The 288358-nt window shown below is 42.6% G+C and overlaps 3 protein-coding genes and 1 long non-coding RNA gene across 7 annotated transcripts; 3 read left to right on the top strand and 1 right to left on the bottom strand.

The window, feature by feature from the left end:
* The first annotated feature begins 45200 nt into the window (after window positions 1-45200).
* On the top strand, window positions 45201-88510 carry CPEB4 (cytoplasmic polyadenylation element binding protein 4). Of its 2 annotated transcripts, XM_040573168.1 has the most exons (9): window positions 45201-48284; window positions 58247-58328; window positions 73787-73810; window positions 75817-75990; window positions 78301-78390; window positions 79040-79158; window positions 80059-80173; window positions 80389-80570; window positions 84016-88510. In XM_040573168.1, exons 1-9 carry the CDS (start codon window positions 47163-47165, stop codon window positions 84241-84243), a joined length of 2136 nt encoding a protein of 711 aa, XP_040429102.1. In that variant the 5' UTR covers window positions 45201-47162; the 3' UTR covers window positions 84244-88510. The 2 variants fall into 2 exon arrangements, with proteins under 2 accessions (XP_040429102.1, XP_040429103.1); XM_040573169.1 differs by lacking the exon at window positions 73787-73810 and having other exon boundaries at window positions 45203-48284.
* Window positions 88511-96409: 7899 nt separating this feature from the next.
* Window positions 96410-105920, top strand: C14H5orf47 (chromosome 14 C5orf47 homolog). 2 transcript variants are annotated; one of them, XM_040573542.1, is made up of 5 exons: window positions 96410-97039; window positions 98652-98740; window positions 100204-100306; window positions 102952-103001; window positions 103153-103294. In XM_040573542.1, exons 1-5 carry the CDS (start codon window positions 96484-96486, stop codon window positions 103261-103263), a joined length of 909 nt encoding a protein of 302 aa, XP_040429476.1. In that variant the 5' UTR covers window positions 96410-96483; the 3' UTR covers window positions 103264-103294. The 2 variants fall into 2 exon arrangements, with proteins under 2 accessions (XP_040429476.1, XP_040429477.1); XM_040573543.1 differs by lacking the exon at window positions 103153-103294 and adding an exon at window positions 103995-105920 and having other exon boundaries at window positions 96442-97039.
* A 114-nt stretch (window positions 105921-106034) lies between these two features.
* NSG2 (neuronal vesicle trafficking associated 2) lies at window positions 106035-150438 on the top strand. Of its 2 annotated transcripts, none has more exons than XM_040573545.1 (5): window positions 106035-106039; window positions 114226-114376; window positions 127544-127663; window positions 147365-147475; window positions 149049-150438. In XM_040573545.1, exons 2-5 carry the CDS (start codon window positions 114248-114250, stop codon window positions 149238-149240), a joined length of 552 nt encoding a protein of 183 aa, XP_040429479.1. In that variant the 5' UTR covers window positions 106035-106039; window positions 114226-114247; the 3' UTR covers window positions 149241-150438. The 2 variants fall into 2 exon arrangements, with proteins under 2 accessions (XP_040429479.1, XP_040429478.1); XM_040573544.1 differs by lacking the exon at window positions 106035-106039 and adding an exon at window positions 113326-113531.
* LOC121077903 lies at window positions 130537-283693 on the bottom strand. The gene is made up of 4 exons (XR_005824353.1): window positions 283621-283693; window positions 202087-202158; window positions 141332-141374; window positions 130537-130582 (listed from the first exon to the last, which is right to left on the bottom strand). It is a non-coding gene; the product is annotated as an uncharacterized LOC121077903 (long non-coding RNA).
* Window positions 283694-288358: the final 4665 nt, after the last annotated feature.

The raw sequence follows: 288358 nt of genomic DNA, 5'->3' as shown, positions 1-288358 counted from the left end.
AAATCGAAGATTCATTGCTCCCCCTGCTCATTAGCTGTGTGTAGCTGTGACTAAGTGCTGGGGCTGGCCCAAGCAGCTCTGGACTGTTCTTGTTGCCTTCCTTGACTCAGGAGCATCGGCAGGCGGCTGTGATTCATGCGTACAGCCCGACTTGCGGGGTGCCAGATTTCCACTATTTTTTTCCAGGAGGGGGAAGATCATGCAGCCCTGTACGTCTTCCGTCTTCATTAATTTTTGCTTGGCCAAAGGCAAAATTATTCGAGTGGATCTCTTATTTATTAAAGGGATGGAATTTGCTCACTAGACGAGGCTCTGAATGCAGCAGGCAGCAGTGTAAGGCATGGACGATACAAGCCCAGTGGACATTTTTATTTTAACAATGAAAATATGCAATCTGTCTCAGCAAAATACAGCTGCTGAGCAAATTAACTCGTGTTGAATGCTTATTGGGGGTCCACAGCTCATTCTTTTGTTCTTGCTGCTCAGCAAGCATGTTTTTCTGACTACGAAATAATAGATTGTGGCTCTGTAGAGCCTCTCATCAGATGATCCCAAAGTACTTGGCAAACACTGGTGATTTGCTTGGGAGAGGCTAATCCTTATCATATAGCCAGGGGATGGTGCCTACCTTGAGAGCAGGGTGAAAAGTCCATGGCAGCTAAGAGGACTGCAAAATGGTACGTACGCAGAGCTAAATGAACACCTGGTGCTGTTCTCCAACAGGGTACTTGGTGTCAAAGCTGCCGTATTTTTTCTTTCATTTACAGTGGCATCAAGAGGATACAATAATGAAGTTTTAATTCTTTTTCCAAGTCAAGGTGCTCACGCCCACCCAAATATCTGGCGAGCTTCGTGGTGGGGTGTCTAAGCCCTGGCTGCCCTCCAAGCCTTTGTTCCCATGTCGCTGCTGCTCCCATGGAAAGCAGCCCCCCACCTACCAGCTGGGAATTTCCCTGACACATGGGCATTCCCGGAGTAACAGGAGGTTGGCAAGTGGTGTTGTGTTGCAAAGCTCTCCTCGTCTAAGCGATGAAGTATGTTAGGAGTGCTGGAATATTCAGTATCAAAAGGGTTTGGGCCGTAACCTCTCCGTGTTCCGTCTCGTCTGGGCTGCAGCCTGTAGGCACTGTATGGAGTTAGGAAAGCCCTGGAGCTGTGGTAATTTTAGGTAGGGACTTCAGTGGTGGCCATGCAAGTCCCAAATTCAGGCAGAGATGGTTTTCTCTTGGTCTTTGTCGCTCCTACTTCATTGTCCTGGCTTGAAGGCCGCAGAAGGCCCAGCTGACATTTCCCTGTGTCTGCCTTTGGCTTGCAGTTTTTAGACTCCTGCTGCTGCTCTGCTGTTCTTGTCAAGAAGCATTCCAACCCAAAGTTACAGAATTTCAGCATGAAATCAAGTATTTGCTCGCATTTAGGTGTTTTCACATAGGCCTGGACAGAGTTCTGTCTTTGGAGCTGGAGTTGCAAAGCTGATGCTCCATTTCCAGCTCTCTGAGATTCACAGAGGGGAAAAATGCAACCTTCTGTATTCAAAAATCACCCACACAGCTCCCGAACTGGTGTAGTACTCTTCTGATGCCATCCCAGGCAGCAGAATCCTTAAATAGTCATGCAAATACCACTGAACAACCCCTTCGGAAATACACTCTTGTACAAATACCTGTGAATTTTGCTAACATTGGATCTAAGCATGTGTTTTCTTTCAGACCCAGCCATGAATTCATTTGTAATGTGATTTTTTTATGAAGATGTGAGAAATCTGCACAATCTTTGACCCAGCTCCAAACAAAACTTGTGGGCGCTGGGGTTTCATAAATAGTTTCACGTGGTGCTAATACAACCCAGTGGAGCAGTGGGAGGAGAATGGGGTAGGACTGAGAGCAAGCCACCAGCTCCTGGGAGGAAAAGACAACTTCAGCTCTACTCAGAGATTTACATAATGTCAGGAAAAGCGATTTAAATGCAAATAGCCTGGTAAGATTGTTAGAAATTTTGCAGTGGCTCTGGCAGCCAGGTGTGGCATGAAAAGAAAAGGAGCTAAACAAATATTTCCTTCCTTCTGTGAGTTCATTTATTCATAACCCAGGTTCATTTCTTTGGCAGGTGTATTTTTCCCTTCATCTTAAAAAAAAAAAAAAAAAAAAAAAAAAAAAAAGGCTGGCTGCCCCCTCCTTCCAAAACCACGCTCCCTTTGCATTACAGCAAACCCACCTGCACCTACCTGCACACAGTGCATCGCCTCTCCAGGTGCTGTGTAGTACACAAATTTATTGCATTTGCCTATAAAGCGATGCAGACACCAGGATTTTAAATCAGTTTCTTTCTGAGTTCTCTCCTTGGATCATTTGAAACACACAAATTCGGGTATTTGGGGAAATTACAAATATGTTTTGAAGACTTCACAAACTGTATTAAACTTGAGGCAGAAGTTTTGCCCTCCTGAACTGGCCTTTCAGAAGGCCAACCTGAGCTGCAGAGCGGGCTGTTGGGGCAATGTTCTGGCCAGGATGTGCTCAGAGCAGGTGCAGCGAAAGCCTCAGAGACAACAACCTGCTGCATGAGCACTGAAGGCAAGGGAGGCTCTTTGTTTTGCCTGTAGTAATTACCAGAGTGCCTTGTGGGGCTCTCCCAGTATATGTGAAGAAAAAGAAACCAACTGAGCAGCAAGAAATGTTGTTTTGACTATCATGTTTTTGGGCATGTGTTTGGGCTGGTGTCTTTGCATTTCCAGCATTTAGCTAATATCCTCAGGTGGAAAGCAGGGCTGATTTGGTGTGACTGAGGCACTGCTGCTCTTGTAGCCACAGCTTTCTGCTGGCTGCTGGTTCGTTGTGCTAAGACTGGCAAGGTCATTTACAACTCCTAAGGGCAAACCTTGGCTGCACGGAAAGCCAGAGATCTTTCTGCTATTGCTTAGTGTCAGCTCAAGTCTTGGTGCCTCAGTTTCACCCTGTGTAAAATGAGGATGCTAATGTTCCCTAGAAGTCTGTGAGGTTCTATTTGTTTGTTGTTGGAATAACTGTGATATGGGGATAGATTGCTAAAAAAAAAAAAAAAGAAAGACAAGATTATACAATTTGCATTAATCAGTTACCACTCACTGACACAACTGTGCTGGGTGTTCTGCTGCCTTCGCGTTGCTGTCACTGTAGAGGACACTTCCAATGGACCCTGGAGTGAATCCTACCCCAGCAAAAGTTCTGTCTGCTAGACAGCTGTCTTCACGACATTGCAAATGTATTGGTTCTCTTCAGAGATGTTTCCTTTAGGACTTTGCTGGGTCTCTTTTACATCTAAAAGTTTTTCTTCCCAAATTAAACAATGAGCAATTTCTAAATAAAAAGAACAAACTGGAGAAAGGATGTATTTTCCTTTGGTTATCTCCCAATAGGCAAGTTTCAAGTACCATACCAGTCAGACAAAGAGGAAATACACATCTTCAGAGCTAGAACCACGTAGCGTCTGTTCAAACTTCTGCCAGCAGAAACAAACTGTGTTTCTTTCACAGGCAGGCTATCTGATTTATCCAGGACAGCCCCTACCGAGAGCACAAGCAGCCCCCACTTGCAGCACATATTTTTGGGGGAAATAGGAGGGACTCCAACGGCAGTCGGGCTGCTCGTCGGCCATGTGTCACCGCTGCAAAGGCTGGTGGCAATGGAGTGGGCATCTTGGGAGCATCTCCCTGTGCCAGTGGGGTTTCATGCTGATGGGCAGCAGACTTCTCCTCATGCAATTTTGCAAACATTTGCTTATGCATTTGCTTGCATTCCAACCGTCTGGGTAGACTGAATTTAGACTTGAATGCAGGCTTGGACTTGTGCTGGAAACGTTTGCTCCGTATCATAGACCTACCCAGTGAGCCCGAGCTGGTTTGGCTGTAGCCAAAAGTGGTCGCTGAGCAGTGGCAGTCTGAGGTCTCAGTCTGGCTTTTGAGGAAGCCTCCAGGTGAGGAATTCGTTCAGCTTGGGCAAGAAGCACGCTGGTGCCCTGGCTGTGCCTTCTCTGTGCAGGGTCCCTGAGGGCCATTTTGGTCATTACTGGTCCTGGCTGGATTTGTAAGAGCTCTGTGCTGCTTCCTCCGTGTGATAGCCCTGTTCTGGAATAGCAAAAACAAACCATCTATCTATCTACCTATCTATCTATCTATCTATCTATCTATTTATTATTTTGGTTTTGTGATTAGACTTTTCAGAACATTTTCCCCCATGTGACCTTTCTCCTTTCTCCAGTTTCCTTCTTGAACTTTCAGACCACTGGCTCCAGCTGAAGCCACCTGGCTCAGGAAAGCCTGTGGAGGTGCCTGGAGATAAGGAGCTAAGCCTCCACCTCGCTCTTAATTGCATCTTGGCATTCCTGCAGCCTGGGCAGTCCTCAGAGCCTCCCAGTCCTTTCCCATCCCTCCTCATACATCTCATCCAGAGCTTTCAGTTCCTGCACCCAGAGGACTGGAAAAATATCCATGAGCTATGCAATATAATATGTGAGCCCCAATCTAATCTAGCAATTATCTCCACTTGTGAGGCCAGATGAGATTACTCACCAACAGAAAGGTCGTAACAGCAGAGATCAGCCATCACGTGGTGTTTGCACACACTGATTGGTGTTTTATTGCTGGGTGCTAAGACACGGGAGTAAGAGTTATCACGACGCTGATGTGATTATAGGTATCTCTGCCTATTGTAATTGGATTTCTGCTGGGAACAGAAGAATGGTTGTGGAGGAATCCACACTTGACGCTGCACTTTTGCATGCTCTGTACAGTCAAAAAGCTTGCTTTGATCTCTAGCAAAACTGTGCTACCAAAAGGAGTAGGTTGGTCTTTTGTAGATCTCAGGTTAAAAGAGTCAGTCAGTAATCTCAGATCATAAAACCTTGCAGAAAGGTTTGAGTGTGGGATTTGAGTGTGCTCAGTGGGATTTTGGACTACTTTGTGTTGTGGCTAGATCTTCTTCCTCTGTGAGGGAGGAGGAAGGGAGACTTATTTTTCTTGGTAATAATCTTTATAGATTTTATATATCCTGTGTTAAAAAGAAAAAAAGAAAAAAGACACAAGTGAAAAATTAGTCAGGAGCAAACCATTGAATAGATAAATTACCATCCTAGGGGAAAGGGCTTCCTGCTGTGCTGAGTGGATTTGTATCGGTGCGGTGCTGCTGGCTGAGAGTGAGCAGAACCACAGGATCCTCACAAAGCACCAGCTCACTGTGCTAAAAGGTGTTCTGCTACTCCTAACCCAGATCTTGCTGTCAAATATGCTCTGAAGCTTTGTTTGGTTTCATTTTCTTGTCTCTAGTTCATTGCCGCTTGCTTCAGACAGGTTAATCAATACTCCGAGGCCTATTTTTAGATTCAGTGACAAGCTGACTACACCCTCTAGGCAGAGGAAAGTTTCCAGCCCTCGGGCAGCCTGGAGAGCTGCTCCGGAGGAGAGGGAAGGTGACACCTCTCAGCAGCACAACATTTCTAACCTTGGTTTGCTGCTGCGAGAGGCTCGGGTTTACCAATGTCTCACTGCTGGTGGATAAACACGACTGAAGCTGCCATTATGTTGGAGGAAGCAGTTTTAGACCCCCGTGGCATCAGACAAGAGGATGCAGGTCCAAGGAGTTGTGCCTTCAAAGCCATGGGACCGATGCGCGGCCGTGCTGCTGGTGCCATGCCTCCAGAGCAGCCGCAAGGTTGGCAGCTCTGCACTCGCTTTGGGATTTAACTTCTACCTGCTTGCTTAGCTGGGATTTGAACAGATCACTGCATCCTTGCGCTAATTGCAGTTTAATAATTAGTACCTATCAAAACGTTGCCTTTCAACTGCCATTCATTTTGCTCCTTGCTTGCCAAATAACTTCACCTTTCCCTTGCCGCAGCCACTGTGTTAAGGGTGACGGGGTTAGTGCTTCTTAATTTCACATCCAGTTTCCTCTCTCTGTCCTGCATTTTAACCCCTCAGCGGTTTCAGTTTTACTCCCCAAGGTAAAAAGTACAAATTTTTCTCGACATGGTTGTGAAGAGCAGAAAGGCTGCTGCAGATAGACCGAGCCTGCTGCCTTTCTGCTCGGCTGTGCTGTTGGTCATCCAGCAGCACAAAAGGAAAAGAGATGGCAGGAGGCAGGTCAGTGCTGTTTTAGGTAGTGGAGATTTGTTCAGGTTTAATGAATTTTTGTAGAAATAACGGCGAGCCAAATGCACAAGAGGGTTAAAGGAGCCTGTTCTCTCTTCCGGGGATTTCAGCTGCACTGAGGTGGAAGAAAGTTGCTAAGGAATTGTAAAGTCAGAGGAAAATTGTTTCCTGACCTTGAGCCCAATGATCAAATTGGTTGCTGAAAACAAGAACTATCTGGCACTGAATCTGGTGACTTGGTGACTGGGAGGCCTGTACAACTGACCGTTCCTTTCTATTTGCATGGCAGTAGCACTGTTCGTACACTGCTGCCTCTGCAGCAAAACGCAGTTGTTCCTGACCGACAGTGAGAGTGTATCAAGGACTTGGAGAGAAAACTGATTTTTCTGTGCTGTAAATCATGGATCAGAAGGAAGCTGAAACTTGACCTGAATGGTTTTCCCAGATTTCTGTGCTACACCTCATTAGAGTTAATTATAAGCTTATGCCAATAATTAATCAAGCATAAAGATGCTACAGACCAAGATCTATGTTATGTGAGCTCTTTGAACACCTCCACCACTTTTTGCTAGGGGATATTTGTTTGTTCCTCTTTATTTTACTTTGCTTTAATCAGCACAAGAGGCCTGTCATTGTCGCTAATGCTGTAAAGCCCCTTCCTACCTCCAGCAGTGGATCAATAAGTGTTCATCTCTCCCTGCTTCCTGCCCACTCACTCATTTGTCCTCCACAACTGGAGACATGAGGACTCCTCCCCAGGGCAGCCTGGAGTCGTGTCTCTGCCTAGGCAGTGATAAACATCCAGAAGAGCTGCAAATAGGTCCTGCGCTGTCACTTTCTGTACAGCTCTAAGGTTAAAAAAAGATTAAAAAGATGTTCCAGCAGTCATTAAAAAAAAAAAGAAAAAAGAAGTGTGTCTCATGGTGCTGTAGCCGTAATGTGGATATGTAGGACATAAAGCCAAGAACCGAGCGGTGTCTGAGGCTCATCTCCTGTCCCCTCCAGGCTGCAGGGGCAGTGGGGCTGGACAGGCTGCGCCCCCCACGCTCTGCCCTGATGGCAGAAGGCTTTGTCCTTCACGTCTGTCTCTCGCCAGCACCTGAAGCCACACAGCTCCCCCACCGAGCTGCAGCTCACAGCAGATCTTACGGGCACAGAGAGGCTGGGAATGAAGGGTGCATTTACCAGGCTTTCTTGCAGGTGCAGAGCAGCACTTGACACGGGTGTGGAACAGGCCAGTGATGGACCTGGGCTTTGAGACACGTCCTTCCTCTCTGAGCCAAGGAAAGGTACTGGGAGGTCCATCACTGGGGGGCTGCTCTGAGTTTTCTGCTCTTCTTCTGCAGTCAGTTAAGCTGCAATCCAGGTTAAAAATGTAATGCTTATCCAAAAGGTTCATAACCCAGAATTACATATGCTGATCTGATTTCTGTGCTCTTTTCAACCACCATTATAAACACAGAAAACTATTGAAAACGAAAAAGGACTATGCAGATGTGTTCGGATCTCAGTGTGAGGCAGGACATAAATCAACTCACCTCCTGCTTTTGTCTGCAGGGGATCACTCAGCCCCTGCCCAGTCAGAGCTGTGGTCCAAAGCAAAGAGCTGCACGGGGAAATGGCAGGTGTACTCCGAACTCAGTACAAATTACACAAATGTAGATAATCTAAACAGTAAATATTAAGGAGGCAGCTTAAGAAGCTCTCTGGCTCCCTGGAGAGGGGCAGGATCAGTGAGAGCTGGTCCAGGACACGGGATGCTCTCCCTGGGGTCTGTACCCTTGCAGCTCAGAGGCTGGGTGGTGCGGTGCTGCTGTGTACCCACGGGCACCCGGCTCTGCTCGCTTTTCCTTTCCTGCAGTGGGGCTTCCCTGGATCTCAGCTATTAGGGAGAATGGAGGGACAGGGAGGAGATGAGTCCCCAGCAACTCTACAGAAGGGAACAGATGTGGGGGCAACATACATGTGCTTTTATAATCCCCGTCTTTTCTGCAATGTTTGTTCTCACATTTGAATCAACAAACAGGCTGTGACCTTGCCTGTTGATGCTTTAAATGCCCTGTTACACAGCAAGCATGGGAATGAGTTAGTCACATGGAAAGTACTTAGTCTCACATGGGCTGTTCATGTGCAGAGGGGAAAAAAAAGCCAGTCTCACAAATACAATAATCTCTGCAGGAATCTCTCTCTCTCTCCCCTTCTATAATGATGAAATACAGGCTGGATTTTTTTTTTTCTTTCTTTAAGGCAGAATCGTATCACGGTTTCAAGTCATTTAAAAAACACAGAAAGATCAATACTTTATTCTTCCTAACAAGTACCGTATTAACTTGGTCACACCATCCTGCCCTTTAAGATGTCACATTTTTAGTGCACAGTGCTTACATACCTCAGCTCAGGGCTGTGGAGGAGTTTAGAAAGGAAAAACCCAAAGCCTCTGTAGGGCAGAAAACAGCCCAATCCATCTCCCCTCCCTGCTCCTTGTTCCCAGGCGAGAGGTGAGCTGCCAATGCATCTGGAATTCATGGAAATGTGAGAAAGAGGTGGGTTTGCTGGCTGCAACGCCTCGCTCCCAGAAACACGCACTCAGCACAGACTCAAGCCAAAGCCACTGCAATGTGCTCTGCAATGTGCTCTGGTACGCTCTCAGACCCTTTCCTCACTCTGCTTTACCAAATAGCCTCAGATTTCCCAATTCCCCCAGAGACAACACACTCCTACTTTAACCTTATATCCAAGGCATGAAGCGGAGGGCTGGGGTGTACCCTGCACGTGCACTTTTGCTGCATAAATCCATCCAGAAAGCCAAGCCTGGTCTCAAGGATTTCATTCCTGTGCGGTGGCTCTGCCAGGTACCAAAGCACTGGAGGCACCCAGAAAATTCCTCCCGTACTTAGGGGAACCCACAGCAGGTGCACGGACAATGTAACCTTTCCCCAGCTGGAAAACCTTCACGAACAACTGCAGGGGTATTTATCTGGGTAGCGAGAGGATCTGGTTGTGCCTTTTGTTCCAGCTCCCGGAATAGCCTCGCGCAGCAGGACTTGGCAGCTGAGGTGCAAGTGCAGCACAGCCCTGCGGGTTGCGGGGCTTCATGGTGGGACCCAAGCCAGCTCCGTGGTCCCAGCCCTGGGGCATCGATGCTGGTTTGTCCCTTCATTTAGTTGTTGTGCCTGGCTGAGCATAACCACGAGGTTTGGAGCGGGGTACGTCCCTGCACCCTGGCCAGTGCTGTATATTGGGGTACCTCACAATTACCAGGTGAGTCCTGTGCTGTTCCTTCAGCACTTTGTCTGCTGGCGGTGGATTTGTTCGCTGATCTGCCCCAGCCAGGTCACAGCCCATACCTCTGGCAGCTTCGGGCCCCGGTGATGTTATCTCTCTCACAGCCAAGCACCAACATCAATCGTCCCTGAGGGATTTCGTGGTAACCTTTCGCTTGGCTGCTGTCTCCATGCCTCATTGCTGCTGCCTGCGGGGCTCCGATTTATGACTTGTGCGTGCACGTGTCTCCCTCTGCTCCCCACCTTTCCCACCCCTGGACCTTTGGGAACACACCAGCACCTGCAGGGGGCTGGGGTGACAAGGGGAGCAGTACACCCGCAGCCTTCATCTCCATGGGACTGGAGATTTTGGTGAATTTCCCCATGGGCGTCCTTGCGGTGCCTTTATGTTTTAATCACTGAAAGAGTGACTTTCTTGGAAATTTGTAGTTTGAAAACGTCTTTATCTGTAATGCTTGGTGTTGCTTGTTCTTTCTGGACCAAAAGAGCCACAAACCCACATCAGCCGTACAGCAGCTAGCACGATTCAGGGCTGCAGCGCATCAGAGAGCTGGCAGTCGCTCCTGCTTTCCCGTCCTGCCTAATGCCAGCTGGCCTGCAATGCTGATTTTTCTTCGTGTGTTAGAATATGATTTTAGGTGGGTGCAGGGCCTGCTCCTGCTCCTTGGCACGGATCCTGATGGCAGGATTGCAGGTGTGGGGGATGCATGCAGGCTTTGGCTCTGTACAGGCCGGGCTCCCATGGAAGATGGGAGAACTGTTATCTGTTAGGGAAACCCAGACAGAGGCGTGTGCTCTTGCTGGAGCAGCTGGGCCAAAATTTTGCCTTGGCTCCACAAGCATTTGTTCAGAGGTCGTCTCTTTCCGCTCCAGCGCTTGGACCGCTAGTGCCACATAGCAGAATTGAGTCCCGATTGGTTTTGACAGTTCTTGAGGAGTGGCTCTGACTCTAATTTCACTTAGCAAAGGCTTCTCCCCCACACAGCCTCCTTCGAAGAGATAGATGTGTTTGAGAAATGAAAAGGGGAATCTAAGCTATTATTAGCTATGATACTCAAAGGTGACATGCAACTCCCCTTCCTCAGGATGTGTTTACAGAACATAATAGAGCAAATGCTGCAAATACACCTGGGAGCCCCGTGAAGAAAGCGTGACAATAGTTGCTCGTGGCATCTATCTATTCTCCGCACATTTGCCATTCAAGCAGAGAGAATCCAGAGGGTACCTTCTAGCATCTTTTTAAAAAATCTGTCATTTTAATACAATTGCTGTAAAATTAGACTGTTTTGTGTACTGAACTTGCAGGATACCACAAAATGAGTTCCTGAATGAGCTCATGTGAATGGGATGTCTTTCACACACGATGCTCTGCACACTCCGAGAGGGTAATGTAAATGTTAACATAAAAAGGTGTTCTAGCAAATCGGAAGAAGCAAAAAAGCTCTCTTGTTCTGGGAACACGCAATGCTAATGCACACTGCAGCGAAAGGAAATTCTTGACTTTTCACAGAAGATGCGATAGTTTTCTGATTACAGGTTGGAACTGAACCCAGCTCTGACCCTCTGCTAGCTGTGTGTGATCTGTGGACACCATTGTGTCAGTCCTGGTTATTTATCGGTCAGGGCATGGTGGGTCGCTTTCTGTGTAATTACCGCTGAGCACAACATGAAGCTGTATGTGTCTTTCCCTGCTCGCAGCCCGCAGAGGTGGTACAGCTCTATTCACGCGAACAATGCTGCAATGGCTCGTTCTCTGTTAGCCAGTCCTGACATTTAACGTCGCCTTGGTGATTTTCTGGGTTCTGCAAAGTTAGCCTGAGCTTAGAAAACATTGTCTTGGAAGTGGAAAAAAATACCTTTGTGAAAAAAATACCTGGTAAAATCAGCCTTTATTCCTTCTTGTTGCTCTCTCCTGATCCAAATTTGCTTTCCAGATTCAGCTGTTAGGCAGAAGAGTTTGCTGAACAGCAGCAAATACGTTTCGGTCTATGAATTGTTTGCAAATCCAGTGCTTTGACAATCTGTGGTGGGTGATGGGCTGCCAGAATCTCAATACTGCTCCCAGAAAAAGTGGCTACGGGCTTTAAACTAAAGAATGCTATCAAACTTTAGCAAGTGATGGATGCAGAAAGACATGTCTGTCTCAAATACAGGAAAGACATTGACTTTTGGTAGTTATTTTAGTTATACCTTGATTTATACTAGGTTCCAACAAGCTCTGAGGCTGAGCTTTGTGAACCTCAGCACTACTTCTCATACAAAGGAGCCAGAAATAATGCCTGTGCTTGAGAAGTGGTGTGGAGGAGATGATGGGACTAGGGAGAGCATCTTCTCCTTTCCTCCTCAGCAATTCCAAGGTGTCATGCCTGACTCTCAGGACACTTTCCATGTGGACCCTCCACGCTGTGCTGAGCGCCACTGGCAGCTCTGAAACGGCCACGGCCAGCCCCTGCCCTGGGCTGCGGCCTCAGGTGTTGGAGGAGCTGGGCATTGCAGTCATGCCTCAGCTCTGAGGAGCAAAATCTGGGGACACAAGAAAAAATACTTCATATTTCTTTGTCTTTTAATTAATATATGTTAATTAGGGAGTTTTGGATAATGAAATCACCATGTTCTTTCCAAAAACCAGTTCCCTGTGGCTGGCCGCCTCACCAGGCCGAACTCCCCAGCTTGGAGCCTGCTTCATTTCCCAGGGAACCTTTTGTGCACGTCCTAATCACATGCATAAGCGGAAGAATAAAAATTGCTGTTAGGCTCTTTCAGGGGCTGTTAACATCTAGACCAAGCTCTCCAGCACGCTGCCAAATAAACAACAGGGCCCTTGGTAGCAGCGATGTGATTCTGTGGCTGGTCCGTGGGGATTTCACCTCAACAGGACCATTCAAATGCTATCTCCCAGCCATGTTTACATTAATGACTGTCTCTGAAGTCCCCTCGTCTCTCCTCAGAGAATCTTATTCACTCGTTAGGCTTTTCACTTGGAACCATTCAACCTTGCTGCTTTGATTTTGTAACAGGACAAACTCCAAGTCCTAGCAGGATAAACAAGATTGTATGGCTAATGATTTGTGAGCTTGGCCTGAATGCAATTTACTGCAGAATTTCCAGCCTGGGAGACTTTGTAACCTGCTAATCAAGCACTTTTGGCAGGGGCTGTACAGATGGAAAAGATTTCATAGCCTCTGATGGTGGGGTCATGTCACTCTCCCAAATTGCAGAAATGCTTCTTTAATGCACAGTTTAAATATCTAGCGGCAACTGTTGGAGTAAGATAGGGTTTCACCCCAGTGTGATTTCACGTGTGGGGTCTAAGGGATGCTCCTTTCTGTACTTTACAAGTTGACCGTTTGCAGCCAGAGTCCAAAGACGCCTTACAGGGGAAATGGGGCCCGTCCTTATCAAACAGCAATAACAAGCACCATTACACAGCAGTACTGGGTAATCGATGTCAGGAACTGTGACTCAGCTTCGGCTCAGGTTGGTTCCCCGGGCAGGGATCACAGGGCAACGGTGCAGTGTGTCACGTGGAGATAACCCGCTGTGGCAATCCCACGGATTAGGCGTTTCCTCAAGAGCCCGGGGTTGTGACTGTGGCTCTATCGCTTCGTGTTTGACCTTGGGCATGTCGCTGTGCTTGGAAAGAGGAAATAATATTTCTTTGTGAAAAGAAGAGCCCCGAGAGTCTCCGAGTTGTTGTTTCAAACTGTGATGGGTTCCTTGCCATCCTCAGGGGCTGGGCACCCTGGTGCTGTGGCGATCCCTCTCCCGATCTTCTCATCCTGTGAAGGTCCCACAGGTGCCAGGAGAAGCAGGCACACACACAGTCAAATGCTGAAAATCCGAAGCCTGTCTTTTCCGCTCCTTCAGACTGCTGGAGATCTCAGGGCTGACCTGGGATCAGGGCTTTATTTGCTGAGATTGAGAAGCCGGCTCCATTTTATGGATTGCAGAGAGCCTCTCCTCTCATTCATGGGTGCACGCTGCTCCCAGGTTTCAGATGGGCTGATGAGGAAATGTCTGGTTATCCATTTCTTTGTCAGAGTCAGGAGCCCCTTCCAAACACAGCATTAGCTGACACAGGCAGACTGCTAGCTAGACAAACACTGCTCTGTGTGTCACGTTCCAGTAAATACCTGCATTTGATTCCAAAGGGCTCCATTGATTAAAACCGGCTCTCCCCACAGACCCGGGGAACAATCGTCACAATAGGACACTGAGCCATTAAACATCGCCACACAAAAATGCTGCCGGATCCTTTCATGTTGGCGCTGTTCTTAGTATTGTTGAGATCTGGAAAATTACCCGTCAATCACTCCTTAAGCTGCTCGTGGAAGTTTTGCTGAACTCAGGGTCTGACTTTGCTGCCGAATTCATGAATATGTGCTCCTGAAAAAGAAATAAAGCCGCAGGAAGCCCGTTGTACTTACACTAGGCTGTCCCAGTAGCTGTTACTGCTCGCCCACTTCAAATATACTGATGGTGGCAAATGAGATGAGACAAAAATCTCAGATTCTTTATGGCAATATTTCCTGCAGATGCCATTTTTTCAGGCTCTCCTCAGCACTTTGGGTGGATTTGCATGGTGCCCCCATTATTTAACTTGTTAACCTTTTCTTGCTAGGCCATATAGCAAATGTCTTTATAAAGCAGAAGAATAGGGTGCAGTTTCCATCAGAACAAGTGTTCGTCTAGCCTGGTATCTTCAACAGTAGTTCAGAGTGGGTGTAATGTATAGAGGAAAGTACATGAAGAAGCTGAACCGACAGCGATACCTACTTGGTATATTCTTTTAGCCTCAAGCACTTTGTGGCTGAAGCATAAATCCGCTGCATTTAAGATGGTTTTGGTCTATGAAATTGAAAACCAGAAGAAAAAGGCATCTGTCCTTGCGGTAATTGGGTTATTAAAGCTTTTATTTAGCCTGTGGCATGCATAGCACATATGGAACCTAGCAGAAAAGTAGTCAGAGGACATACCTGGCAAACAAAATGCCTTTGGGATAAGGTGGGTTAGCTTAGCCGTCAGACCTAAGGTACTGGGCGTCTGACATTTTAGTCTTCCATACTACAATGGGTGGCTTGTAAGACGGTTATTAGGAACCACTGGTAATGCTGAAGGAGCCTCCCACTGCAGAGCGATGCAGCGGGATTGTGGTCCTACTGCTGCACCGAGCCCAGGGCACTGCAGCCCTGCTCAGGAGAGGATAAGGCAGAAGCGTTCACAGGTCACAAAACTGGCTTGAAGGAACTCAAAAGCATCAAAGGGAATAGGGAGAGGTGGCAGAAGAGCTGTCATGGCTTTCCCACCTCCAGCACTCACGAGGAGCTGCGCAGTGCTGCAGAGCAGCTGTATGGTTAACCTTGAGATGGAAAAAGCCCCACAGCTGTTGGAATTGAGATCAAAAGGACCTATTCGCTTCAGAGACTTGAGATGTGATTTTCTGAGTTCTGAGTTAAATCCCAAAGCAGAAGCTGCTTATTTCCTTGTTTAGATGTGGCCAAAAAGTTACAAGAACAGCCCCTCCTGTGGGAGTTTGGCTGTGGGACTAGGGAAAGTGGTGACTCTTGTGAGATTTCCATCATTTTGTGGAAGCATTTTGCAGATCAACTGTTACGATAATGACAGCGTAGAATCTGAACCTGACTGTCAGTCTGGATTTGGTTTCAGATCTTTCAGTCATTCTAAAATTAACTTCCCTTTCCAGCTCGCACATACGTACAGGGAAGAAAGCAGAGGAATAAAAGCCATCATAAAACGTTAGCTAACGAAGGGAACCAAGCACCTGTGATCTCACACTTATTTCTATTTTCAAAGACGAATGCAAAGTCCATTGGGTGGAATTTAAACCCCTATCGCTGAGCTAACTGTAGGAACACGGCGTTACTATGGAAAATTCCTGATTAAAGTCTGTAAAGAATTTCCTATGCAGAGGCTGTTTATTAATAGGTACCTCAGCCTCGCATCTGACATTGACAATTCTGCCCTTTAAACGCATCGTTTTGCAAGCAGCGTGATAAAATGCCGCACCACTTTTTTTTTTTGTACAGAGAGAGATTGTCCCAGCCCTCCCCCTCGGGCTCCGCCGGCTGTAACCGCTACAGTTTGCTTTGCTAAGCACAGGAACAAAAACTGCAACCATGAAATTATTTTAACAAGACCATAAAAAGAAAAAAAAAAGAAAAAAAGAGAGACAACAACAACAATTTGCCCGAGTGATGCTTGGAAAAAAAATAAACTCCTCTCTCTAAACTAATTAAACTGTACTATGTGTCCTTGTGCAGTTCCTGGCGCTTTTCTGGTTCACTCAGTTTCAATAGATGCATGAGGACTGGAGCCAGCGCTCCTGAGTGACTAGCTCGGAACAAAAGCAGGTCTCCTGAGTATTCTTGAGCAGCCAGCAAATTGAGGGAAAGTTATTTTGGGTTAATCAATGTACTTCAGTTGCAATCACAGCTAGCTTCTAACAGAGGGGCCTGCAAACAAGGAATTACTGTTCTGAGCTCAGCTATGGATGGGACTGGAAAGTGTTACTGGCTAGACTGTGCTCTTCTCAATGCCTTTTTTTTTTTTCTTCCTTCTTTTTTCTTTTGCGTCCTGAATTTGGCTTGGCAGTTTTACGTGTCCTCTCCATTTGCATTTTCCCCGTTTATTTATTTATTAATTATTGACACCGGGAGCATGGGAAATTATTGGCAGTCGCTTAAAAGAACCCGCAGGGGAGAATTCTTACCATGTTCTAGCCAGGGCTACCGTATGGAGCTAGAGAAATTGTGGTCGGTGCTCAGTTTTCCGGCAGTAAATCCCTGATTTATGCAGGTTTATGCTGATGAGGGCTGCCAGTCAAAGTCGCTGAGGTGTGGTGAAGAAGGGGGCTGGGTGCCTTGAGTGTCCTGGAGGACAGGCAGGATGTGGGGGAAGCTTTTGGCATCAGGCTCTCAGCTGAATTTAATAGCCCATACTCGTGTGTGTAGATGCAAAATGACTTCTTTTGGAAATCGCCTCTCCTCTTGAGGATCCTAAATGGTGGAAAATGGGATGCTCTGCCCCACAGCCTTTTGCAAACCTGGCCGCTGGGTAGGAGGTGTAAAGCCTGGGTGAGGGTCCCAGTGAAAGGGATGCCGGAGGGTGCTGCCTTCTGCACCAGTTTTGGGGCATCAATGTCAATGCAGTACCTAGAGCAACCTCAATGAGGTTTTCTGGCCCTGGGAGCTTTCATAGGTATTTACAGCCCTGAAAGCCATCATCTGTTAAATGGAATCCTGAATTATTGCTTCTGCTGCAGTGTTTTATTCATCTAGCCACTCCCTACCGTTCATGTGTGTGCTATTACACTACAAAAATGCCAGGCGTCCAGGCACTCAGGCTGCGCTGGAAGAACCAGTTCGATAGATCCGTATCTATTGGTTCAGGTGGAGCCAGTGCTCAGTGCAGCCCCCAAATCCAGCTCCTCTGTTGCTTTGGACTGCAGGCTCTGCTCCCCCAGCAAGGATCCTGCCCCCAGTACCAATGTTTGATTCACCCGTTCCGAACTTGGTCTGTTAAAAGGTTGAGATGCCCACACCCGCCTGAATTCATGGAGGAGTTCAGGGTTTCCGAAGCACAGGTAAAAGGTCTGTGTTACATCATCTCTTGCAATTAAAGTGTTGCTTGGACAGACACAAATCCAGGCAGCTTCCCAGACAAGCTCAGATGTTTTATATCCCATGTCCTCCAGGAAAGATATCACAGAATCATAGAATGGTTTGGATTGGAAGGGACCTTGAAGATCATCTAATTCCCACCCCTCTGCCATGGGCAGGGACACCTTCCACTAGACCAGGTTGCTCAAGTATGTATTTATATTTACTAGTATAGATAGCCTTAAAGTTTTCACTTCTTGAGGTTGCTCTTCAGGTCAACAGAATGCTGTTACTGGGGAGTTTTCTTGAATATAAACATGTTTTCTATCAGGTTTGCACAAGCCCAAACCCCGTGTTATTGTGCAACGCGGCGTCCAGTCACCTGGCTGTGCCTCCTTCCCAACCCGAGCCTCCCCAAACAGCTCAGAGGCTGTCCAGCAGTGGTTCAGCTCCCTCTGCATGGAAGAGGGGGTCCTAACCCATGGCTTCACATCCAGACACCAAAGAACCCTGGATCTAAATCCCAGTTTTGCAGCTTTATGGACCAGCACGTCATAAATACAGTGTGCAGGGTCCCGCTGACCATTGGCCTGGCCAGGATGGGGTCCCTCAGTAGGTGCATGGTCATACCAAGGACCTTCCTTCTGACTGCAGTCATGTCTGGGTGATCTCCTGCACCATAACCACAGCACCGTGAGGCTGGCAGCGCTCAACACAAGGAGAGTTAAACCCCCAAAATTGTGTGCTGAGACTCTCATCCTCATATAGGTAACAGCACACAAACACATCGGCATCTATAAACGCTGCTTTTGTTGTCTCTCGTACTCCAAGGATGGATAGGAACTTCTGTGGGTGAGACCTTCTGTTTCAGAGACTTACAATCCATCTGCTTGGGAATTATATGTGAACATTTTCTAGTTCAGCTCCTTCTGTTAATTTCTGCTTTGAGGGGCTGTTTAAAAATGGCTTTATCTGGATTTGCTTGTGCCATGCTTGCAGGATTCTTGGGTGGAAGCCACGTCTTGGAATCCCATAACTTTCTCAGGCATGTTTTTCAGTGCTTACGGTACTCTGTCTGAGCTGTCCTTATTTTTTGGCGTTGAGATAATTATTTTTGTTATTTTTCCATCCTCTCTTTTTCCTCCAGTATCTTTTCTTAAAGCAGTTTTCCTCGAGCTTCTTTGATTAACTATATGTTCAAATACCCTGCTTTCTGGAGTTGCATTTGAACCATGATTGTAGACCCGAGTGCTAATATCAGGCTGAGGCAAAGCATCGCTCTCTGTCTTTGGTACTCGCGTTTTGTGAGGCTGCTTTCTTGAGGCCACATCTCAATCTGAAACAGAGATCTGGTGTGAAAACTTGCCTACTTAATTGCAGGTGTCTTTGAAGGCCTGTTTAAAAACATTTGAAAACTGAGTGTCACAAGAGTTGCTCTGACTCGGCACACCAAGTAACTTAGAAAAGTCTCAGTGATTGAGGGAAACTCGGTTTCTTTGCACCAGGATCAAGCTTGTGATTGCCTCTAGGCAATTTTATAGGACCAAATCTGTTCGGCCTAAAGCTCACCCCCTCAGTTTTGGGGTTTTATGCTACTCACACTGAAATACTCTCTCTGACAAGGCGGTGTCAAGCCTCAGGCACTGACAGCTCTCCGCAGGGTGCGAACCACACCAGGCCGTGCCTTCAAAGCAGCAGGAAATTCCCACAGCCCGAAACGCGGCACGCACAGGCGTGAAAGCAGACAAACGTCACGGCTGCCTGGAACAGGGGCATGAGAGAGGCGGAGAGCACAGAGCGACCGCATAGGCACTGATCCTGCCCCCTACACGAGCTCATGTCGAGCTGGCAGGAGCAGAGGAGCACGAGCACCGGCTGGGGTTTGCCGCAGGACTGGAGCAGAAGGCACCCCACCTCGCTGAGCCCCAGCTTTTCTAATTGCAATGTGCTCTCATGAAGCTTAAATAGCCAACACCAACAAAGCTCTCCTAGAGCCTCAATGCTTCCCGAACGTGAAGTGTCCTTAGTAGGGTGCCAAAGCTTCCAGTGGTTTGTACGGGGTCCGGGAGGCTGTAAGGGAGTGCGCGGAGGTGCGCGTCCTGCGACTGACCTCGCCGTGCTGGCTTTTGGCAATTTAGGCCAGGTCTCTCTTTCTTCTTTATGTTGTCTTGACACAGCTGTTTGCGAGTCTTACTACAATGGGCATTTATTTTATTCCAATAAGCTCTAATTAAATTAAGCTGCTTCTACGACCAACAGGTCAAATTTCTCAACTAAAATTGACATTCACATTCTTATTGTGCCTTCCTTATTGGATTAAGTCTTGATCAAGGAAAATCATTTAGTGGGGCAGCATTCAAGGAGGGACAAAACACAATCTGCCTGTTCTCTGCTTCTGTGGTTTGAGAGGCACCGCAAACTGCAGGGGGACACAGAGCCATTTTCTGTAGTTTGCCAGCTTGCCGGCCACTGGTCAACAACATTTTTTCTGGGCTGAAAGTTGTTTGTCCATTCAGGTATATTTATTTATCGGCTTCTATGTTCTGTATCGTAGATGTTTAGGAGTTTAGCTCCTCTGTTCTTCCCAGGAATGTCCTATTTTGTTGGCAGTTTTGACAGAGGCCAAGGGGAGACCATGGCTTAACAATAAATTTTGTTCACAAAATATAAGGGACTCACAAGATCAGAGCTGAAATACACATTATGTATGTTGCACGATGTTTATTTATGTGTATAATATATATATACATTCTGAACATTAAAGAATCAAGATTTGTTTCTGCAGCCCCCCAGCTTCTCCCTACAAAAAAGAAAGTCTTCTGGTTTAAAAAAGTGCCATGAGATCTTGCTCCTTTTTTTTTTTTTTTTTTTTTTTTTTAAACTGGGATGTTTGGGCTGAGTTTAAAAAAGAAATTATTTAACTTCTGATTTATGAGGCTTAAGGGTCATGTTTTTAAGCTTTTCTCTGCAGTCATGAGACCTAGGAAAAAATGAAAGCCAAGACTTTCGGTTAATTAGAAGAGTCCAGGAGTTTAGACTTCATGAAAAGTACCAAATTCCACGAGGCTTGCAGGAAAACTGCTGGTGTTGTCAGCCCCCGCTGTCCCCCAGGGAGGGTTCTTAGGAAACATTGCTTGTGCTGCTGCTTCTAATAAGTGAGGATCTTTTGGGGGGACAAAGAGAGCTGGCTTTGCACCTCCCAGGGCAGCGGTACCCCCCAGCCTTTCCGTCTACCCCATAAATGAGGTTGCGTTGCTCGCTGCAGCCTTCCAGCCCTATTTGAGGGACAGGTTCCCAGCTAGGTTATGGGCTGGCACTGGTCCAGAGATACAACTTTGTGATACCGAGGAAGGAATGTAAAGCTCTCGGCTTCCTGACAAGGTGTTTATCTGCGGGTTTCCCACAAGCCCTCTCCATCCCCTGGCTTTGAGGCAGGAGGCAGCTCTGGCGGCCCAGCTGTTTCCTGGGTGGCACTGCGGATCCTGCTCCTGCCTGCTCACCAGGACCTTGCAGACCTTTATCAGGGTTCAGTATCAGTTCTCCCGCATGGCAGCGGGAAGCGGCTGAGCAGAGGAACACCTGCACACCCGAAGGCGCCATCACCCTCGCTGCAGCATCGAGGGCTGGAGCAGGAGGCGGTGGCAGGGATGCTGATGTGACAAACGTGTCGGCACGGGCAGCTCGTCATTTCTATGGTAACGCTTCTTCTCCTCCTGTTTATGTTCCCCAGCATGTGCATGCCCAAATCTGCGTTGTTCATCCCCGTCCACTTGGACAATTACACCATCCTCAGCCCTTCACGAGTTAGTCCAAAAAAAACTAAAAATGTCCATTTTCTTGCCATGTTTTAAAGTTCTGTAACAAAGGGGAAACCTGAGCGCTTGGGCCATGGGATTTCTTTGAATTATTAATCGTGGGAACAAAGGAGCAGGAGGGTTCCTCGCCAGGAACAGGGCAAGCAGAGCACGGCTTCTCCTCGGGACTGTGCAGGAGGAAAAGGTGATGGCTCTGCTACTAAGGGACTGGTTTAGCCAGCTTTTGACTGTTTTGGATACACTCACGGATGCTGCAATGACTCAGACAAAATTGCTGCTTTGTCTGAGAGACACGTTTACTTCTCAGGGTAATGAGTTGATCTCCGCTCCGATTAGATTTCACTGCAGTCCTCGTAACCAGTGGGTGTTGGCAGGGATGGGAGTGGTGGAAGGTTTAACTCAAAGGAGAGAACAGAGAGGAACCTGCTCTGCAAAGGGATATTAAAAAAAAAAAAAAAAAAAAAAAAAAAAAAAAAAAGCATTAATTGCAGCGTAAGCTGATCAAGCATAATAGCAGCCTCTTCCCACCTTCGCTTAGTCAGTTTCTGCAGCTTGAAGCAGGCAGATCTCTGGCAGCTCAGGAGCTCAGCAGGAAGCAAAGGTGATTTACAGCCCTACCAACACCTCCCCTGCCCTCCTGCTCCTGCCATGCTGGCGGACAGCCGGGTGCTGCAGCGGGGCTCTGCCCTCCAGCCTGCCCACTGAGTGCACCCCAAGACCTCGGGGAGTTTGGGATGGGGTCGAGGTGAAGCACATGAGCAGCTCCAGTTGGCTCTGCCAGAGGGGCAGCAGGTCCAGGCTGGACGAGGAGCCCACTGCAGAAAGCCCTGGGGAATATCAGCACCGTTCCGCGTCCATTCTAAGCACGGTGATAAATTACAGCACTTGGGAGAACTTCGTCTCAGGCAAGCATGACATAAGAGTACAGCTGGGTGAATAATACCAGTGACATTTTCTACAGCAATTAATTAAACTGAAATTCCAGTTTGATCCAGTCCTCTTCAAAGGCCTTCTCCAGGCATTCGCACACAGCTGAGCAGTGCTCGCGCTGGTGCGGGTGGAAGCGCTGAGCTCACGCCTGCAAGAGCTTGCAGGAGGGCAAACTTTGTACGGGCTGCCCGGGAGCCTCTGCAGTGGGAAAACTCCCAGCGGTTTTATTTCTCACGTTACAGCACGGGAACGAATTCCAGCCGGATACCTGGATATCAAACAGTGATTAGAGGGTGAAAAATAAATAGCTTGTTAGATGATTTTGAATAATGGAGGAGAATGCTGCCCACTCACGGGCTGCTTCAAGCCGAGGGAGCAAGGAGCATTGCTTGCCAAGGGCTCTCGCAGCCTGTGTGCGACATCCAGCACTTCTCTGGGTGCTGGTAGATGTTTTTGTCAGCTCAGGTAGAAACCATGGTGGCTGCTCAGACCTTGTGTCAGGGCTCAGATTTTTGGTCACTGCCAACTCCCACATGGCACCTGAACAAAATCCCTTGAGCTACAGGTATTGCAGGTCCCTCTCCTCTCCCCTGAACCCTTCACGCCATGGCTGGGTGGTTCCTCCAGCACCCTCCTGGGGGACCCGGAGGTCCTTCACTCGGTGCCTCGCCACGGTGGAAGCCAAAAAGGACACAATCGCTTGCTCTGGTGCCTCCTTGGGGTCCCCTTTGGAGCCAGGGTCATTTCTAGAAGCAGCACAGGTACATGCTGCTCCTGCCATCGGCCCCACAATTAACTGATAAATAACTGCCCATAAATGCCTGGCTCTGCTTTGCGAAGGAGCCTGACACCTCCAGTAATTCCCCAATCCAGCACACATTTCTTCCTAAGGTCCTCTTTCCACCCCTCCCAGAAAACATCTGGTGACAGCACGTGGTCTCCTCTGAGCCTTCACCAGACATTTGGTCAGGGAGGTCAGCGTCCCCTTGCTGCGCTCACCACAAACGGCCAGGTCAGCTCTCCACTCGTGTGTCAGTTTAATACTTTCCACATCAACCTCCACAGCCCTGGAGAGGTCAGGGCTCAGCGTGAGTCACACGGTGCTGGCTGGTGCCATCGCTTCAGGTTGGAAACGGTGTTTAGTTCCTTGGGCTGAGACACGAGTATTTCGGTCGCAGACCATGCAAGATGCAGGGATCTGTTTCCCAGCTCACTGCTTGGGCTTGAGCACACCTCACCATGCCTTCACCCCAGGCTCTCCCTTCTCCAGGGTATCCCAGAGCCTTGGCACGCTACCCCAGTCCTACCTGTCACATCTGTGAGGCCGTAGAGAGCTTAGATCTTTTGTTTTGCCTTCCTCTTCCACTTCTTAAACCATCTCCACCCCCATCCTTTTTCGTAGAGCCTCTCTAGTGCCGCTGGGTACCTTCGAGGCTGCCTTCTCCCCTTCCACATTCTTCCTCGAAGTCCTCCTCAGGCCAGAAGCGCACCAAAAGCCTCAGCAGCAGTTTGGCAGCTGCTGTGCTGCCCAGATACCCAGGCTGAGATGCTTTGCCTCCAGCCCAGCTGGTCCTGCTGGCAAGAAGATGTGGCAAAAATAAATAAATAAATAAATAAAAATCTGAAAACCCATTTTGGTGTCAGTTTGAAAAAACACCACAAAAGCATTCAGACCATTTCACTTGACATTTCAAACACGGCATGTTCCTTTTTTCCTGTTTTAGATTCAGGCTGACTCCTCATTTCAAAATGTTCTGGAGTTTGGTTATTGCAGAGTCCAGTGGGAAACATTTGTGTCCAGCGCCAAGCTGCCTCTTTTTAACTTTGAAAATCTCTGACAAACAAAATGACTCATTCATGTTTACAGAATTGTCAGCAAACGAAAAACTCATTTGCTCCTGTGCTCCCTTGCCTGGCCTGTCCGTGCTCACTCGCTCCTTTCGCTGGCAGCTCGCAGTGCTCTCGGAGCAGACGCCCCACTGAGTGCCACGGAGCCTCTCTCATTACTGCAGCCCTTTGGGCACTGCTGCCTTACGACAACAATATTAAAGGGCTTGACTTCCCTCTGAAGTCTTTGGACACCCGGCGTAGGGTTTCTCTCTCTTTCAGGTCTCCAAAATCCTCTTTTCCGGGGCTTTACCCACCTGTGCTATGCGGCGGGGCAGCGGACAGCTTGTTAGCAGCCACCAGCAGAGAAGGATGCTGACCGTGGAAAAGGCTGAGCGCCAACCTGTCAGATGGAAATGGTTTCCAATAATTCTCCAGAGGGCATTTTCTGGGAGCATGCAGTCATTTACCCAGTGGTACAGTCATTTCAGCCCGGATCTGGAACAGTACATTACCCTACCAAATCTTGCTACTGGCTCCTCTGCGCCAAGGGGAATTTCTTCTTTAGCACTTACTAAAGAGTGAATCTAGCAAGCTGTGGCTCTGAAGCTGAGTGAAAAAGAAAACAAGAAGTCTTCCTAGAGCCAGGGTAGCAGAAATGATCCCCTCCTACCACAAAGCACTGTTCCCCCAGCTCGGTTTTGCTGTGACTGTGCAGGCCTGGTACGACAGGAGCGCAGCGCCGTGCCATCAGCTGAGGGCACATTGCTCGTGGTAGGGGAAGCATTTTCCCTCTCCCTCTCCAAATGTTCTCCGCCAGCTGCAACCAGCCCCTCACGAGTGATTTTTATGTGAAAACACAGGGGATGTGTTTATTCGCCTGCAGAGTAACAAATCTGCGACTTAATCAGGCTTCGGTTTCTTTCATTGCCCAAGGAAAGCTGCAAGCCATAAATAGCTTTTCTGGCCTTGCTCCTTACATTCTGGAGGGGATTTTTGCAAATCACTGCTTTGGTGGGCAGGTCGGTTCGAGCTGCAGTATTGCCAGCTATTGCTGCTATGGTGAAGGATCAATAGCCTTTTCCACTGTGAACGTGCCTTCCCTTTTCCTTCCCTGCTCCCCCATCCTTTTGGCTTTGGGGGCTTTGGCTGCAAGGCAGGCACTTCCTTCTGCCTGGGGAAGTTTAGCTTGGGATTTCCAGCGCAGTCTAAGGTGTACAGGTGCACAAATTAATTGATCTAAATCCTAAAACAGCTTTGAAAAATCTCTGAAAAAGCTCCTTTTATTAGTGAGTGACCTAAAAGCAAAATAATTTGGGGATGACTTCAGATGCCTCATTTAATATCTAGAATATTTTAGTTCCTTTTTTTTTTTTTTTTTAAATGTATTTTGGTGGACTGGATGGATGCCTTAGTAACAACTGGGTTAACCGCTCGCTCTGCCAAGATGGTGACAACAGGATTCAGACTTTGGTTGGCGTTCAGAGCACAGCCTGAGGATTTGGTGGCGCTGAAGCTGAAACGGCCACCTGGGGCTGAAAAGCAGAGCTGGGGGAAGCAGGAGGTGTATCACCTGCTTCTCCTTCGCATTGCCGTGCCTGCAGATGGGCAGGAGTCGTGTCAGAGGCTGGCACTGCCCTGCTGTTGCTGCACACAGCCTGGGGCAGGTCAGAGCTCCACCAGGGCGCATCAGGACTCCCGTGGGCCAGGTCGGATGCAGAGGTGCAAAGCCGCAGGAGATGTTCGAGGCGAGGGCTGAGGCGCAAAAGCTTATTACGTGGGTACGGCCAGATAGAGGCAAGGGCGAGCTTTACTGCTCCTGACAAGGGCGTTTTGACAGCTGTGGGAGTTGGGAACTGGCAGAGCAGGTAGAACCGTGCCAGAGCTTGGGGCCGCAGTGCTGGTACTGCGCAGGGCTGAGCCAGCGCCTGCTGCCGGGAGCTCTGCCCAAAGCCACGTCCTGCCCAAACCTCTTGGCCTCTCCCCGTACCTTCCACCTTCTCGTCCATAAGCACTGCATGCGCAGGGCACGGGTGCAAGGGCATAGTCGGTGGGAGGCTCCGGAACAGGAGCAGTCTGGATAGTTTTGAACAGGTAATACTGGTGGTGTTGTGGCACAAAGCGGTTTGCTACAGGCAAGTCACAAGGCGATGTGTGTTCGGATTAGTTTTCTCAGCGTGGAAAGAGAGGAAAGGCTAAAATTGAACGAAAAGCAGAAGAAATGACAAGCATGGATGTAATGTTGAGTCAAAGACTGAGTCAAGGAGGAAGGTATGGCTAGGACTGGTAGAGAAGGGGCCTCAGTATCTTCTGAAAAAAAAATATATATATATACATATAAGAAGAGAAAGTTCAGGGGAAAAGATGGAGAACATACATGGCTGTGTGGCATCAGAGGACAGCTGTCCTCTGCTTTGACTGTGTGCTCCCCAAAAAAGAGCCCTGCTCTGTCTGGTGCAGCTGTTGCTGGGGGTACAAGCCACAACTATCAGTCCCACAGAGTCCAGGCTTTTGGAGTAGCTCAGAAAAGTTATTGAGGAGCCAATGTTCCCCAAGGGACTATCACAACACTCTCACACTCACCAAATTCTTGTGCACATAACACCAGATGAGGAGTGCACATAGTGATACATTTTTCGGAAGGCAACTGAGAAAAGGTGAGTTGTTTCAGTGGGGATCTGCAGTCTTTCACCCGGTTCTACAGCAACAACAGGAACTGAATCAGTCCCATCCTGCTTTGAAAGATGGGCTTTGGGAACGGGAACAGGGACAATACCAGACTAGAAATCATTACAGTTCCAGGTTGCATGCGTATGGTTTTAAGAAGGCATTCAGGTCAGCCTCCGCCCCGCAGGGAACCAAGCACACGCCGTACTGGGAAGGGAAAAGTCTGAGCCAACTATGTAATCATTCTCCACCTTAGCATTGCCCCAACATGACTAATGAGCTAGGGACAGTCTGGAGGGAATGAGGAACATGGAAGCAGCAGGAAAAAAAAAAAAAAAAAGGTGTTTGCAACACCTCTTGTTCTGAACAAGTGCACTGAAATAATGCAGCAGTCCTTCCTGCAAAGCAGGAATAGCTCTGGGTTAAGCACTAGCTCCTTTTTTTAACTTCTCCCCCAAAATGAATAGTTTTCTTCCAGTCTTCCAGCTGAGGTGGGGAGTAGAGGAGCTGTAATTTTATGTTTCATTTTTGATCTGATCTTCCTGTCTCGTGACTTCATTTCAGTTTCTGTGGCAGACCCCAGAAGTCAGAATGAACTCAGTTTCATACGCACAGCTGCTGGTTACATGCATCATGTGCTTAATACATACACATGGCCCAGATGCTTATTGCCTTGAAGACCAGATCTGAAGGAGGTAGATTTGTGTGAGCAGTCTGCAAGCCGGGGACGTGCTCTGTCTGCCAGGCATCAGTGCTCCTTCAGCGCTCCGCATCTTTCTTCTCAAGTGGTGGATCCCACAGGTCAGGGGTGAAGATCCTCCTCGCCAGTTTTTTATAAAGTGCCTATTGACAGAGCCAGGAGGGAGGGAGAGCTTGGCTGTATTGTCAGTGACCAGAGCAAAAAAGCCCTTGCTTTCAGGAACACTAAATTAACTGCAAAATAAATAAATAAAATGAAGAGCTCTCTCTTGTTATTGTGCTGCAGGCGTCATTTATTAGATGCTGCTCTACTGCGGAGTCCTTATCTCTCCCTCCAGATAAAGTAAATCAGAACTCCCGTAGCTGACACCCTGGGTGTGTTCTCATCTGTCAGAGATTTAGCTGCCCTTTTCTTGTATGTTTTCCCAGAGAGAGATTTTTTATTTTTACTTTAACCTCAGCATACTCATCATTCATGGCTTACACACTCAGGAAATAAAGGGCCAAGGAGGGATGCTCCAAGGTCTTTTGTTGCCGTTGATGAACGTTTCTTTCCATCCTCAGCGAGAGGATCTCTGTCAAAGGCAGATGCTTTTGCCATGCTAAATATGCGGTGCCTTGTGCAGCGCAGCCAGGGCTCCCAGGCTGCCTGCCTTCTCCCTTCTCTTCCCCATCTACCTGCAGCAGCCAGGCTTCACCCCCTGCTCTCTGTCTTAAATTTTATTCCTTTAACAGGCTTAATGATTTTTGTGCTTCTGAAACATGAATCAACTATACAAATTTCTCTTGGAGGTACTCAGGAAAAGCTGTCGTTTTTTAACTTGCGTGACTTCTCTCGTTGGGAGAATCGTGGTTACCTCGGCTAGAGACAAGGAGCAGACCCCATGTAGAGGGGTGATCCACCTCAGCCAGCAGTAGGTTTGGTGATTCATCGCCTGGTTTAAATACACTTTCCATTTTCCCTGCTGACTTACTGTGGAGATTGGGGCAAAAAAATCTACTTCAAATTAGTTAGTAACACTTAGACTAGAGTCGGACACTAGAAAATAGGTTTTCCTCTCTGCCCAGTGAATCCCTCCCTGACAGTAAGTGACTTTGTGCAAAAAAGGCCCTTATAGAGAGCATAGACTTCATGGAGTAACTCTGCTTTTTGGTAATATTACTTAAATACTTTGATGACCTTTCCCATCCTCCTTCCCTTGTGACTCTCTTATCTGTGCACCTCTTGGCCTTATTAAAATCGATGTCTTTCTCCAAAGCTGCTCCAGTGGTTGTCCCTCCCTTACCCAACATGCTTATGTCTTTCACAGCCTCTCTGTGAAAAGTGGCAAGGAAATAGTTGAGTTTGTGAAAAAAAAAAAAGAAAAAGAAAAAAAAAGTGCCTTGTTGTACGTAGAGTTATCTTTGCGAGTAGAAAAAAACATATTTTGTTTGCCATGATGACATGGTTTTAGTCTGATTCCTTCTTTCAGCAAAGATCTTGTAAACCAAATTGTTGTATCTATTTTTACCCATTTTTAAATCTGTGAAATGGAGATGTCTTCAGGTTTTTATGCTTAATCAGAAGACTAGAAAGATCTCAAACGAGTATACACAAAGATCTCAAGCAAATTAAATTAATGTAATGTGTCGAGAAACAATCGAGTTCTGGTATAGACATTTAAAAGTGTAAATTAATGATATGTGTTTGGGTTGGTGATCAAGAAATATGAAAAATTAAATGGTGCCTAGCTCTACAACAAGTGTTATGACAGCTGAATGACATACATGAATGCAAAAAGAAGGTTTGTTTGTATACACCGTGTATACATATATGTATATGCACGTATCACTTTAAATATGAGTAGCAGTGTGTATTTCATGTGTGTGCTCTAGACTGAGATATTCTGCTCCAATTTTAGTGCAACTGAACAGTGTCAAAAAGGCTGGTTTTCATTCCTGAATCTTTCAGAGACAGATTCAAACTGCTGTTTTGTGCCCAGAAAATATTAGTCTCAGAAAATGGAGAGTCACAAAATCCAACTCCCTTTTATGGTGATTCTGATGCAGCTGTATTTAGCTTTCAGAGTTCCTTAACAATCCAAACAAAGCACCCATCACTTCAGGAGAACTTCAGAAAACAGCTCTGAAGCCTCCTAGCAACAACTGCTCAATTATCTCTGCAGGTTGGTGTTCTCGTTTCAAGCACGGGTAAAGCAATCTGTCACTAGCCTGATCGCTCGGTGCTGCAGCTCCTGGGGCAGGAGCTGACTGCTGCAACACATTTGGAAACAGAGAGCAGCCTGGCTTGAAGGTCTACAGAACCTTGGATGTATTTCAGCCCACAGCCTACGGTAGTAGATGACTCTGAGGCAAGCCACACGCACCTCAGGAACACAGCCAGAATTAAGTCAAGGCTGCACAAGAAGTAAGCCGGTGGGTTTTTAACTGACCTGATAGGTCAAACGTACCACTTTTACTATCCTGGAGAACCATCTATTAGGATGCCCAACCATAACAGTGGAAAGATAGCTTATTATTTCAGGTGATAGTAGAGGACACCCAAATTGCTCTGCTGCAAATTTATTGGGTGAATGTATCCCAGTCAACTGGGTTGAGGTGCTAGAAGATGTTTAGGTGCTTGATCACTGTTGATATCAAGACAAATTAGATTCCCAGTTCTTGTTTAGATGCCCAACTTAGTCTGTCCCCACTCCTACTTGTCAAATGTGTTCTACTCTATTGCTCATAAGATGCCAGGGATAAAAAGACTGTGAGGTACCTGTTTCAGTTGTGCATATCTATTTAGAGGAGGTGTCTGCTTTCTCTGATAGGTATAAAGTGATATAGGAGGAGATCACAAAAACACAGGTTAGATTGGACTAGCTTATAGCAGATTGGGAAGTAGCTACTCCTTACTGGTATTGTCTTGTTCCGTATAATTTGCTTTATTTTTTCTTTTAAAATTATGCTTCTAGTGCTGTGCTTAAAAGATTATTTCCAGAATGTAGATTAATTACATGCAGTGCGATGGGCCTGGGGCACCAACCTCAGGGATGGTGCAAGTGCACTGCCAGAGGGGACCTGCCTTCACTGTACAAAATTGTGCTGATGCTGAAGCTCAGCAAAGTGTACGTAAACCTGTCAGCATGGTCTGGCCTGGATAATTAAGTACTAGTCGGTGAGTGCTGCTGTTACCTAGTTTAACATCAACAGCTACTAATTGTTCATTTCCACAGATTGTTGCATTAACTGTATTATGCAGCTGAATACATGGATAAAAGAGGAGGAATGTTTCAGATGCAAAAAGTCAGCATAGTCAGCTGGCTTTAACATAACCTGGAAACACAATACGGCTCAAAACTGGGACTGTGTGGCCCAGAGGATAAAGATAGACTCTTTTATCTCTGTTAGATATAGGCTAGAGCAGCAAAGTTCACCTACAGTTTTCATCACTGAACTAGTTCAGTATTATCCAGCAGGAATCTGACCCCAGCAGATATCCAGTCTGTTTGGGGGATTTTGGAGATCTGCCTTTCTTGCACACTTCCACACACATTAGATCAAGGTCCACCAGCGTGAAGTGCAAAACTGGGTGTGGAGCCACCACCATCCATAGAACTGGAGGACACAAATGGGAAAACCACAAAGAGCATCTTCTGCCATTTTAGTAAGTGGACTTTACATTGCAGCAATGGAAGACTCAGTTCCGTTGCTGAAAATTTTCAGTTACTTATTGTATTTATTTTTATTGCTAGTGGCTTTTAGGGCCCCCATATTTTGTGGGGTACTGTACAAATGCAGAAGAAGAAATGGTCTAAAGAAAGAAACAGGAGAGAAGGGTCAGAATGAGCTGAAAGCTCCTCCAAGGCAGAGAGAGGCCAGCAAGGAGAGGAGAACAGGTACTACTGCAAGGGAACTGTGGTGGAGGATGCTTGAGATCCCAAGCTGTAGGACTCCACATATCAGAGATTTCACATTTCTGATACTTTCTGTGCTTCTCTCCCTTTATGGGGCACACCTGCCATTTGTTTTTTGGAATTTCAGCTGTGAGCTTCAAATTGTCTTCATCCTGCCTTTATTTTATGTACATCTAGGAGATTCTGCGCTTCTCTGAGGGCTGATGTGCCCTGGTTTAAACTGGAGCTGCCCTGAGGATGGTTTTATATTTAGTTGCTTCTTATGTGCTGCTGTCACTTGAAGCAGCCCAGAATGGCTGATACAGTATTTGCTGTGGAAATCCCTCTCTTGCCTTTCCCTGTTGCAGTGTAAGGATAAGGCTGACCTTGAGAAGGGGCCAGTGCCTTACCCAAAATCTGCCTGGGTAGCAAGGCCTTGCGGAACACCATTTCTAGCCCCTTTATGCCATCAGAGTAACACACAAGGTCTGGAGCAAGGGATAAAATTCTGTCCCACAAAATCTCTTGTCAGGAGAGCAAGGCTATCCATTGGTGTCACTTAGAATATATAGGTATGAAAGGTCTGATTACATGCAACCTCTGTTTTTCTCCCCTCACATGTATTTGCTTGCATTTATTGTGAGTGGGGTATATTGATTTGGAGGACTTAAGAGAAAGAGTTCTTCTGCAGGAGTGATACAAATGCAAAATCACCTGGCTTCTGCCATCCCTGTGGCTCGGCATTTTAACAGTGAGCTTTCAGGAATTCCCTTCTCAGCTTTTTATACTTTTTTTAGTATCCAAGTGCTCTGAGACGACCACTGCTCCACACGCCAAGTCCTCGAGATGGTGATGGGGGGAAGCTCTACCCCCCAGCCTTCCTCTTTTTAACAGGAAGGTCAGTGGTGAAGGTTCAAGGGACAGCAAAGGACACGCACCCTCCCCAGCCCTCACATCCTGCTGGGCTCTGGGCCCCAGCAAACGGGCTGGACCCTTATAAAACCGTCCCTATTTCAAGCCTGTGATGCTTTTAAATCTGACAGCATGTGGGTGGGCAGCGGTGTGTCAGATGGAGCACAGTCTCACTCCCAGCTTTGTGAGCCTGCAGAATAAAGCAACGGCACAACGTTGCCTCGGCGGCGAGCAGCCTTTCCTGGAACATTTGAGCAAGGCAGCAAGGTGTTAACACAGACTGGTCTCTCTAGACTGGGTTCCTGGAAAAGCCGCTCAATTATTGATAAGGGTCGTACTGACATCACCCAAAGACAATGGGGCTCTTGCTTCCCTTCAATAATTTCTTACTCAGCAGATCTTTTGCTTACAGCTCAGCGGAATCAGCACTGCAGGCACATCAGCCGAAATACAATATGCATGCTGGAAAGGCAGACAGGCGACTGCCCAGCTCTTTTATTTGCAAACTGGAAAGGGATAAGGACACGGCAGGCCAGGCCGATTCCGCTCTGTGAAAGCCTAAATGCCATTATGGGGTTGGCACTGCCAGGCTTTCTTTTCTGCTGATAACATTTGGTCCTTGTGCTTTGTTCAGAGCTGCTCTTGAGTTCCTCCTCCCCCACTTATCACACAGGCTGGAAATGAGGATTTCCCAATAAAGGTAAAGAGAAGAGGCTGATACTAATGCTCCAGATCTAATTCAATTTAACAAGCACTATTCTAGCTCATAAAGCTGCTGCTGTTTTGTTCAAAGTATAGTGCTGACAGCTTATGCAGGGAGGAGCATTAACCCCATCAATTGCTTGTGCTAGGTCTAGTATTCCAAGAAAACTTATGCTGGAGATAAAGCTTTAAACCTAGGTGGCCCTTTAGGACATGGGACCGATGCGAACATAGGCCTACAGCATCAGCTCCGAGCCCGAAGCAAGGTGAAGTTTCAGAGGACCTCCATGAGGTTGGTTCTGACACTCATAAACCTGAACCCATAGCGAGTTTGGACCAGAAGCTGAATTGCCACCAAAAATAAATGCATATGAAGAGTGTCTTTTTTAACGTTTGCATTTTTCAGTGACATTTCTGAGTCTTCTGCTGGCAGCTGCGATTCACCTAGCTAATGGGATCGCTAGCCGCCTGTGATGTAAGGAGCTTAATGACTGAGACTCATTAGCAAATGGAATAGATACGCTCTCTTATCAGCAGATCTGGATGTCAGGCAGGGCTTCCCATCAGTGCGAAAACATGAGACCTGTTACTTGCTGGAAATTTCACCCAGTGCCGCAAAATCAAAACCATACACCGGTGCCGTGCCTGGGGAAGGGGCAGCCTGGCGATGGAGCTTTACTTCAGCACTTCCATTTCATCCGAGGTACGTGAAGCCTCAGAAGCTCTCAAACCACCTGCTTTTCCACTTCCATTCTGTTTTCACAGCAAGCGCTGTGTGTGTGTGCTTAAGCAACCTGCTTACCGTGCAAAGGTAAACAGCCAGGTTCCATTTCCACAATTAGTCCTGTGTTAGAGAGAGATGCAAACATTGGGTTGCCAGCACTACTGCGTCACAGATGCAAACAATTTTCATCGGGGTGAAAGCCCGGATGATACCACCATGGCAACCAATTTTACATAGAAACAATAGGCCGGCTCCTTCGCTGAGATAAAGGCACACGACCACGGGATCTGGGTCCATAGTTGCACAATGTACAATGCAATCTTTGAGCATTCCTATTTTTTGTGCCTTTGTCGCTTCTTTCCTCAGAGGATCTCAGTCTGCTGCTTGCAATTCACATGCAGTAAATACTGAAGAAATGGAGCCATCACTGCGTGGCTTGCAGCAGTCAGAAAAAAGCATAGTGGATAAAGGAAGCTCTTGCCAACTTCTTTATCCTTCCAGCTACAGAACCTTTAAGCCCCATGCAGAGTAGTTAGTCCAGCTTTCCCTTGAAAATCTCCAAAAAGTGCTGCATCATGTCTCCCACGCTTCAAAACTTGTGTTCCACTGAGCCTAATTATTTCACACTCGCTACATAAATCTTTGAGCAGCCTCTTCCAAGAATATTCGTGGTGATGGCTGAAACAGAAAGTTCTGACGAGGAGTCTAACATTGGGACAATAGTTCTGGTCAAACTCACTGGAACCTAATGATGACTTATCTCATAGGAATGGGATTTTATTTGGCACCAAACAACTTCAAGCAAACTTCAAATTGCAGTGAGAACAGTGCAGTTAACATGCAGCTGACTGGGTGTACAGAAACCGCAAGAAAATGTTGAACATATTTTAAAGCATTTTAGCCAGTGCCTTTGGTGTATCTGAAATGGGATGGAAATATGCAGAATTCCACCAGATCTCCCTCTCTTGTTGCAGCCAGCATGCCCTGACCTGCGCAGAGTCAGTGGATGTAGAAATAGGAATCTTCTTTCTGCTGTTGCATGGTTATTGGGGATGGACAGTTATTTACTTTTTTTCCCCCTAATGATTACTAACCTACAGCAAATTCAGGAAGGGCATGTATCAGGTACTCCACAGCCCTTAATTCCGAGAAGGAACTTCAGCGCTATGGTATTGTTTTCCCATGTGCCATTTTAACCTGACAAGTAGTATCACTTGCCAGCAACGATGTGGCTTTATTCTGTACTTTGTATTGCAATACAAATGGAGCTGAATGCTTGTCATAGTCCTCTGGGCAGGGCTCCTTACTGCTGCAGAGTTTAATATTGAGATTGGCAGCACTAAGTTAGCTGATGTAATCCCTTCCATTACAGATATTTACGGCACGCCATATTACAATACAAAGGCAGAGCTTTAGACACTGGAAAGATGTGACAAGCCAAAAAAGCCAACCCATTCAGAACTGAGGCTGACACCGTAGGGATCTATTCCCCTCACTGTACATTCACAAAAAATTCCTTTTAATGCCATTAGCAGTATACATGAAGCAAAATTCAGGTCAGGAATAAGCAAATGGAAACTCCACTGAAACTCCACTAAAGTCACTGTTATCCACGCCACATCTGACCTTAGATCTGTCTTTAACATTAGCTGGTGACTCATGATCACCAGCACGTATTGTCCAAAGTCACTCCTAGGTTTCCCCATTCTTTGGCCAAACATCACAAGCCCTGGCTGTATTGCAATGCAGGGGGAAGGAGCAGCAGAGAGGCATGTTTGTTCCTCTTTCTAGCAGCCTTGCTATGCTCCTGCAGTAGCCCAGGAGCTGACACAGTGATCGGTGAGCTATTAGAAGTCAGAAGACTATGTGCAGCTGATTTATACTTTCAGAGCCCTGGGTATTTCCTTCTTGAATGTCTTGCTTGCCGTCAGCCCCCAGCTGAAAGCAAGGCTTGTCAAGCAGCTCTTTTAGAGTTGAGGGTAGAGGCTGAGTGACTCCCACCTGCTTAAGAGGCCGTTTCTTTCCTGCAGCACTCTGGCAGGAGCTGGGGCATGTTGCGCAGAATTGCCACTTGCCTTGGTTTCAATGGAGCCTCTTTGTGTGGAAGACACTGGAGAGGCTTTGCACGTAGCTGAGGAGTTTCTATTACAGACCGTCGAGGAGATATACCCCACGGTGCCTGCTGCTTGTAATTGGAAGGGAAAAAAAATCTGATAACGTGGTTTGAATGCAGTGCTGTGTTTTGGATGCAGATGAGCCCAACGTGGGTGCATCCTTCCCTGAATGTTTTGAAGTTCAAGGGAGGTCGGAGCCAAAGTGATTAACTGAACAGTATCATTTGGTGTTTACTTTTATTTGTGAAGGGAGTAGTAAAAAATTGGGTGTATGAAACAAATGTTGTTTGCTATACCATTAAATCAATTTCTTGCCTTTTGCGATGGCTTCTAAGTGCTGTTGGTAAAATAATGTTGCTTTTCCAGTATATCATGTAAAGTGATTTCAGCTGCAGTTTTTCCATTCTTGACCTCTGCACTGCTTGTATTTCAGACAGTTTTATACATTTATTGATTACCTGATGTACTATTCTAATTTCTAGGAAGTAAGAACATAGCTCTTAAATCATCCAGACTCTTTGAAATGCTTTAATTTCCTCAAGTAAATAGAGCATATTTTGCCAGGAGTCTTAAATGTATGATGCATGGATCTGATTCCACTTTTACACAGGGCTTATACTTGCATAACGCCCTTCACTTCAGTGAAATTACTCCCGATTAGCATTCAGAATCAGGTCTGAAGTATGGGGAGGAGGGTGGGTTAATGCCATTTTTTCCTGACATTGAGTGCTTTAAAAGCACTCTGAGACTGTAAACCATTACCATTTCTCTGCAAGTGCCCTCTGAGAGGATTGGGAAGGATTGAAGGGTTTTTAACCAACAAGTCACTCCAGGTCTTTCAGAGAACAGTAGAGATGTAATTCTTGATACTGACTATCCGGTGATTGTGTGTCCGTGGTAAGCTGGTGGTCTCACCAGGTCCAAGTGGACAAGTGTCCACACCAACCACAGCTCTTGAATTAGGTCCCTTGCTGGCAATCTGGAAAGAGGGTGAATGGAGCACGGGGCTGGTTCTTTTCCCAGCCTTTGCAAGTTTTCCTGTCAACCATATGGAAAGCATTCTATAAAAATGCTTTACAAAATTGTATTATTTGCCTCCTGCAGAATTGTCATGCTCCAGCAGCTAAACACACAGGCTGATATTCTCTCAGAACCCCGTCAAACTCCCACACTGTGGATGACTGCTGGAAGTTATAAGCACTCCCAAAATAGGGCTGGATTTTCACAGTGACTATTGAGAGCCATAACTTTCCACCAGGCAGGCTCTGTAGGTGGAAGCAACAGCAGAGACAGCAGTATCAACGCAGTCAGGGCTTTTTACCAGGATGTTATCTAACTTTATTATAGTACATATGCCATAATCCTATCAATGTATAGCCTTTTTTTACTGGATGTCTCCCGTACGTGTTTATGGGCCCACCTTTTGCCAATGTCAGAAGAAGTCTTGGGGAGCTGAGAAAAAGACTTTGTCCTTACGGCTGCCCTAAGCTCTGGTTCAGAAAAATGTTCTTATTCAGGACAGCACTTAAGCTTTACGGACGTTGCTAAATCCTCTTGGCCTCAGTGAACTGATGACTAGAAAAATAATGTTCCTGCCGGGTTTTGTTTTCCTTCCAAAGAACTGAAAATGTTACTTAGTGCTGAAACCTCCACCAACCACTCATTAGCTCAGATCTGATGTAAATATCAGAGTATTTAAATGCAAGTTAAATAACAAGAAGCTAAGCAGAGCAATATCCTCAGTCACTGTAAGCAATATCTGTTGTTCTTTTGGGACTACACGGCTAGAAAGATTGAATCAAAGAACACTTATGGGTCACATTTTTATCTGCTACACTGCTGTCTCAATCAAATAACACCAGAGCTTCATGGTGGTAGCTGCTGTTGAGATCAGAATCTGCATATAGATATTCTGTCTATCAAGTTCTGAAAGTGCTGTGATATTCCAAGTCAAAGTGCAAAGAAAGAGAGAATAAATAACACAATTTATTGCTGCAGATTATTTGTATGCCTGGGTGCTCCATTTAAAAGAATAATCTGTAAATGACTTATTATCAAGAAAGTTATTTGTTTGCACTAATCAAGCCTTAAACTTGAAGGCATAATATGGATCTAATTATTTTTAACTAACTAATCAACATGTTTCATTCATAAGTTGGGATTTATCAATATAGCACATGAAAGGGGAGAACATATTATTATTTCAATTTAGATAATATGCAAAAAGCTCTGTGTTTGTAATGACCTGCTTTCACTGAATATAATCAAGCTCCAAAGCTCTATTACAGGCTGGAAATAGCAGCAGCTTACTTTAATGAGATTTCTGGCTCTGGGCCCCAGCTGTTCTACGCAAGGCTCTCCCTTTGCTCTATGACCTACCAATATGTGCTGTCACCAGTAATGAGACAGGACCTATTTCCTAACATGGGGAAAGACTGGAAAGCATGAGTTCATTCTGCTGTCGGTGGAAACACACCCTCTTTCCCCTGCAAGGCAGAAGGAGGGGAACACTACATATGCAACGTCCCCCCTCCCTTGCCAGGAGAATATAACATGAAACCCATAAGATAGAGAACTCAAAGGTGAGACTGAAACTCTCCTCTTAACTCATCGCCCTCGCACATAGCACCAGCATTCATTAGATACATGCAGAATCTGTCTCTCCCCTGTGAAGTACCCCAGCAGAGGACTCCATCTGCAAGGGGAAGGAGGAACAGTAGCGGCCTTAGACTCTGAATTTTATGGATTTTGTGGAATTATGCTCATCTCAGAGCTGTACTGGGAATGTGCCAGGAGCCAAAGAGCTGCACTTAATTTGCCTAAAATGGAGCAGATTACCACTGCTCTCCTTTGTAATAATGGAGCTGCAGCCTGGAGACTCCAGATTTCAGCCAGCAGCACTGCACAGCGAGCTGGGTGGCCGGGCTGGGTCCTGCGGGGCTGCCTTACGGTGTGCGGTGGCTCCAGGGGGGAAAAGAGACCCCTTCCTTTTGGGTCACTCTGGGTTGGACTCTTAATACTATTTTTCTTACTCTTTATATTACAATAGCCCCTACTTTTCAGAAGTGGGGGAAAATTCTGTTCTTGAAAGTGTTTGATTAGTTACCATTTGTATTATTAGTGCTATTTTTATCCTTAAGCTGTCACTTGCAATCATTACCACTTCACACGTGAATCTGTGCTTTTTAGGACAAAAAGACACTTTTTTTTTCTTTTTTCCCTGAATAGCATTGTTAAGTATTTCAGGAATCAGAAATCCACAAACTATTTCTGTGCCCTGAATACAAACCTCTTTGGAAAAAGCTGATGAACATTTTAGTCAGAAAATTGGAAAGTGTGTGCTTAATGCACTTTGAAATTAAATGATTTGGTGCTTTTCAATTTGTCTTTTTGCCCTTCCCAAATACCCAAAGGCACTAGCCCACTTTGTAAATGAATAGGCTATGAAATCTTATTTTGAGAAATGAAGGTCTCACAGAGTTGCTATAAAAATTATACTCAGCACCAGTGCACTTTGTAAGCCCTGACTAATTGGCCCTTGCAACCACCCTAATGCATTCTTCCTTTATTAATAGGAATTAAGTAGCCAGTTATTTTATTTTAGAAGTGAAAAAAAAACAACAACAAAACCAACAAAGAGATTAGAAGCTAAGTCTCCTTCATATGAGCAGCTCCTTTCCCAGTAAAGCTACTGCTCTGCTCCTGCCACCAGACACCTCTCCTGCTCCCATAAATTTGGGAGAGGGCACCCCGGCTGTGCCTGGGGCCCTGCCTATGGGTCAGCGGTGGTTGTGACACACCACCCGGTCTTGAAAGGGGCTTGGGGCAGCCCTTGGCGTGCAGACCAGGCACCAGAGAGGTGTCTGCCTCTTGCTTCCCCCTGGGCTCAATGCCGGGATGCAGTTGTGATTAACATTTAGGAACTTTCAGCTTCAGAAATCCCATTTTAGCTCCATGATATCAAAGTGCTCTGCAAAAGCCCATGGTGGGCAGACAGATACCCTCCTTGTCTCCTTTTTTTCCTCCTACAATTTCAGAATGAAAATTAGCTTTCAGATATGCATTTTAAACCTCTCTTTCTGTAGCAAACTTTTTGTCCAGCTTAAGGGAGTAGTGTTCTCAAGTGAAAAAAAAAAAAGAATTTTCAAAGGCCACATCACCAGATGCTGAAGTACAGCAATAAGAACACCACTGCTGTCACAACACTATTTCCTCTTTTAAATTATTTATGTATTTATTGTATTTTACATGAGTCGTGGAGGCTAGAGGCATGTTTGCAGAGTCAGGTCATTCTAAAGTACATTCCATACAAAGAATAGGGCTGGAAAGTATAGTTGTATATAATATTGTTCATTAATATTACATAATTACCACACAGAATAGTTCTCTGGGCAGTGATAAGGATTTTCTTCATAAAGAATAAAGACTCCAAGGCAATATATGCCATTAAGGGGTTGCTTAATGTATGAGGAGGGTATATCAGTAGTATACATGGTACCTTCATCCAGATGCAGAAATATGACAAAGCCAGCTTAGCCAAATGAAGCTATTAGCATGTATAATGTGTTTTACACAAGACTTAAATGGTTTACTGGGTTTATAAAATCATACTTTGATATTGCAGTGACCAAGCTGAGATATGATCTAGCAAACATCAGTTGCAGCTGCATCAGCACAAAAATGAGCAGTTGGATTTTCTCTGAGGCCTAGAGAATTTCTCTGAGGCCTCAGTCTTTGAAAATTGCCCTGAAATAAAAATTTTCTTTATGTGCAGGCTAATATTAGCTACTGACAGCCTGCTTGGAGTTTTTAGCTCAGTCTTTCTGGAGCGATTGTTGAGGATAAAATGTTGATGCAGCTTTTTGGGTCTGTTGGTTATCTTTATTACCATTGAACACGAGCAAGTTCTGTGTCTTGTGTGATATATTAGATCTAAGGTAATGTGGAGGAACACCTGCGTGACTAATAATACCATAAATGATTCCTCTACATTTTATTACAGCACAGTACACTCATCCTAAAGTCTTTATTCTGTAAGTGTAGTGTTAATTTTGACTTTTGATTTAATTCAGTAAATTGTGTCCCTGTGATGTAGTGTTGTATGGACAAGACAGACCAATGTATATTAATACAGAACTGGAGATGTGGACATCCTGAGAGGGCTTTTGGCATTCAAGAAAACATCAGGCCTTGCTGCAGCTTTTGCTGCACAAGATCCAGCTGATAATTCTGTTTCTAGAAAAGGGATTCTTTCTTTCTCTTTCTGCTCCTTTTTTAATGAAGAAGACTTTAAATTAAATTTACGGCACTGAGACTTGAATTCTGTTTCCTCACCAGCAGTGTTAAGTAGGTGCCTCAGCCTGATGTTTCTGTAATGGGCAGTGTGTGCAGTGCGAACGCCTGAAGTTCACATGTTGAGTCACTGTGGGTTCACCTTTCTTTCCAGATGACACCATGACAGCTGCAATCAGCAGATGCATGAGAGTTGACACTCCTTTGATTTAAAAAAAAAAAAATAGCTTTGCTGGCAAGGCATTTTCCATAACGAGTTCCTTCTAAGCTCTGCAACTCATTTCTCTTAGCTCAATAGAGCCCTGATTTGCTAACACTGGGGTGTATCACACACTGCACATCTGCTCTCCCGGAGTCTCCCACGGCGAGCATTCTTGTTGGGGAATCCTCTCTTTCAGGTTTAGTTTATCTTTGAGCTAATTCTATGAAATTATCGTTAATGATTCCACTTGTTATGGGTCATATGATCTTTCCAAGGCTGTGTGGCCCAGCTGACAAAGTTGTTCTGTTGTGCACTGAAGATATTTACCCTTTGCTGTGTTTTATTAAGTGTATAACACTGAAAATTCAAATGGGCACTACATTAGATCCAGACAAACGATAGACACCATTATTGCTTCTGAGTAAAAGTGAGCAAATAGATTTTTCTACACCAGTTCTGCCATCCTCAGTTTTTGCTGAGACCTAAAATCCCAATTAAATGTTTATCAGGCGATGTGTTACTGTCAGATTAAAAGTGGGCAAAGAAATATAATCCTTGGCAGAGACCTGTATGTTCCCACTTGTAAGGTAGTCTCCCAAGGGCTTTGGGATCCTGGAGATTGGTTGTGGGGGGAGCTTGTGTGGTGCCCCTATAGCAATCATCAGCCACAAATGCCTGATGATGCCACAGTGGCCTGGGAATCCTCTGCTGTAAGGTCACTGGAAGAGTTGCGTTGCTTCCAGAAATGAATCCATTACGTGTTGTTTGAGATTAGTGTGAGTTACCATAATGACTAAAAGTACTTCAAAGGGAAGTCAGTTTGAAAACCCTTTGAGGTGAAAAGTGTATGATACACGACAGCCAGACTGCAGGGGTCTACTTGGTAGATGTAGCAGTAAATATGGATACTGAATTTTAGTTGTACATGAGCAATGGCTGCTAGAAAAACTTTACCCCTTCCTTTCTATTGAGAACATTTTTATTGTAGAGGTAAAGGGAAATTTAAAATTAATTTTTTTTTTGATTCACATTATTTAGATGGCCAAGAATTTTGTTTTTTATTTTTTAATTATGGGTCTTATGTTTAAAATTTCACCCAAAAGTTAGGCAGAGAAGAGCAACAAAGCTCTTTACTCTGGAGAAGAAGAGGTAGAAGGGAGACTTCACTGCTCTCGCAGCACACTGAAAGGAGGTTTTAGTGCGGAGAGCATCAGTCTCTTTTCTTAGGTAACACGTGATAGAATACAAGGAAATGGTTCCAAGATATGCTAGAGGGGGTTTAGATTGGATTTTAGGAACAATTTCTTCATGAAGAAGGTGGTCAAGCATTGGAACAGGCTGCCCAGGGAAGTGGTGGAGTTTAGTGATGGGACTCGGTAGGTCAGGTTGATGGTTGGACTTGATGATGTTGAAGGGGTTTTCTAACCTAAAAGATTCTATGATAAGCTACAGGAAAATCAGTATGTCACCTACTACATGAAAAAGCATCCGTCTGACTGCAAAATTTGAGTGTATGGTTTATGATTAAAAAAAAAAAAACAAAACATAAACAGCTTACGCTTTTAGCTATATATTGAAGTACAGCAAGAAGGAAGTTTTTAGGAATGCTTGCCACTATTTTAGCATGTCTATAACAAAAAACAACAATAATAATATCTCCATTACTCCATGGAAACTAGATCGGTTTTGCAGTTAGGCAGCTGTGAAAGACTCCCCTCTAAAAGAAGGTGGCAAATGAAATTCTAATGCTATTAATAATAAAGAATCTTAAAATGTTTGACAATTTTGTAAGCTAATCATGTAGCTAACTTGATGATTAGCTTCTGCAAAACTTATGTGGCAATTCAAAAAAGACCTTTTGGTTTTCATGCATTCCAAAAAAAGCTCAGACGCATTATTTGAGACTCTCATTACATCATCAATTCATCAAAGTGGCAACTTTCTCACAGGTTGTTAAACGCAGTTATTTATAGACACTACTCATTTTCTTTAGTGATTTATTCTATGCAACTAAATGTGGTGACTGCAATCCCTTTATATTGTTCATTTTGTTGGCATTTTTTCGTCAAAGAGGTTGAATAAAATGACACAAATCCTGCTGGCAGCTGATACCATCAAAATGTCAGCTGTTAAGAAACCTCCCATGTTTTCAGCAAACCATGTTTGTCAAGCAAAGTGATTAAAGTCAGATTTTGGAAGTTCTGCTCCTATCACTCCAACCGATCTGCATCTACCCTAATGCATTGCAAGGGTGTGCCTGAAATTAAGGCCATCCACTCAGTCTTTCCCAAACTATTCATGTAATAGCAATATACTGCTGGAGCCAGGTTCATAGCTTCTTGACAGAAGTGCTTGTTAAGTCTCAACCTGATGACGATGATAATAATAACAGTATGACTAGAAAAGTACAGAAGAAACTAGTACTTATTATTAGATGGGCTCACATAGGTTGCAAACAGTAAATAAAAGGGGAAGTTATAACCCAGTAATTACAAGTTAACAAACAATGATGTTTTCATGATATGTAAAGAAGTCCATTTTCACATGTGGAAACAAGGTATAAATGACTGCAAAGAAAAAAGATCACTTAATAAAATGCTTGAGATGTACTGGGTTTGGTAAAAATGTCTGTACCATCCAAACTCACAAGCAGGTGACTAAGCAAGTTGGAAGGAGTCTTGGAGAAAGTAGTAGTGAGCACCCCACTACTAAATGAAAAAATTTCAGGACCGTTTCTATTCTATGTTGATTTCTCTAATGGTATATCTACATTTAGCTATTTTAATTTGTAGATGTGCGAAAAGGGCACCCATCTCTAGAAATGAACTATTTTACAGAACTGATATGTAGTAGACAAAAGTTTTGATGGCTGCACTTGAATAATCGCCATTCCTGTTCAAGAATTAATTTTAAAGAAAACAAGGCATGTCAGTTTTGGACCTATGATTGTGCCCATAGAAGCCAATCAGATGTGCAATGGATGGTGTTATCCCTATGGTAACCGCAGTTGAAAACTGGAATTTCACTATGTATTCTTGGCAGGCAGAAACAATCAAGACCATTGGTTTTATACAGATTTGCTAAGCAAGGTGAAGTAATAATCATTGAATATTTAGTAAATACCATAGCTGTATAAAATACACGCCAAATTGATATTTCAGACTGCACAGCTTGCTGTAATGTTTTTCAAGCACTGGAAAAGGTGGCCTAGGGAAGTAGTACGGCCCTCATCCCTGGGGGTATTTAAGAGATGTGTGGCCATGGCACTCAGGGATGTGGTTTTGTGATGGGACTCGATAGGTCAGGTTGATGGGTGGACGTGATGATTTGAAGGTCTTTTCCAGTCTAAATGATTCTGTGATTCTATGAATACACATTGACTTTCAGTCCAGAACCTCTTAAAGTAAGTCATACTCGGCCCAGTGTTGAGGAGTGTGACAAAGGGGCTTCTCTGTAGGCCCCATGCCATGCCTTCTCCTCGCCTGCCTTACACTGACATGTCTTCCTTTGGCTTCCTTCTGGTACAGTGTTGTTGTCTGTCTGTAAGGCACTTGCATTCAGTGAGAATAGTGAAGATTTAAAAGCTATCTATCTACATTTGATATAAGCTTGTTCAGTGATAACTCCAATTTATTGCATATTTATTTGCTTCTGTACGTATCTTTTACTAATTAGTTTTTTGCCTATTTTAAAATGCAACTTTCTTGGGAAATCCTTTACAATATGTGAGAGAGTTTGAAAACAGACTTTTAGAATGACCATCTCAGAATTTTTTTTTAACGTATTTTTAACGTAACTCTTTGTCTTCGTATCCCATTTCCATGTTTCAAAAACTAAAATAACAAGTAGAAGTCATGTTCTGTGGTACTTTCTCCAGGTCAGCAGCTCTCTGAATGCTCTTACATTATTTTACTGACTTTCCCTTCCACCTGGGAGACGGCTTGGAGGCTGCAGCCTAGGGCAGGGCAGTCTGGAGAGGGCAAGGGCCGGTTGAGGGGACTCAGATCTTAACTGTAAAAAACTGGCAGCATTTCGGATGTAATTTAATGCTTAGATATTAGACACGATAACAGAGGAGGAAACAGCGTCAGCGGATATCGGAACGGCCTGGCCGGGCCCTCTCCGCCGCCAGTCCTGCAGCAGGGAGGACAGCCTGCCCTCCACAAAGATGGCCGCTCGGGGACGGGAACCTCGCTCAGCCCAAGATGGCCGCCGCGCCACCACCCACGGGATCAACGTGCCCACAACAAAGATGGCTGCTCGACCCGCGGAGTGGGCGGAGGTGGGGGGGGGGGGCAGCGCCCTTACCCAAAATGGCGCCGCGAAGCCGGCGGGGCGGGGCGGCCGGGGTTGGGGCGGGGAGGCGGGGCCGGGGGCGGGGCGGGGGCGCGCCCGGCGGCGGAGCGGAAGTGGCGCGGTGCCTCCTCCAGCTGGTTGTCATTTCGTGCGGCGGCTCGCTCCTGAGGAGACCGGGCTCGGCGGCGGCCGGGCGGGGAGCGGCGGCGGCAGCAGCAGCGGCAGCAGGAGGAGAAAGGAGGAGGAGAGAGGAGGAGGGAGGCACCGGCTGCGGCACCGAGGCAGGAAGCGGCTGGGGGGGGGGAGGGAGGGGAAGGGAAGGAGAAAAGGGGAGGTAGAGGGGGTTAAAGGAAAAATCATAATAAGCGGCACGACGGGGCGAGCGGCAGCCGAGGACCCGTCGCGGCCAGGCTCGCCGGCTGCTGGAGCTCCTCCCGCCCGCCCGGAGCCGTGGGTGCGTGTGGCGCTGCCCTTCTGCCGTCGCCGTCCCCCCCCGGAGGCAGCGTCCCCCCGCCCGGCGCCCGGCTGGTTTACATGAGGGGGAAGGAAGCCCGCCTGGAGCCCAGAAGACGCGCAGCAGGGGAAGGACTGCTCCGAGGAGCCGCCGCCGCCGCCTCCGGCCCCCGAGCCCCGGTTAGTCCGCACGGCTCCCCCCTCCGCGGCACTCGGCGGCCGAGCCCCTGCCCCGAAATCTGCGGGAGAACCGCTTAAACACCTTCCATGGGGGAGAGAGGAGCCCGGCCCCCCGCCGCCTGCACCTTCCCCTCCTCGCCGGAGGCTGCTCCTCTCCTGAGGTAAAAGAAAAAAAAAAAAAAGAAAAAAAAAAAGCCTACCCCCCCTGCCTACCCCGACAGCAGGACACTCGTGAGGGTGGGGGGACACCGCGGCGGGCACCCCACAGCGAGCCGGGGCCTGGCGAGCCCAGCCTGCCTGCACCCAGCCCAGCCTGCCCGGCTGGATGCGGAGACCCTGAGGGGAAAAAAAAAATCACCACGTCCACGCACATCCAGCCTGCCCGGAGGGAACCCACGGATCCGGGGGGAAGGAGGAGAGCCCGGCACCAGGAGCACCCTCCTAGCTGCGGAGAGAGAGCAAGAAAAATCGCCTTCCCCTTCCTCCCGCACAGCTCGCTGTCCCCTCCCTTCCCTTTTCCCGAACGCTGAATGCTGATTTCTGAGATGAAAATCTTCCTCCGCGGACAGCCAGGGCTCATGTGAAGGACACGCAAATATTGGATCATAAATAAGAAGCGAGTCTGGCGAGCTCAGAAACCCAGCCCAAAAGGAGCAGCATCAAGAATCCACCCTTCTCCTGCACAACTCACTCCCCACCCAACACACACAGAATACTAATTTCCTGAGATAAGATCTTACCCCTTCTAAACAACCACACGCGCGCACACACACACACACACACGGAGTGTATATTGTTGCTACACATAATAGGTTAAACACAGCAGCACCGTAAAAAGCCTCCTCTGCAACTCACGCCTCTTTTTCACCCCTCTGAATGCTGAAATCCTGAGGTAAATTTTTTTGTTACCCACAGCAAAGACTCTTTTTGAACAGGACAAATATATATTAGATTATAGAGATGTATTAAATTATTCCAGATTTAAATCTATTTTTTTGCTGCCAAGGGGTCGGGGGACCAGACGTCATTGTATATTTTTTTTTTCCTCTTAACTCATTTATGGGCGAGTCAAGGCTGCTGAGGAGGAAAAAAACAGGATAGTTAGAATCTCTTTATCCTTATTCCCCAGAAGCTTTTTCTCTCATTGCTGTGCGTTTCGTTTAGAAAAAGGAAACCTCTTATTTTGTGAACCAAAGATTTATTTTTCCCTTTCTCCTGGCTGAAGGGAGGAAACGGGCACCAATTGACACATTTAAATAGTTGAAGAAATCTATCTTTTGCAAAAACAAAAGTCTATATCCAAATCTGAAATAAATAGCGTGGAGGGAGAAACTGGAATATCTAGCTAGAAACAGGATACTTAATAATCTCTCCTCAGAAGAGGAAGAGGTAAACACTAAACATCGACTTGTTCTTACACAGAGGATTCAAACCCTAAATATAATAAATGGGGGATTACGGGTTTGGAGTGTTAGTGCAAAACAACACTGGAAATAAGTCAGCTTTTCCAGTCAGATTTCATCCACATCTGCAGCCTCCACACCATCATCAAAATGCAACCCCCAGCCCTGCTGCTTTTATAAATAATAACACAGCTGCCAATGGCAGTAGTGCTGGGTCAGCTTGGCTCTTTCCTGCTCCAGCTGCCCATAATATTCAGGATGAGATTCTGGGGTCAGAAAAATCTAAAACTCAGCAACAGGAAAAGCAAGAGTCCCTAGAAAAACAGCAGCTTTCCCCTAGTCAAAGTCAGGAAGCAGGCATGCTCTCTGAACCTGAGAAAGCTAAAACTGAAGAAAATCAGGGTGATAATTCTTCGGAGAATGGCAATGGAAAGGAGAAAATAAGAATAGAGTCACCGGTGTTAACAGGATTTGATTATCAAGAGGCTTCGGGGCTAGGCACTTCGACACAGCCCTTGACATCCACTGCATCTTCTCTGACTGGTTTTAGTAACTGGTCTGCAGCTATCGCTCCTTCTTCCTCTACAATAATCAATGAAGATGCAAGTTTTTTTCACCAGGGAGGGGTCCCTACTGCCTCGGCTAATAATGGTGCTCTGCTGTTTCAGAATTTTCCACATCACGTCAGCCCTGGCTTTGGTGGTAGCTTTTCCCCTCAAATTGGACCCCTCTCTCAGCACCACCCTCATCACCCCCATTTTCAGCATCATCACAATCAGCATCAGCAACAGAGGAGGTCTCCTGCAAGCCCTCATCCGCCTCCATTTACACATAGAAATGCTGCTTTTAATCAGTTGCCTCATTTGGCTAATAATCTAAACAAGCCGCCTTCTCCATGGAGCAGCTACCAAAGTCCATCGCCGACACCATCTTCATGGAGCCCCGGGGGCGGTGGATATGGTGGGTGGGGTGGGTCCCAAGGTCGAGACCACCGCCGGGGACTGAACGGAGGGATAACGCCCCTGAACTCCATCTCGCCCTTAAAGAAGAATTTTGCAAGTAACCATATCCAGTTGCAGAAATATGCTCGACCCAGCTCGACCTTTGCTCCAAAATCATGGATGGAAGACAGCCTGAATAGAGCTGACAACATTTTTCCTTTTCAGGTGAGTATTCTCTGTTAACATACATAATAAAAGTAACACGAGTGCATTAAAATGCCATAGAGGGGGTGGGATGGGGATTTGAAAGCCCAGTGTGATTGTATGACTTCTGTGTTTGCAACTAAAAAAAGCCACACGGCTAACTTGAAATGTCATAGTAATTACACTCGGAGCTGTGAATCATGTGTTTCTTGGTTTTTTAATAGCAGTGGTCATATAAATGTCTATATCCCACCAGGCGTCTATAATTAGCCAGTTTCCTTCAGCTTAATATTTATACACACGAAGAAATAACCAAAGAACAAATGTAGTTGCAAGTAGCAAGTACATCTACAAAAAGGAATAAGGAAAAAAGTGCTGTCTGATGAAGTGCGAGAGATCTGAGGCCTTCTGAAGTATTTGAAAACATACCACATCTGAGAAAAGTATTAAGCGATTGTATTTTGCTTTACAGTACCATATGGACTTGTAGTGCAACAGAATTTTTGTAGCATTTTTTGGAAACTGATTTTTTTATATGGTGGTAGTCAAAACATTTTGCTTTCCTTAGCAATGGCAGCAAATTCTGGGTACAGGCCATTAAATCACAACCAAAAATAGATCTGGACGAATGTCAGATGGTGGTCTCCTGTGTTTTCATATGGCCTCATCCTGATAGGAGATAGCTTGTCTGACATTTCACTCTCTCCTTCTAGGCTAACTTTTTAGGAATCTGAAAAGAACTGTATACTGCTGAACCTCACTTGCAGTAAAAATTAAAACTCTTCACCTGACCATTAGTTAAAACTTTTTTTGTGTGTGTGTGTGTGTGTGTATGCCTTTTGTGAAGTCCTTTAACGTGGATTCATAAGCCCAAGAATTCTTTGACACTTAGTGGGGTTTTTTAAACATCTTCAAATGAGGGCAAAAGTGAAAATTTCAAAACGACTGCAGTATTTCTAGTCATGGTGTAAGAAGCAGGGTGACCTACTTTAAAATAATTTGAGAGATCAGTAGATAAGAACTGTGCAATATGTCTCATGTTATCAACCACCCTAGAGAAATATAAATATATGTAATAATGGCACGGTGGATTCAGACATAGGAAGGGTTCGGTTCTCCTTAGTAACCTGTTCAGTTTCTGCTGGGTTTGCAGGGCCAGCCTATGCAGCCTTCAGACACCAGGGCAGCTGCTGGCACTAACTTTCCATTAGAGACCTTTTTTTTCCTGCTGCAGAGCTGCTAGCTGGTTCGGTATCAGGTAGAGCCCATGCAAATTCACAATGCATAGCAGTAATTGATGTTAATGTCGGGATTTCTAATTAATATAATGAACCTGTGTCCAGCAAACCAAATTTATACACTGAAACCAGTCGAAAAAGGGACGCAGCTGGAGTCAGTCTTTTTTCAGCCTCACTGCAGCAATACTTGGCTCGCAGTTTAATTCATTCTGTACCCTGACATGTAGCTGATGTACAGAGTGACAGAATGAGATCGAGCATGTCCTTGCTGCTGTGTGTAAGGCCCAAATGTATGTGCACCAATAGAAACATGCTTGGTCTGATATCAAGGAAATTTCAGGAAATTGACAAAGTCAACCTTGGCTTTTGGGTTATGTTCCAAACATAAAATATCAGACACGCTTATTTTGGTCGTGGTAAAGAAATAATTTTTGTGTAGCATGTTGGTATCTGTTTACTTAAATGCTGAGATAAAGCTGTACATGTCAAGACCAAGTCTGACACTTCTTCATGCCAAGAAAAGGAAAGTGTTGGAGTGAAGTGCTTTCCAGTCTGTTACTATCACTTCTGTGAAGAAAAGGGCAGGGCAGCAAAACAGGACTTCAGCACTGCAGACCTAGAAAGATGCTGATTAATTTTGAAGCCATCTTGGACGACTGCTTTTTATAACTTTTTTTTTTTTTGGTGCAAAATCTTCATCTGCCTTGGTTACTTGGTCCTTTGTATTTTGAAAGCGTACTGGATTTTTGAATCACTGGAAACAAATGATGTAAAATTCAACCATTGATGTATTTTTTATTTTTTCTTGATTATGCTGATTATATGCCTGACTCAAAGCAGAAATAAGGAGTTTTGCTTACTGTATATTTGTGCTTATGCATATATATGTATATATTACATGTACTATCCTCCTTGATGCAATCATGTGCTGGACAAGAATATTTTGTTACTGGAATCTTCTTAGATTCCTATTTAGGAAATAACTGAAAGCTGTCTTTGCTGCAGCAACATAATGGGGTAATTTGATACAACTATCCCTTTCATTCAATATTTATGTTTTGCTGCTTAAATCATTAACAAGTGTTGCTGCAGTCTACTGAAAATTAGTATCTTTATAAGGCAAGATGTAAACTAGCAGTTGCAGGTATTTGGGGATCACTTCCCCCCCCCCCCCCCCAAAAAAAAAAGTTATCTTTACTCTAAAGCTTGGTGAAACAGAAGTCTGCGTTTTGATGGAAATCTTAGGGTAACCAAGCGTAAGTGCTAATTTCCTCTTTGGAGAGGACAACATTGCATAATGTCCCCATGAGCCACTAATGGGAACTGCTGCTCACTTCAAATACTTCTGCCCCTGGCTCTGGGACGCTTGAGACGAAATGGGCATTCCAAACGGCGCAGATAAAAGGAAAATGCTGCCTTGAGATGCTTGATAATCTTGCAATTTGGTGGTGGCCTGGTTGGTATTTGAGAGTTGCATGCAAAACATTGTGGTGTTTGTCACAACTATTTTTCATTTGGAATCCTGTCTCGTAACACTTCAGAAGCAGCACGTCTGTAGGATCCTCATGTTGCAGAGATGGAACTTGAGGCGAGGTCAGGGAAGACTATTACCAAATCTGTTAATGAAATTAAGTTTCGATACTGTGTTTTAACGACTGGGCAGCCTTCCCCCTTCAAAGATATTTTGAAAAGAGAAAAGCCATTGTTCTTTGTGTATTCATTTTAAAAGGAAATGGTCTCCAAATGAAAGAATGGTTCCTGAATAAAAATTAAAAAAAATAATAATGTGTTTTTGGATACAACAGCCTTCCCTGGGAGTTAATAAAAGAAAATATCTTGACTGTGACTGTTACATCTTACAAAGCTACAGATTTTTAAAATTATTCCTTCTATTTCCCTCCTTGCAGCACTGGCAAACTATGTGTTCAGTAATTGCATTTTACTGCAGCATTGCCCTCAAGATTGTTTTGGCTTTCCTTTTGCTATGTACTTGCACTTCCTCATGAGAGTGGAACATCCTGCCTGTTATGCAATGCATAAATCTTGCTTTGATAGGCATTTCCAGGTTTCCAGATCTCATCTTCACATGTGTGGTGCTGTTTTTTAAATCGGTCTTTGAAGGCACTAGCAGATTAGGCAATAGTGTTCAGCTTTCTGTAAAAATAATTCAAAATAATTTGCGTTTCTTCCTGGAATCAAGTTTGACGATAACTGCTCATTTCAAAGAATTTTGTACTGGAGAGCAGTTCATTATATCCACTTGTTCAAAAATGTTTTTTCCTTTCTTCTTCAGTGGCTAGTTTCCAGGTATATAACCCCTTCCAAATTCACCGAGGGGCTGTGCCAGAGGGACTTTCTCTCCCTCAGGCAGATGTGGAAGGTTTGAGAAAACACATCCGTGATTACAGACTGTGTTTTAATTCTGAGCTATACGTCATGATTTGTTTGCCCATAGAAATGGGCTGATTTAATAAGCACGTTAAGACAAACAAATTCCCAGGAATTTGGAATTAAAAAAGCCCTCTTGAATGCATTTGCCAAGCTTTCCTCTTGGAGGAATTTTGCAAGGAAATTTCTTTACCATGCCTTTTTATTTTAATATCTGTTCTTTGTTGTCGAGGAGCCTTTCCATAAGGCTGGTTGCAGAAAGTGAGGCTGCTGCTTTTGCAGAAAGTTTTGCAGGCTTTTATTCTCCTTTCTAGCAGCAGCAACTATGCTGAGGAATTTCAAGCTATCATTTTAGAGTAAATACTTGAAGCTGGATTTTTAAATGTCTGTTCACCCATTTTTCTATGACTCCATCAGCTGTGCAGTAATTAGTGTTTTGTGTGCTGTTCCCCACAGCTATTGGCCTGTGGAATTAGGAGCACTCTAATGTGGTATGACATGCACAAGTTAAGTACTGTGGAAGTTAACACTGTTCTTGTTTTATAAACTTACTACTGATGTTAATACTCCGGCTTTGGCCCTCCTGTGCGTTTTTGACCTCAGGGTTTCTTTTTAAAGAGAGCTTTTGTGAAAAGCTATTTGAATTATGTTTGTATTTTCCAAAGATTAAAAGGAGTACTCTTATTAAGCATTTTGCTTTGAAAATGAATTGCATACTTAGCAACCCAGCACAAAGACCGAGAACACAAGATATTGTGGAAAATAATTTATAGAAGGTACATAAAAAAACTTAATATGTGGCTAAAATAGAATCAGGCACGTTACTGGAAATTTTTGTAAAGGTCTGTAATTTCTAACACTTAAAAAAAGTTCAAGTTTGACAAAACCAGAAGTGCTCCCTCCCAAAAAAGCTCCTGTGTCATCCGCCACTTAACTTTTCCAGGTTTTCATATTGTTCCCTGGTGAAGCTATAAGAGATGCTCAGGGCAGCATCCAGCAACATCCTTTCAGGAAAAACCTGTTTACTCCAAGCCTTTAATTCACTGCAGACTGGATGGGAAGCTGGAACAGGGCCTTTGCAAGGCGGTGAGAAGGAGGAGAAGCCTACCCAGAAGTATAATCAAGTCCAAATTTGCTTTGCAATTAATAGAAAGATGTCAAACTTATGTTAGTGCCTACAATCTGCCTCTCCCAACACACTGTACTTTGCCCGTGACATCAGGTGCTTTAATTGTAGGAAATCGGTACGAGGTTTCCGAAAGTTTCAGTCTTCCTGTGCTATGATAAGGGTAGCAAATGCAGCTGTCAGTTTTCTAATTTTCACAGGTATTCTGGTTTGACAAAGATTTAAATAAATAAAGCAAGTCCCTGTTTTATAATTACACCTGCTTTGTAAATCCTGCTTAATCACCTTCAATAAGTTGCCTAACTCAGAGGCAGACTTTGCGTTATTATTGATTCCTTGGTCTTCAGAGAAATCAGATTTTCTAAGATTAGGTACAGCCTTAGCTACCAGCAGGTGCTCATACATCACCAGGCTTTAGTTTTTGTACAGTCTGGGGTTTTAGCATTGGTAGACTCATCTTGGGAAGCACTGAACAGAAACTCTGAACTTCTTGAATCTTAGTTGTTCAGGTGATGATAATGCTATGGATGCGGATTAAATATAATGGGTCTGCACTTTAATTATTAAACTTAGACCTATGTTTTTTCTGATGTATAGGAGACCTTAGGTATGGGGTTTCTGAGTGCCAAGCATGATCTTCCTGTTCATCAAAACTTCATTTTTAATTTCTTTTGTATAGGAGCACATCCTGTACACTTGTACGTGCTTGGTACCACCTGCCTTTTTTTTGGAACGAATTGTCTTTGGACTTTGAAAAATAAAAACGGAATAGCACTTAAAATTCCTATTTACAAGTGGTTCCATTTTTCACAAGACCTTTAAATGTAAAATAATCTGTTTGGATGTCAGTGGGGAAAGCCCTGTGGTCAGAGAGGCGGAGTGGTTTGCCCATGCTGTGTGAATCCCACGATGGAGTTGTGACTCCAAAGTCCTGGGTTCTACCGACTATGCTTTAACAAGGAGATTGCATTGTTATGAGCACTTTACTACTTATAAATGCTTTCTAGACAGTAGGAGAACCTGAATGTTTTTTATTTTTCTGTAGACAGAGCTGGACAGGGGTTAGTTCAAAATTGGCACGTTTGCTGCTGTAGAATATTGACCATCTCGATGCTCTCCCTCAACCAGCTCTGTTAGCTGCCACCTCGTGTATTTTGTGAAAACAATGCCACTTTTTCAAAATGATGTTTAATGAGTATCTTCTAAAATATTGGATGGCATTTTAAATGTAGTCGTGTATTAAGACTGCAGAGTTTTTTTGTTTGTTTGTTTTTTCATGGTCTTGCGTTCAACCTGATGTCTTTCTACCTCTCCTCCAGTTTCCCAAGGGTAAATCTGTGTGCCCTTTGAGCTCTCTGATAAAGCAGATTTTTAGATATACTAAAATGCACTCGTGTAAAGCTAAGGTTTTGTGATCACCCTGTGTAAATAATATCATGTTGTAGTTAACATACTTTTTACTGGGGTGTATACACTTTGCTTTATTCAAGGGTATTCATTAGCCCTATATCTTTTCCTCATAACTAAATAAGTAAATAAGAGTACAATAAGCAGTCCAGCTCCAAGGAAAGCATTGTAACTTTGTGAATCAATCCATTAAAAAATCACTACACTGTTATTAATTTTCTTTACAAGAAGTCTCTTGAAGAAAACATTACTTTTTTCTACTGAGCACAGCGTGACTCACTTGCTTTATAACTTGTAATTAATGTGTATCTGAGAATAGCTCGTTCCCAGATGTAGATACAAGCCAGTGATCAATATTTTGATTGTTACAGCTTTTTGATGTCATGGAATTAAATGCAGAGTTATACATGTATCCAGCAATACGGCCACTACTGCTACCATGGCTTCAGTCCTTATTTTCAGATATGTTAGATATATTATGTATTTAAGTTACACGCATGTTTTGGATGTGTGTTCCTGATAGAATGTGCTGATCATCTTGGAAGTTAAGACTGGCAAAACTCACGCTACTGTTTTCAAAGCAGTCTCAGAATAAAAGGTCTTTAAATTTTACAGAACATCTAAAAACTACCAATGCTGACTTTCCCTAGTAGCGTGGATCCTTTCAGTAGCATGATAGGTTGTCAGCTAAATTAGTGGAGTTCTTTTACAATAAGCAGTGTGCAAACTGCTGATTTCATTTCGGATAGTTTTTATTTAGGTCATTTATAAGAGAGACATCTTTTCATGCGATAGATGTATACAGGTTTACTTATATGCCAAGTTCTTGAATTTACTCTGCATTCCCAGAGAGGTGGAGTGCTCCACTCATTTCAGGAACATACCCAAACTCAGTTTAACAGTTGGTAGTGGTTCCTAGTGTTGTGTTTAATGTGGTTTGCTATCTTCTAATCAGTGAGTGGAGACATGGAGGAGCAAACTGTTTCAAACAGCTGAGGAACGAGACTCATCTTCCCAAGAAATAGTAACGGATCGACATTTTGAGAGCTCTCTAGCCTATGACAGCCTTGTCAGTCACTGTGACAGGTTACTGGAACCACTGGAGAGCAGGAATCTGAATGCAGGCCGTATTTCAGGCGTGTTCTATAGACAGTCCTTCTTTTTATGTCATTGTTAATGGCTAAAGGTAGGAATACAACCAATTAATCTTTGTGTTGGTGCACAGCGCCGTGTTTTAAAGTGTCTGCAGTGTGGTTAGAAGCTTATGGGCCTTACGCTAAAAGAAGGGGAAAACTGTAAACTCCTCACCACACTGCTTCCATTGGAGAATATGGTGTTCCTATCAGCTAACCACTTCAATTCAATTTTTCTTTTTCCTCCTCAAATGTTTAAGCTCTTTTCTCAATGTTAAATACTACCCATTGCGGCAAAACCCTCTGTTCGTTACTATAGCTCAATCCAGCATAACGTGGATATTTTAGAGATGGGAGACTTTATTAGTGCTCATTCAGTGTGGCACATTCACAGCACAGTACATCAGAAGTCATTTAGCTTTGGTTTCGCCCTTTGTTTGTCTCAAACAACTGAAATGCTAAGTGCCACAAATTCAGCAGACACCTGAAACTGCTCAGTTTCTGCACCCTGTAAGGATTTTACAGCTGTTTATACGTTGGAGTTGAGGTTAATCCCACACAAAGGAACACAATGCGATACGAAAGGCAGAATGGAAAGAAAGAGTACCTTCTGAAGCATGTTGGGGTTTCAGAAAATGTTCCCATCTGTGTCTTAGGCTATTTTTGTCACTTTAGAAAGACTGCTGAAAATGTAGAGACTCTTCCAGTATCCATTCCTCAGTTATACAGCTGCTGGATCCCAGTGGGTCCAGCATGCAGACCACAGGACTCAGTTCTCCTCAGGTATTTTAGTGTAACTGAAGTTTGAAAAATTCAGGGACTAGTAATGTATAAACCAAAACAATAAACTAAGTATTCCCAGAATATCACCATATTACTAAGAAACCAGCAGGAAACTTGTGAAACTAAATAATCCAAATGCTTGCAATAGTTTCTCTAAGATGCATCAATGTAATATAGATGGCCAAGGAAATAAATGCTGTGGAGAGACAGGGCCACGCTATGCTTTTCATAGCAAATTTCATTTTGGTCTAGACTAATAAAGTAAATGGTTCCCAATTCTGATCTTTCTGATGCTATTTGAAATGCAGCACATCCGGGTAGAAATACTTCGCCAGTTCTGTGTCAGTAATACACTGTTCCAAGGAAAGGAAAACTGTCAGAAAATTTAGTTAGAAGACAGGATTTTTTAGCAGTCGGAATGTAACTTACAAACTTGGAAATGGATCAGGACTCTACGAGCTAGTGGATTCCTGCTCTTAAAATAGTATTAAGTGGTTAAAGTCCAAGATGACTGATCGTTGTCTGATATAAAGAATGCCTCTTGCAGCACTGCCATCGATACTGCTTTAGCACTCCATTACTGGCGGTAGGGGACATTGTGGCGTTCAGCTGTGTATCAGAGGGGCATTACCTTTCTGAATTCACTAGTTTGAAACATGATCAAATCTGGATCTGTTTGCTTTGGAGAAGTTTCAGCTTCACAGCTAGAGTTAAGGACAAAAAATGCATTTTCACTGCATTAATAATGGTAGTTGCAGAGAAGCAGGTTAGACCGACTAATGTTGTAATCTCCTACCTTCTTATGTCAACAGATACTTTCCATGCTTGATCTCAGTTCAGAGATGAATCTCATAAAACATGCATGAAATAAAACCTTTGGAAACAATATTAGAGTTCTTGGACTCAGAAATATTAAATGTGAGGTTGATTAATATATAAAATTCCATGTAGGTATTTCTACAGATCTCCAAATCAATAAATAAATGGATAACAGGGATAGGTGAATAATTCTGTGAATGGGAGATTTTTTGCTTCCATTAGTGACCTTTGGTGATACCGTAAAGATTTCAAAGTTTGGTTATTCTGAATTTACTAATTAAAATGAAGTGCCAGGATATTTTGTGTTACATTAATATAACATCAAATTTGCAAGATGTAGAATGTGTTGTTCTAGTTGGGAAAGCCTGAGACATATCTGTGTCTTTGGTTAGTATGAAGAAGAAATGTGGTAAATACACTTCAAATGGATTGATGTAATGAAATGGTTAGGTGCATGAGACATCTTGCCTCATATTTTCTGAATCCTTCAATTTGAGTAATGCTTGGAATATCAAACCTGTGAATTCAGGGAATTAAAAACCAGAGGTAACTAGTTCAAGTAGTCCGGTTTACTAGGTGGCACTACTCCTTGTGTGAAATACTTTATAATTATGCAGAATTTGATTTGACTGTGCGGAATTAGATTATTTAATTTTATTGGGTAGTAGTTTAGGTGAAGGAAAAGCTGTGTGTTTCTGGAATTCAGATTTTCTCTAGTGCACGCTGAAGTGCCTGTTTTATGACTTCTCTTTGCAACTCTCTCTCCCAGGATCTATCTTCACCTCCTAAATGTGAACTTAAATTATTTTTTAACAAAGTTTAACTGTAGAGCAAAGAAACAAAATTAAATATTGAATTGGGGTTTATTAAAGAAATCATTGGTTATGATAAATATGGGTTGGATTTATATTCAGAATATTCTAATTTTCTGTATTTGACTTCAGGGGCATATAAGCATGTGCTTTAGCTTAAGTCTGTTGTAGTGATGTAGAAAAAAACTAAAGTTTTTATGTTTTGGGTAGTTTTTTTTTTTTTTTTTTTTTAAAACACTGTGTTTCCTAAACTGTGTTTGTTTTTATTTGTTTGCAGGATCGTACAAGGACTTTCGACATGCATTCACTGGAGAATTCACTAATTGACATAATGAGAGCTGAAAATGATTCACTGAAAGGTAAATTTAGCAAGAGACTATTTCCTGCAGTAAATAATTGGGAAGACATGCTTACTTAGGATAAGAAACTTCAGTTTTGGCTAGGAAAAGTAAAGTTATAATGTGCACCAAGTGCATGTGGGTCAGCTCGGGTAGGCCTCCTTTTGCAGTTGTCCCTAGTTGAAGCGATTGCAGCACATGAGCACTGGAGTGTGTTTTGTCTTTATGTAAAACAATGCAAAACACAAACATAAGCTGATCTTTTGTGTAAGTTGCCAGTGTTGTTTTTAATAGATACAATGTGTGCAGCCTGTAAAAATGATCAGCTTCAGGAATCTTGAGCAGATCAGTGAGACATAACTTTCTGCTTTGTAGTGCTTTCCTGCTTGAAGTCATAGTTGTTTCAGTCCTGGGGAAGAGGGAGTTTTAAGTATGTCATTTCGAGAAGAACACCGAATATTTCTGACTTTTTAATTCCTTTACCTTTCTTTTCATTTTTGCCACCTTGAATTCAGAATTCTTTTGCCATTGGGAAAGGAAGGGGGATATGTTGAAATGACTTGCAGTTGGGACTTACCTTTTTTTTTTTTTTTGTCAAATGTAATATTTCTTTGAAAATACCTCAACTTACAAAATACTCAAAGCATTGTCTACAACCTTATCTAAACCTGAGTAGAAACTATTTATGGGTTAAAATTCAGAAGTTTAGTTTCTTATTCTGTAAAATGGGTAATTTACATCAGTTTGAGGGTTAATTGTGTAAGTGAAAGTAGTCAAACTCATATTTCTACTCATTTGTACTCCAAGGATTCAGTTTTGTTACCAGTCATGAGACCACTAAAAAACAAAGCTGGACTTGTGGTTTCTAAAAGTAAATTTCTTTTGATATCAAGGCCTGTGGTGTTAATGAAATTTGGCTTGTTCTAATAGTGATTTTTACTCAGAAGACCTACCTTTGATTAATTGGCAATAACTTGTTTGTTGCATTCTCTTTGGTCTGAAATGCAGTTTGCGTTTCACATCCCCAGTACTGTGCAGTAATCCAGGGTGATGAGAAATACCAAGAAATACTTTGCTATGGAAATGACAAGGGGAGCTCGATGTGGACAGAAAGTAATGCTGGATGAATTAAAAAAAAAAGAAAAAAAAAAGAAACTCCCTACTTATGTGGTTGGGGTCAGGCTTTCATTAATGACAAGTAGTAAAGGCTTTTCTCTGTTTTACGTTCTGCCTGGAAATGGCAATATCCTATGCCCCAGCACTGTACACTGAACCAAATGTCAGGTGCCCTTCCTTGACTGCAGCACCTGGGATTTGCTCGGAGACCTGTTCAACTGTCTCACGGGCCCAACCCAGGTTTTAGCTACTCAAATCTGGCAAGGTAGCAATCCAAGGTGACAAATAAAGTCTCCCTTTAAATTTGAATTTAACAAAGTCAGATTGATACATATTTATATTCAGCAACTAAACCAGGGTAGTGTGATTTTTAGATTAAATGCTTTGAAAAGATTCTTTGCAATTGCAGTCTTTTATTTTTTTGAGTGCTTTCAGTGTTTTAAGAATGATGGAATAAGTGTATCAGCAAAGAACACACACAGTTCTGATAGATGTTAATTTCCTGCTTGAGCTTGGTTGTTAATCCCCTCTGCAGCGTCATCTGTGCTTTGTCTCGCTCGGGTTTTGTGGGCATTGCATCGTACCGATCAGAACACAGAGATATCAGGCTGATTTTGTTATTGGTATTATTTCTTGAGTGCTTTATACATCTCTCTGTTTCATGCTTAATTGTTATAAAACACTAAGATGAAAATTTTAAGTGCTTACGTGAAGTACTTCATTGTTGAGAAGTCTCTTCATTTTTCAAGGGTCTCCTCAGCAAAAGCATTAAGTTTGCTTGTGGTGAAACATGCAGTACACTGAATTGGACTGCTGCTTATCTGGCATAGCAGACTTAATGCAGTAACGTATTTGCTGTAATGCAGTTAGGAATGGATCTTTATTCAAGCTCGCATCTCCTGTGTTGTGGTAATGCTGCAGTGATCATCTGTAGGTAGGGCAGGATTTGCAAGGAGAAGAAATACCTTTAGTTAAACCAACTGATACTGCTGGGAAAAAATTGCAACTTGCTGGTACAAAACATATTTCAAGTCAAGTCTGAAGAAGGGCTTATGTGACCACAAACCTTTTGTGTTGCTTTTTTTCCCCATCAATATCAGTTGGTGTAAGATTATGTCTTAACAGACTCTCTCTCTTCTGTTTTCTCTCTTTGTCTTGCATCACCTTTATTTAAACTGTTTGAAAGGAATCTTTTGAAACTTTGGATCTAAAACTCTTAAAATATCACAAATTATGGTTGTCAGTTCAAAATCTTACTTTCCATTTCAAACACCTAGAGTTAGATAAGCAGATTCATATGAAGTTTTTTGTTCTGTGTTTTAACTAGGTTAACCTGTGCATATAATGCTTTTAAACTGAAGTTGGCTACTCTCATAAGGGAAAAGCTGCTGGGTTTGAGACTTTAAAAATAGCCTGGGCAAGACACTAATAAAGCATGCTGTAGAGAGCAATCTCAGAATGGCATGGAAATAATTTAGATGATCTAATAGGTCTCACTGCTATCTTCCAAGTCCTTGCGAGGCTTTAATATTGGCTTAACATGAGTTTAGTATATAACACTAATACCATCCCTTTCATGCTGTAGTGGACTTCAAGAGAAAAAGGTACTGTGTTAAAATACACCTTCAGAACAAGAGTATGGACAAGGTCACAGTTTGGAACCCACTGGCTTTTGGAACTTTAAAGAAATCCTTTTTATCTTTAAATACTATGTTCATAGTAGCAGGTTTTGGATCCTGTAAAAATTATAAGTAGGAATTCTTAAAAATTCCATTCACAATGTGTACTTCTTGACTGAGGTGATTAGCTGTCCTAGCCTTGGGTTTATTTAGGAGCCTAATAATTATGTTCTTGTGTTGTCTTGCTATATGAAATAGTGTTTCCTGCTTGAGGTTCAAAGGTAAATATTAAGTACCATTGATGTACTATATTCAATATTACCATTTAGCACTTTCAATAGGCGTTTTACCATTTTTTTCCTCATTCTAATGTATATTTTTACCCCTGTGCGAATCCTTTTCCTTTGCGGAGCAGCTGCCATTTCAATATGTTATTTTTATCCACACGAGCAAGTGTGCTGCATTCTGCATAGCCAATGACAATCTGCAGAAGCCCTTCCCTGGAGACTAATTGCATCTTCTTCACAATGTATTCAGCCTTCGTGAGCTGAGCTCGGGATCCAGAGACTGATTTTTGAATCTGGGCCTTCCAGATGGCAATTTGAGCATTACTGTAATAGTAGTAGGTTGACTAAATATTTCCTTGTTAAATGACACTGAAATGTCTTTAAATACGTTATGGCAGCAGACTGCTTTATTACTGAAGTATCCTATAGTTCAGTTCAGGATATAAGGTTGTTGCCTGGAAATTGTGCAAAATGAAATAGATTGAACCAGACCAGCAAATCCGCTTCTAGCACTGTGAAGCACTCTAAAATTGGGGTGTGAATAGCTCAGTATCTGTCTGAAAGCTGTGTGGTGAAAAATGAGACTAGAGATTCTTATGCACAAAAAGAAAGGCTTTAGAGGTAGCATAAGGTCAGAATATACATGCAGACACTGGTAGAGCAAGTCAAACAGCAGCTCTACATTTTAGAGATGAGAAAGCCAGAACGATGAGAACTGACACCCTTCAGGATTTTTCTGAGTGACATGACATATACCTAACTGTATATTTTAAGCAATCGTCAGCCCCTTAATGTTGATTTGAAAAGTTTTTCAGATGTGAAGAAAGTAGGTGAGGATTCCACAATAAACCTTATGAAGTGTTCTTTGATCAAAGGGATGAAAACTGTTTTGACAGCATTTTCAGGGTATTGGAGAAGAAAGAGAACTAGTTGTTTCTTTTCTCGTTGTATGGATTATGCAACATGTTTGTATTAATTGAGTAAAATGGGCCATTCAGTTTCCTAAATGACCCAGAAAATCAGTGAGACTGGTGAGAATATGGCCCAATTTTTGCCAAGGGCTCAGTAACAATGGCTACGATTCTTTTTAGGTAAGTGGTCCTTTATGCTCGCACAGGACAAACTCTGAGCTATTTTAAAAGTTAAAACAATACATTTTGAGGTTTTGTTTTGTTTCCAAACCATCTTTATGTTTTCATAGCAATGAGGAAAGCTTTAAGTTGGCAGCTAAGATGAATGTTTCTTCCCTACTGTTGTTCTGTGCGAAGAGGTACGCCATCTGTTTATTGAGTCCTGGAAGGCAGAGGCCTCTGGCAGATCTGTGCATCCGCGGCCCAACACTGCAGGCGTCTTCATGGCTTCTGCTGCCCCTTGTATGGGAGCGGGTTCCACAAGGGACCTGTGGTGGCCTCACCTCAGACCACACCAACAGGATCACAGTTGGTCTCGTTTGTGTGCCTTGCCTCAACAGTCTTAGCTAAGGATTACTCACTTGCAGCTTGGACATATCCACCTTACTGTAAAATGTGCAGAAACTTTCACTCGGCAGCACTGGACGCCAACAGGGTTTGCTGCAATTGTCTTTGGGATGACTTACTGTATTGGGTGTTTCTTGCTCGGGGTCTTCCTGAATTTTGCCGGCTACATTAGTAACCAGGAAAGGCTAATGGAATATTCAGACTGGAGTGCATATTAATTAAGAGTAAAACCAATTGCAACATTATTTCAGAGTGCTGCTGAACTGGATCTGGCAGCAATAACCTTCAGCCCTAGCTAATGGGGCTGTGATGGGGGAAACAGTCTAGGTGAGTTTTATTTGTAATCAGCAGCTCCCAGTCATGTTATAATCCACTATTTTCACTTGGGTTAGAATGGAAGCACTAGCATTGCTATTAAATAGGGGCGTGCTTTCTTTCCACATATACCCAATACTCATAATTTTGGGGCAATATTCAATATTTTCATTTTTTAGTCTTTCGCTATGCTTTCTTTTTCCAGTTCCTCTGCTGGTAGCTGAAGGGTATGTTGATTTAGGCCAGCCTTTCCAACGATGGGACTTTACCAGAGCCTTCACTTAAAAACAGCCAGCGAGGCAGTAGGGAGGCGAAATCCCCTGGGCAGCCGGAATTAGCAGAAATCTTCCATTAGTAAATATTGAGGTCAGCCCATAGATTGGCCTCTAACCTTACGCAGCAGCGATCACGATGTCCGTAAGGCTCTGGTTTTACATTTGCTGCCTATTCCCGATCTTCCAACTTTCTCATTTGCGAGATTTGTTTTTGTGCCCTGAACCAAATGCCCCTCTGTAGGAGAGGCTGAATCTGGTGGGACTACAAAGGGAAAACTTGATTTGTGAGGCAGAGCAGTGCTTCAAGCTGCCAACCCTGGGCGGGCTGCAGGCTCAGAGGCAGCCCTCAGCAGGGCCCAAGGCTTAGCAATCGGCCTGCAGGCTGGGGGCCTCTGCCGGCTGGGACCTGGGCGGCTTCTGGCAGCCCCCTTCTGGCAGCCCCCTTCTGGAGGGCTCCTGAGGTGGCCGAGTCCCACATCGGCGAGGGGGAGTGAGGTGGAGGGTGCTGGGTGCTTTCGCCCCTCTGCCGAAGCCTTGAAATGGCTCTCGAATGGGAGCGGGCACCGGGTTTGGTGTCTGCAGTGAGCCAATAGAGTAGTGCCTGTAGGGTTTCTAATTTATGGTACTCTGAAATTGGCAGTGTTGAGGCTGATGGTAATGCAGCCACAGCCTGCCCTTCCCTTGGCAGCCCCGTGCCAGCATCGCAGCCTGCCCCGAGGCCGCACGGTGTCGTTGAGGTCAAGGCGTTCAGGATTTTTCCTTGATTATTCGTTGGCTCTGGCACACCTTAATTCTCTGCTATCAACTGCGAAAAGCCAACCCCATTCTACTCTCTCAGAAAATACCATACATTGCCTAATAAATAATTTAAACCATATCCATGTGCCATGATGCATATGATTTAAGGAATAAAGCAGTAGGCAGGTTACTACTGCTTTCCTTTCTGTCTGCTATAAATCTTCGTCCTACTATGAATACTGCAAAAATCCCAGGACAGGGATGCAGTATTTAAGATGTTATAATAAATGTCTTTGCAATCATCCAGAATTATTTGGGAAATGTACTGAAATGTGTGGGATTAATATTTGTTTTCAGTTACAGAACATAACTGTTGGAAGAGGTGAATTACCGTTTATAATAAATTAATTCCCCTGGATTTATTGACACTCTCAATTGTATGTATCTCAAAAGTAGTATGTAGCTTATGGTGCTACTCAGGGCTTGGGGATTTTTTCAGAATTTATTTGCTAGTGGTAACATCTGCATTTCTATAGAAGTATAGGTCTTGATGACGCAGGTGTCAAAGAATTAGATGTTTATATGTCAGTCCTTCAGGATTTTGGGGTAAGGTATTAATTCAGCTAAGCGAGAGTAACACCTCGATTTATGCTGTCAAAAAGTGAGGCATTGAGCAATGAACTAGAGGGTATTAATGTAACCACCCTTTGAGGCCAGGAAATTCCTTCCCCTGCCACCACAGAGCAGTACAAATATCCCAGGGTTTTCTGATCCTGGTCCAACTTTGAAATCAATGTGAAGATTCCTGTTAACTTCATTAGAGTATGAGGCCTATGTTGTTTTTATCCAATCTTGAAAAACATTTCTCATAGGCCCCTTGCCATGCCATCCCACCTCCGGGGTCTGCATGGAAAATTAAACACCTTTCATATTCCTTAAACAAGATGTTTCCTAGAAATGTATGTCCTGCAAGTGATGAGGCAGTTACTGATTTTTAAAACACTACAGAACATCAAAAACACTGCTAGAATTTCCAATATCTAAATCAGTGATTTCATCTTGAAAAGCGTTAAAGCCAGCAGAGTTGTGCCGAATACCATGGCAGCAGTCTTGCTATTCTGAGTAAAATCTTTTCTAAGGTTTTCTTGGTTTCTTTTTTATATTTTTGTCTTTTTTTTTTTTAAGTCTTTAGTCTTCTGCCTTGTTCAATATTACTGTCCACCAAATGCTTTATTTTTTTTTCTTTTTCGTTTCTGAATTCTTTGATAATCTCTGGCCATTCTGGATCATCTTCAAAGAAGCCTTTACTATGGAACTGTATTTCATGAGTAGTTTCTGTGCCTTGTTTTAGAAGACAGAGAGCTTGCCCTGCCTCCCTTCCCAAACTGCTGCAACTACCTGTCTTTGGTCTTTCTTCTCTGTTCACTTTTTTCCTTGATGTTGAATTGTTAGCTCTTTGAGTCCTTTGTTAGCCACGTTTTGCATACTCTCTACCATCATGTTTATCAAGTTAGAAATGGCATGAAAGCAGCAGAATGAAAAGCCTGATGTGCTTTTCCTAAATGTGAAATAAAGAAGAAAAGGGAGATATAATGAAAATGGAGATGGGTTTTAAAGAAAGCAAGCAACAAATGAGGCATAAGTATAAATGGGAACAAGACTGTAACAGCACCACACTTCAATTCCTGTGGTCTGTTACATGCACTCTTCTAGAGAAGAAAGTCAGGTAACACCAGTTAGATGTATGGTTGTCGTTTGGGACAGGCTCTTCCGAAAGTACCTTTGCTATTACAGAGCATGTGAGATCACTTGGATTACCTGTTAAAGGCTTGCAATTTCTGTGGCATATTTTTATTTGCAAAGCAGCAAAATTTCTGTAATACAGCTTCTTCCTCATAGCCACTAGTATGTCAGTGGTTTTCTGTTAGTGGTTTTCTGGCTAGGGTTCTGCATACCTGCAACAAATAGAATGTGGTTTCTTTGTCTTGCAAGCCTGGGTGCAAAAATAAGGGAGCTGATTCTTGAATGCTTGTCGTTTCAAGGACCTGTAACACAGAAGACTTTAGCTTGCCTGAAATACTGGCTGCGATAGTGGGGTGTTCTTGCCTAGGAGGAGCAAATTAAAAGTGCACATGCAAACAAGTACAGCATTTCCCACATTTGAGACGTCTGGTTGTGTTTCTTAAGCATTCTGAAATGCCTTTTATTGGAGGATTAAAGAGGAAAAGGTAAAACTAAGTTTTAAATGCTGTTTATTTTGCTGGGAATAGAAATAGTGATTCAGATAAGTCCATGCTTAACTTTTGTGTCTAGATTTTGTTTTCTGAAGAGATATTAAGAGCCCTTAAGACTTTTTTTTCCCCATTTTTGTTTGGAATTCAAAAAAAATTATTTAATTACTTTAGGATTTATATTGTGTGTCCTAAAACCACCAGCTGCTCTACCTAAAAATAAATTCAAAATATTTCAGTTAATTTTAGTAGCCTCCTAGGAATATCACACTAAATCACGTAATCCAGGAGCATTTTTTCTAGTGGGCAGTCTCTGCATATACCTGAATGACTCTGCAGCAGACTGAAATCTAGTTACTTAAGATATTTTGAGAGACGATTGTGATATATATAGATTTGTGTATTCTTTATTTACTTTAGTACTTAAGCATTAGGTATAACGATAAGAACTTCTGGAGAGGGAAATCTGAACATACATCTTACAGTAGATTTATCCTTACTTGGCTTAATTTATTATTTGTTGGAGCGGAGATTGGCTACCTGTGATGCTAGGAGGTTTGGGGTTTGCTTTCAATATATGAAAAAGTTGGATTTTCAGATGAGTGGTTCAGTCATTTGCATATTTCTAGATAAGCAAGAGTTGAGTGTCCTCAGAGGCACACAGAGCCGAGTTCTTTCACTTTTACTTTCTTAGGAATCCTGTCAACAGGGATCCAGCTCTGCAGTCAGATTGCATAGGTGGGAGAAAAGGATTAATTTGGCCTGTGGAATGTGGGGACACTTGTGGTAGACAAAGTATATAACACTATTCATAATAAATTAATTAATTTCCAGTTTTTTATAGTAATGTTACATAATAATATTTATCTTGGCACTAGTGTTAGTGCACAAATGGCTGGGGAGATGGAGTCAACTTTCTGAAAGCATTCTAAAAATGCCTTGGTTGTTCACGTGTGATTTTAAATTGTCGCAATAAATAGTGTTGCTGTCCGGTCCTGTATACCACTTTGAATCTAGAAGGAGGAAATAAAGTGCTGACACTTTTCAAAATGCAGTTTTCTGTTAATTTTCCCCTTTGGAGCGGGTGTGGGGAAGTGTGTAGTAAAGGTTTTTTTCAAATATATTCCTGGAAAAATCAGTGTCTTGTTTACATTGTTATTGTAAAAACAAAACTGGGGAAATGTTTTGTTGCGGAGCCTTGAGCGTGCGTGATAGTGACTTGCTTGTGTTACTGTTTCCTTATTGTTTGGGAGTGAAGTAAGAGGATGCTTAAAAAAGGAACAAAGCCGTCACGTTGCATTCCAGGCTGCCTTGTGATCATTCCTTCCACAGACAAAAATAAGTTGCTTTGAACTTCTTATTGTATTTAAGGAACGCTGGTTTTAAATCTTGCAGCATGTTAGTATATGCCAATGTAAATTGAGCTCTTGAGAGTCACATGCAGGAATCGCATTTCAAGTTATTCATTAAAGCCTGGGCATAATTCAGCCTGTTCTTTTACATAAATTGTTAGGCTGATGGTATAGGCAGATACCAGCATCTCTTGAGGGTATGCTATATATAAAGCATCCAGGAACAGTGCCTGTGAACCAAGGCCACAAATGGAAGGTTTGTGAAGTTTTTGCATCTTTTCCGTGTTTCAATAAATTCAGTAATAAGTTGTTAGAGGCTACCAATCGTTTGTTATTGTCGCTTAGTAAATAAATCCTGCCTACCAGTTTTTAGCATATGGCATCCTATTGTTTCCTTCCTGCTGTCAGAAAGTCCATCGTTAGTATATATTTTGGACCCTGCTGGAAGTCACATTTGAAGTAGTTCTGTAGTGGAGAACTTGATTTGCTCTTTACTGGCGAAGTTGTGCAATGCTTTTCCTTCTCCCAGCTGTAAACTCTACCTTTAACTTGTTATTTTTGAAATGAGTATAGTAATAGCTTACATGTTCAAAAGATAAATGCTGCCAATTATTCCATATCATAAATGGGGAGAGGTAGTGAGGGAGAAGATTGGATGTTTTTGTAACTTCTTATCTATTCCCTAGAAGTCATACATGAATATAAAATAAAGCTTAGTGCCAGCAGCAGTAGGGCGGCTGTTTTTCTGAAATACACGTATAATTCAAACTAACATCCATTTTGCAGCAGGGGGTTCTGCCTCATGATTTGCTTTTCTGCTTTTGATTTTTTATCTCTGACCCTGTGGGGGTTCCTGGAGGGAAGGGAAGAAATACATTCAAATATGAGTGATATTTATGGGTTCCATTTGGATTGATTTGCTATAACCCAGTGTAGTATAATAGGAATTATGAAGAAATATCGGTACCTTATAGACAAAGTTGTAGCTACGTGCAGGATTTAAAGCAAGTCTGTTTTTGAAAAGATGTCTCTGTATTATTCCGTTTGGTGGCAAAAAAAAACTTCAAAGTTACCTTTGAAGCTTCTGTATTTTTGAGAAGAGTGAGACTCGGTTTTGTCACCTTTCACGAGGAGTTAAGTTGTTGTTGAAATGTGTGAAAGATCATCTTTTGAGGTTCAGCCCGCATGGCACTGTTAGTCTGGCAGACTACCTGAGAGCATCAGCTGTAAAAGGGTAATAATGGTGGTGGTTTTTAAAGCTCTCACACAAACCTTAATCCTGGTGTTCTAATAGTTACCTTTTTTCTTTTTTCCCTTTTTTTTTTGAACCACGTCTAGGACTTTCTCTCCCAGTTGCCCAGCCTGGGAATTAGCTTGAGCTTCTCCCAGAGGTGGATTTGCATGCGTGCTGTGCTAGGCTGGCTGCTGGGGAAGCCTCTGGTCCTGCCTGGTGCAGTGGCAGAGAGTCCTGGTACCACCGCAGCTTCTGTCCCAAACGTAACCGCACAAGCCCCTTGGGAAGGCAGTTCTGTAGGCAGGTTAAAGCCCCGAACACTTGGAGCATATGGGACAGGTCTTGGGAACCGTAGCTTTGACTCTCATCATTCTCAGCTTCTTCCCCCGCTGCCCTCCCCATTATTTGGTGCGTAAAGTTGTCTACAACCAACCCATTCAAAGTTATTACGCTGATACCCTGTGCTATACAGCCAGGTGCTGCCTTTTTGCTTTGTAAACCCAATTGATTTAACATTATCACAGGTGAATCGTTGTTACGATCAGAAGAGCCAGCACTAGAAGGTTTTATAGATGGCTTCTCTTTAGGGTTTGGGAATAAACGAAACTTGTTCAGCTTTTGTGTGTTGGCTATGTTTTGTGTCAGTGACCTGGAATTGAAAATGAAGGATTCTAGTCAGACCTGTATGCCAATGCTACCAAACACCAGTGACTTTCATTAGTGGTCTCGGCAGAAGTAACGGGTAAATATTTGTCTTCAAGCATCTGGTTTTACTCGAAATAAAGCACAATACTTGCCTCTACTATAGTACTCTTGTTTTTCAGCATTTGCTTGGACAGTTTGGATATAAAGTAAAGCTATATTTCTCATCACATGCATTTTTTTTTTAATATATAGTGTTTCTTTAAAAGTAAATAGCACTTTTTCTTCTATCTTTTGGCATCTCTGCTGCTTAATTTTGCAGGATCTACACCCAAAGCACTTCCGTGATTTTTACAGTGCACCCAAATGTAATCTGCTTTTCTGTTTTCATGCTGACTTTGACCCTGCTAAAAGTGTGACAAATATGCATTCTCCAGATATATAGGGGTGTTTTAATTTTTCTAAGATTATCATAGTCTCTCTTATATCCCTTTTTAGTACCTTGCTTGTGACAAAAGTTTTTAAAACAGGGATCATATTTGACAATATGATAAAGATGTCTGTGACTGTAAGATGCGAAGTTCTGATACTGAACAAATTCACTGTCAGTTTAGACTTGCTAAAAAAAAAACCTGCTCATTATATTCTGCATTGACAGAGCTTAGACCATGCATCCATCATCTGTTTTGTTCTGCAGTCAACATAAACTATATCATGTCCTCTGGATGATTTGACAGAAGTGAGATTATGTGCTTGAACTGAGTAAAAATTTTTTGCTCATATGCCCGTCTTATGTCATGGAAGCATGGCCTAATTATTTTTTCCTTAACATTTTAGAACTAAAATCAGGGACTGCATAACAAGCAGTACTTTTACTTGACTTGACAGTCACATGCAACACTTTATGACACTATCCACTTTCTGTTGAACTGTGATCAACCCCGGCTGCCCACAGGGAGTATTAGGGAAAAAAGATAATAAACTACCCTAGTTTGTATTTAACAGTCTTGTTCGTAGCACTGTCAAGCTTGCTACAATTTCAAAATATAGTTCAGTACAGAATGATTTAGAAATAAGTCTGCGCTGTCGAAATGTCAAAAACGATACAGGCATAATTTAGCTTTGAGCATTCAGTTGGGCTGTTCATTCCAGGGTATTGTTATGATTATTAATACTAATTAGGGATGCTTTGTTTGGATGCTTGCTTGGTTCTCATAGTCATGGTGTGGCCTTAGCAAGTTGGGATGAGACAGAAGATCCAGAGCCTCCTGCTTGCTGGTCCCTTTGCTTAAAGCAGTCTGCCTCTTGAGCTGGCCTTTTTGTGTAAATCTCCCACAGTTAATGGCACAAAATACACCTGTAAGGGCTCCCAGTCTGCAGAGTGGAAGGCAGCAGGAGCCAGTAGAGCACTAGGTGCCCAGCCTGGGCACAAACATTGCAGGACAAGCTTGTAGTAAGTTCGGAGTTCAAGAGGTTTAGGGCTCCTGCATGCATCCATGCTTCCTCAGCAGGATGTCTTTGTCACCAGGAATGGTGTACTTCATGCAGAATTGCACCTGTGGTTATGCACAACATGCTGGCAGTCTTTCTGGTGCTTCCTATAGAGAGAAAAAGCTGAACGCATTTATTAGGCACATTTGTGAGGTACAAAAAAATGTTATTTTAAGAGAGAGGGAGAGGGAGATGGTCAGGAACCCATTAAGTGTCTCAGGTGAAGAGACAAAAATTTGAGAGGGTTGCTTGTTCATTAGGTTTGTTAAATAAAAGACTAAAAGCAACAGATTCTTGCAAAAATATCAGAGGCTTTTTTTCTTACGCAGAAAGGAGTGTGGCAAGGAGTGCTGAGGTGGCAGAATATATGAAGCAGCTGCTAATAGCATTTCAATTTTTGGACTGATTTTACTCCATACGTTATTAATAAACAGTTGAACTGGTTGCATAAACACTTTATATTTTTCAGGTTTTGTAAAAATAATTCTTGCTCAAATATCCTGTGAGTTTAATAAATCTGTCTTAGGCCCTTGATGCATTTATCTGAAATACTAAATAAATGGAGAACAAAAATAGATTTGAGGAATCCAGCATTGCAGTTGTCTCATTTCTCAGCATGGGATACTGAACATTAAATCTTTTTCTCCTGTTGGTAAAGTTACCTTAAGGCTTCATTTGTGTTGGAGCTAGCTGGGGTAAGATGTCTCTTAATATGAAATTATGAAAGCCAGAAACAGAACTGGTAAATCACAGTTAGCTGCCTCCCTGCGCTGCCAAGAGAGCATTCTTTTCTTTCAGTGCTGTATTACATTGTGCAAAATTAGTGGCATGTGATGAGCTCTGAATTCAATGAGCAGAGAAAGTTTGTATCTGTAGTGCACTGGGGTAGTTTGTAAGCTGTGGCTCCTGGGAGATGCTTTGAAATGTCAGATGTTGGGATTTGTGGGCTAGATGAAGCAAATGCAGAAAATAAGGAAATTAAGAAAAAAAAAAAAAAAACCTTAGTAGTTAGTTCTCAAAATCTTTTCAGTAGTATTTGGCAGTGGAAATACTTCATAGCTGGTGAAGAGCTTTTTTTCAGTTGTTGTTGTTTTCCATGCTAGGAAAGGAGAACAAAATCCTATTGTCTTGAGTGACACAGGTGGCAAAGCAGTGAGGAGCCCGCTGACCTAAATTGTGGTCGCAGATCTGCAGCGAGAATCGTTTCTGTGCCGAACGCTTTGCTGCCAAGAATGGGTGTTCCAAGTGAAGGAGATGTGTGGTTTTGTTAGTAATTTAGAAACCACAGGCAAGATTTTTATGGCTTTATAGGCAGGGCTGTTTTTGAAAGTGCTTGACGTTTTCTAAAACGTGCAAATGCTTCTGAGCTCTATCAGAAAAGCTGGAAGGTTGCTGATTGCTTTCCATGAAAGACAAGTTTCTTCAAACTTTCTACTTTGAGGACTGAATGAGTGTCTTGGATTTCTAAATTTATAACTACTGTGGAAAAACTATACTTGTAAAGCCCTTTAAACTTCCTCCACAAAACTAGTATCTATTTGTATGAACACTTGAGGGTATGCTCCAGTCGGAAGACTAAGGCTTCGTTATTTTTGATTCTTGATGTTAATTGCGAGCTTATCAGCAAGACATCAGAGACGTAAATGATCTTACAGATGCTAAATAATCATGAAGTAAATTAGATTGATATGATTTTTATTTTGAAAGAGGAAACTGCTTGTGTTTTGTTGTGGTTTACAAATATTTAAATGCTTAAACTCAGCCTCAGTTTTGAATGAGGAAGCAAAATAAAATGTGCGATGTGCTCAGAGTTTCTCGTAGTACTTGCCAGAAGAATCCAAGTTCTGAAAACAGTTGGCCTCCTTTCAGATACAGATTTTAATGAGATTGAAACAGAAAGAATGTGCAAGTTTGATTACAAAGTTTAACCATGCTCTGACAACAGGTACTGGAAGCCAGCATAGAAAAATGCTGTATTTACTGGTGGTAGAATTGATTTGTTTTGGAAAATGAAAAGTAGGAAGCAGGGGGGAGCTGTTGCATAATTCCAGTGAAGTACAAAGTTAGTAGGAGAGATTCTGTGCTGTTGTGCATGGGCTGCGGGAGGTCTGACAGGCAGCTTTAGTGGCCCGGACGTTTTCTCCTTGACTTTAGGTTTTTCAGCTGCCAGTAATAAATCAACCAAGGATTCTATGGGTTGTACAAAACATTTGTTGCAACCTACTTTCAAAGCAGAAATAAACACAATTGTCTTCCACGTTCCTTGTGTTAGGGCTTTTCCTGGAGTTCAGATGAAGATCAGTATTAGAATATGCTTGATCTTGGCGCGGAGCACAGCATGGGGCATTGCAGGATGAGTGTCAGCGGACCTGGTGCATGAGGAAAGATCGGTTTACTTACAGGCATACATCCAGCAGAGGAGGAAGGAATAGATGCTACAAGACATGTGCAAATTAAGAACTAAAATTGTTTTCAGAAAGTCTCCTTGAGTATATTTTGTCAGCTTCAAATCAACATGCTTCCCCAAGAAGTAAGAGAGGTGGTGCGAGGAAGGCATGGTATTGCGGGTGGGAGGGGAGGCCAGCTTGTGAGCACCATCTGAAATGAACAGGTTTAGAATCACTGAGTTAGTATAAAACGAGGTCTTTTGGTCCTTATAACAATGTTTGAAAGGCTGTTTTCTTTCTCATTTAACATGCAGCAAGGACATATGGGAGAAGGCGAGGTAACAATATTCCTATTTAATTTTCTAATGTTGACAATGTCTCATGGGAGAAAAACATTAAGTTGTAACTAGAAGGCAAACTCCAAAATATAAGATTATAAAACATCAGTTTCACATAAGTTTATGTAGTTTGCATGCCGTAAATAAACATTTTTACTGAATTAGGTAGTACTCCACTTTAGCGCTATGGGGGCTGAAATGATCACAGTCCTTTCAGTGGACATCATCCATATGATTTGTTATACTGCAGAGCTATGTTGCTGTTTGTGTGTATGTAATGAATGCTGGAGAAGCTTATTTTGGTTCTTTGGGTGCTGATGGTTTTCTCGACACAGCATAGACTATAGTGAATATTTGTCCTGGCCTGTTAGCTTGAAGAACCAGATGCTGCAAGCATGCATGTTAACTTATCTCACAGCAGTGGGAATGCTAATGAACCTAAAAAAAGATATGTTTAGGTATGGAGAATTGCTCCCTTCCAACACTGCCTGCAGGACTGGGGTCTTAAGAGATGAAACAAATGGCATATGCATCAGTTCATTAGGGGAAAACAAAATAACATTGAAGTCTATACTCCAACATTGTTATCATAATATGAAGCGTGGTTTGCCTAGTTACACTAGTAGGCCTTATAGATGATTGCTATTTTAATCAAAGGTGTAAAAAGATTCCTGAAATTTCAAATAAAGAAAGCTGACCAAGTCTTCCGTATTTTTATTCATATAAATTCTGTGGACTGTTGATTTTATTTTATTTTTGCTTTCAACCTGTGAGCTGTTTGATTTTTGCATGGAAAATGTCTGGATATTGGAACCGGTCAAATTTTCAGTTTTCAAGATGTTTTTTCATTTTTTAAAATGAAGTAAATGATAGTAATTTATTTTCAAAGAAAGGAAACAGAGCAGTATAAATTAACCTTAGCGATACACTACTGTGATAGATTGTAATGAACTCTGAAAAAGCAGACATACTATAGCGTAGCATAGGTTATGTAAGAAAATCTGTCCTAAAACTTGTAGCACACCTCATTTATTGCTTACTTTATGTATATTTATTCCTAAAAAACTCATTAAACGAGTAAAAATCTGTTCCATTTGTTTTCTAGCTATTGAATAGTGTAACTAAAGAGAGAATTCATGGATGAGATCAGTTTGTATGCTCTATTTATGGTATTATATAGTTGCATTTATAAATTAGAGTATCATTTAAAAGTAATATTATTAATGAAATCTATGATCAAGGATTATCACAGAAGAATATTGGAGGGGAAGCATGCTTACAACATTTTCTCTTAGAATGAGTCCATTAACGAAACTCTTTTGTAACATCTAAGTAAACTTGCTTCTAGGAATGGCACAGTATTGCCTAGTTTTCAGTCTTCACTTGCGGTAAATTACAGTGGGTCTTCCTGTTCTTATCAGGATATTTAGTTATTTACAAGTGGGTGGCTTAGGATATGTTTTGATATCAGGTGATTTAAATGTGTAATATATCTAGCTGGTAGAAGTCTTGTTTTCCCATCTGCACCATGGAAATTTTATCTGTTCCTTGTAAGAATCTGTTCATTGGGAAATTATATATACGGCTTAGGTTTTAGCGTCTGCTGTTGGGAAACTCCCTACAAAGGGCTTATATTCTCTTCTGTTTTGAAATCTTTTTAAAAGAAATCTAATTAGGAATGTGGAATTTATGGAAAATAGTCCATCTGAGCGTCCATTCAAAATACCTTTTTGTTTCAATTTTTCATTAGTTATAGTGCAGTTATGAAGAAGGTAGTGACCTTTTTCTCTGAAATAGTACATTTGAGTTACTAAATGATACTGAAAACTATAAGGGTCATGTAAAATTGAGAACATAACTGCTAATTAAAAGGGAAGACTGCAAACAGTTCTACTGCCAACGCAGCAACTAGTGCATATTTATTTTTTAATTTAAACAGTGCGTGCTTTGTTCTGTTACTATGTTTTTTTCCTTCTTTTTTTTTTTTTTTTACCCCCCCCATTCAGGTCAGTCTTCGCTGTTTCCAATGGAAGATGGGTTCTTGGATGATGGACGTGGGGATCAGACTCTTCACAGTGGTTTAGGATCACCTCACTGCTTCTCCCATCAGAATGGAGAGAGAGTGGAACGGTATTCCCGTAAAGTCTTTGTCGGCGGACTGCCACCAGATATTGATGAAGGTATGCTCAGAAAGTCTTATTCAGAAAAGCTCCTTTTGGCTTAATGACAAAAATGTGGTGTGAAAACTTTTGTCTGTTAACTACTGAATGATTGTTTTTCAAACTCTACAGAAAAGCTTTGATGTGTAAATGGATCTTTGTATACCACCACTTTCAGTTCATGGCAAATGTGAGATAATTCAAACTAGTTTTGGCCATAGCAATATTTCGCTGCTGAAGAACAAAAGTACTTGTTATCACACATTTATCTGACTTTTACAGTATAAATGTTACAAAAAGGAGGTGCAAAAATAAACAAATATCTCCCGTTGAAACTCACAAATACATTGCAATCATTTTATAGTGACCAGAAGCTAGTAGTAGGAAAAGTATTGCTAGTAGATTTATAAAGTTTATATAAATCAGTAATTCATATTTGTAGGTTTATGTATAGTTTCTTAGATGCGATTTTTAGCAGTGATCACATCCCGTGGTAGTTTCTAATGGACGCATAGTGAAGGCCACAATTGTGAAGCTTCTTTTCACCAGAAATTTCTGTATTTTGTATGTGTCAAGTATAGTGGGATAATGGTTAAAAGAACTACAACAACTGTAAATCTGCAAAGCTGCATTTCCTTGATTACAGAATTGTTTTAATACCCACTTTTTACGTCAGGGAGAGTGACTGTGATACGCTGCAGTGTGTATTCCTGCAGCATGACAGCCTGACTTTCATGTCAAGCATAAGCACTACTTTTATCCTGTTTACCATAGCTTATGCTTTCAGCACTTAAAAGGTCAAATATAACACAGTGTTTACAAGAAGGAAAATCTTATTACATTTTTTAGGGTGGTGGTGGTTGTTTTTATTTATCACCTTTGTTCTTTCAACAGCAGATGAGCACAAGAGTAGTTTTGTCTGTGTGAACCGTAGTTAATGAAACAAGACTTCATAAACTTCATAAACATTGAAACATAAGACTTCATAAACATAACATTGCTAAACCTGTGCTAGGAGGGCAGCTTGAATTTTTCAGAGTTGCTTCTGTCAGCACTTTTGTTAAATGCACAAGTGTGAATCATTTATAAGGGCTATGTAATAAGGTTTTTCTGAGAGTATTTCTAGGAAGCGTTTTATGTATGTGTTTTAACATGAAATTTGTTTTAAGTGCTGTTCTGAATGAAGCTTTATTTTACGAGGTGTGTAGTTAAGTATTGTTTTCCTTGGTTTAGATCTTCATCAGCGTGTAACCTTGACACACCGCCATTGCTGGATACATTCCTGATGATCTGTAGTGCACAAAGTGGCTGTCAGTACAGTGGCTCGTCAGTTGCTGTTTCATTAGCAATGTCATCAGAGAGTGTAAACAGACTGAAAAGAACATAACCAGTAGCACCTTTTCAAACTTCTAACTGAGTCTGAGGATGGAAAAATTCTCTAAATTGTTTATTAGGAACCCCCATTGTAGAAGGCCCTGTAGTACCTTAAGCAGAACGCAGCTAAGCAGTGTTCAATTCAGATGATGCTACAGCAAGGGGAAGTTTGTTCATTTTGTTTCCATATTTAATGAAAAATTCTTGTTAATAGAACTTTTAACTAGTGGTGGTTGAAATGTTTTTGTGGAAAAGGGAATAATCACTTAATTTCAACAAGAACAGAATTGTAACTAGTGGACTTCTGTGGGACTAGCATATAAAAATTTTTACCAGCAATTTTAGGTGAAAGGCAGATTTGAAATGGAAGCAAAAATTGCTTCTTGAAATAGTAATACATTACTTGCCATGTCTCCTATAGCATTACATAACGATGTCATGTAAGTTTACTCTGTGTTAGTTGGAGGTCAACCTCAGATAGTATTTGCTGATGTGGCACTGGCATGTGATATGAACAAGCGTGGCTGGGTCCTGTGATAGTCCCTTCGTTTTTCTTCAGTCAATTATAAGACACATTGGCAGAGCTGATTGCTTACTAGCAAGTCAGCAAGTTGTCTTTCTGCTCTCTGGGGGAGAATAGATAAACAGGGGTTATGATAGCTGTGAAGATGCAGTGACTCGATTTCTGTAACCCGATTAGCAGGTTACAAACTTTTGTTTATAATCATCAGTAAACAAAAGCTTGATCTTTGAACTGTCTTGTTTTCTAGCATTTATTCTGACTTGTCTTAAAGATTTCCCATCAGCAAGAAAACGTTGCTGTGAATTGGTGAACTGTTAAAGAGTCACAGAATATTTATTTGTAGGATGAAGCTACCTGAAGTCTGTGTTCCTCAAGTGTCTTGCATTCAATTGATTTTAATTTCAGTTCATGCTTTTTTTATACTCTCGTTATAGATGAGATCACTGCTAGTTTTCGTCGCTTCGGACCTTTGATTGTAGACTGGCCACACAAGGCAGAAAGCAAATCTTATTTTCCTCCTAAGGGTAAATATCTGATAATTAATATCATATGAGAATTCTAGAATTCATTTTTCTTAATAAGGCTCCATTTTAAGCATTTTATTTCTTTTTTGTGATGATGACCCAGTGTTTAGGGGAAAAACAGTTGAATCCTGGGGGTTTATAAACTGATGGATTTTAGAATGTGGCTTTGTAATTATTCTGCACTAAAATGATTCTTCTGTAACTTCCTGTTTTTACTTTATTTGGTTTTCTTTTTTTTTTCCTGTTGTTACTTGTTCTGCTTTACTCATTTTTATAATAATAGACAAAGCTAGTCCTCTGTAAAGGGGCTAAATTCTGTCCACAGAAGCCAGGGAAGACTTATACTTTGTATTAACAACTGTTGTGGGAAGTGTGCCTCCACAGCTGTGGCTTTTGTTCAGTTCTTACTACTGGCTTATCCTTCTCAAAGGAAATGGGGAGAGGATATGCTGATCAGCAATCTCCCTGCTTTCCGTCATGACTGCAGAGGGCTTGCAGAAAGCTCGGTTGGGAATGTGTGAGAGCATCTTAAAGTTTGTCCCTTACTATATGGTAGCATGATGACATGGTGCCAAGCATAATTTTGGGTTAAATTACTGTGCTATAGGTGAATAGAAGAAAGAAACTGTGTTTGTTTTCCCTTTTGTAGGATATGCATTTTTGCTGTTCCAAGATGAAAGCTCTGTACAGGCACTGATTGATGCATGTATTGAAGAAGATGGAAAGCTCTATCTTTGTGTTTCCAGCCCCACTATCAAAGACAAACCGGTAGGTAGAATTTTCAGGGCCCGCACAATTCCTGTATGATAACCAGAAATCATTCTCTTCAGATGCCTATTTTTTGGTCTTCAGAGTGCTAATGTTTATATTTCCTTAAATCAAATTAAGTTCTCCAAAAGAAGATCAAGTTACATAATTTTAAAGTCGACATCAGCAAGTTTTTAAGTCTAGTTACAATTCACACTTCTGTTAGAAAAAGGTTTGCTAAATTTCACCTTTGATATAATAAATATATTTTCAGACAGGTGTTCTGTGCTTATTTAATAAAATGTAGAGTTCATATTGTCTATAGTGTTGTATGTAACTTGTTTTTACAGAGACAAATCCAAAAAACATAATTTGGCATGGAACTACAAGTTGTTAGTACAAACGGTCTTGTGGCCAATGCAAGTCTGTTAATAGTTGGAGAGACTTCTGCTATATTCCTGTACTTCAAATTTGGCCAGCTGTAAGCAAATGTAAAGCAGCTAGTTTTGCATAGTAAATAAACATACAACTTTGCACATTGGAGCCTGTTCCATTGAGATAACGGTAGTCTAGTGCTTACACTTGGCTAGCACAACACAAATACTGTAGATACGTATGCAGTAGTGTGGTTCATACAGCACAGTTCACTCATGATTAAGTAAGTGCGTAAGTAGAGGGTGAGTTTCTTCCCAGAAATTTGGGTAACAGGGAAGTGGTGAAATTTGGTACGATCAAGTAGTCTGTCTTTAACAGAGCTTATTACCATTTAATTCTGAGAAATGATTGCTGAACAAGTAGAAAGCGAGTTAAAAAATAGTGTCAATTAAGAGGTTTTCTTCTGTGTAGGATACTGTTCTAATTTATATTACTGAGATACTTTGAATTGTGAATGGTTAAAAAAAAAAGGCTTTTTGTCCATAGGTTCAGATCCGGCCTTGGAACCTTAGTGATAGTGATTTTGTTATGGATGGTTCACAGCCTCTTGACCCACGAAAAACCATTTTTGTTGGTGGTGTTCCTCGGCCTTTACGAGCAGGTACACTGCGTGTTCCGCAGCACTGGGCATGTTGAATATGCAGTCTGATATGGGGAGCAAGGGGGGAGAGAAGTTGGTTCAGCAAAGGAACTATTACATGTTCTTGATGCTCGCAGTGGGGAACATGAATACAAATGGACTGTCACATTTGATGCTTTTTAAAGTGGAGAAAAATTTACCAAGTCTACATTGTTTCGTTTTCCTTTCTGGTTTAGTGGAACTTGCAATGATAATGGATCGGCTCTATGGAGGGGTGTGCTATGCTGGAATTGACACAGACCCTGAGCTGAAGTACCCAAAAGGAGCTGGGCGGGTTGCGTTTTCTAATCAACAGAGTTACATAGCTGCTATCAGTGCTCGCTTTGTTCAGCTGCAGCATGGAGAGATAGATAAACGGGTAAGGTCTTCAAGCATATTCTATTTTTGTTCAGTGCCTTCTCTAGAAATGGTTTTCCATGTAAATGTGTGTCATTGTGAAGACTGTAAATGTTATATCAGATTCATTGCATATTTAGGGCTAGATTGTACCACTTAGATACAACACAGAATAAAAATGAAGGAGTGGTGCAAAGCTATTGCTTCTGGAACGTGGGAGGCAACTGTGAAGCAGACTTTCTCAAATTGCTTAGCATAATGGGAAGCATGTCAGCTGCCTTCCCCTTTTATAAGAATATTGCATTCGTCATATACTCCCACTGCAAGTATTTGCACTTGTAGTATTTGCAGAACGTCAGGAAGGAAAGTATCTGCCAAGGGTGGAGCAATTCTTATGCCTGTTCTGCATCTTTTTAGAGAGTGGACAGAATCTAACCCTAGCGTTACACATTGTATGCTGAGTGTTCCTAAAGAACACCATGGTAATGCATTGTGAACTCCTTAGCGTGCATTACAGCCTCACAGTCATCCTGCACAGCTTATGTAAAGACTGTGCTCAGTGAATTGTTTCAATGATAATCTACTATAATTATTTCTTGCTAGATTTTATTAATTTGTTAATATAAATTAATGGAATATGCCAAATATATCTGTCATTTGCTTGCGTCTGCGCTCTCATCTGTATAAAATGTGACTATGCCAATTACAGCGATCTTTGGGCCACAGTTTTGAGAAACTGGGATCCTTACATCTAGTGTTCTTTTTAACTCACATTCTTTGTCTCTGGATTTTCCTTACCTGACTCATTATTGATTTTAATTTGATTATTACTACAAAGGAACCCCCCACACGCACACTTGGCTGATGATCTGATTATCATTTCACTTCTCCTTTGGCTATAAAGCTTGGGTAGAAGAATTATAACAACAGTTTGACTCAGGGCCTGTGAATTGGAATGTCTTTGTTCCAGTCTTGGCTCTGAAATAAGTTCTGTATGGCTTTGAACAAATAATTTGCGCTGCCCTTGTGCAACTTCTGCTTGCATAAGAAGACACTTGGGTGAATAGGTCCATTGAAGCTGTTGGGACTAGAAATTGAAGTAAGTACTTGTGAACTCTGGCAAAGATTTTGCAATCTGTTTCCTCTTCCTTCTCTCCTCCCACTCCTTATTTCCCCATTCTGTTTGTAGTTCAGAAGAAATGTTGGGAGATAAGTGCTCAGAGGGTTCATTATAAGAGTAGTTGGTCGCATAAAGCATAAAAATGCAACAGTTGCAATACTACTTTTTACTAATAAGATGCTATTTATTATTTTTTTTTCTAATAAAATTTTTTTTGTAGAAATAAAAATGAAAGTAGTAACAAGAAGGATTTCCTGTAAAATTAGGCAAGGAAATGCTGCTAAAGGGTATGCTCTTCAAAGAGGTAATGCAAGCTAAACGCTCAGTGGCCTGCAGCACCCACCACTACAGAGCTTCTGATGCATGCCACCATCGTAGAGAGTGCCTGATGAAGTTGCTGTAATTTAAGCTACTCCTTGGGAAGCCTCCATATACGTAGCACAGGTAACAGTTGCAGGCCATATTGGGCATATGCACTTCAGCACACACCGAATGAACGTGCTGAGGACTCTGGCTAATACCTATGCTTTGTAAACTTGCACAGAAAACAGTGGTGTAGTAACAGGCTAAAGCAAGCAGATACGTAATTTAATTACCTGTGCTGTAGTTTGGCCTTTAGGTTGCAGCCTAGACCAGCTTCTGAATACATAGGTGCAGATGTAATAAAGTTGCCACGTTAAGGATGCCTGTGCAGCATAGCTGTAGTTTCTCCTCTTAGCACTTGCAGAAGATGCTTGTCATTGAGTACCTGACCTCAGACTGCTTAGTAAACTAGGTGATGAACAGAGAAAGTGATAAGATGTTAGGAATATTTGCCTTTGCTCTTTTACATATTCATTCTCCTGAGCTGGCACGGATGGGTGTTTGAGAAACAGAATTCTGGCAATGGAAGAGGGGGAAAAAGGCTGTTGTATTGTCTCCAAGCAGCTTGTTTGTACTGTTAGCACAAATGGCATCAAACTACTGCAGTGCCCTGCCTGGACTGTGATAAAACTGGGTAAGTTTAAAAATATGGGAACTTGTGAATGCCCTTATTTGAATGAGCTGGCACACCACTGAGATCTGTGAGATGTAGAAGGGCCCATTCCTAAGCCAGATGCAGAAATAGCAGGATAACATAGACACCAGTCACAGTCTGTATATTTGGACATGGTTGTGAAAATACCTAATGGCACAAGCTTCAGAGAAGGCTCACAAACGCTTCTAGGAGAGGAACTTGTATGTATGCTTTTTTAAGGGGAGGTTTTGTGTTGTGCTTCTGAAATGTCGCATAGACCTCTCATAGTCCTAGGGAGCAGAGGAGTGGGAGTGGAGGTGATTACTGGTTATGAGGTGCAACGGAGCCTTTAGGGGATGGCAGTGCTGCAGCTGTGATTTAAACACGTAGGCATGTCTAAACGAGCTGTGCTCTAGCCAGCTTGTATACCGAGAGCAGCAAGCATTGCCTTCCTGTCACACAGTAAGCATTCTGGAGTGCTGTGGGCAGGGTTTTGTAGCCCACAGTACAGCAGGCTTGTTTTTGGTATGCAAATGTCTAGATTAAAAGCTAGTAGCCTGCAGATGTTGCAGGGTGGATGTATCCTTGGAGCACCAGCTGGTAAGTTCCTGTGAGTCATTATCAGTTAAGAACTTGAAGAAATTTTTCTTCTCCTTTCTCTTTTGCTGTGCTGAATTACTTCTGCTCATCTGGCTCTTAATGCCAACTGTGTTAGGTAGTCATCAGTCCCATTTTAAGCTTCATATTTGACACCAGCAAGATTAGATGGGTCTCTTTTTGCTGAGTGGACTAAGCCACAGAAAAAAAGAAAACAGAAATGTATGTTAAAGGTAATGATTTATTTTTTTTTAAGTTGAGAATTCAGGCATTGCAATTTGCAGACTATATGCATATTTAATCTGCAGTTACAGTGTTGCGTAAACAATTTACATTCCTACCTGAATGGGAGCTTAACTGTGCATCACCATACTTAACAATAAACCCCCAGAATTTTCCAGTAGTTTGATGTGAATCTGTGTATATCAGCTTTGTAACAACACCTTCATTGTTCCTTTCTGTAAATAAATGACATGTGTGAAACTGATGCTGAGCATTGGTTTCTATTTTTTTTTTTTTTCGTCAAGGAAGATGGTGGGAGCAGAATCATTCTCAAGTTAAGTGCCCAGGGTTTTTGGTGATTAAGGGCTATGATCAAGTGCAATGAGGAGGATAATTCTCATCTGTGTTGTTGCCCACTAGAGAACTGTGATTGCAATCCTGCTAGAATACAGACAGTATGTATTGTGGAACTGTCATCATCTACATTGTAATTAAGAATTGTAAAACTTTCTTCTCATTTTCTGTATACAGGTGGAAGTTAAGCCATATGTCTTGGATGATCAGCTTTGTGATGAATGTCAGGGGGCCCGTTGCGGTGGAAAATTTGCTCCATTTTTCTGTGCTAATGTTACCTGTCTGCAGTATTACTGTGAATATTGCTGGGCTGCTATCCATTCACGCGCTGGCAGGGAATTCCACAAGCCCCTGGTGAAGGAGGGAGGAGATCGCCCAAGACATATTTCATTCCGCTGGAACTAAATGATCACTGCAGTGCTCATATGCAGGCCTCAAATTAAGTGCACTCTTCTGTTATCCTGATTATCCCTACCCCACCCTGCCCTTTCTCTTATTCAAGATAGCATGTCCTTTTGTAGTAGTCTGTAATTTAACAATAGTATAATGAAAGAATGACCTATAATATGGGTATTTTGTAGAATCTTGTCATTGAAAACTGTATTGGGAACTCCTTTTCGTATTGATAACATGTTGCAAGTGAGTTGCATTCTCTTGTCTTTACTACCGAGAGAACACTTAATTTCATGCAACATTTTCTTAGAGGAGAGAAAAATATTAAGAAAAGAGAATTGAAACAATAGAGTATTTTGTTTTTTTTAATTAAATTATTGTTAATAAAGAACATAAGAATACTTTTATTAAAATAACCGTGTAACAATAACACTATCAGTCTGTTCTGACACTTTCCCCCAGGGAAGCCTGTTTTTGCCTCTCTTTTTGTTTTGACTTCACATTTTTCCAGCAACAGATGAAGTTAACATTTACCTATCAACAGGAAAGAGCATGTTTAAAGCAACAAAAATGCATGAGCAAAGTTGAAGCAGCATTATAGTAATGTTTTTTTTTTCTTTCTTCCTTTATTTCTCTTTTTCCTTCTTTTTCTCTCTCTTTTTTTTTGTTTTGTTAATCTTTTAAGGGTTTTGAGGCTGAAATTTTTGCTCGGTATATATCTGACCTTGCCTCTGACTACCACCCACATCCAAATTAGTAATGAGATAGGCAGAGCTTATTATATTTTCATCAAAACTATTACATTTTAAGAATTCCTGAATGTAAAAGTTGAGTAAAGTTACTACTGAGGGGGGGGGAGTGCACTTTTGTTTTCCTTTAAGAAATTCAATTGTCTGGTTACAGCCCTAGAAATCCTACCAAAGCTAGAGTAATGACAACTAGTTAACTGGCATTTCCTCTCCTGAAGGATAAATATATAGATTTTATTTTTGATGGCTATATATAACTCTATATCCTAATATACTAACATTCATCAGGGGCCAGCCTTTGCTCTCCATTTTGACATGAAAAAGTAGAAAACCTAAAGATACCTCAAGGATATCACTGATTTTTACTGAAGTTTTGATATTCAGATGTGTCACGCAAAGTAAATTGGCTGCTTATTGGTTTCCCATCTTGGATGTAAAGTTAGTTTTAAATACCCTCTAACTTAGTTGTAACAGAAGGCATGAACCTAAGTAGTTTCCAAGTCTTGTTTTGCACTGTTTTCTGAATTTTTGCATGAAACGGTGCGAGCACGCATATGCCTTTCTTACTCTTCCTGTAGAAAGGAATTCCAGCTAAGGTTCCTCCTCTTCAGAACTTAATATGGAGAAATAAAGAAACACAGGTATTTGAAGTGCCAAGATTGCTAAGTTAATGCCTGCTTTATTATAAATAAGTTCTACCTTGAGAAGCATTAACACAGTACATGTTAATTGAATGATAAAGAGTGGGTGCAGGGGTTTAGTTTGAAATAGTTGAATGAAGGAGTAGTTCTGAAAATTATTTTTGTTACTTTTGAACTAATGCCCTGGCCAACTTCTGAACTGATTATTTAGCAGTGTGCAAACAAATTCAGTGGCAATCTTCTAAACTGCCTGACCGGCATGGTACCATCCTAGATTCTCTGAGACCAAAGACTTGCCTCAGCACTGCTCAGAAAACATCTGCTCCGTTGAAAGCCTTTGTCAGCCCCCTCATCCTGTTCCCCCAGCCCAGATTATCTTTATGAGAAGTAGTTTTTATTTTCAATACAGGCTTTAATGAACTATACCTTATCGAGTTCCAAAGGTCAAAATGGAGACATTTGCTGTCTACTAGTCAAGTATAGAAAGGGAGCTGCTTTTAATGAAATCCCTGAAAATATTGACAACAGTAATGCAAATGCAGAGTGCTCTTGTGTAGATTGTCAGGGACTTTTTTTTCTCTGAAGTACATAATTATAGTTGGAATGTTCCTTTAATTTTTTTAATGCTTGTAGGTGGCTTGGGGTGTGCTATTGTGCCGATCCTACCCAGTAAACAGGTGAGATGGGTTACCATTACAAGAAATAACACTGTTTGAGAACTAGCTTTGAATAATAATTTTCCCTTTGTACATGACCTGCTGAATTTCGGTACAGTGTTTTTGTAGCTAACTTATTTTGTCATGCACATAATGTATATTTGTTATGCACTACTTTTGTATATCTTGTTTTTCCAACAGTGAGCATTTTTAGGCACACTTTTCACTGACGGGATATCTCTTTATGCAATACCTCAATTTTTCATATTGCAAAGAGTAGCTTTTTGTACTTTTATTACTGAGAGATCTTCATATACTTCATTTTTTAATATAAATAATTTTAATAAATTTTATTTTCTTATATTCTGCTTTTTATACATTTCAGTGCTCTGCATACATTTTGAATTATGGATGTTGTGCACTGGCAATGCTATTTTAGAATCTGCAGAGAAAAGAAAGCATGTTGCTTAAACATCTTAGCCCAGCACCAGGTATTTGGTGTACATATAATTTAAGAAATAGTATATGTAAAGTTGAGAATTAAAGAAGAAAAGCATGAAAGTGACAAATGACACTGTCTTTAGACCCTGAAATTTAAATGCATAAATATAGTGTAGAATTTAAAAGTAAAGAAACATCAGAATTGTCTACCGCTTCTTACTAAGTTTTTAAAAATTATACACAAATGCAGACGTTTTTGGTGAATGTTTAGCCATTTTTAATATTAATAAAAAATTGATGTTAGGTGTTTGATGCAGAAATGTGTCTGCTCTTTTAAATTATATTTAAAGAATAAAAGAGAGCCTGCTAGGTGGCAGGCATGTAATGTTAGTATGCATGACTAATGTAAGAAATTGTTATTCTACTAATATTCACTTGTGATTGTGTGACAAGCGTGTTTACAGATTATTTGGTTACACTTCGATTTACAGGGCATAAACAATTATATACATTACTCTGTACTTAAATAGTGATTACATGTCCTTCTGATTACATGGGATTTGTAGTTGGGGTTACCATGTAGCTCCAAACATAATTAACATGTAATTAGTTTACCAGTCTTAGGGTATCACTTCAATTTGCAAAGGGGTTAATAAGCATGTAGTTTTATCACACTAGCATGGCGCTGGCCATGTATTTACAATGTAGTTACAGAGTAATTACATGGTTATTTTTGCAATGTAAAATAAAGTGTTTCTGATTATTTTATATGTAAAGGAACCCCACTGCCCCGTGCTTTTTGGTATAGTATATACTTCTCCATACACAGACCTCTGCAGAATGCAAATTTAAAACTTGCAGTGAATGAATTTAGCGTTTTATAAGGATGCTGTTGGAAAGACTTGATAATTCACCCCTTTTGTTTTTAGAAGAGTTAAAACCTTCTGTTATAAGGTGATTTAAAACTTGAATGTGATGAATTGTGGCAAGTTAACTTCAAGTTATGTGCAATACCTATTTCAGACTTCTGGAAGATCTTTGCAGTGTAATTCTTTGTTTTTAATTGCAGACATTTAAAAATGTCATTTTCTACTGTTCTAGTAAATCCTCTTTCTTGCTGGTGTTTCTAAAGAAAAGAATCAGAAATCAATCTTTCTACTAATGTAAATTTGAGATTATTTTTAAAAAAAATGGAATAAAAGGTTTTGGTCATTTGCTTTATTTTATTATCTTATTTTAAAGCTACTGTGATAGCATTGTAAGAATTGGGACAATATTGTATTCAACTGTTTTATTTTTTATATTTTTAAATTTTAAAGTATAATTAGTTTTTATAATTTTCATCAGATTTTTTTGTTATATTTTTTGGAAGTGAAACTTTTAGCAAGTGGGTGTCTAGTTTTTACTAATCCCTAATATGTTTTTCCCCCAATGTATTGCTCATATTATCAGAAGGAAAAGTTATTTAAGTATGTCAGTTAATTGTACTACTTGGCTGAATTTCCATATAGTTTTTACTGTGTATGGGGAGGTTGTAGTATTTATTATAGCATTTTAAATAAGGGTAATTCATTTTTTATTAAAGTCATTTTCACGTTTAAGTTCATATTTTTGTATGTTCTACTCTAAGTTATATAACACAAGTTACTTTTTTTAAAGAGTTCATTTGTTGAAGTGCTAGTGAAAAATTAATGTTATTAAATAGTTTGCAAATGACTATTTATACCAGTATGCATATAATTTTTAAATATTTGTAATGTGAGATGTTGAATGAATAAAACTTTTAACTCAATGCTTCTTCTTAACCTTTTTTATTTTAAGCTTCCTGTAGATACATGTTCCTTTGTGGCTGAAGCTCGTGGGCCTTGGGAAGTGATTTTGATGAAGTGTATGGCTCACGTCTGACTATGTGGTGTGTAAAGTGCTTAAGGCTGAGTTCCATGGCCCTGTTCTGGTCAAAACCTAGGGCATGGTTTTGTAGGGGACGTGTGAGGGAGGTTGTAACCACTTGAGAGATGTTGAGTGCCCTGTACACTGCATTAAATTGCTGCAAAATAAATGTGCGGTGCTGCAGAACTGGAAAGGGCAATGTCTAGGGGGCTGTAGAACTGCTGTCTGTTGAATCAGGCTGTAAGAAGAACCATTTTTACTGCTTAGGTCCAGATGTCTTTAGGGAATGTTGAACACTCTCTACTTAATTTTGTGAATTTGGTGCTTGTTGAGTATTTGGTGCTTGTTGAGAAATCTTTGTGTAGCTCTGGAAAAGCCTTCCAGCAGTTCCAGCACTGCTGTTTCTGTTTTTTTCTGCTGTCTCTGAAGTGTACCGGCCTAGCCAAGAATTATAGTTTGATCAATTTCTTCTACTCTGTGCTGTCTGCTGCTAATTCATAGGGACAAAGATGAAAACCACTACAGAGCGAAGACGTCAAGCTAACTGGGCAGGTGACATATTTAATGAGAAGAATACCGCTGAGGCACATGCAATGCATGACTTGACGTAAGTCAGAAACCATTGTGCAGCTGGGACAAAAAGATAACTAAGCCAGGGCCCGTGAAGGCCAAACATGGCATGGACAGACAAGGATTCTTTTTTACTTGTCTCACAGTTGTAATCTGATACTCCCAGAAGGAAAAAGTCTGGAATTTTCAAGAATGTTCTTAGATGAGCTTGCTAGTGTCAGCCTTTCATTTAAAGTATCTCAACTTGAAATGTCTGAAGTGCCTTGTGAAGTGTTGCCACCTTATGGATCTGCCCTTCGGGGACTATTCAAAAGAGTTTTTCATCCACAGTGGCTGCCAATTCCCCAAACTTTTTTTTCAGTTTCCATATTTTGATACAAATAGCTAAGCTTCAGTGTAGCGTAATTTTGGTTGGTCTGGTAGCTGCTCCGAGTGGAACTGTGAGTTGAAACATGCACATGTACCTTGTGAGACAAACTCCTGCCCAAAATACAATACCGGAGTCAAAATTGGTATATTGCTGCAGTGGCCAGCACTTTGTTATTGGCATCTGAGCTACTAATCTCTTGTGCCATCATCTGAGGAATGGTGTTGTAAATGTTTGATAGATGTTGAGTATAATTCTTTTCCATGGGTGCTTCAGGAAATGCAGATCTTACAGAATTGAGCTATAATGGGATTAGTTCTGCAAGATGCTAATCACTTGAATTACCATTGGCTTCAGATGACGTAAACTTCGAAGCTAATGCCTTTTTAACAAGAATAAAAAAACTGCTGGTGACTCCATGCATGTATTTTCAGTCCCTTGAAATGGTTATTTAAAAATAATCGTAAAATGCTGGTAAGCTTTGGATCAAAAGTAGAGGCTAGATATGGGATGTCTGCCTAGCAAATAATGATAATATATAGACAATATTGACCAGTTACTTGGCTGGTAATGGAAGTCTTCTCTCTCTATTCTCTGTGTTGGCATTGTTAGGAAATAGTTGTAGTTCGGCCTCTCCCAAAGTGATAACAAGTTCTTGATATTACTTTCAAGTGCATAGTGGTCTCTCAGAAAGCATGTGCTTATGAGTGTTTTATCTGATAATGGTTTCTAACAAGTACGATAGGCCTGAAATTTGGCCCATCGGTATGGGCTTTTCCATGATGGTGGCACAGTGATGTCTTCCACAAACAAGGCACTCCCAGACTGATTTCAGTTCACAAATGATATAAACTTAGAGGTGTTTATCAGGATAAAGCATCTGATTTACATCTGGGGGTGTGTAAATTAATGCTAAACTTTTTCCCATCTGAAGACTGCAAAATACTTTGTGAATGTTTAATAAATGAAATCTCATTACACAGGCAGAGTCTAAAAAATTCACCTCAGAAAAGGTGAAATACCACAAGTCTGGAGTGTTCAAAACTGAAAATAACCACTCTTCGTAGTGAGAGCTTTGGCCAATTCTGAATTGCTGAGGAGTAACTTTCTAGGAAAGCTGATATATCGAATCCCTTTTGGGTTTCAGTTTGTCCAGAAACTATAAATAAACGCTAGGGGCAGACTCCAGAAGGTGGAGATATGCCTGCGGGGTAGAATTTCAGAATTTCCACAGTACATGAATCTCAACTATTTTATTTCAGCACAAACTGCTCGCTGAGCACAGTCAGCCACCAGCTTTCTCTTGGGTGCTACTTTCACTAAATGAACTGCTACATTCCACATCAGTGAAGAAACTCAGTTTGGGTGGAGATGGATAAAACCCATCTAGTACAGCGTAAAAGGCTAAGGTGTATTTTAAAGAGAGTCTCTTAGCTGTCAAGTTGTTGTTGGACGGTTTCTACTGTCTGTCCTGATTCTCCAGCTGCTGTTTATTCAGTGCTATGAAAGCCTGCTCAGGCACAGTCCAAAATGCACATTGCTTGCCTACAGGAAATCTAAGACAAATAATAGCCTCAGAAAGGACAGATGAGGAAAAAACACTGACATCTCTTCCTCTGTGTAAAATAAGCTGATTCAGTCTGCCAGCATGAAAAACAGCCTCTGGGATAAGAATATACTTGCAGCTGTCTTCCCAGCCATAGAAACTGAAGGGGGTAGAGGGGCTGAATCGGTGCTGTAAATACGTTACTGAACTCCCTGTTTAAGATGGAGAGAGAGTCTTTCCGAAACGTGATGCTCTTGTTAGTGCTATCAGATATCACCTGCTTTCATGCCACCCAAACTATAATTCGCTGACTTTTTGTAGGGCTTGTTGGAGAGAGGCTTTTGAATTGTAAATATTAATTTATTTGAATGTAGCCATTATTAAGGAAAGCCCCCTCACTCATCTTGTTTACTGAGCTTGGGAAACCATAGTGTATTACTACTCTGTTCAGGTTCCTTTCCAAAAATTTGCTAGTCAAAAATTCTCAGTTCTCCTTGTGTATATAAAATATGGAAATATATAAGGTTTGTGTTTGATTGTTTTTTTCTTCCTGAAATTTAATTTTAGTGAGTCATGAAAGCTGAGAGTAAATCCTCTGAATACAGCACAGGTACTGGGGAACTGTGAGAACAGGTTTTTGATTTTGCATGAATGTTGATGTTTAAAATGGACTTAGTTTTGTTGCTCTTGGTGATGTGGCATTTTTTTGATTCCAAATCTGCATAGCAGAGTGAGTTGGTTTGCTTTTCATGTGAGTGAAGAACATTGGTTTCACTTAAATGGCAGACTGATGGTGTAGATGCAGTTCACACATGCTGTGTGCCTTAGTATCTCTTAACACAATTTTGTAATCTGTGGGGGATATCAATTCACACATAGAGAAAAACATTAAAAAAAAAAAAAAGTCTCCCAACCTTCTCCAACCTAATGTTTGAGAAATTGTTTGCTTGATCTAAATCGCCATCTCACACTGCTGCTGACTCATGAACCGAGATCAGTTTGCTTAGTGATTGTTTTTGCCTTGCTATGCATGTGAAAGCATTAAGTTGTCAGTTTAGCAAAGTGCCATTTTTCAAGACAGTGCTTGTTGCTTTAAGCACTTGCCCGGTATTGGTTTGTGTATGGAGTACATTCTGAATTTTCTTTCAGTGAGTTAAATGTGATTTTTAGTTTTTTGAAGAACATTCTCATCGTAAGCAGCAGGCAGTAGCCCCCAGCTTTACTTCAGCAGGCCAGCTGTTCACAGGCAGATGCTGCTCTGTACACACTGGCAAAATCAACTCAGTTCTTCAGTCAGTAGTGAGGAAATTTGCTCAAGGGTTGCTTTCACAGGAGGATGTGTTTGGAGGAATTTAATGGCAGGACAAAGCAGGGACTGCTTCAATTTTCTCTGCAGAACTGGCAATCCCTGGAGACAGAAGCCCTGCTCTGTTCCTCTCCTGGCAGCATCCTTACGTCTCTGGAGCTAGGGAAGGGAGTGAATGTTCGGGGACTGGAACAGTTGTGCTAAGGCCCCAGTACCATTACAGAGTGCACCCGCTGCTGAGGAACGAGTATGTTCAGTGGTATTTATACTGCAGTTACACAGAACTGTCTCTCTTACACAGACAAGTGCATTGGTGATTACATGTTCTTCCACAATTTGAGAAGACAATCTGGAGTTTTATCTCAGGTAGGCCTGACCTTCCCCATCTGCTTGTTCATGGAAGGTCTGAGTACACATTTCCCAGAATTACAGTAGTAATATTCAGTATTATAATTCCTGCAGCCTAACATTTGAAAGAGCCAAGGTAAAGTATTCTTATCACTGAATTGGAAACAAAGGGTGTCATCATTAAATAAAACTAGTTTGCACATTGACATAGAAAAGACACATCAGAGAAACTGAAGTCCTTACCTGCCTTTTGTGATATTCCCATGACAACGAGTTTTTTCCAGTAAGAAGGCTGTTGTATTCTGGTGTTACTGCAGCGATCATTTTGCCTTTTTTGAGTCACTCTATAGTTTATATTTCAGATTGGGAATCTTTATTTAAATACCTTAACATGAAGTTCTTCCAAACCAAGTGTTTCAGTCTCATTGACTTGGGTTTTGGTTATAAAGTCCACGGTTCTTCTCAGTGACTTGAAAATCTCTCAAGGGGGTACTCAGGCTTTTGTGTAACAAACTTAGTTTATAATGTGCTAAATATTTTTATGTGCAGCATGGATAAATGGGAAAATATGCCTCTCCTTATGAGTGGTGCGGATGAAGTGATTCCCACATGCATGGTTTGTAAGGCAATCTGAGATATGCAGGTTCATTAATATGAAATGCAGGTGTGTAAAAATGGCAGCTGGCCATTTTATGCCTCTGCTGCACTGTGTTGTTGCTTACATAATTAACTGAGATCTATTGTAAATTATGAAATGTTACAAGTAAGCAAAAACTGAAGGCATAATGCATTGCTTAGATTTACCAGAAGTGGTGAGTTTTGTTTTCGTAATGATTCCTAGTTATACTAATAAATGGTCTCCAGTGTGTTCTGTAAAGTAACCATATTCTAATAAAATACCTCACTCCAGTGACTCTTATTCAGTCTTCCGTGAGAACGACAGATACAGTAATTGTTTGTCCTACTGGTGAGGATATAATTAACAAGGTTTGTCTGTAGCTGTTCTCAGAATTAGCATAATTTCTACATTAAAATCTTGGTTAACAGTGTTAAAATTCGTATTTTAGATGGATTCACAATTTGAACATGATAATGTAGTATTTAATAAGCAATCTGCCTTGCCAGTATTATGTTGAGTAATTCTTTGCAGTCCACAGCAAATAATCCTCACAGAGAAACAAATCTCAAATGAGAATGGGTTTCCTTTTTGCTGGGGAGTGACACGAGATAAATCCCTAAGTGTGCATGCAGCAGTGGCCTATTGGCTCTTTCCTTCCTTCTTGGCATAAATTGTAGGCAGGCTACCACCAAACCTGTCTCGTTTTAAAATGGTATTTGAGGTTAATAGAAGGCGATGTATACTTTACCAAGTAAAACTGAAACAACAGAATGCAGGAAACAATGCATGTTCTGAGCTGAAGAAGCTGACATCTGAATACAAAACAAGCTATGACGAGGTGCAGACTGAAAGCTACAGTTGGGTATATTTTTAACTAGACAGTTGAAGATGCGGTGAAAAGCTGAGAGGTTTGTTCAAAGTAACAAACACAGAAGTAGCTGGTAGTCAGTTCACATGTGGAAAGGAGCGTGAACAGTGTCCAGTTCTGCAGATTTCTCTAAGACTTTAGGGGGCATTGTTTTTTGTCAGCAGTAACAGATTCTACAAGGGATCTGAGCTGAATTTGCTTTTGAAATCAAAGTCCTGGCAATGTGCTGTTGAGGAACGTGGACAAAATGAGTCACACGAGGGTTGTGTATTTCTATTATAAATCACAAATTGTGTGGAAGAGTATGACATAAATACAGGTGCTGAGAAAACCCACTGATGTGGCAGCCCTGATGCCCTGAAAGGGCCACAGGACAGGAGCAGCCAGGTGGCAAAGCGAACTCCTGGTCGGGATCATGCAGCAGCAAGTGGTCATGCAAAGTGTGAAGTCATGTACTGAAAATGGGTGCTGTTTAGATTTATGTGCGTGCATTTATGTTCTCTGGGTGGTTGTGGACTGAGACCTGTGTATTTCAGCAAAAGAAGCACTTTCTTAAGCAAGGCTTTGTGATTAATGGACATGACAAAGTTTGTACTCCGGATCAGTTTTTAATGAAGCTATTTGTTTGCCTCCCTCTGAGCTTCATTCCCTCAAGCTGAACACACTGGCTACCTCTCTAGGCCAAGCTGTCAGCTCAGGTCTTTGAAAAAGAGGGAGTGAGTCCCTGGTGCCTTCTTTCTCTCTCTCTCTTTTTTTTTTTTTTTTTTTTTGTGTGTGTGTGTTTGGGGGAGGGGGCGGGGGGGGCTGGGAGGGCACAGTCTTGGTAGTTATATTATATAACTACAACCTCCTTTTCATTCCATGTGCTTTGGATCCTGCAGTAGATGTCCTTTTATCATTGGGACATAACAAATTACTCTGGCAAACTGTCAGGCTGAGCCTCTGGAAGTTATTTCCCTCTTTTTCAACTGCATACACAAGATGCCTTTTTCTGACAGTGTATAAAATAACTGAAAATCCTGGGATACTTCGCAGAAGAGTGCTGTGGGTTTTCCCTTCCCCTTGGCTCCCCTGCCTACATCTCAGGTTCCTGCGGGGACACGGGAGCGCTCTTGTTTGGTAGGTAAGGCTGCCATCTCGTGGGGTCCTTCTGCACAGCACCCTGCCTTGCCAAGGGGACAAGGGAACAGCAGCTCTGGAGACCTTGGGGGCTCTCAGTCTTACGGTCTCTGAAAGCTGGGGAAGATTCCAGGGTGACAAGTTGCCGGTACCATTCATATGCTCCTGTTGATGAGTCAGAAAAAGTCTTCTCACAGTCTTTAATTTGTAATGCTTTCCCTCCTGAGAGCTAAGGGTGCTGAAATGCTGAGAAATCATACAGAGCAGTATTTCAATGCCAAAGCAAAAATCAATGAGAGGTGCGCTCTTAAGTTGTTTGAGAAATCCTGCTTGTCACTGACAATATGTCCTAACCCCAGTGCTGGCCTGTCCAAAGAATGCCTTGCTGTAGTGGTGTCACATGGCACTCATGCTCACCAGCTGTTGCTAGAAGGACAAAATGACAACAGTTAATTAAGATTCCATAAATGCTGGTGGCTCGAAACCCACCCACCCGTGACCCATGCACTGGCAGGTAGGCTGTTATTTTGGGGTATACTGGTGTGAAAACTCATTGTATCAACACAGGAACTGTAGAAGGGCCCACATGAAAGAGGTGCCACTTGATCCTCTTCTGGAAATCGCAGCAAAGATGGATAGTACATCACTGCCTTCAGCCTGGAGCCCCGTATATCACTATCACTTTATCAATAATTTGCATCAAATACGTCAATATATGACTTCAGGCTGTGTCCTTTGTGCTAAACCTTTACTGAAAGAGGGTAGATTGAGATTAGACATAAAGAAATTCTCTACTATGAGAGTGGTGAGGCAGCGGACCGGGTTGCCCAGAGAAGCTGTGGATGCCCCATCCCCAAAAGTGTTCAGGTCCAGGTTGGATGGGGCCCTGGGCAACCTGATCCAGTGGAAGGCGACCCTGCCCATGGCAGGAGGGTTGGACAAGATAATCCTTCAGGTTTCTACCAATCCAAACCACTCTGTGATTCTATAATGCTGGCCAAAGGCATCCTTGCGGAATAGGTTGCTATCTCATCTGAGGATTGAGTTATAACCAGCTTGTAGTGGGCTCATCAAACCAGGGGGATGCTTCCTGAACTGCTGGAATTTTGTGAGAAACCATTTTTCTGTGTGCATGACTGGGTGGTACAAGGCCCACCCTTCACTAAGCTTATTGTTCCTTCCTGCTCAGAAAATAGTTACTTTTCCTTTTTTCCCTCACCGAGCCAGAACACCGAAATGGGTCAGTGGTGAGCAGACGGGATGGGGCAGGAGGGGTGTTCTGCAGGGCCCCCACGCCATGCCCACTTACCCCACAGCGCAGCAGCTGGGCGCCCACTCCCTCAGCCCCCGCCTCCCCAGGCTCTCCTCAGCGCCCTCACAGCTGGCCTGCCCACCAAAGATGGAGCCTGGCTGCAGCCAGGGGAGGCCGCTTGTGCCACACATTTATGTCAACAGCTTCGGCTCCCACCGCTGCGGTTCCCTCATCCGCTGTGGCAGGGGCTACAAGTGGGCTGAGGTGGGCCGGTCTAGGACCCTGCTTTCCCAGCAGAGCCCCGTGGACAGGAGCAGGGAGCAGAGGGCAGCCAAGGCGCATGGGGACAAGGCTGACGCCAAGCCATCGGCCGCTGCTGGCAGAGCCCAGGAGGTGGAGAGCTGTGGTGGGGTGAAGGATACCAGCCTGTGCCATGGTACGTGTTGCTGGGACTGGGGACCTCCATGCCTTGGGAGAGCATGGGGCTGAGGTCAGGCCCCTGCCATGCCCTCCTCTTCTCAGGGGACACCATTTCTGTGTGGTGCTTTGGGCTGGCACTTTGTCCCAGTCAGACTGCGGATGTTGCGAAGTGAATGTGGCACAAAGGTTTTTTTTAATGTGCTGTGTACAGTCAGACTGGGTATTTAGGGAGGGGTTGGATCGTGGTGTTAAACTCATGTGAGTGAAAAAATTCAGTTTTTTTGCCCCAAACTCTTACTTTGTTGAGCTGCAGTGTCTCCAGCCTGCAAGGTGAGGTGGCTGCAATGCAGCACAGCCTACCTTGTCCTTCCCTGTGATGAGGCCAAAAATAACCAACATCTGTGGAGCTGCTCTGTTACATCGTAGTTCTGTGCCCTTTGTGCCTTTTCTCAGGAGAGTCCCATCTAACCAACCTGTCACTGTGCTGCTTTCACCTTCGTTGCTGTAACAGCCCGAAGATGTTTCTTAAATTTCTTTCTTTGTGGCTGGGACCAAAGAAAGTTGGGATGGGCATGGGTGTGGGTGTCTTTTATTTATTTAAAGCACAGAAGAAAGATTAGGCAGTTTCCTACTGTTTGCAGTCTGTTATGAAACAGAGCTCTGCTGCTCAAGATGAAGTGGAGAGAAAATGGAGAGCGTGACCTGGCTTCTGGAGAAGAATCCAGGGCGGGGGGTTGGAAATGCTGGGTGACAGAGATAGGGTGGTCCTGAGTGTTGCTAACTTGTTGATCTTCAGGTTTATTTATTTATTTATTTTTGTATTTTTCTTCTTTTAAAAGACATTTTTCTGAAGATGATAAAGAGAGATGCTATATTAGGCTGTAATTAATAGCACCAGTTCTGCTGTTTTTTTAACTGGGTGATGCCAACCAGTGGCTCAGAGACAGCCTGTAACTACTGCTAATTGGAAGTTCTGCTGCCATGATGTGACTGGCAATGGGGCTGTGGTGGCCTGGAGAACGCTGGTTTGCCTAAAGCTGTGCTGCAGGAGGGGATGAGCCCACAGCTGTGACTGAGTTCAACATCCCCATGTGCGTTCACCCTTTCGCTCATCTGCACGCCTCGCCTGCCTGTCCAGCAGCTCCTGGGAAGCCTGCTGTCCTCACCCTGCTGGGAACTCATCCCAGTCCTTCCTCCTTGTGGCTGTGTGTCTCAACTCCAAAAGCTCAGCCTACTCTCCTTGCTTCTGTTTTTTAGCACTAGCAGAGGTGATTATTGTGATTTCTTGCCTCAGTGTACTCACCATTTCCTCTTTCAGCTGAAATTTTTCTAGCTGCCATACTGAGGGGATAAAAAGGGAATTAAAAGCTAGTTGTATTGCCCAGAAACGTGTTGTCTTCATTTGTGGTTGCTGTACTGTTTTGAAATCTGTTTCGTGAAGTTTGTGAGACACCCAGTTGCCACATGGTTATAATGCAGAAATGGGCAAGATGATGGCATGACGTGAGGACTGATGTTCTGTAACTGCTGGGACCAGAAATAAGCATCTCTGGAAGGATGGGATGCTACAGCTTCCTCAAGAATTTATTGTAAACACTCAGGATATGCTTTCTAAACTCTCTTCTTAGATGACCTTCAAAAGGAGAAGCCTGACACCTTTGACTTTCCCTGCCCATCAAGAAATGTTGAAAAAGTAATTAAACGAAAGAAGAAAAAGGTATGAAATGTGGGAGCTGATTAGCTGCTTTTGCATTTGAGAAAATAGCTTCCTGCTTGTTCCATATATGTCTATGTGAGAGCATAAGGGAGATTAAAAGATTGAATTGGTAGTCTGTTTCTGAAAGTCTTACTCACAGAAAAGAAAAATGGAATTATTTTCCCTCTTTGGGGGCTTGAAAATTCTGGCTCTCATTCAATAAAGCACTTAAGTATGTGCTTACCTTGAAGAATCGAGTATTCTGTTGACTTGAAGCATGTACTGAAATGCTTTCTTGGATTGGGGCCAGGGTGCTGCACACCTTGCTTGGTGAAACCTGGCAGGAAAAAACTTCTGCACCTTCTCTTCCTCTTTTGTTTTAAGCAAAGAAATTCCACAGGTTACAAAAAAAAAAATGAAGTCGAGAACAATAGGTACTAATACTATAATAGTAGCAATATGAAATTACTTTCTGTTTCACAGATGTATTTCTGTTCCTGTTCAGTAGTTCCACAAATGCTTGAAATTTAAAAAGGCACATTTATTAAAACAGTAACCCATTATGAGATTTTGTAATGTGTGAGGTACAAGTAATCAGCTAGACTGTAATATAGTAATGTCACAGATACTTGATTTAAAACCAGAAAAATACTACTGACTTCAGAGGAACAGCTAATAACATACTATAATATCACTCTTCTAGTACATTAAATAGTCTTCAAAAAGAATGAGGAAAATGTATTATGTTTTAGCAATAAACGTCCATGAGAAAGGAATTATCTTTAGATTTAAACTAGTTTCACGGATGGGGTCCAGCAAAAGTCATAACGTTAGCATGTTAACAGCCATTTATATTTCTTAGTCTGTTTCTCTTTCTGAATGCCGTTGTCAACAGTTCCAATTTAATATTTTTAATGCACGTTTGAAATATGCCCACTATAGCTGGAGTTTTATGCCTCTAAAATAAAGGTCATCAACATCTATAAAACAGATAAATACTGACTTGATATCGAATAGTCCAGGCCATTGCTATGCTGGGATCTGGCATGGGGTCCGAATTATGCCGTTGCTGAGGGATTAAGCAGAAAAGCTTTTTCTCCTGGTAAAAATGAGCAATCTTGTCTTATTCTCATTTTTCCCCCATTTTGGATGACTTTGAAGATAATTTAATGGCTCCGTGCAAGTTTTCCTAAGTTCTTATCTAGAAGTCCACAAGTCCTGGATAAACAAGAGTGCTAGGCCAGAAAGTAGGGCGATATCTCATGTGGAAAATTATGGTGTAATTCAAAGTTTTTTGACTTTTAAATAAGAGATGACTTCCAGTATATCCCGTGTATATAGCCTTCCTCCACTTTTCCTCCTTGACATCCTCACCTCCAGTCCTCTGACTTCATAGTCATGCTGGAGAAGTCTGCCATATAGGAGATGTTTTGACAAAAACTTTGTATGTGCTTCATCGAGAAAAATTCAATTTTATCTTTCAGTCCAAAGTCTGGCTTAAAGTCTGGAAAGTAATTTCAAAAATGCTTGAAGAAAATGAAAAGTTCAGAAGTCGACTGTTGACTTGTAGTCAGCTTAATGGAGAAGGTAGGTAATGAACTGAGAGTATTTGCTGTCCTAGAGAAAACAAGTTAATAATGCAAGTCCTCGAGGTTTAAGATCTCGAGGTTTAAGGTCCACTAAGCTGTTTGTTTTGGGTAATATGCTTTACAACTCACAAATTACAGAATTCATTGCATACTTTATACACTTCTAGCTATATTTGAACAACTCTTATTTTTCATTGAGGACCTTATAAAAACTGTATTACTTGGGAGGAAGGACATCAGAAGTGTTTTCTGCAGTCTTTAACATTAAAAATATCAACATAAAATATGTGCAAGTTTTCCTGAACATGTTAAGTATATAATTAAACTGTTATTCACAGACAGGTCTAAGGCAGTACTTGGATGAATAATAATTTATTTCTTCACATTGGAAAATTGGAAAATAGTGGTTGGTTTCATATTGACAATAAATAAATTAGATGCTCCCCAAAGGTAACTGTAATACAATTTAACATAACCATCAAACATGTCCTCACACTGTGCCCTCAATGCAGCTATTTCATTACTGGAAAATGACTAGGGAATTAAAAGTGGTGCTCTGTACTGAGACAACTTCAATTAGAGACATTGTAGTTGCTGCACAATTTGAGATAATGCAGTGTATGCTTACAAATGTAATTGGAATATCTGGCCTCACAGTCTGATGAGTTTTTAGGAAAGAGAATATACTCATCTGTGAAGAGTTACCAGGTAAGTTAAAAATAGCATATTCATGTGCAGTGCTTCTGCTTAGTTTACACTCATGTTGACAGAAGTTTTCCTCACACACATATTAAGTTATGTACCAAAATGTATGTCCATTGTTGCCAATATTTTCTGTTCATAACGTGTTATGTTGTAGACTGATTAAATTTACACATACATAATAAGAAAATACTCCTTCAAAATTTTTCTTCATGAGAACAAAAGAAGTGCAATTTTGGTTCAGAATAGAAATACATATACCCCAGTGACCTGTTCTCTGCAACCTACAGTGTATGTAACTGAAACAGTAGAAGAAATTTGACAGCATGTCACAACAACATATTCTGTGATTGTTCTGTAAATATTCTGCATTATGTGGAAGAGCACTGCTGTTTAATTTAAAATCATTTTCTGATTAATTTTGGTATAACAAGATGCTGAACATTAATTATATGGTATTTATATTCTTTATACCAATCATGATTCCATTGGTCTTTGCCATATTTCTACATAGCTCTCTCTCAAGCTGAGAAAGTCAAGACTACTAAATCTCTCCTCATATTATGGAAACTTTTTCTTAGCTCTGATAATCTTTACTCTCTTATCTTGGTCATCAATTGAAATGCTCTCTCTCTGCTTCTTTACGTTCTGCATAGTTCATCCATATTGCTCATTTGTTTGTGGTGATAAGAGACAGCAATTATTGGCAAGCCTAACACTGTATCTGACTTTTGCCTGTACAAGTAAATACCTGTGATATCTAAGAACTCCACAGGGTCAGGAATAGGTACCCTTCCTCCTGAACTCAACCATTCCTGCTAGCCAGGAGAGATGTTCCTGGGCAAGGTGGGTGTCTTTCACGTCAGAAGTGTCTTAGGACTTTTTCTCTCTATAAACCTGTTGCAGAAGCCATTGTAGAACTGTGCTTTACTACCTAACTTAAAGGTTTTGATCTAGCAGCTTCCATATATTTTCTCGTATGGCTTAGATCATTGCAAAAGTTTCAGTGTAGTCATTAATGTCTATGTGACACTTAGCAGTCAGCGAAGAAAAAAATGTCTTCTAGGATTTTTGTTTGCCTGCTTTTAAGAAAAAGAAGAGTGGGAGACAAGGATAAAGGACTAGAAACCATTTAGAAAGAAACTAGAAACCAAACCATATAATGTGTGATTGCCTCCGAAATTTCAAGATATTGTAAAAAAAGTCAAGATTTCTGCTGATGCAAGATCTCCTAGGTGGATTTACCATCTCGACACAATGGTTGCTAATCTGCTTTTCTGTTTGTTATGGATATGCAAAGTACTGGTTTGTCTAGCTTGTATTTATCTTGGGATTGACTAGACAAGGCCCATTCCCTTTTCAGATACTTATCTCTTTTTGTCATCATGAGAGAAATCATTAGCTATATATGCAATTTCCACTGATTCTTTTCTTAAAAAAGAAACAAAAAAGCAAGCAAACAAACAAAAAGCAGCCAACCATACAACCACCAACAACAAAAAGCAGCCAAATACCTATTCTATCTTTAACTGTAATTGTACCTCATTTTTCAGGAGCTTTAATTGAGAATCTACTATTAGCCCTATTTAGCTGAAAACCATCAATTCTAATACCTTCTCGCTAATTAGCAGATTTTACACAACACCAAATCAAGAAGATAAGTCTGCTATTGATCTGAATTTTTCATTAAACAAGAAGCAAATTGAATAATTCTGGAAGACATTTAGATATGGATCAACAAATCTGAATAAACTTGCTTCATTTTTTAATTTTTTAGTACATTAATAGAGCTAGAAAATTAATGCTGCATTTTATTGCCTCTATAAATAGTTCTATTGAGAGAAAAAAAATGTATGTGAATTCTAATGCTACCTATTTAGTCCTTGAAATGCTGCATGATTAGATTCAGTGTGACTGAAAATGGTGATGATTCTCCCACAGGCAATGGCATGAAGCAAAGTTCACAGAATGAGACATTCTCCCTGGACAGGGTATGTATATAGTCCATTAATTGCCAAGCAAGCTTAAAATGATAAACAAAATAATTAAATTAAAGAGATATACTGATATTGTTTAATGTTATTAATATGTGCCAGTCTTACACTTCAGTATTACTGATGTTGGGCTCAAATATTTTTCAAGATTTTGGTCATGTTTAGGAAGCAGAAGGGGTCTGTCCTCAGCAGGAAGGGGTTTTGCCCTCACAAAGGCACAGTCCCTGTTCCTGCACTTCAATTCTTTGTGCGTGTGTAGTAATGACTGTTCTCACCTGTTCTGACCCAATTCTACCCTAGGGCTGGTCCCCTGATCTCTGTAGCTCGTTAATGGCTTTCTCACTGGAACAGGGAAATGTTTCATCACATACTTTCCCTCCTTTAACCCCAAAAGATTCTCATAGTATGCCTAAAAACTTGGGTCAATGTACATAAAATATACTGAAGTGTGCTGTCAACTTATATTGCTTTGCACAGGTTTTACGTCTCCCCTCAGTAAATATTAGAGGGGAGATACTCAGTCCGTAGAGCACAGAAAAGTACAGCAGTTAGAAATGGTTTAATTTGTAAGCTGTATGGTCACGTGCTCTCATTTTTTAGCTCTATGGGTGTAAAACATTCTTCTATGATCCAGTGAGCAGCGCTGGTTTTTGGCGTTAAGAACACTACTTTATCAACAGAAATACATGTAGGTCTGTTCTGGAATTGAGAGCATAGCAGCTTGGAGAAATAGCAAAGCTTAAGGCTACCTTTATACTTAGATACTATGGAAGCTTCCCATGAGCTCTGACTAGCCACTTAAAGAAGTTCCATGCACGTAGGGAAGTGGCCTATGTCCAGGCTGCCTACATGTGCAATGTGTGCCTTAATGAACAAAATCTTCATGTGATGAAGTACAAATTAAGAGAGTCTATTTGTTGTGCTTCGTATATGACTTTTTTCTGTTAAATGGAACGTACCACTTCACTTTTGTTGTCTCTTTTTCTCTAGGAAGAGTCCATCTTCGGTTGGGTATAGCAAGAAAATAAAGGAAGATTCAATCCAAAAGGAGATATAAAAGTAGTGAAATTGTTTGTTAAGATCTAGTTCTTAATGAAATTGGTGGCAAGACTACAAGTGATTTCAGTGAACGCTGTTTTTCTGTTGTTTGTTTGGCATATGTGTTTCTACTGTTCAAGAGGTTTGTTTTTAGAGTGGCTTAAACAGCTCTGTTGTGAAATATTTATTTGAAGTCATTAAGTCTAGTGTTTCACTTAGTTATTAGATTTGAAAGCTTTTTAATGAGCATAATATTGTGACAGTTTGCTTGCAAAACAATAGAGATACACATTTAGTGTTGACTGTGTATTTTTATTGTTTTTTTTTTGTTTGTAGCTTGTCAGAATCATAAACAAACGTAAATTCAGTAAAACAGAACTCCACACAAGATATATCAAAACACTTTTGTTCCTAGTGATTTGAATAATTTTGATTTTATTATATTAAAATAACACACAATTACCCTTCTGTTCATTCATCCATTTATACATGAACCTCAGCAAGTATTTTGAATATGAAACCAGGTGAATATTTTCTGTCTTACTGTTCATCACGAAGCACGTAATAATATCATCATAATCAGAAGGTGCTGTTTATCTAGCTGACTTCAATAACACAATATAATTTTCTTCTGTTATGGAGTTTTATAGTTGGAATCCTGATTGACTGTTAAAACCTTTTAAACTAGCAAATTGTGTAAATGGAACACGAAGACTGCATAAAAATAGTATGTATACAGATTTCATCTCTATAGCTAAAACATTCACCTGTCACAATTAGACATCTTTGGTTTCAATAAAAGGATGATTTTCTCATTGCATAATGTCTTAGTGTTTGCAGATATAATGACTGGAATGTCAGAGCGTTGAGCTTTAATAGTATGCCAGTGATTGTCATTAAGCAGCAAAGCATTTGGAAGGGTTTAATCTTTGTTTACTTAATAGTAAAACTGCAAATATGGAACCGGGATGCGCCCTTCTGATGACAGTTTGGGCATCAAGGTTTTTTTTCTGATTTGTGGCTGAGTAATATTCTGATTTTACTTGAAATAGTTGACATTTCAGCTTAGAAAAGGAAGTGAGAAAGCAAAGTATGCAGTCAAGATGTGATCATTTTTCTGGCAGAAGAAAAATGTCATAGTTCTTTGGTATTTTCAAAATTCATGTTTGGAGTCACACATTTATTTATTTATTTTTAATAAAGGAGATAGTCTTCCTGGTCCCCCACAGTTGTATCAATGAATTGTTGGCATGAAGAGTAGTTATTTTGTAATCTCAGATTGTAAATTGTAGAGCTACTGCTCTAATGTTTCTTTTCTTGTAAACTGCAGCTGCAGTTGGTACCTGTATTAGGTTGGTACCTGTATTAGCACAGACTTAAGTGGCCCTGGAAATGAAACTTGTGTGTTTCTGCTGTGCTGCTACTTTTTCATCCAGGTGCAATGGTGATTTGAGGGGAGGGCCCATGCAGCATCAACCTTGCCATATAACTTTATACTTGTTAACATGCTGCTGATCAAGAGAAAGAAATGTCTACTGCCTTCCCTATTAATCCCAGCAATCTGTGTTCTTACCTGCTTGTCTTAGCCCTCGTCCAACATGCCTGTGTTCTGCCTTCATCTCACTTCCACCTCAATCAGGAATGCAGCTCATGCCCAGAGCAGAAGGTGGTGAGCATCAGTCCTTCTCAGCCTGTGAGGTGTGTGAAAGTGCAAGCAAGGGGCCAGCAGCCCCTTCCCCCGGAAACCCTGTGGTGGTGGCTATATAATTAAATGGTTGCGATCCACTAATAGAAAAGAACCTCTGATTGGTAGTACTCTGAGAGGGATCTTAAATTTGAAATCACTTTGGGTTAGATAAGCTAATGCATCAGGGCAAAAAGAGAGATGGTGATTTAAGTTCAACTTCTAACTCCTTGAGCAATTTCCCACTTTTCTAGGTTCGATTTCCAACTCTTTGTCTAGCTTTCTACTTTAGTGACCAGATTTCAAAGGTACTGTTATAAACAAGGGTAGTTAGAGCAGTTAACCAACGAGAAAAAAAAAAAAAAAAAAGAAGAAGAAGATCTAGCTCAGGATGTACAAAGTAGCCCAGCTGACACATACACTATCATCATCCACTCAGATCCCTGCTGCAATTTTTTTTTCCTTCGTAAGACCAGTTAAATATAAACTGCAGAAGACAAAGTAATTGTTGTGTTGCATTAAAATATGCATATACAATCCAAGTAAGTAGCATCTTCAACATGAAAAAAGGGAATTGTTTGCACAGGAAGAACTTTATTTAAACCCTCTTTGTTAAAAGAAATCAGAAATAAATAGGGGAGCCTCAGGGCACTAGATCATACACTTGAGATTCAGAAAACAACTGACCCTCCTCTGAAGTCCTTAATCATCACTGCAGAAGCAAAACCAAGGGTCATACTGTCCTGCTGTGGTTCCTGGGTAGTGATGGTGTTCTTTCACATTCTTCAAAACGCATATTAGTTACCTGAAGTTTTTAATAACAAATCTCACTTGGAGTGTGAACTGAAGCAGATGTGCAAATATAGAGGTCATGATTTGTCTTTGCTTTGCAGCCTTTTTTTCTCAGTACATAAATTACCTTTTGCAGTACAAAAATTCTAGTGAATTCTAAAAGTTCAAGAACAATTTTTAAGCTCAACCCTGAGAACATATTGCAGGAGATCTGAGGAGGTACGTTGCGGTACGGAGGTGGGAGGGAGCAGCCGGGACTTGCAGAGTAGCTGAAGGCACTGCTGCTGAATTCCTCTGATCAGTAAATGCTAGTGTCAGCCACTTACCTCAAGTTCTTAGAGTTGGTCTGAATAAATATTCTTTTGTAGCACATTTTTATAAATACAGATGACTCTATAGGAAGCTAAGTAATGCAGAGTAAGGCCTTCGGTTAGCAATTTGCTGGTAAAACAAAGTTTAACTGGAAATAACACATCTGCTGGGTCTGAAACGTTTTGATTGAACGTTTTCCCAGATGGTGAATTCTTGCCAGATGAGGTCCCCTGGCTCCTGGAGCACTTCTTGGCAGGTCAGCCCAGGATACACAGCCTCTTCTGTCTGCCCAGTGACACCAAGGAGTGTCCAGAGCTTGGGGGCTTGAAACTCCAGCCCTTGGTTTTAAGGCTACCACTTCCAAATTGCTGTAAAGCTGTAAAAACCATGAAAATCCTGGGAGCTTGAACTCCACTTTGATTTCCATGTCTGGAAGAGCTAAGAGGCTTGGCTGGAGGCAGGACTGCTGGAGCTCCTGCACGCTCTGATGCGGAGCTGTGACTTTGGGCAGGCTTCCCGGGGCAGACCTCAGCAACAAGGCTGCACCAGAGCCAGAGGGTCCTCGGAGCTCCCCCAGCTACTGCGCTGAGCTGGCGTTTGCAGATGCTGCCCTACTGCCAGACACAGTGCCACTGATCAGCTGAGGCTTGGTAACTCAGGGAATTGTGTTCTGGAAGTGTTTTGATGTTTCTGAAGTGACCTTTCTGGGAATTTCCACTTTGCAGGCATTTTCAAAAGAGTTTGTTTCCTGCCTGATTTGGACCAAAGCCACGGATTCAGATAAAACCCCATTTCCTGCAAACTGGTGGCTTGGCTTGCCAGGCAGCTAGCTCTTCAGCTCATGACCCATCTGCTCTGGTGTTGAGATGAATCAGATTCCTCTGCCCTAATCCTGTGGCCTGTGAGGTTATAACTTGGCCATTACAATCACCAAAGCTAATAATGTTTCACCGTTGATTCATTCCATAAAAAAGATTTCAGCTTTTAAGAAAACTTGGGAGCAGGATGCGGAGTTTCTACCATGATCAGATTTCAGGAAAGTATAAGGTGACCTTTGTCTTCACTGGATGTTTACATCCAGTGAATGTCTTTGTCTTTAGGGCCCTTGCTAGTAGTCAATGTTCATGTTTTAACTTCAAAGCTCCTAATACAATTTTGCATGGCCTCTGACTAAAGGATAGCCTTCAGCAGGCAGTTCAATTCTATTTTTTTATCTTTTGGGAAACGACTTAAAGCAAATTTTGGGCATATGTGACATTTTATGTATGTGTGCAATAGGTCTTTATGTATGAAACAAAACATGATGCAACTTTGATTTATAGCTCTTGTAAATCTTGGCAACTTAGGCAGGTTTGTGTAATATGTATATTTTCATTGCATAGGCACTTATATAACTACAACAACAGGAATTTCCATAAAATCCAAAGCGTCCATACTTCAATGAGTTTAATAGTATAGGCTTTTCTGTAAATGGAAGTAGCAGGGGAATCTATCATATTAAACGTATTAAAGCCACAATGAATTTTAATAAACATTTATAGGAAGCTACCCTCTTGTTAGTGACAGCATCACAGACATCTGATGCGATGGAAAAAAAAATCGTGTTTGAAAGTTTTTCTGCTTGCTTTGTAGCTGGTGAAAATCGAGGTGTGTAGCTGCAGTTTCATTTTGTTAGAAGCAAAAGATATGGAGGCCCCTGAGCAAGAAGGGAGTATGCCTTGATGCAGACAGAGAGAGGCCGAATACCTGCTGGAGGATGCTGCATACTTTCACCTCCCGTTGTCTGTGGCCCCTCTTAGAACAGGCTGCGTCCCATCTTCCGTGCTCTATGTACAGGGCATGTTAATGAGAGCGTCTCTTCTTGTTCTAAATTGTGAACTCACAGGTGTGTCTCATCTGAGAGATTTTGCTGAATTGCAAACGTTGCTGGGCTGCTTATGAGTATATGTCTGATTTGTGTAGTCTTCCCAGAGATCATGACAAGAACATGTTCATGCTGTGAATGTGTGAAATTTATTGCATGCCTGGCATTCCTGCACAGATGAGGAATGGAGGCAGATTAAAAGAGCTGTGCAGGAAGGTTCACTAAGGCACTGACAAATGCTTCCTCTCCTCCAGAAGCTTTGTAAACTCTTGTATTTTGAAATGAATAATAGATTAACATGGCTTTTTTTTTTCTTTTTTTTTTTTTTTTCCTCCTGTTCTGCTATATGCTTATTTTATTGTTCCTAATGTGTGTGTGACAGGACGTCAGCAGTGCTGATGTAATTTCACATAATGGATGATCTCCTCCATAGCAAAGGCTACAAGTTAACCCCAACTTAAAATATACATGATCAGTTTTTACACCCCTTGGTATTTTAAATTTCTTTAACTCCATGTAGGATAAAAATTCTTGGCTATGATACTAATTTATCTGTGGAGTGATCTCCAAAGGCAAAGAACAGAAATGCACTCCTCGCTCAGCTCTGTCATCCCAGACTGAGCAAACCAACAGGGGATGTGCAGTGAGGAGCAGTTCAGAGCATGGGCTGGGCACAGGGACTTGCCCTTTTATAACTTCCACAAGTCTGTGGTTCGTGCAGGCAGGCATTTTAGTGGGAACAGTTCCATACTCGGTTTAGGTTGAGGATGTGGTGAGATTCCTTCCCGTATTGATGTGCTCTGTCTAAATGTTACTTTCTATCACATCATGGTGTCTTTTACAGGAAAACACAGATGTGAATTTGTGACATACGGTATTTGTTAAGTTAGAGGACTCAGATCAGGGCTGGGTTTGGCTTGAACTGTCACCTGAACTGTGCTTCTCACTGCTTGTCACTGTTCTATTGGACTCATTTTGAAATGAATTAATGGGAATGTCTGAGAGACAAACCTGATCTTTCATGAGAAGAGTCCGAGGTGGCTGATGTTCTTTCTAGGCTTGCCCTGCCTTGACTGGTCTGATTTCCTGAGACTTTGTCCTCACTGTGTGCTTTCAAGCTCTGCAGTTTCTCCTCAGTAATTTCTACCACCTGTCCATATGCTTTCAAATACTTTTATTGAGAGCCCAATGTCAGTTTTTCAATGTGTGAGAAGAGATAAAAATAATATGTTACAATAATGTACAAGAACAGTAAAGTGCATGATGTGCAGGAAATATGTTTTATGAAGAGATGTAATGGGCATAAGAAATTTGTAGATCACGGAGCAAGTGAGGAAAATAATATTCATGAACATTGAAGTGCAGTTGATTTATATGTTCAGGCATGGAGTGGGTAGAAGTTGGACTATTTTGAATGACATTTTGTTTACGAGTTGCAGAATTTACAATACAGTGAAATGTTATACCCAAGCCCTGTTACAAATATCAAGCCTCTTAAAGACAGCCAATAATCTTCAGCATAAACTGATAATGAAAAAAGTAATTCTACTCTGATTTGTTTAACTGGAAATAGAAAATAATACATCATGTGAGTCTTATTAAATGAAGAAGGAAAGGCATATATTTTTGTTGACAGGAGAAATACGTTGTTTATTCCTCTGGAGTCTCATGTTGCTCGTACTGCTGCTTTGTCTTATTGCCAGTCACTGATCTGCTCTGTGTGGGTGGAAATGTCAGAGTTTGTATTCGCTCCATAAGAAAAGCTGTACGTTACTCTTTGATTTGTTGTATTCACTTGGGTTTGCTTTAATGCTGTCTCTAGAGAAGGTTTGCTTTTAGGATCTTGCTGGCAACTTTAAGCATCCGCTTTTTTCCATAAAGTATTCTGCTCTGTAAACTCACTGCTGGTAGTTTGTGTCTGTCTGTGAAACTGGTATTTTGCAAAGAGGTATTTTCAAACTGAAATGGAGCATATGACCTGAAACAGTTACAGGGCTACTTTGGTCTCATGGAGGAAATAAAGGAAAGTTACTGGATGTAATGCCAATGACAGCTTAGAGGGAGACAGTATCTCTCTGCACATCTCCATCTGCCATGCTGCCAGAATTCTCAGATGGTGCCTTTGAGACGTTGCTTAAAATGTGCGTCTGTTCTGAAAAGTTGTAAGGTAAAAGCCGCATCTGCTCACTTATCTCAGGTTCTCGCTGCTAGTACTCGCAACTAAAAGCCTTCCAGTGACAAAGTGGCTCTAACTGCCAGTGCTCGAGTGCTGGCAGCATTGCTTTGTGCTCTCTGGGTTATATGGAATATCCCCAGCAGGATTTAGTTCTGTTTAGTTATCGGTAGCTTCGCAGATTTGTATTTAACAGCAGAAGTAATGCACAAGAAGGTATGGGATTTGCCTCATTGCTCCTTAGCTATGTTACTGTGAAGAGCATTCAGCTATAGCCAACAAAGTTTAATATATTAAACTCTGCAAGCATGTCAGTGTATTTATGTGAGTAGACATACTGAACAAGCAGGTGCCATGTTTGCAACTTTATTTTTCATGCTGTAACCACACTTTCCATGGATTTGCACAAGTGATTCTGGAGATTTAACATGACTTTGTTTGTGGAAAGTGTTGCTTAAGACATTCTCTTAAGAGGATCTATCCACTTATTGCTAAGATCATATTTTGGCTAGCAGAATATGCATTACTGATGTTGATGTGCATGAAAGTGATTTGGTTTAATTATCACACAATGTATTTGCAAGCTTTGCTTTTTAACAAAGCACTCTCATGTCCCTTTATAATTGCCAGATAAAGGTAGAAGACCACTACACCATTTCTATGGAGTTACAATGCAGTTGTTTCCTTTGGATTTTTTAAATAATATTTCTCAGTTCCTCAACTGAAAATAGCCATTTGTCTGAGAGAGGAGCTAGAGTAGTTCAAAAGTGTATGTTCAGGAAAAGACAATGATGGAGTCTGTTAGTCTCTTTGGATAGTCAAATCATATGATATAATCTGTAGTATATTGAAAGTTGGGGGAAGAGTTGCTGCAATTGCTTTTTTTTTTCTTTTTTTTTTTTTTTTTCACTTGGAGCATTTGCCATATGGGGAGAGGCTGAGAGAGTCAAGATTGTTCAGCCTGGAGACGGCTCAGATCAGAGTCAGCCTCTTCTCACTGTGGGCAGGCCAAGGGGCAATGAGCACAAGCTGAAACAGGGGCAATTTCTTTAAAAAAAGAAATGATTTTTTTTTGGCTTTTTGGACTTTGTGCTTTTAGATTTCCTTACAAACTCTACATTTTGAAGGTCCTCAAGCCTGAGCCAAACTATCAACATGGCATTCATCTCTGTGCAGAGCATGAGAAGGCAGGTTTTGCAGGGTTTATAACTTGCTATGTATTTCCACAGATCCTAGTCCAGATGGGCATTGATGGTTGATTTCTGGTAACACTGCAATATTAAGTTATTACATGTACTAATTTAATCAATTGTCTTTAGTGAGTGGGTTTATGCTCCTCTTAAGAGGCACATTCTCCCATCTCTTAGGGATGCAGTCTGCTGGCTTTCTTTGTAGGTATCTGTTCCTGGGCAGACTGCAGCAACCTGGAGTTGTAGTTACAGGGAAAATCTTGTCGAGTCGAGCTGAACATGCCTAACGGATGGATCTGGGGAGGATTCTGCTACTGAGCTTAAGACGTTTTTTCAGAGCAGCATGGATATGAACTCCCCAAACCTTGCGCTGTGGTCAAATTTAGCAGATGATTCTGAGCACATCGAAAAGCTAACTGCCAACAAATTTTAACGCGCTGAGTAAGAGTTACTTGAAGTGAAGGTTTATACATGGCAGAACCTTTCTTGAAAGCAGAAAAACTCCTTCGGATGGGATTTTCTGTGGAAGTTCGGCCTTATGCAGAAAAGTGGCACAGTAAATTCCAACCCAAGCATTAAAAGCTGGCAAAGCTACGGAAGACAGATTCTTTAAAGGACCGTGCCAGGTGATGGTAGCAGTGGATATTTTCAGCTGTCCCACCCGTCCTACCTGCCTGGGACCCTTCTCGCCCTGGAACTGCAGCACCACGAGCGAGCTCCTGCCAGTGCCTCGAGCACTAGGCCTTGCTCTGCCAAGTCTGGCTTTAAACGCATTTTCACCATTTTACTATGGGAACAGCTCACGCCTTTTAGCGGTATATTTAGGGCTCAAAAAGATGCCAAACTGCCAGCCCGGGAGGCAAACGCTCTAGTTGCAAACACATCAGGCTCCAGCCTCGCCTTGCAAGGGGCTGGGTCTCACCGGGGAAGGGGGATGGATCGGGGGACCCCCCCTTCGGCCCAGCGACCCCCCAAAAACCCTTCCCGACCCCTTTTTGGTGCCCGCAGGGGGCGCCGGGGCGCGCGGCCGTGCGCGGCGGGGACGCCAGGGGGTGCCCGAGGCCGCGCAGCGGGTGCGCGCCCGGCGGAGGGGGGCTGAGGGGAGGAGAAGGGGGGGGGGCGAGGAAGGGAGGAGGAGGGGGGGAGTGAGGAAGGGAGGAGAAGCGGGGGGCTGAGGGGAGGAGAGGGGGGGCTGAGGGGAGGAGAAGCAGGGGCTGAGGGAAGGGAGGGAGCTGTGTGTGGGGGGGGGGGGAGCCGCCCCGCCCTCAGTCGCCGTTGCGGAGCCGAGCGCCGCGCAGCGCTGTCCCTTCAGCACCGCCGGCACGCGGCGGCCGCCCTTAATTACAGCGAATCGAATAAATTAACCGAAAATTTCCGCCCGCCCCGCCTCCCCGCCGAGTTCCCCCCCCCTCCCCTCCCCCGACCCCGCAGCAGCGCCCGGGCCGAGCCGCCGCCAGTGACCGCGTGGTTTGCAGTAAGTAAGGGCTGGGGGGCGGCGGGAGGGGCGCGGGGTGCCCGCAGCCCACCCCCCCTCAGCACCCCCGCACCGCGGGGCGACCCCCACGGGAACCCCTCAAAGCGGCCGCAAAAAATTGGGGGGGGTGAAATGCACCTGGGGCCGGGAGATGCGCCCGGTCCCCGGGGTGGTGGGTGCTGGTGGGTGATGCTGGTCGTGCTGCTGGTGCCGGTTGTGATGCTGTTTGTGGTGCTGGTGCCAGTGGGCGATGCTGGTCGTGGGGCTGGTGCCGGTTGTGTTGCTGGTTGTGGTGCTGGTGCCTGTGGGTGATGCTGTTTGTGGTGCTGTTGCCAGTTGTGATGCTGTTTGTGGTGCTGGTGCCTGTGGGTGATGTTGGTTGTGGTGCTGGTGCCAGTAGGTGATGCTGGTCGTGGTGCTGGTACTGGTGGGTGATGCTGTTTGTGGTGCAGGTGCCGGTTGTGATGCTGTGCTGGGGCTTGCAGCAGATGGGGGGGTTAAGGAGTGTTTGTGGGGTGTCTGTGTAAGGAGAGGAGAAATGCATGTGTGAAGTCAGCCTTGGCGTGGCGTGCTGTGTGGCTAGAAACCTGGGTGTAAAACCCAGGAAACCAATAAGCCAAGGCAAAGTGAGCCGGACAGGGCAGAAGTCCTCTTCCCACTACCCTTGTGACATCGATTGTCTTGCTGGTTTTAGGTCTGGAAAGCAAGGTCCAAGAATGGTGAAGCTGGGGAGTAATTTGAACGACAAGAACAGCAAGCCACCATCTGGCGAAGATGGTTTTCAGACAGTTCCTTTGATCACGCCTTTGGAAGTAAATCACCTGCAGTTCCCGGCTCCGGAAAAGGTAAAACAAAATCCAACAGCACCCCGCATGCTTGTGCACATGTACATGCCCCTTGGTTTTCCTGCCCTTGTCAAGTAGTGGTCTTTGATGATATGGGCTGTGGCATAGTGTCTATACAATAAATAAGAAGGGGATGTCTTTCTTAGTGTATTTATCTGCTTGTACACAGCAAATGAGCACACAGCTGTCCCCCAACTCCTTCCCTCCTCAAAAAAATACCTAAATATTCCTTCATATATACAACTGGAAAAGGCTCAGTGTGTTTCTCTTATAAATGCTGGAGAAATCAAGGAGCAGTTTACAATGCATAATTATTATCAGTAAGATTAGTTGCCTGCATTGAGAGTAATGTGAGAACTCTTCCAAAATAAGCAGCTATTTTAATTATCTTACTTAAGGTTTATTTTCTTCTCTGTGGCTATGCAAAGCTCATTTGGGCATTCACGATGCTGGTTTCTCTGAAGAGAGCGACTGAATTCCCCCATGCACTGGGTAGTGATGGAGCAAGCCTGGGTTTTGCTTCCTCGATTGGCTCCTGCCAGGGGACAGCTTTCTCCCCTGCCCACTCTCAGCACTGAATGCAGCACTAAGATGTCCAGAAATGTGCCTCAGCAATTGGCTGAGGTTTAGTGGTTGGGGTTTTTTAGATGCGGGATACAGTTGGAAATCTTTTGTCAATAGCGGTGCAGTGACAGTGCATATCAAAATAACGTGGTGAGGACATGATGAGATCGTGAAAATCTGTATGCCCCAACAGTCCTTACAAAAACAAAGCCTGTCTGCAGTGTAGTTCCCAGATACCACAGAGATGGAGCCAACTCACCCGAAAGTACAAGACAGAATGATTAGATCTCACAGGATAATGGAATAATAGTAAAATTAACACTGATGATTATTGAACATACATCCTGTTTTTACTGTAGTACAAAATGAAGTTTCTCTAAATACATTAGGAGAACATGATGATGGATGTGATAAAACTGTCAAGATAGACAAACTAAGTTTATTTTATGATAGATAGAGCTGAGTCAACTGCCTTGACATCCTGGGAACCAGCCGTGCCAGACAAAGGACCTAGGTTCATTCCCCATGGGCCTCATGGCAATCAGGAGCAACTTCACTGCGTTCAGGAAAGTTACACTTCCATGAACTGTTGTGAATGAGAGGATAAACTGGTCCATATCTATGACTGATAAATAAGGTTAAGCAGAATACCTTGAGCAAAGCAATATGATTTATGACACATCTGAGAAGCTCAAAGGAAAGTATGGATGTGTGAAAATAACTCATATGATGCTAGACAAATGGCTTATTGATATCACACACACACATTGACACATAATGTGAAATTTAACTGGCTCGTGTATCAGGTGAGACATGGAAAACCTAACAAAAATCCTTTCAAGCTAATAAGGTGGTAATGAGTGTTCTCAAGACCACCACATTCCAATTGTCTGTTGGTGAACAAACATTGGAGTGTATTGGTCTAGTGTGATTCCTTGCTGATTTTCCTGTTTAAACATGCCTGCATCAATAATTCACATGTTGTTAGGTTACATTACCTTCATTAACATACATTACTGTCAATGCATCTACTGACATCCATATCTCTCTTTGCTGGAAGAGTGGGATGTTTCTCCAGGAGTGCTAAGCGTGATTCAGAACTCGTTAGAGTCAATGGTATTGATTTCTGCAGGCTGTGGTTCAGCTCCTGTGTGCAGTAGGCCTGGAGTTAACGGCAACAGAAGATTTGTTACAAGGAGAGGTTATTTACGATAAAAGCAAAATAATTCACAATTTGTTTCTTTTGCTCTTTGTAGAACAGATTCTGTTGGGCTGAGTTCACCCTGGGGCAGAGTAAAGACCTGCTAATAAGGAGAGGGGCCTCAGGTGAAGAGCTTGGGTAAAGGTTAAGTGGTGGGGAAACTTCAGCTTTGTACTTGGTAAAGCAAAGCTGCAACTGAATTCAGCAAGACTGTGAGCCTGAGGAAGAATAAACATAGATTTCAAGTCTTTCAGAGTGGGTTTTTGTTTGGACTTGCCTTCATGTCAGGAGGCAGGGTTAAAAAAAAAATAAATCTAAAATCAATTTTACTTTTTTTCTGTGTGTTCCCCAACCCTGCCAGCAGTAGATTTTAGCTTGTAAGAGTGGAAACAAAAGCCAGGGCACTTTCTGTGCCTCTTACATGGGATGTTGCATAAATTCCCCAGAGCCCAAACCGGTTTGGTATGGGGGTCTGTGTGTATGAGCTCAAGGGCTTTGCTCTCTTTTTCCTAAATGCAAATCCACTGCTGCTTGCTTTTAACCACAAGGAGGCAGTGCTCCCAGCCTCCACACTCCCATCAGGGAATCACAACGCCTATGCCACTGCAACAAAGAGCTGATGCACCCTGGCATTTTCCTGTGATTGAAATCTAGAAAAAAAAAATGGGGTAGGGAGAAGAAAAGAAAACCTGCTTGATGCTCCCTTTTCTGGGTTTATCTTGACCATTAGAGGGTATCTTCATTCAAGACACTGTGAGCTCTTAACCCAGATCTAACCTGGATTGTCCAGGGGCAATCCAACATGCATCAAAATGAGAGCAAGGCTCTGTGTATTTGCTCTAGCGCCAGTTTGTCTAGTAATTTGGAGTGGTACAGGCTTTGGCTCGTGATCCAAGAGGAGGCTAGGTCTGTGCTGGGCAACCCAACTGCTGCTGTTCTCAGTGTGCAATAATGCCTTCACTTGGTGCATGTATCTTGCATGGCAAAGGTTTACAAGCACTGTCCATTTATAGGCACCTATGTTTTTTTTCCAGTTGAGTCTTAGACACCTGCATGCATGTTGAAGAAAACCAAACCTGTTGTTTGTCAGCATACTTGCCTTTGCATCTCCTTGAAAGCCACCCACAAAGCCCATGGAATCTGCAGACTGAAAATAATTTTTAAGGGCTTTAACTGTCCTTTTTTTTTTTTCTTTGTTTTAAGATTATTATTTTAACTGGATCACTAGAGAATACCTCTAAGTGACTCTCAACATTGACCTCTATAGGTGTTTCACCATAGCTGATCTCTTTCAAAGTGTTTTTTGTTTAGCTCCACTTTCAGAGAAAAGATACATAGAAAGACTATCAAAATGAGGCTTTTGCTCATGTGATGTAATTCCTGAAGCCCATCTCTTTTCAGACAGTTCCTTGATTATAAGAAATCATGCGGTGAGGGAGAGAAATTTTTAAATTCATAAACTTAATGGCTGTCCTTTTGGGGATGCTTTACTAATAGGTTTGCTTTTCGAAGTGCTGTGAGCTTAGCAGTTCCCTCTGACATCCACCTTGATACTGTTGGAAGTGAGGATGTCTCCTGCAAAGGCTCATGTTATTCCTCCTGCAGCATCAACATTCTGGTTGTTCTCTTAGCGATTGTATGGCTGCAAGGGGAGAAATGTACCCAGGATGGTAATTTCTCCCCTAGGGTGTTAAGCCTGCTGTGTATTTGTATCTATTGGCTATCTTCAAGCTTCAAGCTTTTTTCCCTTGGTCCTGTCCCCCCCCACCTCGGTCCCCTTCTCTTGATGGGGAGCATTTGCAGAAGGCAGGGAAGGCAGAGCCAGATGCTCTTAAATCATTTTTGCGTGGCTGTTTTGCTGAAATCCACCCATGCAGCAGGAATAATAACAATCACTGGTGACAAGCCCTTGACCTGGCTTTTTGTGTTTCTGAATTTAATTTCTTTTGTATTCAAAAAGAAAAAAAAAAGTATTTTTCTTTCAGGAGCAGGGGAGAAAAGGCTAGCTGTTCCCTTGTTTTCCTAGGCGTAGACAAAGTGCTTTAGCTGTAATTGTTATGTGCGTCTGCAATAATAATGCTAAAAAATACGCAACTTTTCACAGACCATACTGTTTCACTGAAATTTTAAATGAGACCAACAACTGGGGACCCCTTGGTCTCATAGGCTCGCTTCAGCAAAATCCAGCAGGAAATGCCTCTGTTCTGGCAGTAAAAATCTTAATTTTACATAATACACAAGTGCATGAAAGCTATTGTCAGGGCTGAAAAAAACATCCGGCATGTCTTTTGTGGGGAAAGCTGCAGAGGGCTTATCATGTGGCCCATTGTTCTTTATTTTGAATGCATCTGGAGGCTCAAGAAATAATTTCTCTGGTGACAAATTTCTGCCATCAACCCAAGAAAGAAAAAAAATAGATGTAAGTGCTCTCTTCAAATACTTTTCCCACCCCATCCTCCTTATACTTTGTGGCCGCACCCTGCTCTGAGTGCCTCAGACCATGCTTTTTTATACAGTGTAATCAAGAAATCCTGAAAATCAGGAGTGTCCCTTGAGCTCACAGCCTGTCCCTCTTGGTTTAGTAGAAAATAATGTTTTGTCCTGGCCAGCTGAGTAGGCATAATTAATAGTATGCTGGATGAGTGCTCTGGTACCTAGGGGACTACTTGCAGCTCTGTCCTGAAACGCCGCTGTCAGCCTGCCCTCTGCCCTAGTAGTGTGCTGCAGCTCTGGGCAGCCTCAATGCATGCAGACAGGGCAGCCCGGAGCTGGTTTTGGGGTGCAGCAGGGTACAAAGGGAAAAGAAAGCATGAATAAAAGAAATTTTATTTCTTTTATTGCAACTGTGAAGGAATGGGCATGCTGTCCTGCCCCATCCTTTCCTTTCTCCACCTGGGAAATGCTGCCTAATCCCCACAAATACCAAGTCTGAGCCTTTCTCTTCGGTGACATTTATCCTCTAAATGCGTGTTTGGATGTAAACACCAGCTCTGCTCATTAAGCCACAATAAATATTTGCAGCAATGCTCACCCTGATGGTGCAGTGTTTTTGGGGTAACCTTCCTGATTTTGTTTGTGTGTCGGACAGCCTTGCTGGAGGTTCTTGGCAGTTTGCGCTTCTCTTCTTCAGATGCACTTCTGTTGGCCTTGCCCTCGCCTAGCATACCAAACAACTCTGGTCACCCGTGTCCGCTCCTGGCAGGGCTGTGCTGCAATCCGAGCGTGTGCTCGCAGCCTGCGCAGAGACCCGGGGTAGCATTCAGCTACCTCGCTTGCATACAGATAACACGCTGCTGCTGCTGCTGCAGCTCTTGAGTATGGAACAGCTCGGGATTTGTGTAGCCTGTGCAGAAATTTCTCTCGTTAACTGCAGTGCTACGGGTGCCTGAATTAGGTGGTTTAAAGCTAGCTCATGCCTGTTCATGTGAGCTCCGTTGCCTCTCTTAAACCCAGTTATGTCTGCCCTGTGTTTCTTAGAGCTACGTTCTGCAGAAACAGCAGAAATAGACACAGGAGAAATGTGTTAGGATATGGCTGTTTGGCTAAGCCTGTTGAAATCCGTTCTTTATTTCAACATGAAATGCCATTGCTGCAGGTGGAAGTTATTTCAGCAAGACGGTGGGTTGAACCCCACATCCCAGTTGCTTACTGGTCTGTGAAGTAAGACTGGGAAGGATCCTTGACTAGTGTAAATCTGTGTCATTTGGATGAAATCAATGGAGCTCTGCTAATTTACCCTGGCCAATTTACCATCACTATTGCTGTGTGATTGATTCTTTTGTCTACTTTGCTGTACCCTTCCCTGGCTGAACCTACTGAAATCAGTTTTTATACCCCTTCACAGCCTCCCATGGGTTCCTGCTGGTTATGGGCACCTGGAGATTTGTAGTGTGACTTAACTGAATAATTTTCAAGCTGTCTTTGTGTTTGTGAGCTACGCTTTTCCCTTCTCAGCTGCTTTCAGCTCCCAGTGCAGCTTCTGCATTCTGTGCTGCCTTTCATCGGTGGTGCCAGGGCTGATTATATTTGCTGTCTTTGTCCTTTTGTGATTTTCCTTATGCCTGGAATATCCTCCTGGCACTGATTCAAGAGACCACTTTTTTCTACCACCCTCTGTGAAGCTCATTTCTAGTACAACACCCATTAGATGAGCTGATACAGGAAAAATATAAAAAGCAGACTGTTTCCACTGACTGGGGCTTTCTTCATTGACTATGGAGACTATGGATTTGATCCCAGGACATCCTTTTCCTTTTTTTTTTTTTCCTTTTTTTTTTCTTTTCTTTTTTTTCCTTTCTTTCTTTTTTCTCCTTTTGTTGATTGATATTTCAGGCATTTCATGTATTCCAATAATGAGTAGGGTGTCCTGGGGACTACCACTACATACATCCTAAATGCCAATTTTCTTATTAATCTCTGGGAAGTCTGCCTGCTGAGATATGTTCATCCTGTAGATTTGGAAGCACTGCCACCTCTCCCATGGGATGTGATGTAGTTTTAATTATTTGGGAAAGTTTTTAAGGACCGAATTGTCTGAAAATCTGGGAATCTGCCACATGGTGATTACTAGGTAGCCTCAGATTACTGATCTGTCCAGTCTGATGTGTCCTGTTTCTAGCAGGAGCCAGTGCAAGACTCAGAAGGAGGTACAGGCAGTAGACAAGGAGCTGCTCTGGTCCCTGAATGTTTCATCCTAAGCCTGTAAAGAAGGAGATTGTTTTAAGCTCTGGAACTCGATTTTTCCATCTCTTTTCCTACACTCTTTTACTGCTAAATATTTTAACTTCAGCTGCTCTTGGCAATGTGCACAGCTCATTTGCCCTTTGAGGCTGGCTGTGTGTGAGGATTAGAGCTCGGAGGTCACTGGAGATTTTTGTGTGGGAGCAGGTGGTGAATTTTAGCCATTCCTTGGCATGTATCACATAAGCATAGAAACAGCCTCAGTCACAGCAGATTTAGTGCCAAGGCTGGGGGTCACCATTTTGCTATCATCAGTAACCTGGACAGCATGCTGCAGCTGGGACTTGGTCAAAGGTCTTTCTCAGATACTGATGCTCAGTTGGGTAATGATGGCAAAAGAAACCACGATGTCAACGCCAGTGCGAAGCTTTATTTTCTCTTCTCTCTTTGCAAGGAATGAAGAAAGGCTTGTCTTTGGAAGCTGAGAGTCTCATTTTTCACTTAAAAGTGAGCATGACTAATCCAGACGGAAAGTGATGGGTGTGTTACAACCATTTTGTGGGACTACAAAGGCCAGCTTTGAACCTGGAAGAAACCTTTCTCCTTGGTAGGAGAAGCACATTTTGTTTATCTCTTCTGTCAATCTGAAAGCCACTCTGAGTGAGAGACTCTTCATTATTAATAATCCTGGGAAGTAGTATTTTAAATTTTTATGGTCTGCACTTTGCAGCACCTGAACCACAATATATTACATGCACTGTGGCAGTGAAGTGGGAATTACAGCAGGGCTGCATGTCCTTTTCCAGATGAATAATTTAAAGTTTTCACAATGCCAGTTATGTTAAATATTATTACTCATTTCTTCAGGGAAAACCATTGAGCTCAAACGCAAATATAAAGTGGCAATAAATGATGTTACATTTAGCCAGCCTGAGACAAGACTCAGAATTCATATCAGTTCATTTTCTGAAACACTTACTTCATCCCATTGCAGGAAAATCCTTTTTAAGTTTCCATGCTTAATGTGATATTTTTCCATTTGTCACATTTCACGTCTGTGCTGCTCCTTCTCCCTGAAAGCAAATGCTTTCAATATAGTCCATTTGGTGAGAAGTTGCCTTTCTTTCTGTCAGCATCCAAAAATCTCTAGATTTCCCAGCACTCTCCTACTGTTTACTTTCTCAGGGTTGTCAATGATGGATTTCCTGCTGGTATATGCAGCCTCTGAGCTGTTGTTTCTCAGCTCAGCATACCTATAATTTTCCAAAGCATCGCTACAGAGAAGGTGCCTGGTCCTGCATTCATTACAGACAAAGAAAAGGTTTCCTGTTAGCTCCAGTGGTCACTAGTGTTAAGCCTAGAATAGTAGTACATTTAAGTTTAGTACTCAATAAATGTATTAGCAAACAGCATCATTAGAAAAATTTTGCTTGTGTGGACCAGCATGATAGATATGTCTTGTTGTCCTGTTGTGTTTGGGTTTTTATAACTTTTACAGGCTTCTGTGTAGACCGCTACTGAGGTCTTGTAGAAGGGCATTTGAGGGACTGGAGTGAAGAAGAAGATGCAAGAAAGTAGATAGAAAGTGAAAACCTTTCAAGACATGGAGTGTGTAATTGCATCTGCTAACCTGGAGTGATTGAGGACAACAATTCTGCAGAGAGCTGCATCTGACTTCCTACCCAGCCCAGCCATATCACTTGCCAGCCCCTAATCCCAAGAATGTTTTATTTATACGGAGCTACTACTACTGCTCAGTTGATGAAAACCTGAGCAAAGAGGGTGCACTGTAAGTAGCAGCCACCAGTTGCTGGTGTGACTCAGCACATTACTCAGCTTTTATTTATCTATTTTTCCTTGCTCTTCCTTCTCTAATATGGGGATACTGGGCCCATGCTGCTTTGAGTGGTCTTGCTGAAGAATGCCAGAGCAGCCCTAAGCCTTGTTATTATAACTGGCTGTGGGAAGGTGACTGAAGCAGGCTTAAGCTCTGATCTGGCCAAAGCACTTAAATGCACACTTAACTTTAAATATCCATCTAATCCTGCTGATGTTAATAAGATGACTTCCAAGCTTAAAAACTTCACTGAATTGGAATTTGATAAGTTCAACGGCTAGATAAACTTAGTTTTGGAGGAAGCTGCAAAGACTAGGAGTGTGGATTCTCCTAATTAGAAGTGTCTTTTTGCTACTCCATGAAAGCCCTTTACTCTCATCTTGTGTTCTTGTAATCTGCAAACTTCATCTGAGAAGCAACTTCCAAAGAACAGTTTTATCTCAGGTGTAAAATGAAGTCCCACGTCATTTATTTGTGTCCTCTTTATTTTCCCTCTCGTAAACAACACGGTGTCTCTGCAGTTAAAGGTGGAGTGTCTCTGGGAAACAGTGTGAAAACTTTAAGAACAGGTTATAGCAGCAACCTAATTTGCAGGGAGATCCCCTGAGATGGTATTCATCTAAACTCTATCCACCGTACAGGCTTTAAAGGTCTGCAGCTGGGCTATACTGAGCTGGCAGGGAGTCTGCTCTCTGGTGGACGATCACAAGCCACTAAGCGAGGCATAGGCATAAGCTGGTGCTGGATCAGGGCCTAGATAAAGGAACGGAAGGGCTGACAGGTGTCCAAAAAAGTTCAAAGGGTATTCATCCAGCAATCACAAAGTCTCAGTTAATCCAAAAAACTGATTGATGGGACTGTTCCTGCTTTTTAATATTCATTTGCAGATGTGCAGGTTGTTCCGTGACATGAATAAAAAATTCACTGCCCCAGCAAGCTCACAGAGTTAGGGATGTTGACCCAAAACAGCCAGACCCTCCTCACTGTGAGTTAAGGCAAGGCTTAGGGAGTGTGCAGGAGGAGGTGAGAGCTCAAGGAGGCAAGGGGAGAGAATAGGTAGAGCGATGTTGCTGTGTTAGGGCTGGCAAGGGGGCTAATTGTCTATTTTGAGATTTTTTAGAGACTTCTTGTCCATTTAAGCACTGATTTGATGGTTTGCATATATGGTCTGTACTCAGGAGGCCAGAGCACAGCCAAGCCATGCTGCCAACTCTGGTATTTACCCCCTTACTGCAGTCCATTTCCACTGTAACAGCATTGCAGAGAAGGGAATGAGGAGATTGCCATTTCTCCCACTTCAGTTTGCTTTGAATTGCAACCTACACAGGACCCCAATTTCATACTCCCTTTCACCGGTTTCAATCAAGAACAACTGTACTGGAGCCAGCAAAGCTGCAAAACGTGTAAGAAGAGGGAATCGGGATCATTGTGATTGCTATGGTTTGTAATAAACGCCAGTACCTCTCTGAAGAAACCTGCCACGGAGCGAGATGAATGTACCCTGTTTGCACAGGAACAGTAGGATCCTGGTCTCTGAAGGAACTGCTCTTGGGCAGCTGGTGATAAATGAACTCTGATCATTGTGCTGGCTGTGGAGGCAGTGGGGTTTTTGTTACTGTACATCCAACAGCAATTTGGTTAGAAGTTCTGGAAGACTGAACTACCCCTATTTTTTTCTTGGTAACAAGATGGAAAGAAAAGGTGAAAAAGCAGCAAAGGCAGGAAACAGGGGCAAGGCAAATCTTACCCACCCTAACAACCCCAATCAGAAAGCTGGAAAGCAAAAGCAGAAGTAACCAAAACAGCAACAAACAATGATGCTAAAAATATAGCAAAGATTTCTTCATGAGATTTGTTATTCTTTGTGTGTGTGTGTGTGTCTGTGTGTGGGTATCATCTGACAGTGTTCGCTCCTCTTTCCGGATGCTGCTGAGATAGCCCTGGCTGGGGTGTTCTCACTAGTGCAGGAGGCACAAACAGTTTGATGAATGCAGCTCAATTTCTAAAAGCCTTTGCGTGGGCTTCCTGATGGCAGCTTGTTGGATGGAGGGGGTGAATGTTGCTGCAAAAGTGGGATCTGTACTCAGGCTTATTTATTTAGACTGTAGGCGACTGAACAAGAGGTAGATCTTTTCTTCTAAATGTGCACCCAGTGCCCTCAGCAAAATTGCATTTTTATCTTTACTGCCACAATATTGAGTGATACCCCCACACTACAGGTTTTCAGTTTTCTGTTTGTCCTTTGTCATTTTATTTCCGTGCTCTGCTTTAAAGAGGAGACCTTACTGACTGCCCTGTCTTTCTTCTGCTGAGTAATTCCAGCAGGTGTCTGACAAAGATACTTCTAGAGAGCAGCTATTTAGCTTTTGCAATGCCAAAAGGCATTTAGCAAAGGTATGTCTTAGCTCCTCTACTAAAGCCTGCAAATTTTTCTGCAAAACACTGACCAGCAGGATGGCTGTGGCTCTACACACACACATTTCACTGCTGGCACAGTCAGCGAATTGGGTTTCAAGTGGCCTCTGCTCTGGCTGGGGACTGATCTTATTTATTTATTCACAGACATGATAGACATTGCTACTGGACTTGAAGGCGATGCCTTGTGCACGGTTGGGTGGGTTTATTTTCAGTCTCATGTATGTATGGAGACACATATTTCAAATGTCCTGCTTACAGGATATTGATTGAGTGTAATGACAGTTAAAAAATACCAGTAAGAAAGCTGGGGTTAATGACAAAGAGTGGAAGAAAATGTCAACTGTATAAAGAAACAAGTAAGACTTAAATTTTTTTTCTCTTGTTTTCTGGTTTCATGGTCCTTCATTAAGACCTAAGGCTAGCGCTCACAGGAAAACCCTCTTATGTATATTTAAAGATTTAATTGGTGACAACTTTGTGTATCAAGCAGGAAGTATGGATTTGTGACAATCGGATATTGTGGCTAGTAAGTTTAAAACCAAAATGAGTGCAGTTTCTGAACTGTGGCTGGCAGGTGTTGAGGGCTTACACTATAATTTACTGTACTGGGTTTACAAGAGGCCAGCAAGGAGACTGGAAAGCTAGGGCCCAGCTGTGTGTAGTCCTAGCACACCTGGTTTCTTTTGAGCAAGAGAATGAGGTTGTTATTTGTTCACAAGTCAGCACTAACTTGGATGAGCTTGTCCTGACTGTAGAGAGAACTTGTTTCATTTGGTCCAAAGTGTGCTGCATTTTAGAGCATGGTAGAGGTCAGTTCATTAGTAGGGTATTAGTAGTGTTAGGGTTCATCCCAAACCTGCTGAAGAAAGCTTGTTCATGTGTCATATACCAACATCTGTGTTGTGTCATCAGAAATCCCAGGTTCCAAAATGCTAACATGAATATGTTTGAGTGCTTTTTTATCTTGTTCTTCCCAAGTCTTACTGTTGCAAATACTACTGTAATAAATGTTATTGAGAGGGATTCACTGAAGGATGTAAATATTCATCAGTCTTTAATGATTTGCATTTGAATCCAGAAAATTGGCTTATGACTCCATGCTGATTTTCTCTCACTCTGATTTTCACATGGCATTAAGTGCAGGAGAATTAATTAGGGTTTTCTCTGCTCCAAACCAGACTTTACTGTCTTCATTTGGATATAAATTCTTCATTAGCCAATAACTCAATCTTGTACATCACTTTATAATCTCCCTACAGACCTTCAAAACTTTGTTTCTAACAGAGGTCTTTAGGACCCATGTGAACTCCTGGGGTGTTTTATTTTCACCTTGGCAAGGCTGACAACTGCATAGTCCTGCAGTTCAGAATGGGAGGCCAAAAAGTGGAAGTGTTGGCCCTGGGATGGAGATTTTCAATGTGCTCTCTGTTCTTTTGTGCTTAACGTCTCTGAACCTTGAAAGTCACACCAAACGGTTGTATGTCTTGAGGATGTTGGCTGATTTGGGAATCACAGCCACAACCCCAACTCTCCAGGGATGAGCTCCAGCTCCTTGCCAGTGCTGAGGACAGGGCCATTTTGCCTTCTCTGGCATTTCCCAGCTAGATTTAGACAGTGCAGCTATACTGGCATGCTCTCACACTGTTTACCTGTATAGGCTCATGGATGGGTAGTCCTTTAGGATTCTCATGTATAATGGGATGGACACGCTCACACCTCAGAAGTGCTATTAGTTTCAGAACACATTCCTTTTGCTAGTCCCATCTGGGAGTTGGTATTAAGTGTTATATTTTCCATGCTTATAGTGGGTAGGTTTTACCCAAAATAGTTTACATATATATTCAATATAGATTGAAAATGCATTTTTGGTAATTTGTCCAAACCCTTTAAAAGCCACTTACAGGCTTTTCCATTGGTGTAAGCCACCTCACTTTTACAAGATTAGTAGGAGCTGGATTAGTTAGCAAATGGCGATGAGATCTCCTGAGAAAAACCCAAGGTGATAGTATGAGATTAATATTAATAAACTGGAGCCTGAATAAATGAGAGGCCAAATGGCCTAAATTTAAATTGGCTTCAGTGGAACTTTTCAGGATGGGGCTTTTAATAAGTGAGGATCTTCTGATGGATGGACTGTTTGTCATTCTACATGTTTTGCCCATTGAATGTGATACAAAAAATTACATGCCTGGCCTTAAACAAAAGTGGGTGTTAAGCATTTTGCTGTCAGCTACTTTAAGATTCAATGTGATAAACTCATTATCCTAGGTCTGTATTATCTGCTTGCCTATTTATCTTCTAATACAGCTATTTATCTGTCTCTTTTAGTTCTTGAGTTTGTGTTAATTTGTGGTTATAAGATACATCTGTAGGTTCAGGGGAAGGTTAGAATAGAAAAGCAGGGGATTAGATAACAAAAAAAGTGCATGCTGTGTGCAGGAACCTTAAAAGTGTTGATGTTTTCCAGGTAATTGTGAAAACAAGAACAGAGTATCAGCCTGACCAGAAGAACAAAGGAAAACTCAGAGTGCCCAAAATTGCTGAATTCACAGTCAGTTTCACTGATGGCGTAACAGAAAGACTAAAGGTAAGAAATGTTTTTTTTGGTGCCTCCTGATGCAAATGCCATTCGTTTTAAAATAACTGAATCAAAGTGATGGTAAAGACGCACCAAATTTAACACTCCAGTCATCACTAAGGTCAAAGAGATATTTATCTGCATGAGTATGGAGCTCTTTTATGTTGTTTGTTTTTTGTTTTGAACAGATATGAAAATGCATTCATAACAAGATATACAGTAGGAAATGATTGTCTTCTCCCAGGAGAAGTTATGAAAATGTTTTCCAGCCCAAAATGGAAGTGAAAAAAGTTTGAATCTCATTTTTTCTCCTCAAACATTTGTGTTTAACAGAAAAAAAAAAAAAAAAGCAGTGAAAATTGATGAAAACAGTTTGTCATCTTTCAAAAATTCTTTTTTTTTGTGTGTGTGTGTAGTCAGGCAACCCTTTTAATATTTAAAATATTTTATTGTTATATAATTATTTTATTATAGATGAAAAGTCATTTCAAAACAGATAAAAGAAGATATATTAGAACGTGTCGAAGCATATCCTGTTCTGTAAGCAGTTTTGGTTCACGAGAATTGAAATTTTCTGATTAAAAGTGGTTCCTTGAGAAATTTTCAACAGGCTCTACTGAAACATGGAAGGAAACTCATGAATTATTGAATGCTCTCAGTTCCTGTCGACTGCAGCAAATTAGAATGGCTCAGTTCCTCCTAAAATTAGACTCCAAACATGTAGCAGCTACTATTTTCTCTCTTTTCATTGAAAAGATAATACTTTTACTAAACCACAGAGCATGTAAGTTGAAAAAATGCAAGATCTGATTTCACATTTCCAAAGTCAGAGGAAATATCAACGATGTAAGCAGAAAAGGTAGGGACTAGGCAGTGCCTAATTAATAGCCCTGCTACTTGAAAAGCTGATATTGAGTTTATAAATTTTTACAGAAGAGTATCATCTTCAAGAATTACCAGGAATTGACCCAAGTAACTGAATAATTGACTCAAGTAACTTCCATTTGGTCCAGTTGTTCTTAATCTTGCAAGACGTAGAAAAGTTTATTATAGTTTCTGACAACTTAGAAGAAAACTAGTACTTTCAAAATTGTAATGTGATCCAGGAAAAATTGTTACCATTCTTTATTTCTAGTAAGATGAGTCTTTAAGACCCAAATCTTCAAGACCCAAACCTCAAGATGAGTCTTGTTCAACTTACTGAAAGGAGAAATTTTCAGCTACTCTTTTCTGAAATACTACAGAATAGTACTGTTTCTGTTTTTTCCAGAAACTCGTTAATATATTTCACAAAGACAATTCTGTTGCTTTCAACCAGGATATTTAAAGCCATGATTTATTCTTAAGGTGTCTGTAAATAAATGTTTGTAGCCTTTTTTTTTTTTTTAAATGCAGATCATGTATTTTGATCTAAATCACTTAGAGGAGCTTAGATGATGCTGATTTTGTTTTAACTTCTCCACTGATGTTATTGCATGCATAGTACCTATTTACCATCAATAGTGAAGCTTCACTTGTACCACTAGTAAAGTAAACAGCTAATTAGCCACATTTAAATCCCTGGTCTTGGAAACCACAACAGACATTTTCTAGTATAAACAACTTACAAATCAGAACCAGACACAATGTGCCTGAGAAAAAACAGTAAAATGTAGAGTCTCCAGGAAGTAATGTGTTGGGTGGTGACCTGCAATAAATAAATGACATTATTGTTGATATTGCAAGCGACAGTGCATCACTAGGTATTTAAAAGTTCTAGCCCTGCAATCTCATCCTTACACACTGGGTACTCTGGAGGCACAGAAGTTAGAGGTGTAGCTCATCTACTGCAAAGGATAAATTTCCTTTAATTAGCTCCTTCTATGAGGTTTCTTATTTTTCCCATTCTTCAACCCCCCACCCCCCCCCCAACTTTCTCTTGCATTCAAACTCCTCTTTTTAATATATTTTTGCCTCTTCCCCTCCTATTTTCTGTACTGTTCTGCCATTGCTTTTGTCCATGTGAGGACTGACACAGCAGCAGGCACAGGGGAGTGGGGGACTCCAGCAGCATGCACTGCACTGGCACAAATTTGGAGGTTTAAACACTTCCGTCCCCTTTGCTGCATGGTGGGGATGGCTGTGGAAGTTGTGCCTCTTCTAATACAGCCTGGCAGCATGACAGTTTTGTTTTTAAGCTATTTTCCTTTCCCTAAAGTCCATACGATTTCCATTCTGTGCTCTTCAATGTCAACTTATTAATCACTCAGCCTCTAGCCTAATGCTGGATAAGACGATAAGCCTCTCCCTGCCTGCTTTTCATAAGGCTTCCATGTATCGTATTAAGTTTGTAGTATTATTTCCTGACAAAAATGAGCTGAGATAATAGGTAATATTTCATTACCTTTTGTACTTTTTTTTATTGCACCACATTTTTATACCAGTGCATATTTTTAGTGAAATTATTAAAAATACTGCCCTCTGGTTATAAGCAGGGCTGTTATCTGGTACTGATGAAATCATTATACATTTGTTTTTTGTAAGAGGAAATCACAGTAAATACTTAACTTTTATTATCTCAGTTTTGATACAATTTGACAAGCTTAAAAAATAATATGAGATCATCGTATTTCCTGTTGCTGGCTTGTTGCTTTGTATAGCTTTCCAGTATATGGTGTGTTGGAAATATCATCCACACTTTCTTGCTAATGCCCTGATTAAAGTATTCATCTATACTTGAGCCAGGCTATTGGCTTAGTGCACTCCAAATATGTGAGTTCTGTATCCAGTAACGTGTATGGGCATGAATGTTCTTCCACACAATGTACAGCTAGTGTTAGTCTGCAGTAATGCTTAAATTCAAGGGTTCTGGTCGGGAGCCATTTTGATACTACAGTTCTACTGACCTGTGTATGAGGAGTGAGTGTCTCAGCAGCTGGTACCTGTATGCTGGGGAAACAGACAGGACAGTATGAGAGTGTGAAGAAATAGCCAAGAGATCCTCTTCTATCTGCCATTACACTGCTTTGGCATCTTGGAGAATACAAAGTGAGATGTCTTGTATTTTAATTTTCACCCAAAGAGTAAAATTGTCATCAATTCAAACAAAAATGTGGTAAAGTAAATCTCTGTCATTAAAGAGTGTGTGTAGAAAAATGCTGATGGAACTCCATATGTATGACCTGTGCTCCCCACTCACCAGTATCTCTCTGGAGCAATTTTTAACATCTTTCCAGTTTCAATCTATGAAGTACTTTTCTTCTCACTCTTCTGGTCACTTGGTATGGGAACATTCCCAGGGAAGAAGGGAACTTTTCCCAAGGTTTTTTTTTTTTTTTTTTTTTTTTTTTTTTTTTTTTTTTTTGTGAGCCGTAGCTGCATTACAAAGAAGAGCTAGATCTCTTTGGAAAGTAAGGGACCTTATGAACATGGCAGTCAAATCCACAGATGCCCTTTATTCTGCCTTTTGTATATCTTTTATTGAAGAGGCTAATAAATTCTTAGACAACTTTCTAGCATGAGCAAGCCAAGCCAGAATCTAAGCTTATGCATGCATATTTTTCATCCATCCAGAACAGTACAGATCTGAGCTCTTTAATTATTGTAAAGAAGAGACTGTCCCTAGGCAACGGTTCTTATTTCACACTACCTCTTCCAAGAATTTTAGATAGCTTCTGCAACTTGTCACATCTCCTAATAGATGAGAGTATGATTCTCTATAGCTCAGCACACAGTGTCCTGGAAGTTTGACCAATTAGGCTTATTCTTCAGCTGGATGAGTCACCCCATACATACTTTATAACAAATGTTTAAATAATTGTGTGTAGATGGGTTACAAGAAAACGATGTTAAAATAGTGTTGTGGTTGAGCCATCCGTACATAAAAGACATTTCTTTTATCGTTTGACTCCTCCACAGAGAAGCAACGACAACAGCTTTTCTAAGCTGACTGGCAGTGATTTGTAGATGTTACCTCCTCCAGACTGTTTATACTTTTGGAGTGTGTCCCTCTAGGAAGTGTTTGAACTGCAAAGATCTTATTTTGCAGTAATAATGTATACCAGGGTTTCTTGGTCTGAAGGGGAATAGTTTCTGGTGTTTGCCTTCCATTTTGCGTGTTTTCAAGGTAGTGCATGTTGCCATGCTTTACCATCCAGTAGCGACATCAAGATGGACTAGAAAGGATCTGCAAATGTGATGACTCTCTTGTGTTCCTTTGTGGAATGATGCATCTAGGTCTATGCAGTTCAGGTAGATCTTACTGCTTCTTTTTTGCCAATGATACTCTACATTACAGTTTTGAGAACAATCTCTCATGCAGGTAACATTATTTCAGTGAGTTTCTGCCCTTATTTCTTTTCATCAGTGTTGAAATGAGAATAAATGCACCTTTGGTTTTCAAGCAGATTACCCATTGAATCTAAAGTCTTGTTACTTCTGGAGGACAAGGTTTCCAGTCACTCCCTTTGTCTTCCAACTACTCAGAATAACACAGAAACCAGTCAGAAACATTGAGGTGAGGAGTGGGTTTTTACCCACTTTCTTGACTGTCACTTAGGTGGTGCTTGGGTTCAGGACATCAGCATCCTGCTTAAGAGGAAACAAGCTGGGGAATGGTTGCTAATGGATCTTTGCACTTGACCTACTCAGACCTCCAGAGTGTCAGTAGGTCTGTGCTAGCCCAGGGTTTGCCCAGATGTATCTGTCTCCTAGTAGCACCGAGGTCTGGGCTCGAGGGGCCTTTCAGCACAGGGTTATTAGAGTTTACAACACAGAGAATTGGGCTGACGCATGTAACTGCTTGCCAGCTGCTTGTTTGTGCAAATGGCACTCATGAAGTTCATGTGTAACCAGTTTGACCTCTGTTATTGCTAAAAGCCACCAAGTTATCCAATACTGCCCTTCCAGGAAGACAGTGCTTTAATGACCATTAGCTGGGTGATAGTTACCTGCCATAGTTTTATGACTTATCAAGTCTTCCACAATTCTTTCCTTTTTATGGATTTTTTTTTAAACTGAAGTTATCAGTCCCTCAGAGCTGGAATAACTAAATCATGTACTTTCTTCAGCAGATCAAGTTGGTAGTGGGTGTATGGGGGAGAAATTGAGATATTTAAGAAGATATTTTCCTGTGAGCAACTTATCTACCTGGGAAAAATCCACTGCAAATATTGATCCCTGCTTCACTGAAGAAGACTGGAAACTTCAGTCTTTTTGCTGCAAGTTGGCAAGATTCATTTTCAGAGTCACTGGCTGTGTAATCTGTTCCTATTGAGTATGCAATGACAATATATTTCTTATCTCTAGATCAACCCTCTCCCCTCCCTCCACCCTGAAACTGCTCTAACGTACAGATCCAATATCCAGTGGATGTAATGATTCAACAGACTTTTCATCAGGTTCTTAAAATATAGTGGAACTCATTCAAATGTTTCTGTTACTGAAATACTCATACTGAAGCAATTATTTTCCTCTGACCTAATGTGAAAGATGTAGAACAAAATCTGTTTGTCTCCAGCCACACCCTACAAAACTGACTATGATGCAAGAACTGCTCATTATCAAAAACAAGCCAGTATCTGAAACACTTGGCTCCTAATTAAGAAAGATTTTTCTGGGCCAGGGCCAGGGCTTGATTTCCTGTTGGTAACAGCTCTGCTGGAATGGAAGATGCTTTCTGTGCTTGCACCACTAGAATGTGACCCATTGAATCCCCAGGGTATTCAGCTGCATCTTGTAGCTGGAGGATCCTCATGTGGCAAGCACTTAAATTCAGAGGGAAAGGAAGGTCCTGGGCTTGTATGCCTGTGGAGGAAGATGGTGAGTTTTACTCCTGAGCAGGAGCAGGTCTCGATCACTTTATTTTTGTAGGTAGGATCTGCTGAGCCATGAGCACTACGTGTCTTTTACAGTGTGGTGCAGGGAATTGCTGTGTGGCCTCTGCAGATGTTCTGCCAAATGACTTCACCTTGAGCATTGCTTTGAGAAATGCATCATTTCCCTGAATGCATATATTTATCTACCTGTCCATCCTGCCCTTAGTTTTAAAGGGCATATCATCATTGCAGATCGGTACATGATAATTCTTCCTTGCTCTGCTGCTCCCTCTGAAAATGTTGCATTCCTCTTTTTCTGCTCCCCCCCCCCCCTTGTTTCCCAAAGTCCCTTTCCAGCCTGATCCTGCAAATTTCTCCACAGGATGTTTGCTTCCACCTGTAGGCTACTGCTTTATGCTCATGGTTCTTCCTCTAACCTGCAAAGGAATGAATCCCAGGAAAATAGCATGGGGCATTTCATCGTGCCCATTCAATAGCTAAATAAAATTAAAGGTTCCTTCAATTGTTAAGTTACCACAGGGCAGGAATAACTCATGGAGAAAGGGCTTCTCTGAATGCGAGCAGGACAATTTTCCTTACTGCTTTTTAATACTAACAAAACAATGTTACCATGGTGACTGCCACATCACATCAGTAATCAGGAAAATGCAGAGTGGCTGCTGAAAGATCCCATTGCACTGACTAATGTGAGTGGTGCTTGAGGGAAGGAACACGCTCTAACACACAGAGATTTTTCTCACTTTAGTGATAATTGCTAATGTGGCTGAGATGTTTCCAGGCTGCACAGATCTCGGATGGGCTGTGTGCTCCTGGAGAGCAAGGGACAAAGTGGAGGAAAATTGGAAAGGGGGCGGTTACGGGAGAGCACATGAGCACTGACAATAGCATTTGGGGGTCTTATTGCACTGGCACCAGCACAGGGGATGCTGTAGTGGGTTCCCGTTGAGCCTTGTATTCAAAGAAGGGCTAGTGGAAGACTTTACCTGTCTTCTCCAGACAGTGATGGAGTGACTTATCTCTGGAGCCTGAGTTTTGGGGTGGCTTTGGAGGTTGAATATTTTTCACTGCAGTGCAGAGGCTCACGGTTTCTCCTTATTCACAAATCCACTGCCTGGCCTTGCGTCTACTTATATCTGATGCAAACCAGCACCTGCATGGATTCAGACCCTCACTTGTGGTGTGTATAAAAGGAAATGAGAAATGTTGCTCATCATCTTTCTGCCTCAGCTCAGCAATCATTCTTCTCCTCCTCTGGCTGTAATAGGAAGAGAAGAGTATAGGTCATATCTGTCCTAGCTAGCCTCACAGCTTGCATGGAGATAGATTGATGGAGCCATTTGTGATCATCAGTGACAATTCAGAGCTGTGAGGATGAGCTGAGTGTGGATTTGTGGCTCAGCTGCTAGAAAACAGATATTTCTGATCACATTCTAGGTATGGTACTATAAACCCTGCAAGTTTTCCATTCTCCTGTCTGGGTAAAAGTCTGAGATTTTTATGAAAGTTTCTAGCTAAGACCTAGCTTTCTGGTAGAGGTTAGATCCGAAGAAAAGCTAGGAAGAGTTTCCATGTCTGAAACACACAAAAGACAAGTATATTTTGATTTAACCAGGATGCTCTGTAAGACCAGGCTGAGAACTACCTACAAAATAAAGAAAAAAAAAAAAGATATGGCTTTTGTATGAAATGGATCATTCCTTAACATGTTATTGTTTTGTATTCTTTGTTAGACACACACACTCACTCTTTTACAAAGTTAGAAAAAACACCTGAGATATATATTTTTTTTGCCACCTGTGAGCACTGACAGAATAATCAGCTGAAGAGAATTTTTCAGGGTTATTTTTTTTCTTTAATTGATTTTTTGGAGAGAAAAAAAAAGCTAATTGCTATGCAGAAAATGTCTAAAAATGGAAGTCACGGAGAGTATTCACATGACTAAAAGCTTGTGAGGTAGACCTGCTGAATCTGGATTTTCTAAACTGTGTTATATTGGAGGAAAAAAGGAGTTACAGAGCAAAAGAAAGAGAAACCTCAACTGACCCTTTTCTTTGGAACAAAATGCATGACAAAGATTTTCATAAGGGACTGCAGGGAGTAATTCTGCTAATTACAAAAAGAAATCGCAGCCTCCATTTAATTCAAATGATTTCTTACGTTGCATCTTTGTCTTCAACAACACAATGCCATGGTACCTTCTGGTATCTCTGCTGCCCCACAGTAAACCCTATTTGTTGTGTAATTTTCTTGTCAGCATTTGAGATGGAATGAAAGATGCTTAACGCTAGTTTGGCTATTGTAGCAAAAGAGGATGGAATGGAGAGGGAAGAGATTTCAGCTGACTGAATCCAAGGCAAAGTTTATTGACTGTTGTGAAGTGCATTTGGAGTATTGCAGCCAAACCACAGAATGCTAAAAAAAAAAAAAAAAAAATAATCAGGGAAGTGAAATGCTTCACTTATATATTTTTTTCCATGTAATGTTTTAATACTCTCTATTTATAAAGCAGCATGGGCTGCTGATTGAATGTTAAACAGACCTGAGCTCCCTCTTGTTAGTACTTGCAGATGTATTAAGCCTGTTGGGCCACATCCACAGTTAATGGAACTGGCCTCGTGCCTTTGAAGGGATCATAATCAGCAAGATTATTCATTTTTGTTGTTTGTTTTTAAAAGAGTAGCTTTTATAAGTCATTTGCAGCAATAAAGCTTCACATTTCTAATTTAAAATAGAAAGGCTTTTAATTCATAAGTTACCTAGGGAACACTTAGCTCACCAAGTCCTCACTTTGTCCTTGTCTGAAGCACCCACATAATAGGAATAAGTTTTTTAAGATAAATGGGTGTACTGGACCATGAATGCTGCCATATTATTAGCTTTATTTCCTGACCCATGATGATAGACATAGATGCTGAAGTGCATGTGATTATTTTGACCTTTTTGAAGGAACAAACTTTCAATTGATTTTTTTTAACCACAAGGGTGCACTGAGTGAATATGTTTCAATATGTGCAAGCTTGACCTTCCATGGGACTGGGGAGTGGAAGGGGAAAGTTATCTTGTTCCCTGACATATAAAGAGCTTAAACTGTTCCAGGCATTTTTAAATCCAGTCTCCCGTTGTGATGGCTAATGTGGAAAATGGTAGTGTCACACGTAAAATCAAAATATAGAAAAAAGATTGGAGAGGCAAATACACAGGAAAATGTGCCTGGAGGAATGCCATTTTGTGCCTTAGCCTTAATACGTCAATACTGAAAGGTTTGCTTCAAGAATTGTCCTGCATGTCCTGCCCAAAAGGGATATTTTGTAAAGGAAACAGACCTCAGATTTTCATTAGAGCCTGCCCAATTCTCAGCTGTGGGTTGGTGTCAGTGCTTGGGTGGTTTTGCAGACAGGGGCCCAGAGAAGGCCAAGGTTTTGGAGACAAAGATGCTTGCAGCTTTGGGTGGATCTTCTAGAGGGTCTGTGAGTACCAGTGGTACTCCAGCAAGCGGTGGAGCTGAACCTGAGTGAGTGCCAGGTCTCACAGAAAGCTGGTAGTGGAACAAGGAACACAACCAGCTTTTCCCAAATCTGTTGCCATGTGCTAATCCCTGGACCTGTTCTTACTCGAGCTCCTAGTACTTTCCCTGTGCCAAATCCAGTGGAGGGAAGCAGGGAGAAGGGAAGATTTTGCATGCGTGAGGCTCTTCAGAGGTTGAGTCTTGGCAGGCAAAGGGTAGGCAAGGAGACATTTTATTGATGACTTGATTTATTTTGTATTCCTGTTAATGCATTTAAAAAGGGCTCTTGATGAGCTGAGGCATCCATTGTCATGTTCTGCTTGCAATGACCGGAGGAAATGTCACAGCCAGGACTTTGCACAATGCAATGGGAAATTGCAGTACGTCACTGAGGAGGGGCTAGCTGTGGAGATGATGTGGCTGTCTACTACAATCTCATGAATTGGATTAAAAATGGAAAAAGCACCATTACAAGGAGTGGTTCACCCCACTTGTTTATTTTTGTTTGTTTGCTTCTCTGTTATGTTCTTCTGAAGGGATCAGAGTAATACAAATGAGAAGGGAAGGCTCATGTAGTTGAAAAAGGGAAAAAAAATCTTGTAGGAGGAGGGGAAAAAGACATTTTAACACCTTTATGTTCTGCCCAAAAGACCATGTATTTATTTGGTGTTCCCAAAAGCAATTGTATAGCATCTCAATATACTAGTCTATTCTGAGCATAAAGGACTGTGCTTGGAGCCTGCTGTAAGGAGAAGGGCTTTACATTTTAACAGAAAGAGCTCAAAATATGACTTTGTTGCACCACTGCGGCTCAAGTAGAAGTCATACAGTCTTCTGCACACATAACATGGTTTGAATGCTAAAAATCTGTGTGTCATGTGTAACATGGGACATGTTGGAAAGTTCTTGTTGTTAGCAGGCAAAAAACCCTGTTTGGTTTGGTTCATTTTTTCCAATGAACTTATATTAAGGTAACAGATGAAACATTTTTAATGGCAGTAAATGGCAGAAAAGAAAAAGCAAAACAAATGGAGCTTTTTATTTACCTAAGTGGAAATTCACTAATATTCAACAGTCGAAGCATCCTCATTGAAATTGGCATTTCAGAGCTTCCATAAGGAACAGGGGCTTGTAAACTGAGCCATGAATTTTCCATTCAAGGGGTTTAACTTGGCACAGAAAGGCATCATGCAGACCGCAGCTGGCACCAGGCACAGTTAAAAAGATCTGAGGCTATTAGTGCCTAAACAGCCACTAGAAATTATATTACATGATGGAGACTGGCTAATATAATTGAGCCAGCTAGTTATTGTGCACATAATTTAATTATTTGACAAATTGCTTAGAAACATGGTGTTCTTGTTCCACACTCGTGCTGCACTCACAGCTTTACAAGGCACAGAGCAGAGGAATTGCTGGTGGGTACCTAGCCATCTCAGCAGATAGATGCTTCTTTTAAAGATTTGCAAACATGAAGAGGTTCACAGGAGGGGATGTGGTGGAGTGGTGTATGGAAAAATGGGTAGAGCCAAAAAGGACATGGTGGAGATAGCAAACTGGCTCAGAGATAACTAATGATTTTTCAAGTGGATGCCTTTGGAGCTTAGGGTAGTTGGAGAGATGACCCTCTCTTTTCTATGTCCTTTCCCTGTAAATCCTTTGTATTTTGGTTGCTGGGCTGTGTGGACTGAAGGAAACCCATAAAATAGTGGAACAGATGTGAGATGGTTTTGCACCCCAAGATTATAACATCCTCATGGCTGGTGTTCAGTGGTCTTAGGAGAATTGGGGCCAAATTGTTTTATGGTCATGAATTCTAAGGTACAGGTGTAAAAATCCAAACCCCTAAGCTTCATGTAAAAAGCCGTGTAGCATGAAGGAGTATTTTCCCATAGTTTTGAAGATTTAGGTACTTGACAAAGCATCTCCTGAAGGCTACTTGAGAATCTGGACACCATCCGGAATAAAGCCGTGCCGTTATAATGAAGGACAAATCCTACATCTTCTTGAACAGCACCAGGCAAATATGAAGACCCAGTTGTGCCACTTTTTTTTTCCTCTTAGCCTTTCAAAATTCAGAGGTTAAGCTGTTCTCAGAAAATCAGCAAAACCAGCAACTTATTACAAAAAAGTTGTTATAAATCAAGACTGAAATGCCATTTTCGAAGAAGTGTAGCCAAATGAGTTTTACCGGCAGAGCAGATCAGTCTGTATAATGGGGTGCAGTGCCCTACACTGCCTTGGCTGAGTCTACACAGTGGAGAAACTCTTCTTGGGGTCCGAGTAACCTGTCACCTAGTGGCTCCCTCTGTGCCTATGTTTGTTTTTTTCTTACAGGATTCAGATTTTGGGATGGTTCGTATTTGGATTTCATCTAGACTTACAGGTGGGAGGCAGCCAGGATAGACAGCTGAATCTGGAGCTGGGACGTGCTCCAGAGTCTTTCACTTTAGGTGTAGCTTTCATGTCAAGATTTAATGTTGTCAATCTTACATCTAATTATCGGATGGAAGAAGTTATGGAATGAAGGGAAAAAAGTTGCTCTCCTAAATTTTTCACTGTCAGGCATAAATTGTTATAATGAGATCATGAGCATATGATAGTGTAGTGAGATGTCCTTGGAGCTCAAAAATTTCTACTGAGCAGCAGGAGCTCTGGGACTGGCTCAGTGGCAAATTGATTGATGATTTTGCGATTTTATTCTAGGTTGTTGACTAGGTTGTCAATGGGTTGAGAGATGTCCAGGTGGAATGGCATTAGCATAAACTACTGAAAGAGCCTTGTAGCTTTTCCAAGCATAGCTTTTACACCCTTGTATGAAAATAATCTTGATGGAATTTCTGCCATTTTTGTTTACAACAAATTTTGCCTCATTCGGAGGCAAAATTACTTTACAAAGAAAAAAAATAAAAACAACAGAATTTCTTCAGCTGAATTGCCTATTAAAGGTCATGAAATTTCCCAATACCCAGCAACACTGAGTGTATCCTGGAGAACCAGACATGGCATCTGCAGTGGCATCGTTTCCGGACAAACTTGACTGCAAAGACAGTGAGACTGCAGTGCAGGAATGGACAGAGGCATCTGGCTCCCGAGGTCCCCTATTTCCATCACAGCTGATAAGATTAGGAAAACAGTGGAGAATTTCCAGGGATTTTTCCATGGTAAATAATCTTTACCCAGGAATTAAGCTCAGATCTTCTTGACAGTAGCACACCACTATGTGCGCTCTGAGAGCATGAACTCTTCTCTGGGTGCTGCTTGTCTGGACAGTTCTATAGATAGCAGTGCTTTTCCTGGCTGTGGCTTCTTCCTGGCTGCTGTCTTAAGCATATGTAAGCATATATATTGAGTGCTCTGGGCAGTGGGAAAGGTATCCAGAGTCAAACAGCTATGTGCCAGGTTTAGAAAAAAACAGATATCATGTTTGATGATATCCAAGTCCTATCCAAGTGGATGAAAAGCTGTGCTCGCTAACATCATACACCAATTGCATCAGCACTGGAGAGATTTTCTGCAGCTTTCTTCAGACAGATTGATAGAGATCATGTTGTCTGTTTGCATTCTGAGAGCTGCTCCATTTTTGTGACAAATGGAGGATGGATTTAAACACCTGGACACCTGAGGCTTGTGCAAACAGCAGGAGGTTCTTGCTGAGTTCCTCCAAAGCTGGACTCGGTGCAACTGTTTTCCCCCCAGAGAAATGGCAGCACAGTGATCTTCAAAATGGATTTCAGGCAGCAGTTGACAAGGCTGCTGCCTGAGCATGAGCTGTGATAGGACTGAGCCTTAGAGTTGGAGCACTGGAATTGCAGGGCTGTACTAGACGAGCTGCCCTTCTGAGTTGGAAACCCGGTTTAGTGACCCAGAACCAGAAACATCAGAGCAATGTAGGAAAGCCCAGAATGGACCATTTCTTACCCCTCTGAAGACACCTACAGATGGTGCCGAATTACTACTGCAGTGTAGGAAAATAAAGGAGATTTAGACATTCAGCTGCTTTTGTGGGTCTAGGTCTGAGTGACTGGTTCAATTTATCAAATTTGGGAACTTGGCGGGGCTGTTCCTTTTGTTTTATTGAGCCCTAGCTTAAGCCATGTGTAGGATCTCCATATAAATGTCTAATCTTTCTGGAATCTTACTGAGCTCACTCTGCTGACCATATTGTACAGAGCAAATCTTTTAGATTATGACTGTGTTTTGAATTAGAAAAAACAGACCTTTCCTTCCTCAATAGGACAGTTTTGTAGAACATAATTTTCTGTGTCTCATTGTGAGATGGCTTGCATTTGAATGCTCATGTTCTTTTCTCTCCCTAACCAGTTTTTAATTTTTTATTTTATTTTTTTTTACTACCTTTATGCTGAGTCCTCACAGGGTGTGATACCATCAGCAGAGCCTGTGGGGGAAAAAAAAAAAAAGGTGGAATGAGAAGACCTGACACCAGAGCCATGATTATAAGTTATATTCCTCTAGCTGGTAATGCAAGTAATATGTGGCTTATGTGGAAAAAAAAAAAAAAAAAAACCCACCCCCGCAACTCACCAGCACAGGTTGGATGCTGAATACTAACAGAGAGCAGTCTGCATCCAGTCCCCACTGGGAAAAAAAATATTTGTCAACTCAGTTCAAACAGTGCATAAATTTGAGGGAGCTGCCATCTGCTGACAGCCCCTTCCCCCACCTGCACTGCCTGAAAAATGTTCCTTATGAATATCTCCTGTATGCAGTAGTAACCCCATCAGTCTCAGCTCAGGATCTGCCTTTCTCTGCTTCCTTTTTTTTTGTTTTTCCCTGGTATTTCCAGAGGATGTAGATTTCCCAGGACTCTTAAGGCTCCTCACTGGTCTGTGTGGCAGTCAGTACCAGCCCAATGCCAGTGTGTGGCTCTCTGCAGGCTCGGTAGCTCAGCAGGTCACCAGTAGGGCTGGCAAACCCCCCAGTGCAAGTCAAAGCCCTTAAGGCTTGGGTTTTGGAGGGACCTGCTGTTCTTTGGTCTTGTTGGTTCCCATAGGGAATGAAGGGTGCGTATCCTCTCTGCAAACTAAGGCCACAGAATGGATTTTTTTTTTTGGCTAAGAATAATAAAAATTTGGAAGACAATATGGAATAAAAATGTAGAAGGGAAGTGGCTATTAAGGAATGCCCTGCTGCTTGGATGTGGCATTGTTCTCTGGTTTGCTTTTAAATGAGGGTTTTTCACTGCAGCTAGAGTGGAAAAAAGGGAATTTTTGAGGCAAAAAATAATAACGGGCAGTCGCTGAAATCAAAGAGAACAGGAGAGATACTTCAACGGGCAGTACGAAAAGCCAGGTTGACAGGAACACTGCTAACACCGTTGCAATTTATCATCTCACTGGAGCAAAACCTAGTGGCAACCATGTCCTGTTGCTTGATGAGAATGTTTTTTTTTTTATTATTTTTATTTTTTAATCTGTGCTGTTGTGAAAATGCAGTATGTACTTCGTCTATGGAAGGATGGGGAAGAACTGAGTTAAGTGCACTCTTCTTGATGATCAAATGAAATCAGCCTTCATCGAAGTCAGGGGCCTTAGATCAAGCCTTTTTCCATGTTTTGTGGTGGATGGGGAGTTCCTCGGTGTGGTAGTGATGTTCTCTCTGCAGCACTTCCTTCCTAAGAGAACCTTTGGGAGCTGTATATGACTTTGGGGAAGGGGTGGGCAAATCCTGCCCTCCAGCTACCCACTCGAGCAGTCACACGTGACAGATTCATGCCTGCGGCACTTCGAGGTTTTATCTGCTCACTAAATTTTATTTCCCCTCTGTGAGTGTTTATATTGCTTAGAGACTGCCAAGGTTCATGTTATTCATTAAAAAAAAAGTGGAGGTTTATTAGGTATTGCAGCCCTGTGATTCTTTGGCGTTTGAATGATAATGAAGTATTCCCTGGAATAGAGGTGGATCTTAGCTCTGGCTTGGCGAAATACCTGGGGGTGGTTTTTCTTCCCTTCCCTTTCCTCTGGGTTTTAACATCTTACATGACATTTCATCCTAGAGCAATTTTACACTATGTATCATCATGTGTAATATTGTGTCACACTGTAATTTTGCAAGTGCATGAAGCGGCAGGAGGGAGGTGAGAATGGGCTCAATTACACCCGGGAGGGAGGGGAAAGCTCAGCGGAAGGGACCTGCTCCCGGGAGGTAGTGAAGTGGGTGTCAGCACTTTGCTGGAACAGAGCGCCAGAGCAGGGCGGAATTTATTATTTTTAGGTGCTCAGTGGGCAGACAAGAGGAAAGGAACCAGTCAAATCACATTACTAATGGTCATTTCCATAGGCTGTGCGTGTACAGGGGATTTAACAAAAAAAGGGACATTCGTTCTCGCTCCAGACAGCTCAGTTCTTTCCATTTTTCAAGGCTAAAGGAAGAACGTGGCCATTTTATCTGGCTCAGAATGAGAAGCCTTTAAAGCCACTTTGGTGGCAGCTCATGGGGAAGGCAGACAGATTTGTTCTGGGTGAGGGAGGCATCCCACAGCTGACGGGACATTCCCCTTTCACATCCTCTTTAGGTGCAGTCAGCCCCATTTGGAGGAAACTGTGATGAAGAGGAGGAGGAGGAAGGTGCCATGCAGACATTAGGGCAGGAGGAATTGTGTGCACAGGGTGTGCAACCTGCAGGTGTGCATCTCTTGCTAGCCCTTGTGATGAAGGCTGTATTTGCTAAAGAAAGCTAGAGGATGAGCACCTTCTTATTTCTCAGAAACAAGAGGTACTTCCTCACTGAGTTATGCCCTATGCATTCCTGGGTGGTATTTGGTGTAATTTCAGCTCACTTTGTCTCTTCCTTTGACGTGAGCCCAAGTTTGTTTCTCCAGGTTAACCCAAACAAGATTTCTTCATTCACTGTATGTTGTAATTACAGCAAACCAAACTGGAGAGCTGAGCATTTCTTACTTGCTGAATTTGTAGCCAGGACTGCCCTCTAAACACTGGCTTTGGTAGACCAAGGAGTATGTCTTGCTTTAGTGCCTTCAAACTAACCTGAAAGGAGACTTGTGTCATTGTCATCTTTGCATTACTACTTAAACTGTTACGAGAGGAGGTACTAGGCCTACCATGCTCCTCTTTTAAATGGAGAAGAGTTGATGGAGATTTATTCTACAGAGGGAAATGCTCTTCCACATTGGCCTGCCAGAGCTGGGTCTTTTAGGAGAAGGATCTTTTTTGCAGCTCTGCTGTTGGGTAAGGTTGAGTGTTGTCATACATAATCCAGGAATTCTCTCCTTTTGACTATACTTCTTCAAAGTGACATTTTTTTATTTCTTTCAGGTGTAGTATGACTTCTCTTGGGGGCAGAAATCATGGAAAATTCTCTTTCCACCTCCTTTGAATCCAACTGAGGCTTCTACCTCTTCACTCCTATGAAAAGGGACATGGCTTCCCTGGGTTGGGAACCCATGGGCTACAATAAAACTGGTCTGAAATATTTCCATTCAAACTTGCAGGCAAACGTGCCTTGCTGGAGAGGAGGTAGAGCCCATATTTTTTTGGTCAGACTACTGAAATTCATACAACTGTACTTTTTTACCAGCTACCTCTTCAGCACACCAGGACTCTCTTACACGTGTTCTCTGATGAGATCCAGCAGTAAGTGCTTCTCCTCCTATAGCTGCCTTATGCTTAATTGACCCATTTTGCAGCAGATTAGGCCCCAAGGAGGAGGTTAATTTGAGCAGTCATCCTAAAAGGAGAGTCAGGGCTGCAGTGAACTGGTCACCACTGGAAAAGCCCATTAGCCCCAGTCTTACCCAATCATCGTACCCTTTTACACTTTTATTCTAAAATATTCTGACCTAACAATGAATCTATGAATTTCTCTTGCTAGATATAATCTTCATACCTCTCTCTCCTGAGTTTTGAACTGTATGTGTTGGGTCAGATTTGACATCATACGTGAAGATTTAATTTCACTCTTTTCTTTTTTTTTTTTGTCTTAAAAGGGACACCAAGATTGTAGTTCTGGATCTTCCAGCATTGGCTAGGGCTGATTTAGCTTCTCTAAGTAATAGTCCCAATGTGCTACGTGCTTAGGAATACATCTCACCAGGCAGTGCAGGATGGATGAGGGAGAGAAGTCCCTTCCTGCACTGCAAGCAATTACGGTGGCCCCTTTGAGTCTGTGCAGGGACTGCGTATCTTACAGGTTCTCAGCATTACAGCTATATCAATGACCGAAGGAGAGAATTTGAGCAAAATTCAGTGTGAACTAATATTAAGCAATTAATATATTTTATTGATATATTATATAATATTGTTGTTATATTAGTAATACTATACTGATGAATTCTGAGATGTGTCCAGCTTATTAGTTATTACCTGCTGTTCCTGACAAGCTTAATCACTATACTACAGGAATTATCTCTGAATTTCCCCACTTTCTACCATGGCCAATCAATCTCCTATACAATTTCTGCCTGTACCTACTATTGAATTTCCTTGGACACCTGTATAAGAAAATAAAGATAATTGTGACATAATTTTAACAACAAAAAGAGGTAGGGTGGAACAATAGCTGAATAACTAGATAGAAATGAAAAAAGTGTTGCTTTTCCTTGGTAGGGCAGTAAGTGATAATGATTGTCTTTCATACAGGTGGAGGTAGACATGATATTGAGGAGAGGGCATACTTTGGAGGTCTGTTTTGGTTATGAGGATAAGCAGATGCATGGTACGGTGGGAACGTGCCTGCAGGCAGGGGTGTTAGCCAGTGGTAAGCAGGCAGTCCCTTCCTCGTCCTGCCGTTGTGGTTCTCCAAGTGGACCGGTTTTGATGTGACGAGGGAGAATTTGCAGCCCTCGGTTTGGCTGCTGGCGCCGTGGTGCAAAAGTGGGGTTCAGGGTCACACAGATTGAAGCTAGGGGTAGGCAAAAGCCTCATTAATCCCCGTCCCTCCTGTAAATCCATGCCTCAGTATTTTGCTGTAGCAATTTCCTCAGCGAAAGCTCCCACACAGGCTCATAGACACGGGGACATTGCGGCACCTTCTCCGTGCAGGCAAACCTCCTGTACGATCCTGGCTGCTGGTGTGCAGTGCCTGCGAGCCGGGGGAAGCTGCTGAGCTGCCTCTGCTCGCTGCCCACGCTGCTGGCTGTGCAGCAGTCTTAAATGATCCTCTATTGCTGTTCCCACCCTCATCATCTCAGTGAGTGAGTTCATTTGATTATGAGCCCCAGTTTGCATGGTAACACTGAAGCCCCAGGGATTATGATTTTTTCATGCCAATCCGGATCAGTGTGAGACAGCAGTCTCAACAGGATGGGTTGCTGTAATTTAAGCAGTAAAAGTCCAGAGCCTTTTACATGGCATTTGCTGAATTACCAGCTGGAACCAAGAAAGCTTTGAGGAAGGAAAGAATGGAGATGAGGCTGGTGCTCATCCAGGTGTTTAACCTAAAATATACACCCAAGTGCAACTTCCCTGATGGGATGATTATGAACTTGAACCTCTTCCTAGATGAACAAGAGTGCATTTGGGACTCTTACTCAGTCCTGAGGGAGGACACAAGTTTTAGCTCAGCTACAACCAAGGGTCAGGGCTTCAATCCAGACATCTGAATGGGGACAGCAAACTTGCTGTTAAGTGAACGATCCATGAGGGACCTGGAAGAGCTGGAAAAAGGGAGCTGCAACAAAGAAACAGAATGGTGCAGCCTGCTTGGGAGTGAGGAGAGGGAGTATTTGGGCCTGTTTGTGTCCGGTAACTCCAGCACTGAGATCTGGAATGCTTACAGAGACAGCGGCCACAATGCCTGTCTGCCTGCCTGCTCTTGGACACGCGGTGGGACATACATGCTGGCCTTTGTCAGTGGTTGGCTGTTCTCCTTTTACAGCTTTGATAGATTGAGAAGGATTCCCTTCTGTAAGCTACTCGAGGTGCAATTTAGCCTTGAAGTGTCACCCAGATAGCACAAAGGGACATGTTCTACAGAGGCTTCCTTCTTCCTACCTCCATCTGCTATCAGAAAAGCATTTCTTGCCATGGCTGTAAAGCAGCTTGTCACACAGATCAGGCCCTAAATGTGGAGTCTCTGGCTGCTGGTGAATCCTGCTGGGTCAGCAGAGATCTCAGTTGAGAGCATGGGAATGCAAAGTCTCTGAGAAGACCAAATGCCTTAGGAGAATCTATTGCAGTGGGTTAAACACAGGAACGTGCACTCCTGAAGGTCTGTAGGGGGATAGAAATGATGTGACAATTCGGGGCTATTAGATCTAGCATTCATTCAATTACCATGCTTAGTTAAGTACTGCACAGTGGAGTGAAGACTGCAGTCTGTTAGGATGGATGTTACTATAAGTCATTTAATTACGAGGTTGCTCATATGCCATTTTAACATATGTAGAGTAACATTATCCCTCTTTTGTAGGTCACTATTCTCATAAGTCTGGCTCTTGCATTCCTTGCCTGCATAGTGTTTCTTGTGGTATACAAAGCCTTTACTTACGACCACAGTTGCCCAGATGGATTTGTTTATAAGGTAAGAAACTTCAGATGGATGAATTGCCTGAGATGATGATATACTCTAATTGACTACATGGTTACAGTCTAGTCTGCTTTTTTGACCAGGCCAAACAGAACATTTGGCAAGAATGTGTTGAAATGGGAAAAGTGTTATGGGAAATTTGGACTTGCATCTGCCTCCATCAGCTACTGTTACACTGTAATTGTTGGGATTAGCATTTGGTGAACACTACAGACAGATGTTCAGGAACAATCCTTCATATTTGTGAATGGATTTATTGCAGATGGAATCCTGTGCTTTCTTCCCACACATTTAAGCAACTGAGGTTTACTGTTGTACATTTTAATGCAAAGCAAACTCCCAGAGTGCTGGCACATGTGTCCTTTGTGAAAGGAATCCAAATTTGCCTATGGGGTTCATTTTTTGATGTGCTTTTGAGGTCCATGAAGAACAAAACCATGTAACCTAATTGCTAAAAACCCTCTGCCCAGTGGTTTTATATCAAATATTTGCAGAGAACTATTTGCCTACTCTGAGATTTAAAAAACAACAAAAAAAAAACACAAAAAAACCCTTTTGCAAAACAGTTCAATGACTCTTTGCTGCAAATAAACTCATAAACACGTAGGAGTCTTGACCACACTGAGGTTATTCTGCGAGCTGGAAAATAGAGTAAGCATGCTTGTGGGTTAGTCGTTGTGAAATATTCTCTTAGGTTATATAAAAGCAAAGCTGGGACTCAGACATGAATTTCAGAAACAGATCCAAACCTGAACTTCTAAAAAGATAAAAGGCTTTGAACTCAAATTTCAGCTAGTCACATTGATGTGGGAGTTGAGGAGCCTCATCATTTAATAATAATCATACCTGAGGCCCTTTATGTCATTGGTGCTACTTTGAATCTGGTGAATATCAACCTGTCCAGCATTTTTACTATTTAATTGCTCTTTTACAGCTGTTGCAAAATGAATTATTTTCCCTGTGCAGTTCTTAGCACGCAAATGCCCACAGTAGCGCAAAGGAGATGCATTGGCAGTGTCTGCACAGACAAGAAGCTCTGACAAGGGCTGGCCAGTTGGGCTGTGCTTCGTACCATCCCCATCCAAGGTGGTCGTCCTACAGGTCAGGGATAACACACAGTAACAGAGCAGCCTCTGTCAGTCCTCTGCCTGGTTGGGGATTAATTCTGGACTTCACTCTATGGAGCTTTCAGTCCAGCACAGGTAAGGAGCTGCCCCAGGTACTCCGCTAGGACTCCAGCAAGGGGCCTTGATCTCTGTACGTGCCAGTAACATACCAAACCCCTCAGATCTTTATTTTACATTCTTCGTTTCCAATCCAGCAATGAAATCAGCCTGCAATCAGGGTTGCCAATAGCAACAGGTTTGGAAGGCTGTTGCCTGAGTCTAAACTTTGTGCATTCCCACGTGGCTGGTGAAAGGCAGTAGGGGTTGCGCAGCAGATGCTCTCGCTGAGGCATATGAGTCAAACATCATACATGCAAACACCTAACCCAGAGATTTTTAAAGGGAGAACCTCAGGCTGGTGGGACCCTGCTTTACTTCTCTTGCTTTCTCCCCTTTTCCAGCATAAGCGGTGCATCCCGGCCTCGCTGGACGCGTACTACTCCGCACAGGATTCCAACTCCCGGGGCAGGTTCTACACTGTCATCAGCCACTACAGCATGGCCAAGCAGACCAGCTCCCGGGCTGTATCGCCTTGGCTGTCTTCAGGGTCGGTAAACCATGAAGCCAAGGCTGCCAAGACAGAAGGTCATTAAAGTTAATGAGTGGTGATGGGCAAAGTGGGAGGGTGGGGGGACAACACCATGTCTATACTGCATTGCTCTAGTTGAGAGAGGGTGCTGTGCTAACAGCACGGTGGGAATAAATAGAACCCAAGTGCAGGAGTCATCTTAATGGATATTTCTTTTCGTGCATTGTTCTCGTTGATTTGTAACCGAGTCGAGCTCTTGTACAAAGGCATGTTCGATGTTGACTGTACCTTACGATGTAAAAATATTTTTAAATCATTGCTTAACTATTTGTTAGAAAAAGAAATTAAAAAACAAAAAAAGCAAATTAGATAAACAGCCAGAGAGGATAAAAGCAGCAAAGAGAATCCTGCAAAGTTTCATCATTGCTGGATAGTTGTGGCACAGGCTTAAGATGCTGAAAAATAAGCTGAAATCCTTTTGAGAGACAGGGTAGAGAGAACCTGTTAGACACTGCAGTGTTGTTTAGCTTGTCAAAGGGGGGATATTTTGCTGTCAAATCAAATCTAGTATCAGTGTGCATTTGCTGATAAATGCAAGCATCCCCTCCTCCCTCACACATACACACATGCAAAGACATAGGCACACACCCCTGCACAGTGGCCTAAGCAAATCCAGGCAGATCTCAGTATTTGTAGAGAGCTGCACTGTGCTGGTGATCTTGGCTGGGATCTGAGGCTGAAATCCTGGCTGGAGTGTGGATATAGAGTAGGATGAAAACTGCTGTAGAGAAATCATGGGTATACTTCTGAGCATAGAGGTAGGGGTTAGGAGATGAGGACTTCGTTTCTGCTTCTGGCTTGGCTTTCCTGCATGACCTTTGGTAAGTTACATGAGGCTTCCCTCCAGAGGGTCACCATGAGACGAAGAAATGCCATTGTAACATGTGGAGCCTTTCAAGAGTGGTGATAGTATAAAACAGTATTAAACCTCTAACTTCTCAGCCCCTAATTTTTCTCTCACCCATGAAATGGGATGCTCCAGCTTCCCTCCTTCAGCTTCAGATACGTCAGTATAGAGTTTCATTCCAGATAATTAGAGAGGGGTGGCCATAGTGTACTCTCAGATTACAAGCGTCCCATCAGATCTCTGCTTGCATACACAGACCAGACCCCAAGCTTAGTCCAATCCTGGCCAGTGTGAAACATCCTCTCCTCACAAATGGCATGTACAACTAGAACAGACTGATGGGATTAAAAAATTTTAAAAAAAAGGATTCTCTGTTTTTTAGAGCCTTTGCTTGGCCCATTTCTGCAAGGTGGTTCTGCTGCTCAGTAGTGCAGGCAGGGAGAGGCTGAGCAGCAGGATCAGAGCACACATGGAGGGCAAGATTCACATTGTACTAAGGCTGCTTTTTCAGATTTGTGGCTAGACTGGGATGGAAATTAGGAACTGACCCCTTCTTCCCCCGCATTGGGCAGTTTTGTCCTTCATTTTGCATACATAGACACTAGAGGGTGTAAATGAGGGCAGAACTCCTCAGTCCTTACAGGCATCATGATAAATAACTGTATAGCATAGCTAAAAATGTAGTGCCAAATGCCATTGTCTGATTTCCTATCCTTCCTTCTCCTTCCACCTGTAAATTCATTTCTTACCCAAAATGTACAAACCACTCCCTCCAGCAAAAATCAGAAGTCCAGCAAACCACTGAACAGTTTATAATTTTGTGGTGTATTTTTTGTCAGTAGGTAGCAGAGACTGAAGTATTTTTTGGTGTAATTCTTGAACTTTTCTGACGGGATTAAAATAAAGCTAGATGTGACCGAGTGTCTCTGTGGCTTGGGCAGGTTTCTTTGGTGACGTGCCGGGACATGGCAGTGGTGACGGTGGCGGGTGAGTGTCTGGAGCTGCAGAACGTGGCTGCAGTAGAGATTGCGCCGTTGTGTGGGGCATGAGATGGCTCTGGCTTTCAGGAGGCATCTTCAGAGCTTTCTGTTTTCTGCTTTAATCACTGGGGGGTTATTCTCTACACTCCTGCCCATTTTTTAATTGAAAACAGAAAAATTGCACTTAAAACCAAGCTGATCTTCAAAGCAGGCAGAGCACAGTGCGTGTTGCCTAACCACAACTCCTGGATCCATGACTCTTTTAGAAGCCTATTTTGCTTTTCCCTAAAATTTTAACATGAAAACTAGGCAAAAATACTTTTCTTCAGCTTGCACCATGATGTGCTATTTTGTGTTATTCCTATCAGAATGTCAGCACTCGCTTGGAAATGTGGCAGTGCAGGAGGGGTGATGGAGAAGAAATGTAATGGGTGCAAAAATGATTCTCCGTGGGTCCTTGTGGAGCAGGGCACATTTCTGGACTGTCCTGTGACCTTGAGAAAAGACCAGATGGGCTCTGATGGCCTCAGAGTAAGGATGTAGCCAAGGCATAATCTTGTCTTAAGAGCAACTTTAATCTTTTCTCCAGCATCCTCTCAAACACAGTGATAAAATAGCTGAAAATAAGGGCTAATGCTTTTGATTGGTGATTCCTGACTTTATGGAGGGACCTCTCCTCCTCCCCTGTTTTAAGGCCAATGACTGACTGATAGAAATTTTGGCTAGCAGCACTGTCTCCTTTGTCATCTGCTCCTGAGGCAAGTGTCCTGTCCTGCTGGAGCAGGCTTAGAAAGGAGGGCTGACACTGAAAGAGCACTGCAGGAAAGTACAGCTGACAAACCAAGAGCTGCTGCTGAACTTTGGAAAAGTTGAGCTCTGTATCCAAACTCTGCAGTTTGGCTTCTAATGAAACCACAACTGTATTCATCTCACATTGTTCAGAAAGCAGATTGTGTTTCCTCAAATCCTTCAGCTCTTTGAAATGGAATGATACCCTGGCATTAAATTGGCTCATTCCCAAAGGCTAAAGAATGTTTTATAAAAATTTTTGGATGGCTTTCCTTAAAAAAAAAAAAAAAAAAAAAAAGTGTATTCAGAGTTGTGAACCTGAGCTACTGCAGGAGAGAAACCACTCTGGTGTTAGAGGTCACTACTGAGTACTTGTGAAATGTATTAAAAAGGATTCAGTGTGCTCTGCAGAATTGAGTCACAAGATAATTTGACCATGGTATTTCTATTGCCACTCTCCCTAACTGTATGTTTACTTTAATAAAAATAATAAAAAAAAAAACCCTCAAAGGAATCAAATCATTTGAATTAAAAGGGTCTAGCTATTATTAGATAAGTGAGTCAGTGGGGATAGCTATTTCTATTTAATAAAGGAGAGATCAAAATCTATATGGAGCAAAGTGAAAAAAAAAAAAAGGCCAAGGAAGACTCATGGGAGAGCGAAAGAAAACAAACAACTCAACTCCAGCTGCAAGTTCCATGACTGCAAATGTTATTATGGTTTTTGTACAATCTGCTGTAGAGCTTCCAAGATCAACCGTGGATTTTAATCACAGTAACAGAGAGAGGGAGATGCTAAATTGAAATCGTAGCACATCTTTTACTTATTTCAGTCTTTAAAAGCCTCCTTCAAGGTTGATCATGTGTTTTCAGTGCTGATTAAAGTTTCGTATTGGTGATAGTGCAGTCTCATATGGCTGTCCTCTCTCTGTGAAGTCTGAAGCTCCTGACTGACTCTACAGAGCCACATTTTTGCAAGCTACTGTCTGGGCTGGGGCTCCATCTCAGCTCTTAATGGAGCGGACTAAAGAGAGACTTTCCTGTGCTTCTCCCAACATTTATGTGGTGGCCAAGTCAAGTCAACTCCTAATTCCTTTGGGCAATCCCCTCCCTTATACCAGATTGCTGCAGTGAACTCAGCTCCTCAAAACATCCTGTAGAGTCTTCTCTATAGATGTTCCCTGGTTGTCTCAGGCTTGTGGGAGGCTCCTTTTTTTTTTTTTTTTTTTTTTTTTTTTTTTAATTCTCCACCAAAATATGTATTTGGGTCAGTGGGAGTGGGGGAGTTGATTTCTCTTCTGAGAGAGGAGATGGGTGCTGGGACTCTGTTTGTCCTAACCGGAGTGGTAGGAAGAGATGAACAAGATGTGTCAGCACGAGTGAGCTCCTCTGGAGGGACAAGGGCATCCTGAGCAGGCAGTCATCCTGTAGAATTACTGGCACAACATGTGGGAAAAAATAGCATAACTAAAGGTGTGGGGATGCCACGATGGGAATTCAGCTGCTCTCAGCCCATGCTCAGGAGGGGAAGGAAGAAATTGTGGCTGTTTGAGCCTGAGAAAGATTGAGAGCAAGAGGAAAAGGGATTGCTACCAGCCAAGACAGGGAAGTCAGCATTGCTTTTCTGTTGTAACCTGATGACCCTAAAGCACTGTATCCTGCTTGACTAATACAGATTGTCTTGTTTTTGGAAAAGCTGCCCATTGTTGCTATGAACATCTGCTGACTGCAGCATGCCCCGCGGGGAATAACTCCACCACTACAGCAAATCCTCTTGGACTGCCTGGAAAAAGTGTCAGAAAGAGAGGGGCAGGCGCAGGACCCTGCTGGCTGGTGGGGGCGCCCCTTCCAAAAAACACAAGCATCTATCAAGGGTCTTGGAGGTGACTTCATGCTGTGGATCTGCATTACACAGACAGCCCAAGGTGCTGGCAGTGCCTCGCTGAGATCAGAAAAGGAACAGTTCGTGTCCCTTCGCGTGTGCATTTTTTTCCACTTTATCCTCCTCCTCTGTGCTTGCCAGCTGTTTCTGGTTTGTAATAATACCTCAAGTGATAAGTGTAAGGGTCGTACACTGAACTGTCTACAATCACATTTTATACGATTAGTCAGGGTTTTTTTAAAGCACCCTAATTATTACAGTCAAACCGGATTAAGCTATTGCTCTAATAGATTTCCAGTTCCTGTAAAATAGGCCAAGAGGATGACTTACGGGAGAGGATGTGGGAAGGGAGGCTCTTTCCTGCCATCTCTTTTGCCTTGTATTCTTTAAAAAAAAAAAAATGCTGTACTGGGATGTCACTGGAATCCCACTGGGAGCACTGGGTGACTGCCCAGCAAAGTCAGGGATCTCTCAGGTACCCTTCTGACCTGGGCTGATGCCCTTCTGGGGCAAAAAAAAAAAAGTAAAAATCCTTTTGATTGAGACTATTACTTTACTCAGGAGGGTGGCTGGCAAGTCATTTGATGAATTTGGGGTTGCTCCATCATGGAAAATAATCTATGGCAAGCTGAAGTACCGGAAGGTGACAAACGCAGTGGCATTATGCCTGAACCACTCTTCACCAGGAAAGGCTGAGCAGGTTCAGTGCTGAAGAGGCTTTTGTCCCACAGTAGGCAGACTATGGATGCTAAAAGCGTAGCAGGAGGAAATGGAAAAGCCTCTTAACAGCAGGTTACACAGTTGATCCTGGCACGGCTGGTGCCCTGCTCTGCTCTGACCTGATGGAATTGCCTGAGCCTGCGGCAGGAGCCGGCTGCTGTGGATGTGCAACACCTCCCTCGCTGCTGCCAACAGCCCCCATGAGCGCAGGGGCACGGGTGGGAAATGAGACACCCTGTAGTGTCCCTTGCTGATAGCACAGGGTGTGAGTAGTAACAAAAATGCTGAACGCTGAGCTAGCCATTAATAAAGTATTTACACCTCAGGGGCAATGGTGTTTTAGATGAATCTTGTGCTGAGGCTTCCGCAAGGGAATTGGGAATTGATGACTTTATTTACCTCTCCACTGCCCTTTTCCATCAGGGTGCTTGTTGTAGACCAACATTTGCAAATCATAAAGGAGAGTCCAACAATCCTGAGAGTTAAAAAGAGCTGCATGGGGAGGAAAGTCACAGGAGGCCCAGGTCTCCCTTAGAGTCAGCAGGTTCTGAGCTTGCTTTTTGGATGTCCTTCGTGGAAGCTCTCCCGGGCTGGTGGTTGTGCCCCGGGGCAGTACATCCTCAGTGCTAAGCTCTGTTTGTACAGCACCATGTGCAGCCGTGCAGGAGTGTGCTTTGAGCAGCAGCAGGGTGCCCAGCCACAGGAGGTACTGTGTGCTGTGGCAAAAGGAGGGATGCCCAGCAGCAATGCCAGCAGCTTGCCGGACACTGCTTGAAAGCTCTGGTGGCACCGGGTCTCTGCGTGGTCCGGTGCTGGGGGCTTCACCAGTACCATTCTCCCTGCTGGATGAGTGCACTCCTAGAGGTGGCCTTCGGATAACCCCAAAACCAAGCTCCTGAGACCTCGCAGTCACCAGATACCTTTTCAGCAAGCTGCTTTGCAAGCCTAGGGGTGAACCCTGCTCGGCTGGCCAACAGCCAGAGCAGGTAATTAGCTCACCCTGTCACTCAGATGGAAGCAGCACCGCAGCGCTGCGCGGGTTTCTGCTGAACACTCATTTGCTCTCAACCCCTCCAGCCGTGGCTACATTTCAATGGCGGGTAAATTGATTTCTGTGTATATTTTGTATGCCAGGTTATTACAATTACTCTTCGGGATCCTTTGGGATGAAAGGCTATTATAGAGATGAAAGCTCATTAACAATAAATATAAAGGGTCAAAACTCCCCATAAAAATGTATTAGAAACAGATTCTAGTTTGGAAATGTAAATATAGCATTTGGCAGAGGTCCGGACTGGCTAGTCTGGTGAGTAAGACAGCTTAATCCACTGGGAAGATGTGGCTATTTTAATAGCAGCGAGCAGAATTACTGTGTGAATTATGGAGTTTTGCCTCACTGGAAAGACAACTCCTCCCTGCCAGAAAGAAGAAAATAAATTGTTTTGTGGTGGTGGAATAGGATCAAAAAATAAAAAGAAAGGTGAAGGGAGTTTTGAAATGATAAGGGATAGGAATGAAAATACCTAAAGGGTGACCACCACCCCCCTTTTTTTAAGATTTCTTTTCAGAAATTCATAAATGAAGGGGAAGCTGAACTTCTCCGTGGCTCACCAATATTCTCCAGCTCCCTCAGACATAGAGGGATGTGACTGAACCCACATCATGGCAGCTTGTGGCCACCCCCCCACAAAACACAATGTATTGTAGGTGCCAGTTTGGTTTGCAGAGTCTCAGCTGTTACTGTAGAGGAGCCGTGGTTGTTTCTGTGATCCTATAACAAAAGGAGGATGCAAGGAAACACTCACAGCATGATGGGGAGATAGAGACGGTTCCATGCATTTAAGCAGGACCAGTGTTTCAAACAGAAGCTCATGAGCTGTCAGGAGATCAAGCAGAATGCCTAAGAAGAGGTCGCAGGTTGCACGAGCTCATTTGAGTCGAGTTTTGGTTTGATGCTGCAAGTAAGTTTTTTTTTCACAGGAGCCATTTTCTCAATCTGATCCTTAGGCTGAAGGTCTAGAAGAGAATAATGGGGCAAGAGCAGTGGGTTTGTGATTTCTGTTGGAGAAGAGGCAGCAGCAGCAGCAGTAGGCTCCTGCGGGCTCCGGCACTGCTCAGCAGGAGCTGGCCCAGCCTCAGCATGGGGAGGTGTCGTGGTCACCTCCTCTTTGAGGATGCAGCATCCCTCTTCGCTCCACCTTATCCCCTGAGAAGGTATTTTGCTGGTGGTTTTGATCAATTGGCATAGTCACTGAGACTTTAAGATGAGGAATTAACACATTAAAATACAAACGATATCAATCTGTGCATGCTCCATGTCTGGGCTGTGACCCCAGCTTGCTGCATACACCATTATCTGCTTACTTCTGTGTCTTGATCTTGCTTAAAAAAACTGACACCGAAGGATTTTTATTTATTTATTTTAAATAATGAGTGAAGCTTGTTACTTTAACCTTCTCAAACTAAATAAACAAAGAAAGGGAGAAAAATCTATTCTTTTTCTCATGCAGCACAACAGTTTTACTGCTTTTCCCCCACTGCATTCAGTCTGCGTGGCAGAGTGCTGACTGTCTATAAAGAAGGGATGCCTGGCCCCCTCTTCAGCCCTTCTATTTTCAGTAATATTTTGGCATGTGTATGATGGAAAAGCTGTTGATTTTTGCACAAACCCATATTAATAACCTGCCTGACAGAGGGAGCACAAGAAAGGGCAGGAGAGTACAGAGAGTAGAAGGAAATAAAACATTCAGGTTCCTGCAACAGCTGACATTTAGGAGGTATCACTGGTTGCTTCTGTGAAAAGTTATTATGAGGCCCATTAAAAATGCAGCAGGACTGGAAGGGTTCAAGCATGCCGTCAGAGTCTGACAGGAGGAAATGAAGTATGAAAGGGCATACCCAGGCTGCTACCCGGCGTCTCTGCCGACGTGCGTGAATGGCATGCTTACACCTATCTATGTCTCTCTGCCTCTCTGTCTAGCTGGATATGCACAAGTACTCCCCACAAAAATCCACATACGAGCAAGAAGATTAAACTCTGATAACCCATAAGTTTAAACCATTCAGGAAAACATCTCCTGCCATTACTATTACCCTTTTAAGGGACATACATACCGCCATAATCCACCTGCTAGAACTAATTCTGATTCAAGGGGGATTTACTACGATTAAAATGCCATCACCCTTCAAGAAATGGGCCCTATGCTGCTTTCTGAGGGCCCCACATATGCATTATTGCTTCACAAAATGAGACCTGGAAGTCCTAGGCTAGCTTGGGGTCTTGCAACTGTCTGAGGGACCCCACCACCAGCCAGCAGAGGTGCGCTGCAAGCTGCAGCCAGCGCCTTCAATTCCTGCCTTATCCAGGGAGCCTCAGCAAGGGTTCATCTGTGTGAGTCCTCTTCTGCACAGGGGTCATTCTGGTGGTCAAGTACTACAAGGAAAAAATAAACTATGCAGGCGCAAAAAGCCCTGAATACCTGACTTCGGACGTGTCTGTGGCCAAGCAGTGAACTGAAATGTCAGCTTAGGAAGTAAAGAGTATCCAGGACTGTTCTTCTTGCTTATCACCCCACCAGCACTGGCTCATCTTCCACCCAATTAAAATCACAGACCACGGTTATCTGTAACAATTTGCTCTTGTTTACTAAAATGAATAAATGAACAGCACTGGATGAGACAGAGCCGCCCGCTAACTGGTTGGTGTTGCAGGGAACAGTAAGCAGCCTGACGACACATTTTAAACATCAAGAATAGAAATAATTCAGCCACAGACCACATTGATTCTGGTGCAAAGCAAGCTAAAAAACAAATGGGTTTTAAAAACAAAAGATAAATAAATTGGAAACATTTCCTCCTCCTCTCACCAGGTCAAAGAGATCGAGATGCTAAATGGAGCAATGAATTTATTTATCCTTCTTCTTCCTTTTTTTGGGGTGGTGGTGGTGGGGAAATGCTGGGTTGTTTCTGAAATGGGGGCAGGCTGCATGCCCACCACACAGTGCTGGCTGTGATGGGGCCAGTTTCACTGCGGCGTGACGGAAATGGGTGAACTGCGCTGGGCTTTGGAAGGAGGATTTGTTCATGGTGGTGAGCCATATGTAGAGGACTGAAACACTGGAAAACATTGCTGTGGGCTTTGTGTAATGTCAGTGTGTGCCTGTGGGAAGTAACAAGGAATTAAGGAGCTGCAGGTTTTTAGGAAGCACCGTGTAACCTACAAAGAGACAGCAAAGTCCTCCATAAGCTAAGATCAAACACCTTTTTTCTAAGCTTTTGCACAAACACAAGGTAGAATAGATAGCGTATTTCCCCCAGACTGGTTTCTTCTGAATACTGAACATGTCCATCAGGAAGTTTTCACTTTATTTCTGCAGGTTCCTCTACCCCCGAGATGCTGTATCCCCGCAACAGTGAGGGCTCCTGCCAGCAGCACACCGGCCGGGCAGAGGCAGGACATGGGGCCAGCCCCCGTGTGTCATCCCGGGGCTCCGGCACCGCTGGTGGGGACATCCCCAGATCCCATGCACGGCCAGGCTACACGTGTTACCCCAAAAAGCAGCAGCAGCCAGGAGCCATGCCCAAGCTGCACACAGAGAAAAGTCCTTCAAAGAACATCAGAGGCTCCCGGAGCTTTTCATCTCCCAGCTGGAAGTCAGGAGCACTCAGCAGCTCCTCTGTACTTCCGGTATCTATTGACTTCCCATTTGTTCCTCGGGTTATTAAATCCTTTCTGTCCAAGTCTCCGTGAGAGAAGTCTTTATTAGAGATGTGTCGCCAGCAGCTAGGGCACTGTGCACGCAGCATTTGCTGAGCTTTGCTGCCGGTTTCAGTGGTGCAGGAGTTGAGAAATGCTGCAAGTCCCATGGCATCCCAGACCCATATGGAAATACATGGGGCTGAGCACACATTCCTGCTTCACCACCAAGCATCACAGCCAGCCATGCATCATCCAGCTCATTAAATAGATTTTCCCCTCCTTCCCTTTAAAGTCTGTGTGTCTATGAAGGAAAGGCACCAAATTCAGTCCCAAAACCCTGCGCTGGCTCCCTGCAATCAGGCCCTCTGGGAGAGCCACGCGAGCAAAACGCACAGCCCCATGGTGGAAAAGGGCCTGTTCTGGGAATCTGAATGACAACCTCAGCTGAGAGCATTTAAATCTGCATCTATGCTGCCATGGTAATAAAACTGTTCCTTTGGGAACTCTTTAAAATTGGCAAAGGATGGAGAAATGAAGGAGAGTGAATGAAGTTTTGGGAATAGAGAGAGAATAGGAGAATGGCTGGAGAGCAGACCGGGCATTATGGAGCTTTACATTTCAGCGTTATAGACGTCAGTAAGTGAGGTGCCAGCAATGCTATAGAGCAGAGCGTGCACAGCCTTGTGCAAGAGATGCAGTCTAAGGGCCCTGCTGGCTGCCAGCAGGGACGGATCCTTGGGCTGGGGGCACAGCTTGCTTCCCCCTGCCCATCAGGACCGTCTGGGCTTACATTTACCTATAGGTCTGCTCCTAGCCCTCCCTTGCTCGCTTCTGCCTGTAGGAAGGGCTCACCTTCTGCATGGACTGGGTACAAACACCTGAGCCCAGAGCCAGGCATCAGAGGTGGAACCACAGCAGAGACAAAAAGGCAGAGACCCAAAATGTGACCCAGAGCGAGGAAGCAGCACCTGAGCCATGCCAGCAGTGCTGGTGATCTGACCACCTTTGTCCATGTGGCTCTTTAAATCAGAATCACTTGCTCCCACGAGAATATAGGCATTTAAGTGATAGCCCCTTGGCTATTTTTTCCCCTTTTTGTTACCGAATGGCAGTTGTCTTCTGCTCGTTCGGAGCTGCCGAGGCAGAGCGGTGCCCTGCAGAGTGGGCAGTGCAGCGCACCCGAGGGCTGCTAGTCCCAGGCTTTGGTGCATGCCCAAAACTGAAGAGGACAAACAAGATCTTGAGGCCCCAGCAAGGCAGCTTTTATCTGGGCTGTGTCTGCTGTGAGTAATTCCAGCGCTTGCAGCAGCAAGATCCTCTCTGTAATCACTCATGCAGGGACTAAACAAGACAACCTAATTACTTTTAGAGAGAGCATTTTGCATCACATAATTGGGCAGAAAGATGAGAGAAAGTCAGTGTGGTTTGGCTATGGGTCTGGGATCCCTGATTACCTCTGCCTGCAACACACTTTGTGCTGGGAGCTGCCTGCTGCAAGAAATGGAAATGGTCACCGTCGTTTTGGGGACGGCGCCTGATGCCACGTTCCTTGTCGGTTGAAGGAGAAATGATGCCTCAAGGTGAGAAGTGTGTGGGGCCATGAGGGGCTGCTGCTCCTCGCTCCTGGGACCCCTTTGTAAGGTGCAGGAGCCAGTGGGCTGCAGAGCATCCCCATACTGCGCTGGTAGCGTGCTGCGAGCAGGAGATACAAAATCTCCATTTTATTTCTCTAGACTCTCTGAAAGTCATTAGATTCAGCTTCCACTGGAAAGAAGAGCATTGTCATTGAGATGAACTGCTGCTCTGATTTTTTTTTCCCCCTCCCTGTACAGCCTAGCTTCATGGGCTTCAGCAGAAATCACTTTGGCATTGCCATCCCCTTGCTTCTGTTCTAAAGTCTGTTCTTTATTTCCTTTCCCTCTATTAAGGGTTTTGTAATGGCACAAAGAAAACAAGTCGAATAGTATGTTTCAAACCCAAACAGAAGACCTCCCAGTCACCAACTCCTTCAGACACAGGGGAATGAGAAAACACAAGCTCACACCCCATGGCTGGTTCCTGCAGGCTGAGCTGCCCTGGGGCTTTTGTGCTGCCAGGCACAGGCACACTGCTCTTCCCTGCTGAAGACAAGGCGTGATCTGGTGAAGGATCTCACCTAAGGCTGCCTTTAAGGTCCAACTTCATATTTTTACTTCTGTGAGATGTGAAATTAGTCTGTGAGGCTGCAGGTTGAGACCACATAAATTGTAATATATTTCCCCGTGTTCCCCTGCCCAGGCAGGCTGCCTGATGCTTTGCTTCAGTTCAGGCACTTGGTAAGGGCTGGAGACCCCACTCTCTGCACCTGCACTCTCTGCTTTCAGTAAAAAGCCGAACTCTCTCTCACTTATCTTCCAGCCCACGGCCCAGTCCGCTTGCACTAGGAATGCTACCACCAGCCATAAGAATTAGGTTAGATTCTACAATTGAAAAACCACATTAAAAAAAATTAAAATTCTGGCTATAATCTCATGCCAACTGTGAAGTCTGGCTGGAAGGACTTAGTAAAGTTTAGGGGAGTTTCATCACTGCTGTAAGACAATGAATGGTGAGGTGTGCTAATGGCTTACTGCTCTGGCTGCATGTTCCTCTGAGATAAGAGCAGACATATAGGCATTATCGGATTAATTGTCATTGTAATGGGTCTGTACTATAAAAAAAGACCTGATACTATATAACCCAGGATGAGTGCAAGCACCTGCTGACAAATGGCTCTACGGAGAAATAAGAGGATGTAACTGTCTGATTCCCCGGAATACAGAGCGTGCCCAGGCTAGCAAATGTATCCTAAACTAACCCTGCCTCCAAATTGTCATAATGGAAAACGGGTGGGTGCAGACTGCCAAGGCATGTAGGAAGGAGAGAAGTGCTGATGCCTGGGGATTTTTGGTGCGAGCCCTTACGGTGTCCATCAGTCAGCTCCTAATTTGAATTCAGGCTGGCAGTTCCCAGGATTTCCTTTCCGATGTGTAAAATGCAAGCCCTGTTGGCAGCAGCTTGCTGCCTTGTGCCTGTGGGATCATCAATGGCAACCCTGAGTCCCTGGGCTGGCTGGGGAAGGTGTGCATCCCCTCTTCTGTGGCCGGGACTCTTCTGGGTAGTATCACTGGGATGATAACCATGAACTGATAACCAGTGAAATGGTGTTTTCTTCAAGACAGGCCACTACATTTGCAGGCAATTATCTCACATCTATTCTCAGTTTCAAAGTGGGTGTCCACATTTTTGGAAAACTTGAACCACCGTGTTTAGACCTGATGCCACATGGTAACTGGACTCTTTGGAGAAAGCCTCCGTGTAGCTCCATCACTGGGGGAAGGTCTCAGCTCCCTGAGGAGCTGTCAGCCACCTCCTGCCCTGCCACGTCCCCCCTGCCAGGGCTGCTGCCTCTGAGCATTTTCCTGGAGGTGCTGAGGCTGGCAACACATCTCCCATTGAGTGGAAAGACCCAGATGTTTACTTAGGTAACTTGCAGATATAGAACAGCTATTTTAAAGTAATTCAGGTGTTTCAAATGTTTTTCTCTGAGTCCTGTACAATGCCAAGAAACCTTGCTTTAGGGTTTAGCAGTAAACAGCACCAACAATATATTTTTAGCCTTCTAAAATAGTTCTCAAACTGCCTTTAGTACAACAAACAATACATATGGTGGAGCAGAGTGGCTTAAGGGAATTTTCAGCTTGTTCTTGTATCAGTCAGAATGATTTAATCCCAGCTTCACCACTACTGAATACTATACTCATCCCAAATTAGAATGAGAGAGCTTTTTGTTTCATCGTTTTACTACCTTCGAAATTGTCTAGCTAAATGCACTTACAGTTCTCTATATATTCCAGAGATGCTAAGAACCACACCAGTTATTAATGGACGGTCTGTCCCTCTGTTTTTTAATAAGTCACACCCCTGATTTTTTACCCTGTCTGTATTCCTGCAGTCACCTGCAGGTTTTGGAAATTACGACGTAAACCCAGGCAGTTGCTTTGCTGTGCTTCACCAAGATCTATTTTTCCAATACAGTTCTATCATTTCTCTCCTCAATGGTCTGTTTATGCCAGCTATAACTCTATTTAATAGTCTTGACCATTTTCAGCAATTTTCCTACTCAGGAGCTGAGCAAACTGAAAGAAATGATTTAATTTAGGGAGGCACAGAATAAAGAACAACTATTTCAGCTGTTCATTAAAGTATTTTATTCTTCACTCCCAGCACCCACATTTTGTCAAAACGTACAAGGTACCAGAGTAAACACTTTTATCCCACCTTAATTGCACTAATGTTCAAGATTGAATCTCTGGCACTGCGGAAGGGAGGTGTGGTTAAAGGACTGCTGATGAGGCCTGATTCATGACATGTTTCCTTTGACCTTGGTCTGCTTGCTACAACCATGGGAGTGTCAAACCAACCGTCATCTCTGCTCCCCAGAGAAGATTTCCCAGCATACAGAGTCTTTTCTTCCCAAGCTTTGGTACCATGGCAAGTCAGATTGTGCAGTCTTAGCCCAAGAGTCACTGCTTTTGTAAGAACATCTGTTTTTTTCCTTCTGAAGATTATGGTGGGGAGTGTGTGTGGAGAGGAGGCGGTGCTGGGAAGGACAAAGTCAGAGGAGGAGCTGGAAATGGAGGATGTTTTGGTAACACTCCTTTTCGTATAATAATTCCCTTCTTTCCCGGTACAGGTAAGTTTGGCACTTCCACCCCTGGGTAGGGGGCTTACGAATGAGAGAAAGATTTTGTTGATGCCTTTGTTCCAGCCAACTCTGCCATGCAGACCTTATCAGCGTTAATGTCCCCCAGCTGTTAATCAGGGCGATACACAGGATATTAAAAAGCATTTGTGCTGCTTGTCACGGTGGGAGGCTCCCCACACCTTCGGACCGCTGTATTTCCCAGTTATGCTCCGCAGCAGCTCCCAGCAGCTGGTGGGGGCACAGGGACACGCTGCTCTGACCAGGGTGCGAGCCAGAGCTGGCAGAGGTCACCTCAATGGCTTGCCTAGGACAGCATGAAGCTTCCTGTCCTGCTCTGCCTGTCCCTTTGGGGGAGCTGACCTTGCCTAGGGAGGTTGTGCCCCAGCATGTCGGCATCTGGTGGGATCCTCCCCCAAAAGGCACACTGGGCTACAGTGATATTGTGCTTGATTAGGGGGATGGAAGGGAAAATATGCCAGATCCTCCTTTTCATCCTTCAAATGTAGTGAGTCAAATGCAGAGGTTTGCTATAGGGAACCAAGTGCCTCTGTCATGTGTGCCTGTGGGAGCACAAGAAGTGTTCCCACCCCCAGGAAGAATCCTGACCCATGCAGTCCTACCTTTGGCTTTTGGTGACTCTGCAAGACAAGGTGACATGCTCTTTTTGGCGTGCACGATATACCTCTTTATTAACCCAGCTTGCAGCAAAAGCCTGCCATTTTTGTACAAGCACATCTATAATTTAACAGAGTCCCTTTCAAAATAGAGTGTGCAATGGGAAGCCCTGACCCCCAAAGCACTTGGCTGATATTTATAATCCAAACAAAGGATGCACCATCACTGCCCTTTTGTTTACAAATCAGACGTTAGTGCACCTCGCATAGGATGCTAAATGTGTCTTTGAGGATAAGGCTGCAGTAAATTGTACCAGCCAGCAAAATACAAATTGCTCAGCATGGATTCTCATGATATTGAAGCACGAGTCTAATAGCTTGGCTAGGGGCAAAAGGAATGACTGCAAATATGTAGTGTGGCAACATGCTTGGGATGTGAGATCCTCCAGTGATGCTGGTCCTGACATTCCCTTTCCAGTTTGTGACATTACCATGACATAACCATGAGGACATGGTCATCATCAGTCATTGATTTTTACGGGATGCACAAGGATAAGGCAAGCCACAAGATCCCTTCAAATGTTTTTCCTCCAAATTTCAGACACTGCCATCAATATAGTTCACAGAAGGGCTTGGTAGATCCAGTTTATCAGTTGTGTGATACCTCCTCCAGGAGATCCCAGGCCTCTGTGAATAAGCAGTACAATTTTTAGACTTCTCATCTTTTTTACAGTCCTTACCAGGTTACACTCATAGCTGCAGATTTATATATATATATTCTGTTTCCAGTGAAATACGCACACTGAGTGGCAAAGACCACAGTGAAGCATGATCATACTTATGCTTAAGCTAAACTTGCCAGACCTTTAGGAAATACTTTAAGAAAAGCAATGAACAAGAAATTCCATTATTCTTATCTTCTTATTCCTCTATCATTTTGTCAGGCTCGCAGTGGAATATGTATCTCATAGTGGCAGAGTGTCCAGTGTGCAGTGCTGCTATTGTCACATTGTGCTTCATCCCTACCTCTGGCTTCCCTTGTACATCCTCCTGTAATACAACTGATACGCCCTGCAGCATGGCTGCACATTCACGATTACATCTTTCTACCTTTTATCTTTTCTTTTGCATGTTGGTGCCGACATCACTATACTTGTAGTATCTCCTTTTAATCCAGCTTTGACAAGACTCTCATTTGCCACATTCTTTTCTAACATGATCTTTTCAAAGACAACTATCACCACCTTTTTTTCCCCCATTCTTTAATTATGTATTTCTTGCCATTATCTATCTAATGACTGCCTCAATTACAATGTAGTCTTCATTTAGTTGTGATATTAGAGAACCAGTCAGTCTCATGCCAATCTCTTGCATAGCTTACCATCACATTATATGGTCCCATTCTGCAACACCTGCACACACTTTCCCCTGACCTTCCCATCAGCATAAAACATATCTTTGTATAACTTCACAGCTGTGATTTTAAACATTGCTAATTTCTTCCTAATCCCTCTGTTTACCCTGTCCAGTTTACTATTGCATTTGAATATCATATATATGCTTCTTCCCTTGTCAATGTGTATGTGGAGCTGAACTGAGTTTAACTAATGTTTTAACCCCAACATTCTTCTTCTTTAATACTACATTTTATTTTACTTCACAGTTGTTTTTTGAAGAGCTTCTAAATTATTACAGAAGTCAATTCTCTCACTGTCTCTTAACACCCTGTTAATTGGTCCTATCCTCCATCACATTGGTGAAGGTCTTCTTAATACCTCAGAATACCCCCACTTGCTTCATCTCAATGCTCTTTCTCTATATTGTAGAAAATAAAAAGAAAATGTCTGCAGTTTTAGCCATAAAACTCACATCAGCCCTGTAATTCCAGATTCACTATTAAAAGAAATGCAAAATAGGCCCTTTTAGAATTAAATACTCTTCCTTTGCATGTAGCAGCACTGAATCTCGTATTTAACTTTGCACAAATATTGCTATTATGAATGCTGCTGTGGTTGTTATTTCCCACAAGGAAAGTCAAGAAAAAATCTTACCCATTTCTATTCTTGGTATAATTTACCTCCCTTTCAGTGAGAGCCCATCACTATGGTAATGGCACTGGGAGTGATGTGCTATGGCAAGGAGACAACATGGAGGGGAAAAGGCATGGCCCCACCGGAGCAGCTTGCTCTGACCCAGCTGCCTTGGGAAAGGTGGTGAGCAGCAATGTGGGCACTGCATTTCGCCATCTGTGGGCACTGAGGGACAATTTGCACAGCTTTAAGAAGCTGGTCTCTTTAGTTGGACGTCTCTCTGGAAACTGAATTAGCTTAATAATTGTGATTGGTAATGACTGCTGCTTGCTGGGGACAGTATGAACGAGTTCTGCTTATCAAGGGTACACCTAGGCACTGCCCTACTGGTGACAGTGGTGTTCGCTCAGTGGTGCAGAAAACCAGCCCCACTGCTTTGTAATGTCCCTATCCCACTGCACCCAGATGTTGTGCCAGAACCCCCTAAAATAATAGTGTGAAAACAGTCAAACTGAACTGTCCAGCACAGTTAGCCAGGGAGGTTTCAGGGATGGCTTGTTGAAGGAGTAAAACATGTGAAGAAATGATAGCTTAGTTTGATTCCTATTTATAATCCCTTTTTCTCTCTGATTTATAGGTTGTTGGTTTTGTTTGTTTGTTTGTTTGTTTATTTGTTTGTTTGTTTTTTCCTGTGGCCTAAATACTGCAGCTTTTTAAAGGCCTCCTCTTTCAGGCTCAGCAAAACGTCACAGTGCATTCCCATCCTTGTGCCTGAACTGAACACACATTTAATCCAGCGCTGAAGCAGATTCCTAACCCAGAGAGGAGCTGGGGCTGCTGCAGCTGCTGGCTAGCTGGGGAAGCCAAGGACAGGGCATGATGTCTGCAGCAGAGTGAAGTCCCGAGTTGCTGCCCTGTGCTGTGCAGAGTGGAGCATCTCCCGGCAGAGAACCTGGGGTCCTGCTCTGCAGTCTGGAAAGCAGAGTGGGACTAGCTGCGAGGCACCACATCATCACCCTCAAGGCTGGAGGGGAGCCCATTGCTGTCCTCTGCCTCTGACAGATGCCAGAAGGAGTCCTGGTTTCCTTACTTTTGAAGGGACTGGGGAGGAAGATGCTCTGGGTGGAGGATGCAGTGGGGACCGTGGGAGCATCCCATCAAGTGTTTCATGTAGCAAGGCACCCCCCAGCAAGAGGCAGCTCCAGCCATGTTCAATAGATATATGGCAAAGGAGGGGAAGAGATGTAAGGCGACAAGAGGAGGCAGGCTTGGCATCAAGCAGAAATGAGAGCTGGTGGAAGGTCTCCCTACCTTGTCCCTACAGGACACTGTCCTGGTCACGAAATAACAGTGTCTCCTAACGCATGGCTGTACTCAACTGCCTGTAAGTGTGGTTTTCCTGCAAGGTCTGTTTCAGTTTGCCTGTCAGCTGTGCACTGATGGTTGCTGGACTTGCAGCCTGAGGCTGCTGATTTCAGCCTGGGGGTCATGGCTTCTTGCAGAAGCAGAAACTTGCTATTTTAGAAGGTAATGGGAAATAGCTTGGGCTGAAGAAAACTGTGGCATTGGGTTCAGGGGATGGGAAAGTGAGTGCCTCCAATCAACTGGCATTTCTGTGAGGCAGGGATGAAAGAGGAAAACTCAGACCTCAGTGAAATATTTGTTGCAATGCCTTTTCACCCATTGTCTTTGAATTGTGCAATCCATTACTGAAATATCATTCATTCAAAACCTCCTCTTGCTCACGATGATTCCTCTGGAAGAAGCAGGATGATCTTTTACCACCTCAATTCAGTTGGTGCCTGCTTTTCATCCCTTCCGAGCCAAGCACCAGAACGGTCCTTATAAAGAGAGGGAACGTCAAAATTCGTCACAGTGCTTGGAATACAAAATGAAAAATGTAAACCATTCCCTTGCAACTTTCAGGACAGTTAACAATGAGAGCACAGATTTATTGCTGGGCCACTTTGATTATTTACTTCACACACCGTCTCATCCTGCACAGGGCTGAACGACTCCTGCTAGGAGCAGAGGACCTTACAGTCCCCGTGCGGCGCTGAGGACACTCAACACCACACAGAGAGGGGTCCCCAGAACTAATTTAATCCTTACAACAAATTCTTGTAGAGAAATAGCCCTACAGAGCTCTGCATGCAATAAGGTAATTAACAGATCATAGGACCACTTGGGACATTAAAGACTCAGAGAACCCAGCAGACCAAAGGGCCGTAAATTCTGCCAAGGCTAATTCAACTGTGATGCTTTAAAATAAGAAGTGAGAGACTAGAAATAAGTAAGTTTAGAGTTTCTCACATAGCAACTCTGAGCTATTGTTTTTTCTGCCATCTGAAACCTTATTAACCTATGAGTGATTTTTCTATTTTTTTTACATCCCCTCTCACCCTCCCTTTTTGATTGCTCGGTTTGTATCACATCCAAGAGACCCTGGGGTGTATAACTTTCAAGAAAGCTTTTGAAGTAGTTTGTAAATGTGGAGGAAAATAGTTGTAAACAGTAATTGAAAAAGGTAAGAAGAAAGCACCGTCTGGCTTTTTTAAAAAGCGTTGCTCACTAGGCGGCTCAAATGTATATTCAGATAATTTTGCATGAAGGACTTAGGAAGTTGGGGGGATCCTCTTGGTCTGTGGGCTGCCTGTCCAGGTCAGACACCCCATGATGCTGCCTCTGCTGCTTGTTACAAGCACGTAGAGGACTGAGCAGAGTGGAGGTCTACTTGGCATTCTTGGGCTAGTCACCACCATTTCAGTTAAATAAGTGGAAAAGTAGCTGGCTGAGAGCTCAGCTTGTAGAAGAACGGCCATGGGTTGGAAAGTGTGGTTCTGCTGGAGGTGTTTGAGGGATGCTGAGGGGCCCCATGCAGCTGCAGCAATAGGCAGCAAGGGCACTCATCTAACTGTGTTTCTGACGTCCATTTGTCACCCAAATTGAATTCCACTGACTGGAATTCAACTCTCACTTCCTCAAAATGGCACCTCCAGATGCTCGTCCTCTGCCTCCAGTCCCCTGCTTCAGTGCCTCCTGCTGTCCCTATTTCCCCCTTCCCAACAGCAGGGTGAAGTTACCCAGAGCTCTCGCCATTTGACATCCACAAAGTCACACATCCACATCCACAGTCACACAAAGCAGCATTTGGGTCAGCAGGATGCCAGGAACTGCCAGCATCTGTTAATACAATATTTTGCAGTGATGTATTACAGAAATGTCAGGTCAAAAGAAGCCTTAAAATGAATGTTTTAAAGGGGTTAAAGGACATTTTCAAAGGAAAACTCTAGCAGCTATAGACCCAAGTCATGATGTGCCAATCTTGATCAAGCCCCAGATTTCAATTTTCCTTGGTTCTCATTTAACCCTTTTACAAGGAGCACTGTTCCTGCTTATTTTCCAGCACAAGCCCTTGCTCAGTGCCTCCAGTAGAGCCAGGCTCGCCCCAGAGTCATAGAAAGTCACTGGAGACCTTAGGAGGAAATACATCAGGCTAACTTCTTGCTGTTCATGTTACAGCAGCATTGAAAAGATCCAGATTTATTGCTGCTAGGTACTTCAGTCTTGTGCAACGTGATAAAACGGAGCAGGGACAGAGAAAAGGCGTTTTGAATCTTTCCCATCATTAAGCCTGGGCAACTCACATCTGAAGAGATGCAGCAGCTTTAAAGGTCAGGGCAAGAGTGAGAAGAATTTGTGAAGGTCTCCTGGGTCCCTGCTCGGGGATTTCAGCCTGAATGCGCTCCTGAGGTAGGTGAGGTGCTCACACAGAAATTCCTGTCTCGTGGGATCTCCCTCATGATTTAAGGAGACCAAGGAGGGATTCTCTCAAACTTGCAGCTGTCTGCAGGGAGGTCATTAACCAGAACTGCTGCAGGCACCCATCGGGCTCTGGTAGCCAAACTGGGTGAAGCTTACCTAGACTGCTGCCACTGATATTCCCACTTGAGTGAGGAGAAAAAAGCCCTTCTCTCTTATCATCCACTCAAGCTGATGTATTGCATTTTTGTCACAAAAATATTTTCCAGCTCTTCTTCATACACATCCTCCTTGCAGCCCCATAGCCACTGCTTCTGCCAGAGAGGTGGTCAGATGTTTGCTCTCAAGTCTGGAGGCATGAGGAATAGGCTCAAGGGCAAATGGATCATGGAGGAAATTGTTTTCCCTTCCTGACATCTCTATTTTCTCATACGAGGCTCAGGCAACTCGGTACGTTCGCTGAGGACATCTGTTTGTATGAAATACTACAGCACACACCTGTCTCCTGGCAGGCGTGGGTGCACAGGTGTCATGTGGTGTTAGATTTGCTCAGCCATCAGAGATGCACTTTGTCATCCCCCTGGGGACAAGTTGTAACTTCCTTCATGTTAGAACATACTAGAGACTTAGGGCCAGATTTTGCGTTTCTATTTTTTATTTTGCTGATGCTGATCAAAACAGCTTTTACTGCTGTCAGTGGACTGGTTTTCTTTGGTAACGTCAGCATCTGAAGCTGCATAACTTCCAAAAATGGGATGTGGAAGAAGGGCCAATTGGCAGGAGAACAACAGTGTTACCTTAAAAATAAAAACCAAAGCAGAAACGTTGGCTCTTTCTTTGTTATTGGCTTTCCAGTGATGCTATTGTGCAGCGAGCCTGCATGCTACAAGATGGAACAGGCCGTGCATTTTTAATCTGACAAATAATCTGTTGTCCCAATTTCCTTCTGCAGAATGAAAATCATTAAGTCTTTTAGGATCATTCCTAACTGAACATCTCTCTATAGCTTTTCTAAACCTCCTACCACTGTACTGTCCAGATGCCAACATAAATAATCTTTCTCCAGAGCATCTTCATAAGACTTCAAACATTTACAGAAATAAAGAAAATAAACCCAGTTATTGTCTGAATAATCACTTGTTTATTGATGGAGACAAGTATGCTCATTTTTCTTGCTCTCTGGTGATTAGATTATGATAAACTGTGACATTTAGTGATAAACTTGATATGGTTGGTTACATACAGCTTAAAAAAGTAGCTATCCAATTATCCTTTCATGTGCTGGTGGAATGCATTAACCACTTCTGAAGGGTATTGCAGCAGTTATGAAGCAAATTGAGAACCCTCTTCTCTAAGCTGCTGTGACAAATGCAAAGGTCACACATGTTCCCTGGCCCACAGATATCAAGTTTTGGTGTATCCCTTTGCTTTCCCATGTTCCAGCAAAACCTGAAGCCCGAGTCAGAATGGTAATGTTAATGGTAATGTAAAGGGTGCTGAGGCACAGGAACAGGTTGACCAGACAGGTTGTGGATGCCCCATCTCTGGAGGTGTTCGAGACCAGGCTGGATGAGACCCTGGGCAACCTGATCTAGTGCGTGGCATCCCTGCCCATGGCAGAGAGGTTGGAACTGGGTGATCTTTAAAGTCCCTTCCAAACAGAGCCGTTCTATGATTCCATGATTCTGTTTCTCAGCAGCTGTGGAAGGATGACTCCAAAGCCCCAGGACTGGAAAGGATATGCCCCTGGACATGAGTTTCCATTTTACCCGGAGAACATAATCTTCACAGTACAGGTTCTCTGGGATTAAAAAAAAAATAATAGTAATAATAAAAAAAAAAGAGACATCCAATGATAGGTGATCCTCTGACTTGAAAGCCACCTGACACTTTCCTGTTGGCAGGCCCTTTCCTTATTTCCTTATTGCTCTTGTTCACTGAGCAAAATCTTCTGTATTATCGGGAGTCTTCTGTCATGAAACTGTGAATTTTAGACTACAACAGTATTTTGGCAGAAGCAATAAGGCATCTTGGCCAGCCAATGGGCTGAACCATCCAGACAAGTTGATTGGGATTATTCTCAACGAGGAAAGAAATCAGCAGTCTCCTGAGGGAGAAAGGTATGGGCTAGATGAAAAAAAGATGGCACAAAATTAAATTCTTGGCCATGGACTGGCAAGGTTTAGAGGCAGGTTTGTCCTTCTGTGCTCCTTCCCTGGGGCAAACAGCCTGCCTGGGAGTTTGTCTGCCTTGGCTGTTGCTGAGATGGGAGAATGGGGTCTGGTCCAGAAAGATCTTTTTGGAGACAACTCCTCATTCCTTGGATTTTCTGCTTTCCTGGCTGTGTTTTAGTGCTTAGACCATGCACAGCACTGGAAGATTAGGGGGCATACAGAAACAAAGGTATCTGGCTCTGCACCATGCTCTTGGGCTCCTCAGTAGGTCCCTGCTCCCCTTCTCCCTCCGCTGTTGTGGGCAGCTTGCTCTCCATGGCATCACAGCCTGCCAAGGCTCCCTGCCTGATAACTGGAGATATTCAGCTCCCCTGCTGTTCCCCCACCTGCATTCCCCAGCCTTCAGCCTGGCACCTGGGGGATCATCCATTACCCCCTGTCTGCAGGGAGCTGTCTTTGCTCACGCTCCTGCTGCTGCTAGATGGAGGTTTGCTCCCAAAGCAGGATCCTCTTTCTGCTCCTGGGGGTTTGCACATCCCCTCGCCACGTTCAGCTCCTCTTCAGCAGGTGGCTCACGCTATGCAGCACATTTTGGTTTTACCTGCAGTTTCCTGCAGAACTGCCTTCTGCTCTGGGTAATGGGGGATGTGCCAATCAGCCTGGGCTCAGTCCCTTACAACCAAAGCTGCTGCCTTCTCTGTTTTCTTGTTCGCCTGAGGAGACAAACCCCAGCACGAAGCCAGCCTTGGAGGCCCAAATGTATTTAGGAGACCCAGCAGGGCAGGGAATGGTAAAGGATTTGAGAGTTTACTTTCCTCCTAACTTCAGTAACTCTTTCTGGCATCATGACTTACAAATAAGCATCAATAGCAGGTGCACTTGCTGCGGGTGAGGATTTGAGTCCTAAAGCTCAGCAGTTCCCTGCAGTGAAGCATCGCAGAGCAGCAAGGTGTGTGATAGAGCAGAATACATTTAAGACCGTAATAAGGCACTTTGTTGTCCTAGGATAACTGCCTTCTTCCCTCCTGCACTATCTGCAGTCAGCAGGGGCAAAGGCAGCTCTTCTCTCCCTGCTCTTGAGTTTGCCACCAGAAGGGTATCTTGATGAAGTGAGATGCTGCTGCTAAGGCAATTTGGGGTCCCACTACGTGCACGGAGCTACTGTCTCTCACAGGTGATAGGTGTCTGCCTCTGCTCCTCCTTTGATACAGCCCTGAATATCCCATTTGTGAGACTTCCACTACCCCACAGCACACACCACCCTGGAAATGTATTTTAACATATTGCATAAGAACACTGTTACTATATTTACAGTTCACTCTGGGTTTGCACATAGGATGTATACTATTGCTTTGCAGCACAGCATAAGCTCTAGCTCAGAACACAGCAACACGTTACAGCGCATGCTTTCCTGCTCTCGGGCCGGATTTCTAACACCCATCTTCAGTTCGCCGAGCAAGGGCTGCACAAGCAGGAGCAGCAGAGAGGCTTCTCAGCTCTCTCTGAATGCAGCATCGAGAAGCACCAAACATCAGCACCTCACTGCAAACGCCCAGGCTGGCTGAGTACCTCCCCACACCACACTGCGATGGTGTGACAGCTGGGGCTGGGGCTCCATGTCAGATCTGGTTTGTTAGTACTCCTCCCCAAACCACCTACTCCAAATAATATTAATAACTATGAACAATTCCAATTGCATATCAGAAAAACATAAATTAGTCTGTAGAATACAAATAATTTATTCTGACTCACTGGAATATTAACTCATTTTTAAGACAGGTATAGGAGCTTTGATTTTTACTTTCAAATTTTTTGAGGGATGGTTTGTTTTTGGTCTGTGCCGCTCTGATTTTCTTTCAGCTACTTCTGATTTCTCCCTTTCTGTCTCCCAATTTAATATCTAATTTTAATTCCTCTATTTCTCCCAGTATGTTTTGCAGCTCTGTATTTCTTGTATATATCTTACTTTAATTTTCTCTTTCCTTTCTCTTCTATTCTATTGGACTACTTTGCTTTCTTTCCTCCCACATTCTTTATCCCTCAGTCCAAAAATCCACCAAACCATGTAAGCTTGTTTAGAGCTAAGCTTGTGATTAAGTACTTCCCTTAAGAACAACAGATTCAAATACTCATTTTCTGAAGGAGAATCACTGTGTGAAACAACCCTGAGCTGGACCTGCTTCAGCCATGTTCCTGGGAATGCTGCTCTTCTCTCTGTTAGGCAGCTGGGGTATAAATAATCAATATCCCCGTAGCTGAGGCTGAGTGGTGGGGCCAAAACAGCCTCTTGCCAGGTCCAACAGCCCAGTGAGGCACAGCATGGCCAGTTCAGAGGTTATAACACACCAAGAAGCTGCTAACAATTTTAATGGCCATCAACAGCAACACTTTGCAAGGTCTTTTTTAGGCTGGCAGAATATGGGAAATAGCTGATATATGGTAGTGTACTGTTTCTAGTCCATTGTCCAAGGAACTATACAGTAAGCTGCTGGAAACAGTGATTGATTCCACTGGGTTTGTTAATTATAAGACAAATGGGAAAGCAGAAGCATATTAGCCAGAAAAAGAAAAAGAAAAAAAAAGGAAGAAAAAAAAAGAAACCACTCTGCAGTGACCATATGGTCCTGAAATTTATTCTTAACATTCCTAAGCTATTCAGAACAATGCACGTTTGATTTTTTGAATGTTTATGGATGTTCTTCCAGTGTAACCCCAGTTAAACACATGCCTAACTTTAAAGAGGAGTTTCACTGCCGTTGTCTGGGTTTGCTGTACATATGCACCAAGGATTCCAGAGTTTCATTGACATGGCAACTGCAGTAATGCAAGCACTTCCTTAGCACCTAAGCCCCAGATATAACCAGATTATAAGATTACCTTCCCTGCTCTGTATGTGCACAGCTGTGAATTTTCCCCCTGGAGCCACCTAGGGCAGCATGGACTCAAGATCCAGAGACTTGCAGTTCCACGGACTCCCACTGCTAACCAAGTGTACATTCTTTTTCCATTGAAGCTTTGCACTGAAAACATCTACTCACAATTAATGTTTTGTTTTGGCAGTGACCCATAGCATGCCCTCTGGCAGTACATAAAAACGGTAGTGGAAGAGCAAGAGACATTTGTTTGGGGATGTGTTTATGTCAGAGATTTAGGAAGGAGTTAAGATGTCAAAGAGACGCCACCACTAACTATAATGGCTTGGCTGCTCTCAGTAATGCTCTGCAGAGCTAAAAACCCAGCAACACCTGAAAGTCTAGGCAAGAGGCTTACTGTGTGTACTTAGCTCCTTAGAGCATAGCAGCAATCACTGGGAAAACACAGAAGCTTAATAATTGAGACATTGACATTCGCATTTTCCATCTGTTCGGAACTGTCACACAGATCCTATTTCAGATCCTGCCCATGGTTAAAGCAGGAGGATATATGAGCACAGGCTTGCAGAGAAGCAGATTTCCAGCTGAACATGTTCGGATCAGACATATATGCGAACGGCACGTAAGAGAGGGTGCAATTCTGCATATACATTAACTTGCAGCTTTTGACGCCTTGCCAAGATGACAGACAAAGGGAGTTAGAAATGGCAAAACTGACATCCAGGCTTTAGCTCACCATTGCTCATTTTCTGTTTCTCACGTGTTTGTTGCTGGTGGTGTTTCACAGCATTGCTGATCATGGCACAAGGCAACATTGGAGGGACACCCCCAGTTTCCTGATTAAAGCATCTCTTGTATGTCACTGGGCTCGGGTAAGAGTTCTTAAAATTAAAACTTACAGAATCACAGAATCATCTAGGTTGGAAGAGACCGCTAAGATCACCGAGTCCAACCTCTGACCTAACACTAACAAGTCCTCCACTAAACCATACCACTAAGCTCTAAATCTAAACGTCTTTTAAAGACCTCCAGGGATGGTGACTCAACCACTTCCCTGGGCAGCCTATTCCAATGCCTAACAACCCTTTCAGTAAAGAAGTTCTTCTTAATATCCAAGAGGAGGGCATCTGCACCAGCCAAATTCATGCATGGTGAGCTTGTGGCCCTCAAGCTGTGCTGGGGACTTTCCCGTGGCATTGATTGATTCCTGCGAGCTTTATTAGCAGCAGGATGTGGGGTTGATTATCAGTGGAACAGGTCAGCAGGCTGCTGGTCAGACTCCCCTGTTTTTAAGGTGCCAACAAAATGTCTGACAGGTTTAGATTATTTTGGAAACTGTAGTATGCTGGGCTTTGTTAGCTGTCTTGGGAATAAGAGCTCTCGCTGCATCGTGAGGAATAGCTGTGTATGTACCCTTAGATCATATTGTGCACTTAACCAGGGATTACACAGAGGCAGGAATATCTGGTGTTTGATGGTCTGGCACTGCTTACGGTGAGAACAGAAAAGGAAAGAGTTTTGTGAAGATCTCACAGGGGAAAAGAAGAAAGCACCTCCTTGTCCTTGACTCTGTACAAGGAAAGGGAACACAAATCCCCAGCTCTTAGCTCCTGTCACATCACAAAGCTCGGAGCTACAGCACTAGGTGTGGGCTCCAGCTGCAATCTACACCAGCAGCACCCCGGGAGGGGGTGTCCTGTGGGATATCGCTCCTTTCTGCCATGTTCCTCACCTGTCGGTGCCCAGGTGCTTTGCCTGCCTTCGGGTAATGAAGTCACAGGGCAGCAAGTGGGTGCAGGCAGGAGAAAGCAGGTCCCATGCTCTTGGGTGCTCTGCTGCCCCTTGCTCCTTGCAGCTGTGGTGGCTGACATCACACCCTAGCCCTCCCTGCCACACGTTCCCTAACAGGGCTCTTAATTTTGCCTCATGAGCATAGTTGATTTAATTTGTTAAAAAAGCTTTTCAGCTTTCCAGATCCTGGCCCCTTACATTTGCTGGAGAACACAAATCCTTCTTGCAACACGGACAGGTGAAGGGATCCCAGTGGTGGTGGGGACAGTGGGGACAGGGTGAACAGGCAGGGCAGGCGTGGGAACATCCCCAGTGGGATCCCCTGCCTGGTTTTGGAGCATCGGTTGGTGGTGAGGAGAGGGAGCACCTGGCAGGGAACTCACCTGCTGCTGGCTGGGGGAAACAGCAGCCCTTAAAATGGCCATGAAGAGGGAAAAGCAATTGTAATTTGTGAAGGTTATAATAGATAACGAGGTACCATTTAATAGGTCTTCTAAGATATCATGGAGGATATCTCCTCTCTCCATATATCTCAGAATTTATTCCATTTCTTTTATTGCTCAGATTCATCTTGAATTCAGTGCCAAAAGCACCTTGTCACCATGGAAGACTTTTAATATTTTGATTTGTCATGTCATCAGCCCGCTTTGGAAATGAGCTTTATCTAAGAAGGCAGAAGAGTGATTCTTTGCCACATTTTTTTTTTTTTTTAATAGAGGTAGAAGAAAAAGGGGAGCAAGGAACTGGGGCACTTCATTGGTTCCTGTGGCTTTGGAAAATCAGTTACCAAGAGGTAAGAGAGAGATTCAATTTGGGGAGATTCAACTGATGCTATGGTGTTCAATTAGACTTATTGAAAAGAAGATTAAGAGACAATTTAACCACAGTTTGTGAGTACCTACACAGGGAGAATATTTGATACAAGAGGGTTCTTTATTCTAACAGACAAAGACATTAAATTGCTGGAAGTTGAATTCAACAAAGATTAAATCAGAAATAAAATGATGTATATATATTTTTTAATGGCAAGGGCACTTCATCATTGGAACAAGTGATCAAAAGAGTCAGGAAAATCTGGTTTTAAATCAAGATGAGACAAATTGATATTCAATATTCCCACCACTACTTAGGTCTGGGGTTATGAAGTGTCCACCCGGGTGCTGTGTGCCCATGAAGTGCAGTAGGTCCTCTGGGGCTTTTTCCTCTTTGCTGGGTGATGTGCCTGGGGACAATGCTGGTAACAAGGGGCCGCATCCTGCCTGTGGTGCACCTCAGCCTCCCAGCCGCAGCTGGCAGGCTGGGAGGTTTGATGCACATCATACAGAAATTGGATTATTCCAGGTTTGGCAGAAAGATAACACTTTCTAGCACTGTAGATTAAAGGACTGTCCTGGCCAAAAACACTGACTGTAAGGAAATTAAAAAGAATGTGCCAAGCCTTTTTAGTCAGGGTCTGAAATCCTAAAATACTTTCCAACATGAGCTGTAAAAATATAAGATTCCTTTTCAAAGCAGTACAAGCCACCTCACACCACAAAACAACTGAGAGCCATAAATCTCCCAGAAGAGAGCTTATTTTTCTCCTAATTTTCATGTTAGCTGCATTCCACTGTCTTCCCATTACCAGTTTTGGCATCTAGGTGTAGTTGTGATGTAAACATCAATATTTTAACGTCAAAGAAGAATACAAAATGAAATTGAATTCCAGCTAGTATAACAGAAATATAACAATGGCTTTCCTATTGAATCCTCTGCAGATTCCAGATAATGGATTATTCATAGACCTTCCGCTCAGAATAAGGTGCCCTTTATTCCTGGAATTTGAAGCATTTCTCTCTTAAACTGCGATTATTTTCTGATTCCATTACTAAGTTCAGTTTTGACACAGTGGAACAATTTCCCTATCTCTCTCTTAAAAGTCACTGCATTATACCGTGTAAATGAAAACAGCGACATTTTCCACGTGTATGTTTTTCCATATGTGTGATCTTTATTAAAAAATCCTAAGTGATATTTCATAGCCCAGCAAAACATTGTGCGATGGGAAATGCAGTTGTACCTTGCAGGTGCTTCTAGCTGATATATAATCAGCACTGCTTGTCCACACACAGCAATGACTTTTAACAAACAGTGGAAGCATCTGTAACTCCAGCACCAGCTACCTATTTGAAAAGACAGCAGAGATGAAGAATATCTGTAGCAGGTGTGAAATGGTAATTGATGCCAATTCAGCTGGGAACACCAGCTCGTGCCTGACTCGAGTGCGTACCTGACCATGTGTTCACCCAAAGTCAGGTGTGTACAAAACTTCCCGCTGATTGTGGCTTTTGTTATTGGGGTCGAAAACATCAGCTCTGAGGGTTTTGATCTTTTTTTTTTTCAATACAGGGATCTATTTCAGCTTGGCTATTCCTTGTGAAATTCAGCTGTGAAAACATCATGCAACTCAGAAGTCCCCTGCTAGCTGTTGAAATCTGCACTGTTATACAGAAGGTAGAATTTGTCTTTCACAGATCAAGAAGTTCCCTAATTACTCTACCCGACACGGTTCCCCACGTTTATATAGATGTTTTATTTCTCTGGCGTTTTCTAGATATAAAACAAGGGTACAGATTGATTTCCCAGTTAGCACCATGCTAAAATCACCCTAACAGTCTTAATTTCTTTTAAAATGAGGTTTTAAAACCTCTGCTGTATTCAATTCAGCCTATTATTCTTTAAGAATAATCCTGCATTAAGAGGGAAGTGACCCAGTGTTCTCATAGGTTTTCCCCTCTCTGAGTGTTATGATCTTTTGCCACTGATGTTCAGACTGGCTTTAGACAAATTGAACTCTGAAGGCTCCATTTAAATTTTTTTTAAATGCCTACTAATTCAACAGGGTATTAGATGGCTTAATTAATATGGTAAAGCTTTGATAGGTTCAGAAGTTAGACCCTCCAGAAGAGCTGGCTATAAGGCAGATAAAACCATAGTCCGCCATCAACGGTTCCTTTTTAATGAACTTCAGACCCTGATCACAGACATGCAAAGAGATTTGGTTGCCTTATTGTTTGTCTCCAATGCTGCAATCCTCTGTGATGCTGATGACCTGTTAGTGCTGCTTTGAAAAAAAAAACGCAACTAAAGCAACTTTCGCATTGAATAACCGCCTTTTTAATAATAGGGTTTACCAGAAGCAGCTCACTTTGCAGGAGAACTGTAGCACAAGATAATTGACCTTAATACAGTTATGTGCCTTTGCCTTTGATTTGGGCCATAGAACTAAATTTGTGGTCAATTACAGAGCCTGCAAGAGTGAGCATGAAGGCATAATTAAAGGTTAGTAAGAGGTGGACACAAAAGGAGTAGCTCTGAAATTAAACTCCACTAATTCACTCTGGTTACAGGGACATAAACAAGCCTTCACCTCTGCAGAGTTCAAAAAGGCATCTACACAGGTAGCCCCAGTTTTCCACTGCCAGAGATCTTCAGGGCAGCAGAGACACAGCATGCCCATCTCACCAAATGGATGAAAGAATCCCTTTTAGTATGACTAAGTTTTCTTTATGTTAGGAAGTACGCTTTCAAATAAAGAAAACTCCTTTCTGCATTTCCATCCATGGAGCTTGTAGTCAAGACACAGCAATCCAACCAAGCTCTTCATGAGGGTTCATAGTCATTTTGATCCTCATATGTCACAGAAAAAATCTCCAGTGGTAGCACATCAGTGTACAGTCCTCTGAATAAGAAGGACGCACCACTTACATTTTAAATTAACGAAGTGAGATTTACGAGGACAGAGCTATATTTGATTTTATGCTATCCTATTCTCCCCAACACAGTTTCATCATGACCTTAGGTATGTCACCTTGCCTCCTTGTTACTCGAATTCCCTCCCTGTAAAGTGGGAATAATAATATTGATATTTTTCCAAGGAGTGCCACAAACTTCATTTGGTAATGTACCTTTGGAGATCATCATATGGAAGTTATTACAGTAACTACAAAGTGCTGTAAGGAATCTTTCAAAAGAGGTTGCTTTTCAGGATTTTGTGATCAAAAATAACCTAATGAAACACAGCTAAAAACAAAACAAACAAAAAAACTGGCAAGGTCTGGGTGTGACACTGATTGTTTCTCAAACGGCTCCAGTCCACGAGGATAAATCGAGGCATGATGAGAATTCACAAGCCCACACCTGCCTGAAAAATACACAAGTACTGCATTTAGGAGAGATATATACCTGTTCTGGGATGATTGCTTGTTGCGATGAGAATACAGAGAAAGCGATATACAACCCAAATGATTAAAGGCAAGAAGCAGAAGTCCACTATAAAAGCAGAAGCTCAGAATGTGTGTCAAAAGTGAATTATGAAAATAGCCTTGTACATCCATGGCAATTTCACAGAGCCATTCTGATAACAATGAACACGACAGCATGCAATAGGAATAACAAAGCCTAGAATTATTTCAACCAATATATTTTTTAAGGACCATCACTTTAGCTCTCTCTTTGCGGCTGTAAATGGTAGCTGAATTAATGATAAATATGACTCAAGCAACAAAGGGCTCTGCATTACACTCTATTATCTGCCTCCCTTCCTGCCTGGAAATAGCATGAAGATATTCCTTACAACTGAACAGCAAATGATCTTGTTCCTAGCGAACCATAGTTTGTTCAGAGAAACGAAGAGGCTGGGGAAGAACAAAAAGCCTCACAGGTCACTTGGTGACTGCCTGCAAGGTTGTAGGGAACTGTGTACTTTAATTTTTCACTGTAAAGCAATTTCCCTGCTGGGGTCTCAGAGCACTTCACAAACATTAATGCTACGATTCACACACGGTTATTAACTTGCATGGGTAATTTCCAGGACTGAGTTTTGCTGCTGTTATTAAGGCAGAGCAGGGCTGGGTGCCAGTGAAATAGGCACCTTGTGTGACCACTGCGTGTCAGCAAGGGTAGGCACGATCAGCCCAAAGTGAGACTGACAAAGCGTGTGGCTGTGTAAAAGGAGAAACTGACACTGGGCAATTTCAACAGGAAGCGGGAAAAAAAACAAACAAACCACACTTCTACCTGTGAGCTATGCCTCCATCAGACTAACGAATAGGAAGCACAGCAAGGGCAGTGAGAAACAGCAGCCTCAGCATGGCCGGAGATATTCCGGGCATGGGTGATGGCTATTTCCTGGACGCAGCTATGAGTGGAAGGGGGACAGCAAAGGCTGCCCTAACACTTCCCTGGTGGGTGTGAATGGGTGTGCACAGCCCTCCCAGCTCCCCATCTGCTTACTAAACCAGCACCATGCAGGAACACAACTCTGTGCCTTGAGGCAGGCAGATACTCAGTGCCTCTAGCTGTTCTCAGGCAGCTCTGTATTCCTCCTTCTCCCATGGTTTCATTACAGAAGTCCGTGCATGTCAAGTGGTATCACCCTGACAGCATTTTCCCTACGGGCTCTTTCCTAAAGAAATTTAGTCTTCACTAGTGCTTCTGCTCATCTTGGCTTTGGCAAGAGGCAAAGTCACACCCTGTCACTGCAGGTGCCTTCTCCTTCTTCCAGGTTTATGATAAGATCATGTATCTGTTTAAAAATAAAATAATGATAAAAAAAATCTAACTGGGCAACCAAACAAGCCCCAAACCAGCTCATATTTAGGGGGGCAAAACTGCTGTGGGCATCATACAAGATGCCAACAGTAGAGACTGTCTTTTACATCAGCTTCACCCCTCTACCTGTATGTTCAGATTGGATTAGGACCCCTCACTCCAGAGCAGAGCAATTTGTTGCTGTTCTGTTCAGATCCAATTTTACCCAATCTTGTGGGGAACAGTCTGCAGTCAGCGAGTGAGCAAGGGCATTACATCACTTTTACCAGTCTGCTTTAAACAAATATTAGACAGCAGTGCTCCCTTGGGTACCATTACAGCAAACAGCAATTTTCAAGCAAGCTCCAGAGTAGATTGCTCCTGAGATGTTCTGTATTTGTAGGGTGTGCATTATGCATTTATGGCATTTGTGAGGAGGACAACAATGGGAAAGCTCTTACTGACCTTATACAGGAACAACAGTGCACCAAGCTGATAAACCCTATAGTTTCCTCAGTGTCTGCGGGTTTGTGCCCATTTCACACAACCTTACTCTTCATTTCCTTTCTGAGTGCAGAACTAGAGATAAGGCTGCTGATACAGACCCCTCTACACAAAGAAGGGAGCATGGTGCAGGGACAGAAGATGTTTGCTGCTTGCATGTCTGTCCCTTCCTGTGACATATCTACTCACAGAGGTCCCTGTCCCTGTGGGACAGGCCCAGCCTGGAGGGCAGCAGCATTGATTCACCCCAAGCAGCATTTCCCAACCCCCTACAGACAGAAGTGTGGGCAGTTGGGAAAAGTCCCCCATGATGGGAGCGAGCCAAAACAAGGAAGGGCAGGGCTGGACAATTCCAGTCTGTGCTCAGCAATGCTCAGCACCATTTGGCTCTCCTTCCCCCAGATTGCTTTGCTTCAGTTTCACTCCCCACATGGCTTTTTGCTCATCTCCTCGCATGGCTCTTGCCATGGAAATCATGATTTCCATGAAACTTATTCCTTTCTACACATCCTCCCTCCCTCACGCTCCCGGGCCATTTGCCTCCATGGGTCGTTCAGGGGTGGCCAGTGTCTGTCTGTCCTGTTTGCTCCCTGAACAGCCACACTGGAGGGACACCTCTCAGTCAAACCTGCTGCAATACAGGCAAGGAAAATACAGGGATTACAGTCCTGCTCCCACCACTAAGCAATGGTTAGGTATCTATTATACTTTAGCTCACATCCTACATCAAGGATCTCCCCAGCAGAGCTCAAAGGCTCTGTTAACAAATGTCTGGGTGAGGAGACCCTCACACAAGTTAAACAGGCTCCTTTTTATTAAGCTGCGAAGCTGTGCAAAAACCCCTGATGCGTGCCTGTCTACACAGGTTTCTGGTCGTGACCGGGAGAGAATTCCAAGCATTTCTGATTTATCTCTCCAGAATAAGAGCTCACAGAGTGACCAGATGTTCATTAGCTAGTAATCTTTGGTAATGCTGGGCTGGAACTTGGAGCTGGGCACGTTGCGTGGTCCATCTCTTCCCCACAGAGGGGATGCACCAGGCAGCCCTGGTTTTGCTTGGCAGTCTGGGCTGCAGGGGGATTGGTGTGCAGGGAGCAGTGATTCCCTGTGTGTATAGCGAGGGAAACACAGAACTGGCGGGGTCTGCATACTGCCTAATACTGGATCAGACCAGCTAGTGAAAATAGAGTTGCTGTCTCAGATGTACTTCATTGGTATTCTGAAGGCACCTGGGCTAGAGACTGCACGAAATTATTTTCAAACAAGAATTACAATTGGAAAGGCAAAAAGAGAGAGACAGAGAGAATTTTGGGGGCATTTGTCAGCTGAGAGCCTCAAGGTTGCATTCAAGCTGCCTTGTTGATGACAGAATAAACACAGGAAAACCTGAAACAAATGGTGCTTCGAGGATCAAAAAGATGAGATTCTGCCACAGATACTTAGCATTAAAAAGGTTTTAATTGTGAAAAGAGGGAGTGGGACCAATCTGAATCCATGATGAATGGAAAAACAAGACTCTCTTATGCTAAAAACAAGCTAGCAAGGGAATGCTGGTTGGGGTAAACCCTGCACGTCCTTCTAAAGCCAGATTTATGCAACAGAGCAGCAACCCTTACATGTTGAAGCACCATTCCCCTTCATATCTGTTATTGTGCTGATAGACATGATGCTTAATTCTGCTAAATTTGTCAGTCTTGACCTGCAAGTCTGATCTTCGGGAAAATCTATTCATTGCTGAATAAATAATGCATGGGCAGTCATGCATTTTTCATGCTAAGACTCTTAAAGGCCACTGTAGTGATGCATGTAAATTCAATTCCCACCCACCCCTCTCTGCACACTCAACTGCAAAATAATTATTAACATCTGACTTGCAGCACGGTGAGCTGCTGCACCATCCAGAGAATCCGCTGTTGCTTTGACACCGCTACCTCCTCTCCACCCCGATAAAGTCGAGGAGAGATAATGCCAGGCAATAGCAAAGCAATCTGTCTCTTCCCCCCATCCCCCCCATTTATTTATTTTTTTCATTTCTTTTTTTATAAGCCTCAACAAAAACACGTGTGTGAAGTGGAGCAGAATAAAAGGACCGGCTTGTGGATTTGATATTCTTCTGGAAGCACACTAATCCCTTCCAGAAAAGCAAAGCTGGTGCCTTTATTTGTAGCTGTTGGCTAATCTGTGTGTCAGGGAACTGAGCGGATGATGGGGCTTGGGGCAGCTTTATCAGGCCAGGAACTGAAGGCTGTAACTGAAGGAGGCAGAAGCAATGCTGCTAAACAAGGGCTTAGAAAACAAAGCTAGAGAGCAAAGCTGGCATGATGGAGGTTGGGAACGGGAATGGTAAAACCCTGCAGGTTAACTCCGTGCACATTGGCGCTGGCTGAGGATGAGCTCAGGACAAGAGCAGGGTCCTCGGTGGGGCTTGGGGATGATGCAGGTTGGAGCAGCATTGAAATATAGGGCAGCTCTCAGAGGGTCAGCAAAAGGGCTGCTCCAGATGACACTGCTGATGTGGAAAGGATCAGGAAAATCCCCCCTGTGCCATCCAGTGTGCTGGATGAGGTCCATCAGGCAACTCTGGTCCTCCTTTCGGGAAGGGGATGAGGCAGAGAGCTTCCAGACCTCACTTAACTGAACCAAACTGCAGCTCCAACCATGCAGAGCCTTGCCAGACAGATCACTGAAGTAATAAATATGGAAAAGGCAAACTACTGAAATGCATTTCAGTCTTTATCTCCTGGGAAAGAAACAGCACCTAAGACTTCAGGATTTCCTGCAGCAGAATCAAATGGTCAGCAAGTACGAGGGATGTGCAGAAGACATCTCTTAAGGTGTAGGAAGTAAAGGTTCACCTGGATTTTGAGCACCTGTCAGACCCATTCACAGGACCAAAGTGCCCATAGAGTTGCCACAATTGCATCTATACTTGAGTAATTTCCCCAATTAGAGCTTAAAGATGATGAATTTTGTATACACTTTCCTGTTTACACATTAACATTTTAGGCTGCTAACTCTGCAGTCTGACAAAGAACTTTTTCCACCAAAATGATGTTTCCACACACACTCAGTGAGATTATTCATATGCTTAAAGTGCACGATTAAATGCTTTGCTGCCGTTGGGACCTAGCTTTGTCATTATATGCTTAACTTGATGACATTTCAGACCTAAAATCTGATGTTAAATCAGGGTGAAGCACACTGCAGAACTGTCTGCTTCAGTGCTTTTTGGGCTCTTCTCATGAAATATATGCGGTCATTCCACAGGTCAGAAGAGGTGAGCTTGCTTTTTCAGAAAGTCACAGCTGCTCTCAAGAGAAGGGCACAGGATGGGCCATTTGCATGGAGAACTGTATTGGTTTTATCCCATGGTAGTAGAAGAGAGGAATTGGGGAGGAAGGAGAGACAAGAGAAGTGAAGACGAGCTGAGGTCTCAGTGGGAATGGAAGAACAACATATCACTTGGAGGCATCCACTGCTCTTCTCTTGGGGGATTTCATGTGTCCAAGAGAGCCTGGTTTTGTGTATTATCAGCAAAGTGAAGAAAAGGAGTCCATCCAGATGTAACCCAATGCTTACTGTAAAATAGCAGCCTGCATTGAAAGATTCTTGCTGAAGCCCCTCACAACACACATACATAATAAGCCTTATACAAATTCTCCTGCCTGGGTTGAAGAAATGAAATACAGATGACAGCTGACTGCAAAGACATCTGGAGAACTCAGAGAGAAACCTATCAGAGACAAATTATGGAAATGAAATGCCCTTCTTTACAGATCAATGCAGGGGAGTCCCTGGTGAGGAGCGTACAGATTGTTTAAAAGACCTCTTATCCTGTTCACTAGGACTCAGCTCCAAAGTGCATTGGCTGATGTGGGGTGTTATTAAAAGTGTCAGCATCAGGGAATCAGTCCCCTGTACATTGTCCATGGACTTCTCTTGTGCATTTCATTTGAAACTTTGGGCTGGTAAAAGATTTGCATTTAGATGAAGGTAAAACTGATCACAGTAAGGATGGAAAGGGAAGATGGCCGCTTATTGATCCTGACAGCAAAGCCTTCTCCTCAGCAGGCTATTTTAATTGGCAGTGAAAACGATAAATTGTCTAATCTTCCTAGAAAAGGGACCCCTCTCTGCGGTTTGAAATCCCGTGCTGTGTCACGGCTCATCCCGCTCTCACGCTGCTGCTCTGGCCATGTCCCCACTCTGCTTCTGCAGCACAGTTGTGCTGTGGTTTGTGCTGCGTTGTGCCTTGCAGTCCCAAGAGCTGCTCCAGCACATCTTTTCATTCCCACCAGCGCCTTCCTGCATGCAGAATTACACCCGGGAATGAAGGTCCCTCATCAAAACCATCCCTTTGCCAATGTGCCAAAGCTCCCCTCCAGCTGAGACCTCTTCCCTGCATCCTCCAAGCCACCCTGCGAGGGGGAGCTCAGGCTCATTTCAGGAAACCCACGGGTTGTCTGCTCCTGCATTCAGCACAGTTGTCAATCCTCATAATGAAGAGGCTGAGGACAGGGGTGGAAAAGCTCTTAAATAAATCACAGTCATGCTCTGCATTTTTATAGGTGTTTTTCATGCCTTGCTCGCAGAATACCTCATGAAGGGAGGTAAATATCATTGTTCCTCCTTCACAAATGGCAAAACTGGAAGCCAGAGAGATCAAAGAGCTGACTCAAGGTCACACACGAGCCCGTGGCAGAGAAAAGGCTGCAGACCTCACCTGTTGTTGCCCAGTTTTATGGCCGAGGCGGTACACGATGCTACCTCTGCTGCAGGCTTGAAGAGCTGACCATTTAAAAGAAGGGCCAGATGTTATTTAAGGGGCACTGAATTGTTGCCATGCAGTCAGTTTGAAAGGGCAGCCCTGTCAGGATGTGACACGAGGGCTTGATGAAGCACCGCTGAAGCTTCCAGCAAAAGCCCTGTGGGCTGTGAGGATGCAGGCTGAGACCATAAATTGCAGAAGATTCCCTCTAGTTATCATGTGAATCTTGTCTCTGTGTGCATGAAGGATGTGCTTAGAGACAAACTCTCCTGTTAACACAGAGTATATAGGGACCGTTATAAGATCCTCTGACAACAGAGGCATTTTTCTTCAGGTGTAAACCCCTCTCCCCATGTCCTAACACCTTTCAGGTCTTGCTTTCCACCCCACAGATGGAAGTGGGCTGCCAGTACCCCCATATTCACGTGAATGAGCTGCATGTCCTGTCCTGGAGAACAACTGGCAGCAGGACGGAGGTATAAATGACCCTGGATACAGCCTGCTCTTTGGGCATTGAGGCAGAACTTGCAGGCATCCTGCTACTGCCCCTGCACAAGGAAAGTGAGTCCCGCTCTGCGTTTTGCCTGGACCAGCCTCAAAAAGCTGCACCCTGTTGCTAGGCTACCCGGCTGCCTCCTGCAAATCCCCACAGCTGCTGGTAACCTCGCATCAAATTGCAGCTCACACGTTGGGCTATTTTTAGCCTTTCTGGGGACATGGGGGACAGACGGTTCTTATTCAAGGGCTAAGATCCTCCGGTCATTGGGTTGTTTGGTGTGTGTCTGAAAAAAGATTGCAAACATGAGCGTGTGTTTCTGATTCCTTAAATAGGTAGAAGATATGCTGGACCATAATGAAATATCTGGCTGACTAATGAATACCCAATGACACTTTTGTGCTATTTTGAATCCTTGATAATTTGTCTTGTGTCCTGCAAAAGCCAGAAAGGAGCTGGAAACAGCTCTCACAAAATGCACTGATGCATCAGAAAAACGGTGAAGGGCTAGCAAGTGTGGAATAAAAAGCTCTTGGCATTTACACAGACACAAGATCTTACGTGTTGCTTGGATTCAGATGATCTCATCAAAAACAAGGCAAGAAGATGGGTAGGAAAGTGAAAATTGGTTGCAGATAAATGATTTTCCCCCAGAAAAAGGGCTGAAGTCCCTTGTCCTTAGACACCTGTGAGACCCAGCCCTGAGCAAGGCAGGGTGGTTCCTGGGCTGCTGCATGGAGCAGCCTTTGGGGGCTGCACTCTACAGCGGATATAAAAGGAAATTTGTGAGCAGGCAGGATCTTATGCACTACCTTGTAGGTACAAAGAACCTATTTATACTGCTACTAATGTACAGGATTTTGTATTCTTCTTTGCTTTATTATTATTATTATTATTACTTTTCACAGATGGGGAAACTGAGGCTTGCAGCACCTTACTAACAGCTAGCCATCAACTGTCCACTGAGGGCTGGATCCCATCATGGTCCGTGCTACATCGAATTCAAAAGGACCTTTATATATATAAATGTCACTTCATTTCTTCTGTGTTGCTTCTAGGACTGGGGGCTTTCTGTATGGGCCAGGGATAGACTGCAAGAAAAAGTAGTTAGGCTTTTCTCTACCCCCTTTTCTGGGTAAGGAACCTAGTGCAGCTCAGACCACTATCACTGCTGGATGCTGGATTACCCCCATGGCAGGGGGGTTGGAATTAGATGATCTTTAAGGTCCCTTCTGACCCAAACCATCCTATGATTCTATGATTACAGGAAAGGCTTTTGATTCTGCTTTCAAGTCTTTGGAAAAAGAAGAAGGAAAAAGGCTTTAAAAGTGTCATCTTCAATCCTTTCTCCCCTCCCCATCTGCATTAACCAAGGTCACCAGTTTGAAGGTGGATGGATGGAGAACACCAAGCTCACTTTGACTGCAGATGAGATGCCTGCCTGGGACCAAAACCTCCCTGGGGACACAGAGGGACTGAAATTGCCATTGGGAAATAGCCAGCAAAATGATACCCACAGTTATTTCAGGTGTGAGACAATGGTGAAGGAGGGGAGGGGGAATTAAAAATCCCCACTGCCTAGGACCCATTCAAACCTCACTCCAAGAGAACCCAATTCCCAGTACTGTCAGGAGAGACTCTGCTTTCAGTCAAAGATGGATTCACCCTTCGATCACAGCTGCCAATTACAGATGGAATAAATACAATCCATAAAACTCCACTCAGATCAGGTCTCCTGCCCTCATTCCCTTTGTTCTCCTGAATATCAAGCAGCCACCCTGGGCTGAGACCTGGCACCTCCCCACGGTGCCTGCAGCAGACACATTGTTGGCACTCGCAATCACAGGCTCAATCAGCGACAAGGAGATTATTTCTATTTTCTCAGCAGCTGTTTGAAGGGAAATAATCCTGTAAGAGCCTAATGAATTAGCGTTACAAGAGTTATCTGAACTAATGAGGAGTGGAAATGGGTTGCGAAAAAGGGGCTGGGTTTCAAGGAGATGCAGTGCCTTTATTGGCTCTCTTCTGCTTTGGATGTTCGAAGACCCATTTTCTTTTCCTACAGCAATTTATTTCCTGAGTGACTGAAGAACAGAAACAATTACAAACTGCACCAATTTCTTTTTCCCTCTCAGGTTTCTCATTTTCACTTAGTGAGATGCCCAAACCGATGACTTTCCCTTCCTCTCCTTCCCTTCCTCCTCCTGTAAGACCTGAATTATTAGAGACTAGCTAGAAATAAAAACAATTCAGAGTAGCAGAAGCCTTTTGAGCTAGGCAGGGTTAGGTATTGTGCCAGGGCATGCTAGTAGAATTAAAATAAAAAAGAGAAAAGGGAAGGAAAAAAGAAAAACATATTTTCTAGTTCTACCAAGATCAAAGGAGCAACCCTTGAAATGTGATGGTTGGGAACTTCTGAGAGAGGAGGTTGTTAAACCAGTCCTGACTTCTGTCTCCTTTATCAGTGGGGAGACAGTGACATTGTTTGAACTAGATACTGACTTTTCCCTTACTGAAGTTATGCGATGATTTCTGAGCGTGTTTCCCAAGGCTAAGGGTTTGCTGTGAGACTTCAGGAAGGGGCTACATTTAGCACAGGCCTTCACAAATGCAGCCCCAGACCTGGGTGATTCCTGTGTTGCCCGTGTCCACTGGCCTTTGAAGGAGCAGCAGGGACAGCTGCAGACCTCACCCATCAGTTTGTGGTGAGCTCTGCACAGTTACTGCCCATTTTCTTTGGCTCATTGGAAAAGGCTGGTGTGCACAGCTGAAGGTGGCAGCTGCTTTCGCATTACCCAGCCGTGCTGGCATCCGCTGTCAGTTGCAGCACCAGGATCAAAGTCAAACCTGGTGTGTGCACGTGCAAAGCTGCTGCTTTGCTTACTCCACCCTGCCTGGCACACACCATTGAGCTTCCTTCCTCGTTCACCTTCTCCACTGCTCACAACACAGCCTTTGCATCCCTGGAAAATGTATCCCTCCCTCCTGCTCAGGGTTTTCTCTCTCCATCACACAAATTATTTTTATAGTAAGATGTTTGTTTTTTATTTCTCTGCATGTTAACACCGAGGAAACAGAGAAGGGATGATCTATTAAGATATTAAGTGAAGGGTTTGAGTATCTGGGGCCCTGGACTTGAACCACCTCACTGAGTGGTTGAGACTGACGTGGATGCAGGTCTGCCTGCACCAACTGTGAAGGCTGGAAAGGAAAGTGTCCCCACCATCTGCCACCTGGTCCTTGCTGCCCTTTGGCTATGGCTGAGCTTCTGGTGTGGTCACTCCTTAATGACCCTCAATCAAAACAAATTAAGCTAGCAGCAATCTACTATTTAAAGCACCTCAGCTCCCTTCACTGAAAAAAAGCCAAAGAGCAACCAGATGAATGCTTGGCAGGCAGAGGTGAGTGTTCTGCTGTGATCTGCTAGCACAATAATAATTCTAGCACAGCTACAGCCAGAAGGTTAGGGACCTGTTGCTACCCCACCCCTCCTCCCTGGATATCTTATTATTTGCAGTACGTATGTTTACTTGTTCTTTCCCCGCTGTTACTTCAGTCTGCACTCAGCTTCCGTGTCTCTCACTCTTTAATTTCACTCATGGGTATCTCTCTGGATGTTCAGACTAAATTTTCTATTTTCTAATGTCTCCGGTCTATGCCTACACTGTAGCCTCAGAATCCTGCTCTGTGCTGAGGTCGGTGGGAACCCTGAGGGCTGTACAGCTAAACGCGAGCAAATGTACTTGCAGGCTGGAGACCACAGTTAGTTTTGCTCAGAAGAAGCAAATGGACTGTGTGACACAGCAATGCCCCCACCTCCCTGAGTTTCTGTTGGGGAGGGAATTGTAAAGGGAAAGGAGTTAGCAGAACAGTGCAAATGCTTTCTCTTTGCTCATCGAGCAGCACCCCCCACTTTGTCTGTGTGTTGTGTCCTGGGATGCCACAGCCTCCCTGGTGTCCTGCCCTTTTGCCCACAAGACCTGGAAGGCATCCAGAGCTGAGTCGATGATAAATTTTCTGGCATGGCAGAGACTGGCTGGTGGTGCAGAACTAATATGCTCACTACTATCCGCTTAACTCCAGTGAAGAGAGGTGTGTTGGGATGGAGAGAGGCGTAACCTGAACAGAGCGTGCTCTGAGTGCACAGAGCTGGTGCATGATCCCATAGGTGTCATGGCCAAACAACATAAATTTTAGCATCCCCCAGTAGCTGGAAAGAGTACAAGAGCTGTCTGAGGACCAGGTCTTCTCTAAGGCACAGGAATCCCTAGATGGTACCCCATCTGCCTCCTGACCTAATAATAAATAAAGTCTTTCCCTTTTGTCTGGATAAACATAAATTCTAGGAAGGAAAAAATGTCAGCCAATGAGATGGATGCATATAGAAAAGGACTTGGTGAGGCCTCTTTTGAATACTTGTTCTCTGCTTCAGCCTTACTTCACTGACAGAGTGAAGTTTTGTACTCCAAAAAATGTAAAATAATACAGGAAAATCAGAAAGTAGCTTAAATAGCTAGAAATGGAATTGAAAATGACTGATGGAGGTTCATCTCTTAAAATGAAATGTGAAAAGAAAACATGAAGCAGAAGAAATGGAGAAAAGCTAAAATGTAAATTAGAAGTTTAAAATTCTCCACTCATTTACAAATCTATGCTGGGAATTTGTTTAGAAATAGATTAATTTTATGTTCTCTCTCTCTCTCTAAAATTATAGTTTTAAAATTACATGAAATATTCATGGAGGATGGGGAGAGAACTAACATCACCTTTGCTTTGCTGTTCAAATGAAACAAACTGAAGTTAAAAAGACAGTAAGTGACTAAAGAGCTCTTCATTCCAGGAGAGTATTAAAAAAAGAAAATTTTGCTTTCCTATATTCAACGATTACAGTGATAATGGTCACATAAGAACCTAGACAGAGAAATTTCCAGTCTCTCTAAAATTCTCTGCAGCTTGCAATTACACATAGTCAAATTTATCACAGATGCCAGATGGCACAGCTAGTATATTGGCAGGGATTTTTGAAATAAGAGGAAAAATAGCTGGCCTGTTCTGTGCCTAGCCTGCCTTCCTTTCTCCCTCCCTCCTCCAATAACCTTCTCCTATTTTCCCTCTGGATATAAATTTTCCCTCTTCTTCAGTAAACCAGTGATTTGGGGAAAGACATACTCTAACTTATCTGGGGTTAGACCTTCATCTAAGCTACGCACAGGTTCCCTGAATTATAAATGAATGAAATCACTTAGTTCAAAGGCTTTTCTTGCAATTAGCACTATTATTTGTACTGGAATGAAGGTGAGAAATGAGAGTAGAGGGTGATCTTGCATGAAAAGACCCTTAGACTGCAATCAGTGAGTAGGCTGCTGGCCAGACAGATGCACAGAGAGGTAGGCATGCAGACACTGATGTCAAAAACTTAACACAATGAAGATATTTCTCAGTTGCAACAACAAAAGACTGTTTGCTAAGGAAACAAAATCAAAAGGTGATGCTGGATTGCATGCCCCCCCAAATGCCTGATCCAGGTTTTTTTAAGGTCTTAGAATCACATTTGTAAGTGCTCAGCAACCAGCTGCTTCTCCTGTGTCGCTTGTGGCCAGATTTTCAAACTATCTCAATACCCTCCAGGAGTGCTGTGACATGCAATCTGCTCCCTGTCTCAAAGGGGACAAAATTCCTTTGAAAATCTGGGCCAGATGGTCAATGCCAATCAATTCTGGAAAAGCCTATAATGCCCAGAAAGTACCGAGATATGCATCTTGGAAGGGTGAATGAAACCATGTCTCCTGGAGTGACGTGGACCTTATTATCTTTTGTAGCGTGAGGAATTCATGCCAAATCTCACTTTAGGTCTTTGTAATATAAACTTGGATCCTGCAAGGTATTAATTTGATTTACTTCTTTTGGTTTCTTTGTGAGCTACTTACCTAACTGTATCTGGAGATACAGACCCTCATTTATCTGTTTATCTGTGTGTCTATTCCTCTATCCATCTGCTTTATTTTACTTTATTATTCATGTCCTATTGTTTGAGGGTTGTTTTCATAGCTCATGATAGTGTTGTCAGGTGTAGCATTTCCATATTTATTTATTTTTTTCTGAGCAATGTTGATAATTGTCACTATCAGGATATTACAAGTTAAAAGCTCTTGTCTTCCTGTGTGCGCATGCTCTCTGTCTCTATTTAAATGAACATCTAAAGGAAAAAAGGAGGCTGGAAGTGAGTGATGCAATTACCCTGTCTTTAATCTCAGCCCTTATGTATCGCACTGTTCAAAGAAAAAATACTAACCCTGCAGATACAGAGCTGTTGCACTGCTTCAGCACTTGATTTACCCTCCCTGTCCTGCACAGGTGGGTATGGATGTATCAGGGGTAGCAAAGAGAGGGAGCAGGCAAGAAATGGCTGTTGGTTGCTCTCAGCACAGTCTGAAATGGCTACAAGAGCACCTGTTCTTCAGCAAGCCCTAGGAAGCGTGTTCTATTTCTCTTTTGGCCAGGTCTTTGGTGCACATCACTCCAAAGGTATTTGGGAGGTGAGTTTACAGTGGTCCTGCCCCTCTTGCTCTCCCCAAAATTTTGTCTCTCAGAGGTCCCTGTGCATGTTTCATCTCTTAAAAATACACCAAAACCATTTACTTCCATAGCAGAGGTTATCCCTCAGTGGAATTAGGATAATGTTGATAGTACTCCTCCCCAGAAAAGCTCATTTCTCCTGGACACTGTTGTTAGAAACTAAAGTAGAGACTGCTACACTCAGGCTGATCTTCCCTTATATGCTAATTTGTAGATCAGTGCTTGCTGGTTGCCGTGGTTGTGTGTCCCTGTAGGTGTGCTCACCCCCACTAGAAATCTGTAGTGGTTATGAAATGGTTTCCAGAGCACCATTTGGCATAAGGAAAGTAAAACAAGAGGAATAATTACCAAAACCAGGAAAAGAAAAAAAAGTCTACAAAGAAATTGCTGGAGGTAGAATGAATCTGTTGTGGCTGTAGTGCAATTATATATGTACATTTCTCAGGACATAAATATAATCTAATTGAGATGATGTGTCCTTCCCACTCTTAAAACAAGAGAAAAATAATACCTCCTATCAAAAGTCTATCTGCCCATTTCTCAATTACTCATACAATCATGGTTCATTTCAGTCTCAAATTTACTCTGCAAAGCCAGGTGTGATTACCATAGATTGTTTTGTCTAGGGCCAAGTCCTGATGGCTCTATTCAGCCCCAACAATAAATAGCCTCTTAAGCACCCACCAGGAGGGTCCCCTGAGTCGAAGAATGGGAATTAAGCAAACAAGTGTTTATTCCTGGGCAAAGCTCTTGTTCTGACCAATTACATAATGGCCAATGCAGCTCAGTTTAGTGCCAACAAGCATAATTGGCATTTGGGATAGGGTGTTAGACATTTGCTTTTAACTGTTTCAGTGCCTATAACAGGAGCTTTGAAGTCTTCTTCTTTTCCAAGTGGAAAGACCAGAATCTGGCCTTTGCCTGAGAGTTGTGATAGTGTATCTCAGGGACACAAGAAGTGCTGTTTATGCAGCAATCCTCTTAATGCCATCTTTGGTGCCCTGTGCTGCTTGTCTAGATTATTTCCCTAGGAATCAAGAACTTTGAAAACATCCTCCTCAGGAGGGACAGAGCTGCTGTGGAGATTGGCGAAGACAGAAAGCATAAGAAAATCAGAGGTGCGAGGGTCCTTCTGTCCACTTTCTAAGCCAGTGTGCCAAACCCTTGGTACAGCTGAGACCCAGCAGGTAACAAGACCCATCTCTTAACATCCTTTTCCTTTAGCAGGAGATGGCTGCCTTTGGTTGTGGTATCTTTTTGGGCCTTGGGGGAAGCATCTGGTCCTTTTTTGGCATCTTAACTTTCTGGATTCACAGATTTTTACACTGCTTTGCCTTGAACAGAGGACAGTGAACAACAGGAATTTCTGAGCAGTCTGAGGACCCTCCAGGGGCTGCAAATGGAAGCTAAATTCACAGATCTGTGTGTTCAAAGTCTCCATGACTGATAGTGACTCCAACAGGTGACAGGGATCTATTGACACGGATCTAACATGTACTTGCCAATGGGACAAGCCAGCGTACTCCTGACTTCTCAGAAGTATTTCAAGCCAGCCTCAGAGCAACCCCTTAAACAAATGAAATACCTATGGCATTTCTTCCTTTCTTGCTCATCTTTTGGTGCTAAACATGTCACCTTTAGTGCTCTCTGCTCCCCACCTCACTCCATGTGCAGGGACTGAGAAGCTCTATAGATGCATAATGCGCTTTGCCATAACACTAAGGAAAAAGGGGCAAGATAATGACAGACAAGTCTGCTTTGAAACTGCAGTTTTCCCTGCCTTTTCTTTTTGGCTTCAATCAAAGCATTGCTGAGCAGTGGGGAGGCCCTCTTCTCCTCCCTGCATTTGAGTTTGTTGTTATTTAATAGTGCAACACTCTATTTATTAACTCCTGCCACTGTAAATGAGTTAGAAATGAGGAGTTTCCATGTGTGTGGGAGAATCCTTTGAGAAAAGGAAAAAGTGAGGGGAAAAAATAATAATGCCACACATAATTGTCTTGGCATTCTAGAGGAGAAAGACAGAGGTTTATGCCTGGAAAACAGCCTGTCATTCGTCTTTACTACAGAATGATTGCAAACATTTCCTACAGACACTGGCCACATATTGAACTGATTAATCACAGAATCGTCTAGGTTGGAAGAGACCTCCAAGATCATCTAGTCCAACCTCTGTCCTAACACTAACAAGTCCTCCACTAAACCATACCACTAAGCTCTAAATCTAAACGTCTTTTAAAGACCTCCAGGGATGGTGACTCAACCACTTCCCTGGGCAGCCTATTCCAATGCCTAACAACCCTTTCAGTAAAGAAGTTCTTCCTAATATCCAACCTAAACCTCCCCTGGCACAACTTTAGCCCATTTCCCCCTCGTCCTGTCACCAGGCACGTGGGAGAATAGACCAACCCCCCACCTCTCTACAGCCTCCTTTAAGGTACCTATAGAGAGCAATGAGGTCTCCCCTGAGAGCCTCCTCTTCTCCAGGCTGAACAACCCCAGCTCCCTCAGCCGCTCCTCCTAAGACTTGTTCTCCAGACCCCACACCAGCTTCGTTGCCCTTCTCTGGACTCTCTTGAGCACCTCGATGTCCTTCTTGTAGCGAGGGGCCCAAAACTGAACACAGTACTCGAGGTGCGGCCTCACCAGAGCTGAGTACAGGGGGACAATCACCTCCCTAGACCTGCTGGCCACACTGCTTCTTATACAAGCCAGGATGCTGTTGGCCTTGTTGGCCACCTGAGCACACTGCTGGCTCATATTCAGCTGTCTATCAACCAGTATTCCCAGGTCCTTCTCGGCCAGGCAGCTTTCCAACCACTCATCTCCCAGCCTGTAGCGCTGCTTGGGGTTGTTGCGCCCCAGATGCAGGACCCAGCACTTGGCCTTGTTGAACTTCATACAGTTGACCTCAGCCCATCGCTCCAGCCTATCCAGATCCTCCTGCAGAGCCTTCCTTCCCTCGAGCAGATGGACACACGCACCTAACTTGGTGTCATCTGCAAACTTACTGAGGGTGCACTCGATCCCCTCATCCAGGTCATCGATAAAGATATTAAAAAGGACTGGCCCCAGCACTGAGCCCTGGGGGACTCCACTAGTAACCGGCCTCCAACTGGATTTGGCTCCATTTCACCACAACTCTTTGGGCCCGGCCATCCAGCCAGTTTTTAACCCAATGAAGCGTACGCCAGTCCAAGCCACGAGCAGTCAGTTTCTTGAGGAGAATGTTGTGGGAAACGGTGTCAAAAGCCTTACTGAAGTCAAGGTAGATCACATCCACAGCCTTCCCCTCATCCACCAAGCACGTCACTTGGTCATAGAAGTAGATCAGGTTCGTCAAGCAGGACCTGCCTTTCATAAACCCGTGCTGACTGGGCCTGATCTCCTGGTTGCCCTGCAAGTGCCACGTGATGACATTCAAGATAATCTGCTCCATGAGCTTCCCTGGCACTGATGTCAAACTAACAGGCCTATAGTTCCCCAGGTCTACCTTCCGGCCCTTCTTGTAGATGGGCGTCACATTTGCTAGCCGCCAGTCGACTGGGACCTCTCCTGATAGCCAGGACTGCCAATAAATGATGGAAAGCAGCTTGGCCAGGTCCTCCGCCAGTTCGCTCAGTACCCTCGGGTGGATCCCATCCGGCCCCATCGACTTGCGTACATCCAAGTGCTGTAACAGGTCGCCAACCATTTCCTCGTGGATAGTGATGGCCACATCCTGTTCCCCATCCCCTTCCACCAGCTCACGGTACCGGGTATCCAGAGAACAACTGGTCTTGCCGCTAAAGACTGAGGCAAAGAAGGCATTGAGCACCTCAGCCTTTTCCTCATCTTTTGTAACTAAGTTTCCCCCCGCATTCAGTAAAGGATGGAGATTCTCCTTAGTCCTCCTTTTTGTGTTGATGTATTTGTAAAAACGTTTTTTGTTATCTTTAACGGCAGTAGCCAGATTGAGCTCCAGATGAGCTTTGGCCTTTCTAATTTTGTCCCTGCACAGCCTCACAACATCCTTACAGTCCTCTTGAGTAGCCCGCCCTCTTTTCCAAAGATTATAAACCCTCCTTTTTCTCCTAATCTCGAGCCACAACTCTCTGTTCAGCCAGGCTGGTCTAGTTCCGCACCAGCTCGTCTTTGGGAACATGGGGACAGACCGCTCTTGAGCCATTAAGATTTCCTTCTTGAAGAGTGCCCAGCCTTCCTGGACTCCTTTGCCCTTCAGAACCTCCTCCCAAGGGACTCTGCCAACCAGTGTCCCGAACAGCTCATAGTCAGCCCTCCGGAAGTCCAAGACAGCGGTTTTACTGGTCCCCTTCCTGACTTCACCAAGAATAGAGAACTGAACCATTTCGTGGTCACTATGCCCAAGACAGCTCTTGACCACCACATCTCCCACCAGTCCGTCACTGTTTGTGAACAGAAGGTCTAGCGGGGCACCTCCCCTGGTAGGCTCTCTAACCGGCTGCGTCAGGAAGCTATCTTCCACGCTCTCCAGAAACCTCTTAGACTGCTTTCTCTGGGCTGTGTTGTGCTTCCAGGATATGTCTGGGAAGTTGAAGTCCCCCACGAGAACAAGCGCTGACGATTTTGCGGCTTCTGCCAGCTGCCTGGAGAATTTCTCATCTGTCTCCTCATCCTGGTTCGGCGGTCTATAAGAGACCCCCACCAGGATGCTTGCCTTGTTGGCCTTCCCTCTGATCTTAACCCATAGAGACTCAACCTTATCATTCCCAGCCTCAAGTTCCTCAACATCAAAACACTCTCTAATACAGAGAGCCACACCACCACCCCTTCTGTGCTGCCTGTCCCTTCTGAAGAGCCTATAGCTAGACATTGCAGCACTCCAGTCATGAGAGTGGTCCAACCACGTTTCCGTGATGGCAACCAAGTCATAGCCTGCCTGCTGCACAATGGCTTCCAGCTCCTCTTGTTTGTTACCCATGCTGCGTGCATTAGTGTAGATGCACTTCAGTCGGGCCATTGCCTTCTTCCCCGGCTTTGCCATTGTTCCCCCTGGTACAGCTCCAACAAGCCTAATTTCAGCCCCATCCCCTTCTTTCCTAGTTTAAAGCCCTCTCAACGAGCCCTGCCAGCTCCTGGGCTAGGATCCGTTTTCCCCTTAGAGATAGGGACCCGTCTGCGGTCACCAGGCTGGGTGCCGAGAAAAGCGCCCCATGGTCAAAGAACCCAAAATATCTGTGTTGGCACCAGCCTCTGAGCCACGTGTTAATCAGGTGGGCTTTCCGTGTCCTCTCGGTACCCGTCCCTGCCGCTGCAGGGATAGACGAAAACACCACCTGAACTCCCGCTCCATCCACTAACCGTCCCAGTCCCCTAAAGTCCCGTTTGATAGCCTTCAGGCTTCTCTCTTCAATATCATCACTGCCAGCCTGGACTATCAAAAGAGGGTAGTAGTCAGAGGGGCGACCAGGTTGGGAAGCTTTCTGGCAACATCCCTGACCCTGGCCCCAGGGAGGCAGCAGACTTCCCTACGGGTAGGGTCAGGTCGACAAATAGGGCCCTCTGTTCCCCTGAGAAGGGAGTCGCCTACAACGATCACCCTTCTGTCTTTCTTGGTGGAGGCAGTCTTGAGGCGTGGAGTCGGCTTCAATATGTGGCCACATATTGAACTGATTAAGAATCATGTGCTTATTGATTGCCACATTCTTTCCCCATGCTGCCGCATTTCTTCCCAGTGGCCACCACATCCCTGTGCACTGCTGAGGGTGATGCCTTGTGCCAGCACGTGGCCATGGGGAATACCTGCCCAGGCTGCACTGCCATCCCAAAAGGGTTGGTCCAGGGGCTGTGGGGAAGATGAGGGGACTGGGGTTTTGTTCCCAGCTTGTTACTGGCCTGGCTGGGGTAGGGGTGAAGATGAAGCACTTGGTTCCTCCATGCTCAGTTGCCTTCTCCATTCAAATGTCCTTGGAAGATTTTTTCCCTGTTATCAAAAGTTGTGGCCTCTTAAATATGGAACAAATATGTGTGCTCAATTGCACACGATTGCCTTGGTGCTTAAAGAAATACTTACGTGGGCAACTCTGGGTTAACAGTGCTGAAGTACACCTCACCCATCACATGGTTACAGGGCTGCTCAGAGCCACAGCACTGAAGGGGATGAGCTAGCTGAATGCTGCAGCAAGAAGTCCCAAAAGAGGGGCTACAGCCCCCCCTACCATCCAGCTAAATCTGTGCCTGTCTTAAAACACAAACAGACATGCAAGGAAAGCCATATATTATACCAGTGCCCTAGGCCACGTTTTAACATTCACACTTCAGTCTTTCTCGCTGCCTACAGGAATGAGTGTTAAATACCAGGGGGTGAGTGGTCTTCCACCTCTGGCCTCTCCTTCCACCCTCACTTGTTTTCACTGTCCTACAGCTGGATCAGCATCCCAGGAGAGCAACAAGCACCTTGCAAGGCTTCATCCATTGAGGGCCTGGAAGGTAATGATCAGACTCCTGTTGGTTTGGCCTACTTGGTTTGGTGGTGGTTTTTTTTGTTTGTTTGTTTTTGTTGTTTTTTTTTTCCTCTCATGAAATATTTCCTCTCTGTGTTGTTTCACCATTTCCTGAATGCAATGTTTCCTTCCAGGCATGGATATTGAATCAGGTCCCAGCCCCAGAGAATCTGGGACCTTCTAGGGCAGAGGGACACCACAAATACCAGGGTAGACATTGCAGGTCAGGATGGGACTTGGACTCATGGGGTACAGAGGAGGTAACAGTAGTCCCCGACTGGTAGTGGAGCAGTGCTGAATCTCTGGCCCTACTAAAAGCCTGAAGTGGCCAAGGTCCTGACGTGACTGCCACAGGATTTACCTAAGGTGAGACTGGCTGACTCCAGGACGTGGCATGTTTAATGCTAGAAACACACATCCGTGTCAAAATTTCAGTGAATTATTTTACTTTGAAGCCAAGGGTCTTGCCAGAAGTTGGCACCTGTTTCTGAAGTATCTATAAAAGGCCTGATTGCTTAAAACAAACAAACAAAAAAGAACACCTGAGCAACCTCATTCTGGAATCTGGAAGTCACCAAGCTAACCTGCAGAAGTGAAGGGATTCCAAATTACTAGTCACTGTTGAAAACCACATGCTCAGTTCGGTCCAGGATATTCTAATGGCAGAGAAAAAAGAAAAAAAAATAAAATAATCAAAAGTCAGGAGCTCCACAACTGATATTCTGAACTGCGACAATAGCTGACTGCCACTCCAAAGAGACAATGTCTGAGGAAAGAGTTAATTCTGTTTCTACGCTTTTTTAAAATAATTATTTGTTGTCACCATGAAGAGTGACTGATAATAATAATTACATCTCAAGAATACTTTTCAGTTGTTTTCTGTCAAAAGGGCTAAGTGCAAATCAGCTAGTCCTTTTTTTTTTTTTTTTTTGAGTGTTCATAATTAGATTCCTACCGTATTCTCTCTTTTCTTACAGAAAGGAGGGAAACTGCCTTCCAAAGTATCAGAGAGAGTTTTACGTAATAATAACAGCTCGCAATGGAGTGATGTGTGAAATCCATGGGGGAAGGGAGAAAACACAACAAATGGGCAACATTTATCCAGCAGCATCTATGCATTGTCTTTTCTTTTTCTTTTTCTTTTTCTCCTACTTGCCTTATAATGTTTCAAAGAGAGCTATAAAATGGTGTTTAGTTTTTTAGTTTAGTACTGTTCTGAGCTCAGCTAAATCTGTTGCCTGATCACGTCATTTTTTCTCTCAGTAAAAGCAGGCTTCAGAGATGTTTATTAGAGATGCTGAACCCTGTAAACACATACATACAGCCAGGCAAAGGGCATACAAGGAATAGAGAAAACATGCAAGCATGTGTCCATGGACAAAGAAGAAGAGAAGACATCTTGGTTGAGAGCTACATGGTGAAATGGTGGCAATATGGGAGAAATTGCCATGTTGTAACTAGGCCTTAACAGAAAAAGGCTATACAATGGTTTGTCTTCTAATTTTTTTAAAACTGCTTTGTAAAACAGATGAAATTCTTTTTTTTACAACCTTGCTTCCTGTTAAGGCTGTGGGCTATGTCACTACCAGTTCACATACCAAATATATACATATGTTTACGTATGAGCCATATTTGTACCACCTTTTCAGGTTTCATCCCTATCTTGTTCTATGGATTTTTTCCCCTGAGGATGAGCACAGCAGATGGCAGAGACCACGGAGAAGATGGAGGTCAGCATACGCGACTTTGACCTATGTTGTGAGCTCATACAAGAATCAGAGGAGTGACTTAGCTTCATCCTCCTTTTTGAACAAGGTTGAAGTACTAGTACAGCTTTAAGTGTTCCAAAGAAAGTGCCAAAGCATGTGAAGTTCCCTGATTTGTTGTTGTTTGCTGTTGTTGTTTGTTTCTGTCTACCTGAATTCTCAGTCTGTCTCCAAAGAAAGGTGTTCAAACGGGGTCAGCAACTTGAGTACCAAATCCTTCAAGAGCGCGTGGAAGTCCTGCAGCATGAGCTTTCTCCCAGAAAGCTAGTGCAAGAGTGGGTGGTTTTATTAAAATTGCTTGAATGCGGGACTGGTCTTCAGAAAAGAATTCTGCAAAATGCCTGGTGGACATGTAGACAATACGGGAGTGTCTGCAATAACAATGGAAAGCACTTTCCCTAATGGGAAACATCCTCATCATTCATACCATATCCTTGCGCTATGTGGTTCTTCGGGTGTTGAAATGTAGGGTGGATCCAAAACCCTGAGTGCAGCTGATCCAAGTTATCTAATTGCTGCTAATGTTTTTCTCGTTGGTGGGCACAGGAAACTTGTGTAACGAAAAACAACATTAAAATAGCACTAGGATTCTGTCTTACAGCACCAAGAGAAAAGAGGCACTAGTCTTCCTGCATTAAGGATGCCAGCCACTCCAGCTCCCCAGCCAGCTCTCTTTGAACATTTTGTACAGTATCTGCAACAATACTAACGAATGCAATTAGGATGAATCACGTAACAAGGATGAATCAAGGGTACAAAGGGGATCTGGCTGCTCAACAAAAATCTAAAACTAAAACCACCCACTACATCCCTTTCAGAGCAAGAATGGTTTGACCAGAATGCGCTTCAATAAAGTATTTTTCTGTTCTTTAGCCTAACGCTGTAGCTATGGCCATGGAAGTCTTTCTTATTTTTAATAATAGAGCCATGCATAAGTTCTTTTAGAAAGGCTCATCAAATAACACGCTCTCATCCAGATGGTGTGACACCTTCTTTGCACCAGCAACTTCTGTTCAAGGCAAGTAACACAATGAGTATCCTCCTTGGTAAAGGAGGGGATGTTTTCAGTTTAGTATGTTAGAGTACAGCTGGAAAAGTAACGCACTTTCAATACTTATTCCCTGCTGGTTCTTCCACTGTAGAGTGCCTTTCTGCAGACTCTCAGGAAAGAGTACAGAGGGGGAAAAAGGGTGCAGGTATTGATGGTTATGATAAAAGCTGGAAGGCAGACATTCTGTTCAAAACTACCTGGATTTTGCTGTGGACATGAGAAAACATAAATCATCCGGAAGGACAGCTAGCAAACAAATCAAAAAGAAAATGCCTTTCCCCAGAACTCATCTCTTTACTGGTGGGCAAGTTCTGAGTAAAGAGCTGGCTTACTTCTATCACTCTGCATTCTTAACTGATACAGTTGAATAAATACAGTTGTTCCCTTTTTTGGAATATGCATTAGTTGATTTTTAAGTATCAAGCTAGTAGCCCCCAAGGGTAAGCTGGAAAGAACCATCCAACCAATTTCACAGCAAATAATTTATTCCACAAATATTGCTTCCCTTCCTAGCTCCTGAATTGGTTCTGGATGGTTCACAAAACTCTCAGATTTATTTGTTATTCAGAGCTGCTTATAAAATTCTTCCATGAATAATGAAATTGGGCTGGAGATTGTTCACTAACAGCCTTTTGTGAATAGTTGTAATTCACTATACAAAATTCATGTTGTGATTTGATATGTTAGCAATGTTTTGTGATACCGTCCCTGACTGGATGAATTATACAGCTCACCAGGGAGTGTGGAGTGAATTGTGATTGTAAAAGTCTTGATTGGCCATTTCTAGGCAAAGTGGGAAAAACGATGTAAGTGTGGATGCTTGTTAATGGCAGGTATGTTTCTCCATCCACTTACACTGACATAATTGAGAGATTGCTTCACTGATGTCAGCAGAAATGCTGGTTGTAAAACTGAGGTAAAAAAAGGCATTACAGTCAGTATTTCTGAGATAATGCAGTCTTCAGGGGTTTCCTGACTGGCATCTGGTCACAGGTGAAAATGACAGGAGAAGCAGAACACTTTAAATCCTTTTTTTCATTTCATTTATATGGGATTTTTCCCATTGAATTTGGTGTACATGTGAGTCAAGAGAAAGGGTTCATAAAGGCTTCTCTAGCTGCTGCTTGCTTTGTAGCAGTACAGGCTGTAGCAGCACATTTTGCTCCTGTGGCGATGCCTACTCCAGGTGAGCAATAAGAACAAACATTGGCCTAGACCATGTCCTCCCTGCCCTGAAATCTTTCCTCAAGTTCTCAGCATGGGCCCCTTTGCCTGCATCCTCCCCACTCTGCTGTTAGCTAACTCTTCCCTCCAGCCCATCGTTTCCCATTTGTGTCCCCTCCAGCCTCTGCAGATGAGGTACAAGCAACCAGATGTGCCAGCAATCAGCATCTTTCCTGTGCTGCATGTGGGGCTGGGGCTCGCCACATCTCATTGCAGCGTGGCTCCAGAGGGACCAGGGATAAGCTGAGCCCCTGATGCTCTCTGTATTAAGGGCAGGGCTTTTTAGCCTAAGTGGGCCAACATGAGCATTGCAAGAGCACTGCAGTCCTCCCTCCTGTTGCTTACAGGTGGCAATAAAGGAGAGGTTGGTGGGACAACGTAAACACCAATCTAGTTTGCGCAGCAGAGGTTTCCCCTGCAGAGGCGATGCATCGCTTCCTTCCTTTTTTCCTTCCTTGTTTTTTTCTTTTGTTTGTATTCACGTGGCATTTTTTTTCTAAAACAATTTGATTCAATTGACTTTTTTAATTGTGTTTATTTTATTTGTCACAAGGGTATAGGGCAACCCAAGGTGAGAGGAGGGGAAGGCACAGCCATGCTTTATAAATCCAAACTCAATTCTCACGTCAGGAATATTGAACACTAAGGCTCTGTAAGCAGAAACATACACATAGACAGACAGATAATGCTCCTTTATAACTTCCCAAACATCATCTCTCCACCCCATAGTGTTTATATCCACCTGGCCCCTCCAGTACAATCAAAGCAAGAGGTGCCTCATTCCCAGCTCTCTTTCCCATTGCCAAATGTCAGGAGAGGTGTCAGTGCTGAGCTGTGTGCGCGCATACACAAAGGGCTCATCTGGATGCTGGATGCACTGCAACAGCCATGTTCACTCCTCCAATGCATCTCCGGTCTGCATGTTTATGATCTCTCTCCCTCTCTGATTTGGATGGACAAAAGCATTGCTGTTTGTTCAGGGCTTTTTTGTTTGTTTTGTCTAAGACAATGAGTAGAATTTAATAAAACGTCTTTGCAAACAATAAAAAAAAAAAAGGACATTTCCTAAAGAAAGAGGTGGGGGAGGAAGATGCTGTTCTTAATTTGACAAATCTTTTTTGATTTGGGCTGGTGTTTTTTTTTTTATGTTTGTTTGTTTTTTATTCTGTTCCCCTCCCCTGCTAATGAAATTCCTAAAGATGAGATGGGCTGTTGTTGCCATAGAAACTTGGTGCTGGCAGAAACTAAGACTGCAGATTTATTCACACAGCTTCTTAGTTAAACTTGATGCAATAACACAGAATTAATATTTTGGTCTCATCGAGACCTTGCAGCTTTTTGCAGAACCATTGAGCAGAAGGAAACACCAAACTCTGCATTGCTGGGCTAAATTCCTCAGTCATCCTTGGGCACTGCACCATGGGCAGCTTCGCTTTATGCTCAGGGAGGGCTGAATCCCCTTGCTGCTGGCTGCTGCAGGGATGCTCTCATTGCTAGTCACAGCAGACACAGGCCTGAACAGCAATTGCAGGAAATCAGTCCTCTTTTTCTTTTTAAAGCCTCTCTGATGAGCTTGGCAGGGAAATGATTCTTCTACTCAGAGGTATCTTAGCTTACGAAGGGTCTTAACCCTCTGGTAACACACAATATATCTTGTGTTCTCAGTAATGCACATTTTGCGATTACTGATGGATGCAATCTTGCCCTGTTGGGTAAATAAACATATATCCCCTTACCTGCCTGATGACAGGAAAACCGAGGGGGGGGGAGTACAGATGAATGTGCCATACAAACAGCAACTCCAAGTCCATCCCAGCAAAGCAGAATTGGGATTGGTATTTAAGATCTCTCTATAACTGAGTCCCCATGCGTGTTACTCCTGTCTGTATTTGTCTCCCTTGGGCTTTACTTTTGTTGTGGGAATCAGCTCTGATCACAAGACATGAAAATTGTCTCTCTATTCCTTTTCCCCTCAAATATCACATGCTTATTTTCACACAGCTCTTCCAAATGAAGATGTGACACCACAAATAGGATTATAGCTGCAGAAGGTGAAATGGTCAGTAGTGGACAAGTCATAAGGGGTTAGAAGGGAGAAATCTTTTCGTCGTGACATCTGCTGTTACAGCTTAGGCTGCTTACGGTTCTTGGGTACAAAGTCTCAAGCCACGTTTTTTCTGCCCCCCAGACATGAGTGAACCAATCAACATAAATCTGTAAGCAGAGTTGCTCAACTGCGTGTCAGAAGTTCCACACCACCATGAGGCAATGCAGGGACTTGCTTGGCCAAATCACTCAGCAGTTGAACCTTTGGCTGCTCTACTGATAGCATCTCATGGACTGCATCAAAGAAATCAATCTTTTGAAGCGCTCTGGTTCAAGTATGATGAGCTCAAATTCATTTTCTGCTTAATGAATGAGGAAATTTTATTTTTCGCATGGCGTAGATTCCAAAACAACACATCAGCCAGCTAAACAACACATGGATGAAGAAAGGAGTGCAGCAGGGCAATGGAGCAGTTTATCTGGTAAACTGACTCAGCTCGTGGTTCTCAGATACAATAAAAAGCATCCTATCTCAAGGATCTGCTCCTATCTCAAGTCCACCCAGGTGCAAGTTTACTGCAGATATCTCAACAATTCAGTGAGTTGCAGAAGAATCTGAAAGTGGTAAGGGTCATGCCAACGACATGGATAAGAGGCACCACCCACTGTTCACTACAGCACCCAAATGTGCCTGTATATGCTTGTGCTTGCTTACACATACACTACTTTGTTGTACCTACAGAAATTATTCTGCCTTTTCACAGACAAATTGCTGAAGTCTGTCTAATGGATCCCGAGCACAGGTAGGGAAAAAGACCACACTAAAGGGACTAGCTGAACTGGCTTTGATTCATGAAGGGTAGAAAATATTTACACTCAGCTGGGATTTTAATTGTAGAGGGTTACACTGCTATAACTAGAACCATGTTTTTTTTTTAATAAAAAATCATGGAATGAGTTGGGTTGGAAGGGACCTTATAAAGATCTAGTTCCAACCCCGCAAGCATGTGAAATTTCTGCTACAGAATTAACAATTCAAGCCCTCCACCAGAGAGTCTCTTTATTTTCATTCTTCTCCAAAAAGATAGGTGTTGAGTGTTTTTTTTTTTTTCCCTGAGATTAGTGGATACTTTGATTAAAATGTGCACAATGAACCCAGAAGCTATTTGTTCTTATGAAAAACTCAGAGAACACAAGGCAAGTGGGTGTGAGCAGTCAACATCTTCAGAGGATGTCACTGCCATTCTGAGAAGGGCTTAGCACCTGCCATCCCCATTGGCTTTGCTACTCATGCTGGCCACTCTGGGAGCTCTTCCAGAAGTACTTCAGTAGCAAAGAGCTATATCTACTTCACAGCAATTACTGTAAGTCCATGAATTCAAATCTGAAGTCAATAAACCTATGAAAAGTAGGTTTTATTTACAAACACTTGAATACCAGGTGTAAGCCTTTAGCATGGGGCCCTCACAAGGCTCAGGATACTTCACAGCTAGGCATACTGGGCAAGATCTTGCACTTCTCTATTTCTCTGGATTTCCTAGAGGTGTAAATCAGTGCAGCATCTGCCCTATAATCACTAGTAAAATAAATTAGAATGCTTGAAGGAGCAGCCTGATTAGGAAGTGAAGTGATCACTAGCAACTATTGTCAATGTTGTGTGCTTTGTTCCACTTACAAGGCTAATTACTGTAACAAAGTAGATCATTTTAAACGGAAATTCTGGATGACTCTCAATGCAAATGTTCGTGATTTTTTCCTGGATGCATCACAACCACATACAGGAAACAAGGGACAATGGAAATAATCAAAACTCAACTAAATTGAACAAACTATTCAATAGACTTTTGTTAGAACTCATTATAAATGTTCATTTGTCCTCATTCTTTATAAGTTCTTTGTCTGAGGTCCTCTATCAAATCCTACCATCTCTACATCTCTTTGCAAAACAGAATTGTCCACCCAATGAGCCTATTATACTTTCTGACTTTGGCCCAAAGAACCCAGTCCACCCCCCCAGGGGAGCCACTGGCTGAACTCTCATTCATCTCAGCATCATGGGACTGAGCAGAAATTCTTCACTTGGTCACGTTCTTAACTTTCTACACATGTCCGCTCTTACTCAGCCATGTTCCTTGGTGCTGAAGTTGCACTTAAGGAAAAGCTGGGAGTTAATTGTGTGTTCAAGTGTCTGGCATATTTAGCCTAAAGCCTATGTTATCTGGAATAACCACCTGACAGTTGGGTAATGCCCTTCTCCTGTTTGCATCAACTGAGCTGGTTTCTCAGTGATGTGACAGCTGGGTATGTGGCAGGAAGAGTCTGCAGGATTGAGCCAAATGTTGCCTTGTTTGCTTGATTCATAGATGGTTTTTGAGACAGAAAAAACAATCTAATAAGGAGAAATACAGCTTTCCAGAAGGCATTCTGAGCATATATTAATCGTCTTGAATGGTCTTCTGTATACTGTGGTCCTCACCCATTAACTGGCAAAGCCCAAGGCTGTTTATAATAGTGTCTGTGCTTATAGAAAACTTTTTCATTTGAATGTATCCTCTCTAGCCTTCTCAGTCTTTTCTAGAGGGGAAATCAGAGAAAAAATTGTATATTCCTTTAGACGATACATGAGAAAGATGTGAAATCATTCCCTGCCCAGATAAAATCAGATTCTGACATTCCCCTTTTCCTTTGGTGTATTTACTCCTTATTTGAGATGTAATGTTTACTCCTGGGAAAAATACCTTGGAATAACTGTAGAACTATTACTCCACAATGGAAATTTTGGCAAGCTTGGACTGACAGCTGTTTACCCTTTCAGTGAATACTACATGCCTAGGGAGAGCACTGACTTGTAACAAGCACAGCAAAGCAACCACCTAGGACCAGTTCTTTTCTAAATGGGGTTGAAAGCACACAGACCAGACGTGTCCACGTTTCCACAGTTATTTTCTCTGGATTTTAAAATAACACTGTAGGTTTCCTTTCATAACCCTTCAGAAGTGGTAGATTTTTATTTTATGTTTGAGAACCTTATGTTTGAGAACCAAGGGTAGCCAAGAGGCTTGCAATTAGTCTCACCATTGTCTATCCCCAGCAAGTCTTTGTGCAAATACTTCTCTTGTCATTGCTGCTAGAGCTGGGGAACTGGCATCCAACAGTCCTGATCCAAAACTGAAGGGCAGTAAAAATACATATTTCTTGTAGAGGGTGCATGCAGACATCCCAACCCTATGGCTTTATATAGTCCGCTATCGCTTTTAGAAACAATTTGCACATACACATGGAGTTCAATCCATCCTCAGTACCACAGATGTGCTGCAAATGCTTAGACCAATTGTGCCTGCACAGCAAGTCTGTGTGAAACCTATTGGTCTTATGCTCTTTTAGGGCATGCCAATTTGGTTTGTCCATGAATAATTGGAAACTGAAAAAAAAAAAAATAGCCGACTTGGACTATTTCATCCCAGGCAGCTCTGTCTTTATAAAGGGAAAAAAATAGGACAACACATCAAACTTTATCTTAAATGCACAAAGTCAAACACTTTTCAGGCCACCAGTGTAGTCAAGTCAATGGTATTGTACTGGTCTGAGTCTAATGTCAAACCAGTAAACGAGGAACAATTATTGTTATTGCTGTCATTACGTGCTGTAAAACCGGTGTAAGCAGGAAGAGAATCAGCTTGACTGTGCTAGCAAGAAAGAAAACAAATGTTTGTAATAAAGTGGAACTTTGACTGTTGTGGCTTCCAGTAACGGTACAAAATGAATATAACTTACACACCACAGGCAGAAGCGTGTAGCAAACAAAACAGGGGCGTGAAGGGCAATCATTGAAATGCGTGATTGTTTTTTCTTATTTTTTTGACATCTGTGTAAACCCACTGACTTCAACAGAGTTACCTAAGACAACTAAGAACGGAAGAAGGAAATGTTGTGACCTGAGAACCAGGAAATGAAAGTTATTAGTATAAAGAGCAAAACAGATGAATCCAAGAGAACGTAAACTCCCTGTCTTTCCTAGGTCAGCTCAGTATGACACCAGTTTCACTTGCATTTCTCTTATACACCAACAGACTCCATAATATCATGTCCTGTCACTGGGGTGAATGAATTTCTGATCTGGCCAAAAGAGTGACTTAGGAAAAGATAAGGAAACTGGGAACAAAGAAAAGTAGGGAGTGTTAAACAGAGCGAAGATGAATATGATTTTGTCCTAAGCCAAATATTTGCTATTCTGAATAAAATATATCTGCCAACTCTGAGAAGAAGGTAAACAATTTATCCTGGGTAAAATTGCAATAGTCACTGGGACACAGAGTGAAAGGAAAATATTTTTTCCCATTTGTGGGAGCACGTTGAACTGAGTGCCTGTTTTGTTGGACTCTGCCTAATTGAAGCAGGAGAGACATCTCTAGCCCAAATCAATCAATAAATAAATGGAGTTGGTACCTACTGACATTTGGACTGATTTTGGCTCAGAAAGTTTTATGAATATTCTGAGCTGCTGACTTCCACTGAAATCAATTTTATGATTAGGGTATTCCTGAAAGTTTCACCAGCATGGCAGAAGCATCACTTTCTGTTTTGACATGAGTGCAGCTCTCTTAAGTTGACAAAACTGCATGGCTGCATGCCTGTGGCAGTTTTGGAGCCAGAAGTACGTTCTTGATGAACCTACTTGGGAAATTTTGCAGCCTAGCCAAGCAAATACTAACTGAGGACTTTCTTTGTGAACGTATGGGGGAAAGACTGATAATTAAGCCCATGTACTGTAATTGGACAGCCCTGCAATGTTCAGCAGCTGCGGTCTAGGCATTTTCTAGTTGACAAAACCACTTGACTACTGTCCTATCACAACAACCTCTTGAGAAAGCCTCAGCCAAGTGAAGGTTAGAAACCGCTTTGAAATGCATTCAAATTCATGGCTGCTTGGAGCAGATTTTCATTTGAGTATCTCTATTTACAGTGAGGTTAGTGGCTGGGGATTTGCCATGCTTTTTGTCAGAGTAATCCACTTGCATTTCTACAAGTAGGACATCACAGCAAGTAGTGCAATGCCTGAGCCATCTTCACCCTGTGTTTTGGATGGTCCCTTTTTCTTCTTCATTATTTCAGCCACCATTTACAGCTTGGTACAACAATCCTACCAAAATGGAGCAGAGGTTTCTCACGTACCTTGTCATACCTAGGGAATTGTTACATATGTAAAAGGCAGCTTCAACATCTGAGGCCTACAGTCCATATCTGCAGCTAGTACGTGTGTCTTGATGCTTCTTTAAAGAGCAGAAGTTCATGTGATTTGCTGTGACTCTTTGGCCATATCTTTCATAGCCATGACCTCCAGCAAATCCCTCTGGGATATGTGCTCATAGGATGGCTGAACGTAATTAACTTACATGTTTTAGCAGCAGTCCAAGCAGCATTTACTGCTCATGCTGCTGACTTGGTAATACAGGGAAGCTTGTTTTGTTACAGGCTCTTCTGCCATCACCTGTAAGGGTGCTTGTTACATGGAAGCACTAAAAAGGTCATGATTATTCCCCTTGCTTCACCAAGGAGACATGAAAAGCAAGTGCCATTTAATGGAGCAAAGTGGGGTGGGCAGCACTGCATGCTTGAGAATGTTATCAGCAGGTTGAGGATGGAAGTGGGTGGACAGGTGAGCCCTGGGGTGGGAACCTGCCATTTTCTTGCTTAATCTTTAGACTTCATGTCCATTTTAGTCAGCATGTAATGGGCAGGGGCTTAGCCATTTCAGAAAGCTAATTATTCTGGAAGGCACCTCTCCAAGTATTTGACAAAATGCCTGTGATGCACGTTGAGGATAATTATCACTTGTTCTGTTGTCCTTAAATGTCCCTGACAAAATGTCAGCCCCAACAGATGAAGCAGAGGCATTGAGAATCCCTGTTTCAGAATGCACTGGAAAAGTAGCAACCATTTTCATGTCTGTTAGAATAGCGCGTATTAATGCATTTCATTTGTGTAGCAGTATTTTTAGGTTTCAGAATTATGCAAATTGTTCTCCAAATTACACACAGCCCTGAGATAGCAGCTAGTAGCAGTTGCAGCTGTCAGAGTCATATGGCGCTGAGCACCCAGGAAGATGCAGGAGAGAATGCAGAAATGGTTCTGGGCATCACTGCAATCACAAGTATCTGCTAATGGACAGGCAAGTGGCATACAGTGCTGACGGGCCTGATATAAAGGGAGACAGAACTGAAAATGGACCTCTCCACTAGCGTCAGGGGGTATTGGATGTCATTACCACTACAAACTAGAATGGACAGCTTTATTATCAAGGTCAACAGTGCCATTAAAATGTTTCCAGGCATCAATCCTCCCCTCTTAATGGAAAGCAACATGAAATAAATTAGCTGACCACTTAACCAGCTGGTAAAGACAGGAGAAGGACTAAACAGAGTGGCAAGCTTGTTTTTATAGGAGGCAAATCTTGGGAGGATATAAATCTGTCCAGCAGATAGTGCTCTGGGACTCTAAGCACTAAGGGTATTGTTACAGAGTTTTCCTGGCTTGCCTCCAAAGCAGATATCCTGTTATGGAGGAACTCTGGGTCTAGGAATCTGCCTCGCTCCACTACTTGGAGCTAGAAACTGAGGCATGAGCCTGTGGCTCCTCATTTCTGGCTTGCCCAGATTCACCAAGGAGATCTGAACTGAGCTGAGAATCTAGGTTTCCCCAAGCACCAGTCTGGTGTTTAAGAGCTGCTGATGAAGGGGGAAGTCGTTTACAATTATCAACACTTCCTTGGCTTGCAAAAAATTGAGTTGCTGTTTTACTCTGTTGGTAATTGCTCTCTTTTCTGCCTACAAAACCTCACTTCTATATGGCTGACCTCAACTGAAGAAAACCACAATGAAAGTAAGAAGAGATGTAAGTCCCTGCTAGAAGATTAGTGTCAAAGGTTGTTTCTGGTGGAGATTTAATTCCACAGAGCTTGGATTTCCTTTTACTTATGTGCTATTAAAAAGAAAAAAGTGGATTTTCTTTTGTTATTTAAGTAGCTTGGCTGTATAGAAAGTTCATATAAAACCTTTCACATTGAGAGAACTGGTGCTGGAGCCTGACTTTTGCAACCCAGTGGGGTGCTCTTCGGTTTTACCCTTGCTCTTCTCCTTGAATACCTGCCTTGGACTTTGTCAGACCTGCAAACTCAAGGACCATGTTCATCATGCAGTGAGATCTGGCTACAGCTGTGATGCACAGTATGGGGAAGCAGGAGCTGGTGCACTGAAGATCAGGAGAAGCTGGACAAATGCACAGGAGTCACATCCCACCAGCTCAGCATGGTCGTTAGCTGGTGGCTGAAGAGTTTTGCAGAGGCATGCACATTGCACATCCCTTACTTATAGCTTTATCCAATCACAGCCATTTGTACAGGGCTTATTCACATTGTTACCTGGTTCTTAGTCATGAGAAACAAAAATCAGTTACCATCTTTTTTTTTTTTTTTGCTCTTTACAAAAAGAAAAAAAAATCCAGCAACTAAAATCAGACAATAGAAATGGATGTAAATCAACAGGAGGTATTTTAAGGCTGCAGATAGTGTACTATATCTGGGTAAATATGGGCTAAAGGATCATCAGCAGTAGATGTGAGGAATGAATGGGACAGAAAGGCAATGGTTCAGGAGGGATAGACAGGTTGTCATGATAAGTCTCGTGAATTGTTTATAAATTCTGTTTACATTGTGAACATTTTGTTCAAAGGCTGCTAAAAAGATTTAAGAGAACTGAGTAAAAATGTTCTCTGCTCTATAAAATGCTACTGCTTTGCCTTTGTCTGGGTAGCAGGATAAATAAGAACTACAAAAGTGCTATTGCAACTAACACTGCACACCATTTTTCAATTGGTGAAATTACCAATCTATATATTTCTCTTCTTTGTGATGGAAAGAAATTAAAGGAAAGGGAGACAAAACACTTTGGAGGGGCCTGAAGTGCTCTGACAAAGGGTGGCACTTGGGATCTGCTTGCCTAGTACTGTGGTTTAATTGTATGAAGATGCCTAAGTGCATCATGTGGTTGCAAAGCTCATTAGCAAAATTAATTCACTGTGCTCTATTCATTTTCTACAATCCTGACATACAGCCATTTAGCATCTGGAGCTATTTGAAAATAAAGGCACTCTCGAAACATTTTTCCTGGTTGCTTTTAGTAGAATATAAATTGCATGTTTATGGAAAACAGATATTTTTTTTTTCTTAATATGGGATCTCCCACATAACACCCTTTACACTGACGGACAAATAGTACTATTCCAAAAGAATAAGGACCACAGGGGCAAAACAGAAGCCTTAACTTAAACTTTAAATCAAAGATATAAATGACAGGTACAGCAACTGATTTGCACAGCGATGCTGGATCACCCACTGGTTAGGAGGTGCACAGGAGTGTGGAGCTTCCCACATTTGTGGTGTTGACATGCAAGTCACAAAGGTGCTTATGCTCTGCTGAAATTGAAGATTTGGAACCTAGCTGGAAGGTAGTGGCCCAAAAACCACAGACAGATCCAGGCTTTTTCTCAACACAAGAATGTGCGCCAGTGAGTTGTCAAAACCACGCAGCTGTCATCTCTTGTGGAACTTGAAAGATTCACCTAATCAACATGTGAAAACAACAAGAAGCCCCCCTGTAGAGAGCTAGGGAGAACTACAAAGTTTTGTTATTGGTGTGGGAGATAACAAGAGCAAAGATGGAGATTAATAAAATATCCCCTGCCATGCTAAGCAGAAATCCAATCACAGCAATTCAGAAGACTCCCTGCCTCAATAAAACTGACTCTTTCTTTGTTTGCAAGCTAACACTTGGGTCTAATGTTTCACTGCCAGAGGTAACTTTACAAATTGAAAGCTTGAATTCATCCAATCAAGCCTGCAATAAGAGCAGGCACTGAACACTCCTGTATGGTGTTATGTAGACATATTGCTTCAGGATGGACTCTTCTAAACTGTTAATTGATGGAGATCTTGCCCTGTGAATTTCACTGGGGCATTTGCTCCAATTTCATTAGTGTGCTCTTATGTAAGACACTCCTCCTGCAATTAATTAGCTATTTGTGTGGGCATTTATTTTATCTACAGACATGAAACCAGACCCTCGGATGACATAAATGAATCCAACTTGCTTTTTTACCATTGGAAGACCAAGCCCAGAAGCCAAGCATAAAGATAAACTCCCAACTCGTGGGTGGTTCTCAGCCATTTGCTGTCATTTTTCTGCTTCATACAGTTTTGTGATCTAATTGCTTTTTCAGGCACTTGTGTTTTAGGGATATCTCTTTTTTCCTTCTAACAACCCAAATTGCTCCAGGAAGAGTCAGTTGTCATGACTCCCTGCTTTTAAGGCTGCTGCTGCCACCGTTTCCCAACAATAAGAGGAACAGAGGACTAAAGTAGACAGGAGAAAAAAAAACTAATTATAGCCCAGGCTCCCTTTCTCTCTCTAAGGTGGAAGAGAATGTAAATTATCATTTCTGGATACAAAATCAAATAGAATTACTTATCTCTTGAAATCCCCACTGATCTGGCCACTGCACAGTTAAGCGACATGCTGCCTCATTATTCCAATGACATACTGCTGCAGAAGAAACTCCCAGGCAGTGCCAAAAACCAGTAAAGATACAGGAGACAGCTCACAGTTTTCCTCCGCTCTTTCCCAGGTAGATTTCCATATCTTTCAAATTAAAATTTATTTTCCCTAGATCCTGAACAAGTCTGTTCTGTGGAGAAACACAAGAAAATGACCCCTGGAATAGCAGACAATTAAGAAACTAGAACGTGGCTAGACTGCTGCAGGGAAAGCCTGCATCAGGATTATTAGTTCCTTGATTAGGCTATTTTCTGGAGAGATTTGGAGCCTTTCAGTTCTCTTGCTGTTCATTAGACACAGATCTCTCTAATTTTGATGGAGTCTCCCTTGCTATGTAGAAAGGGAAGGTCAGCATTACATGTTCATGTGATGGAATAAATCCATTGCTTAGTTAAGTCTTTCACTGCATTATCAGAAGGCTCAATTTATAAAGGTATTTGTATAGCCTAAGGAATAGATAAGTACCTATTAGATATACAAAACTACCACGTGCTCCTTATTTCTCTTTAAGACCATGGTGTTAAGAACAACTGAAAGGACTAGGACGTGCTAGCCTGGAAAAGACAATAGCTCATACAAAAACACAATATGCTCATGAGGAATCTGGGGGAGGTGAACAGGGGAACATACCTTAACCAAAACCCATGCCCTTGCCTTGCTAATGCTTGCTGCTGGGTGTGCAAGCTTTGGTGGAACCCAAACCCAAGGCAAAGGCTGATATTTGGGCAGCTTAGCGTGAGGGAAGAAAACCCATGGCCACGTATGACAGAGCTCAACAGTAAGCATTCTTCAGGAGAGCTGTGATTTAGACCTTATTGAAAGCATTAGCAAGTGGTTGGAAAAAATCAAGAGACGGCACACACTGTAATGGATTTCGTGACATTTCTATTGCAGGGTTGAGAACAAGGCACCAAAGGATTCAGTGTATCATAAACTGTAAACATGAAATACAGCAGGGGAGCTGCAGCCTCAAAACACAAAACAACCCTCCCTAAGAGCATTCAGTTGCACTTTCAAACCCACAGAAAATAAATCTCTTCAGCTATGGCTTACAAATGCAAGGAGAGATCAGGGAGTGCACACCCGGGTTATTCCCAGCCTCTCTGGTGGAAGTAGGTTAACACACGCTTGCAGGCTGACATTTCCATCCCAGCCCTGCCTGCCTCCCCCAGCAAACAGACAATGCAGAGGGTGCGCAGCCCACACCAGTACTTTGAGGATTCCTCTCTCTGTACTGCTCTGCACATCCCCTCCCTCCGCCCGTGCTCGTTAATAGTGATGGCAGTGATTTGCATGAAGCGAGCCCAGTGTATTCACATCCTAGATCTCTTTGCTCAATGCTGCAGCTCTTTCAACAGGGCAGGTGTGTAGATTTAGGAGGAAACAAGCTTTCTTTCACCCTTCACAGAACGTACTTTCAAGTCTCCATTCAAGACAACGGAGACCTTGAAAGACCTTCGGAAAGGAAAGACCTTGAGAAAAAATTAATCTGAATAGACGCCAATAAATACAGGATTTGTGTTTTTATTTTTCTCTTCCTCCCCCAACATCTCATGAATGTGAGATGCTGCTGCAACACTTGGCCACAGCTTAGATGGCTGCAACAGAATTTAAGGGGAAAAGATACCCACTGGTGCTTTGCCCCTTGAAGGGGCTACTGAAACACTAGATACGTTGCTTTGGACTGCTTTGCCATGTAACCATTCCATTCAGCTCCAGGCATCAGGAATCACAGAGAATCCACAAATCACCTGCCAAAGGATCAGAACAAGAGGAAGATAGCCCAAAGAAACGATGCTGTGGAACAACAAATGTTTCATGGAGACTTTCCGGCCATTTGCAATGGAAGACAGCAGTGCTGTTTCTTTCCCACTACCAAGCAAATTGTGTGTGGAGTTTGTGGGGGCTGACACCTCTCAAGCTATCTCAGAGCTGGAGCAGATACGGTAACAGTAGTGTTTCTCATGGAAACAACGACACAAAACCAACACTGTCACCCCTTGAAAGAAAACTGGAAAACCATCCATGTCAGTGCAAACCAGAAGCTAGTCAGAGGATTTTGGGGGGTGCCACAGAGAGAAGACTGGCTTCACTTACATCACACACACACAAAAAAAAGCCAAGCCAAGTTTTACAGGCACCCCCACCTCCTTTTGAGCGTGCCATGATCTTGCTTTAGCAGGAGTGAAACTACAGTCTGATGTGTCTGTGGTTGCATATGGATTTAAAGCTGTTAAGTTGCTTGAAACACTACTATATAGCTAGCAAAGGTAAGCAGTTCAGAAATTTTAGCATGACTGCTACAATCTTAACGTGTTTGCTGGAGATATTCCTCCATCAGTGTGGTCACCTTGCGTTGGGCACAGAAGATAATTGGCTTCTTACTCCCTCTAGCTTTTCGGGTGAAATAAACCTGAGCACTGTGTTTGTTGTGCACGTGTGCTGTGTATAAACATGTACCACCATTAAAAAGGGAAAGACAGAATGAAAGAAGGACAAAGCCATCCAGAGAACAGGGCTGTTTGCCCTAAGACTTCCTTTTGAAAGGCTAGAGTCAGTCCCACCCCGGTGCATTACAAAGCAAAATAGTGTGCAGCAGCTCATAAATCTCCATGCTCCTCCAGATGCTGCTGGAGGAGAGACGGCAAGGAGGGATCTCACACCCCTCTGCTTGGGGCTGGCAATGAAAGCTGAGACCCCTAAGAATAGAGACTAGAATACTTCAAGGACAAAGATTGGATTTCAGTTCAAAGGGCTACTAGAGCTGTGCCAGAGTGAAAGGGAAGGGGCATTTGCATGCACATGTACCTGACAGGGCAGAAAGAGCAACAACTCTCTGCCTCCTAAGAGCCAAATACCTTACAAACCTCCAATAGGTAAGTCTGCACATTTTTACAACTCTCTACCACCTTTCCGTTACAGACAAGAGTTTTGTTCTCAAAGGCAAGTTTAAACTGCTGGTTTAAACCCCAGCTCCATACAATCGCATGCACTAAGACACAGGTAACCCTACTGGATAACAAACATTAGGTTTTTAAGAACCACGATCATAAAAATAAGCCAGCCTTCATTCAAATGCAGCAGCAAAAGCATTTTCAGAAGGACTTCTGACCCCTCCTTTCCTGCTTCTGAACCTCCTGTGAATAGCATATCTGCAGTCCTGAAATACAGTATATTATATTTTGTCTTGGCGATAGAAATAACTCCACCTACTCAGCCAATTTCTTACTTATTCCATGCTGCTAGAACACTTCATCTTAAAGACGATTATAGTTTCTTTATATGTCATCATACATTTATGTACATTAACCTTGTGCTAAATTCCAAAGGCTAAAAACAACCACCTAAATCATGCTAATTAAGATGAATTACTGGAATGCTTTGAAGACTTTGAAGAACTCTGGGAAATGCATTTTGCTGCATACCACAATAATGAAAACAAAGCTAAATTCCATAACACTTATTAGCTCTCTTATTTCAGCCCTTTATTTTTTCTAGTCTTTTCTGGTATCCAAATTCCCTTCCCCTCTGTCAGGGATGCAATTTAAATTAATTCCTCCACCAAGACCTCAAAGCGAGTACATCCTTGCTAGAAGCTGGCCATTCAGAAAAAGTTAATGGGCCAAATTCATCCCCAGGTATAATACCTGAGTTCTGCAGAGCTGCATGATGATGCCCAAGTTTGGGAGATGCACACTTCTTAATTTTCTGTGCTCCATACTTCATTGACATCACAAGTGGACTTAAAAGAGACAGGAGCCAGCCCCCTGGGATGAAGACAACCCCCACTGACAGATTTACTTCAGCTGGCTTCTTTATGACCTCTCTGAGGTGACTCAGTGGTGGAAAAGTCAAGAATACAGGAGTGGTGCAATGCCAGGACAAGCAAAGAGCTTAAGTGAAGCACAATACATCGCCTTGGCCTTCAGAAGATACCCAATGACCCTACAGACCTGATTCCTCTGCTTCAGGGATTTTATCAAAAATTGGGTTAATTCCAGATTTGCACGTACAATACATTGAACAGGCAGACACCCTCCAGTAACAAGGTGCAACAGCAGGATCTTAAAAACACACACAGAGATGGGTCTCACAGCAATTTCACCTCTTCATGTTATTAAAACGAAAAAGCCTCCTACCCCCAGCCTGCCTGAGCAGCCCAACACTCCAAAACCCTTAAACGAAGGGAAAGGAGCAATATGAAGGAGGGGCAACTTAAAAGGAAATAAAGAGGCTCTGCATGAAATTAGTATGAAACTATCTGTACCATGCTGAGCATGTAATAGAAATTAATTTTCTCCTGGAAAAGGACCCTGTAATTAGACCTTTATGTCACCTTGTTCTGTTTGCCATATAATCATGCTTGAAGTTGCTGCTCTGGAAGTGAACTCTTACCAAGGCCTCTTTTTTCTCAAATGAAAAGAGAAACATCTATAAATTATCATCAGAAAGAAGATAATGGATGCTGACTGCTCCCTAAAAGCCATTTTTTGAGTTTTCCTTTCCAAGCAGAAGCTAAACAGTGTCTACTGATATTCATTAAGCAGTCAGCATCCTCCTCTGAAGAGCTGACGTCAGTCTGCAGCTTAGGACCTGCAATTATCATCCCTTACCATTGAAGTGGATGGCTGCTTAGTTACAGCACGATGTGAAGTCTGAAAGGAGCTGGCTGACACCAGCTGCCCTCCCTCAAAGAGTTTCAAGTGGGAGGTAAAGAATGAGAACTAGTCAAATTTAATAATTTCTGACCTTAGGAAAACTTTTACCAGGCCACATGATTTCTCCACCCTTACCACCCCCCCCCCCCCCCCCCCCCCCCCCGCCATGTGTATCTCTTCATTGCATTGCTTGCAGGAAGGAAAATAGTCAATTTAAAGTCAGTTCAGATAAACGTCTGAAGTTCTCTATCTGTATCTAAACTCTAGCCCTTAGGAGCATCTCAAAACTGTGCTCATCAATTCACAATGAAAAAGCAAAGATTTTCCTCTGGTTTTGTAAGCCACCAGAAAAATACCCAACAAAGCTTCTTCATGTCCACAGGCAGTGTCAGGTTTACAATAGAGTTCCCAGGACTGATCTGGTGTTGAAAAGGCAAACAGGACAAGCTGTGTTGGTAGGAAAACTAAGGCAGCTTGTTCTGGGAAAAGGAGAACACCCTTCAAAAAATGTCACGGAGAGCAGCAGCCATTCTCTGCTGTTAGCTCTGCTGCATCCCAACTAGACCTGTAAACTTGTCTAGACCCACATATTTTCCAGATATCTGAGCTACTGCTCAGCAGAAAGCAAGTGCAGGCGACTGTTAGCACCCTATAGCCTCCACTCCATTGAGTATTGATGGGTTTTAGTTTTCTCCCCTAGTCCTATAGGGATCTCTAGAGGTCCCTAAAATAGGAACTGTCAAGACACCCACTCCTACAGAGGGGCGGGTGCGTGAACCCAGGTCATACAGTGGGTACAGTGGGACAAGAAATCGCAAAAGCTCCTCACTGCAAATAACAAGCAGATGGGTGAGTGTGGCAGCACGAAGAGAGGGACAGGCAATGCTGGAGAATGGACAAGGCAAGGACTGTGAAGGGGACTCCCTAAATACCACTTTCCTGAGGTTTCTGCCATTCTGTCACAGGATAAAAACATCACCTTACGTTTGTATGGGGATGGTATTCAGCCTGGCCTGTTAAATGTGCAAGTTGCACCCAAAACAGGCTGTAGGATGCAGCTTTGAAAGATGACAACATACATTGTTTTATAACTGCCAGGGGAGGGGGGGTGTGCTTTGCATGTGTACTAAATCAGAAGCTGATGAGGACTTCTACCTTACACCTTGCATTATACCACCCATTCTTCTTCCATGACACTTTCCCCTAACGACTCACATTTGTTTGATGAATATCTAAACTTTATCAGACATTCCTACTCTTGTTCCTTTCGAGCCATCTTACTAACATTTGGTTGCTATTGACTTCAGTACGTAATACCCTGGTATTTGCATTCATTGCACTGAGCCATCCATCATGTATGCTTATTTTTTTGCTTTGTTTTTGAGATGAGTACAATTATCCAACTGCAGCAAGTACTTAATTATCTAGCTTTTCTACATTTTGCACTGTTAGGTAAGCATGTATTTAAACCACAGTATTGCTTAGTGCATAGGGCTGGGCTCTCCTTTTTTCTCTGGATGCTCCTTCAGCAAACCCCACAACAACAATAAGTATCAGAAAACGCTAGAAATGAACAAAACTAGTGATTTGTATCCACAGAAAAACAGACATCCAGTTTCTAAGTTGTTTATGTGCTTAATGCTGCAAGACTGCTTGCTAGGATGATCAGAGATACCTGAGGAATAGAAGAGCCAAAGGATGTCTAATGTTTAAGAAATCCCTCTGGACATCTTACTGATGGTCCACAGTTTGATAATATTGTGTCAGACAGATCCCCAGTGTTTTATACTCAGTAGAGATGACATGAATCACTTCATTCTCCATTGAAATTCAGTATCTGCTGGATGGCAGGCAGGATATAGATTTTCTTTCAGGGCATTTTGTGAATAGAAATAAAGACGAATTCCATAAACCATTGAAATTACAGGTAGACTTAACAATGCAGAATGCAGGCTGACTGGGACATCTCCATCACTGTGAGCCATGCCATGGGAGACTTAATGACCCTGCTTTGACAGGACCTTAGCTTCATGAGCAAACCCAGGGAGAAAGGTGAAAGGATGTGAGGTGACACTGATTTTCCAGTGCTATGGGAACTGGGACAGTTATTATCTGGATCGGTCTGAGCTGAAATTAGTGAGACTAGGGATGAGTCATCCTTTCACATCCTGTGGAGCTTCAGAAGGTCATTTAATTAACAACACAGTGACAGAAAGGTCCTGCAGATGGGATTACTGCACGCTAAGCAGTGGTTGCTCCAAGTGCAGTCATGCGGGAGGCTCAATTTGGGAACAAGCAGGCCTCAGAGCTTCTCTTCTGCATGCCTGACCCTATCAAGAAGTTGCTTCTTAGGGGAACACATTGCTGAAAATGATCCAAGGAAGTGCAATTTCTTCTTTTTCTTGGCAGGTTATGTTTTTCCTAGATCAGTTCAGTGACCTGCCTTACAGCTTAGCCCAACATAAGGTTGTGCTGCCAAAAGCAAGGTGGTGGTGAGATGCAGCACAGAAGGGGGAAGAGGTGAGCATTTTGCTGAACAGCATCCTCCTTTTCTGCTCAGATGTACATACCCTTCTCTTAGACACGGGTCACCTCCAGTTCTGCTTAGAGAGACCTGGCACAGTGAAAAGCACTGGGAAGATGACAATAAGGTTGTGTTCATTTAGGTGTTCAGGCTGCTCTCCTGAACCAGAGATGGGCACATGACTAAGCTTCCTGGGGTGATTTATGCTGTCTCAAAGGGTATTCTGTGGAGACAATGTATAATAGACTAGGAGGAGGTTGAGTTCAATGTTTTGCAAAGAGATCTCCTGTGTCACAATTTGTATTGTGCTTAAACACTGCTAAGGCATCTGAAAATAATTCAGGGATTAAGGGAACTGCTGTGCCTGTCAGTTCCTGAAGAGTTGAGTCATGTACCAGATCCGATCTCTAACTCATATCAACAGCCTAAACAGATGAATTAGGCCAAGTTGGTACCGAACAGTTCCTGACGGATCATCCAACCTGAAGATAACATGCTTATGAAAGCAGAGACATCCATACAGTCGCTTACTCTATTTCTTGCACAGATCCCAGTGCGGCACAGCCCCTTTTCAGGCTGCATTACACACAACTAGTCTACAGAGGGACCAGAGAGGCTGAGCAGCTTACTGTGATGTGCGGTGCCATCTGACCACAGAGGCAGCAGTTAGAAGACCATCCCTGAAGGACTGGGCTGTCTTCCTCAGTTTACCCCAACCACTCACTGGGCCATGGATGTATATGATCTTTGTGGCTTCCTAAAGCCTTGCAAGTGGTCTGAAGGGCACACAGGAGTCTGATCTGTTTGCCAAATGAGGGTTAGCTCTCTAGTCACACTGTTGCAGTAGCTTAGCAGGCCAGTGGCTAAGCTTGTCAACAGGTAACGAGGGGAAGAAAGGACAAAGAGGACTCCCCAGAGCTGCTTGGAAGAGCCCTGAGAGATGTGTCCCACACGAATCACATAGGTGCTGTTACATCAGGAGAAACAAAGGTCTTACAACCCATCTGTGCCTCCTTAAGACAAAACATCTTCCATGTGTTGCCCCATTCCTCCAGGTATTCAGATTTTAGAGCTTTTTCTTATCATTGGAGTTCATAAATGATAAAATTGCTTTAATCTTTCATTTGCTATCCCCCCCCCCCTCAGTTATCCTTTAATTTAGTTTTCTCCACTTACATTCTTATTCCAACCATTTTTTTTTTTATCCTTCCAGCTTCAGAAAGTTTTGCAGATTTTAAATCTTTCCTTTTTATTTGATCAACATCTTCCTGTTCTATATCTGTACTTGCAAACAGATACCTGCATATACACCCACATTCTGACTCAATCTGTTTTGTTTTCAGGGTTCATTTCCCACTTTCATTTGTCACTCACCCTTCTTCAATCCATCTTTATTTATCCTCTTTATTGCTGGAGAATTAATTTTGTTGCTCATTTAGTATCTGACTCCAATCTATCTGGACTCACCTACCTCTCAGGCTCATCTCTACACATTTCTTTATTCTTTCTCCCTCTGATGCAAGTACAGCATCTACTCCAATTCATTTTCTCTCCCTCTTTGTGTACTGTTTCATGTTCCTGAGGCCATACCACATTGATGTCCCTTCTTGCTAGAATAAGCACAGAACATCCTGTCCTAACAACACATTAGAAATTTCATGAAAGCAATTGTTTTGCTGGTATTTACACTGATTTATCTGTGCCTTTATGTGACGCTCAGCACTAGGATGTAGAAAGATGGGACACCAAGCTGTGATACTTACACTAATATTGCATTCATTTTCAGTAGTTCTTGCAGGACATAAGAGCAGCTGATATTAAAATGTCCCATTCACTTATACTTGCCATTCAGCTGCATAGCAACTGCAGACTACCTTTTGCAGACTTATTGAACTATTTTTAGTTCTATTACTTGTTCCCCTGACTCAGACTGCAGGGAAAGTCTGAGCTCCCTTTTATTCAGTATGCGCAAATGAACCTCATTGCTTGCACTCATTCTGACCTAAACAGCATGCCGCTTTTATCAGGAAATTTTAGTTACTGAGATATAAACTTATATATTTGTGCCTTGTGCCTGGCAGATTTTCAGGCTAATTTAGTTCCCATCTTGCTTTCATAACCTGAAGTTTTATCATGTGCATATCTTTGTCACCTACCTTTGGTGACAGAAGCTACCTGCGGGTTGATTTACTGGCTTGAAGAATGGCTTGTTGCAGGGGAAGCACAGGCCTCTAATGATGATTGCCCAATATGCTATCAAAGTAAATCTCTAAAAAGGAAAAGGGAAGGACAGCAGGAGCCCTGTTTATCATCTTTAGAGACTGAAGTGAGCAAACTTTTTGCCTTTTCTCAAACCCTGCAGGAGTAACTCCTAGTGAGGCTAAGGGATGGTTTGGGAGCAAAGCTGCAATAGCTCCTGAACACCACCAGGAGCAGGATCTGCTCCTTGTTGCTGGATGGCCATACTGAAGAGACAGGACACACCTGTGCATGTGTTGTTTAAGTTGAAATTGTTTACTGTGTTCTCATTTCATAATAAAGGCATTTAAGCTGACATCTCAGAATATGTAGCATCCCGAATTGACATAAAAGTAGCCTTCCCTGCAGATTTTTGGAATAAATATGTGCTCTCTAACCTCAAAAATTGCCCTCCTGGTTTATTTCAAACTTCGTCAGGATGAGAAGAAAGTCTAGAGTACATTAGTGATAAATGATAAAAGTTAATTTGACATTAATTCTTAGTCCCCACAAACAGCTTCCATGAAAGACTATTTCCCATACTCAGCTACTGCTAGAAAAAAAACTTATATGCTCTGCTTTCCCTGAAATCCCCAGTATCTGGCCTAAACAATAACTGTTTTGTTTCTGATTGGTGTCTAGAAACCTGAAGCATCCACTCCCCAAGAATGCTAACAGAAAAGTGAACTTCTCACCTGTGCAGGCAAATCATTAAAATTATGCACAGTGGTTTTATAAGTGCTGCTGAGAACGTCGTCCCCTACTTTTGCTTTGCATTGCCACTTCGAAGGCAGCATAATTAGACTACCTGTGCTAGTAAGGAACCACTTTATTGGATAGTGTTGAGGATAAACAGGGACTTTACCTCATCAAAATCCACCAGGATATATCACAGGCTGGTGAAACACTAACTGTGCAGCATGATGCACTGTAGAACTACTACTTTTCTTACTTCAGATCCCACTAAGGTGTTGTAAGGAGCACATGCTATGCACACTGCCTTTACTTTGCATTTCTACCTTTGTACCAAACACTGAAACACATTATTTACCAGTTAGATTTTTAGTGACAGTTTAGTAATATCTATAAAAGTGTATTAAATGTTTTAACTTTTTTTTTCCTGTTATTTGTTAGGTTCCTTATCTCAAAATTCCTTTTTTTTTTCCTAGTTAGATGCTCTTTTTCTGGTATCTTCTTATTGCTAATACCCTTGTGTTCTCTGTTCCTTGCTTAATGGATTGAATGGTGGTCTTGCCACTTCAGTGCCGTCCCTTCCTATATATTTAGCCCTTTATCCAATTTCTCATTTCTTCCCCAACTTTGTCAATGGTTGAAACTAAGATCTAGTTGATGTAGGTCACACCCTATCCTTCTCCTTTGAGGGGACACCAGACTACAGAATTTCTTTTGAACCAGGCTATGCTCCACAGCTGCCATTACCAGCTGCTGGTTTAAGCCACTAAGCCATAATAATCTCACTGACACTAGAACTTCACTTCTCCTTGTGTTTCTCTTAAGGAGCTCACTGAACCACAAAGATATTTAGCTCCACAGAGATAAAATCATTTTCGTCCACCTGTTTTCAGAGTGGAAACAGAGGTGATCTGATGGCCTGAAACTAGCAGAGAAAAGCCTATCTGGAAGTGAGGGAGAGATGGAAGGATGGGAAGAGAAATAGGGCTGCATCAGGTATGGATAGAAGGAGCAGGACCTGCGAGGCAGAGGCTGTCCTGCCATTGACCTGCTGGAAGCAGATTCTTGGTTCCCTTCTTCTCTGCTTTGAGGGAGGAATCACCATTTCGCGTGTCTGTGTGGTGACCAATTCAAGCACCACCAAAATGCCTATAATTAAAAGGAAGGTCTCCCTATCACAGCACATATATCCTCTCCCCACTTTCAGAAATATAAAGTTGAGCGTGACTTATCTCATTAAGGTAGGTGTCCAAACCGAGTGCCTCCAGGGTGTCATTCCCCATTTGGTTTCACTAACCAGAGAGAAAATGGAGGACTGGATTACAGTTCACAAGTCGTTAGATGGCAGGCAGGGCGATGGTTGCACAGCAATAAGGAACAGAGCTAAGCTGGAAGAAAGATGACCAAGACCCAAAGCAGTGCAAGATACAGGTCTGTGCAGATATTGTTAAATGTAGTTGTTCTGTCTGTCTGGATTTACTCACAGGTGCAGACATATGCACAGAGTATACTAAGATTTAAATTTTAAGTAGATGCTGTTTACAAAAATATTGGTGCGAGGAGTCTTTTTTGATCAAGGTTATGCTTTTGCAATGTGGCCTCTTATGATTACTTTATGATCCAATTTCTATTTAACAGACCCTTACAATAGCATTGTATATGGAAATTGTACTGCACAGATTTCGATACTAAATCCTACTTTGTGTCCTCCCTTAGTCTCCCCACTCTTTTCAAAATTGTTTTCAAGATCAAGATCAGTCCTCTTGCTGAAAAGAAGGCTCTTTTTGTGTTTACAACACTAAATGTTGAGTAACAAAATTAATGCTAATGACCCATAGTGCTGCTCTTAATTGCAGTAACAAAAATAGTTCAGAAACATTTAGATTTGGACTGCTCATAACATTACATTGTATCTAAGAAAATAAAACATGTTCCAAAAGAGAAGGTTTTCTTTCCTAAGCACACAGATTCAGAGCATTTTGCAGATCCCCAGCATTTTACCAGGCTATGAACCAAACCAGCCCATCAGATGCTGTGACTGACCTGTCTCTCTCCTGGTATCAACTCAGCCATTCTGAGCACAACAGAACCTCCTCAGGTGGAGGACACTGAAGCTGTCCTTAGTACCAACTAATACTCTGCCCAACATGACTAACCAGTATGCCACGTGTTCATCAGGAAAATAACACCTGGGAGCAATATCCACAATCTGTCTGAGCTCAAAATCAATGTGCAGCCATATCTTCTCAAACTTTCCTAGTTTCAATTACCTTAGTACTCATTGTTCTCCACTTCTGCAATCCACTGTTTCTAACCTAAGCACCTGTGACTACACACGTTTCCAAACAACCAACCAACCCAGGCACCAACACACTGCTCTGGAAATCACCCAGAGCAAAGGTACTCCACAACTGCATCAACAGTGACCAAAAGTTTATCTGTTGAATAACTTGTCTGAATACCCGGTGGCCTCAGCCCAATCCCATAGGACACTTACCCACCTTGTCGGACCCACATTTTGTGATATGACACTGCCAAATTGGTCTACACAAATACCCCAAATCATTTTCTCCTTCCATCTGGATAAGAAACAACTGTCTCCACCCCCATCTCTTACTATATTTCTTTGATGTGCCCAATCCACACTGCAGGAACAGCAAATGTGCCTGATCTAAGCACCAAAAAGCAGCCTCTTACTCAGCCTCTCCCTACAGAGAAGCATCCTGGGTATTATCAGCTGGAATGAGCGCAGCTTGGGGAACAATGTTTGTTCATTTATTGCTTATTACAAAGCAGCAGGGGGAAGTCAGATTTTAAGCCTAATAAACAGGTTGGCAGATTTCCTGTAAATCTGCTGTGTTTTATTGCTGGCATAAAATGCAAATAACTCCAAGAACATTTGGAACAGGCCTGTTTTTTTTGCTGTAAGCACAGTATTTCCTGTCTTAACAGGAACCTGCTTCAAATGTGATTCTGGCCATAAAATTGTCTCTGAGAACAGCTCCCTGGTATACACTCTGCTCATGTTCCTTCAGCAGCTCCATTTCCTCATTTTAAAGGGAAAGTTAGTTATTATGGGCATCTAATACAGCTGCAAAGCAATATTCCAGCCTGCCTCATGCAAAATCAGTGAGCCCTGCTGAGCAGGGTCTGGTTCCAGGATCATTCCTGTTGAAAATTATGTACGAGAAGCAGAGAGCACAGCATGACTTCCCAGCTCCAAGGTGGGGAATGCAGCACCAGCCACACGAGCACCTTTGCTTACTCTCATCAGCTGGGTAAGTCTGGTGGGAAAGTTGCTGGAGGAAGGCAGAGATCCCAATCCAAGACCATTCTTCAGGAGAACAAGGGAAAACATTTTACAAAGCCAAGGGTGCTTTGCACTTTATCTTCAGTTGTCTTTGCATTTTAGCTGCTACCCCACACCACAGAGGATGGGAGTCCTCTGTGACCAGCACAGGAAAACAAGGCTTGTCAAGGTTTTGTAGACCCCACACTGCTTGTTCTACTCATATTTGACCTTCACAAAAAATGAGCAAGTTTCATAGAAAAGCAGATTCTTTACAGAATCTGCTTGGGATAGCAACAAAGAACACTATTTGTGACCCCTCATCAAGTTTTTAAGAATTTTAAATTCAGGGCTAAGCCATTGTAAAGCTATCAATGATTCCATTTAGGAGTCTGGGACATGCTGTCTGGATTTTCTTGCAGTTTGAAGGGATTCACGTTTGATAATCTTTTTTAAGCCCCCATCCACTTCAAACCTGGAAGTGGTCCTTTCCAAGAGGGGTTTTGCAGAACAAGACTTCAGCAGAGCTGACATACAAATAAATTTAGGGTACTCACATAACAGTATTCACTTTTACCTATCTGAAACATAGTATTTCTTCATATCTAGTGGGATAAATCCTACACAATGTTTATGAAGAGAGGTAGGCGCTTCCAGAAGGTTCCTATGGACAGCTACTTTAGCCTAGAAAGGACCATTTTCTCCACATACTTCTGGTGACCCCAGAAAGCAGCTGCATGATGAGTGCAGATGTGTTGCCTCAAGTTTGGTTCCTGCCGATGACATATTTGGCTGTAGTTAAGCAAATGAACCCCACTGTAAGGCTGCTTTTAAGAACTGCAGTCATCTAAAAATGCAGTCACATTATGAGTTTTTTTTTTTTCTCCCTTCGAATGATGATTCTCCTCATCCCCACCCACAGAAAAAGCAGCTTAGGGACTTCTACAGTCCCCAGTTGTGTCTGAGCATCTTTACACTCATGTCTGGCCTCTCATATCTAGCCCTTAAGCTTTCCAAGTGCTCTTATTTTTATTCCAGAAATAAGAGAGAGGGAGACTTACTGGGTTAAACCTTTAATACCAAGATAAAGGCCCCCCTTTCCCTTCTTAACCCTTAGTACTTCCTTCCTGTTACTCACTCATCCCACTCATCTGTCCAGGCGGCAGGTATTTAACCCTAACTGTTTGCTTTGCAGCATGAGCTGGTTTTGCCCTTTTACCTCTGCAAGCATCTTTGTTTTCTCGGAGTTGCAGTATTAAGAGTCTTTTGCAAATATCCCAACCACTTAACTTCTGTCCCATCCAATTACTGTTATGTTCATTTCAGATAGTGAAAGATCCGTGCCATCAGCCCACGCAACACTGCTCAGAAACTCCCTGCAGGTGGAGCAGGGCACCTGGGATGCCTGGCAGCTCTGCCTACCTCCATGAATGCATCCTGAGTCAGTGGCACAGCCAGCATTTACCCTGATTTCAGAGAAGACAGGAGAAAGCACAGGATAAATTGCCAGCATTTAAGTGAAAAATGTTTGAGGCAGCTAATAGGTCAAAGTCCACTTATATGTTTGCAACCCCTACAATGTGCACCTGCTTGCACTGTCAGTTATTCATAACAACACTTAGCCCGTTACTTTTTGAAGGCAATCTTAACCAAATCAGTCTCAAGACTACATATTTCATGCCTGTGTTGCAGGTGGAGAGGGCTAAAAAGAGTGATGCCATCACTTGATATGCAGGGCACTCCTGCAGAAGGGAAGGACAGGAGGACAAGACAAACAGAACATGCCCACTTTGTGGATCTCTGAGGATTTAGGTCAGACAAGGCCCTTAAATAAAAAGCAAGGGATTTTTTTTGTGCATCATGGTTCCTCAGTTACACAAGCATGTCTATATAGCAGCCAGGCCTTAAATTAAAGATGTTTCTTTGCCATGATAGAAATCCCTTGGCCAGCTTTGCTGTAAACATGGAAAAAGTTGAAAGGGAAACAGGATGATGCTGCAGCTGGCAGTGCTAAGTGTTAGCCACATAATGAGGCTGTGACATGGGATGGTAGCTACACCTGATCCTTCATCAGTCCCAGAGCCTGGTGGGTGCTGCAGAGGCAGCCACAGCTGGACACAGCCACAGCCAGACAGCCTCCAGCAAGCTCTAGTGTCCAGCCCAAATCCAGCCCAGCTGTACGTTAACATGTGAAAGCTGGGGAAAGAAGCTAAGATTAAGAGTGGGTTTAGATTTATCCTTAACTCACAGTTTTGGGTCAGGAACTGCTATCATACATTTGCACAGAACGGAGAACAGCAGTATCACCAGGGCAGAGAAATGACATGGAAATCAACAGTAAACCTGCCCTAGATCTGCAGCAGCCAAGCAAGCACTGGTTTCCCCAAAGACAGCCTGGATCACAAAGGAGAGGTGGGTTGTCCAGGGCCCTGCTGCTTACTTTTACAACTTAACCGCTTTTTTCCCCTCTCCTCATTCCGTTTTTAAATAGCTGCTGCCTCTGCTTGGTGCTGTCAAAACTTAATGGTTATTTAAAGAGCTCCATGAAAATAATCACCAAAAAAGTGTGCTAATGTGCTAAACTATTCCTCCGAACACCTGTGAACTGTTACATTTTACAGGGCTAACAAGTCAGACTCAAAATAGGATTAGGCATTTATATGACTTGGATTAGCACCTGCAGCAAGTCACTGACAAGGATAAAAAAAAGCAGCAGTTCTTGACCTTCATGCTTTGGGCCAGAGACAGGCAAGCACCTGCAGGGGAGAAGGAATAGCGCTGTACAAGACCAAGATGTTGTTTCTTTTGTCTAGCAGTCACCAAACAATGCACTGCGTGGGGCTTTGTCCCCAGAAGCTTCTGCCATGAGGCAGACACTGACATGGGAGGGACCGTACAGGCCTCTGATCCTTTGTACCCTGCAAGCAGCATGCGTAGCCACATGCTCCTGTGTATTTCTTCCAGACACTTCAGGAATTTTATGGTGAGTTGGGTAATTTGAAAATGATTCAATGTGGAGACTAATCATTAAACAAGGCTTCTACATCAGCAGTAATGGGGAATGCTGCTTATCCCCTTAGCCAGCTCAGTTTGTCTAAGCTGTCTGGCCTAATTGCCTCTACCTTTCCTAAAATTAGTCAGGATAGATAGGCCTCTATAGAAGGATTTTTCTCCCTATTGGCTAAAGAGGAAGCTGGGGTCTTCTGCACCCAGCCTCCAGTTCCCAATGACCGCAGCTGCGTGAGATGAATCATGAATACTCATCCCATCCCACTGCAGCACATACTCATGGGGATAGCTTTAATTGCATCCAGCTGGGATAACAGCTTCCATCACAAAACTCAGCTAATCAGTGGAAGGCCTATTTCTAAGCTTTAAAGTTATGTATTTCTTGTAGAACTTATTTAAATTAGCCACTAGAGATATTATAGGTGATGCTGTAAAAGTTTGAGGGAAGGGGACTAAGCTGATTCCACGCTTATGACTAGCACTGTGTCACCAGCACAAGAGGATGGATGGCCTGTTCCCCAAACACCATTACTGTTACACTGAAGACCCATATTTACAGTGTTAGATGCCCTGGGATAATCCTACTGGGATACTCTATACAAGATATTGTCACAATCAAAATGTTTTTGTAAAGACAAAAATGATTTCTGTCCCCAGAAATGATCAATTTTTCCAGCTGTACTTCAACAGCAGGTCTGTGCCCAGCTCAAGGTGAGTGACTGCTCTGGGACACACAGCATGGAGAAGGACTGGAAATCAGGAGAGAAGAGGGAAAGGTCTGCCTCATCCTAAGGAGGGATTGCTTGTGGCGGGGGAAAGGCTGACAAGGCATTTGAAATTGGAGGGGCTTTATCTTAAGGAACCCTCATACCCCTTCCCTGTACACAGGCTTGCAGGAGAACACTATCTGCCACAGGCAACACATCCAGAGTTTGCCACTCAATCAGACAGCCTGTGTTAACTCTGCGTCACTCTTACACAGGATGCTTCCTAGGAGGGCTAAGTTTTTATCACCTCTATACTTTAGAGGAAAAAATGCATCTGCAGACCCAGATGAGATGCTTCAACTTTACCACAGGGTGACAAATTTTTCTTCTTCCTACAGCATATTGTGTTTGATATGCACAGTAGATCAGAGAACTTGTCTGCTGAGAGAAAAAAAGGGGAGCAATAGCACACCACGAGAAAACAATAACATTGCACCATGGCAAGAAAGACAAGCATCAAGCAAGTCAAACCACAAGACTGAGAGAACCTCGAACTATTGCTGTTCAGTCCTGGAAAACTTAAGGCTGGAGTCATCTGTGCTTGGATGTTACACTTAAGATAAAAGAAATGGATCAAGTGCAGAGACAAAGAATTGCAGCCTAAAGCACAGAAGATCTCATCTCTAACAAAACTAATATGCATAAAAAAGTTTGAGAGAATGTTGCACACTGAATATTGAAGAGAGCTGCAGTGACAGGAAGTCTACTTGCATTTGTGCGAGCTAAGACAAGAACTGGCTCAGATTACTTTATAGGATGTTATAGGTTAGGCATCAGGAAAAGCTTTCAGTAAGTAGTAAAGTCATGGAGAAGACTTCCTGCAGGCTGTGAAGGATTCATTGCTGAACAGCCTTCAACAACAGGCTAACAGAAATCTTCCAGAAGCAACAGAGGAGTAATCGATCCTCCTCTGAGACAGGAAGATGGATTATGTGATCACTTCGGAGTCTTTATACCCTAACTGTATGATTGTCAGATTTAAAAAAAAATGCAAATTTTAGGTAAATACATATTTCCAGTATCTGATTTTTTCTTTCCCTGGGACTTTTGCATCCTTCCAGAGCTCTTCATCTTTCTCTGACCTTTCTTCCTTTTTAAAATTCTCTGCCCAAACTGGTTGATCACTGTCCTCCTCTTACAATAATTTAGCTTCTTTAATACCGCTCAAGTCTATATTGCAGTCCAGGGCCACGCAGTTGGTCACAGTAATTCTTCCACTCCCTACAAGCAAAGCAAATTCTTACTCAACCTCCTGATTGCCCTCTGCATGGCAGTCTAGCCAAGCAAAAGCTCCATCTCTTCATGCTTGCCTCCCACACCATGACACCCACAGAGCGGCTTTTAACACTGCAAGATAGGAGACAATAACCAGCAGAAACCCTGGCAAACATGCTCATTTCTGAACCATGTATATCAGAATAACCCTACCCTTCCTCCTCCATTTTGTTGTGATTAACTGACCTTGTCCTGGTACCTATCAATTGCAAGATAGTGTTTAGATAATTCTATATATCTGAATATCAGAGATTGAGCTTGAAACCTAAACAGGATTGCTTTTATTCATGTGGCTGTGCAAATCCCTCCACTGTACCTAGGAAATCTCAGCCTGTTTCATGGTGCAAACATGCACATTTATTCTTGTAGTTCGTTACATCTTGACTAGAAGTGGTGCTGTTGCTATCAACAGATGCTCTTAAAGTATTTAACATTTTTTTCCCCTTTAAGAAATGTTCATCCTCCTTTATTATTTTTGTTCATCTCTTGAGGAGTCCATGTAGAAACTCATCACATCCCTGCCCAGGTGGAAACACCCTTCTTCCCATGACTGCACAACTTCCTTTTGTGGAGTACTTTTTTTCCTGGTTGCTTTAAGCAGTGAGGTTGCTCAGGCTGCCTCACATATCCATCCTTAAATTGTTCCTACTTTTACTGTCTATACTCTGAATGTAATTCTTTGCCATTCCCCTTTCTGGAGTAGTTCAGATCACATTTGCCATGTGGTTTGTTAACCTGTTTATCTGAGCAGTGGCCAGCCCTCATTTAATGCTGTCTGGGATCAGTCACAGACTGTTCATGTTGTCTTTGCTGAAACTTAATAGCATGTAAGTTCTTTTCCTCAGTTATCTGCAAATGAACATGACAAAGCCTACCAGCTAAGAATTAAGAGGAAGAGTGAATATCCTTCCAAACTGTGTGAGATCTTTTCATAGTCAGTGAGCACTTCTGCAAACAATCCACCCATTGTTTATATAGACAATTATGATTCAATCTCCATCAGCATCGATAGAGGCTCAGCTTGAATCAAGCCCTCAATGTGAAGGTTCACTGACTGCCAGATTTTATATGTTTAGATACCTACAAACATTTATAGGGTATGATTTCCCAGCTCTTCATAGTAAGATGTCTCAGATACTGCGTACTCAGTGTATATTTTAGAGGGGCTCAGACATATTGGGCTGCATCTGCTGGTTTATTTTTAGGAATATGAGCTCTGATAGATTTGCTTAGAAACAGCACAGAAAGAACGTGAACTTTGCAAACAGACCAAGAACTGGAAATATTCTGCTATGAACCCTGACAACATTTTTTCAAATAAATTACTTGTTGTAAAACTCATGTTGACCTCTTCTCCCCAAAGGCAGAAATCCAAAAGTCATCCCATTGGTGTGAAAGGTCTATCTTAAACCAATTTAAGGCTCCAGGAAATACAGAATTAAGGCTGACACCAACTTTTCTTTCCATCTTTGCCTGTGACAGTACAGTGATGATATTTGCATCTAGCAGAATAAGAACACAGTGCCTGTATTAAGGATGACTTGACTGCTTTGAATGCAATAAATGTATACATCATGAAAGAAGTTCAGTGCAAATATATCTCACGATCAGTCTTGTCCCAGCAGGTTAATAGAGAATAGTGAAGATGATAGGATTTTGAAAGCAGCTTACACAGTAGGCACACAATTCCCATCACAACTGGAGCTTGGAGGCCTAATTCTTAAACTCTGATCTTGCAAGGGCTTATGCAGCCCTTGAAGGCAAGCAGATACATACAGAGCAACAACTTACCAATGTATTAGAGTATTTTGAACTATCATATCCAGACAGCCCTGAAAATCCAAGCAACAGTAGTAGTTTGTTATAATGCAGCCTCCCTCTACAACATCTGAGTACAAGCCTGTCAACTAAGAGAAGCTGCAATTGTTTGGAACTTAACTTCACTTATTCAGAGATTAAGCCCTGTTGTCAATTTGTTTTTGCAATATAGATTTTACAATGATAAAGAAAGCTTCCCTCTTCCACACAGTGGTTTTGTCAGTCCATCTCTACTCTGGGCAGATAAATCATACTCTGCAGAGAAAAGGCATATCCAGCCAACTTCAGAAAAAAATCCAGCTAGGTTTTCAAGATTGCCAAAGTGCTTTGAAGATGGACGAGCTGGATTGTGACAAGCAACACTTTTTCCTCTCAAAAAAATCAATGGTATGCAAGAGTTCTTGTGAATGCAGGAAGACAAGGAGCCACTAGTTTGTTCTCGCATACATCTCTGAACCCAACTTAGAAGAGCTGCAAAGGACCGCTGAGAAAACACCTGCATTTGGGCATTTGTGGGACTAATAAAAAAAATTGTTTGGCAGCCATATAAGTCTAATTGTATAGGGTGATTCCATAGTAACGTGTTTTTGTCTATCATAATAAACAACTTTTCACTTTAACAGCTGAGCTGCTAACAAATTACAGCTCCTCTTTGAGCTGAACTGACCTAATTAGTTTCTGGTTTGTGCTGCTACTGAATAAGCATGCACAAAGGATGCTTTCCACTCTTGCAAGAAAGAATCAGAATTTAACATATATATCCAGGGGGCCCAATATGTCTTGTCCTGTCTCACCAACCTCAAAAGGCTTAAATCCCTAAAGTACAAATATGATGGCTCTACAGTTGCCTGTTAACAGAATTGCTCCTTGAAGCCTAGCAGCTTGAAATTATAACACTTTCGAGCACTATGCATTGGTAAACAGGACTCTGGAGCTGCTTTGGGGCCAGGGCACCAAGGGTGCCATCTGGACAGCTTGTCCAGGGGAAGGAGGTCTCTAGCCCCATCTTTTGGTAAACCTGAATTTCACACCATCTTTCAATTCGTCCAGGGACATCTGGGACCTGCCCTGCAAAACTACACAGGGGAGCTGAAGTGGGAGGCTGGAGAGGATCCTCACGCTGCACCAAGTGGTATTTTCCAGAGGAAGGACTGTGCTTAAGCAGTTTTCTCTACAGATGACTGCTGTTGAGAGGCTTCATTACTGAAACAGCCTGGAGACAGCTCTTTGCTATTGCCTTCTGGAAATTCAGTGACGCCTTTCCTAGCCAGCTACTCCCTACTGCTTAAAATGTCTGTGCTTTGTGTAGCTTATTTACCAGCATAACAGCACAAAACCTGGTGTGAGAGCAGTTAGCTGCAAAGTAGGCTGGTACAAAGAACATCCTAACAAGTTCCAGCAATACAACAATTTTGTTTCATGACATTTGTGCGTGTATCACTTCCTTTTACCAGCACCATCAGTGGTACAAATTGTGTGAAAAGACGTAGTTTAGTGTCCAGATGGTGTCATTATTAAGTTCTCATTAGCTGTGCTTCAAAGCACTCCAGACTGAAGGGAAGCTGCAATGTAGAGCGCAGCAGGTATGATGCTGGATCCCTTGTGCAAAGGACTGAAAACTGAGCACAGTGATTTGTAGCAGAAAGTTCTGGGAGTTTGCAAGTGCAGAGAGGCTGGGGTTTGGCTGGCACCAGGGGAAGAGGGGATCTGAGAATATATTCAGAGCAGGTACAGCTCTGGCACAGGGAAAGAAGTGATGGAGACAGCTCTGTTTCTAGGAGGATGAAGGTATATATTAATAGCCCTGTCTGTAGCAGGGAGATAATGTGGTCAGACCAAGCCAGCCACAAGAGCAGGAGGGAAGATTATTGCTCACCCACATCTCCTGTCTCTGCATGAGTTTACTGAGGGCAAGCTTGTTAAGGATTAAGGTAATACACTGAAAAGAGAAAAGGTGTGGGATGACCATCTCCCACAGGGCCTGAAGCTGCTCCATCACCAAGCTCTAGCCCTGCCAGGCAAGCAAGGATTATCTTATCTGGGCTGGGACAGGGGTGATCACATCTTGGATGTGGCTGCCAAGCAGTTGACTGGGGAGGAAAAAAAATGTTGATGCTCAGAGCCAGTGCCCAGGACAATTTTCCCAGCCAGGCTTGAAACAAAGCCAGAGTGGCAGCAAAGTGACCAGCTAGGAAGAAAAACAGGGAAAAATAAGGAAACTTTATCAGGAGAGAGAACAGTGGGCAGCTCTTGTTTCTGCTGCTTTTAATAATGCATGGAGATCACTAACAAATCTGCCATTTTCACACTGCTAATTACAGAAGTGTTTGCCACCTCCCCAGGGCATTTCTTACTCTATCCTGACATTTCTGCTTTTCCCCTGACCCTTTTTTCTCTTCCCCTCTCCTTTTCCATGAGGGATTTTTATTATTATTATTATTTTTTTTTTTTTAAGAGAACAGACACTCATTGAATCAAAGACTGAAGAATTTAACCACCATTAAAAAGGTTTAAAATACAGAAATGTTGTATTCTCTTATCCCATCAAGGATGCAGCCTAATATTATGAAGTCTTTTGCAATTAATCAGTGAGGACTTTCACAACTCCTTTTCTGCATAAAAGTACCTACTATTTCAAATATTCAGCAAAACCTCTTGGTTCTGCTATAAGATCTTGAATCTGAAATATTGCTTGACAGAAAGAAATCACTGCAGGGTTTTCCGGATTTCACCATCTCTCCCTCAAAAAAAAGTGTACCACCTTATCTGAACTCCTAAGCATCACTGAATACAAGAGCTTTGCAGCTACTGCCTGCTTATCTGAAATAAGACTTTGCTGCAAAAGCTTATTGATTTAGGGAGAAGAGAGAGTAAACAAGTAAGAGTTATAGAAAACTGGTGCTGATTTAATGTTTCTAGGAGCAGAAGTGAAAGGAGACTGATATACAATGAATATATTGCAGAGTTTTGCTTTTGTGATAAATACATGAAATTATAAAGATGGCTTCATGAAGATTCGTTTCCTGTGACAACTATGCTGTCTGGACAGACAAACATTAAAGCCAGTGCATGTTTTATCCTCTCATTTTGTTAATCTACATGTTTCATGATTGATATGACTAAAGTTGCTGCCTTCAGCAGATAAAAGCAGGCCAAAACTGGCAAAACCACACAGTCAATATTCTATTATTGTGGGCAAGGAAATGGCATCTTCCAGGCTGGTGGAGACTGCAACAGGTGAAACCTTGTATTTCCTGCATGGTGTCCTTCAGATCTTGAGCGATCTAGATGTGGTGATCTGAGGATGTGATTAAATAACAGTTGTATTTGATAATATCTATGTGTAGCTGCTTTAGAAAAAGAGATAGTAAATAAATGTTGAGATAAAGCCCCACTGGAATCAACAGAAAATTGCCACTGACTTCCTACCAGATCTTTGAAAAGCTACAAAGGAAGGATGAACAGCAACAGAACCATCTCTAAAACATAACAGGGTTTCAGAGTGAAATCCTGCAGGTTTTGAGAACAACTATTCTTTCCGTTCAAGCCATTTTCTCATTTGGCTCCTGGAGCATTACCCCACCTGATACACACAAGCTGTTTCATCTCTGCTGGGCAAAAAAAAAGAAAAGAGGTATAACCTGTACAAGGTTCTCCCACTTCAGACAACACTTCGCTAATGCCACAGCAGCTAAACACTTCCCAAAGCAATGTCCCTCCAACAACGTTGGGGTTCAACGCTGCTTTGACAGGAACTTTTCCCCACTATTTAAGGTCCTGATGAATCCAAGCTGCTTTGAACTCTTCCCCAAGAAGCACTCAGGGACTGCCCATGTCCAGCAGCTGAAGTCCTTCCTGCAGACTCAACTCCCAGCTCTCCTCCAACAGAAAACTGGAGCAACCTCGAGCTGGTTTGGACTCCCAGGGTGAGTAAACACACCAAGAAGCTTTAATGAACATCCATATGCCACAGTCCAGCTCTAGGCGTATGAATGTGCAAGTCTGACAGTCCCTGGGATATCACTGATCCTGGAAGGACAGTGGGTTTCACTGAAGGATGTTTACTTGTTTTTCTTCTTGTTCTGCTCTCACTTCTGATGCTGTTGCCATCCTTCCCTGCAAGAGAGACCTGAAAAGGACTCCTCAGGGAAGTACCAGACTAACACATACTTTATTTAAAGTACTTGCTGTATCTGATATACCCCTACTTAAATGAACAGCTTTACATTAACATTAGACTGATATAATCAAAGAAGAATCAAGCCTCATGCTGTGGGACATGTTTATTGGTCTTCAGTTGTAAAAATGCTTTAATATAAGAGGCTATCTTTATTTCTTGAGCTGTCCTTATTTCTTGTAGCAAATTCAAGAAGCAAAGCAGCAGCGATTTGAAGTCTGCTCACTACAGAAGTCTATCCAATGAATTTCAAACAGTGAGCTGGATATCCAGACTGAGGAGCAGTTAACAAATGGGAAGCCAGAGATAGTGGCTTTATCAGTGCTACACACTGATCCTATGGAAGTTCAGTCTTTCTAAGGTAGCTTGAAGAAAATAGTTCTTGTGCAGCCTGAGAGCAGAAAACCACTAATTCTTACCAACTGGAAGATAAAAAGTTCAGTTTTCAACAGCATGGGTCCAGGAGGCAAATGCAAAGAGCAATGCTTAGCAAGATAAAAGGCATTTGTATGAGTAGCTCTGCCTAATCTGCTTGCTGCTGGAAACAACAGTAAGGGAAACTGAGGCTGATTAAGTTTTGCCAATAAAATCTTTACAGTTTGCTTCTGAAATGTGCTGTTTTCTACAAATTACGTGGTTATGCAAGGGCTCTATTTATTAACATAACTGATATTTCTCAGACTTGCTGGGAAAAAAAACAAAAGTAGTAGTTTATTTTCCTTTCCTTGCTCTGTGAAATAGCAAAAATAGCCAAAGTTCAGGAATATGGCTAGGCAATACCTGTAAGTGGACATAGCCCAGTCCTCTTGGCCATTCCCTTCATATTGTTTGACATATTTGCTGGCAGGTGAGCAACTGCCATCATCCCATGTAAGATTGCAGCTTACATGCTGATCTCAGATGTTCTATAATCCCTTCTAATGTGCACCACAGACATCTCAACAACCACATGCTGAAGTTTACAGGTAGAACTACATAATGCCAAAATTTGTATTAAAATCTATTTATGGCTATATTCCTTCTTCTCACCCTGGGAAACTCTTGGTCACTGAAACTGCCTTATGTGCTGCATTCCCTCTTGGTTTTCTGTCCCAAAGACATTCCCTCTTCTCTGCTGGTAAACCTGCAGCCAGAATCTCAGAGGTAATTGGACAGAGAATAGAGGGTCAAAATTAAAATAGTTTAGGCTGAGGTCGGTGCAGTATAATTCTCACATAATTACTCAGGTCAAACTGGCTGGAAACTACAGACTCATGTAGGTATTTTTTTCTTCTGCATCACATGTGTGATCATACCACATCAAAAAGTGGTTATATCAGCTCCATGCTTTGAGCCCAAATGATTATATACTGTATTTGTCAGGCTGCCTGAATCTTAGTCCCTTTGGTTCCCTGTGCAGTTTCTGCCTTTGGGGAACAGCCTGTTAATCTGTAGCCTTCAGCTTTTTTGTACTGGCTGTTCTTTCTGGGTGATGCTGGTGCTGTTCCCTGCCATGTTAAAAGCAGCACATGTTTTGGGGATCCCAAAGCAATTCTGTTTACTGCAGTGCACTGGGAACTTCACCTCCTGGGTAGCAACAAAGAAAGAATCAATTGTTCCCCGGCCAGATGCAAAAGGGGTGCAAACTAAAAAAGTCACGAAGTACAGGCCCAATGTCTCGCTGTGCCTGCTATTATGGTTATTTACTATTGCCTTCTTTCAGTCACCATAAATCTCAGCAGAAAGGGCTTAGTTAAGATATGATTAAGTTGGGATTATTGCATATGAGATTCTTGCTCAGGCTTATAAATGTGACAAACCCTGAAATATGGTTTCTACGGAAGAGGAGAGGGAAGGGAGGGAAATGGTGCTTTTACTGAAATATACCACAATTCCCTAATTACTCCTCTACACTAGTGACTCAGAGTGGTGGATAATAACAATTAAAGAAACATTCTCTGTTCTGCCCTCTTATGCCTCCAAACTTATATTCTCTTCGGGGATTCAATTTAACAGCAGCTGCAGAGTAAGACTTGAATGAAATTAGGCTGATTTAAGAGCCCACATGGAGCTCTGTAACAAAGGGAGACGGCATAGTACAATTTTAGAGATTAATTCCTCTTCCTTGTGCTTTACTACCAGGAATTAAATGGCTAGAACTGACCAACCATTCCTTGGCGAAATATCTTTGGGCACAGAAAACACCCAAGTGCCTTTCATATGCAGAGAATGCATTCTCTCTTCAAAGCCTGCACTAGGACCAGGCCCATCTCTTCCACACTCCTTCAAGGCATTGAGGGGCATTTAAGAAGGTCCAAAGACAAGACTATTCTTCTACGCATTGTTATTTCACCTTGGGAAGTAACAATTGTTACTCTAGTTCATCTGGACAACACTCAAATGTCTTAATATGGTGAAAATATTTAATCCAGTTGTAGAGAGCTAAACTGACTCATCCCATACTGTTTAGCACCACTCTCCTTAAATCCTGACCTAGACTAAGCAGCCATGCAAAAGACTGCTGACTCTATAATGGCATTCTATAAGAACACATGTTCATATAAAGAGTATAGCAAAGCAATAAATTATACATTGATATGCTGAAGTTTTCTTCTAGAGTTAAGAGCATAAGTCAACTGATATAGTTCTTCCTATACCTCCTCCACTGGTTTTCTTATAACAGTTACCCATGTTGCATTTAACACACCACCCCCAGAACCCCTGTTTTGAAATATTAGCCACTAGGGGTCCAGAATCAAAACAGAAATTTTTCTGCTTTGACTTCTTGCCAAAACCATTAAAATATTCTTTGCACTGTCACAGCTTGTGCCACCTCCCAGGGGAGTTGATTTAGAAGTAAATTACACGTAAGTGTCAGATGAAAAGAGCTTCATTATCTAATTCTTCCTGCAACAGCATTTCTTCAAATTGCTTACTAGGGACAGACGACAATTAGTCCTGCGTTTGAAATGAGAAGTAATAAGTATCTGTCACTCCTATTAACCATGATTATTTTTTGATATGCAAATACAAGTGCTTTCTAAACAAGTTAGATAGGGCAGCCATGTCTACACAGGACCAGGTGCCAAGCGTGTTTTGGCCAGCTCTTAGCACGCAACCACCATGGGCTTCAGGAGCTGTTGCCTGGACTAAATATCTAATAGCACAGTCTGCAGATTGGATCAGCATTGCAATAATGAAAGAAAAATTGGATGTCCTTCACCCCCCTTTGCAGTAGCTACAAGTACACAAGTGTTTCCATGGCACCAACAGGCTTCTAAACAGATTTTAGAAACACCTTTGAGGTCCCTGAAATCAGTAGGAGTCTTCCTCACTGATTTGATTTGGCATAGCTCTTCCAGGCAGCCATCAGGATGCAGAAGCTGATGCCAGTGATGCATCATTAGCAGAGATTGACCAGAAGCCCACTTTCCTTAGTCATTGCTGAGATACCCCCATTCTGCCCATCATTCAGGACCCAAGCATGGTCACCTTCTCAGCAGGGATCACTTGACCCTTCCCACCAAATTTAATTTAAATCTGTATGGTATCTATGATATTCTTTCTTATCCATGCTCACAGGTGAAAATCTCATCAAGTCAGGATAAAAGACTGTTGCACTAATACAAGCAGTCCTGCTCAGTTCATATCCATCTCAAACCCTACTGCAAGTGCTCTTAAACTGCCCTTTGAATCACATCACCTGTATCTTTTATATCACTTCATTTGCTTCTTCCTCCTCTTAGATCTGCCTGCCTTTCACATTAAGAGACTTTGAACTACTGGCATGGTAAAAAAAATGCTTCCCTGGTACCAGGCAAGTTCAGAGCAGAAGTTAACAGACATACTCCTTTTTGCAAAGGAGCCAAGATGTTCGTCAGGTTCCAGAGCTTAGGTACAGTATCTTCTCTACAGGGCTTGCATCAGTAACTCAGGTAGGTACAAGAAATTTTTCTCAAGTTTAATCTCTGTCATGGTTACATATGACCTCTGCACCTTCAGTATTTAAAATGCAATATAAGAAAATCCTTATAAATCTTTATACCATGCATATTACATCTCTGGGACATACCTTTAAACCAAGGCCAAATTCTGACACGAACAATGCCTGTTCTCAACCAGCTTGTGTGCATCTGAGCAAAGGGCATATACTTATAGGGATGTTTTGTTGCATATATTTTACTGCCTCTGTTTCCTTTGATTTCTTCAGCATTCAGGGTTACAAGAGTACTACTGCCATACAAAACGTTCTGCATAAAGTACTTTAAACAGAAGGCTGATATTTTATGAGATGCAGAACAATTTGCTGAACCGATGACATCTAATTCTATGGTCTGTTATTAAACAAACATACTAAAACTAGCAGAGAGCCAGTATTGAGAAATACAGTGCTCTCAAAGCAACAGCTTCAATGCAAGCTAAAGAAAAGGCAGTATCTGTTGGGGGACAGTTAAGAGTGAAGACATTTATTTTTGGCTCACCCAAATATACACAGAAAGCTTTTGCAAAGTGATTAGGGCTCATTAAACAAAACACTTGGGAATGAACTTAAGAGATTTATTCTAATAGGGATAAACGTGTTTGTGCTTACAGTTACCTTGCCAGAAGTGCCAGATTTCTCTCTCTTCATCCTTAAGTATAAAAACATTAATATTAAAGGGTTGCAACACCACATTGAGCATCAATGCTACCCTCCGAGACATGGCAAAGGTCAGTGATGTGGAAGGAACCTTTGAACAGAACAAGACAAAGAAAGCAGTTCACATTTGACAGCCTCACCACTGCATGGTATTCTTCAGTATTTTCTTTATTCTCATGAATAAGACAAACCTCCCCTCCAAGTCAAAGCTGGCCTAAGCCCAGAATGTAAATCCTCAGTTGACAGAAATTTCAGCTGCGTATTCACCATCAGTGAGTGTTTTGGAGCTTAAATGGAAGTAGGGAGAGACAATGAATGTAGTTATTTTATATGAAAGCTACTTGCAAATGCTGAAGCTTCCAAGTACAATGAGTAAAAGCCTCAGTCATGACAATTATGCCAAATATGTGCACTGATGTTACTTGTTGAATTTCCAATATAGAATGTTTGATGTCAAGTGGAAAAGTAATATTCGGAAGTAGTCAATTTGCATTCCCTTTAATGCACCTAGTATAACCCCTAAAAATGCGTTTCCATCCCCTGCTGTCTCTCTGAGATTCCAAGTTTTTGGATCTCTTTATCTATATTTAACTGCTAAGTTTATTTCCTTTTTTCTTACCTGATTTCTCTGAAAACAAGACTTATGCCACTATACTCAGATAAAGTCCCCCCAAAACAAAGGAAAAGAGGTCTTAAAGATATCAAGGTCTTTCAGATTGCATGAAAAAAAGGCTAAAGGAAGAGCTTCAGTGTTAGCCTAGAAAAGCAAGCAATAGAAAACTATTTATTCGTGTCAAGGGTCTATCAGCTAGTAAATAGCACTAGCTCTGCCAGCATGCTAGCAAATCTTATGTCTGCCCTAATTCTGCCCTACCTCATTGCAGGCACAAGGGTGGCTTGAACAGACTGCAAGTCGTCTGCTGTTTTTATGAAGCACACATGGGTACTAGGATAACACGAACAGGATTTTTTTTTAATTTGCTATTTGAAGTTGGGATTTGAACATATGTCTCTGGAGATGAGCATCCATTGTGCTATTCCTTTGCATATTACATTGGTCTCCCTGGAAGGTTCATTTTGAGTGGGAAGTCAATCTTTTCTTTTTAGATAGGACAGTAATCTTCTGTATCACTTCCCTCTCCCCACCACTTCTGCCAAGAACCTTGAGCCCCCTCCCCCTTTCATTGCCTGGATAAACTTAACTGGAAATGTTACTTGTCACACCACAGATTCAGACCTTAACCCGACTTCTGTATTTCACTGTTGGCAAAGCTGGGCCAATTCTTCACACAGTTGTGTGCATTTTGCAGTTCACACCATTCTTCTATGTGGCAATGCGTAAAACCTGGGTGTCAAACTACTCTTTCATGCCTGTGAGCATACCGTATTGGAGAAACCTCACAGGAGTGAATGTTCAACTAAAAAAATGCAAGTTTTCATCACAAAACCCAGAAAAATGTGGAAAATTAGGTGGCCTTTACACAGATTGACATTGTCTTCAAAACAATTTATAGTTCAATAGGTATTTTTAAAGGACTGCTATAGCCTGATGATGGAGATGCATAAATGAGGTTTTTGGAGAAATTTGGTTTGAGAAACATCTATGAGGAAAGAATATAAACAGGCAAAGCTGGCAGAACAGCCCTGTCTGTTATGGACACACTCACCCAGGGAGCACCTCTCCTGACATCCCACCACAGAGAACCAGCACACTCCATCCCTACATGCTACAAATTTGCTACAAAGAGTTTGCTCAGCTGTTATCTCTCGTTTCCACAAAAACCTGAAAGAGACTGTTGAAAGCTTGTTTTGTTATCTGTGCTTTACACAGTCTGGTTGCTCAGCCTGCTTACCTTTTCCTCCCCTCTTTCAATAGCTCAAATTGATATGAAAAGAGCATACTTTTTTTCAGAAGGGGGTGCAGGACTGGTAAGGCATTGGGAAGAAATAAAGAAAGCTGACATTACAGTGAACTGGCAGTATGTGTTTGAAAGGCTTCAAGGGGAGACTAATTAATCCCATTGTTGATGCTAATATAGTTCTTTTTTAAGATTTGCAATTTAGTGCTCCAAGAAAATTTACCTTTGATCTTTAGCTTGGAGAAGATGACTGAAGTTTGTCAAATGCATTCAACTTCCCTCAGCTCACGTGTGGACTGGGGCAGGGCAAGTGGACATGTGGATCGTCACCATTGCACTGGGAAAAGGGAACTGGAGGGTCTGGCCATCAGCGGAGGGAGCTGAGCCCATTGTGGCTTTTGTGGCTCTTGCTCTGCTCCAAAATAGCTGCACAGAGACCAGGAAGGGAGTCCACTAAGCAACGTGCAGCTTGCAATTTTGTCAGTCTCTGAAGGCTTCTCCCATTGCCATGCTCACTTTGCTCTGCTACTTCTGATTAAAAGATTCTTCCTCTTCCACTTACCCCCTCCAAATAGGATTAACCCCGTGAGCAAGATACAAAAACTCCCAATTAACTGGTCAGCTTGATCCACCAGCTGCCATAAAAATAAATGACAGAGCATCAGCTTGAATCTCTGCAGGTTTCTGTTCACCTTTAGCCAATGCAAACCTTGAGCAGCCCTTACTCATCTACATCATTCTACAAAAAAAAAAAAACAGACAATGAACCCAGAAATCAGCCTTAGCCTGGTGACATCCTCAAATTCACTAAGGCCTTTGGTCACAAGCTGGCAGGTGTCACTTTCCCCTGGAAATCAAGGAACAGCTTTGTCATGCTGGGCAGCCTGGCTGAGGAGCACAAGGCTCATCAGGAAGAGGGGAGCAGACAGTAAAAAGATGCAGACTGGGGGGACTGTGACTATTAGCAAATGCTTAGGAAAAGCCAAGAACACAAACATTTTCCCATCTTTGTGTCCAACATTAGTCTAACTCCTCTTCACAGAAACACTAATAAAAACAGGTTAAACTTTAGGTCGTGTAAACTATACAGAACAACAAATCCTTTTGATAAGGTGCCAGCTGCCTTAACTCCTCTCAGCTTCTTTTCTTCACAGTAACTCACAATAGCTATTCATAACTAAACCAGAGCTTTGTATAATGCCTGCAATCTTCAAATGAAGATGTGCAAGTCTGTACTGCCCTGAGCTTGGTGCACTCCCCAATCTGTGCACAACCCAGAGCCAGGTACTTTGAGGGTGGCTGACAACATGTCCCAGCCTACCTGGCAGCCCACCAATATACTGCTTAACAAGCTAGTATCACTAAGCTGCCAGGTATGTGGTGTCCCCAGATATGCTGTAGAGCACCAGTGTCTGCATCCAGTAGCACTAGGACAAACACCATATACATGACCAGTCCTAAGGTGCTCCCAAAGGATGTCACAACATCCTATAAATATCTCTGCAGCCACTGTTGTGTTTAGACTTGGAAATGTGCTTGAACCCCTTTCTTTTGCAACAGATACTCCTTTTCAGAAAGTCATTTCAAGACCCAGCTGATATCTTTCAGTGTCAGCTATAAGACCAGCTCAGCATGAAAGGACAGTGTTTTTCCTTTACTTTTGCACAGCACAAGACTTGAAAAACTAGTGCCTGTTTTTGAAGGAAGTAACAGTCAGTTGTCAGAACAGGCCTTAACACATCAATAGTGTTCAATTGTGATTAGGCTTTCTGAACACCAGTACTATCCCTGTTTAGGTTTAATGACTGCCAGAGTAAGGAATACTGTATAGAGCTTTGTAGAAAGCTGTCCATTTATTTCATCCAGCTTCTTGCAGTCTTAATCACACTAATCAGCACTCATTTATGTATGCAAAAAAATCATATTGGTATGTGAATTACTAGCTAGCACAGAAATTATGCACAGTTTATGACAGTGGAACAGAATAATGGGTCTGTTTGTACTGTATCTGGCAACCAGATACTGTACAGACACCAGATATGGTGGTGACCCTCCATTGCTGGAATTTTGGATGTTTTGGTGAACCCTGAGGCCAATGAGACTATAGATAATCTGATATGCATAAACTTAAAAGCATGGAATAAAACCAGTGTTAACTGCTTGTGAGATAAATCATTATACAAAGATGAGTCTACACTGTCAGAAAGAAGAACCTTCTGTGACATCTCTGGGTTTTGAGATAGTGAATTTTACAGTCTAAGGTCTCAAAATACCAATGAATTTCTAAATTATCACCTGCAAGGCAAGCTCTAATCCCATGTAGAAAATCAGCATTTTAAGAGCTACAAACAGAAGTCATAAGCTTGCTAGCATTTTAGACAGGTCCAAGAATTGGCTCAATGTACAATATAATCCCTTTTTCTTGTCACCTTCAGCAGTCATGTCTGCTTCTATGGCACATACAGCCAGCTTCTTACACTTTAGCAGTGCCAAGAAGCTGTAATGCACCAGCTGACTTAGCTTAAAGTTTATCTTGGCAAGATCTTGACCATAAAGTCAACTTCCAAAACACATTAAGTTCTTTGTGACTTGCTATATGGTACAGCCACAAACATATCACGTGAGGGTGAGCGATATCACATGAAAGGAACATTGTTTTCATAGGTCACATCTCTCCTGCTATGCTTCAGAAAAGTTCTCTACCTCTTTTAGCAAGCCTGAAGCAACTGATTCTAGTTTGCTCCAACACTAGACTCTAACAGAACATTTATTGAGCCCAAAAGACAAAGTTATTGGTCTCTGCCAGACTGACTGCATCTGATGGTGCAGCTAGTTTTGCCCATAAACTTTTGAGTGCTGTCTATAGCTACATCAGTCCTCGTACAGTGACAGATGCTCAGCTTAGCACAGGCTCCTGTTACTAGTAAGACTCAAGAATTTTGCTGCCTGACTTTACTCAACCCATCGCCAAGTGATTGGACCCACAGGTCATGCCATATGACTTGTTTAATTTAGTTCAGTTCCACTTAGTCCCTCAAAACTGTCCTATGTTTCAAGGCTAACACTTCTTTAATCTTTCCCTAACTCTACTTTACCAGGCCCTGGCCTCCACCTTTCTTTCTCCTTATAAGTTCCCAAACAAAGCATAGAGCCATGATAAAAGCAGGATGACCAGTGCTATTTGTGGTTTTTTTGTTGTTGTTTGTTTTTCCTTCCAGTCAGAGCAACTTTTTAGTTTAGCATAATTCCTCCAGCACAAAAATCATACTGTATATGGGGGCTTCTACAACAGGTGAGGGAAGACTCTGCATGGCTTGGGTCAAGTTTGAGCTGGGACTTAAGACTGCCAACAGTACCTGGAAGAAAAACATTTTACATGATTTTGTAGCCACATTCACTGCTCCTAAGGGGTTTTGTTCTTTTTTTTGTGGAAATATGTTTTGAACAGTCAATGAAAGTTTCTGACATTTGAAGTTTAGTATAAAAATCATCAACAGAGAGGAAAAAAATCCACCACAGCAGATCACACAATGCATGACCCAAGATAATAACACTGACTAGGCAGGTATATGGCTGCTCATTTAGGCCTGGGGTGGCTTAGAAAAGAACTGTCATTTCACAGCATTGGTATCAACTTCGTTCATCCCGAATTGCAGTTTGGATTTGCAGGAGTGCTGGAAGAAGCAGAAGAAGGAATTGTACTAATGATAACTATGCAGAGGGGAAAGGTTTTGTCTTCTCAGCCCTTCCAGCTCTAGATCTGCCCTGCTGTCTTGTGGAGGAGAAATGTCTGTAATTATTTTCTGGCAAGAAGGCTGGACATGAAAGTTGAATTGTAAAGCTTCTTTGCAGAAATCAGCCCACTGGGGTCAAGCTAGAGGAGCTACAGATATGATTATGGATTATTTTATTGAAGTGCAAAGGGCTGGCAACTAAAAACCACCCAGGATATCAAACAACTGTCACATTCACAGAACTTGTATTGTAGATGGGGTAGCTGGTGATTAATGAAGGAGTAATCTGCTGCCAGGCTTTCAAATTGTCTGCTCCTTTATAGGTTCAATCACTTACAGCCTCTGCCAGACCTTGGCTCCATATACACACTTCCAGATGCATTAGAAGGCATTATAGCACTGTAGATTTGCCCAGCAGTTAGACGTTAAGCTGCGATCCCAGCCCTGGAGAAATTGCATTTCAAGTCAAGCTGAACAAACACAGCACCATATAACAGTTTGTAAAGGGACTTACTGGTGGCAAGGAAACAAGACTGCTTTGAAAGATTGGATTGGAAGAAGGATAGATATATAGGACTGTGCTCAGTAGATGAGATCTTTCACTAACCTGGTTCTCAAGTGTGCCACTACTGCAGGTCATGCTTCTATACTCCCTGGAAGCTTATGCCTAAAGCTGCAAAGGCTTTAAAATCCAGATGAAAATTCTGTCAAACTCATGAAAAAGCAGCAAGAAGTCAAAATAATAGGCAGTCTGATAGCTTTTAGTTCAGCTATGATGCCATTTCTGCTGAATATCTGTGCACACTACAAAAGCACAGTCTCGTGGCTAGGATGCAACAAGTTCTGTTGTTAGGTGGACAGGCTTCGGCAGGGAGGGATTTTGATGAATTCACTATCATGCCAACCCAGAAACAAGACACTTTCAGGGAGATGAAATGAAGAGCAGGCTTTGTCTAGAAAGTTGTTTTTTTTTTTTTTTTTTACGGGAGATATATACAGTAAGCCCTAAAGCATGCCAGCATTTCCCTGCAACTACCTGCATTCCTTGGTGAAAGTGGTGAGGCAAGATAGTGTCTTTAAAGATCGTCAATTTTGCAGAGCTGAAGACAGAACTTCATCCTGAGCCTGTTTAATGGGTTTGAGAGTTGACATCACTTTCACCAGAGCATAGTCCAAATCTTCAGCCCCTGAGGTCTTTGATTTTTCACTACCTGCCTTGAGCATACTTTAGAAGCACAATGATTAAGTGATATTCTTATCTCTGGTCCAGACAAAGGGAATGCATCTAAAGCTCTAAGTCCGACTGATGTGAACACCTAAATCCTTCAGACAGCTTTAAAAAGAATCCGAAGCCTAAATACCTAGTTATTCAGTACTGGAGTACAAGCTGAAATCACAAGGGGATTTGTTCCCATACTTGTGGTCTTTCTGCCAGACCACACTGCCTCCCAGTTAATTAATTCTATTGATTTGTTTGTTTTTATCGGCCTTTCCACACTCAGCAGTTATTTAGGACTTACACGGGTAATGCATTTTCCAGTTAAATTGATCCCACTTTTTATATTATTTCATGCACTTATTTGAAATTTCCCTGCCAAGTCTTTAATGTTTTCAAGTAGAATGCTGATTCATATTATATAAAATATCCTGCAAAGGGAAAATCTGTGCAGAGCAACTAATAAAATGGTCTCTTTAAACCTGATTAATGACCAGTGAGGCTAAAGCACTTCCCTCCAGCAAAACAAACCAGACCATTGCATCCAGTGGTACCTGCTGAGATGGAATTCAGTTTGCTTCTATAGGGCCATAATAAAACTCTTATCTGCCTTCCTACTCCTGTTTTGAACTACTCAATTTGAGTATCTAACTAATTTAGGTCAATGAATTTATATTTTGTGGTATGTCATGGTGGCTGTTCCAGAAACCACAGTACCTTACCAACATGGAGCCAAGTCACTCCTAATGGCCAGACTGAAAGCTGATAGCATTGTGCATGGCTGTGGCATTGGTCTGCAGTCAAATCATTATGGGCTTGAACTAATGAATTCCATCTCAGCTATAACTTACTCCTGATGTCAGCTCTTGCAAGAAGCCTCCACACATATTGAGCAGGGGAGTATTAAAGAGCTTTGAAATATCACAGGATAGTTTAGTGTGGGTGACTTGGTTTGGAGCTTCTGCTAGTGGCTTCTGTTACCTTATCTACAACCATTGCTAATAGATACCTCGAGGGAAAAGGAAATCATGGGAAAGATGTGAGATTAGTCTCGTATTTACACTAATAATAAAATGAAGATACTAAGCTATTGTTACACTATATGGAGATACCTTCCTACAATACACGCTTATTCTTGCATATTAGGGTAACAAATTGTTACAGACTTCGGTGACATTGAGCAAACGTCAAACTGTTAATGTGGAAGTCACTTGACTAAGTTAACCAGAAAATTCCTTTTGCTTTAGACCCAAAGCATCCCTTCTCAAAGAATACGACTTTTCTTTAGTCAGTCCCTGCCCCATAGGCTGCAGACTGCCATCTGTTTGTCAGCTAACCAGCACCAGCCAATCCTGTCCTATAAAGAGAGGGACACTGCTTAAGTTCTGGATAGGACTAAACTATTTTGGAAGTAACCATGGACAGCTGCCATTCACAAGGATTTTTAGAGGCAGATCAAGCTGTCATTCAGTGATGCTCCTCAGTAGGCAGTAAGATGGGAAATAACTGATTAGAGATAGTTTGAAATTCAATCATTTCAAATGTATTGCTCTGCGTTCAGTGGGAGTGAGTTTTCCGGGCTGCACTTGTTTGATATATGCTCCCTCTAGTTTCCTGGTCCTCTCCTTATTTTTTGTATCCAGTGATCCTGAAGCAAGTTGTCAGGATGATGTTAATGTCAACTCCTTCTAGCCTTTGACTCCTGGGTTCTGATGGCCAGCTTGAAATGACATCAGGTTTTAAAACAATATTAGGTCAGTGGCTTCAACACTAGCTTCTGCTTGGAAGTGGTCACCTCTTCACTTTGAGTGACCACAGTGCAGCCCATATACAGACATACTATTGTGTAGCTCCCTGTCTGTACCTTGTACAAAGCTAATTCAGGAGAGCAATATTCAAGATGACAAGATGGACAGCATGTCAGAGCACTGCAGTCCACAACAGCACCTTTCTATGAACAGCATTGACATTGTCTTCAAGAAAGCAGCATTAGAAGAAGCCTGTCCCCAGACTGTACATATCAGCATGCATAAGTAAATCCCCTGAATACAAGCTTTGTCAATCTTCCTGACAAAGATCACAGCCTTTAGATAAGGAGCCCAGCCAAAAGCACATTTCTGTTCCTTTCTTCATCATTAAACTTGATAGCTCAATGATAGGCAGCTATTCAATAAGATTAAGGCTTGCAGCAGAAAGAAAACCCACAATGACCACAGTACCTTCCTCCTCCCTTTCGTTATATAAACATATTTTGGTTCAGTTTACAGCAAGTGAACAGCAGGAATGCATGGAAATGTGATCTCCAATGACAAAAAAAATCTAGCCCATTTACAGTATTTAATTGTAAATTATTATCTATTGTCTCAAGTTGTTGTTCAGGTTCAGGGAAGATTCCTGCCATGAGGACCTGTAAACAAAAAGCAGGCATTCACAGTAGTTTACTTTATCAAGTGGGATATCTTTGAAACCTAAATGAATTTCCAGAGATTTTCATGACAGCATCTCCCTGGGTCTTATTCAGAATACGGGACTGGACATAACTGCTCACATTCTGGCTGCGACTCAAAGTAAGCCTGACATTTTGATGAGCTTCCTAAGCAGTACTCAGTTGACAAGTCTTAGAAAAACATTCACTGGTCAGGGATAAGAAATCAATTCAAACTTCAGATAACTGCCTCAATTAGTGGGTTCGAGTCACTGATGCACCAAATATTTATAAATGCAGAATAACTAGGATCAAGGGCACCTTGCTGCCAAGTTATTAATGTAGCAACTGTGAGGCAGCATAGATGTACATAGTGTAGGGACTAATTTGTCTAATTTTATTAATCTACCAAGTTGTCTGGGGAGGACATACACATCTGGTCTGCTTTAGAGGTCTGTATTTGATTAAGGTGAGTCTTCCATGGGAGTCTTCTCCAATGATAGCTATAAGGAGGCTCAGTATTAGGTCTAGAGAACTTTCATACCAGGGATGAATCTACCTCTTTAAATGAAAAGCTCTGTCCAAAAAAGATCTTCCAATACAGAGCTTAAAGATGTGCAGCAGCAGGTACATTCCTGTTAGGTTTTCTTTGTGAAAATACAATTTCCTAACAGGAAGACAAACCCCTTGCAGTACAGTCACAGTTCACCTCCCCACCCACTCCAGGGAGTACTTCATCTCACTTTTTATTGTCTTTCTGCTTCAGTCATAGCAGCTGAAGCAATCAACTGCAGTGGCACCACAAAGCTAAATAAAAGGTGCCTGAACAACTTCATTGCAAATTCCTTAGGGCATGAAGGTGCACATGATAAGGACAATGTTGTTGCAGATATCCTAGAAGAAAGGACAAATTCATCAGAGTTCGCAACTAGAGTCCCAACTGCATTGAATTTAGCTGTTTAGTACAGGACCAATTCATCCCATTGTCACCTTCTCCAAAGACAATGCCTCCAAATTGTGTTGGAGCATCAGTCAGCACAAGTGGACCTCTCTGGAATCACACTACCTCTTCTAAAGAGCTTTATTATCTGAAACCTCAGTCAGCATAATTAGTAAAGAGTTGCTTGCTCTGTAGATCTAGAATTTGTCCTCAAATTTTAGCATGACTTTCACTTCAATATTAAGTTTGCAATATTAAGTTCTAGTGGAATTTTCCTGTGCTGGGTATACTGCTGCCACTGAAAATATAGCAGAAGGTAGAACACTCCACCCCAGAGGAATTCATTAGCTGAAGACTGATGGACACTGACAAAGCAGCAGGGCACAGTTCTCAGCAACTGATTAACTCTGAGTCAGAAGTCAGAACTGTCCATTTTGTCAAAATTCATCTTTAAACAGAGGAGAACCCAGTCTTCTTCCTGTACCTTGGTCATCTAATGTGCAAGTGCAGACAAGGCCTGTGAGAAATACAGCATATAAGCATCTAGAAGAGGGAAGATTCATCTTCAGTGTTTGCGTTAGGACTCCAATCTGCTGTGATACATTGCATTTGATCTATTCCAAATGATACGGTTGTGCATGTGCTCGAGACAACCAAAAACAGGGAGGTATAGCCAGTGGTGAATATGACATAAATCTGGCTTATTCCAGCCGTGAAACATGTCTTATTTGCAATATTTATTGGCAGATAAAATATTTCAAAGACATACCGGTTTCTGAGTATATTCTGTCCTTCAACCAACAGCAGTGTGCTAGCTGCAAGCATTCACTGTTACTTATGTGACGTTGAGTCAACACATCACTTTCTTAGCTCACCAATAACAATGAGAGCAACCAGAAAATTTAATGCTTGAGACTCTTGAGACAAGTGGTCTGTCCGCTGTTGCTTATGGGTACAATTAAAAGTGACTAGCCCCAAAATGCAGAGTATAAGTCATACCCAGATTACTTCTGTCCAGGCCTTTCATACAGGTCCTAGAATGATTCATGCAAAACAGAAAAGCCTGTTGTAATAACCCAGCCAATAACTAAGAGGTCCATAAACTTCAGTGCTGACCTATCTGCCATGCTTTGACACATCCAACTCCTCACATCTCTGGAGTTGCATGACACCCACACACCTATGCAGATGCACAAATATCTCCCAGGGATAAAACCTGAGCTAGACCCAGGCCCACTAGAAGACAATCAAAAGTAGTTAGTATTTCAAAAAAAAAAAAAAGGCTGAACTCCTGTTCATACCACACTTCCCAAGTGAGTCACTCAGGGGCAAAGTCATTAGGATAGCTGTGCTGTCTGCAGGACCATTTCAATAGGCCACGTTTTACCATAAAACCTTAGTTTGAACAACCTTTTTTAATAATAGGAATGTTCCTTGGATAAACTGCAAGAGGTCAGCATAGCTACCACAGTCTAGAAGATAATACCTAATGTGAACTGGATTATATTACATTACCTTTACATGAAGCAGCAGTGGTAAAGGAAGAGTACATGCACAACAGTAAAGAACAAAGTTCTGATCTTAATGTAAGTGGCAAAAGCTACCAGCACTGCACATGGCTCTCCATGTATAAGTCCATTGATTAAACAGGTCCCACATTTTACTACTGGTTCTTGGATATCCATTACACCCTGTATGAAGAGTGTGGTCTCATGTCCTTTTATTGTACCTGGGATACAGATCTTACTAAACAGTCTGCCCATACACCAGTCCCAGAATGTGCTATGCAACTGAAGTTCCATAAACATTCAGTGCTGGGAAATCCATTCCTTCCCAGGAAATCAGGTGCGAAAGTCCCTTCTGCACGTATTTGATTAGATGTTCTGAAAATGATCTCAGTACCTCTCGTGAGACTGAGAATTGGGCAAGAATCTTCTCTTCTGTGCTGTCTTTGGACAGTTTTTCAACTTCCTTCATTGTCAGCTTTTGCCAGAGCCTTGCACTTTAAGCTTCTCTGCACATCTCTATGCTCCTGTAATTTTGTTCAAGTTGATGCTTATTAATACTCCCTATTAAAGTCTTCCAGAATAAAATCTTCCCTAATTAGTAATGTTGGAGTGCCTTTTCCATTATTCATTAGAAAGAAAAAAATGGGTTAGTCCTTTGCTGCATCTTCCAGAGAGCAGAATTATTGAAGTTACTCTGATATAGTTCAAGTGTCTCCAGCTGCAGCTGTAAATTTCCACTCCAGTTTTCTGCCATTCCTCTTTCTCAAAAATCGCATGCTCTGGTTGCTAATCTTCCCTGCACATTCCCCCTTATGTACTGCCCACAGTACACAGGCACAACACCTGCTTCCAGAGGCACATGTAAAAAAGCACAAGCCCTTTTGCATTTACAACATACTGCAACATACCAGTGCACATGCAAATAAATAGTTTCACACCACCACAAAGCCTGTTGCACTTGCATATTCCCTTTGGGAGCAAAGGGAAGGGAGACACAGTAATCACCGATTTGTGCATGTAAGAATTAACACCCCTACACTCAACCATAGACATTACTGAAGACAATACTCTCCTGCTCTGGAAATTTTTTCAGTTAACAGGTGTTTTGTCATGGGACAACACATTAGAAAAGAATTAAGGGTGGCAACAAAAAACACCAGACTTCCAACAGAAAAATAGAGTCTTTAAGCTAATTCCCTAAATTCCCATGCCCTAATTCCTAATTAAGCAATTAACTAATTCCCATTCCATCCATAGCTAAAGAGGACAGAACTATCATTTGCCTTTGTGCTGAAAATACTAATTGATCTGAGAAGCGTTCAATGTTCTACACATGCAGAGAATGTGGTGGTAGTGGGGAGACATTTGTCAGCTCACATATGTATCCAGGCAAGGCAGGTGGAGAGAGGTAGAGAGAAAATGGGAGTGGGAATTAGCAGTTTAGGAAAATGCCTCTCCTGGCAGAGGTGCATAAATTGTTTCTGATATATTCAGTCTTATGATTCTGACCTGTTGGTGGAAGTGATCTACAGGAATAAGAAATACAGGCAATGACCATGAACACCATGATGATATCTGTCTATTAAGTCAAATGTGATTTAAGGTAAGCTTTTAGCTCACAGAAAAAAAACACTGAGGGGAAAAGATATGTAAAAGACATTGCAGTTTTTTTGCCTCATACATGGAGTCTTCTGCCATTTTTCATTTCATCCCTTTTGTCACAGTGCAATCCTGCCTAGAGCTAGGACCTGGCAACACTCAAGTAATATTTACTTGAAGGATTTCAGGAGTGTTCCATTGTAAAACTTTTTTTTTAAACCAGAGAGATAGCCTCTTGGAAGGCATTGAACAATATCAAATCCCAGGGATATGTAACAAATTGGGAGAGTTTCCTTCTGAACTACTAACCCCAGCAGGCAAAGTGCATGCTAATGATTTTCCCACCTCCTACAGCAGCCTCCCAGTGCTTTCTTTTCACTGGGGAGAGGAAGAGAGGGATGCAGGGTTCCAGTTTGGTTGTCAGCCCTTGGGCTCCTAGGGTCTTGTCTAACATCCAGCTAGGTCAACTGAACTGATAAGGAATTCAAGTGTCTGTCTCCTCATCTCCGGGGCCCCCCCCCCCCCCCCCCCCCCCCCCAACCTTGGAAAGTGATAGCTTGTTAAAATGAAAGTAGATGTCCAAAATGCATCTATTTCTGACAGCTCTTTTCACTAGAACTGTGGGGGAATTTATGGTTTGATGTTAAGCATCTAACTGCAGACACTTCACCTATAAGGAACCTGGGCACTTGACACAGGCTGCTTTTGTACTCAATGCAGATGCTGAAAATACCCTGAAGTAAACTGCTTGAACTTCTGCATTTCCCTGGAGCAAGTGGCCCAGTCAGTCACTAGCATCCTCAACTTGTCATGTAATTATCAAAGCACTTCTCCCCTTAGGCTTCCTCATTTTCCACAAACATGTAGTCTTCCACGTAATCATGGAAGTAGGGCAGTTTCTTGACCTTGTCTCAACACTTGAAGGGATTTACTGAGCTACAGTCAAAGAACTTTTGCAGTCCTCAGTTATTCCATGGTAGAACAAAACCCACTGAAATCCATATATGTTTTGACTGAACAAGAACAAAGGAGCAGAGAACAGATTTAAAAGAAATTAAAATTATTTCTCTGCCACAGGCTAAAAAAATCCCCCTTCCCATGGGCTTTGAGTTTGATTTGTATTTCAATAAAAATAAATCAAAGTGGACAGATTAGTGTGTTTTGAAGTGCAAATGCTTTGAAAACATTAAAGGACAATTAACAACATGGCATGTTCTTATAGTTATTTTTGGTTATTATTTTTTATTTACCCTTTGTTCTTAAATGATCATGTGTATCCTATGTGCCTGATGGAAAGTTTTGCTCTCTGCAATAAAATAGCTGTAAGAAATGTAGTGAGAATTTCTTCTCCAATATTCTCTTACCATTGAACAATGCAAAGCAGCTATTTGAAATACCTATGTAATTTAAACATTGATCCCAAGACACATCCTAAAGCCTCTAAAAGCTACTGAGTTGTTTTGGCCGAACCTGAATATAAATAAAAAGCAGCAAACTATTTTTCAAGTGATAGCCAGACACTGGGTTTTGAGGGCTTGTTTCTGATCTCACTTAACCAAATGAGAGACAAGAGAAGCACCTGAGTCAGTGGGGTTACCTCAATGCTGGAAGGAAAAGCAGGACTTGAACCAGACCCAGACATGGTTTTGGGAGGTAGGGTGCCTATTCATAATTAATAAGGCAGTATTGTGATTCCAGATTAATTGGCAATGAATAGACAGTAAACAAAATACTTGCAGAGACTGCTTAGGGTAAACACACCTAAGCTCAGCAGCAGTGTAGAAGAACAGTTGACCTTCACGAGTTCTCACAAAACAGTTTTGCACAAAAACATTTCATATTTTATTTACATTTGTCTGAGAAAGTTCCAGCCCTGAATACCCCTCTTATGCTGCTTCCAGAAGCCTATTAACACTAGAATGGATGTGTCCCCACATATAGCATCCAATATATGGACTGCCAGCTTTACTCTGACACCAGCCTCTGACCCACAGCAGATCTCCATCCTCTACTACAAAGGTCTCAAACCACATGAGGCAAATTCCTGACATCTTCCACTTGACAACTGAGCCAAACATGATTGATTTTTTTTTCCTAACATGGAAAACTGAGTAAACAGAACTTTTAAGCTCTTTGCTTTTATTTATTTGAATGTTTTTTAAGGACTGAAGAAGTGTTTTTTCTTTGAAATGGATCATAAGATCTTACAAAAGCCAAGCAAAGAGAAGGAAGAGAGCCAGAAAGGCTTTCAATGTGTCTGAGTGCTAAGGAACAAAGACCTTTCTAAATTCCTTAGACCACTCTGTGTTCCTCCCAAGATAATTTCATGTCAGTATTAGAGGGAGAGCTTAAAGCCTGAGTATGGCTCCAGCTTTAAGTTTGTCCAAACCTCAGAAATATTTAGAACCTGGTTTTGAGATCCAGTCTCATTTGACAGATGGACATTTCACAAATTGCAGACCTAGATTAAAAGTTAAATTCAGCTACAGGCTAACAGTAGACATTTGTCTGGTATCATCTGCAGATACTCTGAGGAAGCTGACAAACTTCAGTGAGCTAAGATTTATTTCACAAAATATTTGAAATCCTTCAGAGAACAGCAATCTTTTGTGTACAGATTAAAGCTCTGAATTCAGGTCTAAAGAGGGAAAGGCAACAGAGAAATAACCTTATGGTCTCCAATTTCCCAAACTTGGGAAATTTTATCCTGGGAAGTGGCATAAATTCCACACAAACATATCATGTAAATAATAGTACACACATTACTGTGTTGATCTAATAAGGTGTATTAAATCTCCCCATGAAGCGTGCGTGGGATAGATTGCTTCTCTTACTGCTATTTCTTGTTGCTAGGGAAGCGTAATAAAGAATGTGCTTCATTGGGATATATCAAGAAGGAATTTGGCCCATGTTAGTAGAGGAATATGCCCTCTAGACACCCACTAACTTAATTTGTCCATAAAGATAAAGGACAGTCACAAGCTTTGCATTGTATAGCCACCGCCATTGCATCCCCCTTTCACAAAGCAGAAAAAAAGTGGTAGGCATTTTTAGTAGTCCATCTGCCTTCCAGGAATTACCTTCTGTGAGATCAAGCAACATAGTCCTGTATTATGAGGACTAAGTGCTCTCCACAATTCATTTTAGTACATTAATACCACCTTCAGACCTATGAACGACTTCACTGTGATGGGAGAGAACCATTTAATCAGTTCTAAAATGATCATTTAAGACCCTATTTACATACTCAGGACATACAATATCTGCACATCTGAAGTTAGCTATGCAGTACCACTTTTTCCTTAAAAAATGATATTTGCATAGAAGTTGAGAATATTAATCCTGTCTTTTGCAATTATATAGTATTTTACAGCCATCTTAAGTGACATGGGAGGGCCAAATCACCACCCTTCCCAAATTACAGCCCCAGGCAATGTTAGAAGAGCCTGAAGAAAAGTCATGTGCCTAGAGAAAACCTGTGGCATAAAGACCACACGGACACCAGGGATCTTTTAGGCTCAGTAACTGCTACTACTTTATTGATGACAATAACTTAACTCTCTTATTGAGGACAGGATCCCTTCTTATACCACTTCTTTGTGCCACAGCAGTACTTTTCCACTCACTATTCATTGGTCAACAACTTTGCCCAGCAACAGCAAACACCCAGCAACTTCCATGTCTTAACAGCTGGAGAACAAGCAGCCCGAGACAACAAGGCATCTCCTGAATCACCATTTTTTGTTCCTTCTAAACTCTTTACATTCCTCATGGCCTCATCGTTAAGAGTCCGATGTTACCACCAACCATGGGGCTTGTCAACCCCCATGGCCACACTCCCACAAAAACCTGACATTCACATTTTATTTTTCACCCCACCCCAGTCACAGGGGTCTTTTCCAAAGGCAGCTTTTACACACCTGCTTGTAGCATGTAACTGATTTAAAAGCACACTTCAGCCTTAACAGGCCAAGAAAAAAGGTGAAGGCTTTTCCTGTTGTTTTTCATAGGTTCAAGAACCTCAAAACAAAATGGCTGATAAGCTCAACAGGTGGTTGATAGAGGAAGCCCGTCTGTTGGCCACCACATGCTGCCTTGCACCATGCTCACCAGCTGGATGCTCAGACATGCCCACGCTCAGCCCTACTCAAACCCATGGCCATGAAATACTCAAATACCTATGATGGTTCAGGTGCTTACTTATCAGCTAGAGACATACTGGCATTTGTAGGTGCCAAGACCCTTACTACAAGTAACCACAGCCATTACAGTGATGAGAAAATACAAAAGGCACTGTTTGAAAGCTGAAAAACAAATTCAACAGCTATAAATGCATGCCTACTAAGGACATGCCACATCCTAGAAGTGGTTACAGAAAACAGTATTACTTAAAATTCAGAACTATGCTGTTTACTACACTTTCTGGGAGGCACTGTCACCTTGTATTCAGACATTCAGGATTTAGAAGTGCAGCTACAAAGATTAAATGCAACCTAAAGGCCAGATAAGGGCCTCGTGCTGTACACAGCCCGTGGAGAAGCAAGAAGCCAGCCTTTGCCAGCACTCCCAGCTCTTGCAGTACTTGGCTCTGCTCCAGCAGAAGACCTTTCAGCTTCACCTGGAGGATGCAGCCAAGAATCATCTTTAACAAGAAAAGCACATTTTAAAAGTTGCTCTGGTACACTATGGACCTGATTCTCTACCTTTTCTATTACTTATATCTGAAGTGTTTAGCACAGCTATACCAGGCTGAGTTCAATTCATCTATCAAGAGCAACACACTGACATTGAACTGCAGCCCTCAAGAATTAAATGTGTGCATCATGACAGCTTGCACTGTAGAATGAGAATGAGCTGGAATTAGAGGAGCCTCTCTCCTCTGCAACTGGAGCATAACATGGGCTGCACAACACTGAAGTACAATTACACTTTGTAACCTCTTTTCACAAATGTAAATACCAGACTGTCATGAAAATTGACCACAGTTTAATATACCAACGAGGCTGATATGATGAATATGTTTTAGACCATTAATCATGTTTAATCCATTAGCTTTTAGGATAACTCAGTATCCTAAGCAGAAGCAGTTACTATGGTATGTAAAATACTTTCCAAACACTAAAACTTTTGTGAGGCAACCCCATTAGCTTTGCTTTCCAAATGTATTTTTTCTTTATGAATTCAGCAGAGAGTATCACTTGCCCAGTTTCAGCAAAACTGCAGCCAGATGTCAGCTTTGATCTCATCACCATGTAACGAGGACAGATAAAGGACAAATAGGTTACACTGCACTTCAGCAATGGGAAGAATTAACTTCCCTGTTCCTTGCAGCACCATCTGGGTTTGGCAAAGTTAATTCTCATCCATGTCAAGAGTTCATTCAAGGAAATAATTTTGTTTTCCAAATGTTATTCCTTCCTGTTTTTTCTGGATATGTAATGCCTGATCCCTTGACCTACTCCTTCTGTCCTGATTATTCATACTTTAAGCATCTTAAAACAAAGGTACTGCAGAAAAATGCTAGAATTAGTGCAAGGCATTTAAAGCACATTTTTAATATGCAAAGTAATATTCTACGATATATCTCTTCTACAGTTCTACAGACTGAAAAGAGAGGACTACAATTTCCTAGTCAGAGCTATAAAAAAAATCCTGCATTTCAAACCTGCTTTCTGACTGATGCCAGCTACTTGGTAAACCTCAGTCTCACTCCTGCATAGGAGAAGCAGCCACATGCTACCTCATAGCACCCTGAAGACAGAAAGTACCAGGCAACACTTCCAGAGAATTTTAAGATCAAACACTACAGGAACACAAAGCATAATTATTTCAGCAGACAAAGCCTAAGCTTTAAAAGCAAACAGGTCACAACCACTCCAGCCATCCACTTCTCACCTTCCTCCACCAAGACAGTAGCGGGTCACCAACTCCTTTCTTAAATATATACTACATTTCAAAGCATCCAAAAGCCAAAGTGTTTCAACCACCCATCATCTCGTCACCCAGACGCCCCCAGCAGTACCTTTGCCTTGATGGTTGCCTCCATACAGCTGAGCAGTCTTTGTAGTTAATCCAAAGTACCTCCTGCAGTAGCTCAGACTTTCATCAATTGTCTGGGTCACCTTCCTGACTTATATACTGGCTGCAGGGTGGAGCTGGAGGGCAGGCAATTCCCTTCAAGGGCCTGTTGCACTGTGGAAGACCTTTGTGTCAGCAGGCACATGGGTCCTTGCAATGAGAACCTATCAAAAATATTTTGCTACTGGCAAAAAAAAAAAAGTGATTGATTTAAAACCAAAACAAAACATTTAAATCAAATTATATGGAATTTGATTACATTCTCCATTCCTTTTATTTTTAAATGGAAGTTGTATTGTGCTTTGAAAGCGATCATTCATGGTCATAGAAATATCTCATTTCTGGCTTTCTTAACCAGTTGTTTTAGACTGTATTTGTTGTATTTTCACTTTCATGTCTCTAATTTTTTTGTTTCAGTATGTCCAATACAATGATGCATGGATGATATGTCATATCATATTATCTTCATGTATGATCTCATTTTAAGCATACCGTAAGCATGACAGATTATAACATGTTTTTTCATCAAAATTATTGTAAAAATATTTAAGGACAGCTGGTAATTAGCACAGATCTAAAACACCTTTTTTTTTTTAGATCAAAGTGTCCCCTATTTAAGTTTGTAATGAAATAGGCTAACACTTTGAAGAAGAAAAGAAGTATATTAATTAGAGAAAAGAAAAAGTTGTCAGTGTCTGTGGATTAGCCTGCGTTCTTTTTTTAAGTACAATTTTATGGACTTTCAATTTCACTGGAAATGCTGACATACCAAAACTTCCACGAAAATAGATATTCAAAGTTTCATGTTGCTCTCGTAACTTACTGTAACTTACTCCACTTGTGGTTGCTCCATCCTTATTGGTTCCAGGCATCAAAGGACTTCATCCGCAAATGCGAGTGACAACCATGTTTTCTGTGCTGTCATTTCTGCCAGCTTCCCAACAGGTTTATTGAACTGTCTTCATGTCTTTGCATAAAGATTCAAAATATGGTAGCATCAGGGACATTCTCTGCTGCATTTTATCTCACCACAGCAGATAAAATTAATGGAGAGAAGACAGAATTAGGGCCTTCATGGCTGGCAATTCTAGAGTTACATTCCCCCAGATGGATCACATATCTGGGGAGCTTGGCAAGACACAAAGATCATGTTTGCAGTTCCTGGAAATCTGTGGGAGTCCCACTGCTGCGAATTTGACCCAGTGCGTTTTATGTTGTTGGAGACATATGTTTCACTTCTCCTGGTGTGAGCTTGATGGTGTGGTGTGGCTTTGCATCATTTCCCTCTTTTGCTTGCTGTCACAAGGAATATCTACAATAGCTTAGAAAGTGCACTTTGTTACAGTGTAAGCATGTGTGCGAGAACACCAAAACCCAATGGGAAATCACAAATCTTAGCAGGGTGAGGAAAAAATGTCCTCTACAGATATTTTAAATACATCACTGGGGGTGTCAGTCTGCACACAGAAGTGCCAGATCTGAAACTGTTTCTGACAGAGCTGTGAGGTTTCCCCTTAAGGTGCAGGAATTTTACAAGAGGAGATAATGTAAAGCAGGTCAGGATTTTAGGTTAATGGACAGCAATGTGTGTGATATTTGACCAAGCAGTAGTTCTGTAGTATTTGACATGGTTGTGCTGTATAGGGCAGGCAAATTATGATGAGAAAGAGTGCTTGCCTCTGTAGTCATAGGAAGGTTTTTCATAACTGAAGCTATCTTAGATCTCACATTTACTGATTCTAACTGCTTTTATAGGTCACTTCATTATTGCCTCATTGTAAAAGACGGGACTCATTAATATGCAGGAGCTAAAATCCTTTGCATTTTCATATGCTAATTTTTAGGTGTCCATATGGCAATAAAATCAGTCTTTGAGCCATCCATCCATATCTTTATATGTCTGTCTATATAAAAAAACAATTTTGTGGTCTAGTGAGTAGGACACTGAACTGGGAGTTGAAACTGGGTCTGTTCCTGTATCTGCCATTGACTTTGGGAGTAGGAACATGAACACATTATTATGGGGTACACTTTGCTGTGGACTACCCATATGCCATCTGCTCTTGAGTAATGGCCCCAAAATAAACTTCTGTCCTACAGAAAAGCAAAATAATTCAGCCCTTTAATGAAAAACAAGAACTGCTGCTCATTGTTCATTGTGAGGTACCACAGCTGCCCATCAGCTGAGTTACAGTCCTGGCTGGTCATTGCTGGGAGTTTTGCATCCCCAGATGTAGCTTGTTTCTGTGGCTATTGCATTTCTCTGCTCTTTGGACAAGATATTTGCATATCTGTGCATCTCGTTTCTTTCTGTCTCTTGTATTTGTACTGCTAACCCTTTTGCCAGGTTAAAATTTCTCACTGTGTATAAAGATCTGGGGCAAAGGGAAGGAATTAGGACAGGGAGGGTGCAGGCTCTACTGGGGTCCTGAGTGCAGCCATATATCAATTACAAGAACAGCGAATGACATCCCTGACTTTTAACAGAGAGACACTTTCTGGTGATCAAGTAAAAAAAAAAAAAAAAAAAATTTACAGCATCTTAATGTACCATAAAGCATTAATATTGGACCAATATAGACAGATGCAGATGTAGCATCATTACTGCTTTTCCTTAGCTCTTATTCTTGAATTTTTACTCCTCTGTGTTTGCTTTCCTGTGGCATTTTCCCTGTTGGATTTAAATTTGTTTTCAAACAGACAAATGAGAATGTGCTTTCTTTAGCTGAAGACTTTGGATGACACTGGAGCTGCTCTACCTGGTGTGATAGGAACAGCATGTTCCGGCTGAGATGCTGAAGATGGTTCCTGTTGGGATAGCTTAATTGTGTTTCTGCTAATTATCTATCTATCTAAGTCTTACTTTGCTTTAGCAAAGTGGCTCGAAGTCAAAACCTGCTAAATAAGTATTTCTAAATTCTGTCTTTCATCTCTATCTGTATTCTTTATTCAGCCCCTGGTAGGAAGAGATAGATCTAAGCCTTTAGCTCTTTTCAGACAGAATTAGTGAAACATGGGCCATTTATACTGGTTTGTGTTCAAAGAGCATCACCAAAGCTGGCCTCTGCTCCCAAGACGAAATGGACCCATCTGCTCTGCTCCATGCGGAAAGGTTTCTTAGACAATGATAAACCTGTAATATTCCACCCTGAATCAGCAACCTCTAAATTCCTTTTCCTGGTATAGGAAACATTTCACCATGGGCAGAGAACATGGGCTATGTAGCCTGCAAAAAGCTATTTTTGCCTTGCTGATATCTCTGAATGTACACTGGGGCTGGTCAGTGATTAAAGATCGGTCAATATGTACTGGCTAAATGAGTGGCTGTTTTTTTCTCATCTGAAGTACTCTTCTAAACTGAAGCCCTGATCAACAGAAAAGGCTTTTGTTCCTAGGAAAACAAATTAATAAGAATTCTCTTCTTCTCGTTATTTAAGTCCTTTTTCCCCAAAACAAAAACACTATCTGCAACTGCTGAAGCCAAGAAATGACATGAATAATTCATCCTAATTTCACACCATTTAAGCTACTTTACTAGCTTCTAATTAACATGTGTAGATTATTTAAGGACAAGAAAATTGCTTTTAAATGCAGGTAAGAGTAAGCTGACTATCCCCATATATTATGTGATGTGATGCCTTCTCAGAATCCAGCTGTGCTGGTGAATTTTCCAGGGTCATAGTAGCTGAAGAAGAAAGCTTGTTTTTTCAAGAGTGGGCTAATGACATCGCTGCAGATACCATTAAATATGTAGGATATGATGCAGACTGGATTTTTTTTTAAGTACGGTATTTTAACTGCCATTTCACCAGCCTGCTATAGCAGCAGAGACATTCACAGTTACACAGGCCAACACTTTCTCTGTCATTCCCACATTGCTTTATAGTTGGGTTTTAATTCTGTCACCACAAGTGGGATATGAGGAGAACACGTAACAAAAGCTTGGAGGAACGCAATGCCTATAAGTGGGTAGTGCAACAATTCAACCTAGTTGGGTGCGCTCAGGATTTTTGCTTTATTTTTTTCTCTTTGAGCATCCAGTAGAGTCAATTTGAGTGTCAAGTTCACTGGAAAAAAAAAGCTGTCTTCACTAGAAAATTGTGGCATCCATATCTGTTGTGATGATGTGGGGAAGACAGACCTGAACGCCAGAAAGTCTTAAATCCCTTTTTTTCCAGAGTTTGTAGAGCATACGATCTGGGGTTCTTTTTGGCTGAGATGCCCCTTGGAAACCATTCATCAGGAATTACTTTAAGTGGGATGATGTGCATCTTGACTTGCTTTTCTCTTCCCAGTTTTGAGGCTTGGAAATACTCCTACATTCCAGTTCCTCTTGACCCAAAAAAGCAGCTGTCTGGACTTTCAGCCAGAGACCCTTCATTCCCAGAGATCAGGCAGCTGTGGTAAACGGTGTTACCAAAGCAAAGCTCAGTGCTGCACCCTGCTCACAGGTGGATATATTTCCACTCAGCTTACAAAAGCAGCACAAGCACCTAAATGTCCTTGTGAGAATTTAAAAAAGTATTCTCAGATAATGACATGCTTAGAGATAATGATAGGATATGTCAGATAATGACAAGTAGACACTTCTGAATGTTTTGCCAACAAAATGCCTTCTGACACTTTTACACCCTTCCTCCATATAATGTCCACTGGGGTGTGTGGGTCACTGTCTTCCCATAGCTTTTTTTGTCCTATACATGTGAATACCATATTTGCACTGTCGCTGGGCCACAGGTATATTAAAAGTCATAATACTACATTGTTTTCAAAACGATCAGCCTTCTGCTGGGAAGCCTGGGCTTCTTAGGCTGTTCTCAGCCTTTACACACAGAATGGGATATATCCATCCTCATGTGGAGGAAGAGTAATAGAAACCCTTTGTCAAGGCTCCTTTTGTAGACTGCAAAAAGAGCTAGACCACTTAGAGTACTCGCCGTCTCATCCTACAGCAGTCATTGAACATTGATAAACCGCAATGTGGGAGTACTTATTTCTTCCCCCTGGAGAAAAAGAGATTGAATAGGTAGCACAGAAGTGGATGTCTGTGCTGGAGGTGAGAAGAATCAAACACAGGATCCCTCTAGTTGACATCTATCTGCCGTGAGCATGAGTCTGTATGTGTGTGTCGGGATCATTATAATTCTTGAGGATTCTGGGGTTTCCTTGAAAGAAACAATAAAATAAAAGCCCAAAACCAAATGTTCACCTTACTATCTAAATTGGAAAGAGATTTATATGGGGAGCTGGCCTGAATGTTGACCAGCGTGAAGAGTGAACTCACCTTAAGCTCAGTAAATGGGATAATTATACTTAGATTGTATTTTGTAATTAAAAAGATACATTAAATGAATCAGATCTTATCTTCAAATAATGTTAATCTGAAGGCCAGGGTTTGATCATTGCTAAAGGAAACAGTGGTTATCAGATTAATGACAAGTGCATTTTCAGACTGATTAGTTAAAAAAATAGAAAAAGAAATAAAATTATATTTATATAGAACAATATGAGCATTTCCATGCCATTAAATAAGAAGTAGGATAATAAAATTCTCATTAAGCTGCAGAGACCTACTTATTTTTGTTTTCTCTTTAGGAAATATTTCAACTTTGCAAACAGGCAGAGGCAAAACTTAGGTTCACGCGAGGTTTTAATTGCCTGTTAATGCTTTGCCAAGTTCAATGTAATGCTTCTGAAAAGCTCCTACTTGTCACATGCCCTTTATCTGGCCGATTCTCATGGACAGATCAGAGAGGCATGCTGGTGTATGTTTTGGTAAGCATTACCCTGATTAAAAATAAAAATTAAAAAAAAATTTTAAAAAAAGATTTTATTTCAATTTTGGATCACTGAGGAAAGACCGCACTGAATTCATTTTTCTTTGTGCAGGCAAATGGCTGAGAGGCTGATGGGAAGCTTCATAAATACCAGCTATTTCTTCCTATCTCCAGCAGAAAGATGTCTGATTGTCAGCTGGGGTCGATGGTGATGACAATGATTTAATACTTCAGGACCTAGCAGTCCCATCTGGAATCACACGGTGCTTACTGCACAAAAACACACTGAGAAGCAGACCTTCATCTGAAGACTTTACAGTCCCAGGCCCCAGCCCTGCAGTAACTCTGTGCCTTGCTTATTTTCACTAATCTGCCTAAAATTAAACACGGATAAATATTTGCCAGATTGAAACACAAATGGACAGAACAGGCAAAAGAATGAGAGAGGAGAAGAATTATCCTCTTTTCACAGCTGCCCTGATCTTCTGGCTCTGAGTTTATCTGTGCATAAAGCCAGCATAAATCACTCCTGATCTGGATCAGATGTGTCCTTCTGGGCAAGCAGCAGAGCACAGATCGAAGATTAATAATCACCAAAGCAGAGACCTGGGCCACTCCACCAGGAGAAGATGAAGCACCCTCTCGGGGACTCTGTCTCTCCTTGCCAACAGCAGGAGTCTATGCAAAAAACTTGGACTAGACACCAAATTTTAGATAGCTGAAGTTAGGTCAGATGAATTTCCCTCCTGAGGAGTTAAGTGACTTGACCAAAATCAAACATGAAGTCTTGGGCATAAATTAAGTGAAATTATTGTGAAAATAAAGGAATACAGTTTTTCAGACTGTAGAAATGTGTTAATAAAATACTCAAAGTTTGACAAGTTCAGGACTAACACTGCTAATTGTTCATGCTAGCTTTTGTACAAATTCACTGAGAACATATAAACAGCAGTATTAATTTTGCATGTCCATTTTTAGTCATAGATGGCTAATAGGATGATCTATACAACAAAAAAAATGTAGATGAGTAAAGGATGTGCGTTTGCAGAAAGCTTGCTTAGATAGGTGGAGGCATTTTTCAACCTAATTGTATTTTTTAAAATAATCACATCTGTCATTGGAATAGATTAGTTGATTTCAGTAGACTTGTATTGTTTGGAAATATTTGGGGATTTGGGTGGAGGGTGATTATTACTTTAATTGAAAGGTTAGTTTTATCAGAAATACACAAATGGAAAAAGAAAACTGAGGGGAATGCTTCACAGGGCATATGGCACCAGCACTGTAGGTTTCCCAGCTGCAATGGCAAAGTCTGTACAGTGAGAGAACACAGACACATGGGACAGAATTCATCAACTATTAACTCTTAGCTTATCTGCCACTATTGCTTTCTTCAGTTACCATGCTCCTGGACAGCCTTACTGTAAATGCCAAAACATCTTGCAGCATAATCTTCTACTTCAGCCTTCTGGGAGATTGATACAGAGAAGCCCAGTTGGTTTTGGTACCATATCCCCCAGTTCTGGAGGCACTTCAGAAGTATGCGAGGCTTTGCTCAGTTCCCTGTGCCCTTTGGCTGAGCCTGAAGATGGCAGAAGATCTCAGACACATCATTCCTTGGCCTCTGTATTTGGGAAAAAATAGATGGAGAATAAAACTGATCCGAGACACTTCTGGTGTCCCCATGACACTGCTATATGGGGACATTTATCACTCATCTCCTCCCCTTCATAGGCTGGCCAGAGGGAAAAACACGTTATATTTCCATTAAATCCTCCAGTTCTCAAATGAAACAACGTTTGGATCTAGCGGACTCTAGATATGTCCCAATTTGCTATAAATTATACCCACACTGCACTGGCATAAACCCAGGCACTTTATCAGATGAATGATGAGGTGTGTTGCTCACCTTTAGTTCCCCCAAGCCACTTGTTTCCCACAATGCTGCCATCTTGCAGTTACAGGTGATGTGATGTTTTACACTCAGCGCTGCTATTACCTTCTTGCTGTACCTTTATAGTCTGAGCATTCAGATAGAGATGAAACCCATTATACTTCACAGCAGTTTGAACACAGGTCCTTGAGTTGATTTATCTCCTTTATGCCTGTGCACTTGGGTTCTCTCCGCTACTTCACTCACTTCTCCCTGATTTTTTAACTACGGGATGTAAGTAGCGTCTGAATTGTAATTTTCCATGCTTTCAGACATGGTTAAGGTATAATAAAATCCTCATGCTCGCTGACTGTGTTTGGATCAAGGTGAGTGGAGCTAAAAATAGTAGTTTTGAAAAATAAGCATTTTTTTTTCTCTGAATTTGCAGTGCTGAGCATGTTTATATTTTGCTGAGGCTTTGAAAATGGTTTTAATTGGGCACAATGCTTTATGGCTTTTACACCCTTTCTTCTCCAGCATTGAAGCTGTCTTTAAATATAAATACAGATGCCACATTCACCCCTGAAGCACTGCAGCTTGGTTAATGCCAAAAGACAGCTGTTCACAGCAGCATAAGATTGTTTCCTCACTGTGTGCAAGGGAGGTTGGGCTGTTTGCTTCATAGCACTGAGCCTTATGCCTTTTCTGCACTTGGCTGAAGAAACGAACCTGTAAATAAAGTAGAATGGGGTGCCTTCAGCAAATATTTTCTCCATCATCTCCTTGCTCACCACCACTCAGAGCACACAAGCATGCACAGGAAGAGCTACTCCATCCTGATGTAGTGGGGTTGGTTCTTGTCCCTGTGGTGCCTGAGAGCCTTGCCTTGCATTTGTGGTGTCAGCCACAGAGCAGGCAGCCACTTGCCAGCATGGCCAGGTCAGCTTTTGGTTGTGTTGGTTTTCCCGGTGCCCCCGTGACAGCCGTGACTCACCCTGGCCGAGCCGCAATGTGTGGCTACTGGGGACACTGGGTTTTGTCTTCTGAAGGTCACTGCCTGGATCTGCTCTAGATATCCCTTGCAAAATGTTATGTCAACAGCTGCAGGGGGTGGGGGAAACAGGAAAAAAAGGCCCTCTCGAGTTTACACTTACACACGATGCAGTGGAGTCCAGTATTATTATTAGCCAGCAGTGGTTTGGGCCGTTATCTGGATTGACAGCTTCAGGCCTCCAGGCAGCCCTTCTAAATGCTGCTGATGATTTGTTGTAAATTTTAACAGACACATTGCAATTATTTGTCAGCAATATAACTCTCCCCTGGTGTTCTCTGGTCCTGAGATGCATATGGTGATGTGTGTGTTTCATGAGGAATGATCCCCTCTCGCATCAGGAAGCAGAGAACTCCCAACACCCGTCTTCACAACAGAGCCGTTAGGTGACAAGCGTACATCAGAAAGAAGCCATTGCCCATCACAGAGCCCTCCCAACCTGGCAGCAGATGTGATTACAATCTTCCTTTAAAATGGATGCAAGGTGCTTTCTCTGGTCAAGAATATTTGTGCTCTCCTTGCTGTGGTTGCATGGAGCAAGCTGCCAGGCATAGGGAATTTTGACTGACTGGTCTTATTGAAGTCAGTGAATAACAGCTGAAGTTGATGAACTACTTGGTTGCTTAAAGATAAGCATGTGCTTAAATGCTTCACTGAATTGATTTTCATTTTCTTACTGCACTTAAAACTTTAATTTTGGTGAAAGAAAGGGTATCAGAGGGAAGATCCATTTATGACTGAGATTTACATGACGTTTGGGTAACACCCCAAAGCCTTTTATTTTCCTCAGTTTATTTTTTGCATCTATAAGGAATATGCAAAACTTGAACAGGTTTTTGATTTATAATAATATGCTAGTCATAAGTAAATACTGTTATCCATAACAAAGAGCTTTCCTAGCTCAAATTTTAACTAGATGCAAGGAGAGCCATTCAGGATCGCTAATGTGATAGGCTGAGTGGTTTTTGTGTCTGGGAAAATGCAAAAAAATAGGATAATGGTAGTCGAATAGGACATTAGAAAGAGCAAAAATGAAAAAAAAAAGAAAATTATACTAAAGACAATCCAGATTGGGTTTCATAAAATTTTGCTAAACCACTATTAAACTAAAATCAACCTAAAAACAAATCTTTTGGATAGCTCTTGAGCACACATGGAAATGATTTTTTTTTTTTTTTTTTTTTTTTTTTTGCAAATCCCAGGCTGAGTTTCAGAGCTATGCAAAACTTCCAAAGCTGAGTCATATGTCCATCCCTGCCTTCCTGACATTGAGAAGCTTGTGAGATGTTTCTGGAGATGAGTGCAGGAGCCAGTACGTGCCCTGCGGTGACCGGGGGGCAGTGACCTGCGTAAGCAGGATGAAGCAGCAACATCCACCTTCCCAGAGCAGCTATGGAGAGTAATAGCACATTGATCCCATCAGCAAGGCATGGGCTGCTTTGAATTGCTAAACTAAATCAGTCATGAAATAGGGAGCAGAGTCTTTCTGCCTCACTGAAAGATCAATACCATTGGAGATGCTGGAAGGAACCTATGCCTTTCCCATGTTGCTAAAGTTTCATTTAAATAACAAATAAATTAAGGTTTCTGCTTAGCACTCAAGGTTGGCGTGATTTTGCTGCCTTCATGTGTTTGGTGTATCTCCTACTGATTTTATTGGCAGCAAAGTTACATCCACTATGAATATTTTTGCAGATCCCACCCAGAAAGGCTACAGTTTTCAATTATTAGGGGGATCTTATCCTGATGGCAATTTCTGGTGGAAAAACATTCTTTTTACTTGCACAGGAATGTAGACCAACAAACTCAGCCAAGGCTTTCAATGCCTCTGTAGCTACCAACCAATGTCTGAATAATGACTTGCCATTATTATTCCAGAAACGTGTCTGCAAACAAATGGAAAGGCAAGGAGTGGTTCTTTGGTAATGTTTCCCAGTATTGATTTTTGGATTAAATTAGCCTTATTGGTTTATAAATTTCATCTGTGTACAATGGGCTCTGGAGTTCCCTTTTCTTCCTTTTTAAGATACACCATATGCTGAAATTTTGCTAAAACATTTATTTCCCATTTACACATACTTTTTTTTTTTATTTTTTTTTTTAAATCACCCTTTCCTTATGAAAAATGCTCCCACAAGCCTCATGGAGAGAAAAAATGAAAGTTTGTGTCAGGACTTCGAATTTAATGAGTGTCAACACCCTTTCATTTCATTTCATCTGCCCAGGCCCATTAGAGGTTACATGAAGAAACAGTGCATGAAATCAAACCAATAGTAGGTTTTAGATAAATTAGAAAGAGATCTGGGTCAGGTATTATCTGGTGCTGAGCCATCTCTGAATAAAGTCAAATTATCCACTTCAGAGCTGCTCATTATCCGATCACAGTTTTGAGTGGATGATGATGGTTTTTCAGTTGGAACACAGTAACCTCCACTTAGATCCTGGCACCACTGATGTATATAACGTGGTCACGCACCCACAACACAACATTTATTTGAATAAAATTAGCTTCAGAAAACCTATCACTAAAATTAAGCAGATACCTTTTATATTCCTCTGCCATGTCACAATTTGGCTATCTTCTGCTCAGTAAATAACATCTACATTCAGATGAAAGTGGAGACAACAGGCCAGACTAATATCATACCTTATATCACCAAATACCACATTCAGGAATAGTTCCTCTGAGATGAGCAAGGAAAAAAGTGCTGGCCAATAGATTTTGAAAGTTTCTGTCTCCTTTCCTGATGCTGAGGTTCATTAAAAATACATTAAGCATTGGGAAGCATTCACATACAAAAAGTACGGCAGGTCACAGAAGTACATTTTACATTATCTCTCAACTGTGTTTCAGTTGCTTTGCTTGCACAGAAGTAGGTTTGCTTGTAGTTGGAAGATTGTGGTTCAGTCTGTGTGTGTCGTTCAGATGCATATACATACTGAAATGCATACAGGTGCTAAAAAAGGTGATTTTTGATAGCCCTAATTCAACTAAATTTAGGCATTTAGGATTTTACCAAAATCATGACAACACCTAGAGCTAGGGCTGTATTTGGACCATAAAAAGCCCTTTTCCACATTTGCCTGACACAGGAACTTGTGGAAGAACTGGTCCTGCATACACCAAGGTCAATGGTTCTGATGTTCATATCTGGGAGATGGACATGCTGCCTCTGTTCCCTTCAGTGGAGCAAAGCTGCTTTGAAACTGTTTGCCTGCAGGAGCTCCGAAGGCAGGATGGACCCTTGATCAAAGATGTGTGTTCCCAAAGGAGGCCTGAGACTGGAGCAAGGCATTTACAAGGAGAATGACAGAATGGGCTTAAAAGACTCCAATATGTAAGGACAGATTTTCCTGCCGCCTGGGAGTTTCTCATTATTCAAGAAATGCCAACTCTTTAATTCTTATAAACAACAGTGTATCACCCTTCTTTCATTAATTTAAGAAAACAGTTAGAAGTAACAGGTATTGTTCCAATGTTAAAGTGACATACTTTTTTCTTCTTGCTTTCCATACCTGTTTCAGACTGCCCTTATTCTGTTCACTTTTGGACATATTCTGAAAGGTTAAACCTTGAAAAGGATTGAACCCTATTTATTTTTAAGCTCTCCCCACCCCCACCCGCAAATAAAAAGAGTGAAATGTGAAGGAATATTTTATATAACCTTAAGGTAAAGGAGACTTTAGTTTCTTGGATTAGCCATGCCTGCCTTTTTAATTCAAGGACAGAAGATGAACTCTAACTGTACTAGTTTCCTAATAGCAGTTTTTTTTATGAATACAATTAGAATTTTCTCTCTCTCTTTTTTTCTCTATCTATCTTGCTCTTTTTGTACTTTAAAAGATTTCTTTGTTTAGAATTGTAATGATTTCTGTTATAAACGATATTCATTTCAGCTCCTGTCTTTTATAGTATTGATGGATACTGTTAAAGGACAGCTGTGTTCAGAGATGGCTGCATTTTAATAGTACATTAAAGGATTTCTGCATAATGGTATACTATGGACTTGCCTTGAACAGGGGCAATAGAGGCAGTAATTCTTTTAATCACCCTAGGGATATGCAGAAAGTCACCCTTGGTAGTTTTTCATCTGTTCTCTGCTCATCTGTAGTTTCTTTCAGCCCCTTGCTCTGTCCATCACTGTCTCTATCAACTTAGCCAGAGACAAAACTCCCACCCTCAATGCATTAGTTGGTACCATTGTACCGCTCTTGTTGCAGAGCAGACTGAATGGATGATGTGTTCCCACCTCATGTAGCTGCCAAACTACTGGCCTGTGCTGCAACAAGCAAGAGGCTGTACTGGAGACATAGGTACCCAGCCTGATCACAGCAGTCGCATCTTCAGCAGCCACAGCTCTTTGTTAAAACAATATGAGCCAAGCCCTGAGTACAGGTTACAGGGCCAGCTGAAACACGAGTGGTATGAAGTGGGTGGTATTCATTTTGCATATTTGCATTACCTAAGTGGAGGTTGCAAACTGGAAGCTGTGTCCCAGTGAGAAAAAGAGAGAAAAAAAGACAACTTTTGAGCAAGCAAAATGTGAAAGCACAGTGTAGTAAACCTCAGACAGATTTTTGAGGATCAGCTTGCTGAAAGCATAAAAATAGTAATACCAACTTCCCCAAGCACATCAGGAGCCAGAAGCCTCCCAAGGAGTCTGGAGAGCAGGTGAGTGCAATGGAGCCCACAGAGAAGATGAATTACATGCATCACCACAGGTCAGGAGTTCAGGCAAGGTACCTCACCAGAGCCTTTCTCTGCGGGGGACAAGGCAGAAGAACTGCCTCAAACTAAACTGCTAGTAGAAGGGGTCTAGGGATAAATGAAATAAAATAGATAATAACAAATTGCCAGGAGCAGATGGGCTTCGCTCATGAGTTCTACAGAAACTCAGATATGAAATTGCTCAGCTGTTAATGGGGGATGTAAATCTGTGGTTTACATCATCTTCAGCACAGAGGAAGTAAAGGTTGCAACTGGTATGCTGGTGTTATTTTTTAAGGCTCCAGGGGAGGGGAGCCTGGAAAGCTAGCAGTCCTTCTGGGTGCAAAGGACAAAAATTAAACTAAAGAATGGAATTAGAAGGCAGGGATGAAGATGACTAACTAGCAAAGAACAAGCATGGCTTTGCAGAGAAGCCATACCTCAATAGAATTTTTTATTTATTTTTGAGGAATCAGTAATTATGTGTGTAGGTAAGTGTGATCTGGTCACTACAATACACTGGGGTTTTCAAGATGTTTTGGCAAGCTCCCTCCCCAGAATTTTTCTAAGCAAATTAGGCTGTCATGGGATAAGAGGGAAGGTCCTTTGGTGAAGTAGTAAGTGGATGAAAGCTAGAAATACCAGCCTGACATTGGAAAGTTACTCTAAGGCTTTCCATAGGGACCTGTGCTTCTGGCTGTGTTATTCAGGGTGTTCACAAACAATATACAAAGAGCTGAATAGCATGGTAATACCATTTCCTGATGATACAAGTTTGTTCAGGGCAGAGAAAGATAAAATGAGTGTAAGGACCTGCAGAATCTTCTCATGGTATTGAGGGACCGAGTGATAAAACAGAAGATGAAGTTTGCATATTAAGAAATGCAGAATAATGACCACTGGGAAAAACAACAGTAATTATAACCTACACAGTGATGAACTGTAGATTAGCTATTAGCATTCAGGAAAGAGATTTTGGACTGACTTTGAACAGTGCTATGAAAACATTAGCTTAAGGCTCAGTGGGAATGAGTCAGAAGGTGTAGAGAATTTTAGAAATTATTAGGGAAGGAATAGAGAACATACCAGGAAATGTAATTAATCACTGTTCAGATGTCTTGAAATCTATGTACAGATTTGGTTCCCTTGAGATGTAGAAGAACAAGAAAAGACACACAGAAAGGCAGCAATGGTGACTGAAATTGCAAAAGAGCTTCCTCATGGAGAGAAAAAACAAGGTATAATTCTTCATTCCTTCTCATTATATGAAAGTCTGCGTGCCACAAAAAAAAAAAAAAAAAAAAAAAAGGCAAAAAATATATTAAAAAAAATCAAAGGATTTTTTCCCTGTAAAAAGCATCATTAAACTGTGGGACTCATTGCTGCAGGATATTGTGGATTTCATATTCATTCAAGTTAAAAATTAGTAGACATTAATATAGGGAAAGTCTATTTGTTATTCAGTGATAAATTGCTGATAAATCCATGGATGAGTACAGGCTCGGTAAGATTCAGAATGATGAAAGTTAGGAATATGGACTAGGGAAGGATCAGTCTTCATTTCACCTATTCTCGAACCTTTGCCTTGAACATCTGGAAAGAACAACTGTCACAGACAGGACTCAGGGCAGTGGAGACCTTAGTGCTATCCTCTGCAGCTAATCTTTTGCTCTTGTGTATAGAGAAATTTTATTTATTTAGAAGAAAGAAGCCAAGACTCAAGTTACAGAAACAAAACTTCTATATGGAATCAATAGGAAGCAAACAATTTTTTTTGGCACTTTCTCTCAGTACTGCCTGGTCTGATTGTGTCCATCATTCATTTTTATTTGACTGTCTGCTGCCTGCAGTACCATGTGATCGCTCTCCTTTATTATACATGGACAACATGAAGTGCCCCACCAACTGACAATATTTAATTTATTATTTTTATTTATTAGTATAATATTTCTAATTATACTGCTTTTTAAAATGAATCTCGCACACTGAGAGTAATTCTGCTGTTGTTGTTGACTTTGGTGTAACTCTGTGGGATGCCCATGGCAATGGCTAAGGAAAGACAACCTTTCTTGATCAGAAATCTGAAGGGAGTCATAGGCTTATGTTGGAATTTCACCATTCCGACTAACCAGTTTGAAGGCCATCTTGTACAACTTTTGCTGTTTCTTTCCATTTCTCTTACTGCTGGCTGAGTAGTGCAGACAATGTAATATATTGTTGTGGAGTTGTTTCTCATTTCACTTGGTCATAGCTCGCTTGTTCCATGAGCCCTTGGGAACCTGAAAGCACTTCTCTCCCTAAAAACAAACGCTCTCTGAAGGACCTTAGAAAAAGATTTTTCAGCTGTTTTCATGGGTTAGACTTTTCTGGCCCTTACAAATTAGAACCTCTGACACTTCACTGTCATTCATACCAGGAAGTACTATATTTAGGGCTAGATTTTAGTTGGCAGGTGTTCATTCCATATGGTATTGATCACATAAAATTGCAGAAACTAAATCTCACAATTCTCTTACAGGGATTTCATTGTAGTTCCACTTTATGGAAGGAAAATAGCAGCAGTTGGAGGCGATGTGGGAAAGTTTCAAAAGAGCCAGATCCTTTGGGCAGGTAGCCTCCTCAAAGACTTCTTCAAACCTCCCCCTCATTTGTTGGCTTTGGCTGGGACAGCTCAGAGATGAGGCACTGGGAGGTTACTGGTATTTGGTGCTTAGGGAGCAGAGCTTGCCTGAGACCATTAGTAGGCAGTCTGGAAGTCAGGCTGACCTATTTCCAGCACAACTCTTGCACAGTTACAAGGTAGAGCCTAGAAATCATCTTTTCTTTCTTAGTGTTTCTAGACCATGCTTCCTCTCCTTGGGGATGTGTGTGCTGCATGACGCACTGGTTTAGCTGTAGGAATTGCACTAGCAGACTGTGTCATTCCATTAATCAGGTAGGTCATATACAGAGACCTAGCACAATAACACCCCTGTTTTACACACAAGTGCATACACATATGTGCGTGCACTAAAAAGATGAATTGTTGAGTGATTCCATTTTAATCTGAATTAATGTTTTCATTCAAGCTGTGGTTCTGCTCCTGTGAGGAACACTGGTGCATTTCTAATTTCCTTTTCACACTAAGTTGTCAGCATAATCTGCTGGCAGAAGCCAGAACTGCTGAAAAGAGGACAAAGGAAAGGGCTTGTGGAGGAGGTGGGAAAAAAACATATATTCTGTCAAATGCAGTTAGACTGTCGCTTGGGGGGTGGGTGAAAACAGACGGCTGATCTGTGTGATGTGAAAGTGAGCCCTAATGGGGGTAGGAGAAAGTACCAGGCAGATGGCATGCAGAGCCTGCTGCTGCTTATTGCATTGATCTTGTGTCCCTGTTACCTTGTGCCCCCCCATCCCACCCATTCTCTTTTAAACGCATGAACTTAGGTGTTTGTATTTACAGCCCCTTGCCCAGCAGAATCTCTGTCTCTGACAAGTCTTCTAGGTGATGCTGAAAGAAATATATTGAATGCTTATAGCTTGTTTAAAATACTGTAGTGTCCTTTGGTATTTTCATTGCTTTCATTACCCTGTTCACAGGCTATTCCCTATTGCATTGTTATTAGATCTTGCATTAGAAGACAACTTTTGAGTGGTCAGATACTGCATGGGAAATGAGATCACTGGCCAAACTGATGTTCACATTCAGTTTACATCACTAGAGTGACTTTTTCGTCTTTCTCTAATCTTAAGAAATATTAATCATAATTAATTAATTAAGGATCTGTCTGAGCTATGAATAAATATAGAGAATGACAATTTCATTTATTAAAGACATTGTCCAAACAACAGAACTAGAGAGAAGGATTCCTGTTCATTTCCTTGTCTCAATCACTAACTGAATCATTCTTGTAGGAAGAGGAAGATCTGATTTCATCTCTGTCCTGTGAAGGATGTGAATACACATCTCACACATTCTATCTCCATAGTTCAAGCAATTTCTATGTGCACGCGTCACCTAGGTCCGACAGGAAATTCCAAACTACATGTGAGCGATGCTAAAAAGGATTTTAAAAAAAAAAATCTGTAGATCTCCAAGAACAGTTTTAGTTTAGTGATTCAGCACTTTCTGAGAAGCTCAGTTCATCAGAGACGTCACTGATTGGCTCTCCATGAACTTTCTTTCATAAAGAAATCTCCTGACTTGTACACTAAGCAGGTTTAATCTTGATATGTGTAGGAGAAAATCAATACAGTACCTCCAGCCATGATGCTTGGCTGTCTTCAGAGTAACTGCATTATAAACAATTCCAATAAATATTTATGGAGAATGCTTTGCAGTTTTTACTCACTTCTAATCTCTGAGTGATGATCTAACAGGACTGGTGTAACTGCTCTTCCATATGTCCCGGTGATAGACATTAATAAGTGTAATAATGCATGAACAAAATCTGTGATAGCAATGTAAAGTCTTTTAAGTCTAAAATTTCTACTACCTTGACTCCATATCACAACACTGCTATTCTGCAAGTGAAGACAATCCCATCCTTCAGAAAAATAATTTATAAGGAAGGAAATAATAGATTGCTTTCACTAGTATCAGTACTTACCAGGTCTTCATTTAATGATACTGACAGGGAATGTCAAAGACCATTCACAAACACAGGGAACAGCAATTCTCCCTGTTTCATTCATTCGAGGCAGATAGGATGCTGAACAGCAAGATAGTTTTGAAAAAAAATGTACTGGGAATACTCTGAAAAATGAGTGCTCATAAAATATATCTGAGACATGCTCTTCATTATTATGGCTAACTCAGAGAGAATAATGTTTTACTTGTTCTGTGGTTCTGAACAACAAAACTTGCCTTCAAGAGCGCAGATGACGTTAACTACTGGGCTGTTTGTCTTCTGGCACCAAAAATAGGCTGTGCAATAACATGATGTCTCTCTGTGCCTGCTCTAGGGAATGGCTTCCTGAAGGAGCTGAGTAAGAAAGCCCAATGTTTTGTTTGATACTGATGCTGCTCTTTCATCCTGCATCATTAGTCTGTCCCAGTTTCTTCCACTGGAAAATGTTCATTTCTCATCCAGCCAAGCAGTATTTTCTCAGCATTTAGCTAGGGGAAATAGAGAAAAAGACAGGGGTATTTATCAGGACCAAATCAGAGATTGGGGGGGGGGGGGGAGGGCGGGGGGGGAGGATGAAAACACTTTCCTGAATCCCTGAATCCCCTGAAATGTCCCTGAGGCGGTGAATCTGGATCACTGCAGCAAACTTACTTTCATGTCTGAGATTTGAAATAGAGTATTTTAGGCCTTGTCCTTCCTTGAGCAAGAGGTGGCCATGGTTCTAACCCAGTCCATTTTAATCTCCACCCTAAAGTTAACACCTCTCCATTGCAGAAATCATCTGGAACAAAAATGTCTTCACTTCATAATTTTGTGCATGAATAATGGCACATGACAGTGTATAAATCCCCATTATACAACCAAGCTGGTTGCCCTCAACCAGTCTTTCCTGTGCCAGCAGACGGAAACATTCAACAATCCATCCTTCAGGACATCCTCTGTAGATGCAGACTATTATATGCTGAGACAAGATCATGCACAAGGAGAACATGGTCATGCAATGCAGCCTTGATCAGCAAGTTTGCATCTGACTTAAACTGATTCCCCACTCTCCTGCAAAGCAGCATCAAATGCTTCTTGAACAAAAATCACCATCAAACTGTAAGGAGGTCTAGCAGTACAAAAGTGTTCCCATGAAATGGCATTTCCAAGTGTGAATTGTACAATTGTACCAACATTTCATCCTCAGTGGAAATTTCCATGCTGAAAATGACCCCATATTTCTCCAGTGAATATTTCAGAAAAAATACCTGTATTTCTGGCTTGCTTTGCCTCAACAAAAGAGCAAAAGGTAACAATGATTTTCATTTTTTTGTGTGTGTGTTGTAAACCTATTTTCATGGGATTTTATGTTCAGCAGAAAGAATTCTTTTGCCCAAGTGTTCTCTTTCTTTTTTCTTGAAGGCACTGCAGCAGGATCCGGAAGTCCGTCAAAGAAAGGAGGCAAGAAGGACTTTCTCAAGGGGTGTAGCTTAGGACAAAACCACCAGAAAAACTCTGACTTCATCCTGTGAGGGTGACAGGGACAGAGCAGCAGCCAGGCCCAGGGGAGCTCCACTGTCTATCTGTCCTCGTGATCTCAGCCACCACTGAGGAACACACTGTTTTTAATGAGATTGGGATCTCTGGGGTCAGAAACGCAGAGGCTATTTTCGAGGTGACTATGTGCTCTTGACATCTATCTATTTGTAGCCATTGCCTGCTTCTGGAATTGCAGGGCAGGTCTTAGCAAAGTTAGATTTTGCTAATAAAGAAAAATGAGAGATGCTTGGACATACCCTACATGCAGCAATGAGCACAGCCTATTCCCAAGTTGAATGCAAATGCTGGAGTGTGATAGAGCAACTCTAGCTTTTTTCCTGTCAGGTGATTTGTTCTTTCCATCCCAGTGACTTCTTTTCTTCATGAAAAGGCAAAACACTGGGCTGCAAAATACCACCAGGCTAAGTGAGATGCTAACAGTACTGCGTGCCTCTCAGCCTGGCTGGAGCAGCTCAGAGGTTGGACTGTAGGACAAATCTCTTGCTGTTTTGTGCTCATTTATGCTTCCCACTCAAGGGAGGGAGAAGCAACGTGGTTCAATGCACAGGTGAAATAAGCGTACAAGTGATGATGGAGGAGGCTCAGCCCTGCCTCCACTGCAGGGTACTGTGCCAAGCCAGCCCTGAACAAGGTGGGATGTTTATAGGGCATAGCACAACACCAGGAACAGATGATGTGTTTGGATCCTTGACAGAGTTTAAAAACATCTGCATAGCACTGCTCCTGAGCTAATCAGCCCAGCTCTTTGCTGGCTTTGAATTCTGGTGTGTGCCAAGGAAAATGCTGTTGAGGGAACCACACACTTTTGGCTGATTACAGCTCAGGTGATTTTGCATTGTCACTGAACCAGCTGGCACAGACACCACCTCTGGCATCTTCTGGGCTGATGTAGAAGTTGTTTAAAGGAACTTCTCCTAAAAGGAAGACAGCTGTATCTGCTGTTCCCTGCAGATACTGTTTCTCCCTTTTATATCTGGTGACCTTTAGTTGTAGTAGTGCTGGCTGCTTGGAGGAGGGAGCCCTAAGAGCTTGCTAACAAGAAGCCGTAGTTACAGAGGCCTGTATACACATAGCACGAGGCTTGCTGCTCTCCCATTGTTTGTAGGCTTGGGTATTGGCATTGCTGTTTCTCAAAGAAATATTTAACACGTGTCCTGTGCTTTTCTGACATTTGTCTAGGATGCAATCTCAGACAAAGCAAAGATAGAATATTTGCTATGTAGCATGTGTCTGCTTTAGGTAGTCTCAGAAATGGGTTGCAGCACGACAATCCTGAATCCTCAGAGCTTAGAGGGGAAAGTTGTGTAGGAACTACTGTTTAAGTTGTGTAGGAATTATCAGGTCCCTTAACAGACTCCAGTCATTAGCTCACAGGAGCAAAATGTTGCCTGCACACCCCAGAGTATGATAATCTGGTCCCATTTGATTTCAGACTCCCAGGCATCCAGGAACCCAGTAGTATGTGTGGGTTTAGACAGAGAGATTCAAATTTACTTTGGATTGGGAAAGCTAAGAGTTAGCTTTCAGTCTTTATGAAGGTCTAGTGCTTTCAGACTGGATCTCTGCACAGTATCCGGTAAAGACATACTGCATGCATAGTGTAGAGATTGTAGGTCAGAGAGGTGGGAGGGAAGAAGCAACACACAGCTGAAATGTGGCTCTCTTCACACCTTTGTGTTTTATCTATAATTATATGTTGTGCCACCACACTCCAGCTAAGATAGTATAGTCTCTTGTGCTTTATGGTGGCAACATAAACATCTCCAAAAAACTACATCTTTCTGTCAAGCTAGGCATATGTAATGCTCTTCATTATTTATGAACTTGCCCACGACACACAGTAAAGTGAGTTCTCTTTGGGGGCTCATAGTTTAAAGGGGGTGGTGGTTTCCTTTGTTTTTCCATATTCTTTGTCTGAAGCAGCAGAGAGAACTGTAAATTGCAGGTTGTTTAAGCAGTCTGAACTAAAAGGTTGCTGCTGATGGTGGAGAAACAGTTTGTAGCAGATAGGAAGAAAGGTTCAGCAGGGCAAAATATTCCACTCAATTTCCAGAAATATACACAGTGACTAAAACCAGCCTCACAGCTCACCTGACACCTCCCAGCACCAAAGCCACTGACAGCACAAGCTGCAGGAAGGGGCGCAGTTGGTGCAGGGGCTTTTACCATGCTCTCTGCCCTGGGTGTGAGGCCAGCTGCCCCCCAGCAAGAGGTGGCTGGACACAACAATCCTTCCAAATGGTACCTGTGGTCCATGGTGTGCAGGTGTGTCTTGTGTCCACACCACTTGCAAGACATTTTTAAAGTGGATTGAGCTAGTGGTGCAGACAGGGCTGTCAAAAAGGAGGAACTGCTGACTGTACAGAAATGTTATTCCATGTGGATGTGAAGGGACACCAAAGATTTCTGCAAAGTATGTCTGTCTGTCTGTCCTGGAGAGGCTTTTTCCATCACTGATGAGCAGCCAAATGTGGGAAAAAAACCTGTTGCCAATGCACAGCAATGCTCCCATAGCTGTTTCAGTGAAGAGTGATGAATACCGTGTCCAAATGAAGCCACTGGGGGAAATTAAACTGCTAGTAATGACCTAGATCGGAATTTGGCTGCGACACTGGGACTAATGACTTGTCCTCCTGTGGAAAGTGGCCGGGGAGCTCATCAGAGATGATCAGCTTGTGGCTGCCCTGCGAAGGCAGCTCCATTCTGCAACGCTTCCCACCCCATCCTGGGACACTCTTTACAGGAGGCTTAGGTTTTGGCTTGATGGGGAGAGCAAGGGAGTTAGGAAGATTGATAAGCAAAGGTGTGTAGTCAGAAGCTGCAAAGCAATACTGGAGCTTTTTTTTGCTGTAGCATGTAAAGAGCTTTATGTTTCACATGAGGGCCTAATAGCTTTTAAATTAGGTGCTTTAGGATATGATCAGATGATCACAGGTGAAGGATTTGGCGTGTTTGAAGAGGTACTGTTCATTACTACAGATTTCCATTGCTCAGCAGGGACATGGTAATTGACTGGAAGTGTGCTCCTAGTCCAATGCAATGGGAAATCTGATTATTTTCAGAGTGCTGGTCTCCAAATCCTTCATGAGGACTCTGAAAATAACCTTAATACTCAACCAGTGTGAGATTCTTCCAACTTATAAACATATCATGTGTAGTTTGACCCATTTGTAGG

This window comes from Cygnus olor, chromosome 14 (assembly GCF_009769625.2).
Source record: "Cygnus olor isolate bCygOlo1 chromosome 14, bCygOlo1.pri.v2, whole genome shotgun sequence".
Lineage (NCBI taxonomy): Eukaryota > Metazoa > Chordata > Aves > Anseriformes > Anatidae > Cygnus > Cygnus olor.
Note: the sequence above shows the minus strand (reverse complement) of the source record. Positions and strands in the feature narration are given on the sequence as shown.

Excerpts from the sequence above, each read along its gene's own strand:
- CPEB4 (XM_040573168.1), top strand. The coding sequence starts at position 47,163 with ATGGGGGATTACGGGTTTGGAGTGTTAGTGCAAAACAACACTGGAAAT. Across the intron at positions 75,991-78,300 it reads GCCACCAGATATTGATGAAG|ATGAGATCACTGCTAGTTTT; the intron begins GTATGCTCAGAA and ends CTCTCGTTATAG. Across the intron at positions 79,159-80,058 it reads CCACTATCAAAGACAAACCG|GTTCAGATCCGGCCTTGGAA; the intron begins GTAGGTAGAATT and ends TTTTGTCCATAG.
- C14H5orf47 (XM_040573542.1), top strand. The coding sequence starts at position 96,484 with ATGACTGGGTGGTACAAGGCCCACCCTTCACTAAGCTTATTGTTCCTT. Across the intron at positions 97,040-98,651 it reads GGATACCAGCCTGTGCCATG|ATGACCTTCAAAAGGAGAAG; the intron begins GTACGTGTTGCT and ends CTCTCTTCTTAG. Across the intron at positions 100,307-102,951 it reads TAGTCAGCTTAATGGAGAAG|GCAATGGCATGAAGCAAAGT; the intron begins GTAGGTAATGAA and ends ATTCTCCCACAG.
- NSG2 (XM_040573545.1), top strand. The coding sequence starts at position 114,248 with ATGGTGAAGCTGGGGAGTAATTTGAACGACAAGAACAGCAAGCCACCA. Across the intron at positions 127,664-147,364 it reads GCGTAACAGAAAGACTAAAG|GTCACTATTCTCATAAGTCT; the intron begins GTAAGAAATGTT and ends CCTCTTTTGTAG. Across the intron at positions 147,476-149,048 it reads CAGATGGATTTGTTTATAAG|CATAAGCGGTGCATCCCGGC; the intron begins GTAAGAAACTTC and ends CCCCTTTTCCAG.